Raw genomic sequence first — 237,598 nt, forward strand, 5'->3', positions numbered from 1 at the left:
TTTTTGACATCAGCTTTTCTGTAATCTTTGTGCAAATAAAGAAAGACCTCTGTGTCGCTGTGAACAGGGACTCGTTAGTTCATTAATCAATCACAGCGAACAGATCTGACTTATCAGACATCACAGCCACCCCAGACTGTTTCTCAGAATCCCTCCTCTCTGCTCTGGCGTGGATATTGACTATCTACTCCAAGGCTCCTCTGGGGCCTCTGATCTGTTGCCATGTCAGTTGTCAGCCTGCTACATGTCTCATCCTCATACTTGGTCTCTGTAACTGCTCCTGATGGAAGCCTGGTTCAGCTTTTATAAGGCCCTACTCCTGCAGTTCTCTATGATACTCCCTGGAATGGCATTGTATGGCTCATTATTCAGTACAGCTGGCAAGATTTATTAGCTTCTTTGAAAGTGGTTTCTGTCAAACTACAAACTGAACTGTTTATGCAGGCATGGAATTAAAAAAGAGTAGAAAAAGAGTAGCATGTAAGAGAAAGAACTTCAAAGATGTTTGCTTCAATTTGAAATGTGGTTCTCTTTTCCTCAAATAATCCTCTTTAGAACCAGATAAGTGAATTAAGAAGAACTTTACATATAACAATGACATCCAGGAGACCCATTTACGCAGCTGGGATATTTCCTGGTACAGTCCAAATGAAGTTACCTGCTCAAGGGCACAAGAGCTGTGTCTCACCAGGGATCAGTACGCAGGACAGTCTGCTTCAGAGTCCTAACCAGTACTCCACACTCCTGACTCAAAATAGGTTTGACCAAATCTGAATGAAAAATAAAATTTTAAAGGCAATCTTTTCCACATTAAGTTTGCACTGAATCCTTTGCATTCACTTTCGGGAAATTGGGGAGCAAATTTTGCTCTTGAGCAGAAAGCTTTGAAATTCATCTTGTTGCTTTTATGTTAGAGATTTGAAAGGGTATCACAGTCAGATGCTTCAGCATTGTTATGAGAAACAGATGTCAATTTCCTTTCGCACAAACAGAGAGTGCTTTGCTTAATCTAAAGTCTTTGGAAAAGACTGTTGTCTGAAGTGCATAGTTACAGAAACAATGTATTGTTTTTGCAGAAGTTGCACACTGAAGGCCACCAGAAAGAACCGTGGAACCAAAAATAAAGCTCAGAAAATGTAACCTGCACTCTTAAAAAACTAGCCTTTTGATGTTAAATCAACTGAATTACTCAATCAGTAATCAGTTTTATTGATGAGATCTAAAATAGAAGCAAACCTTATTTACCTCTTTTGCTGATATGACCTTCTAAAGTCAGGATACTGTATTTTCTAATTCAGTCTTTTAATGATTAGATTTTTTACCAATACTGAGGAAAGCCCAAAGGAAGCTATTTAGGGACACTCAGCACTCTTTTAGTGAAACAAATGTAATCATTTCATATTATTACAATACTGGTGAGATTTAAAATGAATCTCAAACAGCTAGGATTTAGAAGGTTAGGGCACATGTAATATCAATTAAAAAAATGCATTAGGCATTGCGTCTGTGGCTCTCTTTTAACTAGTCAGGCTTTCTTGACTGATGCAGGGGAAAGGAATGTTATTCATTGTTAAACTGCTGTCAGTTCACCTGACCCATGTCGTGATGCTGTATGGAGGGTGTTTCTGTGCCCCCTGAGACAATCATGAATGTCAGGAGACACCTCTGTTTCCAATGACTAAAGTAATGACTCATGGGTGTAATGTCCTGCAATAGCTCCACTGACATCCTAGTCTTTATTTTTACCAATGAGTACTAAGCAATAAAGGCAAAACTTCAGGAGGATGTGGGTCTTTAAAGCGAAACCAAGAAACTGAGGAAGTAAAATTTAACTGCTTCTGTTGGGCATTTTTTGACCGAGACTGAATTACTGAAGTATCCTCTTTCCGGAAGACAAAAGCGTCAGTAATAATGTGTTAGGAGGTGCTAGAAAAAGTGCTTTACACATTTTCCTTAAGGCCAAGAAAAAACAGATAAATTGAAGATCTCAGCTTTTAGAATCACATCACACTGAATCATTTAAAAATCTTACTTCCTGGTCATCAGTTCAGATTTAAAACTGATTTAAAACTGCAATGTCCAGATAAATTAAACCGTCTGGGACAGAGAGAGACCCCGTTGGCAATTTACTTTGTGTGCAATCAGAGAAAATCTGTAAAGCAGACAGTTTTTTCCACAGAAAAAAAAATCAGACCACCTTAAAACCTCACCACCACAATCAAGAGCAGGTGAAATTCTGATCTTGTAATTCCTGTCTGCTGTGTACAAATGTTCATTGGCTGCCCACAACTCTGCAAACATCTTTTCTACATCCCTCCCTCCCCCTAAACACCACCCTTGCAGCTGCCTCCCTGGTTCATTCCTTAGAGCATGACCACAGCCCCAGGCCAGCCCCCCGAGAGGGCTGGGCAGAGTACCATCAAACTCCCATGTAACATCGACTTGTCAGGCAACATATGATGCTATACAAACTAAAAGGATTGATTGATTCATTGATTGGTTGGTTGGTGGGTTGATTGATAACAGTCTTGCACTGATATCTCTGAGAGAGACATTGCTCCTCCAGTTGGGGCTCTGCTGTAAGGCACTGCCACTGCAAGACAGGTTGCAGACAATGGAAGTGAAAATATTTCCTCGATCCTTGAACTCCACAAGCTGGAACGGAGATTGTACTGACAATCCAAGCTGATTAACAGCAGTTATTGCAAACTTGGATAAGATGCACCGCTGGCCCAAAAAACACACAGGACAGCTTGACATGGAATGACCTTATAGAATCGCCTTAAAGCTTAAACTGAACTGGTCACTGTGGCATGATCACCCAGCACTGCAAACAGGTAACACTGATCAGCTGATCTCTTGTCCTTCCCCTAACCAGAACCAGTACAAAGCCAATTGGTACTGCTGAATTAGAGTTTGCAGGGATGAGGCAGCACAAAGCATCACTGAATAAATAACTGCAGATGAAGAACCGATAAAGAAAATTGTAACGTTACAATTATCGGTACAATTACAGCAAACTGCAAGAAACAACAAACATAAAAAACATAAAATAAAAAGCATGAAAATGACCAAAAAAGACAGTTGTGAAGTAAAACCTTGGGCAATGACAAAATACCATATACATTTTTAGATGGATGGGACTTAATTCAATTTTTCCAACTGCATTTCATGTTGAGTCCAAGAAGCGGATACAGAGACTTTTCATTTTTAATAAATCATTTAAAATTGTCTACTTTTGAGAACTTTTTCTTGGGGAGAATACAAAGAAAAATATCTATATATAGCTGGCGATATTTCAGCTTCTATAAAGTTTTTTTTTGTTCGGTGAATTGGATAAGACATTTGAAGTCTAATGATCATCCCTCTCGACATGCCAGTACCCACTGCAAATAATTATTTCCTCTGCTTTTCCTGTTGCTTCCAAAATACCTCCCATATCACACGTTCCACCCCACTGCTGCTCAGACAAGAAAGAGGTGCACAGGGAGACAAACTTCAGAGCTGTTTCTTCTATTGCCCAGTCCCAGTCGTTGACGTTTGGCATACAGCTCCTGTATTACACCCGACACAGCCAGGTGATGAAAGCACATCGTGGGACCTCTAAGTCTCTTAATCTCATGCTTGAAGACTGCTTTGTTGGCCATAGGACTTCTTTGGTAGGTTAAAGTTCTAAGAGGTTAGAATATTCATAAGGTTTTGTGGTTTCAGAGGTCATTAGTACAGAAAAGAAATCTGTTTAAGCCTTCTGGTTCTTTGTTAATTTACCACAAACACTGAGAACTCCGGGGCCTTCCTGGTTTATGCGGGCTTTATTGAATGCGTGGGTAGCTGTGTTTTACGACTTTAAGCAGTGTTTTCAGCAGTCCCTTCCAGCACTAAAGGAGCTGGCAGAGAGGGAGCACAGAGAAAGGCACTGGCCTCTTGACGTGAAGGTTGTGGTTTCCAGCCTCAGCTCTGAACTTGCTGACTCGCACCTATGAGCAAAGTGCTTTGTCAAAATTGCTTTATTAAAATCTCCTGCAATATAAACAGTTGCAAAGGTAGGCTGCTTTGACAGTTTTGGCCACAAACAAGTAATAATGCTACAACTGGAGTCTTCTGTACTAGAGCTGTGAAAAGTGCTCAAACACGTGACTGTCCTTCAGAAATAGGAAAGGAGATAAATAGGTGAATCCTATATATACCATATACCCTACAAACCTATACTATAGCTATAGGTGAAAACAAAAATGTTTTTAAAAAGCCATTGTTAAACATAACCAAAATATTAAACTGAACCTCAAATTATTTTACTGAACTAGTGAGCAATGAGGTAATGAGGTAGTGTGTAATTAAGCTGATACAGTTAAAGTAAAAAACAAACTTTTACTTGAACTCATTCTTCACCTTGAGGTTTGTTGTAAGTGCACTCTCTCTGCTGTGGTTGTTTTTCTTCAGCGGATTGCTTTATGTTAAGGCAACTTTTTGTTAAAATACTCTCTCCTTAGCATTGCACTGTGCAGCTTTCTACATTACTTCTACAGTCTGTGCACTGCGAAGCCTTGTTGTCAAATGTGTTATAATGGCACAGGTCAAATAATAATATTTCCAAGTTAAAATTCAAAAGATAATCAAAAGGAAGGTGAATGCTTATGAATGCTGATTTTTGTTCAGTAGGCAAGTCCTAATTCACCGAACACGGCCTTCCTGTCCCATTCTGTTTTTCTTATTGTTTCTACGCGGCGAATATCATTTCCTGCCCAGTGCTTCGCTCGCCCTGATGCCCATATTAAACCACGAAACCGCGAGTTAACCAGAGGCCTGTGTGTTTCTTCTGCCACGCTGCTCTGAACAATGTTGTCTTTGGACCTCTGCCATCTTGGGTATTTTCAAGCCTTTCTAAGCAAACAGCATCACGGCTGCTAAATTCCCCAACTGCACAGGAAAGCATTTGGCTTTGGACCTCTTTGCTTCCACAGTTCATTCTAATAACGCCTTATTTTCAACTGGTTTTCTTCTGTTGACTTAAGTCGGGGGTGGGGGGGGAACATCACTTCTAATTGTTTTCTTTACCGAACATGACAGCTTTCACAGCCGAGACGTCCATTCAGAGCGTCCAAGTACAAAACCCCTTTCTCTCAGATTCTGTTCAATTGAACAAGCTTACCCACACACAAGCCGAGATTTTCTCTTTTTCATTAGCAGCGGGAACTGAAAAAAAAGCTCCAGGTAGTTAAATATATATATAAACCCTCAAAGGCATTATGAATGAACTTTTGTTTTGCTGCTGGCTGGCTTCTAGGCCTCAGCAAGGAAGGAGGAAACGTCCACAGACAACTGACCAGACAACAGACAAGTTGGTGGGCTCTGTCGACGTAGCTCTGACAACAGAAAGTTTTATTTCCGCGTTCGCCCTTTCAGACGTAGGGTGAGAAAGTTTCTGTCATGTGTTCATTAAATCGTACTACTTGAGGCTGGATGACCAAATGTCCAAGCTGGACTTGATTTATCAAACACAGCTGCAGCTCGGCGTTTCCTAAGAGCCGTGAAGTAGGCGATGCCTTTGAGCCCGTATTCCAGATTCTCATCAGGATGGCCTTGTTAGAATTTGAAAGGATCGCAATTTTCTGCCCAGAGTCAACAAACAGCCCCTTTGGAGGCCTAGATAAATTCTCGTAGGATGTCTACATATAAATATCTTGGAGTTGTAGCAGCCTGCAGTCTATACTCCAGACTTGACTTTTGTGAAAAGGGCATTTCTGATAGTTTGCATGTGCTGCCCTCAATTAGAGGTCTGATCACAGAGGTTAGTGTTAATTACAGATTATTGTTGAACCCTAAATGAAGCCAGGACTGGGAGGCTAGCAGGGGACTTGGAACAATTAGCAATGACTCTGCTCAGTGTTTATACTTGTCTGTAAGCCCTACAGAATTATGAAACAAGCTATGAAACGGAATTCAAACTTACACATTTTTGTGTGTTTAGCAGAGGAGTGTTTTGTTTAGCGGAGGAGTTTTAAATCTCTTTCTCTCTCCATGTCTCCCTGGGTTCTGTGTTCCTTTATCTCTCTGTTGATGTTTTGGAGATTTTGTTTTCTACTTGTTTCTTGTCACGTCTTGTACAGTCGATAAACTGCGCTGGTTAGACAGCGAAGGTGTTACTGAGATGTGGCAGTTGCAGTATCACCCTGAAGGTTCCTGCTAATGCTTTTATCTGAATCTGTGAATCTGGTGATGTTCAGATGAGATGAGTTTTTGACAAAAAGGGAATTATGGCATGAACATGAATTGTTTTTGCTCTTTGTGAAATGTTTGTATGACAAAAAAAAAAGCAGTCTGAAGATTCCATATCTGTCAAACTGCTAAACTGTGAACAACAAACTAGAAATTAAAGAGCTTGGGATTTTCTGAGGATTATAAATAAGGACTGTCACCATTTCCACAGGAAGCACATCATGAAAGTTTATTCAGAAGTACTAAAAAAGAAAATTATTCAATTATCATCTTCATCTTTTTTATCTACAGAGATTTACAGAATATCTCTTCTCTGTTTTCTGTGTACACTCTTTCACGCTTTTTACTGGCCTTTCGATTTAAAATATTTCTTCACATCCTTCTAATAAGTGCTAAAACTGCAAAAAGCCATTTGACAAGACGTGTGTGGAGAGACTGATTAAAGTGAGCCGAAGCTAAAAGAAACCTTTCAGGTCAAATAAGTCTTCAACTGGGGCAGCTACAGCAAAATCATATTTTGGTAGCCGTTGTTTTCACCGGATTCTGTACACTTTGTTACAAATAGTGATCTGTCTGTGGAGGGCTATATCCTGGATGGGACAGCAGTTCATCTCGGGACACACACGCAGGCACAGAGAGACACGAGCTCTCCTAGCCAGCACGTTTTCGGAAGGTGTAAGGAAACCAGACCACAAACAAGAGACAATGTGCAAATTCCAAACACAAGGCATCCAGGTCGAAGAGGAATCCAAGCGCAGGACCCAAAATCTGTGAGATAGCAAAGCTAACTATGATAGCACCCCAACAGCATTTATTCTTTTATTGTCAAATCCAATTATCCTACTGTGCAAAAGACACGATTACCAAAACACACCGATGTGTGCAGGCATATAGTACCACAAGTTGCTAAATAGTTTAGGATGTTCAGGCATTGCTGGAATGTTTAGCATGTGCATTCCCGGGGGAGCTAAAATACTCTTTACTGTATCGAAGCATATGGATATTTGCATATTTCTTCCTCCTCCTGCTCCTCCTCCTCCTCTTCTTCCAGCAGTCATCGGTTCTGCATTAACTGCATTTCCGCCGTCAATTTCTCTGCCCTTACAAGGCCATCTTGACTATTAATCATCACTCAAACGACTTTTCCTCTCCTGGCCGTTTCTGCCAGGGTCACAGTAAGAGCCAGAGGCCCGGCAGAAACTCCTCACATGGCCACAGCACGTGGGGTCCCGACACAGAGCGCTGCACAGCCAACTGCGGACGCACTTCCATCCACACAAAGCAGGCCAGCATGAAACAGAATCAGAGCCTGAGAGAGAACGGAAAAAAAAAGAGCAGAAGGCAGGGCCAGGTTCTTTGTGTTAGTGTACAAGATAGCTCCTGAGTAAATTGGCTCATCAATCATCCCTGATTCAGGAAGGGCTGGCGGACTGTAAAGTGAGGGCTGGACCCACATGTGGAACTGTTTAGAGTCAAATCCTGATACGGGGGCTCTGGGAGCGGAAGACCACTCTCCCCTCCCCCCCCCTCCCGAAAGCCGGGCCAGGCCCTCCTCGCCACAGCGCACTCGCCCCCCTGCACCACTGCAGCAGGCGGGGGTGAGACTCCCTGCTCACCGCTAATACCAGGAGAGATCCGGACACTGAGCTTCATCCTCCTGGCGAATGTGCCACACACTGAACAGCAGGGGCAATACGTAAAGCACCCAGCACCAAACAGAGCAGGCGTGACACAGCAGTGACACAGCTACTGCATGGCGGGGGCACTGAGGCTGGTGTTTATCCCAGGGAGGAGTTCAAGAGGTGCAGTAGAAACAATCCCATACCGTTGTTCTGCTGTGGCAGGCCACAGCATTGAGATTTATTAAGCCGTGTTGTTGCTCAATTTAAAAAACCTGCATGTCAAAGGACACAAGAAAAGCCCATCCATTACGCTGTATGTGATTAACAGTTCTTTAAACACTCTTGGGCAGGGTAGTATGAAACATGGCGAAATCTGCAATAATAAGGTTGTTCTAATCTTGTAGACATGCCAGTGGGGAGATCAAACAGGCAAGCACTAAGACATCAGAGAGAGGTCAAAGGTGAGCCTTTGGAGTCAGACCGCTCCAGGCTGTCTATAAGCAGTGATGGCTCGCGGGGCTGTGCACATTTCCTGGACCCGCGACTCGACCACGGCGAAGCCCCGGCGAGGAGCACCCAGACTCCCTCCTTCACGGGACGTCCTAGCAGCCACACCGCGAAAGGCAGCGCGGAACCTCACCGCGGTGCCCCTTCAGGCCTCGGCTGCGTGGCTGCAGGTTCCACAGCTGTCAGGCACGGGGGCTGTTACACCTGAGGGCGCGCGAGAGGCCAGGGGGAGAGGGGCGGGTCGCGTGCTGGGGTGCCGCTCCCCCTGACACGGCCGGCCCGGAGCTGTGCTGGAGCTCCGCTGCCGGGGACCCCACACCATGGGAATAAACACTCAGCTCCTGAACGGAGCATTTCCTTACAAACGCTTCTCTGATCCTCCCCTTTCATCTGGAACACAAAACATGCCAACATAAGAAAGATTACAAGGCAGATCAGGCCACTTGGCGCATCCAGCCTGTTTGGCACTTAGTGACGAATGAAACCTAGGATCTCATCCAACCGTTTCTTGAAAGAAACCAGGGCAGCCGTTTCAAAAACACGGCTGAGTAACTTGTTCCATGCTTCCACATCTCTTTGGGTAAAGATGTGCCTCATGGTCTCACTTATAAATGTCCTTCCCTGTAGTTTCTATTTGTGCCCTCTGGATGGTGTGTCTCTGTTATCTGGGATCAATGTGTATTCTTAATCTGTTCCCCATCGTTTTTCTTTTCAAGTCCTCCGGCCCACACGGCCCAGTGCTCTCCCCCCTTGTCACCCAGCTGTGAGGTCAGCCCTGACAGGAGCTGCTACTTCTCACACAGGAAGCAGAAGCCCAACTCTCTCCTTTCAAGGGGTCACAGCGATGGGGCAAGGCAGGCGAGATCGTTAAACACTGACACCCTCAGACAAACACACCCGCTGAGCAGGGGTGCACCCACTGTCAACACACAGGGCCGCCAGACAACAATGTAATCTCCCCTCACAGCCCAGAAGAGAGAGCCTGAAAGAGACAGAGACCTTTTCCTTTTCTGGCCCTGCTAGTTTTCATCTAAATTTAATCCTCTGGTAACTAATGGGGAAACCATTAGTAGAATTCAATTCTGAGTTGACAAATGTTGTTAGCACTAGTTTTTGTGTGGTATTACAGAATTGGAAGTCTCTTTATTAACTTTTAGAATTTTTAAAATGTTGCTATAGAAAAAGTACAAACACTTTTCACAAGTCATCAATTTGACCTGATACTTTGTTCATTTCCAGATGTTCTTTGGGGTATTTGTGAGGTTTGTAAAAGCAGCCATCTAGATATTAAGAATGAAACGGTCTCCTCATTTCATCCCGTTTCACAAAACCACAGATCAGAAAGACAGATGGACAAACTGATGAAGAAATGAAATATAAATAAAGAGGACGACAATTGTAATTCTATATCCTCTCTACTGCCCTCAGTTCTTTCAAGCAGTGCAGTAACACAGGCAGATATATTGACGTAATTCGTGGAAAGTTTGGATTTCTCTTTATGTTACAGCACTCCATTAAAAAAGGCTCTCATGTATAATAGCATACTAATGGCTCTTTTCCTCAGACAGGTCTTTGGCTGCCCCTCTGCAGTTTCTGGATGGAACTCCAGTGTGGTTTTCCAGTGCCAAGTTTCCCTAGATACTGTTGACTCACTCCTCTGTGGAAGCACTTGAAGTGTCTCTGCATAGTAGGCACAGGAACACAAGAAAGATTACAAATGAGAGGAGGTCTTTCTGCCCATCTAGCTCATTTGCAGTTAATAGCTAGTTGATCCAAGCATATTATCTTGAAAGAATCCAGTCAAAGTGAAAGAACCAACTTCGACAGCATGGCTGGGTTGCTTGTTCCATGCTTCGGCAACCCTTTGCGTAAAGAAGTGCCTCCTGTTCTCAGTTTAAAAGGCACCGCTGCATAGCTTCCACATGTGTGCTCTGGCTCATATTTCATTGCTCATTCACAGGTGACTCGGAACAGGTGACCCAGGACACTCCAGAAGCTGAGTTAACACAGGCAGTCATCTCTGTCACATTCTCTTTCACAACCCAAACACACTATTCATTCTCAAGCGATTAGGGGCACTGACCATACTGACCTATCCTATTTCTCCTACAAGAATCTACTTGACCCTCTACCTGGGCTGGGAACCTTTTTTAAGTCCATACAGTAATGTGTTTTTCTGTCTCCTCATAGAGATTAATGGCACACTACAGCAGGTGGGAACATGCAGCCTTCTTTGTACAACAGAAGGAACTATTCTGAGTAATGAGACTCAAACATCCCTCACATTGAAAAGAGCTTAACATGCTTCTCAAGTTTTAGTTCATTACACAGATCTGAAGAGATGTTAAGTAATTGTGTTAATTTAGAACCCCTGTCTAGAAATATCACTTTCTTCCTTATTCGTCTGTTGGATAATGACATATTACAACTCAAATTCTAAATTGTTCTGTTGGTAGCATTTAATTAGAAACATTCCCTTTGGCCCTGCAGAGAAATGCATTGAACATTGAAACAGATAAACAAGTCCCATTTAGAAGTAATACACTCACAACTAGAAATGCTACAGATTCTGAATTAATTTTAATTTTATTTAACAAACAATACCTGTATGTTGCCTTGAAAAGTTTACATCATGAGAAAACATTTTCTTTAACAAGAGATTTAAAAAACTTTGTTTTTAGCTGAGCCTTTTCTCCTTGTGGTGTTTTTCTCTGATCATCACGGTTTTACTTTCTAAATCTTGAAATTGACTTGTATCCCTCACCTCTCCTCATTGCTGGACACCAAAATTTCACAAGAGTGAAATAAATTAAAGGTGTCAGGTGTCTTGTAAGCTCCATGGCACTCTGAAAATGTGCTAATATTTGCATGATGTCAGATGAGAATGTTATTTATTTTATCAAAGGGCTTTTGGAAAACTGGGCAACCTCAAATTACCTTTTAGTTCCACAGTAATTCTCCACTTTCTGACAGTTATTCTCCTTGCAGCATCAGCTGGTTTTTTTTTTTTGGTTTCTTTTTTCCATCTGTATATATGTAAATGCATGTAAATACTTTTCTTATGTGTATCACTTAGAAATCCTATCCCTTTCACTTCTTATGCTTATAAAACCAGCAAAATATTTCTGAAAGCTACAGGAACCACGGCCCACTCGTGGTATGTATTATTCATTTTCGGGATGGTAGTGTCACCGAATTGTGAAGCATTCCGCATTTTATGTTCTGAAACGGCCAGATTCGTTATTTTTAATTTAATTCGACAAATAATTTAAAAAATAATCAGTCCCACCTCACGCATGTTATTTAACATTTCTGGGAAATTTTAAATCATCATTTGAAACGACATACTCCCTCGTGTGTGGATTCGATTTGTCTGCTGTCCCTAACCTGGACAGTCCTGGGTCGACAGGCCTCCACAGAAAACCAGTCTGCTGCAAGTGCCGCTGGTGCCACACCGGTAGGGGGCGTTCTTGCCCCCCCGGAACACACTTTCCGCGCCAGTGCCCCAGGATGTCGAGAGAGTACCCTGTGCGGAGGGTTATGCGGTTCCTCTGATGAAACGACGCACCAGGGTCCCGTTTCTTGGCGCTGATCGAAGGAACAGGCGTTTTAGCCCAGGCGTTCCGGCTTATTCCTCTCTTCGCTTGCGCCTCCTGGCCGCGCTTCAGTCCCGAGCTCGAAGATCAGGGTTGTAAGTTTGTTTATTTTCCGATTTTCCGTGTGGATTGTCCCAGCAGAGGGCAGCACGACTGCAAAAAGTTCAACAGCTCGCTCGAGCCGGTTGCGTTGAGGGCGCTCGTCTTTTCCCAAGAATATTAATAACATCTTCAAGTTGTAGATGATTTATCTGGAAATTATTGCTGATCAACACCATCTGCTATTCCGGAAATTGAAGTGACAAATATAATTCAGTAAAGCGCAAATATTTCTGACCTAAAAGTTAATAAAACATATTTTTCATTTACGGCTTCAATGTGTTACGGATACAGCGCATCCCTGCAGTTTACGAAACATGCAGTAAATTGATGTTTCACAACAGGCCCAGCCAAAAATTAGTAAAAATTCAGTGCGTCAGAAACAAAATTGCATTATTAAATCTGTCTGGATACAAGACAGATTCAAGACACCGCATAGTTAAAAAATAAAGCTGTTTCAAAGATGCATTTTTTAAACTTTTTATTGGGCATACACAGTTTCTTACATAAGGAATTTGTCTTTTCGCAGACCCCAGCTTGCTCTCCATGACACACAGACAGGGAGAGAAGCTGGGGGTCAGAGCGCAGGGTCAGCCATTTATACGGCGCCCCTCAAACAGTTAGGGGGTTAAGGGCCTTGCTCAGGGGCCCAATAGAGTAGGATTCCTCTGCCGGCTGCAGGATATGAACCGGCAACCTTCCAGCCACAGGTGCAGATCCTTAGCCACAGATCCAGCGCTCCGCCCTTCTAATCAGGAGTGGGATACGAACCCACTTGTGCCGAGGAGACTGCGACCTGAACGCAGTGCCTCAGACAGCTCGGCCATCCTCGTGATGTATTATTATTATTAGATTTCATCGTTATTTTCGGATATTTAAGTTGTGCGTGGGTTGCACAATGGCGTGGTAGTTCGCATTGCAGCTTCACAGCCTCCAGCCGAGGGATAACACCACGAGACACGTTGGCAGCAGTCTGAACTGACGTCTGTGCACCCCCGCAGAAAATAAGTGAGTGTACCTGTTATTTTTTAGGAAATGGTACATATAATAAAATTAAATCCACAACTTTAAAACATTTCTCCCTGAATATATCATTTATGTGCGTCATAGTGGGTTCTGTTTGTTAATAAGCGAGACCAACTTTTTTTTTCCATTATGGCTTCGCGCGCTCGATGACCAGCATTTCTAACGTCAGGTTACGGTCACGGTCTGTTGCCATGGTGAGTTCCGTCTGATGATGCGATGTGTCCAGGTGTTGGTGAGCGCAGACCCGGGGCTAGAGGCTATCTGTCCCCCTGTCCTTGGCCGATCAGTTTGGGACTTTTACGAGTTTATCATGCAGTAGTTTAGGCTGTCATTTCGTTTTTCCAGTCAAGGTGCGATTTGAACGTGTTGACTTGCCGGCGAAAACAGAGTGGCGTTGAAACGATTATAGCTCGTTTGTGGTTATTAATAATGTAGGGGTTTTCTGGTTAATAATTGATCACAGGCGGTAGGAACGTGTTTGTTTGCCAAAGGATTACAGGGGAGAACTGCTTCACGCGTGGAGCTGAAAGTGCTAATATTTGCCCTTTTCTTTCACGTCCAGCCGGGAATAACTGGGGGGGGGGGGGGTTAGGGTTTAGACAGGAGACACTTTCCAGACAAACAACACGGAATATAATCGAATAAGAAGGGTTTCAAAGGAGCCCCGTCTAGCCCGTTTGGTAGTTTGTAGCTAGAATCTCCCAAGAACTCATCCAGCTGTTCTCCAGAGTATTGACTTCAAACAACATGGCCGGGCACTTTGCTCCAGATGCCCACGACGTTTTGGAGAATCAAGTGCCCCCTGTTCTCCGTTTTAAACAGTCACCTGTAGTGTCCTCTGACTCCTACATCTTCACTGTGCAACTTCTGAGATTAAAGCCTTACTTACTCTGCTGGCCGCGCTAAGCGCGTCAAAGCTGAGTATTCATTCACTTGTTTTTGATTTGCAGTATTCAAACCTTTTCAAACCGCATTAAGTACGTCTGCATTTGCTAGCTCTCGTTAGCGTCAGCATGATCCTAGCCGCGTTCAGAAGCGAGATCGCCGAACGCAAGCGCCTCTCCACTCGCGCGGCGGAGAAAACCCGTGCTGCTGGAGTCATACGGGACGTGTCGCGCCCCCTTATCGCCTCCCTGCACACGTTTGGAATGAACCATCGTGTCTGACGATGGCTTCTGATTTCCATGCGTTTCCCTCTGTAATAATATTAACGCTTAAGAGCTGTCAAAGCGCCGCGCACCTCCGTGCGCACAGTAGAAACCCTACTCCTAAAAATGTAGTGACATCATCAGCCGAGTAGCCAGTAGGAGCCGGGGACGGAGAGATTTGGGGGCTGGTGATAAGGTATCTGGATTCTTTCAGCCTTCAGCCCTTACACGGTGTTACTGTCAATGGGAGCACTGCTTCAGGATTCACGCTGGCCGGGCTTCGCTTCAGGACTGCGCGGAAAGAGCCACACTGGGAAACTTTTTAACTGTGAAATCAGCTTCCCCTACCCCCCACACACACAAGCTTCGAGTTGCCTCGCCACAGAACGCGAGGGGAAAAAAAGGGGGCGCATTGCGGGTGAAAAGGGGTGATGGGTGGCTCATCTTCGTTCCGATGATTTTCGTCCTGTTATTGGCTTGCTCCTCATGAAAAGACAAAACTTTGTTCCTGGTCACTTTCTGTCCCTCTCACTCTCTTTCTCCCCAGTTTGTCCGTCTCAATGGTATTAAAACGCCCCCCAAACCGAGGGGTTCTCTGAGCGCAACTATCCAGCCGACCCCAGAAGAAGTCAAACCTCCTAGACCTGATCTACACCTTCCTTCTGGTCCGTCTTGAAATCCCATCTGAGGGGGATTATAACAGAAAGCTGAGCACTGTCTGGATTTTTTGTTTTGTTTTGTTTTAAACTTCTTTTCGCGAATTGCATAGGCTGAAGGCAAGGCTGCTTGCAGCCGAGGCGGATACGATGCTGCGCTCAGACCGGGGAGCACAGAGCTCCCGGAGGATTTTGGCTCTAATTTGCGGATTGCTGTGCTTTTTGACCGTGAATGGATGCCCTCACAAATGCAGTTGCTCCGGATCTCATGTGGATTGCCACGGGCAGGGATTCAGGACAGTGCCGAAGGGAATTCCCAGGAATGCAGAGAGGCTGTAAGTAGTGTGTGCACGCCGGCAGGAGAAACGGGCTCGGGCGTCATGTGTGTGGGCAAAATCCTGTTGACTTTTCCCAGGAGAGGAACACGCGCATCTCTATAAAGTGAGCTGTGCAAACTCTCCCTTCTTATGTCTGCTTTGTCTGCTGTGAGAACGCACCTTAGGTCCCGATGAATGGGGTGATCGGTTTGTTTTCGCGGTTGTCCGTGTCGCAAAGTAGGGCTTTTCCCTTTGGCACCTGTTTTGGAAGGTCGCTGGACGGATCAAGTGAGTGCCTTGCGCTGTCCTGATACACTGTCTTAGGGGCTAACCAACTTTTGAGAAACTCTTAAAGAATACGGACTTCGAGTACTCGAGCATTATTAATTTAGACGGCCGACGCTTTTATCCAGTCACTTAACAGTTATAGAGTATGGCGTGGAGTTACACTTTTCCAGCTTGATATTTTACGGAAAAGTCCCAAAATACCTCCTTGTTTAAACTACGACAGCAGTGTATCAACAACTTGCCACTCGGCATTGGAAGTTGTACTTTTGTAGCCGCGATCCCAGAGATCCTACCATGTCTCCACACGATGCTTGATATATACAAGATCTTATTCGCTGGACGATCAAAAACCACAAAACTACTATTTGTCCTGTATCCTTAGACTTCTAAAACGTCAACATACCAGCCAGTTTCAGTGCTAAAGACGACAATTGTGTCATGTATTTTATATTACTGTTGTATCAAAACTTATGATCCAAATCGCATTTCTAAGTAGTCTCATTATTAGTATTAGCAGGAGTCGTGATGACTTCCATGTCCTTTCAATCCAGTTGTTTGCTCCTTCGGGAATATTGTTTTCTGTCTGCTGGGAGTAATAACAGTGGTTAACCGTGTAGAAATGATCTTTTAATTAACATTCTACCTCTGAGGGCCAATAAAACGCCAAGGCAGCCTAGTCTATGTTTGTGCTGTGGGGGGTATCCATGGAGACTCCACCCTTGGATGCCTCCAGGCGTGAGGGTGGTTATCTGATTAGCAGCACCAAGTCTTTCGAGATCCTCCAAACTTTAGATTTAAAGGGGGGGAAAAAGTCCGTAACCTACATCATTGCTTGCTAAAACTGCCCCGCTTACCTCCAGACACCTCTGTAAAACTGGGTCTGTTGATCGACCCAGCTGAAGGTCATTTCATCGCAACCTTCCCCGCTGGCCATGCCAGCACATCTCTCGTACAGCAAACAAGGGCTTCTTCCGCCTGTCGTGCGGGAAACACAAAGCAAACGCTGAAACACAAGAGGAGTTGCCGCTCTTGTTCAAGCACCTGGGCGGGCTGGGGAGAGGCGGCACAGATGTGCGGAGCTCTTACCTACTGTACGTGTTTCGATTAATGGTTAATTGATTGGCTGTAGATGTACAGTTAATCTAATAAATTAAAGTGCACTGGTCATGTAAAAACAAATTGGATTCCCTACAGAGAGGGCTTGAATCACAGACTGGAATGCCAAATGAGGCATTTAAAGGTATGCAGAATTCAGCTTCTAAAAGCACCGTGGGAAGCAGGCTGAGCCATTAGAATATCGGTAGTCTGTTAATGTTATCAGCAGCGAACCATTCGTGGTTAATAACTTGGTTTCTAGAGTCACTCCGAGCAGCACTCGGATGCCCAGCGTAACCAATGAGGGGTGAAGGATTCTCACGGCCGGTCAGAATCTTTGGCTGGTGCGTATCGTGAAAAGTATTCATTACCACTTCCCATGAATTGCAAACAGTTTTTTTCAAAAATATTCAGTCGTCATGCTATTGCTAGGGGTTTGAAGGAAACGTTCAGTTTTTTTTTTTAAAGAAAGGAAAAAGTTTCACTAACTTAGCACTTCGCCTGTAGTGATTGAACTGAAAATGAAGACGAGGACTTTCAATATTTGTTCGTGTTTGCACACAGTAAATCCCAATAGCTTCTCAGGACACTCTCCATAATGCCAAAATCTGTTTTGTTCTCCGTCTTAGTTTAAGAAATTTTACATTTTACATATCTGTAAAGCGATTTGAGTGGAGTGTCCAGAAAAGCACTATGTAAGTGTAAGGAATTATTCATTATTATTTAAATATTATTTTATGACCTACAAGGTTACATAATGGAGATTTTAAGTAGAGACGTAGGTAAAAAAATAAATGACTAATTTAGAATAGCAGCTTAGAATAAAAAAGACAGTTGAGGAATGTTTATACAGCTTGTGTATGCACCCTGAAATCCTGAAGTGTTGGGGAAACGTTTAACAGGCTGCAGGACTTACTAATGAGCCCGAAAGTCTTGAATGTCTGCGAGTTACACAGTTTAGAGGCACGTACATTTAATTTAATATAAAAGCTTTTGCTTTAAGTTTCATGGCAACACTTTGCAGCAGGTTCCTGGGCTTGTCTATCCCAGAATGAGCCAGACTGGTGTTCAGCGGGAGTCCTCTCCCTGTAAACGTGAACATGTCTGAGGCAGAGTATTCCAGAAGGCCTCACCATACCTAAAGTCTGTTGCAGAACCTGCAGTTCTTCACTGATGTCGGCAGCAGAGCCCCCAGCGGACACACAGAAAGAAACAAGACCAAACAGACATCATACCGTATCAGAAGTGGATCCTTCCCATGAAAGCATGGGGGACAGGGTGGCATTTAAGCTATGACACGAATACAGTTAATTGCAAATGTGGAGACACTAATTAGCATAACCAGCACATCTCTGGAGAACCCACATGGTCATGGGTAGATCATATAGACTCCAGACAGAAGGCTGCCTAGGCTGAACTCCAACCCACGGTCCAAGAGCTGTGAAGCAGCAGTGCTAATTGCCATCTCAAATCTGGGGACTGTTGGGTAATAATATTGCAGCAGGCATTGTAGCCTGGTCTGCGAGGATAACTAATTCCTGGACCACCTGGAGTGGGGAGATGTGTCCAAATGCATTTCAACAAAGGAAAATAGAGAACTCATGTTTTGCTCTAATTAATTGCCCTACAGTGACTCTAACAGGAATGTGAAATTGTTAAAGGCAGCAAGAAAGATTGAGCAGCAGTGTTTCTCATGCGATTGATCGAGAATGAAAATGTATTTGAAGCCATGAGCTGAGATTCTATGCCCTACAAGAGAGAACTAATTCTGCAGATGCCTAAACCTAATTCAGCCTTTAATTTAATTGCTAAGGACCACTTGAAATCTAATTTACATTGGCAGCAGGGCAACAAGTAGAGGAAATTGGGCATTAATTTGGTTTGTGAATCGGTGTGGTTTTTAATGAGGAGACAGTGCCGAGATTGGAAGCGATCCAGAGCGTCAGAATGAACACGCTGTCTTCAGTCTGATGTGATCCATGTGATCTGTGTTTAGCGAGTCCGAATAAAGGGTTGTGCCTAAACCCATGCTGGGCACGAATCCTCCAGTTTCAATTTCAAGGATTCTTAATTCACAAAACGCGTCTTTATTTTTTAGAGCTGTACTTGATCATTTGATCGGTAAAGAGCATTTGTAGGACTGAACGCTGCTATATAAACTAAACACGACGCTTCACGTTCTGCATTAAAAGACAGCCTGTTTAGCAAGTACTCACAAGCCCATGGCACTTCAGACTTCACACTCCAGAAACAATGTGGGACTTTGTTACTTGTCGGCACTGAACAATTCTTCCCCTGGATCTTATCAGTGCTCTGTTCCACAGAGAAAACAGGGGTTGCAGTGCACAACTGGAGCACTGCAGCTCCTCAGTCACAGACTGTGGGTGGCTGAGGCTCACAGGAGACTCTGCTGTCATCCCTGCCAATTCATCTACAGGTGTTTACTTTACCCTCTATTCAACTTTGTCTGAACGTTTTTTTCTAAAAAAATAATAACACATCATTTGTTTCCGTTGTCTCCGCCAAAACATTCTTTAAAGCAAAACGTAGCTGAGTTTTTATAAAACTACCCCCTCTTGTGAATGTGTTCTTTTCTGTAGCGCAGAAATGTGGAAATCATGTGTCGCAGTCAGAGTTGGTTAAGGCTGTCATGCTGCTGCTGTGGGCTGAAAAAAGTAAGGTATACAGTGTCCCTCAAATCTCTTCATTCCCCCAGAGAAACAGGAACAATAAAAAAACAAAAGAGATTTACAGATTGGAAAATGTTTCTTAAAAACTCTAAAAATGTTATAAAGTAATCTTAATAGTATTGCACAGAGTTATTATTGACATGAATGATGTCCAGAAGACATGAAAGGGGTCACATTTATTCACTCCTGTGGTGAGTGCTTTGTAAGTCCTCCTTTGGCAGGGAATACAGTGACTAGATGCTTTCTGTAATGTTCCTTAATGTTCTAGGACCATTAGAGGGGAGATTTAGAAATGTTCCTCCATGTGGAATTATCCTCCAGACTCTTTGGTTTCTGAAGTTAACTACCTGTTATTGGATTGAGGTCTGGAGATTGAGATGGATGGTCAAGAACTGTACTGTGTGCAGTTACGTATTCTATTGTCAGTTTGGATGTGTTTTGGGATCATTGTTGTATTGGAATGTCCACTTTCAGCCACAATTGAGCTTCTTGGCAGAATAAACCAGGTGTTTGGCCAAAATGTTTTGATACCTGTTGTAGTTCATGATTTCACCTATCTTGACAAGGGCTTCAGAACTAAACAATGCAAAACACTATTTGACAGTTTTCTCAACACTAGTTTATCTTTCATACACTGAACATGACACTGACGAGCATGTCCAAAAAGCTCAACTTTCATTTCGTCTTGGCTGCTGATTTTGTTCAGTTGTCATTCAAATGATATTTGGCAAGTCTAAGTTGCCTCATTTTGTGGTTTGACCTCAGAAGTGACTTCTTTTCCTGCAGGACAGTGAAGAATGCCACACTCGTAGAATGACAGTTGTCAGCACTTCTGCTATATGGGGTCTTTTTGTTTCTGTTTTCATTAGGGGTATGAATACATTTGAAGGGCACTGTATCCATACATATATCCTGCAAATTTACATGTAGGCTTTTTTCCCTTTGTCTGTTACATTTCAAAACCCCATTCATCCTTGGGCTGTGTAACAGCATCCTCGGCAAGACTGTATAGAAACATCCGTTCTTCTACAAGTGATTCGACAGCCTGAAACAGTCAGATCAATGTTCCAATACAGTGACAAGAGACACTGTGCTGTAGAAAGTGTCCTAGTTTAGATCAAGCTACAAAGGTGTTATAGCTATCCACATCATTACTTTCATCTCAGCCTTTTAATTTTGTTTTACAAAGCCCGTTTTGCTTCTGCCTGTTATCCTCATTGTTTAGAATTCCATAATTCTGGATAGAAGTATTCAAATGGGCTTTTCTCCAGACCTCACTCTTGGAATGCACCCTGGGAAACAGGAGTGCGCTGGTTAGGACAGCATGCTCCTCCACCGAACCTCCATGCGTGGTATCTGCATGTGGAGATGAGCTATCCTTGGGACACTTTATACTAGAGGCTACAAGAGTCCTAAATCGTTCAGAACTGCTTTTTTGCATAGTTCTTAAGGTCTATAATGACGAGAAATGCCGGGGAACGTCTTATAAGTTGGCTTGAGCCACTCCAGCAGTAAAATCTTGTCTACCGCGGGGATGCTGGAGATGCTGGGGTCAAGCCAGCGGCAAGGTCATTGATCAGACCCCCCCCTGCGCAGACCCCTGTGCTCCTGCACGCTCCCTGCCCCCACCTCCTGCGCAGCCCGCAGCCCCTGACGGACACGGGCAGCTGCTGGTCAGTGGGGAGCAGGGGCGTAGGAGCGCAGGGCAGGACGGAGAAGCTTCAGTCCGCGTGCGGCGTTGCGTGCCGGCCAGAGAAGGGGGCTCTGCCCTGCGCCCCCAGAAGAGGCGCAGTGTGACGGTTGGCTGCTGGACTCGCGCCTTGCTCGTCTGCTCAAGGGCTGGCGGTTTCAGTCTCACGACCTCCCCCAGTAGGCTGTGCAGCCGTGTCTTTGCAAAAGCCTCGGAATAGCGATTCCACTTCAGCCACACGGGAACCAGTACCTCCTCCCCGGTCAGTTCACTGGCAGGGGCTTCTGTCATGAAACTCCTTTTCCTTTCGAGAACTTTTGCCTGGATCACGGCCCAGCGCACCCACCCGAAACAGAGAGGTTGTTCTGAGGCCTTCGTGGAACGGATTCGGAGGCGCTTTCCTCTGGCCGGAACATCACAGGCAGACCCTGGCAAAGGCAAAAAACAAATCTAAAGAATATTTATTTTTTTCTTTAATAAAAAAAAAAAGTCAAAGGAAGGAGTCCAAGTGGTGAATGTCCTTGCAGAAGGTTAGTCAATAAAACAAACCAGCGAGGCAGTGGGCTGTAGCCCTGCTGTTTCTGAGTGATGTCTTGATGCCAGACTGATTTCGATAGCTCGCACGCTTGAAGTGTCCCGTCAGCCCAAACACTGCAGGCAGCTGTCACAAAAGCAAGATATTCCTGGAGTGTAACATGGATGATAAAAGCTTTTCGCCTCGGTAAAACTAACTTTATTTCCCAACTTCGTAAAAATATTTGATATGGGACTTCAGAAGTACGTAATAATGTATTCTGTCTTTAAAATCAAGACGGGGTACTCGTAATTTCATAAATGGTCTTATTTTGTTCGCACCAAAATATATCGAGAGTGGCAATTTTCTCAGAAGAAAAAAAAAAAGTGTCATATTTCCTCGTTGAAAATTCGCGTGGAAACAAACCGAAACAGCAGGAGCTGAGAAATCCTTAGCCACCCAGCTGCATGCAATTTTGTTCAAAGACGTCAGCTCTACCCAAAGTCTCGAACACGACAATGAACACCCACTGAACTCCGAAGGGTGCTTATAAAGTAATACACCCCACATTGATACCGTCTCCTTCTAATGCGGACATGCCGCTATTGCAAACGTTGTAAGTTTATCCTTCCGCATTCCCTACACTTACAGATAGGATGTGGTAACTGCAAATATGGCTGGGGTAATCGATCACTGTTCCCAGTGCTCTTGATTGATGGAGCCACCGCCAGTTTACCGGGGAGTACCGAGGCCCGGACGGGCGCTCAGGAGCAGAGAGAGCGGAGGAGCCCGGCCCTTCGTGCGGTTTTGTCTCTTGAACTGGCAGCAAAAGCGCGGCTGCGTGTTTGATCTCGCTGGGACGCGAAGTTTCTGCTCTGCAGATCAGCTGCACCCTGGATCTCACGGCCCCCCTGCGCCGTGAGAGTAATGTCGCAGCCCGACACATTAGTCTCAGGGCAAACATTTTGACGGGAGATGTTAATTTATTCCTTTGTCTTTCTCTATCTCCCCACTAACGTTTATATCTCTTTACTCGCTGTATTTGTTTTTTTTTGCTTTGATGAATTATTGTCAGACATTTTTATCCAAAGCGATTTACATTCCTACACACTTACACAGCCGGGTATAGACCTGTGAAGTGAAGTAACCTTTTTTAACAAACGGGACTTGGATTTAAAACGGTTACGAGTCCAGAGGCTCGGAAAAGGGCTGCTCATCTACACTGAAATCTTATTTTAACGCCAGCCCGCTGCCTGCCGTTGGCTGTGCTTCACCTCAGATGCGTCACTGTAGTTCTAATTAAGATTGATTACCGCAAAACACATCACAAAAAAGACTAATCCGTTTCTGAATCTAAACGTTTGTCTCCTGCTCTACCCCCACTTTAATCCCTATGTCCAAACAGCTCTAGGGTCTTTGCCTGATTGCCTCACAATTTATCCTGTCAGTTCATGTTACATTTTATGTTTTTAGTTCTTTTGCATTTTTTTTTGGTATGGTTTTTCTCTTTTTCATCTTCATCACTACAGCTTCGTTGGGTTTGGAAAGGCACTTTAGAAATAAAATGTGCCATATTGAATACGAATAAGAATCGCAGGCTAGGGGCTGTGCCATAGTTGGGTGCTACTCAATATAGCCTTGCCTGGACTGAAAAGCTCAAAGTGAGCAGTAGCAGGAAAGGGGAGAGCTGGCAGAGGAGAAGCCACAGGGATGTGCCCAGTAGCAGACACCAGTGGGACTGTGGCACGAGCAGCTGGGCCTCACGCAGGCCAGCGAGACCGCGGGTTTCACACACGGCCTTCTGGCGCACAGGGGCAGACGGGACCAACCCGCGGTTTTGGGTGTCAAACCTCCGTGGTGTGATCTTGGGGGGGCGGACAGGTGAAGCCGTGTTTCCGGGCAGGAAATAACAGGAGTCAGGGGCATACTACCGAGTTCCGATATTCCCAAGAAAAGGGGTCTGCGCTGTGGAGTCGGGAATCTGGGAGAGAACTCTGTTTGCCCTGGGTGGGGGCACTGAGAGAAGACCCTGGTCTAGACCGCTACGTCACCCTCACTGCGCCCAGCTCTCTGTGCCTGATCCATTGCTCAGGAATTTCACCAGGTCTGCGCATTGAGATACAGAGCAAAGCCTGACAGCGGGCAGGAGAAAGGAATTGCAAGGATTTGCCGGAAATGCTTCATCAGGAAATCGGTGTAGCAGAGGATTGGGAATTAGAACAACCGTCCATCTGTTGCAGAGACGTTGTTGAAGAAGCTCCAGATGTGATTGATGTGAGCGCTTTCTTTCCTCAGGAGAGTTTGAAATCGTATAGGAAACCAAAAACAGACAGTTACCTGAACAGCGGGACGGTGTGAAACCATGTTTGTGTTGTGCGCATGCCTCTGTCACCGCCAGTCCTAAACAAATAAATCAATCTGACAATGTTTGATGAGCTTATATATTTCTCTCATATTCAAGCTGCTTTGCACTCTGGCCCTGCTGGTGACATACAATGGCTTTGAATGTTCTGAAATATGTTCTGTAAAAAGCTAACAAGAAGACAAAAAGCAATAAAATAAAAGAATTGTCAGGACTCCTGAAGCAGCCTTTGCCATGAGAGTAGTAAACTCTGGTCAGATTCCTGAACAGCTTTCACAAGCCTGGGAAAGGAAAATAAACATCTTTAAAGACCAGAACAGAGCAAATGTTCAAAGCATGCCTCTGAGAAAGAAGAAAAAAATCGCAAACTGATTTATTAGTTAGACCATGGTGAACTTATTAGTAATAAATTTAGCTGTGAAAGAATGACTGGGAGGTTTAGTCATTCTGACTCCTGCCCCTCGATTCCGTTTAGAAGTGAAATGCCACAGTCTTGATCAGATTTCCAAATTAAGGACATCCAAGGGAGTCTGTGCCTTCATTCCATATACTCGTGATGTTGAATTGTCTATTAGCTGTCAGGCCTTCGTGTGATAGACTAAACGACTACTATTATTGTCTCTGAGAGAGTTCTCTTTCCAAACCTGCCCCCCAGGCGGTCTGGAGGCTGGACTGTCGGTGGGCTGGCGTGGCGGTGAGAGCCAGGAGTGTCTCGGAGGAGTGAGATGGAAAAGGACTGGGCACCTGCTGCAGGGCTTTCCACTTCACCCTCTCCCCCGAGAGGAAGCAAAGTGTGGTGGCTGAGCCCTCAGGGAACGGGCAGGGCATCGTCTCCACTGGGACAGGAGCCAGCCTGTTAGAATTGCGCTCGGTGTGTCGTCTGTAGCCCCAGTGAGACCCAAGCGTCGGTCCACTTCGGAGGCATATTCTAGCAAAGAGGAAACTCGGGATCTCCCAGGGTTAAAACTGACTATCGGGAACCTTCTAAGGGATTTTTTTGTGAGACATCTGGAACAAAAATGCCCATGACTACACATTCATCTAATGTGTAGGATTGAACAGAATGGCAGGCCAATACACAGCATATATTGTTTTCTGTGAAAGCTGTACAGCTGGCCACAGTTTTGTCCAAATAAGGATCCTCTCCAATTAGGGAACTTCCAGATGTCTAGTCATTCTTTATTGAATTTGTTGCTCCTAAACCTTGGCACTGTCCTATGTTTATATCGCATGCTCACTACATCTCCCATCCAGTTTTAAATTGGTTTAGGTCATATTGAGTTCCTAATGGAGTCAGATTAAAAGTCAGGGTGTACCAAGTTTCAGCTATGTTTGGAATAGTCCTAGATCAGTTCCTACCACTAACAGAACTGTTGCTGAGGGGTTAGGGTTAGAGTCTGAGTCAGATCACTGTCTGTTATCTGACCAATTCAATTACATTTTTTCCAATTCAATACAATTGTTACTTAACAGACTTAAGAAGAGTTACAAACTGTAAAGGAGCCATTCAGCTCATTTGGCCTGTTTGGTAGTTAACAGCTAATTGATCCCAAGATCTTGTCCATATAGTTCTTGAAAGAAACCAGGGCATCAGCTTCCACACCATGACTGGACAGCTTTTTCTATACTCCCAGCACCCTCCGGGTGAATAAGTCTCCTGTTCATGGTATTAACTGCTCATCCATGTAGTTACTTGATCAAGCACCCTTTGTAAAGAATGTCCACCGCGAGGTTTGTGAAATATTTAGCAGTAAATCATAAAAAGGTGGGTCTCAGAGGAAAGAACCATTAGGGATTGAGGAGAGAGAAAACAAAACCCTCAAAAGAAAAAAAGACACTCTGGGGGTCTTCTATATGTTTATATGCATATTTATCTATAGCACTGCTCATGGTCGCATGTATGAAATGCGTTATGGTCCATGTGAATTCTACACTGCACTGGGAGGTGATGAGGCACAAGTTAACCACCCAGGAAGTGCCTTATTTCACAAGAACCACAAGACCCAGTGGGTTATTGTTTATAACATATCTATTTTTAAAAAACAATAAGTGACATTTGGGGTAAGAAAAGTAATCCAAAAAGAATTTTAAAAGACGCAAAAACACATTCATTGTACATAATTCCCTACTGTATATGTTCCTGCTCATATTCTTCCCATCAAATCCCATTTTCTGGAAGTGGTTTGGCACTGGTAAATGTCAGAATGAACCATACGATCTGGCATGCAGAGACTTACCCAGTCAAGCAGTGTGCGGGTCTAAAACCCACCACATGCAGTGCTTCGTACACTAATGCAGATTGTCCAAAGCGTGTGTGTATTACAATGAGCACCTCTAATAACGGATCACTTGTGCAAAGGAACCATGAACACAAACCTGGGCAAACATAACATCTGTTTGCTAGTTCCTGTCACAATGCTGTTTATAATTTGTTACAGTATTTCACATGACAGTATGCTTGTTACATTGCCAAATCATTACGTTCTTGAAGATAACTTACAGCTGGGAATGGAGGTTCTGCATTTCTGTTATTGTTTCACCTGGGGAGTTTCCCCACTCATGTCTTAGTGTTCTGCACAGGCTTAAGAGAATGAAACACATTGAAATGTTTAACCTAATACGTGGAAAAATGATGATTTTTCTAACAAAGTTCTCTTTGCCATTTAACCGCATCTGGTCAAGAGATGGAAAACAGTGGGATCAGATACAGAGTGAAAAATAAGGAATGGAGTACCACAAGGATCTGTACTAGGACCACTGCTCTCCCTGATTTATATTGGTGATCTGAACTAAGATATAAGATGGGAAATACTGACCTTGAAGAAGAGACTTGCAAATGACACATTATCACATCTTCTAGACTAGGAGGGCAAGCAAACCAAACATCCCGACACACAGGTGTAAAATTGAAATAAAGAAATCCAACATTAATAATATACAATGATGCACTAAGGCCTAATCTAGAATGTTATGTTCAGGTTCAATGCTACAAAAAGATACTGCTGCTCAGAGTTCAATCTAGAAAGGGGGAAATGGGTATATTCTTGGGCTTACAGTGATGTCCTTCAATGAGAGGCTGAAAGAACTGCATGGTACTGTACAACAGGCCCCGAGGTACTGTATACCAGTCCTGGAGGTACTGTACAGCAAAGCCCAGAGCTGCCTGCATGCAGCACCCCATTGACCCCTGCAGTTTAACGTGCAGCTGGAATATCGCATTGCTGTTGGAGAGATGAAACTGTTGTGCATCTGACACATCTCTCAGCTGCGTGGACAGGCGAGGGTCCCAACAGTGTGAGGTGTACAGGACATGTGCGTCGTCTTCATGTGTCCTCTGCAGGGGGGGCATAGCTGTGAGCAGAGATGACCAGCATTGGCTGATTCGTAAAATAAATAACTGTGCATTCAAAAATCTGCAAAAAGAGCTTAGCTGACTATCCCTCACGTTTCCAGCTGAGTGCACTGGGTACCGGGCAGATCTGTTATCTACTGTATATAAGCTGTAGTGGGAGCTGGGGGGTGAAGTAGTTCCAGTAGGCAGCTGCGTCAGCATGCATAGGCTGGAAAGGAACAAGTAAAGGTTTATTCCATGCTTCAAAAAAAAAAGTAAAGAAACGCAACGTTTCGGCTGTGGAGTCTTCTTCAGGTGACTGTCTTTGGGAGGTGGCTGTCTTTCTTCCTCGGCACCGCAGTCTGGGTCACAGCGCAGTCCGGCATTCTGATGTGATGATGGGAAAAAAATCACACGAACGTGAAAACGGAACAAAAGCCAAGAAAAGTACCTGTCCGTGCTTTAGCAGTGGAATAAATTGTTTTTTTAGCTCCTTTGAGCTCTTTAATGATGCATCTCTGCTGAATTAAAACCAAGATGAATATAGCTGGAGCTTTTTTTCCACTAAAGTAACACGTTGATAAAACTTTGCAGATGATGGCTCTGTGCACTGGTCTCTTTGTGTCTATAAATTAAATACGGATGTGTAACGCCTAGGATGCACTAAACAGTGAATATTGCAACTCTAGTGAATTGCTTTGCATAAAGGCATCAGTTGCATTGAAGCAACAATAATATATAGAGGACTGTTTCAGGGCTGTTGCATCAAGACTATTTAATAATCTTTATTTTCAGTAGTTATGTTTTTAACTTATGTAACTTATAGCTCTTTATTTTCTGGTCCTCTGGTGTTATTGTTTGCCTTGTCAGATTACGACAGCAGCATTATTTTCTTGCAATTTCATGGTGAAGGCTGGCTTGTGTTGGGAGAGCACTGGGGATACATAACATTTTCACCCGACGTTTGTATATAATGTAACAAGAGAGAGATTAAGATTTCAAGGGCCATGAGATTTTAGCTTTCATGCAAATTGTACTGATGAAACAGAAAAGTAAAGAAGCATTAATTTATCTACAGTATAGTTAGGTCCTATGGAGAATAAGGCAACGAACTTGAAAATGACCATACCTGGTTTACAGTGGCTCTGGTATGTTAGCTCGTACATATAGCTTGAAAAATCAGGAAGACCTCACACTGCTAAGCTGCTAAGCAACACAAGTCTATGTTTTGAGCCCTTTCTGTATACTTCTATATCATTTCTCCATTTTCCACTCTTTTGACACCACTTGCTGTTAACTCTAGCTGCAGTTCTGTGTCTGCTGAGTGTCTGCTAGTGCATGTCTGTGCAGAAATCTGCTCTCAGTGTCCTGAGAGAACTGCAGCAGTGTCTCTCCAGCGCCGGTCCCCTGACAGCCCACAATGTGGCTCCAATTACAGCTCTTGATGTGTGTCTAGTACAGTGTTGTGGAAGCCTTTTGAAATCCAATACCCCTTTAAATCAGAATTATAAATGTTTATGTACATTATGAGAAACACACACTGAGCCGTGCTCCATCAGGAGATGAAGTTTGGCTTCGCTGGAGTTTTCTTTTTTCTTTGTTAATTCTTTACAAGTGACGCGGCTCCACCAGGCCAGAACTACACAGAAACGCAGCCCGACCTCATGCAATATGGAGATGTTTTTGAGCATATCTACACGGTTTGTTTTTTCCTCCTGTGTGTGGATGTGTGGTTTAATACTTACAAAACAGATAAAATGACCAGTCTTCAGAACATAAGATAAGCCTTTGACCGGGAGACATAAAGAAACAAATTCAGAATGATTCTGTCGCATGCAATTAAATTAAGCTTGCAGAGCCAAAATATGTCAGTGTGATTGACCTTTCTCATGCTCAATCCGTGTCTTAATATAATATTTCTACATAACATCAGCAGTTTGCTTTTGCTACAGGACAATGTGGAGTAAATTATGCACCAAAGGAGAGAAAGCTTTCCAAAAACAGCTCCTTTTGGCAAGAGTCATGATGTAAATGTGATTTGCTCAGGTGATCTAGTTCTGAAGCAGTGCTCAGAGCGGTGAAGGTAGTCCTCACCAGCACTCCTGCAGAATATCTTGGCAACCTTGCAGTTATTAAGATCAAAACTGCCCTACAGGAGTGTGAAGTTCAGCCAGTATGTGTCCAGAGGCTTTTATCAGTTTAGGTACTCTGAACAAGTACATGATCTGTCTATGCATTATTAACCCACTCCCCTCTCTTTGTTTTCTAGAGACCTGGACAGGAATAACATCACTCGAATCACCAAAGTGGACTTCACTGGGATTAAGAACCTGCGAGTTTTGTAAGCATTTGTCTTTGCTTTTAAAATTGGACATTTAATGGGATAGAACTGCAGTACCCCACCCTATTTGAAAAGGAATCATTAGAATACTGCAGATTGCTAGTTGCAGAAAGGGGAGCAGTTCTGTGGTTCACAGGAGACTTGGCCTGTTCGTGAAGGTCAATTGGACTTCAAGGGTAAAAGTCAAACAAACAGTGGACAGAAACATGCGGCTTCCCTGCCTGTACAACCAAACCAAAGTAGTGTGTCTATGGGAAAATAAATCCATTTGAAATCCCCAGATGTTAGTTAGATCATCTCACCTCTCTAAGAATGGTACCAGCATGGGAGTGATGAGGCCATTGCAGTCTCTCCCAGCAACACATGCACCGGCCACGTGCTGTTTTGTGCCCCGTGAGGTCACATGTGCTGCGCAGGAGAGTTCGTATCCCCCAGAGGCGTGGTGAGGGTCTTGCTGCAGGCTCACAGGCCCTGGCAAATGCCAAGGGTAATCTGGGCAAGGCCAGCCCTCCCAGCCCCAGCAACAGAGCTGTCCAGACAACTGTGCACCACTGCTTGGGGAATCCTGTTCACAGCTGGACAGTGACACAAGCCATACCTAATCCATCAGTCTAGTAAATAGCTCTAAGGTAAAGCACGATAATAGAGTCTGTGGGTAGAGAACAAAGTTTCTGCTGAAAGTGCATCTTTAGTCCACTTTTTGAGTTTTCTTGTACTGTGGAGAGTTCAGCACTTAAAACCATCCTCGAGAGGAAGCTTGAATCTAGCAGGGTGGAAAGCTAATTGCTGTACAGGATAGTATGTCATGAAAGGCACACTATGTTTAGAAAGCAAACCTCAGTAAGGAGAAAACAAGTGACAGATGTATCAATCAGTGAATAAAGTAGATCAAGTTACGTTTTGACTTACAACATGCTTTCCTATGTGCACTCAGTTGAATGAAAATGCATTGTTCTGTGCTTAAGAAAGATAAGGAGGAAATGGTTCAAGATGCCCATCTTCAAGTCAAAAGATTAACTATGCTTTTCAAAGGGGGGGAGATGATTTCAATACCCAGTGTCTCAGGGAATGCTTCTCTGAATTACGCTGCTGCAGAATACATTTTCACATCTAATTTTGTTTCTTAACAATTTAATTGGCTGATTCTCTTTGATCTACATTCTACATTAAACATTTCGGACTGTTCGAATCTGCTTTTTTTTTCGATTGACCCTGTTTATGAAAAAATCAGTGAATCTAGTTTCTCAGTGTTGCTAAACCCGGTTTATACCCAGGATTTGTCTTCAGGAATGTGAAGAAATGCAGGGCTTAAATCTGCAGCTGGCCCTTAATGTTTCAACCAGACGTTGCACAAGCAATAAGCATTATTTTTAATAATGAACAACTTTTTTATTGACGTTAGGGGGAATTAAAAAAAATGTTTTATTAGTCTGACCCCATTTGTTTAATGTTATTGCCACGAGATATTGCCAAAATATGCATAACGGGCTCAAAGCGCATCCATTTCAAACATTCTAACTTTTTATTGTTATTTTCCACTTAAACTGAAAACAAGCTTTTTGGCAGGAAGAAAAGGCAAAAACAAGATGAGAACATGAATAATTATACTCTAGACAAGAATCTTTTTATCCTAGTTGTGCCTTTTTAAGTGAGCTGTATCAATGAGAAGAAAATGCAGTACATCAATACGACGTTCAGTTTAAGTGGTAACATAGCACTCTCTGCATAGTTTTACTGCTTATTTTACGTGGGTTTTGATTAACACCAGTGACATTTCCCTACTCGAAACCATCTGTATGGTCAAGGTGGATCAAAATAGAAATTCCCAGAGAAACGCTGGGTCAACCGTCTTATCTCTGTGGGAGAGACAGGTGAGACATCTGAAAGCTGATTTCTTTCTTCCTAAAAGTGGTAAATGTCGCTGTCGCGGTCATTTGCTTGTGCAAAAAGGAATCTTTTGAGATATCTATAGAACTGTATAAAACAGAAGGAAATGCATACTGGACACAAATACAGGCAGCAAGTACATTTATGCAAAATCCCAGGATCCTTCTTCAGAACCAGAGCACACTAGTGGGGATTAGGTGGAAGTGCCTTTTAAACAGAGAACCGAAGGCACTTGTTTACCCAAAAGGTTGTGGGAGTCAGAAAAACTTTACGCAGCCCATGTTGTCGAAGCCAAAACTCTGGCTTCTTTCAAGAAAAAGCTGGATGAGATCCTCAAATCATGAAGTCACTACTGAACGGGCTTAGACGGGCCAAATGTCGTCCTCTCATTTGTAAATGTATTGTAGATTATGAGAAGGCAACCTTGTGGACTTGTGGACATAGTTATTTTTTGTGGTGGTTCTCGATGACCTGAGGGGTTATGTATAGATGAGCTCTTTTTGAGGGCAAAGGTCTCAGCTACTTCACTAGAGACCGCAGTGATGTTTAGTGAAGTCCAATATTTAAAGCTCAGTGTTTATTTAGGTATTTAAATATTCAGCCTTTGTCCATGTTAACAGTGTTTCTCAAGAATGAGTCAATGACTCTTAGATCAATTGTTTTTTCACTTTGACTGAAATTATCTGGACTGTCTAAGTTTTGCACAACCCTGGTTTCTTCAGTGTTAAACACCAGAGCTCTTCATAGTATATTTTCCATTATCTACTACCATTTTTATTGCCTATTGATTATTTCTAGTTTTTTTTTACTTGACTGGGGTCGAAAACAAATTCTTCCTATACAGTACATGCTTTATGACTTTCAAAGTTGCATACAGTCCTGCATTGACGAGGACACTCCTCTGTGAGATAACTGATGATAATTCTTGTTTCCATAAGATTCCAGAGTCCTGTGGCTCTCTAAACATGTCTACAGCCGATCTGAGTCTCTCCACGGCACAGCAGAGTCTTCACTATGTTACAATAGACAATTTATCAACTAGCAGTTGCTGGTGAGAGTACTGCATTGCACAGGAAAATTACAGATACAGGCACTCTCCATCTGGTGTGCATTTTGAAAAAAAATTAGTGTAATTACTATAATAATATGTTTCCACCCAGTCATATGAATATAAGGCTATTTTTGATCCATATTTATACCATGTGAAATATAGTGTGCTGGCTTTGTTTACAAAATACTCAATTATTTTGAACTAACATTTTGGTTGCTCTTTGGTTGGAGCCGAAGCCAATGTATTGTCATTTTCTTGGGCTTCACACTGTGCATTGTGGCTCCACTGGAATCCACGAAGTTCACAGATTGTCTACAAATTCTGTCTGCGCAAAGCCAATTTTGTCATCCGTTCATGACAAAATAGTATGGCAAAGAACATGGATTAATGACTGCAGCACAGTTACATATATAAACACATTTAAAGAAAACATTTGTAATAGAAATGTAGCTGCCAAGCTAGAATTCCACATGAGAAGAGCTGGATATTTTCTTTTTCCTGAGCTTTTCAGCCTTCGGCTCCCCTTGTCAGAATGTGTGTACAGAGACTGCTGCATAACCAGATGGTTTGCACACATGTCAGAACGACATGGCATTCATTTCACTGCAGAATCGACAACAAATACATATACATACATACGTTTTTAGTTTAATTTAAATCCTTGGTGATCAAACTGGAAGTGCCGTTGAAGGCTCTGATGTTAAGGTACTGTATTTAGATGCCTGGGAACATCTGTAAGTCTTTGGATGGGATGAACTTGGTTACTGCAGGCAATGAGCTTTGAGACACTGTCACATCAGTGGTCTGATGGAAATTCAGCTCCCTAGGGAATCTAGAGACCGACCTTGGAAACCTTTCATCAAAGACTACCTACATTCTAATTCAGCCTGGACACACAATGCATGAACCTCTACCACTGATTAATTCAACTGGCTGATGCTTTTATCCAAAGTGACTAGCATCTGCGCCCATTTACACAACAGGGTGTTTAACTGGAACAATGTGGGCGAAGTACCTCGCTCAAGGGTACAACAGCGGTATCTCACCTGGGATTTTGAACCTACAACCTCCCAGTAACAAGTCCAGAACAGTTAAGCACTGCTGCTGATAATACATCTGGGAGCCTTGTAAAAGCCACTGGCACCAAGTGTCAGAATACCGCTACCCCAATCTGCTGCCCTTAGCCCTGGGCTGAGCCTTGTGCTTGAGCCCAGTGGATATTGCTCTGATTTCAACCAGATGAGAATATTGATTAACCCGTAATCACGGGGTCGTGACTTTAAGTTCCTATCCAAAGGCGGCTCAGGGATCAAAGGCCCTGGACGGAGGCAGATTTGCATGGAGCAGGGTGGAGGTGGGCAGCTCCTGTTGGGGCGGTGGGTGTCTCCTTCGATGCCTTCATCCGCATTTTAGAAAATGTGCCCAGGAGGGAAACGTGGAACCAGTATACGTGCTTGAGCTCACTCCTCTTGATGAGTGTGGGGTTCTGTCTCTTTTCCCAGGCACCTGGAGGACAATCAGATCAGTGTGATTGAGAGAGGAGCATTCCAGGATCTGAAGCAGCTGGAGAGACTGTGAGTATCCGTGACCTGCTGCCCAGAAGTCTCGTTCCCGGTTTAACATCGCCTTGCCACGGCCGTGACAGAGCCCGAGACTGTCGCGAGGCCGAGCTGACACACCTGAGAACTCCTGGCCTCCGCTCACCGGGAGCAGGAAGCGAGTAAAATTAGATCTGGGGGGCGATCTTTTCCCTGTAAAACACACCAGGGGAGGTGTATCTGAGGGCATAAAAGTCATTTGGAGTTCATCGCCGTGTCAGTAGAGTGGGCCAGTATTTATAAATTCCCAGGCGTCGTGATGAATCCAGCGAGCTCGGAGGTATGCTAGCTGACTAGAAGCAACTACAGTTAGTGCTACGACTAATATTCTTTTAAAAAGGCCTGGATCAGGATATCAGGAAAGGAGATAGTATGGTTCAAAAAGACGATATTCATCACCGCGTGTCACTATCACTGGTCAAATACCTTGCTCCTCACCATTCTCATCATCTTTCAAATCTTGCAAGATTTCCTGCGTTTTCAAGACATCCAATTCCTCTACGCGCAAGCGTGTTCACTCATCGTCCACTATCTGCGGCACCCATCAGGTCCCCGTGTGGGAACAGGCGTGTTGAACCGCTCCGGTCCAACTGCTTTCACCTGTTGGGAGTCAGCCCAGGCGTTCCAGGAGAGACAGAGCTCACGGCCTGCGCTTCCTGTGTCGAATGCTTTCCCGTCAGACAAGTCTTGATATAACCTGGGCGCTCTTGCTGGGTTCCTCTTTGGCACACCAGTCTGGAATTTCGCAGGCCGCCTCCCCAGCACTCTGTCTTCACTGGGCCTTTGTGGTGGAGGCACTGACTCACGAACCCTGCCCTTTCCTACCCCTGACACCCCTGCGCTGTTGACTCAGAGCCAGACGTTACTCTGTGATGCCCCATGCTGTTCAAATCACAGCGGCAGACGGTTCTATTTGCCCTTCATTTTCTTAAGGGGCTGGGAAGGTGGCAGGGCAAGGTTCCTGCACGCGCATGTTTTCAGTGATTGGTGTCTTCATGCAGCACCTGGCTGTGTTAAAAGACCACATGCTGGCGCAACGGCAGCACACCTGCAACAGAACACCAGGCCTGAAATGGAGCCGATACGAAGGCGTCCATGTCTGGTAGTGTAACCTTACGCATGGTGCAGGACTGAAGGGAGATTCCAGTGCAGAAACCCATACTGCAGGAGACGTGTGGAAAAACAGCAGGATTCTGTTGTGCTTTAAAGTTCTAAACTTAAAACAAACAGGGCGCTAAAAACATCTGATTCAGATCACTGCTGCAGCCCACTACTATACAGAAGGAAGGCCTCCCCGATGTCGTTAGCCACTGACACAGTGTTCCCCAGACTCCGGGGCACCGCGTACACAGTGCAAAGTCTCGGCTTCCGAAATCGTTGAGATGCTTGGATTTTGAGATCATGGCCCGCTCTTAAAAAAATAGACTTTTTACGAGACGTTTACGAGCCATGCATGGGACTGCTCTGTTGAAGAAGAAGCGATGGAGTGGCTCCAAGGAGGGGCTGCCCTGAGGGAATACATTTCTTCACCAAACTTTGAACTGTTGCCAAACCCCCCTCTTTCTGCAGAATCCCATATTTATGGGATGCTGTGCCAGTGCTCGTTGGGGGAGGGGCAGTAGGGTAGGGGAACCTGCTGTATTGTGAAGTGAAGATTATAATGATCGTAGTTTAGCAGATAATCTTCTGGAAGGCAGATTTTCAGGCTGGTCTGTACAGTTGCATGAAATGGATATTTGTATAGTGTTTTACGAGATGGAGAACAATAATGACTTTGCTAGATCTACCTGCAGCTGATAGGCAGTGTTATACTTAAACACAGCTTAAACATTTAAGCAGAGACTAGCACTAAGAAACTGATTCAGCTGGTGACTTGGGGAGGAAAAATATTCTCCTCTGACCAGGATCCTCGGTTTTGTTTATTTTTTATTTCTGACCACATCCATTTAAAATCATGATTATCACTTCATTACTTAATTGGACAAACCTGATTGGGAAAGTCAAAGTCTAAAATCCTACCAGCCCACAATTGCATACTCCCCATGGGAGAGAGAATCCTAGTAACTTCCATGCAGCTGTACTGATGTCTAGTCTGTAGATAATGTGTGTGAGAGGGGAGGTACTTGAACAAGCTCACAGACTCCCTCACATACCTACCTCGCTGACCCACTGCTCCAGAGTGCCCTTTTGTTCAGATAATTCTGTGTTATGTGATAAATAAAAGTCCTTGAAAGACCCTTTTCTGTCAGATTTAAAAGCTCGTCAGGGCAATAATGGCCTTTAAAGACTTTATAAGCTGATAACCCCTTCCTGTCCTCCTAGGAAGTCTCGGAATCTCTGATAAGACAGAATGAGGATGTTGACCTTTGACCTTGCTTAGTTGAAAATCACTTGTCAAAGGTTTCCTCCCAGTGTCCAGGCCACAGCACTTCACATTTTTTCCTATTTTGATTTATTAAATCCCAGCCTTATTTTTCTTCAGGTTTCCTCCTTTCTCTTGCGCAAGAATACACTCATGCCCAGCCACCCACAGTCATGCCCACACATAGGAGCTGTAGAGAAACAATTCTGTTTTATTTTTTAAGGTTTATTTTTTTTATGGTTGATATTTGTACAGGAAGTACTAATAAACTATACTGGGACATAAGATAAGATTACTTTATTAGCCGTATACAATTTCTTGCATTAGGAATTAGTCTTTTCACATACCCCAGCTTGCTCTCCATGAGACACACAGGCAGAGAAAGAAGTTTAATGTCAGAGCGCAGGGTCAGCCATTGTACAGCGCCCCTGGAGCAGTTGGGGTCAAGGGCCTTGCTCAGGAGCCCAACGGAGTAGGATTCCTCTGCCAGCCGCGGGATTTGAACCGGCAACAGGCACAGATCCTGAGCCACAGAGACACATAAGCAGCCAGACAGAAGCTGGTTCCCAGGAGAAAATGGAGTTTGCTCTGTACCCTGATCATTTTTAACTCAGGACTCGGTGGACACCCGAGGAAGAAGTGTGTGCATGGGGGGCTCAGCGCACAGAGGGTGTGACTCTTGTGGCATCACCTCCTCGAACCCTAGACAGTGTGGAGTGGTCTGGCGGCCTGAGACCCCGACTCGCCGCTGTCTAGGGGGCGGGGCTGTGTCTGAGCCCGCAGGCTCCTGGTTCAGCACGGAATCCCAGGGCGGACGAGCCGTGAGGGTGTGTCTTGACGTTTTCCCTTCCTCGTTGTCTAAGGACGACCGCGTGCCTGTTCTGTACTGCCGGCGTCAGTCTCACCCCGTTTGTCCCTCTTGGTTCTCTCTCGCAGACGCCTGAATCGGAACAAGCTGACGGTCCTTCCAGAGCTACTGTTCCAGACCAACCCCAAACTGGGGCGGCTGTAAGTACTGCAGCTCTTTAATGGGACGTTTCGCCCATTTCTCTCCTCTGTGCTTCCCTTCCTTGGCCAGAGAATCTGAGCCTTTTGTTGACGTGTAAAACATTTTGTTTACAAACAAAATGGTCTTTTTCGGCCATTTAGCAAGCTTGTTTGTTTTTTTTTTCATCTTGCTTTCGGTTGGTTCGGATTGTTTGTCCTCTGTGCTTGATTTCTCTTCGGGTCTGGTTCCAAGCGCGGACGACGGAGGAGGTTGTATCGTTGAGATGGTTGTGCTCGATTCTATGCCACGAAGGTGAACCTGTTAGAAGGTTCTCTTTGCAAAAGAAATGCAGATGGTGGAGGTTATATTTTTCAAGAATGTTTTTCCCAGAACACTTTGAATTTGGAGCCAGATTACAGCATGGTTTGTATTCCCTGCTTTGGGAGTACACTAAATTTATTGCCCTCTGAGAGGGAAACTAGTGCAGGTTTGTTTTATGTGGAAATATGGATTAGGTTTACGTGTGTTTATCTTAGGAGGAACCTTGGAAAAGCTGGTGAATATGGGGTCTTGGCAGATTTCTATTTCAAACATCTCTATTACATTTGAGAAATATTGCTATTTTGAAAGCCGTGGATTGAAAGAAAATAAACTGATTTTCAACGTGTAAGGAGGCAGCCTATTATGACTAATGCTAACGATGTAATAACTTGTAGAGTTGCAATATATTAGTCATTTTAGTAGAGGAATAATCTTAACTTGCACTGGTAGTTACACAGCTACAAGGATCATTTGTATGTCTGTATAAAAAGGTGTTACTTTAAAATCTGCTACAACGAAGACGCTAGAATTTTCTCAGTAATAAGGAGTCCTAATTATTTTAAATGTTCTCCTTGAACTTTATTCTTCAAATTGTAGGAAAAGCTCCTTTCCGATTTAAATGTGCATTCTTTCATCAGCAAGCTGTCAATTTGATAGATGAGGCATCTGATAGTAGATGAAATTAGAATGTAGGTACAGAAGAAAGTGAAATGTTTTCTTTTCCTCTAAACATTCCATAGCAAAATGTGTTATATATTAAATTAACATTGTGGGGGATATTGTTTTAATTTTATTAAGCCACAGAAACATTTTTATCGACAAGCGTTCGCCAAGTCTTTGCAGAGTGTTAATGGAGGTTCTGCAATCCCTGTATGGGAACAAGTGTGGTTTATGAGGGGGTTCATAACCTTGTCGTCTCCCTCTTTGCGTGGTGTGGTGATGTTAACACGAAACGAATGGGTTTTACCCTTGACCCCGATATCAAAAACCCAAAGTTCAGTCAGCTGGGGAAAACATAAGAAGCTTGTCAAGAACAGACGGGATTATTCGATTGAAAGCAGCCTTTGGCGGCGCTGTCAAGTATGGTGGATAACATTTTTCAGGGTCAGACCAAGGTAAATATGCATTAATATGGCACACATTGGCTAAAGAACTGGGGGAAGAAAAGAAAGGAAGGCCTAGGACTTTTCCTGAGAAGACGCGTGTCTAATGGAAATGTTAATGTCCAACGCAAAGGTAAGGCCTCTTAGCCTGCCTGGAAGCAGACTGGCATCAGCGCGTGTTGACAGAACTCCTTCGAGCCAATTTCCTCACACCCAACCTCCGGCGGGCCCCTTCCTTGTGCAGGGGGAACCCATTACCCCAGGGAGAGATGGCAGCTCCTGGTGGGACCCGCACAGCCACGAGGCCATGAGACGTGTGACGTGCTCTTTTTGTGGTCGAGCCCCCATTCGACAGCACTGTGGTTAGAGCTGCCCAGGCTCCGGATGGCGGTGCCTGCTGTAAATCGCCGTGCCTGTGTGGGGCAGGGAATCTGGCTGCTTTCTTCCTTTCATTTCTTCATCACTGAAAGGACTTACGTTCTTTTACTAGTATTCCCCCTGCAGGGCTGACGGCTAATGGAAAACAACTGAGCGTTTAAAAACAACCATAAAAAAACGCCTCGTATACTAATGGCTACGTGCAAGCCCCTTCCACGCACGAACACATGCCGTATACTCAGGCCTGTCCTTGTGAGACGCCCATCTTGAAGGTTTTTGAGTTTGAACAGCGGCTTGCACTGTGCATCATCGGTGCATATGGCAGTGTGGTATCTGATTTGAAATCCTATTTTCTTGCTTTTTAAAAAAAAAATCAACAATAATTTGTGTTATTTCCTTGCCCAATCTGGAATCTCCAACGGTGTTTCTCATCTCGTCTCGGCTCGCGGTAACGAACCCCGTGGCTGCACACGGGGGAGGGGGAGGAACTGCTGGCTGACTCCTCCCACCAGCCCGCCTTCGAGCCAATCGTCTTTTGACACGTCGCAGGCAGCGCAGCCCCTGCACTGGAAATTGCCCGACTGCTGTTCAGCTCAAAAGAATTGGGTCTGTTGCGAGGCTATATCCTGGCTATTCTCTCTCGCTGCCCTTCAGTAGTGGTTGCGGACTGTTATTTCGCCTTTCCAGGCGAATTGTCGCTGTTGCCTAGTGTGTTTCAGTTTGGGGATCTCCCCTCTTCCATCCAAAATCAAGTCCCAGTCTGTGATGGTCAGAATGGAGAGTGAGCTGAATGTACCAGTATGGAGCCTTTGACACCTGTGACAGGAGTGTATAGAATCCTTTCCTCAAGTGCAGATGGGTTGCGTTTCACTGTGTTAAAAGTGCTTTTGAAGCTGGCATGACAGACATGCTGCTTCGCCTGCCGGCCGCCCAGCCTACCTGCAGCATCTGACTAATAGTTCAATATGTCCCGGACCCACACACCGTCAGCCCCTGGCACAGACGGAGAGCGAGCGCTGGCGTAGTTCTCGAAGGAAGGAAGCCTCCCAGTGCGTACCCGGACCCCTTCCAAAACCGGGCTGCTCTCCGCTGGTTCCAATGGCGAGAGGTTCTGTGATTCATTTTGAAGGCATATTCCGACCTTTTTACATAAACCAGCTGCAAGGGCTCCAGAAGGTCCGTGTGATGCAGCCAAAGGGGTGCAACAAATGCAAGACCCTTATAGGTAAGCACCAACTGAGGTTCTTCTTAAAGTCTTTACAGGCAAAGGGATTAAAGCTTTGTTGATGTGTATACACTGCAGAGGGTCGTCCTGGGATAGCAGGTCATCCAGGTTCTGTTGCAGAACTCCAGACAATAGGAGCATTGACATTGTCAGTGTCAATCGAGATTAAACCTGACAAAAACCTGGGCCTCCTGGAATGGCAGGGGCAGCTTAGACCACTTTCGCGGGGTCAGATCTGGGCTGTCTCATGAGTGAGAGTGGCGTAACACTCCCCTGCCATGTCTTTGATCCCCCTTTCGGTCCCGAGCAGTCCGACTTCCGAGTCACCCATTCTGCTCCTCAGATGGCCCTTCAACAGTGATCCTTTCACTTTCTCCTGAGTGACTTACATTTATACCACCGAGCATCTTTCCTGCAGCGGCTCAAAACCCTTCATTTGAGGGTTCAGCGCTCAGTTATGGGATTAAACCCATGTTTCCAGTTCATTGATCGGCTCATCAGACATTGTGGGAGGCGAGTGTGAGGAGGTTAATAACTGGCGATTCAAAAGCTAGAAAATGAGAGTTTTCCGAAGCATTCGTTCCTGATCAGAACGGGTAGCGTAGATGTGCAGTTAGGGTCATCAGTCGTACACTTGCCAGGGAGGGTGTCTGCCCGCATCGGTGAATGGGGCGTTTTGGAGCTCTTTCATCTTATTTGATTTTTAGAGGATTTTGGTAAAGAAGGAGCTAGTTACTGATGATAAACTTTTGCCGTTTTAAATATCACTCTCTTGCAGCACACAGCACATCGCAGTGTCCGCAATGCTTTCTGTTCGGTGTGTGGGAAGCAAGAAAGACCGTCAGAAAAAGTCATGTTAAGAACAGAGGCCTGGAATTTCTATGACTGGAAGAAGAAACCTTTACAGAAATATAAAGGCTATTCGAAGTCATTGTTGTTGTTGTTTTTTTTCATTTGTCAACGTACTTGTCATGATTTGAGAATGTTCTAGTGGGAAAGGGGGGATATGCAGCATAATTACCTCATTTGAAAGAGTTTTGTTTTTAAGTATTTTGGAAATGAACGTGTTGTCAATTGGAGAGAGCAGTAGGGAGGATGGCTGTAAATATTTTTAAAAGGGGGGGACAAGGCAACATCAAGTGAAGCAGAGGCAAGAGAATGCGAGATTTTTTTTTAAAGAAACCACACTTTTAAGGTTGACGAACAAGACAGGATTTGGTTCAATTCCCAGTCTTCCGTGTGTTAATTCGCGCAAGTGCACGGGGAAGTGAGAAGCGGACGGAGTGCTTCTGCAGGGCTTTGTGCCTCTCAGTTTATCGATAGATCTCCGGGAGAGAGAGAGAGAAAATAGAAGGACATGATTTATTCCGCTGGTTAGCTGTCTGCCAGGCCAGGCGCGGCTTTGCGGGAACTGAAGTATGATTATTTACAGAAAGGATCAGACGAAACTACATGACAAATAAATCTCCTCACTTCTGCTGTGAGCACGGGGAGCTGCAGAGCCCAGTTTTCCTTTTAAAGCAGCGCGCTGGAGACAGACGAGGAGCGGCGGAGACGCAGCCCGCCTCCAGAGCACATGCATGGTAAACATTACACAGCGCCAGCCGTTCGGCTATTGTGGTAGCCGGCTCCCCCAGGACTCGCAGCACGCAGACTTGTGTACATACCTATATGTGCTGTGTATTGCATGCACGCCAAAAAAAAAAGAGTTGCTTTCAAGGGTCAGTAGCAGGTCTTTCGCAGTCTGTGATTTACTTTGTTTTGGCAAAGTCTGATTGTTACAAATTAACCCACCAGTCCTTATCGACGAGGTAATTACATCCCCAGATGTTTGTGTATACTGAGCAATCGGCACAGCCCGGACACAGCATTCCCTCACAAGCGGTGGTTATGGTTTGGACTGCAACGCAGTTTTTCCAACGGTGAAGAAGTGAGAAGTAGTGTTTTCGCTCTGTGTGGCGCGGCCTTGAACACAACAGCCACACTGCGCACAGAGATAGGTAGCAAAGTGATTCAGTTGCATTTCGCAGCTGTCATTGTAATTAATTATTTGCTATTGAAAGTGAACACCTGATTGGCTTCTTGCAGATATTTTTAAAGGTAGCGGCTAGGATTGGGGCTATTTCCAAAGGGTGACCTTTCCCTTGCTTGACATCAACACATTTTACAAATGCATTTTGAATGAAAGCTGTAAGACAAACACAAGCCTCTAGACTCATAAACATGACAGCTCTAGGTAAACTAAATCAATATATTTTTTTAATTTTTTAATAAGGCTTTATTCCTGTGTGGAATACTTTACCAGTATCAGAGTCTTAAAAAAATAAATGCTGGGATTTCATTATCAAAGACAAGCACCAAACGGGTGTTTAGGACAGCACCAACAACCAGCCTTTATGATCTTTATTACATTTAGAGAAAAATTCCATTCTTAGAACCATTCAATATGTAAAGGATGTGTCGACCGCGTTTTTTATTTTGCTAAGGGTTTTGTGTAGTGTGAGGAAGCAGAGGAGTTCATTGCTTCGGGTGTGATTTTGCAGATCTAAAATGTCTATTTTGAATGCCTGCTGCCCTTTAGCTGCTTCTGTACAGACAAGTACTATAGGTAGAACTGATGCAAAATACATAACTCTGCCTTGGAATGTCTGTGTAGCTGGAAACCTAAAACTGAAGAATTGTTCAATTTTCAAATCCTGAGTGATTTTCAAGAGTACGCTCTTTCTAAAATATTGAAATGACATCTTCCGAATGTCCTAGGTGTGCTCATAATTGAACTGACTTTCTGCAGTACTGCTCCTGTCTACGTCACTCTGATTTATTGGCATGAAGGATGAAAGCATCGGAAATATCCTCATGTTTCTGAGGCTGAAGCCCCTTGGGGGACACCAGTTAACGCGTTGACCTTGGTGGGCTTGGAGATGAGGATTCGATGGACTTGTGGTAAAATAGTTGACTTGGCAATCTGTTTCCTTCACAGTTTCTTCACCTTTCAAATATAACAGGCGCTTCAGCTGTTGTGGCTTATGTGCAATAGATGCAAATTGTTTGAACCAAAGAAACCATAAATCTATAAATCCATCGGACGGATCTAGTACGTATACGCAAGTGGCCCTTTTGTGGGACCAAAGAGGTGCAAAATGATTTCTAACTGATTCTGCCTACCAGTACTAGATGTTAACTTGTATCGTCGCTGATGCCGTCTTCAAAATCAGGCTCCTGCACAGAAACAAGCGGCCCTGCCTCTGCTAGAGTTCATCATCAAACTCCCACTTTTCAGTGGATAATGTGATTGGCTCCAGTAGAACTTACAGAACGTGCTTTTAAGCCCTCCATCATTCACATTCTTCTGCTGGCTACTGGAATAATCCTGGAGGATCTTGATGTTGTGAATGTGTGATGTTGTCATGATTTCTGTCACGCAATTTCACAGTATTGCCCACAAACCGGGTCTTCCCAGTGGTGTATGGCTGCTACTCAGCGCATGGTCCATGAATATTCCTGAATCATATTTTATCTGGTGCTTGCGTCTCAGGAAATACAGAACACATAAGGACGTAAGAAAGCTTACAAACGAGAGGGGGCCATTTGGCTCCATCTGGCCCACTACTAGGTAGTTAGTAGTTAATTGGTCCACAGATCTCATCCTGCCTTTCCTTCGAAGGAGACAAGATATCAACTTCAACAACATGGCTGGATAGCTTGTTCTATACTCCCACTATCCCACAGTCCTTTGGGTACGGACGTGCCTCCTGTGTTCGGTTTTAAATGCCTGTCCACGTAGTTTCCATTTGTGCCCTCCGATTTGTGTTTCACTGTTCATTTTGAATAAATCCCCTGGGTGGACGTTCTTAGTGCCTTTGAGGATTGTGAATATTTGGATCAGGTCCCCTCACAATCCTTTCTGTTCAGGACAAAAAAGGTTAAGTTGCTTTGGCCTGTCAGCGTAGGTATCCTTAAAGTCCAGGAGTGCATCTGGTTGCTCTTTTCTGGACTGATTCCTGAGGTGTAGGGCGCTATCTTTAACATGGCGACAAGAAACCCTCAGCTTCCAGTGGAACGTTTGATACCTTAAATTCAATCTTGCGCTAATTCCTCACCATTTCCCTAAGTCTCTGCAGGATAAGAGAAAATACATATGATCTGTGCATTCAAAATACTATTCGTCTAGATCAAGTTCCCACATCGTACTGACAGCCTCTGCAACAGAACTTTGAAGCAGGGCTAGCTGATGCGCTCTTGTTAATTCCTTTCGTAGATGTGGTCTTCTAAAAAAACTGGATATCCACCAGAGCTAAGTTTTTAGTGTTGGTATCTGACCTCACTTCTAGCCTGGCTTATATGCAAACTGGTCACAAATGCAGCTGTGCACAAATTCTGTGATTGTTTAGTTCTCCTGGCTGTCTTCCACTGGGTAGCGCTGAGTCACTGTGGATTTGATAGGTGTTATATATAGATGGAGCCGATGGTTTCTTCCCAGGATTAAATATCCGATTATTCCTCACTCAAAATGCTGGGGGCCTTTCCTGAAGTCCGGCACTCCAGATCAAAGACACTGTGGAATGATCTTCCAAATTAAAGAAATGACTTTCAAAATGATTGTCACTGCCCGTGGGCCTGTGTGGGTACAAATAACCGTTTGGCAAAACGACTTGCAAAAAATGATCTCTGGTGTCCCAGACAATTGTATCGAAATCACAGTTTAATTAGTGCCGACTAAAGAGTCCTTCTGTTTTTCTCCTTGCTATGAAGTGTCTGGACTGTGCCCCTCGGCCAGTCTGCACCTGAAAGCTGACCATATCTATCTCCTCTCTCCGAGAAGGAAGAAGCCTAATGCTCAGTGTTGATTGAGGGCGACTGTAATTTGGGAAATAATCTCGTCTATTATGTGCCTTAGTGTTTATCGCAGGTGGTTCCCATGGCAACCAGGGAGATGGTAATTGGATTCAAATGGGCTGAACTGCTTGCACATGTTCATAAAGGCCAGAGAAGGATGCTGGGCTTCTTTTTTTGTTTCTGGTTGGCTAATTGCGGAAGGTGGCTGATTGCTGTCTTGGCTGGAAGTGGCGTAGTTTCATTTGGCTTTTTTAATTGGTTGTGGCTCAACGACACTGTGGATGAGGTCAGCTCAATGGTTCAGAATCTGCCAAATTGTTAACGCTGCCGGGTGTTTGCAGTGAAGTGTAGTGGTGTTCTGGAGAAGCACAGCTCTGAACTGTTCTTTAAACAGGCTGTAATATGACATACTCACAGGAATTCTTCTGGATAGGTTCAGTAAATACTCCGTATATGTATATACTGCATATTACTGAACTTTTTACATTACATTCACGTTATTACTGTGATTAACAAACAGTCCATGGTGCAGTACTATGTGGTAAGCAAAAGTTTCATGCTTTATTTCTGGATACAATGGTGATTCTCTACTGTTTCTTCAAACAGAACCCCGCCTGCCTGTTCTTACAGGACAGCAGAATGAAAGATCAGATGCTTTTCATTCAGTGAACAGAGAAGACCATGAACAAGGTTTATTCAGGATCCTTGAATACGTTTGTAAAGTCAGCCCAGTGGACGTCTTCAGAATCAACAGTGAAACTCTGTTTTGTGTCTCGCTAAAAAAAAAAAAAAAAAAACTAGATAGGCTGAACAGCCTCCTTTTGTTCATAACATTTCTTAAGATCGTAATTTTCTATGCTTCAGGGTGAAAAGTTCTATGAGAAACGCAATTTACTATTTTTATTATTTTATCAGGGGATCATATAGACCAAACTCTGCCTCACTTCCTTTAGACCAGCTACAACCTCTTCCCTTGCCTTGTGCTCTTTCTGACTCCTGTCTCTTCATCGGGCTCTGTTGTGAATGATGCTTCAGCCCCACCAGTTGTAAATTCCAGCCAATGGCAGGTTTCTGATTTCCGGTAGGTTCCTACATCTACTCAAAAGACAGTGCCGCAGCGTCCTATTGTAAGCTGTGAACAGGGGCTGAAAGCTTTGATTTAAGCCAGGTCCAGCTGTGCTTACCTGGAACATGTCACAAAAGGACACAGTGCATTGTGCTGGCGGTTAACAGCTTCCATGTTTACGAATGTATGTGCTTGGAGACTAAACCTGGGCATTTAGCATATTCGTGTTTTGTTTCCATATGTATAGCAAATCCATCCATTTCTAAACACTTTATCCAGCACAGAGTCACAGGGGAGCCAGAGCCCATCCCAGCAAGCAACGGCAACAAGGCAGGGTGCGCCCCGGACTGGGCGCCAGTCACACACATGCATTCACACCAGGGCCGGTTTTCCCAGAAGCTAATGAACCTACCACTATTCCTTGACTGTGGGAAGAAACCAGAGCACCCGGAGGAAACTCATGTGAGCAAGGGGAGAACATATAAACTCTACACAGACAGCACACCAGGAATTGAACCTACATCCCCAGGGTGCTAACCACTGCGTAAACACGCCGACCATATATTACATTATATCTATGTTAAACACTTATAAATAAAATAGTTACTAGGCAGAATTACAAATGCCTTGACATCACTGAAATGGAGTGAAACCGTTTATCATTCCAAAGAAATTCCGAAAATTCCAAAATAATTGCACTGAGTGGAGCTAGAGAAGCTCTTTGTGTTGTGTGAAGGCTGTCCTTGTCATCTCTGTGCACGGGCACGGTCAGCTTAGCTCTCTTTTCTCCCCAGGAGCGAACTGATGTCTACATCCATGTCCATTGAGTTGTGGGATAACATCTCTTCTCATTCATTTAGTGTGGAGGAGAGTGTGTGACAAAATAATCTTTTGTGTGGAACTGGAAACTTGAAAAAGTGTTGGGCATCATGTCTCAGAGATGTGCTCACCCCTAAGTCAGTGGCTGTGCTTACAGGGGGACTCTCCAGAAAGATGTGGTTGTTATTGGATTAGCACTTTGAATGTGTGTGCTTTTCTTTTAGGAATGGCCTACATGACAATGCTGTGCGCTGTTAAGAAGAAAATGAAAGGGGAAAAGAGAGCTCATGCTTTGCAATCTCTGCACACCAAGTTAATCGTCCCCCTCCCCATCCTTGCTTCTTTACTCTGTAGATGTTTCCCTGCTTGGGTGCTGGTCCTCCAGAGAGGCCTGGGCTTGGCTCTGTCTGGTCAGCACAGATCTAAAGACCATTCCTCACCTGATCCTGCTGGAGAGCCCCACTGCGACAGAGAGACAAAGAGGCACCAAGCTCCTGGTCCTACAGTGGGGGTGTGAAACACTTTCAGCTGTGGTCACACAAGCCTGCCTTGTAGTTTTACGTTTGGCTGATCTCACGTGTTGCTTGCCCTGTCAAGTCTTTTTTTTGGGGGGGGGGGGGATCGTTCTGAAAAAAAAAGCTCATCTCTCTGGAAAAGAGCACATGGAAGGAAAAAAAAGGCTTATCTTCTGCTCGTCTCTCTTTTCTGTGAAACACATATGCAGACTCCAGTAAAGGACACAGGGCAGATGTTCGCCAAACGTCTCCTTTTGAAGAATGCGAGAGCTCTGTCTTGTCGAGAGCCGTCCCTGTGCCGGGAAGAGAATTAGCAATGTGAACGTTAGGAGAAATTCTTGTCTTTTAAAATCTGAGACACGTTCCAAAGCGTTGTCAAAATGAATGTAGTGCCGCAGGCTTTCGAAAGCTCCTTTATTCCCTTCATCCCTTACGGTTTCTTTCCCTTCACAGACCCCGCTGCCAAAGTATTTAAAAAATGTGAGGGGTGACAGAGAACCAGCTTGAGTCAGATGAAGCAGACAAAACCAATTTGTGTCATGCGCTCAATGGGAGAAAATCGTGATTAAAAAACATAGCCTGTCTTTTCAGGAACTCCAGAGGAACAAACAAAAAAAGAGATTTAACCTGCATGAAGCTTTGTCAACAGAAGCCTAAAGTAATAATCCACAAAATTAAAACAGCAGAAGGAGATGTACCTCACTTCTAACTCAAGGGCAATTGTTAAGGCCTCTGTCTCTTTGACTGGCTTTGTATTAAGAAAGGCTCCACTCTTGTGCATATTTCATCCTAGAAATATTATAATTATAGAAGGAAACGATGCCTTTTTTCTTCCCACGGTTTATTTAAGAATACAGCCGGGGCTCTGAAGCTGAACTTTGTTTTTATCTTTTAATATAGCAAAGAAAAAAGGGGGAAAATCAGGAGGAGGGAACAGTAGGGGAAACACATCTTCAGTGCCTCTCTGAGATGGATCTGTAGTGTTCGCGGGTTTTGTGTCTTATTGAAGCTTAATCTCATCACAAGCTGCTGAGATAATGAGAAAAAGACACAGTTCCAGGTCACGCAAATCAGAGGTTTGATTCTCTGTACCCACAATCCCACACTCAAGCACCAAATCATCCTGCTTCCTATACCGGCGCAGTCGCACCACATTGCATTTGGGGTAAAAACAGATACAAAGAAGTTTGTTGGCATCAGTTGGTTGCAACAGCCTCCAAAGAGCTGAGTTTAAGTCCAAATCTCTAGCACAGTGGGGAGCACTAGTGCTGGAAGAGGAGATGTAGGCCGTAGGTAGCGCCTCACTGTTGTCAAAGGCTCAGCTAGTTCCAGCAAAGCCTTGCTGTGCCCATTTCCCTCGCTCGGTTGTGACTACAGATCACCATCGTAACTCCTGTGTAGGCACTGTAGGTCATTTCCATTTCTGACCATGGCCCAATTCAACATGGTTGTGAGGATCGCGAAGTTCATGCACCTCCTTGATTTTTGTCCTTAAACACCACATGCGTGATGTTTATATATAAATTGGGTCATCGCCAAGTGGCGATCAGCTCTAACAATTTGATTTTGTTCAACTCATCGTGCCTTTAATGTTGTGAACAGGATTAAGTGAAATTTTGAGCAATTTGCTGTCAGGTGTCATGCATTTGGAATGACGTCCAACATCAGAAACACATGGTGCATGATTCAAGCCAGTCAGCCTGTTTGTTTTTCTTTTTAAGAACATTTTTTCAGCCCCGAAACTTCATCTTTGGACGTTCGGGAGCTTAACAATGACATGTGGCCTCTGATTTTTATTGGGTGCTGTGCGATGTTAAGTAGCTGTTCTGTAATGCTTGTGCTCAGCTGTCGTTTCCACCTCTGACTCCTGACAGGGTGTCTCTGACCTTGACATCTCACATGTCGGCCGACAGCCCTATATAAATATTTATAAGTGAAACAAATCAAGAGAATAAATCTGTCTGTCTGTTTGTCTATTGGTGTAATCCTCACAGTGTTAAATAAAGCTGAGTTTGACATTAGTATTTGCAAAGGGCTTTTTCAGCTTCAGGAATATGTGGTTTTGAGTAGGCAGGTTTGAAAAGTAACTAGTTTGAGAGTTGGGGATGGTGTGTGGGCTTGATTGCTGGGCTTTACTCAACTTTTCTGTGCTACAAAATGAAAACAAAAAGCTGGGGATTTATTGAGCATTCTTGCACTAGGCTTTTTTCTTTAATTAAGCATTCGTGAAAGACCGTTCTGGGCCTCGGCGCCTCTGGATTCTTCAACAACAAACACCCTCGCTTGTTAGTTTTTTAAAGAAAAAAGGTTACAGGACCGGCTTCCCTTTTCACAGGGGTTTCAGTGAGGGGGCTCAGCTCTCAGGGGCCGGGCCCATACGAGAACAGCGCTCTCTGGCCGCTGCCAGTTCTGCGACCTCTTTGGGAGAAAACAAACAGGCTCTTCTAATTAACCGCAACGCCTCATTACTGCGCGGAATAGAAAATAGCGATGATGACACATGATTAAGCCCAGCCGTTAACGATTCGACGTTTCTTGCCAGGGCCTGCTCTTAGTTATAGTGTGGTGACTGGGGCTGTGTCGGGCTGGCGCTGACACATCCTCGGCCGACAGCCCCATAGCTCCTCCGGTACCAAAGGTGCCCCTTCCTTCCCTTGAGTGAGCTCGCCGCTGAACGTGACCTCTGTCCGTCCGAACAGATGGGTTCGAGCCCACGAGGCTAGCACTGGTTGTCCATACCGGGAAAGGGAACAGCAGGGCCACGGCCCAGGTGTTTGGACACTAAGGAAAACTATATGGAAGCAAATTGAAAACCAAGAACGTGAGGAGAAACAGACACCTTGGCTTCCCTCAAGAAATAGCTGGACGAGGTCCTTGGATCGTATTTGCTACTAACCTAACCCCCCCCCCCCAATGGGCTCGATGGGCGGAATGGCCCTCTCTCGTCTGTAGCCTTTCTGATGTTCTTGTGTTCACTAACAGGGGAACCTGAGCAGTCTCTCATGAGGAGGTTTTTAACGAGCTGTCAGCAGAGCAGTTGACAGCTCCCGGGAAAAAGTGACAGCTGGGTTTCCCAAAATGCAGACAGAAGCACTAATCTGGGATCATTTCATCTTGGTCTTGGTCTTTTTTTTTCTTCTTTTTTTTTTTTTGCATCAGCTCCCTGGGGAGTAAAGAGGAAAAGGAACAAGAAGTCTAAAAATCCTTTCCTTGACTTCCAGAACCAATCTGGGAGATCCCCGCTTGTCCTCGAGCCAGTCAGTTCGATTTGTCTCAGTCGGGGGAGATCTCCAGTCGTTTCGCTCCTTGATTTTGTAGTTCATGAAGGAACGCGGGCTGGAAGAAGGGAGGTCTTGGAGAAGGCGGAGTGGCGATGGCAGCAAGGGGGAATAATAAGATCTGAGGGAAGTTTGGAATACAGCTTGATGACATCACAGCATCTGCCGACACCAAAGGAGAAGGGGGTCTTAGGAGGCGTCTTGCTTGTGTTGACTCAGAGAGTTCGAAAACCACACTGGGCAGACGCCAGGCTTAGTGGAGATAAACAAGTCAAATTATATGGTGTAATGCCTTGGATTCTGAACATAGTTGAGCAAAATGCTTTCTGATTCTAATTATGACATTCATTAACGCCGGGATTTCTGGAACAGTATATTTAACCCCTTCCATTAGTTTCAGGGGTCAGGGAACAACAGAAAAGTTGGGTGCATTCTGCTGCACCACGGCATTCTGATGCACTTCTGTGATTTTCTTTTTTTGGCTGACTACTTCTCTGCTGCTCCTTTTGATCTGGGTTGCAGTGCTGGAGTAATGTGCACCATTTTCCTGCCTTCTGCGGTCTGGTGGCCCGGGTACCGTGGGATTAGAGCTGACACAAACGTGCCCCGGATATGCGTGGAGCCTTTTCCAGCTGATTTAACTTTCCCAGTCTTTCCCAGTTGTTTCCATAAACATTACCCCCTCGATTGTTTAAAAGCAAAAGTATCTGCTTTCAGATGAAAACTAACAACATCCTTTCAAAATCTAAATATTATAGCTAGTGCATACTCTGCCATAATAATGCAAACTTTGTGTGGGCAACATGTGGGGTTTTGAAGGAAGTATAGAAGGAGACGAGGAAAATTGTGGGAAACAATACAGAGTTTAAAAAGCCTTAATGGACTTCAGCTTTCTTAACAGCGTAACAACGTAGCTACTAACTTTCCTACGGCTTTTGAACACTGTGTCTGCAATAGATATTAAACTCTTATCTGTTGTCCCTGTTTGGCTTTTCAGTCTGTGGGAATGATCCTGCATCATGCACAGGGTTTATACTGTAAAGCAGAAGATCCTACAGCTAGGATAGGCCCAGGAGTACTTTATTTTTCTTAGGGAAGTAATGTTTGCTGAACCATCTATAGCTGATAAAGAAAACCAGGTGAGCAAGAAATCTTACTAATTTCAGATTCTTAAAAGATTCTTTTTTAAAAGGTTCTCAAACCCATGAGACTTTTTTGTTTATTAACCAGCATTTATAAAGAATAAACATTCCTCTTTCTTCCAATTGTATTCCTGAAGTATCCTTCCATGATTATGGATATATACTTGTAATCTGGATTTTTCTAAAATCCTCTTAATCCCTCATGTTTCACAATCCATAACAAGCGTTCCTCATGTGCACATTCCAATAAACACAGCTCTGTGGATTGCTAACGGTTTGTTTATTTTTTCACAACACATGGCGCAACATGGCATCGAGCACAGAGATTTTGATTAATCAGTTGTACACTCTGAATAAATAAGCAGTTTGTCTGGCTTTCAAGAATGTCAGATATTTCTGCAAACCAAATAACTTCAGGCGATTCCACAGCATTGAGCATCTTAAACACTGTCACCACAGGGAAGCAGAAAGACTTTCTGAGGCATGAATGTCAACATTGTTGAAGACTGCTTTCTGTTGTGTTGCTTGTTTTAACATTGTCTAGCAGCAGTAGAATGCCCGATACTCTATGTGTATGTTTCAGTTCACGATTTCGAAAAGGGCCCTCCCTTCTCCATCTGAGAGACTTTTCAACGACTTGTTGAGCCTTTATAGCATCTCCTTGTCTGAGTCCTGAGACTCAGGGAAACAGATGTGAAAGGCAGACTTTATCCAGAGTGTGGAGTGGCTTGGGCAGTTACAAACGCAACTGAGATAAGGCATACTTTATTCGTTTTTAAACATGCGCTGGTCATATTAGAACTCATTTTAGGATACTGGGTGCCAGTGGTTTTGTCTGCAGCTGTGTGTATTTGAGGAGCTGGTTATATAGAAGAGCATGAGGTGAATGCTCTGAGCCAGAACACCCTTTCCTGATCTCAATCCTTTGAAAATAGATCGAACTTGTGGACTCTATAGTCCTATCGAGTTCAAGGCAGTCCTGCCACTAGGCTGAAAATACCTAAAAACCTTGTGGAACAAGTTATCATCCTTTCAATGTTTATTTTGTACTGTATTTTGTATGGTAACAGTCAAACACATCATTAGGTGCCAGTTCCTATTATTTTTCTTGGTGACCTTATATGTACACCATATGCTGTATGTACGTGTATAAAGTTAAAAAAATGCTCGAAAACTTTGTCAGGTGTTAAATGGCTGTGTAGTTCAGGTCTGAAATCTTTTATTTAGGTTGTTGCTGTGTGACAGCAATCCGCTATATAAACCATCATTGCCTGAACTGTTTTAACTCTTTTGAAAAGTTTGATTAGTAGGTGCCAACTTAAGCTAAACCATACAGGCTCCAGAGCCTCTGGTTCCTGGCCTGTTTTGCATGCCAGTCGATGTGGTGAGGGCTTCAATTAAATACCTTGTTCGCATATTTAACCTCAGCCCTCACATCCACTGTTCATGCTGCCACGAGACGCACTGCGCTGCTCTGAAGTTTCCATGTGGCCTCCTCTTCTGCAGTCCCTTAGACAGGCCGGCGAGTTCTCTGTTAACAAGCATCATGGCTGTACAGAGCGCCGTCTGCACGAGATGTAGGACCCAATTGAAGGACTTGCCTGTGGGAACAATGGTCATTGTATTGGACTGCGGGGCAAATACAGGGCACACACATATCGGCGACGAGCATGGTGAGGCAATGTTTTCACAAGAGTTTTCAATTGGCAGTCACTGGTCTGACTCATAACACATGAACTGCCTTAATGCTTTGAAATTTCACATTTCAAATTTTGCATTTTGATATTTTAATACAGTTGTAACTCACTGGATATTATGTAACTTTGTATAATTTAGCTCCTACAGTACGTATGCTGTATAACCAGATAGCTCTCTGGCCCACACCACCAGTGAATGACTGCTTATACACAGTTAACTTGGACAATGAAGGCCAGAGCAAAAATAATCCTGAACAGACCTTGAATAATTCTCAAAGCACAGATGGAAACTGTCTTTTGAATATCGCTGTGTAAACATTCTTTGTTTGATAGACCTTTCAATACACAGGTGAAGCCAAATGTTGTTGGCTGGCTAAATCCACACACTAAAGAAGTCAATATAAGGAGAAAACTGCTTTGAAGAGTGAATAAAGAGCAGGGTTATGCTGCCAAAAGGGAAACAGAATGAATTCCATTTCTAAACTGGAACGTCTTGAAAAACGATGTTTTGCTTTCAAACAAAATCATTATTCCAGCTTCCTAAAATTATTTTAATGGCGGGAAGGTTACGTACCATTAAAAGCTTTGCTTTAGAACACTCTGGGAAAACTCTAGTGAAGAAATATTCATAAACAGTCTAGCTGTATCTAAGGTAGCTTTGCCGTGCTGTATGACACTGGCAGAAGGCAGCTGTCGCTCCTTCTTTGGGAGACTTTGAGAAGAATGAAGATCATGGATCGTGGCTTGCAAAAGGAAACTGACCAGCCCCCAGCAATTTCCAGCCCTGACAGCGTGCGCTTTTTTATAAGCTGTTGAAATCTGGTCCAAAATGGATTTCCAGAGAGACTGCACAGCGTTAACGGCAGAATAATCCTCAGCGTGTTGTTCAGTTGGAAGGCGAAGGTCAGGTTGGAGAGGATTCCATTTCATGGGAGAGCGGCGAGTCTGTGTGGGGCAGACAGTCGGGGCGCTTCAAGGGGCCGCGGGGCGAGAGCAGTGCCCCGAGCTGGCGTCGGTGCGCGCGCGCTGTCTTCAGCTCTCGCCCTGGGTGGTACGAGGGGCTGTAGCGTCAGGCTGCGGGCTGAGCTGACTGCGAGCTGGCGATCCCGAAAGCTGGCTTAAAAAAACGGGGAAAGGACTGCTGCTTCCCAAAATAAAAAGTGTAATAAAATGTGTGGGTGGGGGGGGGTGTTTGGTGGGAGCCGCGGAGGGCTGATCCCCTCGGCCCTTTTCCTCGGGGACGCTCCGTCTCTCAGCCTCTTGGCTGCTCCGGACTCCATCTCCTTCCCAGCCAAACCTATCTCCGCTGACATTTGTTTCCAATCAAAAACTGCAGTACCTTTTTTTTTTTTTTCCAGTTCAGAAAACTGTAATAACAGCGTTAACCTTGTGTACGTCCAGCCCCCTGCCCGCCGCGGGCACAGTGAGGATTCCGCGTCGGACACAAACCTCCATGAGCCGTTCTGCCGAGCCCTTAGCCTGGTTTCAGGTCAGAGGAGGCCAGTGTCCACGGTGGCTGTGTGTCTCACCCCCTGCTCTTTGTCAATAGGCTCCCCGTGCTGTTAGCTGTGAAGAGCTGACCTGCCTTGTGACAGTGACTGTGACTGTGGCTCCTCAGTTTCTGAAAGGGGTGGACACTGACACTCTAGATACAGAGCTGCTTTGCAGAGTCTGCGCTGAGGAGCCTCTTAAGGTTGAATTTAGCCCCAGCAGCAGCATGGTGGAGCACTCTGAGCTACTCCTTTAGGTTCTGCAAGCCAGCTGTTGCTACTGTTGCCCTGACCTGCGGCTGGTAACCTGCCGGTGTTCCATGTGGCCCCGTATAAAGAGTTGCTGTGACTAAAGCTGCCCGTGTTTCTGCTTCTCACAGAGTAAGTCTCGAAGCAGATTACTTAAATTCATCTCATCTCCAACCGGCTGGAGCAAAACCGTGTGACTAAGACCCTGTGGTAAAGCAGAGTCATTCGAACGCTGAGCACCGAGAGTAAGTTTGACTCTATGAAACTGAATACGCTCAATTAATTTCCTTCTAGACTGAAAATGTCAAAAAGGATTAATCTGGGCACACTCTGAGGTTCCTTACAAAAGTCATGGCTACAAACTATGTCATTTTCCTTTCATAATATATAATTTTCTTTATAACAAACCATCATATTAAAGAATTGTTCTTTTTTCTTGAAATCCCTCAAATACTTCCTTATGTTCCAGCAATATTCTTAGAAGTACTGAAGTAGAACATTTGTTTACTTATCTTATAGAAGAACACCCAAAAAAGGCTGTCCTCTCTGTTTCTCTAGTTTCTCTAAGAAATCATAATCATATCCTTTTACCTTCAGGGCAAAGGATTCCCTCCACTGACCAAAAGCAATTGTAAATGTTTATTGGTATAAATAAAGCATGAGGATGTGGGTTTTGTAAAGAGTAATTAAAAAATGTTGCTTTGCTTAAGCAAGAAAAAGGAGCAATTATCCATATACACATCGGAACTGAGAAAAATAGGGTGAAAAATACTGTGGTGGATCATCCTTTACAATTGCTGACTTTGCATGTTTTATAGAGCAGACCCTTCCATTGGACAGTCTGATATAGAGTCCTTATCGTGATGCTGCAAGCTGTGAAAATTTGAGTTGTGTGCTCAGGTTCCCTGGTGCTGCAGCCTGTGGGTCCAACAGAATGCCGGCGAATGCCGAAGGCTCACCTCATTGCACTGTCTCTGCATTAGCTGGTTGCTTTTGGATTTAAAGTGTGTGAATCTGAGAGCTGTGCGAATTTGAGAAAGGACAACGCTTCTTTTTGTTGCCTTGAAGTGGCGGGCAAGCTGGGCTGGGGAGCTGAAACTGTGGTTAGTCAATAAAAAGGCCGGTCTGTCCTCATTCGGCACTGCGTGTGTGTGCGTTCAGCGTGGTAGGCTGGTGCTCGGAGGCTCAGGATCGGTGCAGGCCTCATGGGCTGAGATGGGCGGCTGCAATTGCCAAGGAATTTTTTTTCTTTTTTCCCCTGCACTAATAACAGCTCTTTGGAGTACTAAATGGTTGGGTTTGCATTGAAAAGGCAAGGCTGCGGTCCAGTTGCAGACTCTTAGGCATAAGGCTTAATGTGCACTTAGCCATGCATTTTCAATCTGCTTTGTGCACACAAGCACGGTGCTTGGCAGAGGCCGGGCTTCCTTTCCTGCCAGGGGAGCTGCTGCGTAGAGGAATGGCTGGAGGAGGTGCACAAGCCCTCAGAGAGTGGGCACGGAAATGAAAGTCACACATATGGCCCAGACAGGACACACGCAGTGTAAGACGCACTCGCCCGCCCTCAGCTTCCTTGTTCGCTGCAGAGTACCTTGAGGCAGCGTCCATTGCCAAAAACGCACACTGTCTGCTCGGTGGTGTCGGAGGCACACTGACATACCACACAACACCTGTGACCGGCTCATCAGGGCCAATTCTGCTCGCTAGGCCATAAAGGATCACTAGCAGAGAACCTTAAATTGTTCTGCAGTTATTATTTTTGCAGATTTGAGGTCATGCTTGCTATTTGCAAGAAAATGCCCGGAGGAAAAACGCCAAGGAGGGTTCAGAGGAGCAAAACACACATAAAAGAGCTGGAACTACTGTGGCAAATGTCTGGCACTCTGAACCGGACCACGTCAAGAGTTCCCAAAGACTTCTGCCCAGGAGACACCATTTCAGTTCTTACAACAAGATTCCCCTGTTTACTAAAACTGCTGTAAAACACAATGGAAATGTGCACATCCTGTTACTACTGTTCGTTATGAGAACTGTACTGCAGCGCAACTAATCCCTGGCAAATTGATTTAAGGCCTATCAGCTGATGAAAGAAAAACAGATTAGCAAGTGAAAGAAATAGCTTGTTGGATTTGTTTGGTCTTGGACTGTCTCTGCGGACCCCCAAAGATCCTCAGACCCCAGTTTCCTGTCACTGTAAAACACACTAAACATCTTGAAAATAGGTGGTATAAAGCCGGATTATTCTGCAGCAATTTAACACATTTCTATTTTTTCTGAAATGTGTGAGATATCAATCGTGGGCGGGGGGTGGGGGGAGGGAGGGCTCAAGGAAGGGGGCTGTTAATTATGACAAAATTAGAAAAACGTTTGTCTTCGTCAGAGTGCCTGCTACATCCCACATGTGCCCCTTCTGTCTCCTATGGAAACTCTCGCACAGGTTTTTCAATACACTGTTAAATCCCATGACTCACCGAGCTGGATTTTACATAAAGAGAAATCATTGATTGCTCTTTAATATGTCCATTGCTGGACTTCCTTCTGTGCCCTGTTTGCCACCTGTTCCCAATCACTCTGAAGGAATACTTCAAGAGGGCACAGGAGATGCTCGTATATCTTTTGGCTGCGGTATCTCTGCAGTCATCTCTACAGGCCTATTCCATGTGATCACTTTTCCCAGTACCTCCCAGTTCAACATGCACAGCATCTGTTTTTCCCAGGGTACCTGTCAGCATTCTCTGGTCAGCACTGGTAGTTTTACAAGGACAGTGCAGGGATGTGTTTTGTCCATAAGATGCAGAATGAATGAAAAAAAAGAATAAAGATTCTCCCACCCAGAGCTGTTATTCTTGGAGTGCTTTGCCAGCATTGCCTTTTGGGAAACTTCCCAAACCCCCCACTGAATGTTTCCTGCTTTTGAGTTGATTTTTTCCCCTCTCAAAACCTATAGCTGGGACTATAGGCAGCCTAACTGTCTGAAGCCAACAATAATAAAAACAAGCTGTTCTGTGTTGTTATGGAGAGTTATTGGATTCCTGCTGCGGGTTTTTTATTTGACTTTGCTGAACCCTGGGCTCTGCAGAAGCCTTGCTTGTCTGACAGCAATGCCCCCCTGCAAAAAAAGCCACCTTTATTTTTCTCTGGCCCTCGTTAGAGGGGGAGCCGAGGGAACAATGCCGGAGACCAGAAAATTGACTGTTCCAGTGGTCATTAAAGCACAGACAGACATGGCTGGTCAGCCCAGTAAATGGAGTGTTTCTCTGTTGATTGAAGGTATAAAATGACAGCATTGGACCAGGATGTTTGTCTGCTCATACACGCTAGTGAGGCCACTTGAGCCCTCCAAGTTTAACGAGCTTGAATGTTTCTTCTCTACCGCTGATTACAATTTATATTCCTTGTCCACTCTCAGATTCTCATGAGCTATATGTGCCACTCACCCGGAATACAGCAGGAAAAACTGTGCTCCAAGGCAGGAAAGGGAGAACACGGTTTCAGAGTCGGGTGTTGTCATTCTAATTTCAAAAGCAAATGGGAGAGGGTATACATGCCTGTGTGGAGTTCATGGATTCTATCCTCATGAGTCGCCTACATGAATACAAGTCTGATGCAGTCATCTCGAGAGGTCAGCTTTCCCACTGAGCTGGTGGGGGCTGTATAAGGGGCTCTACATTTCAGCTGCTGTGAAACCCACCTTTTGTCCTGACACGGATGTGATTGGACTGTCTGTAGTTTCCACCAAGAGACACTTACGGTGAGGCGGAAATTTCACATTCGTATGCATTTTTTATCATCTCACCTTCAGTCTCTTTAAATTACTCGAATCCTTTTAACAAGTGTTTGCCATGCTTAAGACTCTAAGAGCTGAAGTTGGCAGGTGTGTTTGTAGTGCTAACGATCTTCCTAGGTAAGAGGTAGGTGTTGAGTCAGATGTGCAGTATTGAAAGCTTAAGCACTCTGCATTAGAGAAAGGTTATCCTCCTAGGCTCTACAAAGGCAAATTCATCAAAGCAGAAAGAAGGAGAAGGGAATAGTGTTTTGTCCCTCATTGCCTTTTGTCTTGAGGTATGAGTTATGAATGATAGATCCAGTGCATCTTCCCAGACAAGACAAGCTCTCACTATTGGGCTTTCTGTTTACAACATACTGTAGGCTGCTCACCCAATATAGAACTGGCTCTTTGCTCATCTGCCTCCTTCGCTACCTGCTGGGTTGCAGATAAGATTTAATCAAAGAATTCTGCACATTTCCATGTTGGTTGTGAACTGAAGGGTTCTCATGTAAGGATGACAAATGTACAAAGTTTTCACCATATTTTCTAGCTTCTAGTGAACTCCAACTCATTTCCCCACTCTATTAACATAAACATGGTATTTAAAAACATGATTTTTCTTTTTTGAATCTGAGTTTTCTCTTGCTACTTGTGTAACTTTGATGTTCTTTTTTGCCGCTGCTTTCAGAATGTGTAGAGTGAATGTTTCCTGGGAGGAAAGAAGTAAATTGATTCCTTGTACAAGGAAAGGTTGCAGATAAACAGGCTTTGTTGAATGGGCGTTGGGCAGATATTGTCGTTCCTGGATGCGGTAATTCATTCTGTAATAGGAATAAGAAAAGCTTTCTCTTGAGTGGAACAGAAGCACAATTTCAGTATTCTGAAAGGCACAGGAATACAGTGTACACAAAGCATACTGAGTGACCAATAATGAGATTCAAGCGAGCCGCGGTCTACAGCTGATGTTAAAAGGAAATTAAAAAAAATGAAATAACCAGCAGGAAACAGATCTGAGCTGAAACCAAAGGATCTGTACTTGAATCTTAAGAAGGTATTCCTTCGGCAATGGGAAGCAAGGCATTTCTGGAATGTCAGAGCCAGAGCCCCTGTGATCCAGGTGTCTAGATCGGGTTCACCCATGGCATTTGTTCTCTGACCCCAAGGCCTCTGCAGGTGCTTGGCTGTGTCCTGGCTGGAATGTGGCCCCTGCTGAGAGATTCCGATCAGTCGCATTCCATGGGCTCGGAGACAAAGGCCATATCTGTAGGCAGCAGCTGCCCCCAACAAACCCCCGTGTCTCATGCAGCCCTGCCGGGAGACCAGGAGCGCTGGGCTGGGTCCGTCTGCTCCTTCTGGCCGGGGAGCACGAAAAGATGGGGCTCGAGCGGAGGCAGGTGTGCCGTGTCAGAGGGTTCACAGAAATATCACGGCCGTCTCATAACGTCGTACCTGGCCAAGCATGACCAGTCAGGGTGGTCACATGATGTGAGAGCCGTGGGGAAAGTTAACAGGCTCCATGAAGGGTAGCAAGCGGCTGTGGTTGAGCATGGAGAGGTATGGAAATCCCAGATCAGAACTTTGAGGAAGCACAGTACAACACAGTTAAAAGCATGGCACAGTTAACATCCGTACACCACATTCCTGTAATGACATCCAGCTCCTTTACTTTGTGGAGTGAATAAAATACACATAAAAGCAAGCACTCAGGATCTCCGGGCAAGAGGAGCTAAAGGGGATGTAGAGACCGCTGCTGTCTACAGTATCGCATGGGACGAGATGAGTGATTTATGTAATGTCACAGGCAACATTTTGAATATTTGTGAACTGCTCTCCCAAAACCAAGATGTTTGAGGTTAACACTTGATATAACGTTATTAATCTTACTGACATGTTTTAAAACACAGCTCTAAATGAGCCATAGCCATCATGTTGATCTTAATTTCTTTTGCAGATATGGCCTTATTAAGTCATGATATATGCAGGAACAAATGACCAGAATCAGTAACTCACTGTTAAGAATTAACCTTGAACATCCTGGTCTGGGAGAGCAGAGCTCGTGATGTATGTCAACGCAGCGCTGTAGCGTTTCAGCTGACCTGAGAGGCTTATAGACGTGTTTATTCTGTTCTTTCTCTATCTGGTTTTAGTGGCCTCTGTTCATATAAAACAGCACTGCATCTCGGTCATTCATTCCTAGAAAAGCACAAACTCACCTCACACAAGGGGCTGACCCTGGTGTAAAACAGTAAGTCCAGCACTCTCCACTGCAATATTTACACACTTTCAAATATCGTGTGATCGCTGCTTAAACGTCTTTCAGGTATCTTTTCGTGAGACCAAGAAGATGATGATGAAAGACTTAAGCCACCATACATTGAATACATTTATGCATTGAATTTCAGATTCAATCTTAGTTTTCCAATTAAAAAAAAATGCAATTATATTTTAAGGGGGGATGTTTTTTATTCCTCATAACATTTTGCTGCAGTAGACCTAAGACTCCCATAGTCCCGGTCTTCCTCTGCGTACAGTGGTTGTGCAGTGTGTTCGTTGCAATGCTGGTACTTAGGAGCTTGTGTAGGACACAGCCCAGAGGGATGAGCAGCGATGTTTCACTTTACAAAGTTGTCCTGTTTCCCTCTTGTTAGCTTCAGTGGCTGCCTGAATCGTTTTTCTGTGCCTCCAACAACATTCATAAATTAATTTGGACATATTCCTTCTGTAAAATCATTCAGGGGAATATAAAAGAAAACTGGCTGAAATTTCCCTCTTGGAGCCGGGCCTCCTGTAATTAAAACCAAGTGACTGATGACAGCCATTCCTCACCCCGATGTCACAGCTCTGTGGAAGGGACTGGAATGGAAAAACAATTGGGGCGAGCTTGTTTGGCTCAATCCCCCCTTTTCCTACTTGTAAAATGATTATTTGCTTTTGTATTTGCTTGTACGTCGGCAATGAACTCAACCACAGCTTACTTCGAATTCATTTATCAGCTCTCGGCTGTGGTTTTTGACAGTCGGCCTGCGTTGATAGGTCGGAGCCGTTCTGATCATCTGGAGTGTCTGCCTTAAATTGAATTCCATGCCATTCTTCCTCCTCCCACGGCCTACTCTTAAGCAAAAGGATGACAAGATTTTACACGGTTAATTCCCTCCTTGTCTGCAGCGTCTGACGGGAGTAGCTGTCATTTCCCTCATGGATAGAAGGTTTCTTTATGTCGACTTTATGTTTTAGCGTGACGTGCTTCTGAGTTTAAAGAAATGGCTTGTTTTTCATCTGGGATGGGGGATGTTCTGAAATAACATCTACAAGCCCCTCTTCCCAAACGCCTTCTTTTATTCTTTTTTAAGTACCTAGGTGTTACCCGGAGCCTCCTTAAGTATGCCCAGGAGGCAGGAGAGTACCTGCTGTGACTTGGATTAGCGACACGCTCGTTTTCCCAGAACACAACAAAGGATTCAGAAGAATGTTGATTATGTCTGCTGTGCCTGGATTTACAACTCGTTTCTTTAAATTCCCACTCTTTTCTAGCTATTCGTCCAATGAATAAATTTAATTATGATATTTTTTAAACCATTTAGGAAATCATAAAAGCAGTCTGGATAAGTGAGAATTATTCTATGAAATATACAAGTTGTCTGAGGTTTTCTGTGATATATGCATACCTGCCAAATTGATGAGTAACTTTTAAAAAAATGAAATATAACCAAAATGATAAGAATTTTGTGTTATATAAGAAAGGATCAATAAGGAATCAGTGCTTTTAACTATTTGTTCAAGTATTTATTCAAAGAATGGAATATTTAATTATTTTTATTTCACAGTAATAGATTTCAGTACAGCTTCATAAAATAAGTACTTTGCCAAAATTAGAAGGTTGTGTTTATCTTGTAATGAAGTGCACCTTGCGAAGCTCAAAGGTATTTTATTTCTTTAAAGAATTTAAACAGCACCGATTGTTATGGCTGCAAACATCCTGCCCTGTCCTGATCATACATTGATGAAATGGATGGATTATTTTTAAAAATGCCCTTTTCTGCCCTCTCTCCTCAATTCACCAGGTTCAGTCACCACAGTCATGGGGCTTATCCGTTTGTGTTTTTAGACAGCCTGGCTCATCGTTATGCACAGTGGATACAGGGTTAGAACTCTATATGCTCACAGCACGTGTTCTGTGACACGAGAGGCAGGACAGATGAGCTGTGACACTGTAGCGATGGCCAAGGTGCACAGTGGCACAGACGCCACAGTGGTCAATGCAGTGCCAAGGTGAGCCATAGACCATTGCATACTGTCTCTTTGGGAATCACCACTTCTATTTAAATAGTGATGCATCACATTTCTGTACCAGCACTGACACAGTACTTGCCAATTCAGATATGACTGGCCAATGTCAGTGCAGGGACTGTTTATACAGGCATTTATTGGGAAGCAATCTAGTGGTTGCATAATAATCAATCGGGAACCTTTTCATTTTATTATTATGGCGTACAAGGAAACAAATAGATGCTGTAGTATGGGTGAGAATTTGTACAGCTTTGTTTGAAAATTATTGTAATTTGTAAATGTGCATATAGAAATCATGATGTCCTTTCTAACTAGGAAAAGTGTTGTCTGATTCTCCGAAGTTTGGTTTTTCTGAAGCAATAAAAAAGACAGCAGTATTACCAACTTTTAGCACAACTTTGTCAGCCTTGGAAACTCCTGGGATTTCTGATGATGGTGTAGATTAAAATAAAAATAAAAAACAATAAATAAAAAAATACAGTTCAAAACATCATGTAAGTTCTTTACCCTGTAGGCAGTGTGAGTGCTAATTCTGCTAATATCTGTTTAGGCCCCACAGACAAAACCTTGGTTATGTGAGGATTTATTTTAAGGCACTTTAATTTTAATTTATTTATTTATTGTCCAGGCAGAATTTAAGAAGAGAATAAAGCAAATACTTAGTCCACCAGCTTTTTAACTCTAGCCATAGGAGGCTAAATGGGTATATTATATTTCTTCTGGTGCATTCTTGAAATAAGTTTAATTTCCTGGCTGTCACATCCTCAGCTGTAGACCCTGCAAAATATATTGGGTCTGAAATAGGTTTCTGTGCTCAGTGGTATCATGTAAATACAGTTGGGAAAAGCCAGCATAAAAAAGTTAATACCGAGTGATGTCATCAGTGGGGATGGATTTCTGAATAACAAATGCATATTGTCACAATTCCAAACTTCATTTTCAGATTGTATTCCTTCCATAGAACATTAAAGGATGCAGAGTTGGAGAACAAGATTTCATATTACTAAAAACCTCCTCAATCAGAACTTCCTGCAAAGATCTGCCATTATTACATTTTGTCTATGTCAAGCCAGTAATAACACACGCTGTTAGAAAAGCTTCATTAAATGGTGCTTCAAAAGCACCATTAGACAAAAGAGGTGACAAAAAGACATTGTAATGTACGTCTTATACTGCTGAAACATACAGTACATGTCCGGTTTGGTTTTTCCTATTTAATGTATATTTCAGTTTCTTTTCACGTCTTAGTTGAGGCCTGGCCATCTCCCCAGATAGGACTGAAAATAGTACTTTACTGTGTTTTCAAACCAAGGAGCACAGCATATATGTTTATTGCTAATTTTCCCAGGTTATCTCTGTGCAAAGCATGGAAATACAAATGTTTGAAAAGCACTATAACTGCCCATGATCCCTTCCTCTCTAGGTTCTTTGCTATAATCCTAAAGTAGCATTGTTTCCTGGTTGGTGTGTAATAGCAGAGTTCTCAGCTCTCTGAGACTATCATAAGTCTCACCAGTAGGCCAGACTGTCTCCTCATTCGTGACCCCCCACTGTCACTGCTGGCTGTGGCCCACCCTCAAGGGTTTTGTTCCTAGTGCGTCCCCAGTTACAGATTTTGACAAACAATTCCCTTGACTAAATACAGAGCCGGCCCAGTTGCTGCCATCTCAGTTAGGACCCCATTAGGACCCTGAGTGATGGCACAAAAAAATGGCAAAGCTCTAGATGTCTAACTCTAACTTAGGTGTCACAAGCAACCCAAACCACCTTTCAGAGCCACAGTTACACCCTCCATAGCCCCTGGCCTCTGCTCAATTCATCCCCTCGTTCCCTCAGCCTCACTGGAAAGCTCTGCTTTTCCCAGGTCTCCCAGGCGTTTCCACGGTTTCCTTGGAGTCTTCTGTTTCCATGGTACCTTATCTGTGAGCTGGGCTCTGCATATAGATTGTCGATTACAGAAGGAATCCAAAAAGGACAGATGGAAAAGCCTTGCAAAGTAAATTTCAAAATCAATCAGATTAAACTCTATTAATTCATCCGCACCTCACAGGCTCGGCACAATGCTAAGCGTTCCTCTTTGTAAGCACTTCTACAATTGTCTGCTTTATGTAAGTATTGTACTCCAGTTTACCGCTTTCAGGTTTTTGTAATGAAACTCCTTTGCAGGTGAGCGACTTTATTTTGCTCTTCTGTTCTCCTTGACAGGTCTCATAAAAAAAATGTTGTAAATGATCTTGAAACCATCGTTCACATCTCTAATTCTCGTGATTTGAATGCAGAAGAGTGCTTTGTAGTGGGGAAAAAAAGCCTGCTTCTGAGCAGCATGTCAAACAATGTGTTTTTGACGCTGTCTGGGAGTGTGGACAGTGGTCTTATCCGCACCGTTAGAAGAAGGAGGTAACATTTTCTGAGGGTCTGGTGGCAGGGATGCTGGTTCGTCGGTGGGATCTGCTGACCTGATGAAAACGGATGTGGTGGAAGAACATTTTAAGGCAGTCTTGCAAATGAACCCTGCCAACGAGAAATCCAAATATTTTTTGTTCCTAGTTGGCAAGGTTAATTTCCAAAACTGCCTTAAAGACCTCACAATCTTAAAACTCCTTAAATCTGGCTTCCCTTCTATGCAGAAACCGCAAGACTCGTATCCTTCAGTCTGCACCCTTGAGCGTGGGGCTGATGGCTTCTCTAGGTGCTAATCTCTTCCAGGGACTTTCCTGCTCCCTGGCATCGATGTGATCCATGTGCTGTGCTGCTTCCCAGCATGTTTGTCCAATGAAGCATGTAGAGCAGTCGGAGGTGCGTTGTCATTCTCTTGGGAGACATGATAAGGGAATCTTGGAAACAACACAAAATTAATCTTTCTGCTTCACTGCCAGAAGTATGGACACCGATGACTGCTGAGGAAGTGTGCTGGAATGAATTTACACCATGTCATTTTGTTCTGAGATGGTTTTCCCAGTAAAGTCAAAACTTTCTTTTCTAACTTAATTACAGTTCTTTACGCCACACTGCCCTTTTTATACCATGATATATAAGGGTGGATGTTTATAATGGGCTGTGTCTCTAAAATTGTTAAGTATTCACTATTGTTTTCATAGGTTGTAATGTATCTATGGATAGTGCTAAGTTATTTAAGTTATTAAGTTGAATTTATCCAAAGCAGTTTACACTTGCTAATATGGACATTTTATTGGAGCTGTTTGGAGTGAAACAGACAACAGTAGTGTCTCGCCTGATGCTTGAACCTGGAGCACAGCCTTCTAGTCACAAGCTCAGAACCCTGCACAGTGCTCCACACAGCCAGCTGCCTGTTTTCCTTTTCATCGGCTCTGAAATAATTTTCCTCTTCTAAGCTCTTTAAATCGACCAGCGGAGTAAGCAACACGTTTCTGGCTTCCCGCTGTGTTGCTCCAGAGGCAGAAGTTAATGGAAAATAATGGAACAGTGAACAGTTTGGCGCAGCCAACCCAACAGTCAGGACACAAACCAGACTGGGCAGAAGAAACAGAGCAGCTCGCTGTCCTGAAGGAGGAAAGATGTCTAATTACAGCCTCCCTCTGCGCTCTGTGCTCTGAACATCACTAGAGCAGCATGACTAACGGGGTCCAAGCCATGATTGCTACCAAAGGCAAACCAGGAGCCAGTGGTTAAACGGGGAAGGAGGGGGGGGGGGGGCTTACAAAAGGGAGCCCCTTGGCTACTGCAATATCCCCAGGGAAGCTGGAACAATATTCCGGGAGTTTGTGGAGGAACAGCAATCCCCGTTTTCAGGAACGAGCAAGCTGTTTCCGCATCCCCCCTCCACCACCGCCATCCCACAGATGTGAGCTGGCCGTGAGCTGAACCTTTCCACAGCGCTCCCAGAAGGCTGCCCCCTTTTCAGATTTCCATCTGAACCGCTGCCTTTGCAGCCCCCTCTCGCTCGCTCGCTCGCTCGCTCCCTCGCTGTGCCATTTATTTTGGCAGGCCAGCCTGTCCGCTGTGTCGGTTACTCAGCGATCGGAGCTCTTGGCTGCTGAGGGCCAGGCAGTGGGGCTGGCAGGCAGCTGACTTGCTGAGCGGCGCTACTTCAGCGGTCCGCAGCGTGCGGCTCGGCCGCGAGAGGCAGGGGCGGCTGGCTCGGGGCGCGACGTGCGCCGCGCCAAGCCCGTCACCCTCGGCTGCAGCTGGCGCCTCTGCAGTTCAGGGGTCAGAGGTCAAGAGGCGGCACTAGAATGAAACGCAGTGGAAGACGAAGCAGTGAAGCGGATTAGAATCGCAACGGAGCAGCACTTTGACTCATTTTAATATTTACAAGCCGCAAGCCTGTAGTACAAAGCGGTGCTTGGAGCAGTGCCCATGTCTGATATCCCTTTTCTGTCAAAGTACTGGCTGCTTTTAAAGTTAGCTGGCCTGTTTAAAAGAGTGTATCTGTGTGGACTGTGGAGCTCAGAGGTCTGGTAAACTGGTAAATGTTGCCACTGCAAATGGGAACACAGTTTTATGGACAATCCTCAGTACGAGCAGTGACATCTAGTATGTAGCACTGTTGGTCCTGTTCTCCTTATTCACGTGGACCAAACGCCATAACTCTGGTGTTTCATGACACAGTGGTTGGAAACATGGCAGGTTAACTTTCTAAGCACCTTTGGGCACAGGTATAAAAACACTTTTCTGCTTCATCTCTGTGTTCTGTACAGGGGCCTGCGAATTGAATGGAATTGAACCAAAATCCTGCCTGTGTCCACCCAATGGGATGGCTGCTCTTGTAAGACGTTCATAAGAAGGTTAGAAACGAGAGGAGGCCTTTAGGCCCATCTGGCCCGCTGGGAATTCAGTGCCTGTTGATCCAGGGATTTCATATGGTTGTTTCCTTAAGGAAGTTGTAGCTTTGACAACACGGCTGGGCAGTTGGTTGCATCTTTCCACAACCCTTGGGGTAGAGGAGAGCTTCCTGTCCTCAGTTTGAAAGGCACATCCACACGGTTTGCAGAGTGGCCGGTCTGACACGTTTGGACGAGGGAGGCAATGTTTTCCGCGAGCCCGCGGACTCCGGTACCGCACTTTGTCAGGGAATTGTCGGAGTTGCGGTGGGGCAGACAGCAGCAAGCCGTGAAGAGAGGGAGAGGAGGTGGACCAGGCCAGCCCAATGCGCGGCAGCTTTAATTGAGCGTGTGTGAAGTACCAGGCTCCGTAATTAGCTGGGTTGTAAATCACGCCGAGTTAATGAGAGTGGCCGAAAGTGACACTTGACTGACACGTTTTGGGGAAGGGGGTCAGCTCAGGTCGATGGCGGTTCTTGTTAGACATTGTGTCTTTTGGAGACACCTGGGCGACCCCTTGCTTACTGAGCTGTAGCCTCTACATTTCTGAACGTCACCAGGGGACCTGTAGTTATTGCTGCCCTTTGGCATGTAAGCAGACAGGCCTGTCAGGAGCTGAGGGGGAGCTTGCTGGAGTGCAATATTGACACAGGACCGTCCCCGTCTTCCAGGTCCAGTTCTTTCTTCCATTTGGCTGCTTATTCTTAAACATACAGAAATAAAAGATGTTTATAACATATTTGTATATTGTTTTTTCTCTTTAAACCCCATTCTGTCATGCATCAGAAAAATAAAGGACGTGTGTTTCAGCCAGGAAGCCAGCTGTTATTTTTTCTTTAGTATTAGGAAGTAAAGTTCCCCCCCAAAAAAATCAATACACTCTGGTTTTGCAGAGGATTTTTTATTTTCAGTTTTTACATGAATGACTTTGTCTTTCTTCTCCATTCTGTGTAATTTCACACTACTTTGCTCTTTGTGTGCTGTGACAAAAAAATACGGCTTTTAGAAAATAAAATATTGTACAGCTTCGCTTTGATCAGCCTGTCCTCCTTCACATGAGCACAGTTTAGCTTCAATGGTTGTAAATTGTCCAGCACCATGACATAAAAAGGGCATAGGATCGGTAATGTTAAACCACCACAGATCAGCCAGGAAGCAAATTTCTGCATTCAAGCTGTAGCTCACTTGCTGACTAGATAGCTGAAGAATTGGTCTGATGTCCACCTTGGGTCCAAGAAGAGAAATAGCACACTGAATTCCAATGAACCAAACAAACTGTGAGGTATTTAAAGACAACCAGCATGACCTGCATGTTCATGTCGGTGAATTCAAGGTGATGAATTGGATTGGGGTCATAATAATCTGTGACTGGGGTGGGAGTGTGGGAAGGGGCCAGGGTTTCATCAAGGCCTTGACTTCTTCGTTGACTGCAACGCTATCGTCGAGACATTTCTGGGGCTCCAATCAAAGCCTTGTATCTATCGTGGGAGGCTACAAAGAGCTTACTTGAGGAACCCCCAGTTGTGCTGTTTTTCAAATGAAAAAGGGAGCAGTGGCGTTGTTTAATACATGCAAATCCCAAAGTAAACACTGTAGCTCAGCAGCGCAGGGTGAGGGAAAAGCAGATTATAGCAGCTTTCTAATTACTCACGCCTGATTTAGTGTTGATACTTAAAGAGCAGAAGAAGAACATTTATACCTTGACTGAGTGGAAAATAATGAGCTGGGCTCAGGAATTAAGCACTTAATTGGAAAATGGAAAGACAGACAAAACACGTCCGGTTTGGACGTTGAATAAGTCATTTGGGTGTTAAATGCTGCTTCATGTCAGGCCGAACTCATTTACATGGAAATGAAATGTCGAGACATTCTCAAGGTGACTGGCAGGTCCCTGCTGAAGTCTCTTCTTTTGGATTGAAAAGGTTTCTTTCCAGAAGCATTTTTTAATGACAGTGGATTATTTTGGCTCTGGTAACCAATATACATGGAAGACTGATTAAGAATCACTCACAGTCACCCTTCATCACTGCAAGAGATCCGTTGGATCGCTTAACAACTTACAGACAGAAAACAAAAGAGCTCTACAGAGCTACAGAGCTACAGCGTTGTGTATTACCCTTGTTGCCAGAGCTACTTAAATCTTTTCATTGCTCATAGCCTCACAAGTGTTAGAATTTCAGTATGGACACTTTAAAGAAGCCAGCTTGACTTCAGTACAGAAAGAAGGTGTCTTCATCTCCCCTATTACTCGAAGCTTTATTACGAATCGTTATAAACTAAAAGGCAATAAAGGCTGGCTACTTTTTTTTCCTATCTCGTTTAATTTATTTTAGATTCTGTGACAGTTTGGACTTATGAGCAAGCAACCGATGCCACTGGAAAACCTCTGAAGAAGACAAAACGCAGAGTTTTCGTTAGCAGTGCTTTGGCCTCTGTGATACAGGACCTGTCCTGGGTAGAGGGAGGCTCATTCAGACACTTTGTGTTTGGTTTGTGTAGATTTTCTAATGCAGTGCTGGTGTTTTACTTATCTGCGGGTGTCTGGATGTGTTTTGGTTCTCCTCTGTGAAAGCCCAGCGCCCTCGGGGAGACTCCTGGTCCAGTCTCTCTGAGGAGTGATCGGGCCAGGCTGGGGAATTAATCTGGATTTAGCCAGCACTTGCAAGTGGGAGCTGGGAATTCCCCAGGTGATCAAATGCCAAGCTCCCACCTGTAGCTCACAATCCCTTCATCCGTTGTAATAACGAGTTAAACAAGCGGGACCTTTCCTGTGTGGCCCCCTTTTTTAATTAGAATGTTTTAACTGATTTAATCAGCTGTTCTCAGAAGCCTGTGTCTCACTTGCTCAATGCTGTCTTTATTAATGCGGAAGTTAATCACCAGAGCTCAGATTCAATGTGTCTAATGCTTTCCGAGTCTTTTATCTTAATTCGAGGATAAGGGGTGGAAATTAATTCATCTTCTTTCTTTGTGCCTGGGGTATGAGGGTGCTTATTATTGTAAGTATAATTAGTACATGTCTTCAAATTCTTTACTGGATGAATTATAATGAACTTAAGCCATTTTATGCTTCCCCCAGTATATGATGTTGCTAAGACGGTACTGTTAAGGTGATTAAAAAGAAAATCTCTTATAAGTAGTTGATTGGCAATGCTGATAATTGTGTTTTTGGAATAAAATAAATTAACACTGCACACAATTTGCATCTCTAAATTAAGGTGTGGGCTGATTCCGAGCAACCACAAGTTTTATTACCTTGAGACTTAAATTTCAGAAGCAGGAACTACTATTTATAATTAAATTTATGCAGTAATCATTCAACTTTGTATGATTATGCCCTATGTTGAATGTTTACCACTTCAGTTCTAACATATAGAACAAATCTAAAATACTTGGAGCACATGTTCAAAACGTATTCGAAAAACTCTATATTGACTTTGTATTTTGTGACACTTAATTCTATACTACGAAACAGCAGTGCTAAACAGCTGTGCCATTTATGCTAACAGTTAGTTTGTTTCCAAAAAAATCTCTATTCTGGAAACAAAAACCTAAATATGGTTTCAAGTGCTTATTGATATGAGGATCAAATTCAGACAATGTTTCAATAACTGTTAATGTTTCCTGCTCTCTTGAAAATCTTCACATCAAATACCTGTAAATAAGAGACAATTGGACAAGTTAACCTTTGTGAAGAGCCTATTTATTGAAAATATCTAATATCTTGTCAAGTGCGTTATTTATAAAATATATGCGCGTTGAATCGTGTTAACTGCAAACGGCAGGTGTGAACATTTTCGCTCTTTCCTTCTGCCCTGAACACCCTGAGCTTCTGACACCCAGCACACAGCCACAGCTGAGGGGTGTTTATGCAGTAGCCAGAGTGACGACCCTTCACAGCCCAAAGCCTGCTTGTGAGGCCACACCAGCCGCCTGGTCGAAATAACGAGGTGGATCGTAAGCGAGGTGTGTTTTTTTTAGCTGTCATGGACTTGCACAGCTTCCCCGGACTCCGTGCTGGAGATATATGAAAGGGCTGTGGAACTGGGCTTTAGGGACTTTTTTTATGAGAAGTGAATAATGTAGTTGAAAGTTTCAGCTGTTAACCAGTTTTTTTTTTTCTGGAGTTACTGGACTCTCCCGATTTCTCTTTCAGTAGGTGCATTAGTCACTTTGACAAATCCGTTTGCCGAATACTTTATGTCTGAGATGAATTTTGTTGAGTTACTCCTTTTTTTTTATGAAGAAAAGGTTCATGAGTGTGTATTAAGGAATGAGAAACATATGGCCTAGTCAAAAACAAATGTTCCCTTTAAGCTGTCGCAGGGTACCTATTTTTATAGGGTAATAATTTACCAAATAATGGGAGCTGGGTGCTAATATCTGGCATTTCTTGCTAAAATAACTTGCGATAACACTTGAGGCAACAGGAAAGGAATTTATAAAGGTGAGGTGGGGTAGACCACACAAGCACATGACCCACCTGCATGGAAATATTCCCTGCACTCCAGGCTCCTGTGATTCAGGAGGAATCTTCTTCTCTAAATCAGGTCTCAGCAGCTGGGCTTGCCTGACTTGTTTGGAATGGTTCTGAAACCTGTTTTTTTTGTTCTTCGTGTGAGTTCAGTTTGGTAAAGCCTCTTCAGCTGGGAATCGCAAAACGTGGAAATGAAATTGGCTCATCACTCCCGCACTTCAGAGCTGGAGCCAGGACCCATTCATCTTCTGGGTCATATTCTGTCGGGCTGGCTGGCTCCATGGATGCGGCGAGCCCGCAGTGCAGTCAGCTCGGCCAAGGCATCAGCCAGAGGAGAGCTGCAGCTCTCGCCGATAACACTGCAAGCCCGCAGGCTCCTGACCAGAAGAAGGGGTTATTCCACTGTCCAGCAAGCCTTGGAAAGTGTGGCTGTTTTCAGTCCCACTCAACCTCAGTGACCAGCGACACCCTGCCTCACTGAGAGTCTTGGGCGCAGCGGGCTGATGATATGGATTTGAACCACTCATCCCTGGATTGTACCTCACTTGGCAGTAAAAGACTTTGCTGGATGAGCTGTTCAGAATCCTTCCCTTTTCACTGCATGATACCGCTGCTCTTCCCCTTCCGGTTGTTCCAAAGGGAGAGGAATGCCGGTGAGATGTGTCTGTGCTAAAAGGCAGCCTGGGAAAAGCCTGATTGCTCCCAACCTCAAGCAGTGCTGAATTGTTGACCCCCCCAAGGTGAGGACTGGCTTTGCTCCGGCCAGTGAAGCCCCAGGCCCTCACACGGCAGGCACACCTGCCAGCTGGCACAGGTCAGGCGACGCACCTCGAGAGGTTGGGCAAACTCTCAGCAGGCTCCAGCCTGCCCTTCGGTCAGTGGACTGAGCGTCAGGCCACCTGGGTAGTGGAAAAGACCCTAACTTGACCAGTTAAACTCATTCCCAGGCAAGAGGGTTAACAGGCAGCCTTGCTCAAGTTCTACATCTTGGGAAACAAGGATGACGGAAAAAAAACACGGTCACTGTGTTGTCTCATTTTATCAGGTATTAATTATTTCTGTCAGTGCAAATCCCATCAATATTCGTTATACTGTTACTGGAATTTTGAGACAGCTGCAACATTGTCGTTGTTTTTCTATACAGGAGCTCAGCTTTATCTTTCCGGTATATCGTCAGCCTTATGTCTGTCTCTGCGGTGGCTTTCAGGGAAAGGGCCTGTGTGCTCAATGATTTAGCGATGCCTTGAGATGCGCCACACCTGCAGAGCCACGCAGCTCCCCCTGCCACATTAAAATGAGCATCCCAGGGAAAGGTGGAAGCATCCAGTTTTCAAAGCAAATCTTGCATGAATATCTGCCTCCTGCCAGACCGTCTGCGTCAGTCCCTGCACAAGACACAAAACCAAGCGGATCTGGGAGTTTTTGTTTTAAGTGTAGCTTATTTATTAACATAACAGGGCTTTGTAGGACCATACATGGACAAGGCAAATGAGATTTGGAAGATTGTTATATTGCCTTTTATCTTTTCTATGCTTATCATTCATGGGAAATAGTTTGTTGAAATAACAGTATGGGCCTACTCTTGGATAATCAACACCGCAGCCCATTTTGATCAAATATCCAAGGCAGAAACCACATCATGAAGGGCTATTAGAATTGCTTGTTTTTGTTTCAGAATTAATCCGTTTTATTGTAACTCAGACAGAAAAGTCACCTTCCTAGCAGGGGAAGTTTATGGGTACCTGCAGTGTTGCCTGATTGCCTCCCGCTGGAGTTGCTTTTTGTCCATCTATCAACAAGTCTAGATAGAGTGTTGAGGTAATGTTTTATTTAGAAATAACCCCTATTAATGGTACAACACATCAATTGCCATGAAATGAGATGTCGTTATAATGGTAGTTGAGAAAAAAAATGCGTAAATGAATATCCATTCATTCCTGATTGTTACTGAAAGAGAAAGTGGCTCTGGCGAGACTATACTTTCTCCCAGGAGTGCAGGGCTGTGCAGTTATATACTCTGGCACTCTTTGCCTCAACATTAAAGCACAGAACAGAATAAAATAGCTCACTTAAATCCTTCCTACCATCACTATTCATACTGGTTTAATCTCTGTTCTTTGTGATTTGAGATACCTCCTGAACTCTCGCTCGATGAAAAAGCACACACATCTCTCGCCTGGTGAGTAACACGTTCGGGAATACTGCCAAAACTAACAAGATTCCAAACTGTGTGCCTCCTCTGGAATATATGAGCAAGGCATGAAGTTTGCCTATAAGCCGAAGCTTCTTGCGTTTGTAACAGCAGTAGACCACATGCATGAATCTTTCAGCTTTCTGCTGTTATTCTGCTTATGTGGCTCAGAGTACCAGAGCTTATCCTGGTTTCCGCATCACTAAGCACACATCCTCTTCTGGATTGGACAACACAGGTCAGCCTGATACCAATTTAAACAGCTTAGCTGACGAAAGTCATTGATATGGCTGAAATACACAGCTCACATAGGGCGACACAGTGGTGCAGTGGTCAGCACTGCTGTCTCTCAGCAGGGGTTCAATTCCAGACCTGGGGTGCTGTCTGTGTGGAGTTTGTATGTTCCCCCCACGTAGGGAATGTGGGTTCGGTTTGCTCCCACATTCCGAAAACATGCTGCCCTGGTTCATTGGCTAATTGGGGAAAAAGGGCCCTGCTGTGATGTGTGTGTTTGTGTCTGTGTGTGAGCTCTCAGATGGAATGGTGTGCTGTCCAGGGTGTACCCGGGGCTTGCTCCGGCTCTCCCAAACCCTGTCCTGGATGAAATGTTTGGAAAATGCATGGAAGCTGCTCGAAGCACTAAAGCATTTTCCGCACAAGGGACTTGCATCCAGGGTGATTATCGCAGGGCCACAGGGTCCAATCCACTACTGCTGTTGTACTCATTCCAAATGTCATCAGAACCACTGATTATAGGTGAGGATCCCACATGTTCCCTCAGAGTGGAGGCTGAGCACTGTGCTCCAAACCTCCAGTTCCAGCCCGTGCTGTGTGATCTGATGACAGTTCACCCAGGGGCACAAATCATTGGCTCAGCATCACTGCTGGGAGGGTTGGCATTGGACGCCCAGGGCTCTGTCAGCTCCCAGCTACCCCCATATCGGGCTTGCGATGACCTCAGCGAGGGACGCTGCTCTCCTCTGCTGTACATCACTGCGTCATCTGCAGAGCATTGCAAGACACACGAACCGAAACTTGGGCGGGTCAGGAGAGACTGTCCGCATTTCTTCAATGGGGGCACAGGGGTTATGATTGCAAACTCAGATATAAAGACACTACTGGCAATTCCAAAGTGGATGGGTATGTCATAAAAATTAGGAATTAAAAATTTGGGGAAAAAAGGCATTAACGTACAGTTGGGCACACAATGCTGCTGTAGAGTCGAGGAGTCAGAGTGGGGTTTTCAGGTGCATTTAAGTGTAAGTGGGTGGTAACCTTTAGGATTAGGTTAGCATGGATTATTATGGAACCTATATACAGAATATAACTACTCAAGTGCATCGTAATGCCAAATAATTGATTTCTATTATTTCTATCTATCGAATCATACACCAGGATAATATATTTTTTGATTTTTTGATGTGAAGTTTAATTTCTTTCAAAGGGAGCTGCTTAACGAACTGCCATGCTGGACCTTAACTCATAGTCTGAGAATAGAGTTCTAGTTAGTTCAACGCAAGAACATGTGCCGTACTCCTAATCAATCTGTCGTCAGGTGGGTCAGAGAGATGTAGAGGTGCCATGATGATATTACGAAGATGACATGCTCTGACATTATGGCCACGGCCGGCAAGACACATCTTAGATCTCTGGTTGAAGATCCGAAACCTGATCACTCTGAATGTTTGGTGGATAATTGAGAGATTTAGGAGTTTATGGGATCCATTGGTTCTGCTAATCCAGCCCCACTAAATCTTCCTTCCCCACCCACTCTTATTGTCCCACTGGGGCCTGTGGTGGGACGGAGACATGGACACAGCTGGGTTCCAGATGTTCCCAGCCAAGAAGGATCCATGGAAGCACTTTTGGAGTTAAGGAAGGATTATGTCTAGCAAGCCCGGACGAAGCGCATAAATGAAGCTGTCAGGGCAGGGGCGAAAAAGAGAGAGAGAGAGTTGAGCTGTGATGGACGCTGTCTCACAGGACCTTTTGTGACCCATGACTGTTAATCAGCAAGAAAAATGGAGCCTCCTGTTTTTTGTGTAATTGTAAAAAGAAATAAAGAAAGTCTCTGGCAGCCCCCCAACAATGTCTGCTTAGAAATAATTATAAATACTGTACAACTAGCATTCAAGCTAGTTTAAAACCAATCAAGTCCGACTTTGCACCAACTTCCTGTTCGATCCCAGGCAGAGTGACGCTAGGTAAACAGCCGTCTGTGTGGAATTCCGCTGCCACTTCGACTGCGTTTCCTTCTTCCATTTTCCGGTGTCAAATCTCGCTCATCATGAGCGGTCTGGTTCTGATAGTGCACGCTGATCAGAAGAAAACAACTGGAACTAATGCATACCAGCGCCGTCCTAATTCTGCAGATATGTGGGGCCGGAGAAGCAGACAGGGGCAGCGCGCATTCTGATGGCCTGTTTTTGCCGTCGTTCCTATTTCCGACCAAAAAGAAAAATGCAATACTAATAATGAAAAGTATTTAAGCAGCCCGGAGTTACTATGCGCCAGCATTCATGCAGATCTCATTTTGCAGATTACACAGAACAGCTGGAGCTGTGTATAACATGTCCCTCAACACTTTAATTTCCCCCCTAACTTCTTGTTTTCTGTTTTTTGTTAAGATTCTTGCGATTAAGCAATAGAATCTAATGCAGGGAATTGCTCAAGATAACAGATTTTGGCAACAGCTAGCCTGTACTGAGCAATGCAATGTCGAACGGCAAGACGTTATCAGTGCCATATTATGGGTTTGACTGTGCACCACGGGTTTGTTTTACTGTTTTTATGGACTGAAAAAGACTTTGCCTTGCAAGTTTTGATTTGCTTTTCTTTACCATGAAGGATATTTGTTTTAAGCTTACAGTGATTAGACTGAAAGGAAATTTTTAAGCACATTTCTTTTTCTTTTTATTGGCTGAGAACCAAAGACAGTCACAGTTCCTGCTTTACAAATAGCTGGTGGATTTTATATGTAATACCAAAAGCTGACAATCATGAAAGAGGCGCACACAACAGTATATATTTGCTCTTACCTGTGTACCTGCCAAAGGCAAGATTTTTGTGTTCTGCCATTTTTTGCATTCCATAGTATTTGCACTTCAAAGGAGGCTGGCTCATTTGCATTTTCATTGTGAGGCTCTCGTTTACCTTGAGCACTTTTTGAAGCTGTTAACATAATAGTCCCCTTTCCACGCGGCTCAATTAATTACTGCTGCTGGTAATGAGGTGATTTCCATATCCATGCCACAGCAGCATGATCTTAACCCCAGATTCCATGACAGGCGAGCACATGACTGGCCTCCCCACCAGGATGAAACAGGAATGGTGCTGGTCCCCATTCACACTGCTGGGTGGGCTGGAGCCACTGGGGCTACAGCTGCTTCGTCTTAGCCTGTCTGGGATTCGAAGTCACAGCCTTCCATTTATGAGTCCAGAACCCTCAGTGCCCTCCACACTGCTGTCCATGATTGCAACAACATTGTGGAGACATCAAAACATAGGGGCTTCCTGTTTAATCCCAGCACAACCCGCCAAAGGTCAGGCACGAGGCTGGCTGTCAGGGGAGATCAAAAGCCCGTGACAGAAACAGCCTGCGAGGAAATGTTGGCTTTTCTTCCTGACACTGGTAGATAGACGGGTGGACTGTCATTTTGACAGCGTGACCCCATGGGTTAGTTCTGTCGCAAGAAATCGGGGGCGCTGTGTGAAAATACTGTTATACCACTAATCCCAGATTTTTTTCATCTTTTCTCATTAATGGCCCATGATTGGTTACAGGTGCAGTATGAACAGGACAAAAAAAGTGCTGGAGCCCTTTTGAAAGCTCGTGGTTAGTTTCATGTCATATAACAGGTGTCACTATACCCCGACCCTCTGGGCTGTATTTATCTTGTTAGATGACATGGCTTTCGGAATATGGATTCATTTTGTTGGGTCATACGCTAGTGCACTCAAGATGTCTTTTTTTCCTGCTTCTGTAACGAGAATATTTATATTTCCCCTTCAGAGGTTTCCAATAATCCTGCAATGCATGCAGTGCACATTTAAGAAATTTTATTCAGCACATACAACTACATTTATGAACTGTATGTTTTATACGTTGTGATTTAGTTTCATTTCAAGCTCTGCGTTAGAACACTCATCCTGAAGCACAGTTTGACAAAGGTGTCCTTTGAGTAAGATATAAGCGAAGACGGTAGTTAAACTAGATCCTGTCGGGACTCAGAACAGGCTTTAGCATGGAATGGAAACAACTGTGAAATGATGTTTTTTTCCCTCCAAAGAAGACAGAAAATTGACGACGCCACTTTTAAATATTTCAGTACGGCATGCATGGGCCACCTAAAGTGAAAGTGACCGTGTGTTTTTTCATTCTGTTGAAATTGGCAGTGCTCTTCTGTTTTGAACTCGCCAGTTGTTGAACACACCCGTGCAGCACTGGGACCGGCCCACAGGAGTGACGCACCTCTCACTGGTTACTGGGCTTGTCCCAGGGCTCACTGTTTGTCTGTGGAGCCCTGCTTATAGCTTCTAGTCTACTATAAGTATATGATACACCCAGGCCAGTTTCCCAGAAGCCCATTAACCTTCCAGTATGTTGTTTCTGGACAAGGGGGAAGTAACCTGGAGGGAACCCATGCTAACACGAGGAGAAGATACAGACCGCTGCGCCATTGTGCCGCTGTAGGAAATTAATAATCATAAAGCTCAATAATATCAGTTTCCTGCGCCAAGACGGCACTTTGTGTCTCAGAGGGTCTCAGATCATTTCATATTCAGGAGAGGACCCACGTCACACCTGCAGAAGTGCAGCCCCACCTGGGTGACGTGTGTCAGCCACTGTGTTCCTGCAGCCCCTCTGCACAGCAGATCAAAGGCAAAAGTGGGGAATTAGTTCACCAGGTTAGCTCAGGGGGGACTTTCGTAAAGCCAGGTTTTTCAGTCTGAGACTGGAACTCAGCGTCTCACCTGAGGGACAGCGCAGTCTCCCCCTGCCTCCGGGGATCTGGGAAGACGTGATCCAGTGGCAAGAGCGCCCCCTACTGGCTCGCCAGACTGGACTGATATGGAACCGAGGCTTCACATTCTAACTGTGTCTCTCTAAGTTTTTTATCGGTTTACGATCCTCTTTCTCTTGGCTGATGCTTCAGTGTTTGAAATGTGATAACTGGACATTGCCGAGGGCTGTAAAACCTGCCTGTTGAGTGGACAGGGGTACAGTGCACTCTAGTGAGGAATTGATCCAGGTACTCACTGATGACTTCTGCCTTGAGTGTTAATGTTTGATAGATAGATACTTGATTGATCCCGTGAGGGGAAATTGCAGTGCAACAGCAGCTTTACACAGACAACACAGCCACAGTGTAACGAATGATACAATAATAATAATAGTACAACACATACAATACAATCAGTACAGTGAGGGGTGCGCTAAAAGAGTTACTCACAGTCTGGACACACAAGAACAAACTAGAACAGAACAGTACACAGAAAAATCATATCACACATATGAATATAAATATAGATGTAAATATAGATATAGATATAGATATTGCTGGGGTTATCAGTCTGCTGGATTCAAGGCACTGTCTAGCTGGTTCCTTTTAATTCTTCACACTTACTTTTCTCATGTAACAGGCATGTGTTTATCTTTAAAATCAATTTCTCAGCACTGGGCAAGGGAGGGTGAAGTCTTTGTGATGTTTGAGGATTTTTTACCTTAAGGATGATTATTTTTGCAGTGCATGGAATTCTTTAAAAATGATTTTTTTTAATTAAAAATGATTGGATAGAACCAGTATAGAAAATAACAAATACAATGTACTGTAGCAAAGCACCATGGAAGCAGGCTTACAGTAAGTGTAGTAAGTGTAGATAGTCAGTGTCCTTATTGCACGTTCTGTTTACATTCCTTGTGAAAGTCGAAAATGACCCTTATTGTTGTCTCAGCGAGTGTGTAGTCCGCACCTCCTGGACCCCTCACTGAGCTGCGCCGTGCAGTAGTAAAGAGCTTCATGGGACCTTCAGGAGTCGGAAAGCTTGGCATTACAGAGGCGTTCCGGAGAGCAAACACATTCCAGGAATCCGAGAGGGACAGAGTAGTTGCGCAGAGGCCAATAATAACTGGCCCAGGGTCCAGCTGTGGCTTTAAAACCAGGGCTGAGGAGAGATGGCAGGAAGACTCCTCCCCCAATTAGCAAAAAATCTGAAGTGGTTTAATCAGCTCAGCGGGTTCAGCTGTGAAGGCTGGCCCGTGCTTGTTTTGTGAGAAAGAGGATCAGCGCAGTGTTGTAGAGAGGCTGGACTGGCACGCCCTCCCACACACACACTGCTCCAGCTGCCCACAGAGGCCAGGCCCCTGCCCCGCACTGTGGAGGGAGCAGGAGGCTGGGAGAGGAGGAGGGGGTGAGGAGCACCCTGGGGCCTGGGCGACAGAGGGGGCGAGAGGAGCTGGCACAGATGTCGAGCTGTGGGGAAATCCGTAACGATTATTTCAAGTAGATGACACAAGCCAGCATGAGTTAGAGACAGATATCTGGGATGCAGACGGCGTGCTAATGTGCATATTTTATACCAGTACAGTGCCCAGGGGCTAAAGAAACTGCCCCTTTCCCCTCATTTTGTTTTATTTAGCTGTTTTGACACATTCCCCATGCCTGTAGTTGCTGAAGAAGAATCTACTTGTGTTTCAATGCAGATTTTCTGCAGCCCCCCAGGAGAAATGTGCAGGACCTCCTCTCTCTCTGTTTCTGTTGCTCAGCTGAGTTGAGTTTTGAAAGCAACACTTCTGAAGGCAGCAGTATTTAATGACCACAGACCAGTTTCCAGAAAAAAAATGACCTTAAATCCTTTCAGCTCCTCGTAGACTTGTGTAACAGAAGCCCCTTTTTATTAAGGAAGATGTTTTTAGTAGTTGTTTTTTTGCCCTGAATTGCCATATGATTTCTTAGCACCACAGCATGACTCGCAAAATAAAATCTAGGGTCCTGTGGGTGGATTGTTGCGTTCACGAATGCCCTTCTTCTGCCACCCCTAATCGCGGGGTCCCAGGTCAGATGCCACCTCTTCCCCAGATTATTTGGTGGTCATAATCTGAAGTACCTGCTGCAGTTGCTGCACTGGGAAGTGAACTGGCCTGTCTCATATCTCACTTAATCTATACCTCCCTGCCGCTTGGCACTGTGCGATTTGAAAAGGCGTTTGCCATCAATCCGGAGCTGTGCGATGGCAGATTAGGCTCTGTTTGTCCAGAACGAGGCTTAATGGGAAGGGCATGCAGCCGCCTCAGCGGGCTCCAGGTCTTCATGCCAGGACAATACGCAGCTCTGCAGGACGTCACTGTTACAGACGCTCCTCATCTCGTCTGGACAGCTTTTTCTTATTACTTTCCAGAAAGGGCACCAGCTTCCCTGTTCAGCGCTAGGTCCTCGCGTGAAAGCAGCCTTTCTTAACGTATTGTTGTTTTGTGACCGACTGAAAATATTTGCCTGAGCAGAGGACTCCTAACTAGATCAGGCTCAGGGAAAATTGAATTTAACAAATGGGGATGCTGTCCCGAGGAGGCATGATGCCCTCTCAGGGTTCGCGCCGGTTTTCTCAGCCGCCGACGAACACACGGCCGCTGAAGACATCCGCTGCCGCTGAGGGGGACTGGCAGGGGCGGGGGGGCGCAGAGACATCGGAGACGCTCACTCACACACACACACACGCGCGCTCCCAAGGGAATGATCGAGCTCACCTCCCTGTTTGGTTTGCTTGCTTGTTTTGCGACTCCGCCAGCGATGGTGGCCTGGAGATCCCGAGGAGCTGGCGCGAGCTCATCCTGCCCGCTCAGGTCCGGCGTGGCCCTGGCACGCACACACACGCCTTCTCTGGGTAAATCTGTTCTGGAAAGCGGGCGCGGATGCCAGGGGGTTTCCTCTTGAAGCTCTCCCTGTGCGACCGAAACCCGAAGGGCTGGGGGGAATGAGCCGCAGATGTGCTCTCTCATGGCGTGTGCGCTGAGTCGCCTCTCACTGTTTACTCATCGTGATTATGCCTTTTTTTGTGTGTGTGTGTGTGTGCCGTTCAGCCTTTAATTATGAAAAAGAGAAAAAAAAGGGCGACCTCATTTATCTCCTCTGTTCCCAGATTCTCTTGTCATAACTCAATCCCGTTTGCTTGTGAGCCTGAAGCTCGGGGAGGGCCAGCAGAAGGAACATGGCCTGTTTCTCGCGCCAGTGTTAGATCACCGAGGGGCTGCCCTTGCTGTTATTCTGGAATTCTTCACCTGGATGTGACGACAGGGTGGTGGGTTCGGATTCCCATCTCTGCCTCCCTGGCTGCTGGGAAGAGCTGCATGGCATGGTTATTGACGCGGAGTGACGTGGTTAGCACCTGGAATTGAAGCGCCGCTCCCAGGGTCCTGTTCTGTTGATCTGGCGTTTCCTGGAAAAAAAAATAAAAGGAGCAGGTTCACCTAGCAAGAGACCATGATTTTAAATTTTTCATCCACCTTCCCATGTTTTTGAATTAAAAGAATACTCTCCTGTTGATTGTATAATTGGGATCATCTGAAAACTGTTATGCTTGACAATCAATGTATAATTGTGCAACAGATCAATCACTTTAAATCCTTTTAGGAAACAGAAAGTCTGAATCAATCAACATCTTGGCTTTCCTGCCAATTAGCAAATTCAAAAATGAATAATGCAGTGGTGACATTCCAGATCCAGAGAGAATGCAGATGAACAGAAAGGAGTGAACTGGTTCAGCAGCTTCTGAATTTCCTTAATAGGTAATTTGGTTTTGATTCAGTCTGGACCTGAATCCAAATGCCCAAATTACAACTTCATGCACACCTCGTGCATCAGATGTTGGAAGCTGAAATATTTAATAGACTTGAATTCCCTTTTTTGCAATTCCTGTTGCATTTTTATTAACCTGCCAATTAATTTATTTTAGTTTTTATGGTATGAACTTTACTCAGAGGATCATCTTGGGCAGAGTGGATCTGTCGTAGTTACTGTTCTTTTAAAGGGAAAGAAACTTTTGGGAAAACAAATTGAGCAAGTGGACAGTTACGCGGTCTTTACAAGATAGAAAGATAACTTTTATTTCCAATCTTGGTTTCAGTTCCTGCCTTTATGAATGATAATTTCTTCCAATGCAGGAGTCAACTAATATACTATAAGTGTGTAAGGGCAGAGTCACTGAAATATAATTTTGTCCATGACACACGTCTGACCCTAGTATCAGGAGAGTTATTTGTGTAGGTGCAGGCAGAGCAAGGTCGATGATGACTTAATCACAGTCTTTTAACACAACTTGCCTCTTGTCTGGGGCTGACAAGAAACAGGATGCACATTCGTAAAGCCTGGCTAATCTTGCAGCTCTTCTGTTTGAAAGGGGGGTATGGTATCACATCCACCCCTCCTCCCCCTGAGAAAAACACACCTATGGGGTGCAGTTCTAGACCCAAAGTTCAAGTTACCCTCATATCTTCTACTTTTGCTTCCCGTGGAACTCTCAAATAGTCCATTGAAACCTTAATTGTCATAAATCTGTAACTGTTTTCAGTTCTTAAAATCTTGCAGATTTCAAAACGATCAATAGAGCTGGGAAATCTCAAAACCTTTACAGGACACCTTGCAACATTAATCGACTTTTTTAAGTGAAAACCATGCTGGAAGCACAGAGTGGTAATACCAGCCTTCTCAATGCAGTCGCTTACAGTATGTTTTGTAGTAAAATGATGCACAGATAAAGTTGGCTATGTTGACAGTACCACCATCACTGCTCACGTCTCAGTTTGCGATGTAGTTAGTATTTGAATATCTACTTTTATGTTAGAGGCTTACAAATGCTCTGTTATGACCAAGGGGAAGTCAGGGGCTTGTGGTGTCTGTAAGTCCTGAACTGAATCCTCTACACTAATTTTATTTAATGCTTAGTTTTGGCCATTTAGTATCAAGCTTTAGCACATCTTTAAAATACTATAATTTACTAGTATTTTAGTACTCTAGCTATTTTTGATTTTTTTTCTCATTTGGTTAACAACATTTTTTTTAAAGCGTTTCACTTTATTACGCTGTTTTTATTTTATTTTTTATCAGATTTATGTCGAGGGAAGAATGGACATAAGGCATTTTACAGCATGCCTGTCTTTTCCATCATCTGCCAAGTTTTTAACAAGCAGGTGCTTCATTTTTCTTTACAAGGCGATGTCTTCCCTGACAGAATGGGTTTATGGGGTAAGTGCAGAAATGGAATGAAATAGATTTTTTTGTATTTTAATTCTTCTAAGCGATGCAAACTTGAGGCAGTAGCTGTCAAAAGGTCGTCGCTGCACATTTCTGAGCAGGTTTAGCTGGCAAATCTCTGAAGTGTGTGATTTTCGTGTTCTACAGCTGTTCTTCCACTACGGGGTGTTTCACAGTACCTGTGGGAGAAGGGTTTGTCATGGTCTGAGCTCATGTAACTTCAGGATTTGCTGGAATGTATTCACATTTAAGTTGCGACCTGCCTGACCTAAATTCAGAGTGCGAACCCCAGCATGTGGATTATATTGAGAGGATAAAAAAATGTTGAATTGACATTTTAAGGTCCCTAGAGAATGTCTTGTAAATACACACATGCTTCCATCTCAAGAGCTGGATAGAGACACTTTCATACTGATAATCCTTCAGACATTCCATTATAGGCTGATTTTAAAATAGACCTTATTGCATGGTCGAGAAAGGTAAGAGACTAGAAAAAACAAAGGTTTAGTGGTGATGGGGTCGGCTGGGTAGCAGTAAGACCTTTAATCTCCAGAAGTGGGTTAGCTGGTCTTCAGAAACATTTGATCAGATCTGGCTGGGTGATAGACACTAACTGAAGGCAGACTTTGGCTTTCCCAAAGCCACGCCTTTGCTGTTTGAGAGCACGGCTGGCGCCAAGCTGTGTAACCCAAAGTCCAATCTCCTTTGGAGTTTGAAGAGTTAACGTGGACGAGATGAAAGCTGATGGTTAGGGTAACTGTGTGGCAGATTCTGGTTTTCTGAAGCCAGAGGAGAAACATGTCAAACGATTGCTTCTGCGAAACAAGCAAGCCTGGCTGTGTAATTCAATCCCACTGACTGTCAAACAGTGTGAAACACTGAATACGCTTAAATTGGAACGAAATGTCAGGATAATTCTACTCGTAATTGTTAGGTCAGCAGGGAGACGAGGGGAATGCATATTAATAGCAAATTACTCTTGTCATACACTCGGTGTTGTTTCCTCTTATAAATTGCAGTGATGTTTTTTTTTCTACTACCACCTCTTATTGGTAATTTTGAGCAATATTGAATTTCGACTGTTTCCTGCTGAGGAAACATTTCGGCGTGGGATAACATGTCTTTTCACTTACTACCATCTTTTATCTTTGGTTGCACAGGAATCTTAACAAGCTTCTCCAGAGCGCTTATGACTGGGAGATGCTGTCTCTGTCTCTCCCGCCCCAACAAAATTAGACTCTGAGGTTTCTCTGTTTTACTACCGAGAGGAAGTTCCTAACGGCCAAGGCGAATGGGAGTGCTCGCGAGAGACCGAGTGAGACACGAAGAAGGAGGAAAGGAACACGAGAAAGTTAGAAAGGGATGTGTGCGAGCTAGGAGGCGTTACTCGTATCGTTCTGCTCTGTAACCTGCCACTGACGACGTCTGGTGAAGGTGCCAATTTGGTAACTGCAGTCAAGGGCATGTACAAAGATCATTCACGGGGCTGCCGACAGATATGAGCACATAAGAGCATAAGAAAAGTTCAAAACAAGAGGAGCCCATTCAGCCGGGGGTCTCAGTTAGCTGTTTATTGAAAGAAGCCTGGGTATCTGCTTTAACAGCATGGCTGGGCAACACTGTTCTTGTCCCAGAACCCCCTGGGTAAAGAAATGCCTCCTCCAGTGTAGCCTGTCAGTGGTGGACATTCCTTTAAAACCTACATGGTATCTGGTTGTTCTTCCTTGGACTGATTCCAGAGCAACAATATCTTTTCCATAACATTGTGACCACAATTGCACAGCAGATTCTAAATGAGGCCTTACTAGAGCATTATACAGTTTTATTATCTCTTGATTTACATTCTACCCTTTCAACTATATGACCCTTTGGGTGGAAAGCACTATATAAATATAAGTAGTTATTATCAAACATCACAACATATTGTTTACCTTTTTAATTGATTCCCCGCGTTGTTTAGAAGATGTAAGGAATGTGTCAACGTAAACCCCTCAGGCCTTTTAGTAAGTAGCCTCTTCTACCTCAGCGTTTCTCATTTTGTAGTCATATTTTTGCTATCTGCATGCAAACCCCACACTTGTCTACATTACATGTCATCTGTAGGGTGAATTCCCGTCTTGGGAATTTTATCGAAATCTGTTAGATCTCATTTGCTGCTTCTTCTGTGTTTATTGACTCTCTTAATTTGCTATCATCTGAGCATGAGGTTCATCACATTATCTTGGTTGATATGAAACAGGTTCATAACTATTTAAATCCTGCCTGCTGCAGGTATCCACATCTTGGTACCCACAGAGGAAAGATACCGACTTCTGCTTGGACACCAAAACAAGTCGTTAAATTCCTGTTTAAATGGCTAACTAGGACTCGTGAATGCTGTTGTTCCAGGTGCAGTAATTAATGATGATGACCATGCACAGATGCCTTGTATAAGGTCTGGGCTCATTAAAACACCATCTAATAGATTATTCTTTGCTTTCAAGTCTTGTCCTGGTAACTTGCTTGTCCTTAAAACACATTTTAAACAGGTCTAGAAGCTGTACGATACAAGAAAGAGGACTCCAAAAGCCGAAAGTAATGCCAAGGACTAATCATTAAAAGAAACCAAAACATTTCAGGAAACAAAATCTAGCAGCCCAGAGCAGAGTCGGCACATTTAATTTCACGCAGACGGCCAGTTCAGAACCCAGGGCTTTGTGGGAGATTTCAGGGAGAACGGGAGGGATCAGTTTGTTAATCTTGGGATGCTTGTGGTGTGAAAGAAACAATGGGTGATGATACAAGCCCTGTTTCTGATTTAGGACTGGGACAATTGCCAGTCCTGACCAGTTGTGTCAGAAGAAAATGCATTCAGTCTCACTGCGAAGCGTAGTTTAGGACCCTGTGCAGACGGTATAATCCGGAAGTGGAGGAGGACATCAGCAGAAGGTACAGCAGGATTGGACGGGTTGACAGACAGGAGCGTGATGAGGGTGATCCGGTGCTCTAGGGGCGTGACGCTGGCAAACAAGTTCAGGCGGTCCAAGGGGAAAATCCAGGGCGCAGTCCAAAACCGGATGATCCATCCAAGACAAGACGAACACAGTTAAAATCCGGAGCGGGATCCGGAACAAGGACAGGGAATAAAACCAAAGTAACGAGGCCAGGCGCCCTGAGCCCCGGACTCAGACGGTCAGGACGTCGTGAGGAAGCCTATGCCGTCGGGTCTGTCCTGGAACCGCTGGTAGGCGGGCTTCCTAGGTGTCCATTTCTCAATGCTGAGCCAGGAATAGCGGGAGCGCCCGGCTTAAATAAGGAGACAAAACAGGGGGCAGGTGCAAGTTATCAACTGAAATACGAAAGGGCCAGAGCGCCCTTAAGAGGATGGATAACGATCGTGACGGTGCCCCTTTAAAAACAATCTCATCACTTTGTTGACTTTCTGATTGCTTAAAGATGAAATCCCCCAAAATATGACATTACAATTCAGCACGAGGTGCTTCATCCACTTACTCTGTCTTTTGGTTGTGCTTTTAGTAAGGAGTTGCAATTGCATTTTTAGAAATATTATATAAATGGTGTACGTGTATTAAACAAGTATAAATAAAGAGACATCAAAAGTTAAGAGTGACACACAATAACCAACTTCTACTGAATATTGAAAATTTCAAATTAGTGGCAAATCCCTAATCCTGCCTACAGCCTGAACCACACCCCAGAGTCCTTTGTGGAAGGTAGCTTGTTCCATCTGAAATACTTTGCAAAAATACAAGCAGTTTTGTTTATATATATATACACGAGCAGCTATTTTTAGCAATTTAGCAATCCTTGGCAACAGAAAAGCGAATGTAATCCTTCTGTCCAGGTTTTTCTTAAAACTGTTTCTTGGGAAAGAGTGATACCTTTTGACGAGGGCAGTGCCATTCCTTCTATTCCAAAACCAGAGCGTGTGAGAGGATGTCTTGAAAATGGTGCAGTTGGTCTTTCCCCCTCCTATTGTAAAAACATTGTCAGGCATTTAACTGTAGGAAGAAAAATTGTTGATACTTCCACACCTGTAAAAACCCTTGGGGAGCTACATGATACTCTTCTGATGAACCTGTTCATCCAAATATTTCCTTGCATTGAAAGCTTGCGATCAGCAAAACAGGACTGCTTAGCATCTGCAGACTTGTCCAGAAGGATATGTAGGATTCTGTCCCCATTTTTATTGTGTTACGAAGCGTAGTTCTGGACCCTGTGCAGACGGTATAATCCGGAAGTGAGTGGAGTAGGACAACGGGGAGGAGATGACGAGGATCAGGGCAGGTTGACAGACAGGGGGGCGTGACGACAGTGAACTGGTGCTCGGGGGGCATGGCCAAGGCAGACAAGTCCAAGTGAGTCCAGGGGGAAATCCGGGGCGAAGTCCAAGGTCCTAATCCGGGTGATCCATCTGCGACGAAGACAAGACAAGGTTAAAAACAGGAATGGGATCCAGTACAGGGACTGGGAATAAAAACAGGATGACGAGGCCAAGCGCTCTGAGCCCCGGACTCAGCTGGGTCAGGACGCCGATTGGAGGCCTATGCCCTCAAGCCGCGGGCGTAGGGCGACTTGGTGGTAGGTGGGCCTCCGGACGTCCATCTTCCAATGCAGAGTCGGGGGTAGTGAGGATTAAATAAAGAGGGCCAGGATTGGAGGCAGGTGCACATAATCAACTAAAATGTGAAACAGCCGGAGCGCCCTTCAGAGGAGGGATTACGATCGCGACATATTGATGTCCTCCAAAAAATAAGAAGGCTGATTCAATCAATTTGAAATGATACTGTGACAGATGGAGCGCTGAGTTTATACTGGGTGAATCTTAACACCCAATCGCTGTTGGAAAAGTGGTTCTGGTAAACATAAATCAGACCACAGGCAAGGCAGGTCATTCTTCTTCCATATCGCTGTGAACTTCCTTTCTACATCTGAGCTCGAGCAAGCACTTACAATACAATTAGAAACCTTTATCACATTTTAATTGCTGCAGGTGTATGTCAGCTTCACTTAGTTCTAATGAAGATGAGCTCTGAGCCCGACTGAACTGATCCAGGATCCGCCTCTCTGAACACCCAGTCTTTGTAGTTTCACCACGAGTTTCAAAAGTCTTTTCCCAGCTTCTAAATAATGCTGGAATTGTTCATTTAGCTGGAGTGAAAAGCTTTCTCTGTTATGATATGGAAAAAAATGTCACCTGCTCAATTCCTCTTACTGAATATACAGTATGCAGTGCATATATATCAACGAAGAGCCATAAATAAACAATTGTATTAGAAATTCACACCTGATTCCATTTAGGAAATGTCTTGCGATGAGAAAAATGGACACTTTTTACCTTAACAACTCTTCACTCTTGAAAGTCACGCCATTAAACTTTAATGTCATTGAGGTCATGATGTCATGAATGTGGATGATATGAAAGAGGCTTGGTTTAGCACATTGCACAATGAGAAATGTCATTTTCAACAGGGATATTTCATTGTCTCGTCTAGTATTGGAGCAGAGTGTAGCCAGATCTCAGCAGTTTGCTCATGTCCTGAGCATCAATTAGGAACATCGGCATTTACAGAGAGACTCTCTCCTAGCACCAGAGCTTGAGAAACGTCTAATGGCCTGGGCCTGGCAGGTAGCCTGATTGTTATCAGGTATTACATTCCAACTTGAAGGAGCCCCAGAGGCACAAGTTAATTTGCAGAAATTAGACTTAATAGCTCAAAGCTTTTTTATTTTCTTTTTTGACAGACACCTGATAGTGTATAATTGGATGATGGCCAATGGAGCTGAGAGCTTTCATGAAGGGGAGTTTGTCATGCAAGCACCTGACAACATCTCCAAACTCTCTGTTCTACAGTCTCGGCTTCCGGAGGTGTCTTCTAAAGCAATTATTCTGGCTGGGAGCCCGAGTGTTTAAACTGGTGCAGATTAAAAATAAATCACCATCAAATGGATACGGACATCTGATCCTTAAAATGAGCAAGAAATAGCTTAGCACCTGAGAAATGTTTAATCGTCTAGCGCGTGACATACTGTAGCTCTTCCAAAGGAGCACAGCCGCATAATAACTCTTACTATGAGTGTGTTCTGTGGTAGAACCGCACAGCTTTCAACCATTACTCTGCTCTGTAGGAATACAGGCAAATGTTTGCTAAGGTGTGAAATTCATTAAGACTTTTAATGAGGACAAATTCAATCTTTTTAGAGGTCAATGAGGTGTAGTGTGGTAACAGCTCAGTAATGTGCAGTGAAATCATGGTGACACATGCAGAGCTGTGAAACAAAAACACAGTATAAACATGGTGAACGAGCTGGAGAAGTGTGAAAATGCCACAGTGCACAAGGCATTCAGGCGAAATCTCGTTTTTAAGGGGAGTTCTGACTCGATACTCGAAAGGCAGACAGAGGTCAGACCAGGATGAGAACGACGGGGACTCCGTGGCTAGGGGAAGGCAGCGCACACCCGTGACGGGAGGGTACGAGTGTCTGTGTGCGATCAGTCTGCCGGGATCACTGCAGAATGACTTCATTCCGGGAGCACGCAGCCTCGCCAGAACGGGTTTCTCTTCTGATGGGGCAGGAGGACATCCAGCTCCCAGCTGAGGCTCTGATCTTCGCAGCTCAACAGAGCGATTTGACACGGGTGTCCTCGGGTCAAGGTCTGGCCTCCACATTGAAGCGCAGAGCTCACTGCCGAGCTGAAACACACCACCTGGCCAGAGCAAGCAAGCCTGCACACCCCTGCAGGAGCTCGCTGTGGTATACAGGGGGAAATGCGCAGTGAAGTTGTAAGGAAATTGGAGGAGCAGCGATGGAAGTAAAATGATGTATTGTGTGGCACCATGGGACACAGCTGCCACTTGGCCGATGTGTCCAGAGTGTGACATCATGAGAGGAGTAAAGAGGAGTTCAATGTTGCATTCAACTTCTGCTCTCAGAGTTCTGAATAAACAGCTGCACGCCTGCCCATCACTCGGTCCATGCACAGGCCTGTTTGAAGATGTGAAGATAAACCAATAGTGAAGCAAAAGCAAATATAGGTGCCAAAGTAATGTGGGTAAACTGGACAATCCCAGGCTTGTTCGTATTCGACAGAAATCTGGGCAAAAACACAACCATTTGAAAAAACAAATTTGACGAGCCTGACAAATCGCAAGCAACAGGCTTAATTAGATGACTTTAAAGTTCGATTATTTACAGATGGCTTAAACACACACCAGAAGATCCCAGGCCCTGAACAGAGTACTGCATGCACTCTTATCTCAGTTATTGATTCCTGGATGCCTGGAGGCGCTGTAGGTTTGCAACACAGAGATCCTCCTGCTCGAATCTTCTTTAGGTTAAACCAGCTGGAACTGTTCACTTAGACACAGAATCTCCTAATGCAACATGAGACAAAGTAACCCTGATCTTCCTCTCTGCAGCTGGCCATTTTGTACATGCCGTACACAGGCCTGGGGACCGAGTATTGTTCTATCTCTATAGGATTTCCCATCCATGTAGCCGAAAACTATAGTTTGGCATTTCAGCGAACTGGAATGTAAACAAGGTCTGCTCTTTGAACTAAAAGCAAATATGACAAAAATAGATTGATTTCGTATGCTTTGTTTTTTTTTTTTTTTTGGAACTTTTGTATTCTGGAACTTTTCCTTCCAAAGAGAAATTCCTTTTTTATCTGATAATTTCTTTTTTTCCAGCTGTGCAACAAAAGAAAATGTTTTGACCTGCTGTTTTTACCCGATAATCTCCTTTCGGGCTGTCGAGCATTTGAATAATGACCGTAGCTGCATTTGCTAGCACGATAACTCCCTAATGTCAATTTGGCTCAGAAAGGTGCTTCTTGACATTTTTCTCTTTTTACACTTACTAGTGCCAATCCGTCAATCCACTGTCAAGCTTAGCTTTCTCCTGCAGATGTGTTCCCTGAGCAGGACGATAGGAAAAGAACTGAAATCAAACTGGGCTCTAATTTTTCAGCAGCTTTAAAACTTGACTTGCTGTGGTAAGATAAATGAAGCCTGTGTTGAGTTAGACAAAACATTTCTCACTCCCCGTTCAGCTTGCTATCATGGCTGAGAGAAGAAAGCCTTCCTGCTTTCCTTCTCTGTCAGAACCGGCGATACTTTCTTCCCCAGTGTGGAGGGATTTGTATGTGGGGGAGTGGCAGGAGGCCAGGTTGTTCCACCAAGAACTATAACTGTTAAAGCCATTTGGCCTGGACACAAGACACAGCCAAGAGGGCACACAGCAAGGTACAGCAGACCTGGGCTCAGAGCAAGGCACAACACCAAGGCACAACGCTGCAGGGCTCCCAACAAAGTGTAGCGGAGCTAGTTTTGGCACTGTGACGTTATCGCCCTCCCTGTGTGTACCAGGGACCTCAGCTGCCTGGGCTGGGGGAGGTCTCCTTTAGCTCATGCGGCTGGTTCTCTGTTGCGTTACGCCAGAGACCCGGGTTCGCACCCCGGTGTTGCGGGACGGAACGGGCGGGGTGGAGCGGCAGAGGGCACGAGCCCGCGCGGAACCGCGACGGTCACACCCTCCCAGTGAATGGCTTCCACAATGCGTAGGACCTGGATGATCCCACAGCATCTCAAGGCCAGCGTGGTCTGCGGCTGCTCTCGTTCTCTCCCCCGGGTCTTACTTGCTGGTTCAGGGACACACAAGGAGCCGTCTCCAAGAGAAATAATCAGTCTACTGTCAGAGGGGCTATGGGCGCAGACAGGCTGTAATTTGTGAAATTCAGGACTGGCAGCAAAGGTCAGACTGCAGCCCATCCCGAGCTGGTCTCTGCACTGGAAGGTGCCGGCTGTTTTGTGGGAGCAGGGTGAGAGCTGGTCAGGGCTGTCCATCCTGGGCACATCCCCTCACGCTATGGGGAGGATTCTGTCTGCAAGTCCCAGACACACAGGCTAGCCTGAGATATCCCAGACTCCCTGTCCTCCCAGCTGTACAATGGCAGTCACTGGGGCTTTCGGGAAGCCTGAGACTCCTCGCACTTCATCTGCGTTACAGAAAGGCAGTGGAGAATCGCTAGCTCTGGCGTGAGGTTGGAAACTTTTAAAACACAAATTAGCAAACCCACATCACTCTTACAAGGTCCCATTATTAAACTGTGGTCAAGCCGTCTGCTGTGCAAACTAAAATAGCCTGAGATCTATTGAAGAGACCTTCCTCATTGAGTCTCAGCACTGTGGTATTTTAATCACTATTTGCCATGCTTAATTTCTTTTTAAACAGAAATGCCTCCACAAGATGCAGTGATTGAATAGAATACACACATTGAGCTGGTCCTAATAAGGCCCTTGTCTTCTGCAGGCAATTTAGTCTCCTTTATGACACAAAGCTACTTTTATTTAGCATTGTGCAAAATGTAGACCTCTTAACCACTTGCTACCCTGTGAACATTGTCCCCAAAGCAGAATGCAACCTTTTGCATGTTGTTGTGCACATGATAGTTTATGAGCTGTACTGTCAAACAGTGCTACTCTGAGATCAGAGTGTTTCATATCTTAAAGAGAAACTAATGGACAGTTATAAGATATCAACAACCAGCATATGTATTTCTATTCATTTTCATGGATATGGCATAAAATTCGGGATATTTCCAAGGAACAAAACCCCAAAGCTTGAGAGTTAACCCTGAAGAGCCTGATTTCCGTAAAATACAGAGAACAGAATCCGAAAGTATTAAGGGAATCATTCCTCAGAAACAATGGGATTGTCTGGATTTTCCCACTGGACTCCCATGTGTCTGGTAGGAGTACCAGCTTCTCTACATGATACAATATATACAGCAAAGCCACTAGATTTACAGGAATGTTTGGCTGCTGCATTTTGTGCTTGGTGTTAGGCCACAGCTGCATAATTTCTGTCAAAACTGCTCCTTTTCATCATCATCAAAAATTCTCAAACAAAAGCAAACAAAGCTACATATACAGTATATGATGATACGCCTCAGTTTTTTTTTAAGAAGGTTAATTACACACACGAATAAAGATATAAGTCAGGGTGAATTCTTTCAAAGCACTGCCTCCGGTGGGTGGTGTTTTTCTTTTCTCTGATATACTCAGAACGTAAACAGCGAGGCCAAGAAAAAAATAAATGAGCCGTTTATAAATGAAACCTGATTGCCTGTCAGCACCTACGCTGGCTCATCTAGACTGAGATGCTGGACAGGAAAGGAAGGCAGAATCCTTAGAAAAAAAGCGGCAGACTGGAAACCCAATTAGTCTTTTAATCTAATCAGGTCGTTTACCCTAAAAGCTGCCTGTTTGCATCCAGAATCCCTCTCTAATTCCTGTTGCTACAGTGAGCGACTGCAGTTAGGCAGGAGGTCATTTTAATCCCCTTTGTAAGCAACCCAGTATTAAAACGGTCACATATTGTGTAGCTGTGGTTGTACTTTAAGCTGAATTACTGTATTAACACGTTGAATCATTCCAGAGGAGCAGGAAGTTCCTTGCAGGGGGAGATTACCGTGTCAGGAATTAAGAGAGGATTAGAAGCTGGTTTGGCTCAGTGCTCTTTCTGGCATTACCTTGAATAACTGAGCTGCTGCCCTGCTGTTGTCTTTTAATTGTTTATAGCGCGCGCAATGCCTCCACAACTCCACAGCTCCAAGTGAGCACAGTGAAAAAGTGCCTTCATCTTCCGGCTCACTCACTCTTTTTCTTGTTAGCCCCCTACCGAAAAGCAGGCAGATGCAATTGAGTCAGTCTCCATGATCATCGCGGATGAGGAAGGATGAACACTGCGCGGCGCTGTGAAGTTGAACAAGTTGCCTTTTCTTGTGCTTTCCGTCAGTGAGTGTTTTCCTTCAGCCAGCTCCTTAGTGTTAACAAGAATCACTGCTGATGGCAGATAAGGCCACAATGACATAGATTAATATGGCTTTAGCTTTGACTGGGAGGTCGGTTTGAGCCTTAGGTATTTACTCTTTATTTGTAACTCGATGAGCCTGCCTCTGGGTAGCATTCACAGTGAAGTACCACAAGCTCATCAGTACTTACAGCTACAAGAGCAGTCAATTTGGCCGTGCAGTTAAATGTTGTTTAAGGCTATTATCCAATAACGTTTCTTTTTCAAGATCTTCATGCACAAGAGAATTACTTTACAGCCTTGTTAAGACAAAAGGTAAATTGCGAATTGAGATCAAAGTTTACTCGCCCACTGCAGGTTTTGTCCTATCAGGGTGGGTGGGGCTGTCGTAGAGCCCAGAGCTGTGTTTATCAAGACTCATTTTCACCTCTAAAATCAGCGCATCTGCGCATCTGCAAGACCTACTATACACCAGTGGGCAAAGGTGCTTTTAAAATAGCAAGGAGATGCAATGGCCACTATTGTCATTATAAGTGTTTGGATGCGAGATACTCTTTTTCTTTGGTAGTCGTGGTTAATCAGCGCCCCCAGGCAATGTCTAAGCTTTCAGACAACCCCGGGTTTGAGGTGTGTTTTTATCCTGATGTCCCCCACGGAAATCAAGAATCTCATACAGGGCAGGGCAGCGTCGTTCTGGTCCCAGAGTGCCCCAGTGTCCTGTGAGCACAGCCCAGCCGCGCGGTGCGCTACTGCCTCCCTCTGAGCATGGAGAGCCCACAGGTGGCGCGAAGCTGAGAGCTGGCGGCGGGGGGCTCCTTGGAGAAGAAAGAGGAGGCTGTGACACAGAGCACAGAGAGTGGAGGGTCTGCGGTGGCCAGGCGCGTGAGGAATCTCTCCTCCTCACATCGTTCGGATTATCTCCTCTCCCACAGGTGCGTCCTGTGGGGCTCCTGGCAGACGCCAGCCTGTCCACATGTGTTTCGCAGCCCAGGTCTGCAGCGTCTTCAATAAAGATGATGTTTATTGCACAGACAGCTTTGCTCACTCCGATTCCTATCCAGCCCCCAGTGACTATGTTTTTTCTTCTGCACGTACAAATCTAGCTCAATGCCTGGTGAAAAGGGTAACCGTTGCAGTTTGGTTTCCTGATCACAGTTGGTTCTTCTCAGATCAAGCAATATTACCTTGCATCTCCTTGCTCCTGTACCTCTGGTCTTTTGCTCTCTTGAAGAACTTGTTTTGCTGTCAGAAGTACACTGTGTTGAAAGTTGAAAGCATCATGCAGTGGATTCAGCCTCTGGCTATTGTTGCCATGTTCAGTAGCTCAGTGTATTATGGGCTACAGGTTGTTCAGTATCAGTGTTCTGGGCTTGTATGATGTTCAGTAGTTCCTTGTCAGTGTTGTGGGCTGCACGACGTTCAGTAGCAGTGAGTATTGAGTATTTCAAATTCTGAAGCAAAATTGTGAAACTGCTTCATTAATAAGATTGAAAAGTGGTCCAGGTAGGTAGCTGCGTCAGCATGCGTAGGCTGGAAAGGACACCCGAAGAAGGCTCCACAGCCGAAATGTTGTGTTTCTTGTCTTCTCTTTTCAGCAGGAAATAAACCTTTACTTGGGATTCGATCTGGTCTCTGGGAGAGCAGTCGTGTTAGTTCTGTGGGAGGTTTGTGGAATTAATGAATGGAATTAAAAGAGCTTGAAAAGAAGAGAAAAGAATGGATACAGAGGTGAAGATTATCAAAAAGGAATGGGGAACCAGGACTTTTCTTATGGCAAACAGAAGCTCCATTCTGTAACATCAGGCAGATACAGTAGGAGCTTCAAAGAGCAGGCCAATATCTTAACTGCTGACATCTGATATAGAATAGTTAGGGATTCAGAGCATCGCAGTTCATAAAAAGCTTGCTTAGATGGAGCCCACAGAAACATTTTAGACGTCACAGCCCTGTCCTGCTGGGCTAAAGTCAGCTTTCCAGCACAGATAAACAAGTACGAAAGGCTGTTCTCTCAAACACGGGCGCTGAAGGAAGCTTGGAAGCATGTGGTTAAAATAAAAAAATGGTCTTGAGGTCTTTTCGAGGTGGTTTTAGGTTCAGGCTGTTATTGCGAATGAAGAGAGACATTCAGCGCAGCCAGTGTTAACCACAGTTGTTTCTTTAACTGTGATTGTTCTTGCTTTTCCTCTGAGAAATGCCTTTGTGAAGCAGTTTAAAAGTGTCAAAAGGTTTTTATCTGAAAGGACCGTGTTCATGCAGCGGTTTCGGCTGAGGAACAAGGAAGTGTTCGCAGATTGGAACGATCTGCCATTACAATCCGCGCGGAGCACCTTCAGTGCAGCGGGGGAAATGTGCCGAAGACAAAAACACCCACAAGAACATGGGCTTGGGAACCCCCAAATCCTGTAGTGTTAATAAGCACCTATGGATCTCGTAAGAGTGTTTTCTAAGTGCTAAGTAAAACATGCTGGATTACCCAGCAAGTGAGCCAGCGTCTTCTGGGATCAGGATTAGTGCTGTAACAGCCTTAGAAGACTGATGTCTTTTGACTTATAGAATCACTTAATTTCCGGGAGAGGATGCACCACGTCAATTATTTTCTCCCGAACTCTGTCCCTTATCCGAAACTCATTTGGAGTTTGCAGATTGAGGCTGGGACAGTCAGGACAGTCAGGCCATCCCTGGAGACTTTTTCAAAATAGACAAACCAGCATTTGTTGATTTGTTTCTTAGTGTGAAAAGGGAAACTGAATTTAAAACCCCAAAAGAGCGGCTTGGTAATTCTGGCCAGTAGTGTCAGGCTGTTGCAGGGTGGTTAATTTACTACAGTGGGAAAACAGATTCTATCACTTTTCCTGAACCTCCGCATGAAGTTCTGAATGTGGGTCTAAAGAAGTCAGCCTCAACGGGCATCGGTTTCCCATTCTTTCTCTGGCTATTCTATGTTATTATAACGTCAAGGAGAAAAAAAAATCAAATTTCCAGTAACAAGCCGGAGGAGATCACTGAAACAATCAAAGCAAAGTACCAACATCAGGGCGCCAGTAAGTAAGAAGTAAGAACCCTGACCCCTGTAGTCCAGAGTCCTACCACTCCTCTGCTCTGGCCCAGTTGTGCTAAACACAAGTTCATTTGGTATGGTAATGATATGAATGGAAATGGTATTGATATGAACAGAAAGAAGGTGACTTTGAAGCATTTTGAAATAAACATATTCCCAGAGGATTAGATCATTCCCTGTATTGCATAAATGTAATTCATGGAGAAGTGTCATTATTGAATTTGTTAATATTTGACAGCAGTATTATTAAATAACATCTGAATCAAGAAGTTCCTTCCATCCTTTTGTCCAGCTTGGATAATGTTCCATTCTAGACACAGGCAACTTAAGTCAGACGGCACAGTTTTACTTCAAAATCTTTTAATCACATTCAAAACCAGTTTCACGCTTTCCCTGTTTTCACCTCAAGTTAAGGTGAAGTTAGTATTGGATCTCTAAATGTGTTCAGCCTGCTCCAAACAGAGAGCCTATTTCAGTGAAAGTGCTGTTCTGAATCAGACAATCTTGAATTCTAGCAACGCACTCCCCTTGTACAGAAACCGGATCCATTCCAGTCTTTCATATAAGCCAAGACCAACCAAGTTCTCAGTGATTGCTGTTTTGCTCCACATAAGGCTGCACAGAGAGACACGAGATGAAGAAGGTTATTAAATATACATCTTTTCCACTTCACCAGTCCAATTTATATGAGAACCTACAGGTCATAAAATCTGGGATGGGTCGATCTCTGGTGCAGTGGCCATCTCATCAGCTTCCTTGAGTTGGCGGTGCACTGAATTGTGTCTAGTGAAGACATGAACAATTCACCTGATTTGTTCGAAGCCTGAGAAATCCATCTTTACTGAAGTTTGGATGTACAGTAGTGGTGTCCGTTATAAAAAGTCATGTCTCTGCCTGACCAACATCTGAGCACTGCTGAGCATTACAGCCCATTAAATTGCGATAATCGTCACGGTTGCTTTTAATTTTGCGGTTGGCAATGTCGATCTGCTCAGAAGCCACGCAACGTGGAAAGCGAAAAAGGAATGTCAAGTTTCAATTTTTGTTTGTTGGTTTTTGTTTTGTTTTTCTGGCTAATTAGTATGGCCTTTGGAGTCGTACCCTCCCTAGTTACTGCTTGTGACAACCAACAATAATGGAAAACAAACTTGTTTCAGCTCACACATATATATGTCAAATAAGAAAAAGAAGAAAAACCCACACCATAAAAATTATTTATAATGGGGGAGAACGGAGAGGGGAGTCAATATGTGTCAGCTGCTTCAAATTTCCTAAATTGTGTGCTCAAACACAGGGGTGTGTAAAATTAACAACAGATTCTCTAAGTGAGGAGTTTTTAAAGTGCATTTTTAGAGATTTCTTGCTTATAAAAGAGAAGGTTTGTTGTTCGTGGCGAGGGGGAATGTTGAGGGTCTGGAATTCTGTTTCTGCTGTTCCAGCTTAGATGCTGGAAAGAGTTCTTAATAAATGTTGTGCAATATGAATATGAAGGGAGCAATCGGACAGCAAAACACTTTGCTAAACTAAACGTCCTGGTTTTCACTGAGACTGCCAGCTCCCAGTCCAAACTCCAAGCTTGAATCAGAGCTATGCAATGCTGATGAGGAAAGAAAGAAAAATTACTCATCTTGTATCACTGGGGCAATACAGTGTCCTAATTTAACTGTCTCCTAACTGTTGATGTCTATATTTCACATCCTCTTAGTATTGTAAGAGGTTGTAACAGGAATCTTTCATAGTCATCCAGGTCAAACAAATAGTATGGTGATTGTCCCAAGAAGTCTATGGCAGTAATGTTATGTTAGATATTAGAGGATTGAGATGTGAGCTACAGTATGTCACTATGTCGTAGCATTGTGATTGTAATGATTCACTTCCTGATTTGTAATGACAGATCTGATAACCACTTTACTTGAAAGAGGCTAAGAATTAACACTTACTGAGCTCCACCTACAGAAAGCCCTCATCAGCTCTCAGTCCTTAAACGTGTCTTCCATCATTTTGTCCTGACTTCCCTCTAGCTCAAGTTCAGTGCTCAGCTCTATGCTGAAGCTATGTCTCTTTATGAGCCACTAAAAAAAAGTGCCTGCAGTGTTGTTTGCACAAATTGTTGTAGAGGATTAAGCGTGTTATATCATGTTGCAAAGGAGTTATTATGGTGCTTTTAGAGTTAGCACCCAAAATAAATACAGTGTTAACATATATTAGTGTAGTAAAACCATAGTTTGCCATGGATTGATTGTATACTACAGCAATTATGCTATTACATCTTCACTGGGGCAGTCTCTCCAGTCTATCCTAGAGTTTTAATGTTTTGTTACAGCGCTCTGTTTGTCTGCTTGAAATGCTGATGGACAGCCAAATATGCAAAGCTGATAATTCTGGCTCTGAAGTCCCTTCAGTATGACGTGACCATAATCTTTATCCTGTCGTTTATAACATTCATTCCATTGATGCAGTTTTGTGACAACGGCATTTTTCTGTTCTCCACATGACTTGTGGAATGCTGGCCTAGGATAGATGGTTTAAAAAAATTGCTTTTTGCTTCATCCTTGAACAGGGGTTAACTGCTCGGCTTGCGTCTTTGCATCTTTTCAGCGGAGCACTGTGCTAGTGGAGGCATTTGGTAATCAAAGAAATTAGTAACCTTTCAATTACAAAGTCAAAGAGATTGCCAGATGTTACCAGAGAGTAAGTCCAAACAGACATTTTAGATTGTTGTTGTCTGTCTTCCTTCTTGAGCGAAGACCAGGGAAGGACCTGGAAAAAGGCCCAAACTTGAATAGGAAGGTAGGCATGAGCATCCTTCATTGTTGAGTCTGAAGGGCACTTTGCCAGCTGATAACTCTGTAAAACCACTTTTCTGCCATCTTGCTCTGTCACTTTTGCTGTCATTTAAAAGAGAGAAGACGGGAAACTGACAGCGGTTCATAAATCTGTATCTAAACATTAGACAAACATATTTTTTATAAATTCACAGGCTTAGGAAATTTTCTGCTGTGCTGGTAGAAAATCTAGAAAAGAGAAAGGTTTGTCAGCTGTAATGTTTATTTTCATTGTGTGTTTCCTATGGTGGGCTAAGGTTTTATAACTTGCAGAGCCTTCTGTTTATACCAGCCTTAGCATGCTTCTCATATTGATTAGCCTATTACCTACCGCTTCAGAAAAAAAGGATTCATGTTTTAAAGATGATGAGTACCAGTCACACAATCTTAAATCGGCAGTGCTTTATTTGTAGGCAATTTGGAGGCATATGTCTTGCTGATGTGCAGCCACACCTAAATGTCACTATATATCAAGATAAATTAAGGAAGCTGTTGTGACTGTCAGCTCAATCACAAAGATAGGGGCAGTGAAAATTCACAGCAGGCTGGCATTAATGCACATTGAAAATCCTATGTATCAATGATCTCCTGATTGGAATTTCTTAGTTTTCTGCTTCTTTATTGTGTATCTGATATAACAGGGTTGTAGGGGTTGTAAGAAATAGCATCTGTCTCTAGGGCAGAAATCTGAAAATAGCTCTGCTAATTTGATCTGGTTTCAAGTTCAATAAAAGGCTTTTTTTTTAGAGATTAGAAGAGGACACTGTACTTCACAGAATAAACTGAATAAGAATATTTTGAGGGAGCAGGGTAGCAGTCTTCATTCTACTTGAGGACAAGTTGGATCGATTTCAAATTTTACGAGCTGCAAGCTTTAATACATTCCAAGACCAGGAGCATGATAATTCAAGCTTGGTACTTTGTGTTTTTAAAGAACTTCATAGAAACAGATGCGAAGACTTAAATTAATACTAAACTGCTGTGTGGCCTCACCAGCAAAAAGTGAACAAGAGCTTGTAAAATCATGAAACGATCTGCCAGGCAAAATGCTGAGCAAAGATAGTGAGATCTGTTCTCCTGGAGGGCGTGCTCTGTGTTTCCAGTATCTTCATTGTCTTAAGAAAATGAAAAACCTTAGATGTGGAGAAATTTGCAGGATTTCAAGAATGTAAAAAAGGCTGAAAGGCTTTGAACATCCTGTGAGTCAAACACAGCTCAGGACTCAGGCCCAAGCGTTACAGGACCTTGTCTCATTGGAAAGGCACGAGGCTCCTCAGAAGAGGAAACACAGTAGCTGAGCTGGAAGAGACATCCTAACCGTGTAAAATGTTTGGTGAAAAGCACTTGGCTACAAGCAGTTTGGGTTTGTGGGCCCGTAGTTGATGAAATCAAGTAGCGAAAAGTCTTTTTTTTTTGTCAGAACACAAGAGCTGCCGTGACCTTCTCTCTGTCTGTCAGCTCTCTGTAACTGCGGAACAGATCGCTCTGTTCCCCAAACTGGGGGGCTTTCCAGCTGCCGCATCGATCCTGAGTATTTGCATAAGAGCAGAGCTCTGTTACGGAAGCACATTTCACGAACGTCTCACAGCTTTAAACTTGTGCCCATGTGTGTGAGGCTTTGGGGGAAAGTTTATTTTGACCGAAATTGGAAATAAATGAGCTGTTTTAATGAGTGTGTTAGCGAACTCGCTGAAGCCATCTGGCTTGAGCCGCAGAGGCCTCAGGACATGTGATCGAGCGTCGTTAGTACCGCAAAGTGTGTAGAGCGGTCTCATTTACCTACGGGTGGCCAGCACAGCACAGCCACTGCAGAGAGCTAGATCTTTCTCAGCCCTGGAGCGGTTTAGGACAGAGCAAACCAGAACAGAGAGGTAGAACCATATCGGGGGTCTCAGATGCGATTCTTGGAGGGCCTGGTTGTCTGATGGTTTTCAATCCAACCAGTTAGAGTTGCTGGTTAGACAATTCCCTTATTTGTTTTCTCACTTAGACAGGTATCCAATGTTTCCTAAGACCTGTTGCAGTTGATAACTGAAAACATTCACCTCATTGAAAAGTAAGTAAGGTTACCTATGAAACGCTTTGGGGCCAGCTTGAAAATAATGTGGTGATTTAAATAACTCGTCCCAATGCACAACAGAGTGCCCAGGTGGAACGAGAGCAGGAGAGCACAGGCCCAGGAGCTGAGTCTGACACCTCCTGCTTTGGAAGGAGAGAAAGGGAAGAGGTGAGGAGGGCTCAGCACTGCTTGCTCCTTAGGAGAACTGCAGGATGCTGCAGACTCAAGGAGCTGTGGAACAAGCTTGAGACACAAGGAGCAGCCTGACGGGGTGGTGGTGTGTGTGTAACATGCTGCGTTGTTGCACGATGGGTGACAGTGTTCTGCCTCCTTCGACAAAGCCGTGAACAAAACAACAGAGAGCTCTGTGCTTAGGGCAGAGTCGGAGAGAGTTTGAGGCCGACTTGTTAATGTAGTGCAGCGCCTGCAGCGGAGTAGCATCCGAGGGAGAGATAAGTTGCATTCCCTGGTCTCCAGGAGACCAGAGCTGTAGTGACGCTCTAGTGGTGCCCTTGATCAGAGAGAACTCTGACCTCTTTGATGTCCCAGATTTAGCTTTTGGGCATGACCACCCAGCTAAGGGTATCATTTCTGGGTGACCTGCTCAGGATCCAACAGTTGTAACAGTATCTTCTGTGTGTGTGGAGGGTGGGTTAGCCCTGGCTTACCAAATATCTGCTCCCAGTTCATGCGGCGATGGGACTGCTATCTGTCTGCAATTCCTGAAAACTTTCTGAACCACAAATCTTTCTGATCCTTGAAGAACATAAGAATGTTACAAACAAGACGAGACCATTTGTCCCACTCGGTCCCTTTGGTAGTTAATAGTCAACTGATCCAAGGATCACATCTAGCTATTTCTCGAGGATCACATCTAGCTATTTCTCGAAGGATGCCAGGGTATCTGCTTCAAGCACATGGCTGGGTATCTTGTCCCACACTCCCACAGCGGTTTGGATAAAGACGTGCCTATTGTTTTGGTTTTAGACACATTTTTACATGCTTTCCACTTGTGGGATTCTACTGCTGGGATTTCTTCACAGCCCTGTTGAGAATAACAACCGGCTTCATGAAAGTGATCAGATTTGCCCTTTATGTGTTGAAAAATCTTGCAAAAGGTGTGAGAAAAATAACAGCATGCAGGTTGCATAAGGAGCTCTGGGGCTGCATGAAGTTGTTTCTCTAGGGTTAAGCAAGCATGAGCTTATTAAACAGGAGTGTGAATTCACTCCTTCCTGTCTTATGTGCACATAGCCCCCTGCAAGTTTGAAAGGAAACAAATGTATTCCTTGCCTAGCACAGGCTTCATGCCATAGCAGTGCCCTCCAGCCTTGGAGTAGACTGCCCTGTAAAAGCCAGTGCCCTCTAGGTATGATTAACTTAATTCCCCATATTCGTTAGCTGTGAGAAAATAACACACTCAATCTCTCGCCTCTCTGTCCAATCCAAGGCGTTTTCCCCACGCAACCACAGCAGGACCAGATGTCCTCGAACCAGAGGAAAGCTAATAAAAATCGCTGCTGTCGTGCAGTATGAAAACATGGGTTGGTCCAAGGTGGACCAGGCGCTTTCACATCACCGTCCCCGAGTGTCCCTGCGTGACCCGCTCACCCCCTCGCCGGCTCAGCTGGAAAATGTCGGAGCCGACACAGGCTAAAGTGGGATCAGACCCGGCCCAAGGGCCCTGGCTAGCACAAGACTTTGTGATTTATGAGCCAGCACGTAAAACACTCAGTAATACGAGGCAGCAGCTGAATTCAATTTCGGGCCAGGCAGGGGTGTTAACAAGGTTGGATGACCCCTGTAGCCTTCTTTCTCTTGAAAGCCATGCGAGGAGATGTTTATGTGAACTCCAGGCCAGGTACAACACCTGGATCTAGGCTGGAACAACCCTGCGTGAGGATAAGAGGCTAAGCCTTATAACCAGTTCCTGGTTCTCCCCTCTTGGCACCGGCCTGGACTCCCTGAGTGTTATCCTGCTCACGTTACTCCACGTCCCTGGGGATCAGGTGGTTTGAATCCACAACTCGCTCTTTAAGTCGTCTGGGCGCGAAAACGTCTGCTAAACAGGCCGCTTTTTTCTAATCTTCTTCTTCGGCGCCGCCGCGGCCTGTATCGGGAGTATTAGGATTGAGACGGAGGAGGTCCACTGAAGCCGGGGAGAACGGCTCTCCAAACGAACCCCCCTCCTCACCCCCCTGCTCCCCCCCACTACAGCCCCGGGACGCCCTTCCCCTCGGGCACAAGGGCAACCGCGGTGATTTCATCCCCGCTCCCTCTGAAAGCCCATATAAATCAGCCTGCTGCTGCATGAAGTCATGACAAGTGAGGTCACCTGGTCACCGCCAGGGCCCTTCACCTCTCCGGGATGTTCCATTCAGGCCAGGAGGGGGGACTGAGTGTAGATGCGTGCTCTTACCCCCCCCGCCATTCCATCCTCATTCTGTGACCCTCCTACCCGGGCAGAAGCAGAGGCTCCACGGGGGTCAGGAAGTTCTTGGGGTGTTATGACATTGTGGCCTTCACCACCGGCCTCATCTCACTCACTGTGCCTACAGAGCTGACATCTGTTACAGAGCCTTTTACGTCCCCCCCCAGTTATTCCAGGAACCTTAGAGCACCGGAGGGGTATAACATTCGTTTTGTAACGTGTGGTGCCTCGGTCACCTCACTAGTATCTGGGATTCCGGTTTACCTGTTTATACCCCATTTATGAGTTGAAACAAACCAAACAGAAGTATGAATACATGGTGAATAGTTACTTAATTCCTAAGACAAATCCCTAGTTTTCTTTCTGATTTTCAAAACGTATTTATCAGAAGTCCCGGGGCCTCCAAAATTAAATATATAGTGTATCCTCCTCTTAATTAAGCAGGAAGACAGAGAATAATATCCTTACACAGACCAGACAGTACTGTGGATTGGAATCTCCTGTTCTACACACTCATATTTGTGTTACTACTAAATCATACATTTGATGAATAGATATCTTTATCTCTTTCTCTGTGGCTGACCATCGACAGAATAGCTTTCACGAATGGGAAAACCATTGTCTGTGGCTGAAGATTACTGATACTCTACCAGGCCAATGGCTGGGAAAGTTTGCTCAGCTATTGGTTGGCTGGGCTGCCAATCATTCTCACAGAGTCCGCTATTTCCTGCAGTGGTGCAGTTCAATCTGAGAGCCACAATGGCACTTACAAATCTAATTTGCTTTGGATAAAAGTGACAGCCAAATAAATAGGATGTAACCTTAAGAAATGTGTACAGCAAGTTGCTGTGCAATCTTACTAGTGTTTCATTGTGTTGTTTTAGACATCAATACTTTTTAACAATACCGAGCTAACATTTAATTTCAGCCAAAACACAAACACAAAGACCTTAAGACATTTTCACCTTGAAGTGTGAAGAACATTTACGTTTTATATCCATTTTATTTTAGGTCCAGTCCCTTCCTTGCTCAATTCATGACAATTGCCAGTGTTTAAGTCTCAACTTGAGCAAAACACCTGTTCTGCAAGCATGCAAATATGCCAGAGTTCATTTGTTTCTGTGATATTCACAAACGTGGAAGTTAATTGCTTTGATTAAGAGCTGCCTAATGACATATTCTGCATAGTCTTCTGCTATATGCCACCAGAGGAGGAAAATTGAAAAACTCGGAAGACAGAAATATTTCTCAGCTCAGCTACTGAATGGTCAGTTAAGATCTTGGGAGTCTGCTGCCAGGCTGAACATGACCCAGAGGATTCAGGAAACAATGAAAAGGAGGGAAGTTATTGTCGGAATGTTTTTGTTGGGAGCTGAAAAGAGAGATCTATCTGCCTAAGCACTTTTTTCAGTTGGGGGGCGGGTGTCTGATATTGTATCTGCAGAGATGGAAAGAAGAACAGGAGCAGGAAATGTCGTGTTTGAGCGGAGCGTGAAAGATCCTGGCGGGGCGAGATGTGACGACTGTGTGAAGAGAGGGAGATAGGAACGCTGATAGCCTATCTCCAGGAGCCTTACCAGACCCTCACTGTGTGCTGTGGTGGTGAGGACTAGGCTCAGAAGTGGCTGAAAGCTCAAGATACAAATCTAAAGCAACATAAAGAGCTTACAGGGAGCAGCCTGGCAGATAAGAGCTGACAGCGCCTGGGGTGATTAGATTACTTGCCTAGCACACAATGGGACTTTGCAGGAGTGAGTTTTGGGAATTGATACTGTACATTTGATGACGAATATCAGAGATCCCTCCAGCGCTTTTTAAGGGGCTCTGGACAGTTATTGTGAAGCTAGCATGCATTTTTATTTATTTTAATTCTAAATATTATAACTTTTTCTCTGATCTAGCTTCCGTGTAGCTAGAATACATGGCTTTGCTCACATAAGGATGTGTGGAGCCACTCACAGAGGACAAATATTAAAGATGATTCCTGCCTTTTATCACATTTTATAAGCAATGTCATTTTATCCTCCTGACTATGTGCAAAGCTTTGTAATATATGTTTAGTTTGTACAACTAATAAAAACCTATTGAGCCAAGGACTCTGGAAAATGTAGACATTTACCTGCTCAATTATCAGCTTTGGTTAACAGGCTAAACTCGTCTGTGCTTCATGGGTGTTGGTACTGTAACTACCCTGGGCGTATATTTAGCAGAATTGTTGATCTCATTGTTGCATAGGTTTTGACATACACTGCCTATTTGGAGAGTAAGTAGTCCTGCTGATCAAAATAACAATGTTTTCTACAAAATAAAACTGTCAAGTAAGTCCTAACGTACCCTGGATATAGATTTCAAAATGATGCACAGCATCCCTGAACAGGGGGATTTCCTCCAACGATTCCACCACAAAGTTGGCATGATACAGAAAGATAGGCATCAGTATTTTACTCTTTCCCCCAATGATTATTCTCTTTTAACAGACAAGCAAAGCCCGTCTAGTCCATTTGGTAGTTAGTTGCCACGAGCTCTAATCAATAGCGCTCAAGTGTAAGTATCCTTCTACAGTTTCCACTTGTGACATCAGGTTCATGTTTATGCTGTTTCATGCACATTCTTTCCTGATCGCTTCATGGTTTTTCAAGAAGTGTGGAAGGGGCAGGACCAAATAAAGAGTTCAGATTCTTGAAGACGAACAGCGGCAGTGCACTGAAGAGAGGAAGAGGAATGAGAGAGGAAGAGGAGAGAAATACAGAGGAAAGTCTGATCGTCGTGCTGATATCTAATTGGCAGCCACCTCTGTGCTATCTGTTTCTGCCAGGGAAACACAGAAAGTGACACAGTTTGACGTTTGCCACTAAACTAGTAGTAAATGCAGAGGAGGCTGCAGGGAAACCCCTCCTCCAGTCCACACCCTGACAGCTCCTGCCAGGCTACTATTAAGCAGCCAGCCAGCAGGCTGGTGAAGCTCTTGACTCTCGGCAGCCCAGGCTGATGACAGGCCAGGACAAGCAGGAGACGGGACGCGGCCCATCCTGGTCTGTCAGCCGCAAGACACTCCTGGAGTGCTGGAGAGAGCTTTGTCACGCTGCAGCACAACTTTGTGGGTGCCCATTTCGCTCCCCCAAATTCCCACCGAACCAGCTTATTTTACAAATTTATTTTCTATCTAAAAAATAAATGAATGAATATTGATCAATTATTGGTGAACCTTTATGTTCTACTAGCGATATCTTCAGTGAATATAATATAAATATAGATTTACAATATAGAATAATATATATATTATTTAAAAATCAGTAATCAGTATTATTTATTATTAAAAGTAACAGCGTTTTTGATCCTGGTACAAAAAAGCACCATCTATATGTTTGCATTTACAAAAATAACTAATTGATCTACATTTTAAGATACTGAGCATGCTAATATTGTCAAATCTGAGTGGGCAAGAAAATAATAATGGCCCCTGTACCATAATCTCTGTATCATACACTGCTATATTCTGAATCATTCGAGGTTAATTGGTTTTGTTCTGACGAGTTTCAGCAGCCCTAGAGCGCCGCCTTGTGAACAAATGTGCACTTAAGCTCCATCGTGCCAACGAGGGTCAGTTTGTTTACTCCGCACTATCAGGCTGCTGTCGGAAAACGGTTCATATATAGTTTCCATGCGCGTACGGGAAAGGAGTTAGGACTTTAATCTATCAAAGGGGGACAAGGGATTATTTCTAATCAATAATTGTGTTAATAAAGTGGAGGGCAGACATGGCCCGTCGGGTGTGAACGAGTTCTGCAGACGGGAATGTCTCACTTGAGTCCAAAGTAAAATCCCGATGAAACAAGTCGCCGAGGGAGAAGGTAAAGGAGTGATACTTTGAAACATTTCTGAGTTGTTTACGTTTCCGCAAAAGAGTTTTCTCTTCCGCAAAAGAGTTTTATTTCAGGTATTGGCGATTTCGGGAGGCAATGCATAATCGGCTATCGCCAGTCCATAGTTTATAAAGGTACGATTTGTGTTTGAGGCTGTGCGCGGTGTGGGGGTGATGCTTGCTCACTGTGCTTCTGGGGGTCTTCAAGCACACCCGGTTTTGTTCTGTACGATAGTTTTTTCCGTCCCAGACACTTGATTCTGGCGGTGTTGTTTTGAAGGGGCTTTTACAGCCGTGGTGACGAAAGGGGGTTGTTAAGAGAGGGTGACTTTCAGATCACGCTTGGTGAGGACAGCAGCACTCGCAACAAGTAAGGGCAGGTCTGAACCCCGGAGACGTGCCCTTCCTGTCTGTCCCTCGAGTTGGGTGTTGCCCCGCTGTTTTTCTGGCTTCGCTTTTATGATGTCAGGGTCGTTATGCTTTAATTGCCAGAGGGTTCGGCGCTCTGTTGCCCTTTTCAAAATTACAGGTCAAGCAATGACTGACCAGAAGGCAGCCCTGGTGAGGTATTTCTCCATGGCGACCTCCTTTCCAAAACACTCTTTGTGGACACTGTCTTCACCCCGCCAGCTGACCTCTCCCACGTCTCCTGACCCACTGCTCCCTCGGCAGTACACTTACTATTAACAGGCGCTGTGAATTGTAACAGCTTTTGCGTAAATTAAAATCCCTTGCTTTCTTGCCTCACCCAAGTGGGCTTTCTTTGTGAGGCGTGCAAGGAAGTTTTTTTTTTTTTGTGCTTTGGCGTGACTCGCAACACCAGAATAAACGCAAAAAAGCAACCCCCTACCGGAAGATTTGTACTGCCTCGTCCGTCGTCAGTCAAACAAGCAAAAATAGACATAAATAAATATCGGCGTGAGTGAGCTGTTTTATTTTGTCTTACAGATGCCTTTTAAATTTCCTTTAGGTCTTGAGCCTGTACTCGATTTCTTCAGTTTGGAAAAAGACGTCTGTGTGCCACAGACATCGCTCTGCGCTGGGCTCGAAGCTACTGCCTGCGTGTTTGAGAAAGCTACGGAACACAAACTTCCTAACCTACTGTGAAATTTCTTCTTTGGTGCCATTTTTCTGTCTTGAAGTGCACGTTGCTCGTGAAATAATTACGTCTTTACGGCTCTTGACTTCCAACTATTCGATAGATCTAGTGAGCTCATGCCACTATGAAGTCATTGGCGCGCACTTTGTTTTCAGTCCCGGGCCCACAGAGAACATGAGTCACGATTCCTGCAGCAGAAAAGCTCAAGAGCAGCAGGACGGTGCTGTCAGTGGAGTGGAGCTGTAGTTGCCCTGGAACAGTAGATGCAGCGGGCTTCTGTTTCTATTCCCTCTCATTCAACAAAGGAGAAGAGGGCTTCAGGAGGGCTGTATTTCAAACACATGCAGTTTGGGGGTTGTTATTCAATTACCCTGACATCTCAGCCCTTCAGTGCGGCTAACTGGATTACGGCTATTATAAAGAGATTAGCCCCGCATTAAGATAGAGGAGGAACCACCCAACAGCCTGCCATCACCCTGCCTCGCTCCTGCTGGACTGTGAGAAATCCTGCAGCCTAAAAGCTTGTGACAGAAGAGGAAACTGTACAGAAGCGCGTTTGAAATCGAGAACGGGAGGCAGTCGCTTTCTCAAAGGGTTGTGGGACTAGGGGGCAAGTTAACCCAGCCCAGCTGCCGAAGCCGATAGCCTGGCTTCCATCAAGAAACGGGTGGCTAAGATCCGTGCGTCGATTAGCGACGATCAAATGAGCTAGATGTGCCAGAAGGCCTCCTCTTGTTTGTAGCGTTTCCTGCAGTATGTTACCTTTAAATAGCAACGCAAATGTGTCGCATAGAGAGAGCCTTTATTACCCCTGGGGGGGCACGTTGATTTTACAGCAGCAGTGTGGGGGTACAGACGGACAAAGAAAGGAAGAAAGAGAGAGGAACAACAATACACATACATCTTTGCATAGAAGGTCAGTTGTTAAGTAAGGGTATATAATCGATATATAGCATGCTATACGAGCCAGCCACGTGTTGTGCAGCATTGAAGTGTGCCAGAGAGCATACTGCACCACCTGACAGCATTGAGCCGGAGTGCAGAGGCCTCTCCACAAGAAGGCGCTGTGTCCCACTGTCCTGCCTGCTGCACCACGGCCTCCCCGCCTCGCGCTGGCTGTGCCCACTTCCCCTCGACAGCTCTCCCGACTGCTGAGCGCTCCAAGGGACAAAAGAAGAGGCTCTCGAGCCCTCGTTTGCACTCCGAGGTTCCGTTGTGTTTGGGCTCCTGCATTTCGGTGAAAAAAGCTCCCTTCTGTTGGTGCCCCTCTCCGGCTCTCCCGATCGGGGATCTCCCCTCTGCTCCCCAGACTGCTTCTCCTCCTCTTCTGTGGGCAGATCCGCTTCAAAGCCACATGGCGTCTTACCTCACTTAGTGCCAGTGGGCTTCCGAAACTGCAGGACTGGTCCTGTTCCACGCCAGCCACTGAAAACGAGCACTGAGGTCGCAAAATAAGTACAGACCCCAGGATCTCAAATCCCCCAACCCACCCCCACTCCCCCCTGCCCCTCAAACTCCAACACACCCTCAGCAGCACCCCGTCAAATCCCCTGCACCCCCAGAGATGGAGTTGAATTGTGTCCCCGAGGTGCAACAGCTCCTTTGTACCCAGCGCAGTCTGGCACAGTTTAGCAGGCAAAAACCCTTTGGCCTGCTCATCGGCAGAGGACATGTGACATTAATGAATCGGCTCTTCCTGCCTTTCCACATGCTGTTTTTATTTCACATTAGCTTGTCTTTGATAGTGGCACTTAGCGTTCAGGCCCGCCGAGTCCTATCAGTTCAGCCGTGATGCATTGTGTGCTAAAACTGCCAGTGTGGAAAGGCTGGGATTTGGAACAGCCATGGAATTAGTAGGCAGAGATACTGCACTACGCAAGGAAACCTCAAGTCTGTAGACAGCACTCTTCATCACAAAGACACCATTTCTGGAAATGTTTAATGGAACTATACAGCTGCCTAGACTTTAAGCATGCATTAGAGTATTTGTTCATAGACTGTATATTCATGCTGAAGCCTATCATACAATATTGAACAGGCTGCAAACCAGAAGTGTCCAGCTTTCAGCCACTCATAGTGGCTTATAAATATCAGCCTCCTGCATCAGCCAGTGTGTATCGCAATGCACGCAGTGAAGCTCTGGGTGTATGGCAAGCTGTCTGAATGTGTGTGTAAACAGATGTGTGGAAGGGAACAAGTAAAAGGTTTTTTTCCCTGCTGAAAAGAGAAGAAAGGAAACACGACGTTTCGGCTGTGGAGCCTTCTTCGGGTGTGATGTGTGAATGTGCCCGTTTATCAAAGAGTTCATGCGCAGGCATTGTTTGCACGAAGTTTCCATTTGACGTTCAGGTCAAAGAGCCTGGCTTTAAAGGAAGGCCTGCAGTAGCTCTCTGCAGTTGATGAGTGAAAGGTTCTGTTGCCCACGGGTTCAGTGTGACAGTCTGGAGTATTACTGTAGATGTGACCAGCTGCCCTCTGTGGCTCCATTGCACTAAAAGTTATTAAAGTGAACCAAGGAACCTCTTGTGAGGATGCCTTTCTTGATGAGCTGGAACTGTCCTGCCAGTCTCATCTGACTTGCCCATTTCCACAGATATTTCTTCCTTAGTTACCTTCACTTTGTACAGGAATGACTGCTGCTCAGAGTTAATTGGGTCTCCAACAGTGAAGCCCTAAGTTGCCATAGTAACGCAGTGTGCTGGATTAAAGCTCCTGCCCTTGTCCCCTCTTGTAATCTTTTAAATATTATTTATTGGCGCCTTGGGACCCTGGAGTGGATGGAGAATTCAGGGACAGAAGGAACAGCCGAGTCAGCCTCCCTGTGACTCTGCCCAGGCCAGGCTGAAGAGCGAGTTTAATTTCCCTGCCTGATTAGCATGTACAGTACATCATTTTCTACTGTTTTTCCTCTCCAGTGCAATCCATCCCCATCGTGGTGTTGAATGCCAGGCGCAAGCGACGCTGTATCCATCTCTCTGCCACAATTGTCCTCTTGAAGGACAAGGTGCCATGTCAGTGGCTTCAGCCTCTGCTGCCCTTTTCCAGGTTTTGAAGGTTTGTGCCGCGAGGCAGACAGACTCGATGGGATCTCGTCATCTTCTAGAAGTTGGTATTTTATTGCAGCAATAAATGTCCCTAAAAGCCTGGTACATCGTTTAGTTCTGCGTAGACAAAAAAAAAAGAAAATTGCTGCACAGAAATAAACGCAAATTATCCAATAACAAATCACCCACTGTGCCCAACCTCTATAACTATTTTTCTCTTTTTCCTTTTTTTCGTCTTCTGTAACTCATCTAAATTTGTTCGACATTTTTTGGGGCTGGAGCCAAAAAGGCTTTTATAACCATAAAGGCTATGGATTGGGATAAATCACATTAAACTGTCCAATTTAATTAAAGTATCGACAAAACATAATAGATACTTACAAGGGAAAAAACTGTTCCCATTTATAATTTCCATACGTTAGTGCTTTCATTGGACCAGCGAAGGAATGGCAGGGAATTTAGCGGAGAGCTTTTAAGCACTCCAGGGAGCATTTGAGCCCATTTAGGGTGATTTAGAAGTGGCTCTTTTTTTCAAAAAGCGCGGGACAGTAATGAGCCGAAAGCCTGTCTCGGCTTAGACTGTGTCAGCTCATGGGATGATCAATAGTGGAATATTTTTATTCATAAAGCAGGGAGCTAATTAAATCAAGAAGTCTTGGGGGTAAATGTAAGACACTGAGCAAGGTCAGAAAGTTAAATGGTTTGAGCAGCAGACAAAGTGGATCCACTCAGCTTTGATTGCCTGCAATACCAACGTTTTGTGTTGTTTTTTTTCCTTTGAGGCACCTTTTCAAAGCAGTGACAGAGGAGAAACGGTATCGGATCGCCATTGTGCTCACTTATCTAATAAGGAGGCTTCGGGAGTTCAATTCTCTTGTTCCCTTGTAGCATCACGACCGACAGGAGCGATACAGTGTGTTCCACGGCCACAGAACGTCTGTGGACGAGCTCTCTGGAAGTGGCTAACTGGGGGCTGCGTAAAAGCACACCCATGATCCTCAGCAGCTGTCAGGAGTTTGACGTGTTCACAGAGAGGGCTGTGTCTGAACTGTCAATATTAAATACTTTGTTACTGCCAAGTTTAAAGTGCATTTTTATGCTACCCTTCCAGCCTTGCACGTAGTGTTGCACATGAAAGCAATAGCTTTGCTTTTCAGTACTGGCCTGAGATGCTTTAGCTTCTGTGACTAGTGGAGCAAGTTACTGCACACCCCTGAGGGTGTTGAACAGAAACTTTACGACAAAACCTGAAAACTCCCAAGAAGCTGAAAACGTGTGAGGAATATTGTGTTTTGTGCACCAATCCAAAATAGCACATGTATGGTTTTTGGCCTCTTTGCCGGGCACAAACATTGTTCTAACCCCCATTCTCTTTTAATAATTCAATTTTCTGTTAATAAGAAGTAACCTGTATAATGCATTCCCAGCGTGAGGAAAAGGTTCTGACAATCTTATTTTCACAAGCCAGCCTCTTGCTGAAGAAACTGTTGTTGATAAAATAAAGAAGAATGTAAACCACAGCTCAGAAACTAAACAATTGAACCAAACTCGGAGGGAACATATTTCTTTATGCTTTAGCTTAATTAAAAGATACTTAGCTCTAGGAAGACAATTACAGCTGAGAGGATTTGAAGGGGAGTGAAATCCTCCGTCTGTCTTAAAGTCTCTGTTGCAATCTTGTTTCAGGACAGCATGACCATAATCTGTGAAGTCACCCAGCTGAATTAAAGTTTCAAGTGCACCAGAACTCTGAGAAGTTCCGAAAACCTGTACAGTGTCGCTATTTGGTGTCACTGTAGGTTTAGTTTTACTGTGTCTTCGTTTGGAAAGGACACTCATTGCAGAAGGGAAGGGTTTGTTCTTCAGAGGCTGTGGAGTTTGAAATTCAATTTAGTTGCGCAGAGAATAGAAGCTCAGTATCGCCCACAAGAAAAAAAAACTTTGACAAATAACTAAAAAAAAGGCTCAGACAGTCTGGGACTAGTATCAGCAGCTGAGGCATTACTCTTTATTGCAATGTGCTCTTGAGAAGTGAGATGGGAGAGAGAGAGACAGATGGCCATTTTGACTTAGCAAAGGAGACAACTTGTGAGAGGACAAAAAAAACCAGTAATGATTCTGAACGGTTTCCAAATTGCACATTATTAAATGCAGAGAAAATTCTGCTGTAGCTTAATGACATCTATTATACTGCACCGGTATGTTCTATTAAAAAAAGCCTTTCCTTTTAACTCCTATACACCAGAGAAAGAAAGAATAAAGGAAAATGTCCTTCTTCAGCCCTGATATCCTGTTAGGAAATGAGAACTGTTGCAAGCGAGAGGAGGTCATTTGGTCTATCTCCCTCACTCTTTAGCTAATTGATCTCAGGATCTCGTCCAGTCGTTTCTTAAAAGTACGTCTGCGCAGCTTGTTCCATACTCCCGCAGCCCTTTGGGTAAAGAAGTAAATACGTACCCCTTGTGTGTCCTCTGGTTTATGTTCCACCTATTCCAAAGAAGTCCACTGGGCTGACCTTCCCAGTGCCTTTGATGAAAGACTTGAATCAGGTCCCCTCGTAGCCTCATCTGTGCGAGAGTGAAAGAGTTCAGTTCTTTCAGCCTGTCAGCGCAGGAGATCGAATGGGGAAGTGTTAGGCCAAACTGGGGTCTGTACAGGGGTCTCGATCTTCTGCCAAAGCCTAACGATGAAGCAGGCAACGCCAGTGTGTGTCTAATGGCTGTAGTAGTAAGTGTCCTATCTCAGCCCCCAGCAAGCAGCGATGCAGCCTCAGGTCTGGCGTGTAGGACATTTCTCGTAACGAAAATAGATTCCGGGAGCAGGGCCATTTTGTTTCTTGCTAGGTAACTTGTTAGGTAACCTTCACCTCTTTCCACCTCTCCTGAATGATCATGATCCATGTAGCAGATCGGTTACTTCAGGACGGTCTGGGAGAAGTGTAACCGATTTAGGAGGTTTTAAAACTAGAGGGAAAGCCTTTAATGGGTTTAAAGTTTGATGTATTTGGTTTTATATGGATATTCTTTGTAACTAGTATGCTATTATAATTAGCTTTTATTAGGCCTAAAGTTAGTATCAGTGATTTTCCATGGGTCAATACAGGAATAAATCCCCAGTAATTAGAAGCTGTATCAGATTTAGTTGTTGGCATGGTTAAGTGGGTGTTACCACTGCCAGATTACAGCTCTTGGGTTCTGGGTTAAACTCCAGACCGGGAACGCGTCTGTGTGGAGTCTGCATGTTCTCAATGGTTGCTGGGGTTTCCTCAGACTGCTGTAGTTTCCTGCCCCCTTCCTGCTGACTGGGTTAATTAGTGTGTGTACTGTACATTGACGGAATGTGTCCTCTCCAGGCGTATTCCCACCCTCAGCCCAGCTCTTCGGCGGTTAAATCCAAGGTGCCGCTGCCCTCTCCCGGAATAAATGATATTCCGATCGGGGATGGATTCATTATCGTGTTCCATCAGTACAATGTTCAAATGCGGAGGTACCCTTTCTCACACGGCGCAGCCAGTCCAGAATTGCCTGATAACCACACAGGAAAGGACACAAACGAGAGGCCATTCGGCCCCTCTGGCCCGTGTGGGAGTTAACTGATCCAAGGACCTCATCCAGCAGGCTTAGAGAGGCATTTCTGTTCTGGTTTCGAAAAGCACCTCCACATAGCCTCCACCTGCATCCCCTGGTTCACGCTTCTCGGTTTATCCCACTACTTTAGGTTTATCCCTTCCTTGCAGGATATTGAATCAGGTTCCCCTCCATAGCTATCTGTTGGGGACTGAAAGGGTTCAATTCCTCGGCCCATCGGCGGAGGACATTCTCTTAACTCCCCGAATGTGTCTGGTTACTCTTCTCTGGATTGATTCCAGTGCAGCAATATCTTTTTCATGACCAAGAGTGTATACACAATTTCTGAATGAGTCCCAAAGAGAGCTCTACGTAGTGCATTAACATAACAGCCCCTGATTTGCATTCTACACTTTTGACTATTTAGCTCTAACAAGACAAAAACATTGCTTTTTTTGGTCCTGTCGTTAAGGAGCTGTGCCTGCAAGCCTGGCTTCCTCGTGTGGCTGGGGCTTCAGATCAGGGGTATGTTCCTCATCTCCTAGCACCAGCATGCTCTGCTCTGCAGCCAGCTTGTCTGGACAAGGGAGTCTTTAATGGAATCAATAGGGTGAAGTCTTGGGAGATTTATGGCAGCCATCCTGCGAGTCAGGGAGAGGAGAGCAAAAAGGAAAATCAAATTAATTAAATTTACAAGCAGATTGTCACTGGAGAGAGACTGATTCACTCCCTCATTTTTCAGGGTAGCTTTTATCTCAGAACTGGGCAGCCTGAGCATGTTGGAGGGTGGGGGAGGGGGGTCAGTCCGTGTCTGTGTATTAATCACCACGCTGCTAGCTCTTCAACAGGTCGAACAAATATGGGATTTTTATTCCACCTTATGTTTTTTTAGGATCGGATTTGTTTCTGTGCAAGAATCATACAGCCTGTCCTGCTTCTGTGTTTTTTTCTGTGTGTGGTTCCCCCCCCTTTTCGAAAATAGAGCCTCTTAGCTCTTCTCGAAAGCAAGGCTGTATGAAGCAGCCCTGGGTAACAGACCGGACACGTTGGGACCGAATCATTCATGTCTGGTTTATTTTCCAAGTCAGATGTTTTAGTTTGTTTTAGTTTTCTGTTAGGCGCAGTAGATGCGGAGGAGAAATTGCTTCACAAATATTCTCACATTTGGTCCACAGCCTGCTGTGAGCAAGATAATTCACTTCGAATTGTTTTTGATGTTAGGGGGGATTCATTACCGTCGCTGCTATCATGAACTCCATTTCCTTCACTCGTGTTTTCCTACACTGGCTTGTCACTGAAGGACACCTGAGTGGGAAGAGACGATGATGTTAATGACTCTTATTATTCAGCTCAGCTCCTTCTGTTTTGTCTGAACTGGGGAGGGGGGAGGAGGTGGCAGAAGAAAAAAATAAAATGAAATTGACAAAGCAAACAAAACAATAAAATATTTATTGCATCTTGCAGCTCAATAAAACCCATTTTTCCTCTGCAGTTCATACAAGACATATGGGGGCCTCCGATCTCCAGTAAGCAAAAAAAAATTAAAAGCCACACACACAAAAAAAAAGAAGCAAATAAAGAAAGTGGAATGTTCTTTTTTAAACAGAAAGAAATCTGCTTTACATTTGTGGAAGCAAAGAGGAGCTGTCTGTACCAAAAACAAACACGTAATATATATACGAAGAGGTATATTTATGTATATATTCCGCCCAGCAGTGTGGAGTAGCGGTTCAGATGTGGACTCCTGAAGGGAGTTGGGATAGGCCACGCTGGTTTTCATTCCATCTCCACTCCTAAAGACCTAAATCAGCTCGTCACTGGCTTAGCGTGACCTGGGTGACGAATTCACCCAGCTGTTCAGGTGCTGTGTTTGGGAAATATTGTTATTTTGTGGCACACATGGAATTGCAATATGCAGTACTGACACTCTTATTATTGTATATTATAGTATTATGGTATAATGATATAAAAGCTGTAAGTATTGGATATTAGAAACACTAGTATAAGTGTTGAAATATTGTTCTGTTATCTCAATTGATTTGTCAGTAGTACAGTACATATCCTAAGTTAAAATACATACAGCCAATAGGTCTGCACCGAAGGATTAGGTTGGTACGGTACATGATGGTACACGCTGTTTAAAATTAGTTAACTGTTTAGAACCTGAGAATAAATCAAGGAATAACCTTGTTTCAGGTACAGTGAAGGCAACATTTGTACCTGAAAGAAAGGTATTAGGCACCTCTGTGTTTGTGTATTGAACTCCAGTTGTCTGAGATATGACGTGATGCACAGCATTTCTGCCCGTTTTAAGTTTGATAGATTTGCAGCGTGATAAACACGCTAAAATATAGGATCTACTTAAGGCCAGGATGTACCATAAAATAAGAAAAGTGGGAAAAAAAGAATCCAGATTTTTACTGTGTATAAATTCCAAACCTATTCATATTTTCTCCCTTGATTCCCTCCCAAAAAGGCACCCTGTATTTTTTGAAGAGAAACAGGATCTTAATCAATGTCATTTTATAATCGCTCTGAGAGGAAATCGTTACCAATATTACGGCCAATCCATAGTGACAGTAGCTTCAACAGAGCTTTACTGTTTGGACTCCTGCCTGTTACTTTCGCACCCACGTTCGCTGCAGCAAGGTCAGAGGTTAACCCAATCAGTGTTCCTCTCTGTAGCATGTTAGTGGCATGACTGGGAGAGATACCGCGGTTACCGTACAGGCATTCCACATCCCATTTGTTTTCCTCTTCTCCTAATTGCATTCCGGCTTTCAAAATTACGTTTGCCGGCGAGGATCCACAAACAAACAAGTTTAATAAAGTTAAGCAAAACCCATCGCGACATGTCAGAAATAATTCTGCTCATATTAGAAAGGTAAGAAAGAGCAGTGATATTGTAAGCCAGCAATGCACAGAGCTCTGCCTCTTTCTGCAAGCTTAGCATATAGGCCCTTTTTTTTGCAGAGGGTTGGAGAAAAAAATGTTATTGTTTCAGCGTTTAAAAGGATAGTTCTACAGATCTGCCTGAGCAAATTAAATGACAGAGATCTTCCATTTTTCTCTTCTGTCTATAAAGACGTTTTATTTAATGCAACTTATAATGCTACGTATATAATATGATGTTGATTTTCTCTAGGAGCATGATGTAGCCTTGTGTATTATGCAAGGCCTGAAGTATATGGTCAGGGACACTGTGCAACACATCCGTGTCTTATTCTCAAAAACTTTCTCAAACCTTTGTAAGTTTTTTTGGACTCGCACGATAATGTTCTCAAATAATTAAAGAGTTCAGATCATACCTGTCCTGAGGTTGGTGAAGATCTCCGTGATTTAGCCAAGTGCTCAGGGGGAACCAATGCGTGGTATGGTATAGTGGACCAGGTGAAGTCCGTACGAGTTCTTGTTCGCTAACAGCTCGTCTCTTTCTTTTCTGTGTTCAACAGGGACCTGAGCGAAAACCAGATCCAAGCTGTTCCCCGCAAAGCCTTCCGAGGAATCACCAACGTCAAGAACTTGTGAGTGTGGCAGCAGACGGCAGCGTGCCGCCTCGCGGAGCTGGGATAGCAGCCCAGTCTTTCTGTAGGGAGTGTAGTGGTTACAGCCGAGCGAGAGCTTCCACACAGCTCTGTGTTCCTAGGCCAAGAGAACGCATCACCCCCTTCCCACCAAACTGTGCGATGAGTTTTCTTAGCAGTTAAATGTCTTGAAAACAAAGGCGCTTGTTATTGATTTTAGGAAAAGTCCAACTCCACTGCAACCTACAGTAGTCACTGTAGTCAACTGTAGACTTTGACCAGACAGTGACTACAAATACTTGGGACAAAAAACTGAGATGGGATGGATGTTGTGACACCATTTATAAAAAAATGCTGACAGAGACTATTTTATTTTCTTAGGAAACTCAGCTATTTCAAGGTAGAACACTTTTCATTTATTGAAAGGGTGTTGGCATACTGTCTCACTTGTTGGTTTGGTAACATTGGTACCGCTAATCGTAATGGGTTGGGAAAATTAGCAAAAATAAGTAGCAAAAGAATTAGGGCAAATCAAACCAACTTAAATATCCTTTACAAACAAAAGGTTGTAAAAAAGCCCACAATCATTATGGACTGTGTGTCACACTCCCTCCGTTGGGAATTTACACTTCTCCCATCTGGGAGACGCCTCTGTGCCCCCAGGTGTAACACTAACAGACTCAGGAATCTTTCATCCCCCTGCAATATTGCTCTCAAACCATGTTAAGTAACTGTCTTATCTCCTGTAACACTATTGCATAGTCGTCTTTGTTGGTAATGTTTATCTTCCTGTTTTTATTGTAGTATTGGACTGTGCCATAAAACAAATTTCCCCCAGAGGATAATAAAACTTGAATTGAAAATAAAAATGACCCACAGCTTGGGGAGAAATGTTAACTGAGTGTTTAACCCTTCACTAAACAGATACTGTTAAATTCTTACTGTCCTAAAGACAGCATGACTGTATGGCGGTTTTTAATTCAACCTAAAATGGTATCTGACATACAATAGGATTGTTTCCTCCGTTAATGAATCAATATCATCAATTTAGCCTAGACTGTTATGGTTATTCCTTTTGGTTTCGGAGGAATTTTAAAAGTGGGAAATTACGTGGAGCCATTTGGTAGCTTCAAGCTGTGTACGTACAGTACTGTATGTTTATGTTTAAGTCGATGTCGTTTGATCAGAGGGCCTTAGTTGTTACCATAGCGTCAGTGGATGTCCTGTCATTGTGTTGATTGTGTTGCTGTGTCTGCTACATGTTTGGGACTGAACACTGAGGAGCAAGGAAGCCTGTAGTTTCTTCTTGAGAGCTGGAAGGCGCAGGGTAGTAATTAGTGCAGAGTTAGTGTCTTGTGGTTGGAGCAAAATGACGCTGACGAAAACCTTCCAGCCCTCAGCGGAGAGGAAACTGTGAATCTCCTGTGGTGTGGTTTTTCGGCGGTACACTATATTTATTTTTGAAAAAAACAAAGGGAGGCTACTGCACATTCTGAAAGGAGACCCCCATCACCTAGTAGAGCTCTACACGTTGTAGACTACTATACATCAAGCAGCAATCAGGCTGTTCTGCATCCATGTCATTCTGAAGAGATGTGTGCAGCATCAAGGGTATGCCACACAGGGTAGGCAAATATTTATGACCCTGACTGGCTCGTGGGCCTCCCCTAATTGCTTATTATTAATTTCATAAGACCATGCCTTCTTTGGCATTTCACTAATTCCAAAGACTATATCTCCCGCGGAGGAGGGTATGACAAAGGACTTTTCATGTCTTCATCACAGGTCCTCTCGTGAGGTCTTTCTGGGGTTTTCGTTATCACTCATTGTTCATTATCGAGGTCTGCATTCACCGTCACCCAGAAAACACAGAAAAAACAAAAGGGCAGCATTTATTTGGCATTTCCATTTTCACGATTGCTCTTATGACTAGTGTTACTATATTTTCAGTTGAGTATTGGAGGCAGAGCTTCAGAGTTCAGTGTTTGTTGTGTATTCTCTATTGTTGTGGAACCACAATGTTTCCTCGTTGCCGTGTTTATCTGCTGGTTGTTCTGCCATGTTGTGTCGAGTTACAGACCCAGACTCAGCTGTGTTTCCAGTGGATTCTTGCCTGCCCATCAGGAGGCACTGGGGAGGAGTTAGTAGCGGTTATTGTAGAGCTGTAGACTATTAGTGTAGCAGTTAATCTATGTCCTTTGTGCTTGTGTAATCATAATTGTAACCTTATCTGTGCGCTGTATCACAGCTTGGTTTGCACTTGTTTATATTGAAGTATGTTTTTAAAACTGTTAGCGGTGAGTTTCACGTAAAACTAGTTTGCCAACCTTTTGTCGAATGTTTTGTCTACTTTTGTAAAGGTTTTTGCTCGCAGCGGAGTGGTAAGTGTAGTAAGTGAGCACAGCTGTTTTAACTCTGGTTTATTTTTAATGACTTCTGTGACCGCCTGCTTGACTTACTGCAAGGTGTTCCGTCACAGATGGACGTCTGAATATGACTGCAGTGGAACAGTCACCTTGCATGTGTGCTGAAGGGTTGCAAAACTAGGACAGGGAGGTCACCTATACTTCTCCTCTTAATAATAGTAATAGCAATATAGGTAGATTGCTAAAGTTGGGATTACAGTGCCCATCTGATGCCAGATTGGATTTGGAATCTGCTTCATATGCACTCGTCAGGATACGGCTTTACCACGCTGATGAGCTCTGATAAGGGCCAAAAACCTGTCTGTGGTTTCCAGCCCTGGCTTAATATACACAAGACAGAATCAGAAGTCTTTTTAGATGGTTGTGCTTTGTAGCGCTCGGCATTGGACATGGGTAAATAGATGTGCTGTAATGTTTCTTCTGGGCCATTAGCACAAAATCCTCCCGCTCGTAAAAACTGAAATGGTTCCAACCGTAGGAAGCCTTTTTTCCACCCCTTTGTGTAATAAACTTTCTGGATTGCCTAAAACCACCAGAATCACATTTCAGTAATATGGCCACGTCACGACAGCATTCGGGCGCAAGCTGCTTGATTATTTATTGGAATTAATGAGAGACTTGTTGATGAATTGATGTTAAATGGTTCATTAGCTCTCTTTGTAGTTAGGAATCAAGCATGGCAGGCCTTGTGTAAATCAGTTACATTCCTCCCAATCTTTGTGGTAACTTATCTGGCGTCATGACAGACAATTGTTTTATTTAGAGACTCCTCTAGCCCTGGCTACAGTTTTTTTTTACCCGGACAAGATATTTAAGGTTCTGCTTAAATCAGAAGGGTCACACTGTCGGTGGTGGTGCTGTCATTTCCTAACACGTCAGAGGCTGAAATTCTACGCCTGTTGTACCTGATTGAATGTTGGATGGGACAGATATTCTGATGTCAACTGAGAATGACAAACACGAAAAAACATGATACATAAAATGGTTGGAACTTTTCTTCTTATTTAGCGTTATACAATTAGAGAATGGCTCACGAACAATATTTTAATATTATTCATCCTGAGGTGTCCATTCCTGCTTTCATTTCTTTCAAAGGAACTACTTTGTAAAGTTCAATCAGTGTTAAGAGAACAGGGTCTTACTGTTGGACTACAACCTCACACAAACTCTTCTTCTTCTAAAAAAAAAAAAAAAGAAGAAAACTATTCTGGAATTGAGGAGTGTGTGGCATGGAACAGGGCAGGGGCATAGTGACATTTGTAAACGAGTCCGGCTTCAGTGCCTGTGCTGGGGAGATGCTGTCATATGAAAGACGAGACACCCATCCCGGTCTTAAGACTATCAGTCAGGATTGTGTCATTCTCAAACCAGCCTGTCTGACCCCAGAGAGATGATCCCCTGACTGTTTGCATCTCCTCATTCATTCCGATAGGGCAATGTGTCTCCTCTGGGCTCTGAGTTAACAGCACTTTCTGTTGAAAGGCAAACAGGCCCTGTTAAAGAGCTGTTTTTTTTTGTCTGTGCTGTAAAAGGTTTCTGAAACAAATGCCCATCACCATCTTGATACACTGACTGAATGAGAAACAGAAAGCCTGTTTTATCAGCCAGTAGTCGTTAGGTCCTTTCTCAATCGTCGGTCATTAGACGTTAGATAAACACAATCAAAAACGTCTCCCTGTCAAAACGCCTAACAACGTCTACAGTTTTCCTTTTGAAACAAATCAAAAAGACATTTTAGAGAGAACACAGGTGGTACTCTACTTTTTTTGAGTGGGAATTCAGCTCCTCATCATGCTGACAGAAACCCTGCAGGGTGAAATCCCTACAGAACCCAGCCATATGAAAATGAGCACCCCTCTGGACACCCATGGAATTGCCAATTTTCAGACGATATTCCCAGGACCGTGGTCTGACAATCGTCCGCCTTCGTGAGCATGACTTCCTGGGCTGTGCTCGCTGTTGTGTCACATCAGTTTGTTTAGCCAGGGTCCTGGCTCTGTTTAACTACAGAAAGAAGAATGGGTTTCCTTTGCGTGTTTGTGAAAAATCATCTACAAGACATTGCAGAATTGACTGTAGACACCTTCCCAAATGTTGCTTTGGGTCCTAAAAGCAGGAAGGTGGTGCGTGAACAGATTCATGTTATTTCGCGCTGTAAGAGTGACCACAGAAACAAACAAAGCCACACGCGGCTGGGCTGTGCGCTGTCTTACCACCGCCGCAGCGGACGGCCCTTCAAAACTGATTCCTGGGACCAAGGAACGAGGCCGCGGGGAGACGGAGAAGCTGTTCTCCACCCCCTCCCCCCCAGCCCAATTAGAATAAGGGACCCTCCATCAGAGCCCTGTGACACTGGCTTTAATTACTCCTCACAAATGGCACCACACTCCCCACTGGGCCGGGGTTAACATCACAGCCCTGACAGAGCTATGGCCCGGGAGCTTATTGATTTTGTCATTTGCTTCATTAGGCTTAATGTCCACCCCCCTCCCCCCCCACCAAGAGAAAGGCAGCAAACCTGCTGCTCCTTCCCCCCAAAGAGGAGGGGTTGGGAAGCCACACTCCGCACCCTGCTCCCCCCAGTAAATTCCTGCACTGCATAGGGAAGCTCCGGGAGTCAGATTTGTCCCCCCAGGAGGACGATTATTGAGTGTCTGGTTAGAGTGGGGTTTGTCGAACCCTGCCTGGCTGAGGGCCGGCCCACCGGACAGCCGCACAGGTGGGCATGGGGAGGAGGAGGGGTGGTGTGAGAGTTAGGTCTGATACAGGATATACAGCTCTGAGAAACGGCTGGGCGATTCACGAGGATTTGGAACAGCCGGAGTGAAACCCGCTTGGTTGTCCTCCTCCCTCCCCCCCATCACTACAGTTGAGTCCTGTGTTTAAATATGCAGAATATTCCTAGGGTTGGGGTCCAGCATCCCAAAACACAGGTTTTAAACCCCAGCACCAGTTCAGTAAACAACATACGAAAACGCACACTGTCAGGGTATCGCTGAACTCCAGCGTGCAGCCATCATTAACGAAGGAGACGTCAAATCAATATTCTTTCATCTTATTACATTACGAAGGTCAGTACTTCACTTATCATTAAATATTTGTTTCCTTCTAGGTATAGTACAGTTTACCCGAAAAGTGTGATTATGTACCCATTGCTGATAGTATTGGACTGTTATGCTTGGTATGTTTCTTTTAGGAGACTCTACATAGCAGTTAGTACACTAACTAAAGGGCCATCCTAAATGAGTCTTCAAAGATTCTTCATTTTTTAAATTTTCGTTCCATGCCTTAATGACTGTACATGTAGAGTCATTTACTATGTGCTGTGCCGAATGAAATTGCAGTAAATTGCATGCATTCTTAAAAAGAAATGTAAAGCTATACAGCCACACTGTTTTGTAGATAGGTTACTGGATTAATAGGTAAGGACCTGAAGTTTTGTTATGGTGGAGGTCCTTCACGAAAAAATGTAGGTTGCTTGTTAAAAAAAACTCTTATAACAGATCTTTGTGTTCCTCTTCACTTCTTTTGTGATTTCGATACAACAGGTGCACCACCGGTGTGAAATATGAACATTTGTTCCTGCATGTCCGTGTCAGGGCAGATTGAAGAGGTCTGTCTGTGCAGCACTGCTCTCTGTCTCCTGCTACCTGCCGAGTATGTCTGCTCTGTCCATCTTCTTGACTTCTTGTTGCTGCTGTACCTGTCTGGCAGGTACACAGGGGACTTCATTGTCTTGCCATTCTGAAAATCAAGGAATCTGTTTCAGGAATAGCGTGTCTGCTCAAGAGATCCCCAGCTTGTGAAAAGAGCTTTTCAGAAGACTGTAGTAGGGCTCAAGGGCTACGCTCCAGTGGCATCTGTGGGACCATCAGCACCTTCAGACCTCTGCATGAGGGTCACATCACATTTAATCAAAACACTTTAGAACAATTGCATTCGTTACAATTAATCAATTAGGCCTTTATCAAGCAAATTAACCCTCTCCCTGAGGTATTCCGCTATTAGTGGTTACTTGGTGGAGACACGAAGCCTGCTGGACTGTACCTCACAAGCACCACATTAGGGCAGCTCTGACCTACTGTAAGTAATTAATTTGCATTTTTGTCGATATCCAAAGTGTTATGACAATCACAGCAGCTGTGGCAGCTGTACATTGTTAGTCCCTGTGATAGATGGTCTTTTTTTGCTTAATAGCTGTCAGTTCAAAGAAGCTGGAGCTGAGCATGTTCCCAAAGCGTGTCGCTCGAATGCCAGACCTGTAATAAAGGAAACGGGCCCGTAGCTTGGTGACGTGCTCAGGGGCATCAATCAGACTCCTGCCTTTCAGCCCGAGTCTTCCTCCTCGTCATGATCCCCGTGTGAGAAAGCTACTGTGCATTTCTCCGGGGGCTCGTAAAGCCGTCTGCTCCACAGCTCCCTATCCTCGCTCGGGCTGCAGCTTGTGTAAATCATCGCGCATCGGCGAGAGGTGCCGTCACTTTGTGCTTTACGAGCGCGTTGCTTGAGAAACACAGGTTGCCGCAGATGGCTTTTACAGCTTTTACTAATTCCACACTCCGTGCGTTTAGTGGCTCCTGTTATAAGCTAGACCAGTTAAGAGCGATTCTGGCACAGGTGCACCGTAGCTCTGCACCCGCTCTCCTCAAAGGTCGGGGTGGTAAATCATGGCGTGAGAGCTGTGAGCTGTAGGGACAGCGAGGTGAGGGAACAGGCTTCGAGAAACAGCACACATGCAGGAAAAGTACAGGGTGTGTGGGGGGTAAAACTGCACCATTACCATGCAAATCCAGCAGGGTCAGTGCAGTATCGGGATAATAATGAAAAAGCTCACCATCCCGTGAGGTCTGGTTCCCTTGACCTTATCAGCGGGTAGGAGGGGTGGGTGTGGGCGTGAGGGTAATTGACACAATTATTCCTTTAAAATTCAAATCGATACCTATTGATTTGGAAGCGAAACAGAAACATAAATCAGAATATTTCCCCTGGTTTTAATTTCCTTTGTCTCTCCCCTGTGTCTGACTGTCATGTCCTTCAGAAACCCACTGAGGGAGCCAGATAAGATCTCGGAGATTTTAATCCCCAAAGTGGTTGTAAAAAAGGCTCTTGCTGCTTGCGATGCACTCTTGCAAATAACAGTGGAGTGCTCTGCGTCTGTAGGGCCTGTTCTGGATAGTCTCTTTGTTTCTCATTCTGTCTCTAATAGTTTTGCAGATGGGAGGCTGACAATGCAGGAGCATCATACTGCCAAAGGCGGTCAATGTGGGGATGATTAAAGGCATATATAATTACATTAGGAGAAATTTAATTAGAGGATTTTCATAGTCTGCCCCCTCTCACACACAGCCCCTCCCCACCGTCATCCTCATTCATCTTCACACGGAAAAAGGAACAAGTGTGCTGCAGGAAGACTCATCTACACGCGCTTCAGCGGCACCAAGCCAACTTCAGCCAAAGCCGTATGTTCAGTGGGAGCGCGTTCCCTCTGGCTCAGAACGGCAGGGAGCTGCAGGCTCGGCTGCTCCCAGGGAGCCACAGGCTCATGCTCCGCTCTTGCTCAGAAACCTCCCGCGAAGCCAGAGGCGCGCGGGCGCTGGGAGCATGGACCTGGCACAGCAGGCCCCTTGAGTGTGTGCCCTCGCCCCGCCCAGCCCCTCCCAGTATGACTGTCATGGAAGGGAGGTAAAACACCTGGCCGTGGAGTTTCTCCCCGAATGTGAAACATCCGCCAGACAAGCACACAGGCCTGCTGTGCTAATATTGAGCCCTGAAAGTGAGATCATTGGACTTACAGTATTTCTTATGTTAAAAAAAACAGTACATTACTTAAACAGCTCCCCACTCCATAGGAAATTACTGCTCAGGCATACATCTCTTTCATCGCGCCTACCACGCAAACTGAGCAAAAATTCGCACTTCTTCCATCAGACACAGCAAAGTATCAAAGACAGGTGATCGATAGCTGTCTCAAGAAGGGCTTGTGCTCTCAGGAGTGAAACGCCACAAGTAAAGTGCACTCAGTCCTCATTTCTTGCAGCACATACAGAGTCAGCTATGCACAGAGTGATACATAACTCAAGAAATGCTGTTAATTAGGTGTTTTTCAAGTAAGCATTAGATGCTTTGTCCTAAAGGCTTTGTGTCTGCAAGTACAAAACATGTTGCGTCATTGGCCCTCAGAATAAAGAGATGACCCACGTTTGAATGAAGGGACAGTCACTGTTGTACTCAGAAACAAAACAAAGCCCTTCAGCTGAGAATGTAGTGGACTTGTTTTTCTTTATCCAAGAAAGCCGAGACCCTCCCTTGTCTCTTCCAGTTCTCTTAAGATTGAGCAAATTCTGGGTTTCAAAGTACGGACGTGCTTTAAACCTCAAACCAGAAGTGAGCCTGTGCTTATTTCTTCCAGATCGGTTGTGGAAAGTAAGGGGGTTTATAGAACCTGTGGATCAGTTCGCTCTAGATGATACTGGGCACGTCCAGAAGGTTTTGTCTCTCTTGAAGGTTTCTCTCTTATTCACGCAGAGATTTATTGTTAAGTTCAGCTCCTGAACTAGGAATTACCCCAGCTTCTGGGGCAACAGAAAATGATGCTGCCACCCTTCTTCGACAATATAAGCTGAGGCACACTTACAGTAGTGAGTTTTATCACAGCAGAGCATTAAGTTTTGAAAACCCTGTGTGTAGCAGTGATGTGTCATCCCTGTCTGACAAGGCAGCCTGTTGTCAGAAAATGTTCTGTTTTTGGCTGTTCTGAAAAGGTCTACAGCTGTCGGTTGGCCTCTCTGGGGGGATGCACTTATCCTGGCTGGTTTCTCTCTCGCCAGAAGCAAGGCACCAAAATCCAGTTTCCGTAAAGGGCACCAAGTCGCAGAGCCCTCAGTATAAACGAATTAGCCGACCGTCCAAATGCTCTGCTTTTCTTTTTTTGTCTCGTCCGATGCGCGTTTCCTTTTCTTCTGGGGAGGGGGGTTGTAGGGGACACGTAGGTCTGCAGAGTAAAGTAAAAGGGAGAGAAGGAAACACGGGCACTTTGAGTCTGAGAGGGCAGCTCGGTGACCTCCAGTGATTTACAGGCCCTCTTCTTTAATGAAATTGTTTCAGTGACAGAGCCCAGTAAAAGCTCGTAATGGATTGGGTGCTCTAATGTAATGAAATTACTCCCTTTCTGCCTTTAAAAAAAAAACACGAAGGAGAGAGAGAGAAAGGGAGAGAAAATGCAATTAATATTTACAGAGAGCTGACAGCCAGGGCGGGCTGTGCACTAGCCAGCCTCCTGTTCGCTTCTCCCTCTCTCCCTCCCTCTCTCCTGCTCCCTCTCTCTCTCTTCCTCACACGGACCGGGAGCAGAGGAAGGCCGCACAGTGCCAGCCGGGATCTCCCCTGGCCGCGGTCGGCAGCCTGCGACGCGCCGTCCCCCTGCCACCGCCCCCCGGTCGCTGCCGGCCCCAGCGCTGACTCCTGTCTCTCCTCCACAGGCAGCTGGACAGCAACCACATCAGCTGCATCGAAGATGGAGCCTTCCGAGCCCTGCGGGACCTGGAGATCCTGTGAGTGGAACCCCTCCAGGGGGCTTGCTCTGAGTTACTGCGCTTTCTGTTGGCTTGAATCCCTCTTTCTCACCTTCTTTGTTGGTTTTTCCGTAATTTCGGTTTTTATTTTCCCTCCTTGGAAAAAAAAAACTGACACTAGAACAAAGGAGAGCGCACCTTTCCGGACAGAGTTTTAGGCGCTTCGTGTCGCGTCACTGTTTTTTGCTCCATGATGTGGGTTCTCTTCAGACTGTAATCGCTGCCTTTTCTAGTGTCACTGTTTTTTTTTTTTAAAAAAAAGGATACGAGATCTTAAGATTTGACCCTGTTGCTGTTTGTCGTTGCCACAATCATTATTCTTAGTTGAAAGTAGAGTAGGCTGTTTTGCAAGTTCCTTTCTCCTTCTGCTTTTGGGCGTGAGAGCACTGTAGTATCATTTTTAAACTTGCCTCAATTGGATGCGAGCCTCACTCTGCAGTGGCTGTGAGCCCCAGCAGGCTAGAGAGCAGAGCACAGCTCTTCAGGGTGGGATAGTGTGGTCCTTGTGCAGGTTTTCCGTTCCCTTTTCTTCCATCATTGCCTGTCAGCAGTACACTTGCAGAGTACGTGCATCTGTCGCAGGACCGTGCTCCATCAAAGTGCAGGGAGTGCGGAAGGTCAGGGGGGATAGGAAACACGTTGGTGGAGCACGGAGTCCTGTTATATTTGATCACTCTGTTGCCCTGTTGGCAGAGAAACATGAGACGGTCTGAGGAGGCTGTTAAAGAGACAGCTGGTACGTTGAGACAGACGAACCTACACAGGACTGTGCTCTGATGCTGTAAACAGGTGGAGTCTGAGCTGAAACACACCAGATTCTCTGTCACCTTGCCTGCAATCTGCGTACTTACAGTATTACTCTGTAGTGCCATGACTTTGCCTTTGGGCATCTCGAAAGACGCCTGTGTGTTTTCTGAATGGCGAGCTCTGAGCACCTTTACTACGACAATAAAGGCATCTTGATTTGGAGTGCACAGAGTGTCCGATGACTCGGGCAGCTCTGCCTCATTAACCTGGCCTAACAAGTACTGTATAAGTGAGGAAACAAACAGAAAAGCACAGCAGTTTGTCCGGACAAAGCATGTAGTTTTCAGCAGTGGGTCTCTTAAAAAGATGTAAAAAAAATAAATAAATACATTTGAATTAAGAATGAGTTCTGAATTCCACAGCCTTTTGACTTCACGTGAATCTTAGCTTTTTAACGCCACACACTTAACTCCAGGTGACACCCAGTCACGTTAAATAAAATTCTAGCACTTAACAGTGTGTAAAGGCTTTGAGTTTTTGTCCTGGGGAAGTAGGTAGTGCTGTGATTTATGAAGAGGATCTATAATGTTTTCAGGATGTTGTCTTGTCACGCACAGTAATGTTAACCCACATGTAGAACTGCCTCTTACATATATGCCTACATGACTATATAGGAGAAGGGGACATTCACCACATCTGCTAGGTGAGTGCGTCCAATTTCTGTTAAATTGACTATTAAAGCACCATTCAGAGGGACAAGATAGAATAAGAAAGCAATCTGTGGGATGCATGAAAGAAAAAATGTTTTGCTTAATGGAGAAGAACGTGTACATGGAATGGTGTCATCATTGCTTTAACAATAGTGTCAACAAGGCAGCTTAGCGTTTACCCAGAGGTTCATAACACATGTGTTTTGTTTGCTGGAAGAGCAAAAAGGGTCATCTTTTTTTTACTTCTGTATTGTAAGCATTGAGAATGCTTCACAGACTTAGTGAAGAAAACTGCTTGCCAGACAGTGCGTTTTGCCATTCTTGTGATGGATTGTGATTGTACTTCGACATAATAGCACTAATGATTGGACTAATGGCTTTAAAGCTATCTGTGACTTATTCGTGTGTTTTGCATATATCACTTGAGCAAGAAAAAGTGCTGTTGCAAGCATACAAAATTGAAAAAGCCTAATTTAAAAATTAATTCTTTCATCTTGCTCAAATGGTATGAACTGGGCAGCAAAGCCTTGAGAAATAATGTTGAGTTATGTTCTTTATCCCCGGACCTCACCCTGGGCATAGTGCAGTTAGTCCAGAAGCTGAGAGACCTCTGGGTATTTTAGAAATGTTTTTTGTAGAGAGAAATATTGGCTTGGGTTGCGATAGTGTCCTCAGCTGGGTCTTTTCCTCACCTCGTCTCATTTATTTTTGACAAAGGTGCGAAGAAATTTCCACAGCCTTCAAGGTGACTCTCTCTGTGTGTTTCCTGATGTAAAGACCCAATATGAAGAATTCCCTCCCTAGACGGCAGCTGTCAATGTGTTTGGCACTCAGTAATTAGAAGGAACAGACTTCAGCATTTATTTTCTTTATCTTTGTCCTGTTGAAATCACTCTGTTCGAATGGCACAGTTTTGTTTGCATATGTTTGATATGCCTTTGCTCTTCTGTTTTACCCTAAGTCCTGGCTTCCTGCATTGCAGAGTTCAAAGGTGTATTATTCAGCTGTGAACAGCTAGGATTTCCGTAACTCAAATTTGTGAACACATTGGCTGAAAAACCTCAATTCCCAAATTTTTTTGTATATTACTTTTTTTACTTTAATCACCTGTGATTGTAGTAATCTTTGTTCATGCAGTATTTCAGACTATTAAAAAGTGTTGGCAGCTTATGGTTTGTAGCAACTTAAAACAGTGACCAAAGCAGACCAAAACAGAGATAATTCAATACACTACTATCATCTTCTCTAAGGATCTAATCTGAGGATCTATGTCAACTGTTAGACCCATAGAGCTCAGCAGCTGTCAGAGGAAAGTGCCCAGTTGGATGACAAAACAGCAAGAAGAGCACAGGAATGAGCACTCCAATCTCTGCATTACATTGAATAACATGACCTGCTTGCCAGTTATTCCATTATTCATGATGAAATCGAGGAAGAGAGCACAGGAGACAGTAAAGACACACTTCAATAAGGATATTCTCAAGCCAACTTCAAAGTTTGTTGGAAAGTGTCTGCAAATCAGCCTCCTCTCTTGTTCAGCTGTTATCAGCTGACCTCTCTTCCCCAGTGGGCTGTGCTGCTGGCGTCTGGCAAGAGTGAACGCTTTTTCCTGCAGGAGTAGGATTTTTGAGGTGGAGGGGGTAATGGGGGTTTCCCTTTGGTCTTAATCAAAGAGAATATCTTGATTGATCCTCTGGAAGTAGAAAACTTTCCCCCAGTACAGCTCTGAGTGTTTTCTGTAAAAAGGCAAGTGTCTACAGCAGGTTTTGTTCAGCTTTCATCTCAGGCAATCCCCTTTAATGGTGCATTTCAGGTGTGGTGACCCAGCTGTTCCCTTGCGCCCCCTAGTGTCCACACAGTGTGGAGAGAGATTTCTTACTACAGCTTCAGCTGCAGTCCTTTGCTTTAGGACTTTTTCTAGCCTTTCAGCCCAAAATCTAATTGAGTCTGTAGTTCCAAATGCAATGGTTCCTTATGTATCTTAAAAAAACTCTTAGAAATATTCCACTGACTTCAAACAGCTTTTTTGTCATTTCTTCACACTTTAAGAAGCTTATTTAAAATGAACCATGACCTTGAGCTGTTTATAAGTAAACTGTACGACAACAGTAGCATTTTAATCTGAGTTCTTAAGCAATGAATGTAAATGGATTTTACATTCATTCATAGAATCAAAATTAATAGATTCATAGATCAAATTCATAGATCAAATGGATCCAATTGGATCAGATGGATCTATGAACTGGCTTCATCACTCTGCTCTCCTCCCCACTGATAGCTGATGTGTGGGGAGTGTTCTGGCGCACTATGGCTGCCGTCGCATCATCCAGGTGGGGCTGCACACTGGTGGTGGTGGAGGGGATCCCCATTGCCTGTAAAGCTCTTTGAGTGGAGTGTCCAGAAAGGCGCTATATAAGTATAAGCAATTATTATTATTATTATTTGTTTGGAATGTAAGGGGACATTTTTCAGCGTTTTGTGTATCGTAGCTTGGGTCTTGGAGAAGATGGAGAAGAGAATATGAGTGAGTGGACAGTTCCTTAGGTGTAGTGAAGCCAATCTAGCCATTTTCTCATTTGTTTTCCAGTCAGTTTTTAGTGTTGATGAACAGGGAGCCATGCGTTTCACTTTTGTAAGTTTTAAATAGTTGGCATGCAGGAGGTAGCATTTTTCAACCTGACTATCTTGTTCGTAGTCCAATTTTACTAAGATAATACAAGAACAAACTGTGTGACCTCTGTGAGTGTTAACCTTCATGAACTGCCACAATATTACAGACTGGTTGTGTTTCATGGGCTTCTGCGCATAAAATATGTTACTCTCCCTCTTAAATGTCTCTCTTAGACTAGATGAAAAAGGTCTGTAATATGCGTTTGTTTCCATTTTGTGCCGAAACACACCGAAACACCTTTGTATTACAGCAGCGTTCAAGTCATGATTTATTTAAACCTACTGCTTTTTGCTACGTGCAAAATATTTACCACAGATCTTGGATCTCAATTCCATTTGGCTTTAAAAAAAAAACACGTAAAAGACTCCTTGGCTAATATCCACCGTATCCCCCAAAAGAGCCTGACCTCCCTAAAAGGCCCCTGTTGTCGTGGAGATCTGCATGAAGATCCTAATCTGTTTGTGCACAGTAGGTGCATGATGGCATATGTACTGTATAGGAACAAGTAAAGGTGTATTCCATGCTGAAGAGAGAAGAAAGGAAACGCAATGTTTCGGCAGTGGAGCCTTCTTCGGGTGTGAGAAAGACAGGGAAATCAGAAGAGATTATATAGCTTGGGAGAACAAAAGCCGGGAGTGCAGGGGAGGTGGGAGCATATATATACTGTATATATGTGTCTGTGCATGTCCCTGTTTGCTTCCACTGGATTTTCGGAAGTTGGAGCAAAGCTCTGAGAAACGGATGATCACCGGGTGAGGCTGAAGGAAGCTGCATTGCATTCCTGCAGCTCCTGTGCACTGACCTCCACTAATCAGGTATTCCATGCATTTTTAATTTCCGACACCAGCCTGCCTCCCCTGGGCCACATCAATCTCCGTCCCCCCTGCCTTGATTGAGAAGTTGCACTGAGGCGCGGGCTCGCCCGCCGGGAGACAGGCAGAGAGACACGGAAGAGGCTCTGGGCTAAAGGAACATGGAGGCTTAACTTCGTTAAGCTGAAGTAGCCAGTTTAGAAGCACAGGAAATTATCCTGCCACTTCACCATTGACCTCTGATACTGGAGTCATATTTGCACTGAGCATTTTGTGGCTCACAGAGAAGGAAGTTAACAACACAGCGATGGACAGAGAGTGACCAATTAATCACAGCTTCCCCCAGACGCCTCAGAAAATTCAGATCTTAGTTGAGATCTGCCCTCATTTGAGTGGTGATAGCCTCATCGGTGGCACAACAGTCAGCTCTTTTGCTCTTAGTGCTCATGGCCTGGGGAGTCTGCATCTGGGAATGTCGTACTGAACAGACTTCGATTTGCTGAGCTTAATTGTCTTCCCCTCTCCTTCCTGGAGTTTTCTGGCTCTGACACCCCTGCCGTAGAGATGTGAACACACGTGACCGTTCTCAGTCACAGATCGCCTGTCCCCAGACTCAACCGTAAATGCTAATGATAGAAAACATTGGAAATGTTGATAAGCTTTAAACATCCCCAAATGGTTTTTGATCAGTAGACCCATTCCACACTGGTGTCTTAGGTGGTACTGCGCATAGAGTTCTCTCGTGGGAATTCTTAAAACAAGTAGAGCAATGTCTGAGCTGCTCTGTTTCAGCCCCAGTAAGTACCTAAACAGGACAAAGACGACACTTTGCTCTCCACCTCACTCAGAAATAAACGATGTAAGAGTTTTGAGCTTCAGAATGCAATTATTTCCCATCTGGGCCCACTTTGCTCATTTACTTTGAACGTCCTCAGTCGCGGATGCTGCCACAGCTCACAACCTCACAACAAACGCAGTGGTGTCACAGTCGCTTCCTGTTCAAGTCCACTCCGGATGTTACTTTCAGGCAGTGTGCAGAGCCCTTGTGCAGTCTGAAAGCAGATTCCCACTGGTGACTACTGGGGAGCACCTTGCTTAAATGCGGAATGAGGAACTGTGTCTTACCAAGATCTGCCTCACCCAGTCCATTGTCTGAGAGCAAAGAGCCCGAGTGTGGGTAACTCCTCTCCTGTCATCAAGCCCCTGAAGGCAGCATGGCGATAGCTTTCTCTACCTCTGAAAGGTCTGACACTCTACTTTCACTTCTGGGGAGTTTCAGGAGCTTAAGAACAACATTTTTTAAATGTTTATGTTAATAGTCGCCTTATTCATTTTCTTCAAGTGAAGAACAGGGGAAGTGATAACGTACCTGCCAGTCTATCTCATGCCCCCCAGCACTAAACCCAGCACTGTTTCTCAAACCCTCTGGGCTGGCCACTCGGTCACAAGCATTGTGAAGTGGCTTGGCCTGCACAGACCGGGTAATACTGTTTCTTCTAAAACTGGGGGCAGAAGCTGCTTTGTTCCCAGGCCTTGCTGTGGACGGAGGGTGATTTGTAGGGGACAGTGTCGTATGGTGTCCATTCATGCCACGAGCTGAGAAGGATACCTGACCTGAGAAGAATTGTTCGCTCAACATGTAATGCCTCTCCTGTACAGAAAACAAACCAGGCCACCTTCTGAGAAACATGGCCCAAGATACACACAGATAGAGGGCGACCTGACGTACGCAGAGCTGCACAAAGCGATCTGCCCATTTAATTACCCAGCTTCCTTTTTCTGGCAGGTGGTCGGGGTGACAGCAGCCATGGTGGCTCATCATTTATGAATCAAGATCAGACCCTGAAATCCTTAGGGGCCAATTAGGACTGTGTCAGGTCAGGAGTGATTAGGAGTTCTTCACTGACCCACTGTTTCATGTGTCGGTCTTGATAAAATTCTCAAAGCTTTCTGATTAAAGTAGTAACTTGTTTGTGAAACCAGAATTGCCTGATGTCAGAAACAGATGGAAATCCACACACATTCTAACAAAGCATTTGTAAAATAACCCCCTGCCACCAACAAAAAAAAAACCTGAATAATCATTTGCACTCACATTGCCAAGTGTGCTGTGGCACGGCAGAGCATTAGACAAGACAGCAGCTTTCACATTTTCCAAATCTGCACAAATCTAGGTTTGAGGATAACAAGGCAAGACTGCTCCAGCTGTTTTCCAGTACGGGACATTTACAGAACTAGAACCTCACACAGATGGCTTTTCAGGGCCTGATTGCTGGTCCTTTTTTCATTCAGATGAAATAATCCTTGAAATGAAAGGTCTGACTTCTTGTCTTCTTGCAACAGTGTACCTAGAGGCCCAGTTCTTAATGCTCTAATGAGAGTCAGTGGGCCTGGAGAGGCAGTAAGAGTACTTGAGTTCAGGAAACGGGGCATGACAAGTGTGGGAAAGCTTTCTTCTCACAACGCCAACATTCAGGAGAGGGAAAATCAGGGGGAGAGTTATCAGCTTACGTCTTCGAAAAGAAAATCTGATCAAGGGAAAGAAAACTTAAGTGCACTATAGGACCCACGTAATCTGTGTGACATGTCACCATGGAATTGATTAAAGCAGTCGCCATGGCCTTATTCGCCAAGCCCACACAGTGGGTTCAGATGACATCATCAGCACTGGGCCCAAAGCTTACACTTGCAAAGATCACAAGGTGACCTCATGTTGGAACATTGTTTGCGGTTTGCAAGATATTTCTAATTCTGATTTCAAGTTGCATCTAAAAAACTATGACAAAATGCACTGACCTTGACAAATAGAGAGCCAATGGATGTGCATTCCAAATTAGGTTTAACATCTTTCATCTCTTATGTTCATGTTGTCCCTGGTTCCAGTTTATCTGCCACCTCATCCTGCAGTGAGGCTATGCAGCTATCTTTATTATACGAAGAGTGAAGGAGTCAGTCCATCACATTCTACACTTTTCTTTCACCACAGTAACCCTTAATGTGTTTCTTTCAGTTTTGTTGCTATGTTTACTTGTTTTTTTTTTTTATTTTAGACACAGCGCCGTTGTTTTTGCTTTCTAGACAGCATTTAAGGCCAGTGTCATTGAAAGCCCCATACCCTCAAATAAATGTCAAGGGTTACAAATATGTGCAGCAGGACACTGGTGTATATATTACAACACCTGAAAGGTTTACATAAACGTGGTTCGATATGCAACAGACCACTCTGCATGCATTTATACAATCTTTCAGACTAAGGTCATCCAAGTTGAGACCAAGAGTGGAAGTGAGCAGAGAAAGTAATGTTCTGCAAACAAACAGGACTTCCTGATGATATAAACCCCTGTCCCGCAGATGCAGTACTACTGTAGACTTGTGTGTGAGCGTGGGCGATCGCTGAAGGCCTGACAGGGTAGCAGCAGGGCACACCCGGGGCCCCACTGCAGTTCGGAGATTCTCGTCTCCAGCTCTCTGCTGTGTTACTGCAGGCACCTGGCCCCAGAGATGAGCAAATAAAGACGAACCCCTGGCAAATATCCCATTCATCTCCCTGCTCCGCTCGGAAAACGCTCTGTCAGTTCCGCTGCCCCTGGAGAAAGCCCCGTGGGAGGGCTCTGGCAGGGTGTTTCTCCAGCGTTCCCACCCGGAGTCTTCTCCGCCTGCTCTTCATCCCTCCCTGTTTCCTCGGCAAGGCGGGTGGGGGCGACTGAGGCCGATGTGGCAGCAAACCAGAAGAGCAGAGGCAATGAGCTTGCTCTCCAATGTGTCTGCCTTGAGTGGTGCTATTGGAGGTTGCTTGGTTAGATAGTATTTGTAAAATAACAGTTAATAATGATTTTCCATCCCGTATTATACAGGGCATGTGTGTTTTTTTTCAGTGTCCTCACTTCCGAATGCAAATTAACAAATTATTCCACAAGGCTCAAGTATATTGTGTTTCTATGGCAATTTTTATTTAATTTAATTTTTTTTAATTTGGCGCAATATTAAGACGCTGCTGTTGGCCTAGACTGGATTTTTCCAGTGGTACAAACCCAGGCCTGGTCAGAAATATTGGGCTGCGTCATGCGGTCCTCGTCATCTCTGCTCTCCGTTACGCATCACTGCATCTGAAAACTGGTCATCGGGATCCTCCCAGTCAATAGCAAAGGGAAAACAGGCAAAGCGTCTGTAACCAGACGCCCTTTTCATCTGGCTTACAGTCTGCAACAGATCTGCTGTTTTTCACTCTCAGACTTTCTTAGAGAACTGAAAAGCCATAAATCAAGTCAAATTTCCACCGTTTAGCCCCAGAGAGAGAGACCTAGTGCACAGTGCCTTTCTGCCGGCAGGGCTGGCCTGACAGGGGCACCAGCGATTACAAGATTAAGGTTTGCTAAGTAGCTCTAATCAGAGTTGTTGCTGGTTGGACAGGAAGGCAGATGACTGCTGTCCGCAATTATGGCCGCACATGCTGCAGATAACATCGTTGTGTTAGAGCCAATTACACGCTGTTATGGACATACACCATTCACATTACATGCACCACAACACCAGGGGCTGATGAAATGACAGTGTTAAAAAGAGCAGGCAGCAGGAAATAGGAGCTGCAGTCTTCTCTTTCCGCTTTCCTTAGCTTGGCAGTACGCACTCCCTGAGCTCACTTTGTGTCAGAAACAATATGCTCCACGGGTTCACGACTTACAAGTGCTCACTGTCTTTGAATCTCTGCTTCCTGGTCTGGTTTTGTAGCCCTTTTGTGAAGCATTGCATTCTGGGGTTAAATGTTCAATGATTTCTTCATTTGCAATAGTTTCTGTGTTCATATGAAGCAGAAAGAATGCCACCGGTACAGTTCTGCTCAGGCCTGCACTGTCTGAGAGTGGGTGGGGATTGCGTATCGAACTGGGGGTCCTCCTTTGGAGAGACACCTGGGAGGACACTGCTTGCACAGCCCAAACTGATGCATGGCAGACTCCTTCCGCTGACCTGCATGAATGTCACAGTGCTGGAAAACGTTTTGAGATAATAGGGAGCACTGAACAGAATTATATTTGCAAACGCATAAAAATTTAACGACCTAATACTTGGTTGTTATTAACATTACTATGCTATTTTCAGGTTCCCTGATTGTCTCTGTGGAGAGCACAGTGCATTGATAAGGAGCAAAACTGCCTATTGCAGTCCACATGATCTAAAGGAGTTACAGCCACAGTGGACTCTGTGGTTCCTTTCTGTATCAGTGCTGGTAAAAAGCATGCCGTGTCTATATCTGATGAGCCATATTTCTGAATTAAAACTTCTCATGTGTTATGAGTAAGCGAAATGAAAAGTGCTGCCTCCATTTTTGTATGGGTTCACGTTGGGTCTTTTGGTTTCCTCAGACACAGACATGCTGCCGGCTGGGTTAAACAGTGTGATGAACCAGTGTCCCATCCAGCATGTAGAGCCGGCCTGTGCCCTGTGCTTCTGGAATGGGCTCCTGTTTGCCACTGGCCCCGCCAGGAGCCCAGGAAAAAAATGTGAACAAAGTGACACAAAACATGACATAATGTTACACATTGTATCTGAAAAGTGTAAGATACAACTGATTACAATCGATTGAAAGTTTTAGTCAGTTATACATTTTGTACCAATTCAAAGTAGAAGGTAAAAATACATTATAACTTCAGTCTGTTTTGTTTTTCATGTCAATAATCCTTATTGTCACTGCCCGTTTCCTCTCACCCTTATACAAATGTGATGTTTATATTGCACTTTTTTACTTGATTGATGAGCTGAACGTTTTGTGTGGTGCTGGTTGCACAGAATGTCAGGCGAGACGGTGTTAACAGGTGTATTCCCTTTCTCTCCTGGGAAGGTCCCCACAGTGCAAGTCGAGGAAGGGGGCGCGAGTCTGTGCGTTTGTGTGAGCTGTGTCGGCCCCTGTGCTCAAGCCCTGTGTGTCGACAGGGTATCTGGGGCAGTCCGAGCTCCTCGCACATCTGGACTCTTCTCCACACTCGGCACACTCCGCCGTCTTTCCTATTTCACGTGTGGTTTTATTTACTGCGGTTTTCTCTCTCTCTCTCTTTCTCAGCACCCTCAACAACAACAACATCACCCTCATTCCCCTCTCCAGCTTCAACCACATGCCCAAACTGCGCACGCTGTGAGTATCCTCTGCCGAGCCCCACACTTGCTGGGATGGGGTGTCACCTTGGGTGTAGTTGTGCTGGTTTTCAGTACCTTACAAAGAGCTGGTTTCCATCAAAACTGACTTCCTGCATTTATTTGGCTGATGCTTTTTTCCGGTGTGACTTACACTTGTTAAAGGATTTACAGTTCCAAAGATTTTTCCATTAGTTTTTCGTCACCAATCATTCGTACAACTGCTTTGAGAGAAGGACATTAGAGCAGAAAGGAGGTGAACGGACCACATTGCTGTCAGGAGAGCAGAGGTCTAACCACTACTCCTTAGGTGTTTGTTTCAGTTTAAGGAATTCAGTTTGTTTAGACCAATTAAGTAATTCTGATCAGAGGTGATCCTGTCACCCTTAAAGACTGGAGTTCTCCATCTCATGGCAGAAAAACCTCATCTGACTCGACAAAAACAGTTTATTCTCTTTTAATGGGATGGAAAATATTGTCAATATGCTTTTTTAAAATAAAAATATTAAGTTGTTAACAACAGAAACTCCTCTTTTAGGTTTAAGTAAACCTACATTTTAGAATGGAAATTTTTAAATAGAATAACCTTATGTTATATAACAAATCCTGACTACAGCTTGACAGTGCAATGCTATTAATGTTTGGACAAACATTTATTTAGAGTTAACAAGTTTTTATATGAATAGGCTTTCTACACAACTTATAATTTCAGTTGACCTTACCATCTGTGTAATGTTAGAAAACTATATAATTGTCTCTCACTCTTTCTTACGCAATTTTTCATAAACAGATCGCTCACATTCCAGTTCCATGGCATAGAAACTAAAACTGCGGGCTTGTTTGCTTAAAATGTTGTTGTTATTGCTAACAAATGTTACATGTTTTTCTTTTGTGCCGTAGAACATTTACTCTGAATTCAACTGCCATCAATAATAATAAGTCTTCCCATGTGTATTCAGCCTCTTGGTATTAACTTAGACACTGCATTAGGTCTGCTTTTATTAGCATGTGGTCTGCAGTATTTGCTATTTTTGTTTTTCATTTCTACTCACCAAAGGCAAAATTACAGCTGCGTGAGCCGCTGGACTTTAAAGGCTCACACAGACTTTTCAAACAGCCACACGCACATGCTGACGCAGCTACCCACCTGAACTAAACACGCACTTGCCCATCGAACAAGATGGACTGTCCAAAGTCGTGGCTCTAGACGGCTTTCACAATGGTCAAAGCCAATACTTCTTTCCAGACTTTGCCCACTTAAATTACCAGTAGAAGGTTTGCAAAAGTAACATAGAACAGTATAGCTCACTCATGCAACAAAGTTTAAAGTCTCTGCGTGTTCCATATGCTGATAAATGAATGTTGTGTCCAGTGCCATTGCTTTGAATATCACAGCCTGCATTTAGACTACCTGGGTGTCCTCTTGTGAAGCTGCATTCTATCTGACAATACCTACAGCTGACAAAGAAATTCTCCAGACCTGCTGTTGGCCCTCCTGCAGCAGTGAGTGACGTCAGGTAGACAGGACCCTGACTTCAACCTCAAGTACTCACGGCTGTTGCACTTAATGGCAGCTGACGTCTTGAAAGTGAAGGCCCCCAAAGCTCAAGATGTACTGTAAAACTCGTTGGGATGTGCACAATGAAAATAAAAAATGCCCTCACACCTTCACGTGTTTAAGGCTGCTTTACAGGGGCTCCAGTGCTTGTTGCATGACGTTTCCACCGTAAGGTGCTGTGGTTTTCCGAACTCTCTGACTGGCACATCACAATTCCGCTTCACAATTCGTCAGTCTGGACTGGTTCCATCCATCTGTCTCGTGCCCAAGACCTTTTCTAATACAGGATTGAATTTGCTGACGCTCAGCTACCCAGCTCTGAGCTCCCTGTGCAGTATTGAATTATCTGACTGAGGCTCCCTGCTCGGACTTCTCTGTATCGAATTTTCTGGCTCTAATGTCCATGAGATCTCTGTATTGAATTTGCTGCTCGTAAAAACGACTTATTAAATCAAATGTTTAGAGATGTCTGTAATCCATTTAGCAGGAGGTGGGTTCCAGGTTTTGATGAAATAGTTCAGCTACCCCCACCCGCCCCTCCACCCCCTCCCATCACACACATCCCCCCATATCATGTTTCAAACAAGCATTCAATTAGAATGAATGATATCATCCCAGCGCTGCCATTCAATAAGTCTGCTAAATAAAGAAGTGGAGAAGCATCCCACTGTTGTAGGCAGGAGCAGTCGGCAGTTTCATTGTCTGGAGAGCAGATTGATTGTTACAGATGGCTGCCCTTTTGCTCTCTTTTTCAGGAGATCACTGCAGCCAGAACAGGAACACAAGCACGCATGCAGACACACCTTGTCGCTGTGCTTTGTCAGTGTGGGTGGCGCGGTGTGTTTTGCCCTGTGACCACTCTAATCCCACTACGCTGTAATTAATCCGGAAAAACGGGAAGCTATAAACCGGGTTTTTAATGGGAAAAGTCTATTAAACCTCTGGCCCACTGTTCTCTTCAATGAGTGATTTTTGTCCCTAGCAGGATTTGCCAGAAATCTCATTTGAACGGCCGGGCTTTGAAATGAGTGCAGAACCCCTTCGATTTGCGGGTGTTTTTTCTTCTGGCTCGTTACAGCCCTTCTCTTGTGAGCTGGTACAGTGTACCCCCGCTTGCTCTCGCGAAGGAGCAGACGCAGAGTTCTGCAGAGCAGGAACACGAGGGAATTGACAAGAGACCATATTTATTTCCCCGCTGAGCCTGTTTTATGCTTGAAAATGTTGAATCTGTCAGGCGAGGACTACGCCTACAAGGGAATAACTTCAGTCCTGTGCTTTGAAATCTGCTTTGGCTCACAGTGTCTTCTCATACTGATGTTGGCATAATCCCATCGTATCTGCCTTAGATGCAATCACCCCATATCGTTCCTCAAGCTTTTTAAAGACCATAGGGTCTCCTTGTCATTCCCAGGGAGCAATTGGAACAAATAGGTGTTGGGGGCTTGAGCACTCACTGTCTGTGGAGCTGTGGAGCTCCCCTCCAGAACATATCCTGATTCGCTTCTTGTCTCTTCACACTGGCGTTCTGATCTCTTTCACCTTTGCAAAAGGAGAAAGTTGGATGTTGTGTAATTCCTTTTCTTTATAACGTTACACTGTGCTATAGCCACTTTCTGGGTGAGTGAGCCCCTCTCTAGCCAGCGATGGAGAGTAAGTGCTGCTCTGTACTTCTGGTAAGCGATGCGCTCCTGGCTTCTGTCTTCAGAGCAGCAGATGGGTGTCTGTGCCTGAATGCTGTGCCCCTCCTCCCCCAGGCGCCTGCACTCCAACAGCCTGCACTGCGACTGCCACTTGGCCTGGCTGTCAGACTGGCTGCGGCAGAGACGAGGCCTCGCCCCCTTCACACAGTGCATGTCCCCAGCCCACATGAGGGGCCTGACCGTGCCGGAGGTCCAGAAGAAGGAGTTCATCTGCACAGGTGAGCATACACACACACACAGAGGAAGATGGGTGTAAGTCACTAGAGCCCTAGAGCAAGGTCACGAAGCGCTCACCTGGTGCACAACAGCCTTTTCCCAATAAGACAGAAACACAAAGTTCAACACATCACCTCGATCTTCTGGGTGCTCATGTGAGACTCCCCAAAACACGGCTTAGCTGTTTTATGTTTGATTTTCCCTTTCTGTGAGTTTGCTTTTCTGACTTTTCTAACTTCCAGTTGTGTGACCAAAAATATTAGTATGTCTACGTGAGGGGAAGACTGGCAGCAATGTAGGTTAAATAACTGGTGCCTGACCACCTTCCGCACAAGACCATGAGTAAAATTAAATTTAAAAAACCACTGTGGCTCCAGAGCACGTTCATGTGGCTTCAGACTCAAAGATCGGTTGAGTCTTCAGTTTCCAGGGGGCACTGAGGATGTGATTGAATAACCCGGAGCTGCGCAGGCTCATCAACACATCTGCCACGTAATTCCAGAGCAGCTGAGAGTCCACAAGATAATAGATACAGACGTCCAAGATATATCCAACACATCAGTATATTTTGTATTTTGATTGTGGGATAGTCTGGAGCTGCTCCTGCCTGAAGTGTCCATCAGATAATTAATAATAATTCCTTATACTTATATAGCGCTTTTCTGGACACTCCACTCAGAGCGCTTTACAGGTAATGGGGACTCCCCTCCGCTATCACCAGTGTGCAGCCCCACCTGGATGATGCGACGGCAGCCATAGTGCGCCAGAACGCTCCCCACACACCAGCTCTCAGTGGTTAGGAGAACAGAGTGATGAAGCCAGTTCATGGATTCACAGTGACAAGTACAGACATAAATCAACTTCATGATACTTTTTATTTATACCCTTACCAACACTACCACCACAATTTAGATTATAATAAAAAATCAAGAATTGATTCCTCAAAGCCAAAATGAAATTGCAGTCTATAATCAGTTTGTCCTCCATATTGACAGGCTTTAAATTTCCACTGAATTACTGTAATTGAATTATTTGATTATTTGGAGTAACTTGTGACCACTGTTTTACAACAGTATACTATAATATCGCTCTGTATTTATTTTTTAGCTTGCTTATATGTGTTTTCTGTGGCAGCTTGAATGCCTCTCTGCTCCTTACTATTTAATGATGTTTGGGCAATTGCACAGTCTTTCTGCATTAACATTATTCAATGTTTCTGAATATCATTCTTTGTCCATATCCATGTTCCCCTGATTATACCATGAAACCCAAGAAACTGATTGCATTTCAATGGTGCTATTTACAGTCCCGTGCATTCTTGGTCTATTGTTTTAATCTGTTATGAAGCAGAAATGCTTAAGCAGATTCATATTCATTTGTAATTCCTGCTTATTACTGTTCTGTAAATCTCCTGCTCAAGTGCTTCAAACAGCCTGAAAAGAAGATTCCCTCCGGTTTTATTGGAATAGTTATCTAATAAATCTGCAAATGAATCCTGTAAAGAGTAAAAGAAATACACTTCTGTGACCGGTTAGTGTGCTGCAGTGCAGAACGGGGTGGTAGCTCTGCAGATACTGTAAGCGTTTAAGAACCGAGATGCCATTAACATTTTCAAGCACCACAGGCTGCTTGATTCTGGAGGACTGTGACGCTGGGGGGCCCTCAGCAGGTTTCTGCAGCGCTCTGCGCCCTGTCTCTGCTGTCTCGCCTGATCAGGGAGCGCTGGCAAAGCAGGTCTTCCCGTAAGGCTCACGAGCGCCTAACGTCCCACCACTCCTGTATCGCTTCGCCTTCCCTCTGCGCCCAGCCTTCTCAAGCCGGTTTTCATCTCGGTGGCCCCTGGTCACTGCGTGAAACGGTGAACCCCTCCTGTGCCCCCTCTCAGGCCCCCAGCAGGCGGAGCCGCGTACCTGCAGCGCCCAGGCGTCCTCCTGCCCGGCCTCCTGCACCTGCAACAACAACGTGGTGGACTGCCGGGGCAAGGGCCTCACCGACATCCCAGCCAGCCTGCCGGAGGGCATCGTCGAAATGTGAGTTCACTGCCCTGCCCCACCCCAGTTCCTCTCGCCTGTGCCTCAGCGGAATTGTTCCACCTCTATTCTTCAGATACTTGTGGTTTAGGGGCCAGATGATAGCTTCCTGCTGCCCCAGATACCCTGCTTCAGCAGCATGGTTGGGGGGCTGGTTCCAGATGCCCATGATTCCCTGTGTAAAGGAGACCATCCTATTTTCTGTCCTTCTCAGCATTTCCACTCGTCTCCATGGGTGGTTGTCGCAATTATTATTATTAATCTGTGTATCTGGGTTTACTTTGCCAGTAAGCTTCAGGGTTTTAAATACCTGCAGCAGTTTTCCGCAGAATCTCTTCTCTTTCAGCATTCATTCGACTCTGTACCTGAATGTACCACCGTTTGATTTGGATCCTATTCTAACAATGGCTTTTCGTGTACAAACTTTTTGATAAGTTATGATCTTAAAAAAACGGGAATCTCATTACATACAGTCCCTGTGTCCACATGCATTTTCTCCAGGTGCTCTGGTTTCCTCCTACTTTGCAAAGATGTGCTGACCGGCAGGACTGGTCACTCTAGGTGATCTCTGTTTCCTTGAGTGTCTGCCTGTACATGTCTGATCCCAATGATGGGCGGGCGTCCTGGATGTAGTCCAGGCTTCTGTCTGTGATTTCCGAATGGGGCCAGGTTTCTGTGGCCCGGGAATTCTCCAGGAATAAGCAGCTTCTGGATGATGGATGGGCAGAGCTGCCGCAGAATTCACGTGTTCTCATTTGCACTGTGATCGAGTGGCCCTAGGCTATAAGGGAATCAATTGCTTGTTTCCTGCCTTAGAAACATACTCTCCATTTACGTCAGCAATTTTTAAACTACTCGCTTCTTCTCTGAAAACATCTAGAAAATGTGCCACAACCTTAAAAGTGAAACCAAAATCACTATTTCTGTAAGAGTATTTCATGAGGGCCCACCAGCAACCCAAGTTTTCACTTTCTTTGGGTTTTAATTGAGTATTTCAATGTGTTACTTTATGCTTTTTATAACTCTTGAGGACTTTCCCACAGGCACTATAGGTCAGAGAGTCTGTGAGTGGCTGTTATGCAATGTAAAGTTGAGAAGATTTTTAAATGAATGGTTGGATCAACAGAATGCTCTACAGGCTAGGATACGTGTCTTTAAAGAAAGGGGCCACTTGCCCTGCTCGCTCTGAAATCCTCGCTGGCGCTGGTATCGTTCGTGAAGACGCCTCTAAACCTACTTCCAGATCTCCCACGTTTCTTTGCAGGACCTCTCAGTTTTGTTCTTGCACTGAAGTGCGAAGGGACCTAACCGAAAGTAGCAACGCAAAGCACTGTAAAGGCTTTATTTAAGTTGCCAGTAGGTACAGTTAAAGCAAGGCCAAAATAAGATGACCTTATTTTGCAAAAACAGCTTAGTTCGGCATAGTGTCATTATCATCAGCATTAGCTGCGGTATTTTATTTTGAACCTGTACTTGAAGTGCATGTTTCAGTGCCACACGTATCCTTTTCTTGCAGACACTGTGGTTAGAGTACGTAGCTAACATCTATCTATAGCAATACTTATTGTGATATTTGCTGCGTCCAAAACTACTGCCCGTACTGATGGGATTTTCAGTCTGTTTCAATAATTCATGCTCAAACGGGCTTGGGTGATTGCTGAGTGGCACCCCTGTGGTCGGAGAGACCCGCCCCTGCCCCCCCCACCCTGACTGGCTGTTTCTTCCCTGCAGCCGCCTGGAGCAGAACCTGATCAAGAGCATCCCGCCCGGAGCCTTCACCCCCTACAAGAAGCTGAAGAGGATGTGAGTAGAGCTGACCCTGTTCCCGGTCGCGGCGCGGGATCGAGCCCGCGCGGGGGGGGGGGCTCGGCTCTGCCGGTCTCGCCCTCCAGAAGCTCCAGCCGCCACAGCCGCCTTGTAAATAATTCAGCCAGCTGTCATGTCGGAGTCTCAACATGTGAAAATTTAATGTGCTGCTGGCGCTTGCAATTTGCCTTGTACTCACTGGACCCACTATATAACATTTTTACATCTTGTGTCGTAGGTAGGCAGGCAAGCAGTTTCTAAGGTGGTTATTGGTGGGGGAGGATTCTCTCAGTCCTGCTGTCATCACCAGCTCTGCTGTTCTCTTTCCGAACACAGAGAACGATCTGATAATGAGACGGAGCTGGTGGGAAAGGGAAGGGACAGGTGGGAAAGGAGGATCATGCGGGTGGTTACTCTGGCTGTTCTTCTATCGAGGTGTACGACAGCTCGGCTGGAAGTGGTTTGCGTTGTGCTCATTTTTTTGCGCTTTGTCGTTTCAGAGACCTCAGTAAGAATCAGATTTCCGAGATAGCAGTGGACGCCTTCCACGGCCTTCGTTCCCTGACCTCTCTGTGAGTCCCGGCGTGTCTCTGCTCAGCTAGCCTGCACTCCCGCCTGTCGTGAGCGAGGAGAACTCTCTCCCGTGCGGGCCGTATCGCATTAGCAACGCCAAAAAGAAAGCTTCTTGACTAGCTATGTGGTTATGCACTCGGTTTCGAAGTGCCAGCCCTCACTTCAATGTGTTAAACTCCTATTATCTTTAAAGAATAATGCACCAAATGAATAACCCGTGTTAATAGCTGATAGCTCGGCCGGCTTCCTACATACATTCAAATTATTTTTAAAAACAATGTGTACAGGGGTGAAACCAGGAGGCTTATGTTCACCCCTGCACCAGCCAGTCCTAGGAAGGCGATCGGAGTAAGCCAGCAGAGCGTCCGACAGGGCAGGCTGACACACACACAGGCCCTCAGCACCTCGCGAGAGCAGAATGGATCTGCATCAGCTATTGAAGACTATTTGTCTTTAAATAGCAGCCCAGAGCTGTGCTTCGAGTGCTGTCCAGAGAGAGCACCCCCTAGGTACAGGCCAAAACAGGGGCAGCCCTTCTCCGAGACGCCTTTGGGACAATAAGCTGTGGTTTTGTTTTGTGTCTGTGTCTGGGCAGAGTGCTGTACGGGAACAAGATTGCGGAGATCCCCAAGGGCCTCTTCGACGGACTGGTTTCTCTCCAGCTGCTGTGAGTGACATTTAAACTTTCACACTTTTGGGGTTCCAGCAGAGGTGGGGTGAGTCTGGGAAGGAATCCACTTTAAGTGATCAAGGAACTGCAGTAGCTTCCAGCAACAGCAGTTGGGCCGACAGCAACACACGCTCAAATGTCAACGGCTTCACTTGATAGGGCTTCTGTAGCGAGACTGAAACAACTTGTGGGTCATCGTAAACAAGTGCTACAAAGCCTCATCTGTGCCAACAACACATGAGATTGCTGTGGGGTCTCAGAGGTTAGATACATCACAGGCACATCACAGACACACAGATAGATCACATTCATATGTTCTGTACTATGTGTGTACTATATTCATATCAAACATAAACACCCATTTTTAAATAAGGAAAGTAGAAGCTAGAATTTGTGTAAAGATATTTCTCTAAAAAGAAAAAAATCAAGGGATGAAAGCTGCACCGATGGGTCTTTGAGCACTACATTGGTCGTGCTGTTTTGTTTTAATCACCAAAGTTTAACAGCGTCGACAATCCAGAAATATGTGACTTCATTTGTGTTTTGCTGTAAAGAAGAACATTGCAGCTCAGATAATTGCACTGAGCTGAAAACAGTAAATCCTTTGCAGTATGCATTTGCATCACCAGTATCTTTTTGTCCACATTTACATCTTATAAAGAATATTAATGTGTGGGCATTTTCCTTCGTGTAAAATGGCAGATCACAAACTTTGTACGTCTGTATTGCAAACCATGAACTCTTTTAACACTGCTGTTGTGTTACGTTTAGCTCCTACACTGACCCTCCCCTGAAAAAGAAGTCTTCACAACTCTAAAACATCTTCTTTGAATTGTCCTCTTTGCAGTGTGTTTAAAATCATTTATGACTAGTTATGCATGGGTCATTTCATGCACTGTAATCTGACATAGTCCAGTGACCCTTCAGTTGCAATATCCCTGAAGATTACACAGTGAAACTGTCACCTCTAGCCAGCTACACAATTTTCTTGCTGATTACAGCTTGATCTCACTTTTAAATTGTTGCATTGGGGTTAAGACATTTCAGTATACTGTACATGCATTTTATAGCTGAGTCAATTAATACCTGACTGGAGTGAATATCTGTCCCATCAAGATAGGCACAGTGCTCCTACATTATTATTTACCTAAAAAATCAGTTTGTGTTGCGTGAACTTTAAAAATATATTTTCTGAGTGGCAAGGTTATTTTCAATGGAGAACTAGGAGCACCCAATAAAAAGCAGGAAATCTTTGCTTAAATTAAGAGCACTTGAAAATCTGGAATTCCTTTTCTTTGTGGGCAAATCCAAAAAATGTGTGGATTTTAATAGAGAAATCGCAGATCGTTTCCAGTCAGCGGTAGTGGCTTGTTCTCTTATCTCAAAAGTCAAACAGTTGCTGCCTTCCATGTCTCCACATAATTAACTTTTGCTGTGATAAAGTCTAGCGACACGGAATGTGTATGTAGTGTGACAGATCCTCACTACAAAGTCTTCCACTAATTTAGGGTAGACTACAGCACACTGCAGACTGGCAGTGTTTGAGGTACAGTACATTAATATTCCAATGGGGAGTGATTGAAGTGCTAATATGAATTTGAACATGGCAGAAATATTCAGCTACAAGGCACAAATGTGGCTGTAGCTCACAACCAGATGCTGGACCTTCTGTATTTTCCAAGTTTGTTGCCACCTGCTTTCCAGAATCTAAACCTGAAGGATCTGGGCTTTGTATTTGTGTATTTTTTATTCCAGCAAAGTAGAGCATAAAGCACCTATTGCTTTGTGTGGTACTATTGTCTAGAGAAAACTGTAAATAAAGCAGCTTTGTTTATAGTTACCCCTTATTTATGAATGACCAAATACTGTCTTTCTCCTGCTCTTCTTTGTTCAGTGTTTTTGAAATTGTCTTAAATTTACATGAAGAAACATTTCTTAAAAGTAATTTCACCTTTGAATGTACGTATGGCGGAGGAATCGGCACAAAGGTTGTCAGTTTAATGAAAAGAAAACCAAATCATTTCACATTGCAAAAAAACTTAACAAATAATTTCCTTCCTTCTTAATTTTGTTCATCTTCCTAAAGCATGCTGAAGTTTCTCTTTTTGCACTTCTTTTTAACAAAGAAGAAATCATAATTCCGTTACCGGCTTGCTTTAGAGGTGGAGAAAGATTGCATTGGCTTCATAATTAATCAAATTCATCGTGAAGTTTTAATGAAAACCCTGTGGGCCCTGTGGGCTCTCTGTTGAGTGTTTAAATAAAACGTCCAGCTTCATGCTTTTGAAAGCAGGAATGAACCAGACCGTAGTTTGTTGCTTGCTCTGAAGCGCACATGGCTGCATGCTTAAGCCCAGCCTGTCTCCTGTTTTGCAGGCTGCTGAACGCCAACAAGATCAACTGCCTGAGAGTGAACACCTTCCAGGACCTGCAGAACCTCAACCTCCTCTCCCTGTACGACAACAAGCTCCAGACCATCAGCAAAGGCCTCTTCTCCCCTCTGCGCTCCATTAAGACTCTGTGAGTAGCCCTGCCCTTGTAGCTGCGTCAGGCGGAGCCTCGGGCGCGAGCTCGTTGATCTGATACAGCGAACATTGTCATGTTGGCTTCTATTCTTGTCAGAAAAAACAACAAACACCTCTGGAAAAAATCCTGGTTAGGTTTTACGGTATGTTCTTGGTATGTCAGGAAAGTGGAGTTTCTGCAGTGCTCTCTCAATGCCAAGAATTCGTTTTTGAAGTAAGTGTTGGGAAAAAAAACATTTCAGTCCTGTAGAAGAACAACTGCCTTTGTCACAGTGCATGCGTATATTTAAGACTCCTATGGCAACTGGATTTATGCATTGCACGTTTGTGCACACTCTACCTAGGAAGCAGAAAGCAGGATGATTTTTAGTTTTGCATGTCTAACTGCGCAGATTCGCTCAGCCTAAGTGAACAACCAAGAACCTTTTCAGAACCTATTCTGTATGCTATAATAAAAGCTTTTATGGCAGCCTGTAGCTTAGAAACACTGAAATGGTCAAATTAATGGACCAGAGAGTGACATCTCAGTAAACGTAAGCATGGTGATGGAAATAACTGCTTGTTTGATGTTTTTTTATGTTCTGTGTCCTCCTTCTTTCATTAAGGTAAAGCCTCCTTACTGTTTAATTCTGTGATGGGTTAATGTACCATCACAAGGGAGCGGTTTGGAGTAGTAGGTCTGGTGTTGTAGGGTCATGGGCCCAAGTCCTGGGTGTGATTCTGCCTTTGTATCCTTGAATAAAGTGCTTTGCTCAACTGCTCAGATCTCTCCACTAAATATTCTACTGTATAAATGGGTGGGCAAGTCAGCATTGTAACTGAGAATTTGTTCTCGGTTAACCGCCCTATATAATAAAATAAAGGACTATCATCTCCTTGCAAGGCACGTGAGGAGTCACAGTGCAGCTCAGAGACGTTTTGACATGGGTGTATTTAATTTACGGGCCCCTCCAAGAGAGCACAGCAAAACCAAATCCAATCATTTTCCAGGGTCTTTTATAATCCGAGTCTGTGCTCCCATGTCTTGTGCTCCTATAAATGTCAAAAGACAAGAAAAACCTCTGTTTAATCGCAGAATGTTAAAGGGCATAAATTCATAGAGGTATAGGAACATGTTAAACACCCGTCACAGAATGCATACTCTACTGTACAGCTGTCCCATATCATAAAGACAGCTAAACAGCTAAACTGGCCCCTTCCAGAATCACACAACAGGTCTGCCTGCTTGAAATCTACACCTTCGCTGTTCCTTTTAGTCTGTATCCCTGCTTTCTTCAAGGGAATAAAGAAATCTGAGAAGAGTTTAGTTTCCTGCAGCCTCCGTGTTTCTCCGCCTGTCCCCCCGCGTGCCCGGCGGCTCGGTCTGTGAAAGCCAGGCAGACAGAGGTCTGGCGGTAAACCTGACGCGGTCTGCCTCTCCTCCCAGACACCTGGCCCAGAACCCCTTCGTGTGCGACTGTCACCTCAAGTGGCTGGCCGACTACCTCTTCGACAACCCCATCGAGACCAGCGGGGCGCGCTGCAGCCACCCCCGCCGCCTGGCCAACAAGCGCATCAGCCAAGTCAAGGGCAAGAAGTTCCGCTGCTCAGGTACCTGTCGTGCCCCCGCCGCGCCCATCCCCAGCCCCCCCGCCCCTCCCGGGGCTGGTCAAACGCCGGCCCAAACCTGGAGGGACGGAAGACAGCCGGCAGACGGGAAGCCCGTCCGGTATCGGCTTCAACGGTGTGGCTGCACAGCTTGTTCCACACTCTCCCAACTCTTTGTGTAAAAAAAACACCTCCCACTCTTGAATTTAAATGCCGTTCCATCTAGTTTCCATTTTATTCATTCGTTCGTGTGCGTGAGCCAGTTTCCTTGTCCTATGACGTCGGGTCTGCCTCTGTGTGTCATAACATGCTAAAGGTCGCAGTTTTGAAGGGCAGGTCTGGGTCAGAAACTGTACTCAAGGCCTCGGCTAGTGAGAGTCCACAGAATGCCTAGTGTCCCTGTCACTGAAGGGGCACCCAGGTGCAAAAGCCCTCAATTAGACAAGACGCGCTAAAGTACAAGACAAGCTAAAGTACAGGTGAAGGTGCACACATAGGTGCCTGTGTATACAAGGTATGGAGGGAGATCGTTGCATGTCACAATGAGGAAACGGAAAGCCGCAGAATTCAAACCTCCAAAGTATCGTGAATTAAAATGAGCACCGTTGACCTAGAAATAACTAAAGAATACGCAGCTGTGTCCAAGCACAAAAGGGAGCAGACACACACCACCTTAGAAGTCATGCAGGATTGCAGTTGGTCACAGAGCTAACACAGATAACATAGGACTTTCGTGGTCATTTCACATTTTGTTATTCTGAAGGTGTTCGTACTCATATGGGATGTCGGAGCGTATACTGTGGGATTTTCTGGCATATCATCCTGTAGAAACTCTGTTAGGGGTTATTCAGAATTGACAGATATTGAGCCCTAACGCTCCAAGGTAAAATTCTCAGGCTCTTTGGTTAAACCACATCCTTGCATGACGACATGCACTACTGTGGTGCGGAGGAGTCGAACACTAGGAATTCAGCTGGTGGAAAAGCAATTGGAACTCAGTGGAGAGTGGTCTTGAATTCAGAGAGAGCAGTTAATGCCTCAGGAATGCAGGCAGGACATTGCAAAACTATTCATCTCACTGAAGAGGGGAAGCGAGACGTGATGATTTAAATAAAACTGCTGCTCACATTACCTGCTGCAGGGTTCTGCCAGGGACTGTAGTTCAAGAGCAGAATTCATCTGCTGGATTAAAAAAAAAACACGTGACTGCTAGCACAACATCTTTGATACGGCACCAGGTGTTACCTCATTGCATCCAGGACTGACTTTAATATCTTAAAATACTAAACAAAGCAGCGGAATGGTGGACAGACGCCGGGCACTCATGCACTGTGTGTGATTTTTTTTTTGGACATATTGACGGCAAACGTTGTTTTTCTCGCGAAGGCCCTTGTCTTCCGGACAGCTGTCCAGGGCGCTTTATGATTTGGGGACGCGTCTATGTTGGGGGCGTCTGCGTGCGGGGTGGAGACCCTCATCTGTGCATGGGGGGGAGTTGACTGGCGCCACCCTCCCTCTCAGCCTGGCCTGCGCCCGGCTTCCTGGCTGCTCTGTTTTGGCTGCTCCTCTCGCCCTCGCTCTGCCTCACTCTGCCTCTCGTGCAGCTGTCTCTTGTGCTTGATCTAACCATGTGCTGCCGCCTGCTCTCGCTCCACATGGTTCCGTCAAGCACCAGGGACCGCTGGGCACTCGCACGCAGCATGGCATTCTGGGATAGCTTCTGGGGGTCCTCACTGCCAGTGGAAGGAGAAAGGTGACCGCTCACATCACACACACGCAGACACACGCACACACGCCGCAGGTGTGATCGCGTCCGGCGGTCCTGTCCCACGGATTGCCTCCAGAGCGTGACCTCTCCTGGGACTCTCCAGCTTTTCTTCGTGCGACTGCAACAGGGAGACTTGAAACAGTAGGAAAATAGGAAAATGACAAAGAAACAGGCTGCTGTGTCAAGCTGTTTTTTTCATTAGATAGTCTTTTTTCTTTTGCGAAAGGTCTTGGGGTTGTGAAAACAATTCTAACAGAAGCAGGTATCACCAGCAGCTTGTTTGGTTGGTGTTTTTATCCCAGGTGGCTTAACATTGGTAGAACTGGACATATTCTTTGGGGATTCACCTGAGTAAATTTAAGCCCGTAACCTTCCAGGTGCCAGTCTGCAGCCCTGTCCACTCCTCCTCCCTGCGTCTGAAGGAGTCAGTGTCCTGTTCAGAGCAGTGGTGCTCCATGTTGAAGGGGTTTGGTGTTTAGGCCTCTGGGTTTGAGTTTATCATGGGCGGTTCTCTCATGGGTTGAGCCCCATTCTTTGGATTGAACTGCGTCAGATGTGGCATCAGAGGCAATATTTGTTCACAGCGTTAGTGGATCTGTATTAAATCTTTGTAGTTTGATTTATAGTATCATTTGTAGTTTTGACGTTTGCCTCTTGTTTTCCTTCCATGTGTTTACTGTCTCTCCATTTCCCCGATCTGTAGGACCGAGGAGCGTGTGTGTGTCGGCTGGGGACCGAGGGACTCTAAATCCAACTCAGTCTGAATTGTTTCCAACATTTACGCACTGAGATAATGGGCTGGTTAAAAACCAGCTCCTGATTTCATTGCTTGGACCTGACGTCAGTGCTTTCAGTTCTTTCGTATGTGTGACTTTTTAGGGGGGGGGGGGGGGAAATAGATGATCGTTCCCGTGCTCAACAAGCCTGTAGGTTCCTTGCAGGTCCTTGCCGTACCCCTGAAACACGAGGAGAATCTGTGGTTTTCATACGAGTACCAGCATGTGAACGTGTGCGTGAGACAGTCAGTGTGTTGTCAATAGTGGAGGAGCGCCCCCTGGTGGTGGGGGGTCTGTCCTGATGCCCAGCTCCTCTCCGCGCAGGCACCGAGGACTACCGCGCCCGGCTGAGTGGGGAGTGCTTCCAGGACCTCGTGTGCCCGGAGCGCTGCCGCTGCGAGGGAACCCTGGTCGACTGCTCGAACCTCAAGCTCGGACGCTTCCCACCACACCTGCCTGAGCACACCACTGACCTGTAAGAGCCTGCCCCCCCCCCGCCGCCCCCCTGCCCCGCTGCGCGCGTCGGACAGGCGGCGCCAGCTGACCGGACACAAACGTCTGGGCCTGGCGCCGGCAGCCGCGCTACACCACTTTTACCCAGAACCACTCTGGTGCCGTCTGTTTGTTCCGGCGCTGGGTTCTGAAGCTGGGCTGTTGGCGGTGCCGGGACAGGGAAACGGGGAAAAGGTCACACAAAGAGAGTTTCAACTGCGCCTTATCCGCTGCCTCGGCGGGATTGGGATTTTTAAAAGTCATGTTCACTTCTTCCGCTCAATATTTCTTACGAGCCCCCGCGTTCACTGATCCACAGAGGTTCTGAGACTACTGAGGTTGCAGCAACAGCCGGCGGCACACAGAGTTGTAAGGAATCACAGGCTTTGCTTTTTATTTCACTCTGAGCACAGGCCAGCATAAACTCCCTTTCATGCTGAAGTGAATTCCAGGCACTGTGCACCTGAATCAAATTCTGGCCTTTTGGTTTGTGACTTTAAATGGGGGGAAAAAAAAACATCTCCATTTGTATTTAAAGAAATCAGCCTGTGTCACCCAGAGCCTACTAGTCTTCCATTGCATTTTGGATAACTGTGCGATCATTAGATCCACGAAAGATGAGTTCTCAGAGCAATCGATGTGAACTTTCACATACAGTATGTAGGAACAATGTAGGGGAAACAAAGGTGTTCTGTCAGACTGACACTGTTTTCACTGCAATCCACAGCAGCATGTAACCCAATCCAGGTGTGGCTCCAGAGCTTCACAGCAGAGCTTCCAACGTGCTGACTGACTGTGAGATGCTCTTGTTTTCAGTCCGCTCACCGTGTTGCTGATGTTTTTATCTTCCCATCAGGCGCCTTAATGACAATGAAATCTCCGTTCTGGAGCCCACAGGGATCTTTAAGAAGCTTCCGAACCTGCGCAAGATGTATGTCTGCTTTTCTTGCTTTTTGTATCTGTTAAATGCTGGTGTTTTTGTAATAATTGGCCCAAAGTGGTGGAGAAGGTGAACAGCTTCCTAAGCAGTAAGTGGTGCAGCCTGGAGTGCCCATGACCACAGGAAGAGGAGCAGTGCTCTCTGCCCACATGTTCCAGACCATGTGGCATGATTTACCGTCATTCAGTGTTTGAAGTCCGCTACGAAGATGAAAACGTAAGCCGGGACGAAACAAGTGTAATGATTTATCAAGCATGAAATTGCTTACCATCCAGCTCTGTCAGAAAGCAATAAATCGGCAATATCTAAACTTCCCCTAGCGCTTTATAGTGCAACAGATTACTGCCTGGTCGGCTATACATCACAGGGTCATTGTGCTACATATCTTTTGAAAATCGTCCATGTGAAGGGTCAGACCCATCTATTTCTGCCAGAAGAGTTTCAGAGTCTCCTTCCTAGAGAAGAGTTTATATACAGTAGTGTATAGAGAAAAGTATATTGTTTATAGTGTCAGCATATTCAAGTCTACTGACCTGCGCCTCTGCTTGGTGAGCCTCTCTCATACAGACGAGATGTGAAAAATACCCTAAAAACGTTAAAGGCAAATTAGATCAGCTGACTTTGTTCCGAGTCTGAAGGCAGGAGAGGAAGAAGGAACAATGAAGTGATCACCTAGTCAAAAACCCACTAGTGACAAACCATTTCTTTCTTTTAAAGATGGACAGGTGCTATAACCAGGCTTCCTTTTATTCACCTCCTATGTTATTAGATTGTGTTACAATACGTTGCGTGATACTTGGCAGTTTTGGAAGATTTATCAATGCTGCTCCTGTCTTGAGTCGGCAGTCAGGTGTGACACTTGTTGGTATGAGAGCAGAACACCAACTGTCTCCTCCTCTCTGGTGTGGCTTGTTTCTCAGAGGGTGAGGTTTCAGGAATTCCTCGCTGTGGATTAACACACTCTGGAGAAGCTCATTTCAGGAAACGAACGTGAAAGGACTAAGATGACTCATTGAATAGCCACTTAAAGCACATGACTGTTTTCTAATTACGCCAGTTTGCACTAATCACTGCCATTAGCGCCGAGCCCCTCTGCCTGCCGTGTTGTGTCAGTTCTGCCTGGGGGCGGGTGTCGAGGAAGGCCGAGCGGCTCGCAGGCCGAGCCCAGCGCGCGGCGGTGAGAGGCGGTGACCCCCCCGTGTCTCTGCCCACAGTAACCTGAGCAACAACAAGCTGCGGGAGGTCCGGGAGGGCGCCTTCGACGGGGCAGACGGGGTGCTGGAGCTGCTTCTCACCGGGAACCAGCTGCAGAGCCTGCACGGCCGCATGCTGAGGGGACTGACCGGCCTGAAGACCCTGTGAGTGAGCCGCCCTTCCCCACACCCCTGCCCTCCCCTGCTCGGGTTTCTGGGCCTGGCCCGAGACCGTCCGTTCTCCCGTGATGCCTTCCCACTTCCTGCTGAAACGCGCCGCCTGAACCACGTTTCCTCACGAGGGAAACTCGGGCCAGCTTCCGGGGAAGTGCTGTCCAGTTCTGGCCTGTTGTGAACATGTGAACTCTTTATACTACGGCATTCTGGCAGATCTGTAGGCTCTAATATATCCCATTGAACAAAGGGATGAAAGCAAAATAAATAATGCACATTTAGTCTGTGAAATCCATTTTAATTTAGCCTCTGACTTCAAAAAGCCAGGGACGCTTATCGGATGCTTTGATTTTCTTCAATCAGTGAATCTTGAGATAAGCAAAGGCATCCTAGTAAATAAATGAAGTCGTGCACTATGCACATATCTCCAATTATCAAATTTAGTGGCTATCAAATCGGAGATAGTTCCTGAATCGAATTGCTGCCTCTCAGATCTCTGCTGTCAGAGTTAGTAATGCAGAATTTGCTGATTTTCATGTTCATTACCAAAGGCTCTGGTTTGAATTTACTCATTTTACGCAGTGAGTATCTGATAACAAGTTTCTGGCCATGGCAGTCTTAGTGCAGTTTAGTTGCCCTATTGTACCACTTGGGGGGCAGGCCTCATCAGAGTGCAGGACTGCACCAAATGAGCAAATGTGTTTGACTAGACCAAACCCAACACTGATGATTGATGGCCATGCACATCTTCATACTCTTTTTGATTGTCCTGGGTATTTAAAGTAATAAATAAATAATAATAACAAGTAATAAAGAGATTAAAATAAACTGCAAAATAAACTTTCCTTGGTCTTCTTCTTCTTCACTATTAACATATTAACAGATTTCTTATCCCACACAGCAAGGATCGGTATCCAGAGGGTAATTATAACTGAGAAATTGGAGTAATGTTGGGGGGGGGGTCTTCATGTCTTTAACTCACTATCATATGTCCTCCATTGAATACTGAGTTCCAGAATTTAAAAATGAAACAGAATGTACAAGATCTGAAACCAAACGTGGAAGCTGAGACATCAGTGTCAGAGTTGCATGACACGCCTGCATGTTTTACTTTCTTTAGTCTTGGTATGCTACACTAGACCATGGTGATACCACATGAAACATCTCTCAGGCTCTTATTGCTTGGCATTCGTCAAGACCGGCTTTGGTGAATCACAGGCTTGTCTGCATCGAGCGGGGCCGAGTCAACTTTGAAAGTAGAGGCTCTCAAATGAGAAGTACTTTGCATTTAACAAATTTCTGAAGGACAGACTGGGCAAAATCTTAATGTAAAAATCCCTGAATCAACACTAGAGAAGCCGGCCAGTCCAGCACAGTGGCATAAGATGACATATTACATCCTGTGCCTCCAGTGTGCATTTCCTGTCTCTCTCCCCTGATGGCCTGGTGTGTGCACTTGTGTTACTGCAGGATGCTGAGGAGCAACCAGATCAGCTGTGTGGACAACACCACCTTCGCAGGGCTCAGCTCAGTGCGCCTGCTGTCTCTCTACGACAACCGCATCTCGACCATTGCACCCGGGGCCTTCAGCACGCTCCACTCCCTCTCCACGATGTAAGAACCCCCCTCTGCAGTCCAGTTCGACTGCTTATTATGTCTCTTTCAAAGCAATTGGTTAGAACACTGAATAGCCTTTTCTTAATGCAAACTGTTCCATCACTTCTATCAGTTCCCCACAGCTAGTCAGTACACCCTCCTGTATAGCTCTTTGCTTTAGGATGTTTCAGTGCTGCATTTTGCTGTGCATTTGCAATGATATGCCACAGTAAGAGATCTTTCATGGTGTTCTTTGTACTCTCCACTCACTGGACTGATGGCTGTTCCATTTTCTTTGCATGTTCCGTCTGCAAAGAGCCAGACTCAGAGTCTGGAGTCATGAGCAATGGTCTAATACATGGTAATGTGACAGAGCGGGATCTGTTTTATTGTAAAGCCAACATGATAGCAATTACAGGCCCCGGGAGCACAGGAACGCTGGAAAATGAAGCAGGACCCTGGCCTCTCGTTTGTTTTTCTCTGTAGGTTTTTAATTGAATGAACTCATCAGTATTCCACTGAATCGCTGACCACAGCTTGTGTGTGCAGTTTGTCCCCAATACTTCAGAGCTCTTTATGTGAGGAAGTGCCTATTTTCTGTCTTAAAAAATCTATTCCAATTAAACTGCCTTCAGCTGCTTGTTCCTTTGCTGGTCTTGAAGTAGTTGTTTTCAGGCTCTCCATCAGCCTATGCCAAGAAGCACACAGCTTCCAACAGCACTTTCAGAGGAGGAGCCCTGTAGCCTTTAAGTAGATCCCCCTACGCCCCTGAAGTGCCCTCACCCTTCACTAAGTGAAGAATTAGAAGCTAAACCTGAGGAGCCCGAAATGGAGCAGTGGATTGAGGCTCCAGTTCAAGATGTTTGGAAGTCCCTGCCAACACAACACCCAGTCCCAGGCACATCCTGTCCTCTGGTCCAAAACACACAGAGCGTCCCATTGTGCTCAGCAAAGCTGTGGTTAGTGGCTGGGGGTGAGGAGGAGAAGGGGTTGGGTGGCGGGGGTTGGTGTTGAGGAAGCTGTGTTTAATATAAGGGACCACATCACACTAGGGAGCGAAGCCCTTTCCATTTCTCTTCCCCCTCTGCCTGGAAGATGTTGCCCAAAAGCCTGGCAGCTCTTTAATTACCCTGTGGCTGACACTGTTAGGGTTCATGCCAGTGCTGTATGGCTAAAAATACCAGGCGGGCTGCAGAGATGCACAGTAACGTGGGGATTAAGGGAGCAGCTGTGTTTCTGAGTCCACTGGGATAACAAGCAGCCCAGACTCGGGCAGAAAAAATGGGTTTCTTGTCTTAAATTAGAGCCGGCAAGTGTTTCCGCTGTCCGGAAATCTGCTGGGCAAGGGAACAGTCGGGGAAAAACGGGATTACTTTGTGGGGGAGAATATTTGATTATAGCAGCAATTTTATTTCTTTTAATTTAATATGAGTACTGTATGTATTCATTTCTGTTTGTTTTAGCAGTGGGAATTAAGTCCGGCTTTCAGGGCTTTCTGTAACGACTGACACTGAATTGCTACTGGTTGCTGCTTTTTGGTTGCTTCGATGGGACGTGATGTTTTGGCTGGTGCAGATTTTCTAAGTGATGGTGGACTGTCTGACTCCAGAGCATACTAAGGGAAGTGCAATTAAAAGTAAAAGCAGTGGAAATCATTTAACGAGCGGTGGAAATAATTTAATTTAACGAGGAAATAATTGAACATCCCCTCTGAAGTTCCAGGCTGTGGTTCTAGCGCTTTAAGTCTGACACAGTGGTTCAACAGACCACTCAGTTTGGTGTGTAGCAGCAGCCATGATCAATTCCTAAGCATAAAAAGTCCCTTGCAACTTTATTTCCCCCTCCTACACACTTCTTCTGTGTTTCAGTACCTTCTCATTCCTTGGATTTTGTCTTGCTTAGTTAGCTGGCTGATAGCGGGCTGTCTGACTCATTTTCCGAGCAGTTCAAGTCTGCAGTTAAGCAAGTTTGTAAGTTAGTCAACGCGTAAATAATGGAACAGACACCCTGCCACCTAGGCCTTAATAAGTCCCCTGTTAGTGGTCCTAAAACTGTCTTCCTATTTTAAATGAAATTTGATTAATAACTAGATTTCAGAAATAGCCAGTGCTAGTTTCAAAGCAAAGCTTCATTGTTAAATGTCAACATACATAAAAAGTTACAAATCTATAAATGCAAGCCTGGGAAATTGTTGCGTGGCTTTGGAGTCCGGACGAGATGAGGCTGCTGTAAAAAGATCCAAAGAGATGCTGAATTGTGGCTTTTGCGGCACAGTTGGGTGGATCCCTTTTTTCTGGATCACTTCCGAGCTCAAGTCAGATTCAGTCGATTTGTTACACTTGTCTCTTTCCCTCAGTAACCTGCTGTCCAACCCCTATGTGTGTGACTGCCACCTGGCCTGGCTGGGACTGTGGCTGAAGAAGACCAGGGTGGTGAGTGGGAACCCACGCTGCCAGAAGCCAGCCTTCCTCAAGGAGATCCCTATCCAGGACGTGGCCCTGCCTGACTTCACCTGCGACGGTACAGTACAGCGCCCTGCCTGGCCCCAGGAGACCATGAACACCAGTAGCACGAACGCGTTGTGTGTTTCCTCTGATCTAGTACAGGTTGCTTTGGGAAAATGGGGTAGGCATGACACACTCCCACTCAGAAGTGGAAGGGACTGTGTGTTTCTCGTAAGTGAACGTTCAGCCAAGGCGATATCGAAAGCTGTGCATTTCTTAGCAGAGGTAACAACAATTGCATGAGAAGCATGAGAACAGACATTTCTCAGATTTGCTTCTAAATGGGAGAACGGAATCATCCAGCAAAATCTGCAGTTGTGTCCTTGGGGCTTTACTTTCTGCTTTACTTTCCGAACTAACTTTGACCCTTACAAACTGCAGAATAAATAACCGGACACACTGAAAATCCATGAGAACCCATGAGCTATTCTGCTTAGACTGGTCGTAGGAGAAATAACTTTCCTCCATATAATGAGCCTTTCAGAAGCTGGAGTGAAGGTTCAAACTGGGGTTAAAGGTTAGAGTTCAAACATGTGTTCATGTGAGCCCACCAGAGCAAGTGAAGGCATGGTAAACCAGTCTTACACGCCGCAGAGCAAACAGTCTGTCCTTAGTGCCTCTCAAACTCTGCAGTGGAGCTGACAATTACAAATTTGCATGACTTCCTTTACAGTTATTAAGGACAGGCTAAAGCAGCAAGCAAAGAAATCATTGTCAAGCCTGCAGTCATTTCAACACACTGTCAGGCTGGTTAGATAAAGGTTAAAGTGCGGTGGATTTAGGGTTGTAGGATATTCTGGTTTCTGTAGAGGACTGAATGAACAATACTGCCTGTGGAGAAGGAGGAAATATTTCTGAGTAGTACAGCAGTACTTAATTCCTTTTCTGTCCTGTTTCATTTCAGATTGCCACATCTGTTTGTATTTGTCATTTCAAACCACAGTTTATGTCCTAGGAAGTTGTGTGTCCCCAATCATCCAATCTTCTGTCATGTTTCCTATACCTTACTGCACCTTTCAGAAGTGTTTGGTCCAGATGTCAGGGTATACCGTATGTGAGCCGCTTTGTAAGCACATTGTCTCACATTTCCCTCAATTTTAAGGAGAAACCACACATTCCCACCCCCTTTCCAGCCGAGAAACGCAGGAGAGACACAACTGCTCCATAAATTTTTACTAGAAGAAGGAAATGCGGTTTGGCTTCCTCTAGCTCAGTCTCTTTCGCTGCGTATTCAAGTGAACTCTGGAGGAGATTTAAGGAACACGCTTGTTTGCAGACATTTTGGGAAGAAATCATTTTGGAATCTATTGTTGTAAACACAAAACTGACTGGGCAACAAAAGTCACACAAGAATGAATTCCTGTGTTTTAGAGGACCATGACAAAAGCAAAAGAAAAAGACATAAACATGCAGATTTTCAGAGTATCTTGCTCAAAAAGCCAAAATGTGCTCCTCATTTTTGGAATCATTACATCTTTAAGTGCACAGATCTAGAAAGAGTTAAAATCAGTAAGAGAGAAATCAAATTCTTTTTACTTAAATGCAGTTTCTGGGAATGAGCTGTGTGTGTTTTCTTTTTTACATTTTCTTCAGAGGCATAGAAACTATCGCTTGTTTCCCATCTGGAGGAGAAAAGGCAAAAGGCGTTCAGAAATACTTCATTTGCAAATTTGTAAATCGGACATTTGTTGTTTTTGTAAAACTTGAACATTGGTTGTTGGCTTCTGTTATCAGGGAGTAGGCTATCATACTCTTTCCACTCCAAAGAGCCAAAATATAGCAAAAACAAGAACATAATTAATTTGTAATGATTGCAATAATAAAGGAAAGATTTCTCCACATAAAAATGTGATTTAAATTAAAATGCGACTATTCTGGAGTTCATGGTGCTCCCATCAGTTATGAAATGTGAGATTGGCTATCAGTCAAGTAAAACCACTGGTCTGTGCTTTGTGGGGGTCTGTAGGTCCAGACAGCCTACATGTTATTTTTGGGTTGAGCCAGAGACTTCTTTATCTCCCATTAATGTCTTAGTTTACTTTCATCTCTGGTCTGTACAGATAATATCTCTCTGGGCTTTTGGAGTAAAACAGTCGTTATGAAGGAGCTTTGTGTGGAAACAGCAAGCTTTCCAGCCAAAACCAACATTTTTCACATCGGCCTTTAATTGGTGTTTTCCGTATTTTATTTTGTTACAATTTCAGAGTTCTCCGAAACTAAGAAGAATGCAGTCAGTATAGAGAAACTGCAGATCGATAGCCAATGAACAGCACCCCACGTTTTTAATGTCTTAGTTTGTGTCTCCTCTAGAGCCAGTATGGTACTCCCTGTTCTCTTTGTGAAGTAAGGTGCAAGATTAGTAATTAGTCTATTATCATCCGGAGGTGTGACAGGTTACTGGGGCTGCATAGTTCATGATGTCCATCTGGGGCGCCATGAACTACATTTCCCAATTGACCATGGGTGGGGAAAAGTGGCTTTCCCTTTGTTTCTTAAGTACGGTTGTATTCATTTCAGTTCTGTGCTCAACATAAATGAGGGTTTTTCAAGCCAGAGCTCCTCTTCAAAAGTATTTCATAGACAAGAGACATCTACCTACTGTTGAGTTTCTGCAAGGCCGTGTCATAACACAATGAGAAGGTTGCACACACCAATGCCATTTTAGGTTTTCACTGTTCTGTTTTCATTTCTGTCACGTCTGTGAACATCTTTAACTCTTGAGAATATTATGATTTATGTATGAAATTCCCTTTCTGTCAGTGAGAGGTATTTTATATTTCTGTTTTAAATTGAATTATTTTGTCATAATTAGAAAAAAGAATGAATGCAGCACAGTCCCATGCGCAACATGGAGGAGCCCCAGACACATCGGGATCTGATTGTTCGGCCTTGGGTATCATGTACAGCCTGATGCCGATGCTGAGTTTTTACGCCATAGATGCCACAGTGGTGGCAGAAAAAGGAGCGATTTCAAAGAGTGTGCCGTCGTTCATGTGACCCTGTAGACCTGGATCCCTGTTCCTGAATTGCGCCTTGCTCTCTGTCGCCCCCTGCAGGCTCCGAGGAGAGTAGCTGCCAGCCCCTGCCACGTTGCCCCGAGTCCTGCACGTGCTCAGACACGGTGGTGCGCTGCAGTAATCGGGGTCTGCGCTCTCTGCCCAAGGGCATCCCCAAGGACACCACTGAGCTGTGAGTGGCCCTGTCTGTCTTTGTGTGGTGCCACTGGGCATCGGCTCCTCAGTCAGGCACAGTTACGGAAGGCTTTTAATGTCATCATTAGGAGGGAGTATTTTTTTTAAATCAAAATGGGCAAGAAACTGAGGACTTGTAGTCAAGCTTGGGTGCTCTGTCACTCAGATAGTCCTTTTTAATGATATTGATGCACAGAAAAATAGAACTAGGCATCTAATACAGCTGTTGTCCAGCATCTGTTTTAGAGGAATCAGTCTGTGAATTTGCATAGCTTTTACTGTGCATTGCACCCTAGCAATGGGGGTAGAAACAGAAAAGGCAGCCGCCATGCAAAACTGTGAAAAAAGAAGGATGAGAAATGGTAGCGCTACACTAAACAAGGGACCTATAAATCACCCTAATGGAGAACTCCTCACGAGAGAGTTCAGTGGTGTCTTTGCACTGGAAATTCATCTGGACACTCTGACAACAAAGCATTATTAAAGTGTGGCTCATGTTGTCTGACAGAGCCTGTTATCCGCAGGGCACACAGAGGGTTGGCGCGCGGTGCCCCCTCAGCTTCCTGTACCTGTTCCTGCTTTTACCTTGTAGGGAATAAAATTCCTGCAATTCACAAGCTGTGCAGGGTCAACATGGCAGTGTTAGTGAAATATTATCACATCAGAAGGACAGATCCCTTGTTCTGAGGGTAAGGAGCTGTGAACACCGGAAGTACTTTAACTGTGTCTTCAACATACAGGCTTTCAGGCCCTTGGATCCTCATTAAAAATGTACAAACTTGGGATTTCTTCCCGTGCAGTACTGAGAGTGAAATATAGAGATCTAGCCCTGAATTCTGCACACTGAAATGGAGAGGAGGAGACAGAGTGTGAGTATCTAATGATTTCTGAACTCTCCTTCCCAGATACCTTGAGGGAAACCTTCTGACAACTGTGCCTAAGGAGCTGGCCAGCCTCAAACACCTCTCTCTCATGTAAGAGTCCATCACAGCGCTTCCACGCTCATGTGCAACTTGTGCTGTATGTCCTCATGTGTCCAGTTCTCTTGAAGAATGATGCGCTGTTAGGGCTTTTGTATTTGTAGGAAATTCATCCGGACTTTGCACGTGATTATACTCTTCAACTTTTAAAACACGGCAGCGTACATTACCACAACCATACACACCCTGGGGTGACGTATTGTGATTACCTAAAGGACAGCGAGTCATGTGTGATCAAATGAAAAGATGATCTGAATGAAAACGCGTTGGGTATGCACCCCAGGCCCCACGTATGTTGTTCCATGGAACGTTAATATCTACTGTAGGTCATTAACAACCCCATAAATACTAAAAAAAACACTTGTAAACTTAAAATTGTACATATCAAAATGGATGACGGCCTCGTTTTAATCAGTTGTTCTGTAGAACCACTTTTTCCTCATTCCAAGGGTTCTGTGTTACTGGCAGTATATAACCTTGTGGACCGTGACCCTCCAGGACTAGAGTTTCAACAGACCCAGAGCACGATCAGCCTGTGAGGAGGGCGGAGTGCTGCCTTCCCTATGGTTAGCTCTTGGCCTGCCCTGCTCGCTGCCCATGGGTCCAGCCTTAGACACGTCACGTATTTCTGTCCACGTCTGTCTTCGCTCGCTGGGACGTGGTGTATGGCACCTCTTATTCCCTGGCCATTGACAATATTTGAGAAGTTTCACTGCCCCACATACTGTAGGTCCGACACCAGAGGGGACCGAAGGCAGACTCGTTCAGTTCGTTAGTGAAAGCTCAGCGTTTCCATCGCAGACCCTTCTCTGTTGTGGCCTGTTTTTGTGAATCGGTGTTCCCGTCGTTGCTAGAGAAGGACGAAGCTCTCTCTGGCTCTTGTTTGTAATCAGTGCTTGTGTGTCTCCTTACACAGTGACCTCAGCAACAACAGCATCAGCTCTCTGGCCCCGATGACCTTCAGCAACATGTCTCAGCTGGCCACTCTGTAAGTTACCGTGGCAACGGCATTTCTACTGTGGGCGGGGGACTTAATCACTCTTCTTCTGTGTTTCTGTTCCTTGTTTGCAGCAGAATGGATTTTTTAAAATTTCTAATCTAACATATTCATTTTTTATTTTACTTTTTATTACTTTGAAGCATTCTGAGCTACAACCAGATCCGCTGTATTCCAGTCCATGCGTTTGATGGGCTCCGATCTCTACGTCTGCTGTAAGTGTCACCAATACTCTTTCGACAGCGACTTCACACCAACACCCTCCTTATTTGCAGTTTTATAACGAGCAGTTTTTAAGTCACCTTGTAATTTGAAAAAAACGGTTCTCCATCACTAGGGGACCGAGATTAGAGTTAAATGTTAAATGTGCATCCTCATGATTTCCTAGGGAAACAAAAATTTGAGCACTCATCTTCCTTAAGGCTAATTTAAAAAGTCTAAACCACCATATCATGCATTTGTGTGATTTATATTGATCATAGTATTTTATTACTCAGACATCCAAAATATAACTCTCTTGTACTAAATGTCAGATATAAATATACATTTAGCACACATCATGGTTATGTTACTTTACTGCTTACCTAGAGAACAGGTGGTTATTTTTTCCATTTAAACCTTTTGTAACTATATCATGGTAGAAAATACTTTGTTAACATAGCCCTTTTTCTGAGGACTCCCAAATCTGATTCAGTTCACTCTCGAGCAGGGAAAAAACCTTTAGCTGCCTGCTTCTGAAAAGCTTTTAAAGCAGTAGCTGCTAATGTGTACCTGTTCAGCTTCGATGCACGAGATCAGTAGTTTTTTTTTGTTGGGGCAAGCAACTCCTAAGCTGCAGGTGGTCAGGTATCTCTGTCACTCGTGCTGGGCCCACAAACCCCATGGCATGTGCGACAGTGCTTGACCAGCGGAGTTTCTACCCATCAGCCTCTGTCTTGCACTGTCGATCCAGGGGTCACACAATGGGACCCAGTGTCCTGTAAAGACAGCGCTGCCAGCCAGCACACAGGAGCAGAGCTGACAGAGTGAGGGGAAGGCAGGTTAGGGAAAATGCCTGTTAGACACAGAGGCCTGGGAAGCAGAGCTGTGATAGTTGCTAAAGAGCTGAAGAACAGTGGATCAACCAGCTGAACCAACTGTGTGCTGGCGCTTAAGATTTCTGGAGACTGTCCCCAGAAACAATAGCTCAAAAAACCTTTGAGGTCAAAATGTATCCCCTTTAAGACCTGACGTTGTCACTCATTGAATTCTTGATTTGTTTTTCCCAGTACTCTCCACGGCAATGACCTCTCAACTATCCCAGAAGGAGCGTTCAACCACTTGACATCTCTCTCCCACCTGTGAGTCTGATGGCAGGAGTGGGGCATGATCTTCACTGCTGGGGAGCTGGGTTCAGACTACTGCAGTCTGAATAGGAGCCCAGAGAAAACTCTGGCTCATGTGGTGTACGGGGGATTAACATTTGCCTCTGTTCTTGCAGAGCATGATTGACACGAACGAGACTCTTTTACTCCATTTATGGGAAACTGGGCCCCACAGGAAGCCTTTGTAAATTTTACTACTACTGAAAGGAATTAATCACCAGGGCCTACTGACTTCTTTAATTATTATTATTATAAGTACAGCCAGCTTTGGATTTCAGAGAGGTGGTGACAAAACTTCCTTTGAACCCACAGTTTTCTCGGAAAGCAGGAGAATCATCCTTCAGATCTGGTGGTGTACTGTACAATTCTGCTCTTCGAGGTTTGGATCATAGCTTTGATACCGGATTGGTCCACCCAGTTCTCCCGCCTCCCAGTGACGTGCTGGATGGGTTAACTGGTGTCTCTGAATCATCGCCTTGTGTGGCACGTATATGTCCCTTTCTCTGGACTGGTCCCATCCTGGACCTTATGTGTGCTGCTCAGGCTCGGGTTTGCCACAGCCTGCGATCTGATGATGACGGTTTGGTGAAACAGGCGATTAGAAGCTCTGTTGGATGTGGAGCCAGAAGACTGTAACCATGTTACTGTGTTGTAAAGACAGTGTCAGTGTGCTGCTGTGTGTGCCGCTGATCCTGAGGGCGTCCTGTCTGTGGTTTGGCAGGGCTTTGGGCGCCAACCCGCTGTACTGTAACTGCGACCTGCGCTGGCTGTCCCAGTGGGTGAAGGCAGGATTCAAAGAGCCTGGTATCGCCCGCTGCAGCGGGCCCCCAGACATGGCTGACAGGCTGCTGCTCACCACCCCACTCAACAGGTTCCAGTGCAAAGGTGAGAGATGCACTGCCTTCCCATCAGCTTCTGTCCACTGTCTGTCAGCTTCTGTCCACTGTCTGTCAGCTCCGGTCCACTGTCAGCTCCAGTCCACTGTCTGTCAGCTCCGGTCCACTGTCTGTCTGTCAGCTCCGGTCCACTGTCTGTCAGCTCCGGTCCACTGTCTGTCAGCTCCTGTCCACTGTCTGCCTGTCAGCTTCTGTCCACTGTCAGCTTCGGTCCACTGTCTGTCTGTCAGCTTCTGTCCACTGTCTGTCAGCTCCGGTCCACTGTCTGTCAGCTCCTGTCCACTGTCTGCCTGTCAGCTTCTGTCCACTGTCAGCTTCGGTCCACTGTCTGTCAGCTCCTGACCACTTTCTGGGGAATCAGTGTCTCGTGCTTTTCTTTCCAGTCCTACAGCTTCTTACAGCTGTGTAATTGCTTCTTTAAAAAAATAAACTCCAGCAACTTTAAATAGTTTCTGAAATAATAACCTTCTCTGTGATTCCTAAACTCTCATGTACATCTATTCCACAACATGTTTTCAGTTGTGGCCCATTTGTTTCTCATTCTTTTTTCTGTGGTGTGTATTAAATTTAAATTATGTCATGTTTTTTTACTCTGTGGAAAGGAATCAAGCAAAAAAGAAGTGTAACTACAAATGCATACATGCTTCATGAGACAGAGTCTGTGCCACATTAGCGGGGATATTCATAGGGACAATGCAGATGTCAGGAAAAACTGCGGCACAAAACGGAGCACACAGAAACTCAAGACAATATAAAGAGCTATATCACAGGGTTGTGATGCTAATCTAGAATACAGCTACACCTGGACTCATCACCCCGGAGGAGAAGTGTTTCACAACTCACAGCCCCCTCCCTCTCTGCCTCCCCTGCTCATTCACAGGCCCTGCAGACGTTACACTGTTGTCCAAGTGCGCCCCCTGCCTGTCCACCCCCTGCCAGAACAACGGCACCTGCGTCAGTGACGTCACCGGCTTCTACCGCTGCACCTGTCCCTATGGGTACAAGGTGAGAGCGGCGGGTCCTGTCGTCCTCTCCAGCAGCTCCCCACGAGCAGGAGCACCAGGGTTCATCTCACACAAAACATCCGCCGGCTCCCGAAAGTCTTCTGAATGTCAGCAAGACGAAGCGCAGACAGCAGACGCTGCAGAACTGCTGCAAACGCATTTGCCAGGTTGATTGGAACGCTAGCTGTAGATGGGTTTTTTTATATCCGAGGGTAATTTAGCCTTTTAATGTTTCTCTTAAGACTTGAGCCATCTGTTTACAAGCTGCCACATGCTGTACATTGCCTCTGTAAGATCTCAGCAGAGCAGTTAAAAGTTGTGCCACGGTTTAATTTTGCTCTATTGACGTTTTTTCTACATTTTCACACAATGATCCTTTTTACAAGGTTTTCCTAAGCTATCACTGGGCTTTATTCTAATAATATCTTTCTGCTGAGTGAATGTATGAAAGGGCATCACAGCGCTGTGCTTTTAAAGGTTATTAATACTTGCAGCATTTCATATAGTAGAGTTCATTGAGAAGGATCCCAAAGCAGTTTCCATGCAGGAGGAAAGCACTTTGTCCAAAACCTGGGTGACATGCACCAGCCACTGTACTTTTGAGTCAACAGCTCACAAAGTAGCAGGTGAGTTGGAGAAGTGAAAGATAACTCCCCGCAGAAACTGGGGAGAAAGAAATGTGATGGACTAGACTGGGAACACTTGAACCAGCCAGGAAGCAATAGTAATCTCCTGCATGGTGTTGTTAAAAAAACAATACCATGGAGTAATCAGTGGTCAGAAATAACCAGGCCTTCTGTGCAGAGTCTCTCCCATGCGGTGTAGTGGGGCATTGGCTAAGAATACCTGGTCCGTAGAGACCATCGCCACCTACTGGTCCACAAGAACCATTGCCAGCAGTGACCTGCTTTTCCTCAGGAAGGAACTACTGAAGTAGAAACCCAGTCCAGCTTAGCTTGGCTATATTGAAGTCGCAGAGCAAAGAAAAAATCCCAAGTTACCAGGCAGACTTGTATCTTTCACAACAGTCAGCTCCAAGAGACGAGAGCAGTTTATCAGAAAAGCCTGGAGCCGGGAGATGAAGCTGAGGGTAATGTAATGATTAGATATATCAATAGGACACTAAAAACTCAATAGAAATGAATTTGATCCCCCCTTGACACAACCAGGTGGTCAGATTTCTCATGTTCCTGTTTGCAAAGAGGGTGCCTTTGTCTCACTAGAGAGCAGCCCCTTGACCCCGTGCCTCTGCTGTCCAGCTCAGATTGTCAGCCCTTTGTTTACTTATGGGATTCCTGTCAGCGCCTCGGCCGAGAAGCACCGATGAGAGTTTAACCTTTCGTCAGCTGGAAAACTGAGGCTCTTCTCTTAATTAAAACTCGAGCTCCCTGCGCTGGTCCCCCCACGTCCTGTGCAAAGACTGTTCAACGTGCTGTCCATCAATCCAGGCGGCATTTCCCTGTTCAGGCCACCTCCGCTCTGGGTTTCTGGTGACATTTTCAGTCAGGAGGAGGCTGTTATGCACCGGCTCCTCTGGGCTCTAATTAATTGCCAAGTGTGAGAAAATGCAGGGGAAGAGGGGAGGTGGACGGGGAGGAGGGGAACAAAATAAAATGAAATTGAACCCGAGAAGCAGCTTTGATCACGAGAGGGGACATGCTGGGGAGACGAAAGGCCTGCTACATAGATTTTGAAACTGTGGTGGCTCTCTGGAAGTTATGGAAAGAAAGCGCATTTTGCCCTCCGTGTGTGTATAGTCTTTTATTTCAAACAATCTGTGGTTTTCAAAACCCCAAATAAAGTTTCAGTGTAAATTCTGCCTGCAGATTAAAGTGATGTGCTGCAGCTTTTGCAGAGCTAAGTCTGCAGTCGTGAGATCTGCCCTAGATGTATCCTTTAGAAAAAAGGCAGTTTCGTAGTTTAGGTTTCTGCTGCACTGAGTACGTCGATCTCTTGGTTCTTCCGTTCCTGCATAAGTCAGACAGAAGTGAATCGTTTCATCACCTACTGCACTCTTGGCTTTACCCACGACCCTCGAGTTTTCAGTGGTTAACTCGGGCTCGAGCCCTGAGCTGCGCGCGAGGCCAGGGGCTGCATTGTCACGACGCACAATGTCTCCCCAGGGCCAGAACTGTGAGACGCCCATCAATGCCTGCATCAGCTCCCCCTGCGCCAGTGGAGGCACCTGTCACCTGCAGCCAGGGCGAGAGGACCAGTTCAGGTACCAGGCTTCATTGTGTACATGCATGTTGGAATGAGACCTATTCACCACATATCCACTACCTGTTCGCCACCTATTCACCACTTGTTCACTGTCTGTCACATCTAAAGCTGTGCGCGGTGGTTATCTCTGTATTTTGTAGTGGTTTTGTAATGTTCTGCTGTGTACAACATTCGAAAGCCGAGCTCGGGAAATGTGTACGTCAGCACCCTTGCAGGGGACCCGAAACTCCTCCTGAAACTTTAGGACCTGTGTTGTACGTGGCTCCAGCACAGTACAAATATCATCCAGAGCCCAGCCTCGCATGGGAACCAGCACACTACAGCACAGGAGCCCATAGTCCCTGAGCGACGGTTTCTTCTAGGTCACCCAAGAGGCTGTGCATTCTGAACTAAGAACAGGGGGCGCTTCATTGCACAAATGGTTTTCGGGAGCGTGGAACAAGTAACCCAGCCATGTTGCTGAAGCCAGTATCTTGGCTTCTTTCAAGAGACAGCTGGATGAGATTCTTGGATTGATTAACTACTAACTACCAACTGGGCTAGATGGGCAGAACGGCCTCCTCTCGTTCCTGACTCTTCTGAAGTTCCCGTGCCTTTTAATCTAATGCTGAATGAGAGCCAATTACTTGAGTGATTATAGAAATTAACATGTTCCAAGACTGTCTCAGGTTACATATAAAACTGGACTCTATAGTTAAAAACATGAAAGATATAAATCAAGAAAGGCAAATATGTGCCCTGCTTTTCCTAAACCAGTGTCTTAGTGTGAAATGCTATCTTGCTGACAGACTCTAAAATAGAAATTTAGAGGAGTCACAGCCAACAATTCTGTCTAAACTCATTTTGCTGATATGGCATTTCGACATCCAGGAATCTTGCCAGAATCTAAACACAAGCATGACAATTAAGCTCAAAATGCTTGATTTGTAGTAGGAAAAGTCATTATTTGCACAGTGCACTATCAAGACCTCATTTAGAATATGCTACAGAGAGGATATTACTGTCCTGGAATTAGTTGAAGAGCGACATTCTGGTCTCCAAAGAACATCAGGTACAGAAACTCAGTCTGAGGAGTTCATAAGGGAATTGTGTTCAGAATTCCCCATGTTATTGATGGAGCAAACCCATAGTGCTCCTTTAGGCTCACCAATCAAGGCCCAAAATCATGAGTACATCAAACTTGTAGGCTGAGCAGATAATGTTGACTGCCAGCTTTCCTGCCTTCTTATGGTCACACAGGTTAAAGCGATCATGGAAGTAGCTAAAAGCACCCTTCATGTAGACATATATACACCTGACTTTGACTTGTTTACAGGGAAATTCACTTATTTATTTGTCCTTTCTTGGAAGCACGTTTTTGTTTCGTAGTTCAGCAGGCAGTGCAGGAAAAGAGAGCTTGAGCGCAGGACTGCGGTGATGTGTGACAGTCACAGGAAGTGAGATCCGTGTTCATCTCTGTTGTTACCCCCGGCCTCTCTGTGCTCCTGCAGCTGTGCCTGCCCCCCCGGGTTCGAGGGAGAGCGCTGCGAGGTGAACCCAGACGACTGCGAGGACAACGACTGCGAGAACAACTCCACCTGCGTGGACGGCATCAACAACTACACCTGCCTGTGCCCTCCGAACTACACAGGTACCTGCGCGCCGGACGTGCACACCTGGTGCAGGCCCATGCCCACCTGGCGAACCTCGCTTCATGTAAACCACCCATGTCAGGGTGAGTGGAGTGGGAGTGACGCTTGTGGACCCTGTGGCCAAGCTGTGTCCGAGATGTGGGCTGCAGTCCACACACACAGAGACACAGCCTTCACCCGGCCCAGTCTTCGAGATTGTGACAAATAGCAAAGCCGGATTCTCTTCCTCCGTGCATTGCGTCTGTCACTAGGTGGTGTTAATGCAAGGCAGGGGAGTAATTATTCAAATCAGCACCTGCACAAAAGCAGTGCAATCTCTTCCAAAGCACCGGTGCACCTGTGCTATAAATACGATCGCCTGCATCGGGACCTAAGGACAAGGACAAATGTCCAGACACAGACACGGTGTTTGTACGTTCAGTTTTCAAGTTTGGGTGTTTTTCACTGAATTAGAAACTTTCTGCCCCTGCAGGACTGTTTCTACTTTTGCTAAATAGCAGGTTTTTTGTAAAAAGTGAAATGCTTGGGTCAACTTTACAAGAAAGACTTTATGTAAAATTAACCATACTGATGACGTGATTGATTGAATAATTTATTTTACTGCTTGGCAACATGTTCAATTTCCCACAGTCAAACTGACAGGCTTTACAACATCTGTTTTAATTGTCTTTTTTCCCCTGCCCTTTGCACATTCCTGAATGAAAATGAATTTCTCATCTATTCAAATGCCTGTGAAGGACAAGAAACTTCCATCCTGTCTAGCCTGTGTCTCCTGACAAGATTTTAATCTTCCACTTAGTTTCTTGTGTTGAAAAATGGTTAATGCCAAACATGTAGAACCTAAAATGTGCTCTTCTGATTGGCCAGATTTAGGACACTTAGAGAAGATGTTTGCAAGCATAAATGGGCGCTTCTGAGCAATGGTGAGCAGATCAGATAGAGAGAGAATCACTGTCAGTCTGATCTTGAGGAGGCCTCTCCACTACAAAATAAACCTCTTTTCAGATCTTCACTGAACTGGGCTGGGACTCCTCGCACCCCTACAGCACCGCTGTTTCCACATGTGTCCTCTGATTTGTGATGCACACCTCATTTTCTCTGGACTGATCAAATAAGAGCAACAAAGATATTTTATATGATGTATTTATATTTCGACCATGACATGGAAAGAACACCACCCATTTGACAATGTTTGCTTCCGCTGTCTATAGTATTTCCAGTGGGGAACACCAGGTTTTAAGCAGATAGTAGAATATGCCATCGTGCCTCCAAATTACAACCTGTCAGCAGGATAAACCTCTAACAGGGTTTGCTCTCCCTTCATCAGTCAGGGAGTGAGCTAGCAGGTGTCTGCTCAGCATTTCTGACGCTTCTCTCTGCTTCTTTTCCTTTGCAAGCTGCCAGCTCTTTCCTGAGGAGAAAAGGTCTGTTTCTTCTTCTCTTCCAGCCTCTCAGTAGCCCGTGGGTCCATGTGTTCTCCTCAGTATTGATTGCATAGCTGTCGCATGCGATTATGTTACTACGTGCATTTTCACATCAAGGCCTTTGTGTGTAACAGGGAATAGTGGAGATCTAAAGGTATAGTTATTGCAAATGAGGCCTTGCACAATGTGTCCACTGCATGTGTAGGTAATAGAGCACGGTGCAACACAACTTTGATTTATGTAGTGCCTTTGGACAAGAGCTGTCCTCAAGTTACTTTATAAAAGTGAAACTCCAACTTGAATGGAACAGATTTAAAACAGATGCAGACCTGGACTCTCTTTAATAATATGGAAGGAGGAGCCTCAGAATTAGAAAAAACACTGTTTTCAGCTGTAAAAAAAATTGGTTTGAGATCTTTAGTGTTCAGGTTGTAAGGCAGTAATGGAGTTATACGATGTTAATGACTCAGGTATGGGTCATACAGACAAAATAATATTTGCAGTTACGGTTAATGCATTTAACACTAAATGTATTAAAAAAAACACTTGCAATCTTTTTGTCCTTCTCCTTCGTACTGCAATCCTGTACTTTGTTTCTTTGCTCTGTGGTTAATCACACTGTATCAGTCTTCGTTTCAGAGCCTGAAGGGCCTTAAATCACAGTTTGAATCAGAGGTGTCTGGTCTTGCAGTCCAGCACGGCTTAACCTTCCCAACACTTTCAGAACATAGAAAAGCTGATCAGCTTTCCCAATTTGACCAATAATCAGTGGAACAGGACCAGCAAAGAACTGAGCTTGAATGAAAAGTTGCTGTCCTACAGGGCCAGGATCAGGACAGGACGCCCCCCCCCCCTTAAATCACCATTTAATATAGATTATGATTTCAAATAGCTGATTAATTTAGAGAGATTCCTTGATGACAGGAATGACAGATCTGATCTGATGAAGTCTGCCTCCTCTCTACCCCTGCTCACCCTCCTGGGTGCACTAAAAACTGACCAACGGCCTTTTGCTGGACTAACAGATAACTCACTGCCTGCGTCATTCTGAGTCACCGGGCCATGCGCTCCAAGATCACATGGCAAGACCTACAGGTCAAACGAAAACCGAGGAGCAGACGGCTCTCTGGAAGAGAGAGAGAAAAGCGCTCTCTTAAACCCGTTCGCCACCTTCCGAGTGTCTGCTGGACAGCGCCAGCTTCCCAAACTCTGAATGGCAGGATGAAGGAAACTGAAAAGGAAATGAATTTGGCAGCAGAAGGCAGAGAAGCCTTTGAAACCTGAGCGCTGTGTGCACTGCATCTGCTCGGCAGCCGCACAGAAATCTGTTACTCCGCCAGCTGAAAGACGGGCACCGCTGAGCTGTTTGCTGAAATACGGCCTGTGGAGCCCAGGTTGTTAGTGGCTTGAGCTGGTGAGACATGACACATCACCCATCATGCCGCTGATCATGTGAAATATGGCTGTTGCACAGCAGTAGCTACTTAGTGGGTGGAAAGGAGATGGAATTTATTAAACCCAGAGCAGGTTTCGAGTTGGCAGATTCAGCTAGCCCCTGCAGTGTGTATATATATATAGAATCTTCTTTTTTTACTGCATGCTGCCACTATCCAATATCTGAAAATGAGTTCCAGTCCTGTAGAAAAAGGTGAAACCGTCATGTGAGAAACATCTAAAACTACCCCGGCTCACTGTGAATGTTGGGAAGGGGGGGCAGGTTCGCCAATGGCAGGCATTTACCACAGCTGACAGTGGCTGTGTACCTTGAGACGTTGACCAGAATGAAGTTTAGAGCACCGCAGTTCATCAGGTCCTTCGGCTGTGAGTCAAAACTCCTTTTCGGATGAGACGTTACTTGACGTCCAGTCTAAGTTGTGCTCATTGTCATCTTTCACTCTTCTTAAGATCCATAACATCGGAACATGAGACAAGTGACAAAAATGAGGTGGTGATTCAGCTGCTCTTGCTACTTTAGCTGCTTGTAGTCTTTCTGATCCAAGAATCCTGTCCAGCTGTTTCTAAAGACTGTTAACTTTAGTATCTTGGCCAAACCAAAAAACGGGATGTAAAGTCTGTCAAAAGTTTCCCCAACCTTAATTTGGTTATAGTCTGTTTCCTGTCCCAACCTCAGCCTCCACATTTCTTTGAGAAGAATATCTTGATCTCAGCTGGACGTCCTGGTTAAATAATTTTTGAATAAAAAACTTATTATATCTAACTCGAAGAGAGATGTGCTTGTGAGATTACCTAATACACCCAATTTGACAGACACGGCCGTAGACTGAACTCAAACCTACTTACTAGAGCTTACTAGTTCATTAGATACTTCCCCCTTGCTTTTACTGCAGGTCATTCACAAACACACAAGTGCTCCAAAGGCTGACTAATACAGGCTTGGGGATTTTAATACAGCGGTCAAGCCAGGCTGGCACAGGCTTTTGTAAGGACTAAAGATTGTGACTAAAAACTAAAATATTTGTTTTGGACAGACATGAAGTGCAACTCCTTTTAACATTTTGTAGTTTCTGTTGCCTTCAATGCAGACAAATCGACTCCCACATCTGATACTGTAGCTCCTGGAGCAGAGGTTACAGGAGCAGAACAAGTAGTGCTGAATTCCTCCAACCCAACCAATCCAAGGCTGAAATGGCTGATTATAACATGTGGCGCTAATGTATCTCTACACACAGAGCACAAGAGGCGTGCTGTAAGAACATGAGCAAGTTCACAAGTGAGGGCTGTTCAGCCCACCCTGTTCAACTGATTAATAGCAGCAAATTCATCTGAGGTTCTCAACCGTCCCAGTCTTAAAAAATAACTTGAGTTTTGTTTCAGCAGTGTGGCTGGTTAGCATTTTCTTGTTTTCTTTATGTAAATGTATTTTTGGCGGATTGCCTGCCATATAATTCCCTGAGATTTTAAGACAGGATAGGTGTCTCATCTTATTGGTTTACAACAGAAGCCACAGGGCAAAACTGACTTCAGAAAAAGAGGTATTTTCAATGTCTGCCACTCATCACCGCCTGTGAGCAGACTTGCTGAAACTGGAGCCAGAAAGACACAGGGGGAAAATGAGCTCAGAGCGGAGGAGGATGCACACTGCGGGCGGCAGTTCTTAGCTGCTCAGAGCGGACGGGGACAGGGGATTGACGTGATGGCGCTGAGGGTCGAAGGGCAGACTCTGGCGGCCGGGCTGACGGCCACGCCCGAGAACCTGACTCCAGTGTCGGGGGATCCGTCTCGCTGATCGCTGACGGCTGACCGAGAGCCTGTCTCTTGCAGGCGACCTGTGTGAGGAAGTGATTGATCACTGCATTCCAGGATTTAACCCCTGTCAGCACGACGCCAAGTGCATCTCCCTCTCGAAGGGATACAGGTAAGCATGACATGAAACACAAAGGCTCTAGGCTACAGGCAACAAACAGAAAGCAGGGATCCCAGTCTGTCCTGTATTATTTCTAATACAGTTATTACTATTTTTCTAGTGAATGGCTTAGCTAATGTTTAGCTATACAAGTCCTGGAATACCAAGCCTGTGTGATGTAAGCAAAAGTGGTACTTGAATTTTGCGAAAGATATTTTTTTAAATCTTAAGGGGAGACAATCAATCAGACCTGGCCCGGTGAATTTTTTATGTCTGCAAAATTCATTGAACAGATGAAAGAATTTTTGGGGGGGTGATCTGCATGTGTACAAAGATATATCACTGTTTTGCAAGCATGCCTCCTATGGTGTTTGCCCAACCCCTGCATTAACAAGCGTTTGTGCATCTTCTTCGTCATTTTATACCCGGATCAGATCAGCGAAGAAGATGCACAAACGCTTGTTAATGCATCTTCTTCGCTGATCTGATCCGGGTATATAAAGCTGAAGTGTCTTTCCTGGCAGCGGCTTTTGGGATTCCTGCTCCTGTTCCATATCCCTTTAACTGTCCCTCACGGAAGGGCTTGCAGATGCAGTGCAGCCTGCGTTACTCCCGCTTGGCTGAGTGCGCACAGAGTGGATGGCGATCCCTGTTGGCGGCCGCGGTTTCAGACCAGCCTGTGTCCCGGCTCTTTCAGGTGCGAGTGCCTGCCGGGGTACGTGGGCCCGCACTGCGAGCAGGATTACAACGACTGCCTGGAGAACAAGTGCCGCCACGGGGCGCAGTGCGTGGACGCCGTCAATGGATACACCTGCATCTGCAAAGAGGGGTTCAGGTAGGGGGGGGGGGGCTGACCCGGGCGAGCGCCTCTGCGGCAGGGAAACCGCTGCCACTGCGTGTGCTCTTGCTCACCGTAGAGCTGAAACAGAGCGAAGACGTATGCGATACCAAAGATGGAGCAGGCGGATGTCTCGGCAGCACCTGGGAGCATGGCTTTGTGCACCGCAGGGCCGGACGCAGACGGTCACTCACGCCATGCGTGTGGGAACACTGACCCAGTTTTGAGTGTGTAACTCCATACCCAGAAGCAGAGTCAGACAAAAGTGTCAGAGCGCTCATTAGCTGGCTAGATTTCTTGCAGTTTTGTTAACAATTGCGGGTGTTCCACATATCCATCTTATTGTGTGTGACTTCCACGAGTGCATTGTGAAATAGCATGAGCTGGTTTGCAGGGCTGTTTGAACTCTTTGTCAAAATACTGAAGACCCTGCCTGGCGAAAAAAATAATAATGGGATTCAATTTCTTGTGCTGTCGATGAAACGTTTTTTAGAGCGGCTGGGCCTCTCCTACCGCCCAGCCCGTCTCCCGGGACTGTTGAAGGTGTTGAATGGAGTGCAGCCGTGCAGATTGAGCAGGCAGGCTGGTTATGGAGGAGTGCTGGAAGTGCCTGTGTGTGCCCGTGCCCCTGAGCGGATGGGCTGCCCTCTCCTCTGGGGCTCTCTGGCCTCGTCCGGGCGGAAACGTGATCTCCGAAGCGAGAAGGGAGGGGGGAGACCGTCAGTCTGTCTCTCGCGGCCCCCCGAGTCCTCACACACACCTCTTACTCCAGGTTTACCTGAGATGCAAGGCCGAGACTAAACAGACCAGGATGGCCCTGCTGTCATTTCCCAAACAGCAGCCTGGTGTTGTCTGTCTGTGTGTGAAGCCCAGTGATCACCATCGCTGCCCTACACCGACAGGCAGAAAAAACTGAACCTTTTTAGTCCTGAACAGAGAAAGACTAAGAGGGGACCAAGTATTGAGTCAGAGGGCCCAGTGGGCTTCTTCTTCAGAGTGAACAATGAAGCACGAACCGTGGGGGACACAAGTAGACACTAGACGGAAACATTCGTACAACCATGAAAAGGGGGTGCCCCCTTATACAATGGGGACAGTGGCTGTGGTGGACCAAGCTGCCCAACCTTGCTGTTGAAGCTGATGCTCTGGCTTCTGTCAAGAAACAGCTCGATGAGATCTTCAGGTCACTTAGTAACACACGGGCGAGGCGCCCCATGAGCTCCTCTCGTTGGTAACCTTTCTTACGAAGCTCTTCTGTCTTTCGCTCGTGCTCCAGCGGCCTGTTCTGCGAAAGCCCCCCTCCCATGATCCTCCTGCAGACCAGCCCGTGTGACCAGGCCGACTGCCAGAACGGGGCGCAGTGCCTGGTGGTCTCGGGGGAGCCCGCCTGCCGCTGTCTGCCGGGGTTCTTCGGGGAGAAGTGCCAGAAGATCATCACGGCCCACTTCCTGGGCAAGAGCGCCTACGTGGAGCTCTCCGGGACCAAGATCCGTCCGACCACGCACATCTCCCTTCAGGTACAGAGCCAGACCACCCACCCCGCAAAACCCACATGACCTCTTTTCGTTTAAATACCCTGTGAACAAACACGGTGGTCTGCATTGCGCTCAAGTCTTCTCCTGTTCACTTCCTCTCTCTCTATCTCTGTCTTGTCTTGGCTGGATTCCGGCCTTTAAACTGGGAAAGCCAGCTTTCATGCAACAGGGGGATAGTTCAGCACTGTTGATAGTAAAGCAGAAAAACAGGAAGAGGCATCTCTTGCAGGAGGTGAATGATGACATCCTGCCCTTTTTTTCTTCCTCTGTACATGACTCGCTTATTTTTCCCAATAACTGTTCGCTGTTGTCTATTTTCCCCGTAGCCTCCTCACCCCTCACTCTCACCCAGGTTCAAGTCTCAGAGTTCACTATCTTGTCTGTCTTTTTGCAGACCGTGTCTCGTTGCCCTTTAAATTAAGCATTTATCAAAGTTTCACTGATGTCGAGGTACCAATTAAAAAAAGATGCTGGGGAGGGAGAGAACAAAGCTTAAAATTCCCCGTCGACCACAAACACTCTTTCACAAGCTCCGACTCTTCCATGAGTGACTCCCTGCTCCCTTTGCCCCTCAAGCGCCTGATTTATAATTTAGCCTGTGAGCTTCTCCCCTCGGAAGCATCACCATGGGAGACGGGAGGCTTCCTGAGTCCGGGTTCTCCCCAGACAGAAACTGATCCGGCAGCCCCCCCTCCATCCTCGGGGCAGGCTTCACGAACGTCTCCGCCGCTGACCTGCGGCCTCCGCCCTGTCATCGTCTGTCATCGCCCAGGCCCTCTCCGGATCAGCACTGGGGGTTCCAGCTGAAGCAGGATAGGGGAAGCCCAGGAGGCAAATTCTGGATCCCTCCCCCCCCCCCCCCCATCTACCCAGTACCACCTCTGTCAGAGTGCAGGAGGAGCGTGACGCCCCACTGAAAGAGTGGAGAGACAGTGTGCAGACGAAGAAGGAGGCAGTAAAAGAGGAGGAGGCAGGGTTAGGGCTGACGAGAGCTAACACAGCCTTGGCCACAGCTCTGCTTTTGAGTGCCAGGCTTGCAAACAGATTCGCCTGTACCTGGTATTGCACGGGATATTGGGTATTTCGGATCTGTAATAGTCTTTTATAGAGGGGGCGTGAGACTAGCATCAGAGATCGTTTACAGAAACCCCTGGATATTAAAGTCACACACCTAAGTGGCTGTTCTTTTACAGTGGCCCAAGCTTTTCAAGAGGCTGTGGGTGGTAAAGGGCTTCTGTACAAGACTCTGCGTACTCATAGTAAGAGACAGAATGACCCTGCCTTCTGTGCAATACAAATCCTTTTCCCTTCGCTCCGCTGGCTTTTACAGCTGCCCGCGAATCTGGAAGAAAGTGTGTCATGTTGCCATCACTTCTGCAATATCCAGAAGAAGCAATAAGTCAGCTTAAAATGCAGAGAGGCAAGGATGGATTTTTTTTCTTCCGGCTCTTGGACATGGAGGAGGCTTGTCTGTGTAATACAGCTAACTGTGCCCAAAGAAGAACGCCGAAATTTACCCTTCCCAGGCTTTTATTTTTAAACTGATTAATTTTTCCCTATTAGCCTCTGAAGTGCTTTCTCAGGAAAAAAGCCTGCAGACTAGATCTCCCTCATCCTGATCTGCATCTCCACACCAGGCAGTTTAAATTACGATGTACAGGGTGACATTATCCAAATGTCACCTTTTGTCCACTCGTGTGAATAATAAGGCTCCAGAGGATATATATTATGATAATAGAAGTGCATTAAAGCAGCTATCGGTGCAATCAGTATAAATGAGTCATAAATGGATTGCATCTTAGCCCAGCAAGCTAATCTCCTGGTTCGCAGCGTTTGCAGAGAAAGAGAGAAAATTAATTGAAGGGGGATGGGGGAAATGGATTAAAAATAGCGTCATTGTTCTTTATCGCCATGCGTAGGCAAACCCCACTGACTTTGCAAGTTTCATGCAAGACCCGCAGGGTCATTGTGCAGAGTTTGTTTTTAAACTTGCACTCTACCACAGACCCTTAACCCTTTCGACTTTAAGCGATAAGGAAACAATAAGCACAAACCTTTTTCAAAGAGCCAAGAATGAAAGGAAGAACTTCAAACTAACAGACTCCTGTCAGATCACAACCCATTCATGCTTGAAGCCAATTCATTCTGTGCCACACATCGCTCATTGTTTCCCTCAGGATAGCTCCGTTACTGTCCTGTACTTTCAGGATAGCTCTAGTATGACTGGAAACAGGTGGAAAGCAGTGTGCACACACAGGTAGTCTCCTCCTGTTTAAGGGCGGTGAATGCTAAATATTTCTAATGAGGACCACTGCACATTGCTTCCCAGTCCCTCTCCAGCAGACTGCAGTGAGGGAACGTTATTGAGGAGGCTTGTGACTTTGAGCCTCCAGACAGTTGTCCACCAGGTCTGGGATTCCCACATGTGGCAAGAATCACTGACCCAGATGTGTGCTGGTGTGTACTGCTCGTTCTGCTGTCGATCTGGCTTATATTAGGGTCTTCTGGCTTTCATTCACCCTGAGCTCTTCCTCTGGCACTTGAGCTCATGGTTTAACTAACTGAACCCATTCCATTTTCCAGGGGATTCGTTGCTGCATCAGTATTGCCTCACCTGCTGCATTTTTTCCCAGGTGGCCACAGACAAGGACTATGGGACTTTGCTGTACAAGGAAGACAATGACCCCCTGGCCCTGGAGTTGTACCAGGGGCACATCCGGCTTGTCTATGATATTGCCAACTACCCCCCCACCACAGTGTACAGGTACGTTAGCCCGCCCCCGTCACTGTACACACTGTGTTCACCCCAGAGGGAGCAGACAGGTGAAAGAAGCAGGTTGCCCGTCGAGCGGGAGATGAGAAAACATCAGCTGCAGCTGCATGTTGAGAGCAGTCCCAGCAGCCAGCTCACAGGGCTCTTCCAGACTGCCTCCGCCCCTCCTTCTGCCCGTCTTGCCCCGAGAGGGTCATGATGGATGCTGGAAATTCAGCGCCTCAAGTGCCACTCTCTCGCTTAACTTCTGACGTCGGGGAAAACGGTCCTGAAGGAAATGTGTGCCACGGGTATTGTCCTAGCGGAGAGAGATTAGTGGACCATACAGCTTTCTGTTCTTTTCAGCCTCTATGGTCTACCAGTAATGGTCTTCCTGCAGAAGGTAGAGCACAAGTTAGGAACAGAACGACACCGAAGGCAATGAGCTGGCTGATTGGACTCAGAATGAAGGGTGATTAGCTGCAGGAGAAGCTCAGTCCAGTGTTAATTTTTCCTGTGTTAGGCTCTGTCCGTTCTCAGTCATGCTGTGGATTCAGTTGATCAGATGGACCCTGCGAAAGCCAGCGTTCATTTTGACAGGTTGTTTTCTCTTGTGGAGACTCAGCGTGGTGAGGCTGTTGTATATGAGTGGCACTGTGTTTATCCAGCCAGGAGCCCAGTTTAATGCTCCCTGTGAGGGAAAGAGTTGGCGGATTCTAGTGGTCACATAGATGAGAGCTACATGATGTAGCACTGCTGCTGCTTGGTTTCTGTAGGTGTTCACAGCCATCTGGTTCTCAGCCATTGCCATATTACTTGTAACATCGATTTATACTGTATGTTGGTACCAACAGCCATACAGTAGTGTCAAGAGAGATCTGACAAAAATCAAGTCAGCCTGTTAATGGCAACATACCTGCGTTGTTGCAGATTCCTTGTTGTATAGGCAGCTCAATTAAAATCCACACATCATATCTCTTGTGTACACAACAGCCTGGGACTTTGGACAGGTTTTTTTGTCTTGTTCTTTTATTTATGCAAAAGCGATGAGCAGGCAGATGAAGTCATCGTGCTGCAGTTCCCCACATCACAGAAGCCGCAAGTGGCGATACGGTCTGAGAGTTCAGCCACGAGCGGCGAGGGAAAAACAAAGAAACGATTAAAGAGACGGCCGAGTCTCTCGCCCTGGTTTATTCTGCGTTTCTGGGAGCCAAGAGTTCAGCAAGGTTTTTTGGCCTTCTGTGGCAGACACTTGAGATAGGGAGGAAGGAGGTAGAGATGCAGTAAGCAAGGTGGGAAAATGGTGTTCTAGTTATCTGCAGTGCCGATCATTCCTGTGTCAGTCACAGCCCAGGTTAAAGGAATGCTCTCACAGTGAGAACAAAGAGGAGGCTCTCAGAGAACTAAATCAAACTAAGCTGTCCTTTAGATAAAACACCTGTACTTATTGACTCCTGTAAAGAGGAACTAGGATACACAAAGCTGGGCAGTCTTTTACATTACCTCTCCCCCTGCAGTAAACCATGGAAATGTCTCCTTTTCCTGTAGGACTTCCACACCTGTTGTACAAATGTCAGTCTTCTACTGTACCTCAAGACCCTGCATGGAAACCGAGTCCCAGCCATCACCCGAGAATGTGTTGGTGTTTGTTCTATTTTATGTTAAATGTTTCAGCACAGCTAGTATTATCTCCGTGTCTTGGCAGCTTGTTTCAATATGACAGAGCTCTGAAGATCTAGAAAAGCAAAACTCAGTGAGGCTAAATGGTACTCAAATGATTAGAGAGCCAACTATGTCTACAGCCCAGCTATAGATGACTTTTAAAGATTAGGGTAATTGTACTTAAGTTGGCGCACATGTTCATTCTTAATGCGGTTGAATTCGGAAACAGAGCACTTATTTTGAGTTTACAGGAAACTGACATCAAGAGGAGACCCATTTCTCACTTTCCCAAAGCGAGATGACACCAGTCTGCTGAAAGTTCTGTAGGGTGTTCCGTTTGATTTTTATTAAAAGCCACATTTGACCACTTAAAACTAATAAGAAGCCTTAACCACACATCAAAGATCTTTGCCCCTCCCTCCACATTGTCCTGCCCTCTCAAAAATGTCAGCTTGTTGAAAGCCCAATATTGGCAGGAGCAAGTTTTCAGAGTGCAAAAATATTTACTCAGCTCCCTGCTGCCCTCCAGTGTTTACACTAAATCATTACAGCCTACCTTTTTGGTTGAGCTGACTTCCCTTCACCTTTAAATGTTTCTTATCACAGGCCAAGTGTTAGCACTTTATTGCAGTTCTGTTTTTTTTTTTACTGAAATATTCCAAAGCAATATGTTTTATAGCTTTCTGCCTTGCGTTTTTTCCCCTGGTGTTGGCAGTATCGAGGAGCCAACAGATTGAACCAGCCCACCTGTAATGAAAGGCAGCTGTCCAAACGCCAAGCGCTCAAAGAAAATGTCATTAGAACGCAATAAAGCAGAGTTATTCCTTTATCGAAGTGGGGGAGTGGGTGAACAGGGATTGAACGGGGAGGTGTCTGCGTGGGCCCGGAGAAGAGATGTCTGGAAACAGGATTGTAATGCGATGTGGCCGGGCAGGGCCGGACGGAGCTGCAGTCAGCATGTCCAACAGCTGACTGATTCAATATAAGCCAACCTGGAGGGCCGGTTGTGACACCGCACCAGGCTCCAAATAGACTGGACACAACCCCAGAAGCAACATGGGAAGGCTGAACAAGATCACAAACGCTTGTTTTGTAACTACTGTAGGGCACAGTTCTTTTCTGCTCCGGTCAGTGGGGCTCTGCGTGGGGACTGAGAGTGGTCAGGGCAGGGGAGGACTGTTGGACTAAACGGGCTGTGGGATGGCTCCAGGGTCAGGTCAGCAGAGAGCGATGGCCTTGTGCCTCCACATGCCCAATTAATGAACCGGAGACCAAGAGCACAGCTGGTGTTGCATGACCATACCCCCCACGATCCGATCTGAACATGTCGTGCTTAGTAGATAAGGAACGAGTAAAGGTTTATTCCCTGAGGAAAAGGGATGAAAGGAAACAGAACGTTTCGGCTGTGGAGCCTTCTTCAGGTGTCATGTTTCAGAGCACAGTGCAGCAGACATCAACATCCCTTTCCAAGGCTTTTTTTGGTCTAATATGCATAACCATGCCCAATGGAGATACTTCCGTTGTTCCAAAAAAATTCCACTGTTTTGTACAGGGACCAGGTGGGGAGTTTGGGGTTCTTGTTGCAGTTGCATACAATAAAATGGCTTGGAATCTATTAGATTCCCTTTTCCAGCTACATTAAAATATAAATTTCACAAGCTAGCCAGCCCTTTCATCAAAACTGTAATATCCTTTGGAGGTCTATACCTTCTCCTGTAGAAATGACCATTCTCTGTCAGTACAGTACTTGTTTACAGAGTAAAATCTCCTGCCAAGAACAGTTTGGAGTAAAAGGCAGAACAGATACGCTTTTCACTAGCCGTGTGGTTTGAAATGAACGTGTGAAATCCAATAGTGCCAGAAACGTAGGGGACCTTTTTAAGTTTTGCCTGTACTAACAGGGCAAAACAGTGAAGCCACAAAGAGCCGTGCAATGCTTTTATTTCAGCTGAATCATTTTGTTTTCACTTTGTTTTTTCTAAAACTAAAGTCTCATGCTGAGGGTGTTAAGTGGTAGTGGCGCTCTGTGTCTAACGGGTGCCAACTTGAGCCCACTCTTATACCCGCCAAGAAAGGGGGTTTTATAACACTCCTTTCACATGAAAGACATTCGGTCCCTTAGGGGAAAAAGAAGTCTTTTACTTTTAAGCTTTTTTGAATATTAATGAAGCTAAAACCATTTATTCCACCCAAAGTTTCACACTTTTTTTTTATTTGATCACAAAAACAAAATTGCCGTGTATTTCATTCTGTACAGTGGGTCGACTCGTGTTTTTTTGGCCTCGCTACACGAGAGGGGACACTGAACCTTGAAATGCTGCTTGGGATCATCTTGCATCCAGAAAAAACAAATAGGAAGTTGAAAAGAATGTTATCACGGGAGTGAAAAGGCATTCTAGTAGTTCTGAGGAACTACAGAGTGAGGTCTTCAAGTGCCATTTGCAGTTTTAACTCTTTTAATCAGGGCAGCCTTGTTTTCTAAGAGGCTTGACCCCAGTCCCGGAGTGCAGGATTTCCGGGGATGTTCACCTCTGCGTGCCAGAACGGTCTTTTTGCGCTGGTTAAAGGCAGCTTTGAGCGTGTGTATGAAATCTGTCTGAACAATTCTGAGCTCTGTAAGTTCACCCCCGGCCCGACCTGTTTAAATAGACAGCGTGGCGCGGCGCTCGGTTTGGAACCACAGCACGCAGCAGCCTGTGTGATCCGGGGCTCGGGCGAGCAGGCGGCAGGCCCATGTCGGGTGTGCGGTGTCCACGACAAGATGGCGGCTCTCGCCTGGCCTGCAGGGGCAGTGCGGGGGTCACAACCCTCTCACTCTGTGTCTCGGAGCAGCGTGGAGTCCGTGAACGACGGGCTCTTCCACGCGGTGGAGCTGCTGATCCAGAATCACTCCCTCAGCCTGGTGGTGGACAAGGGCGCCCCCAAGAGCCTGGGCAAGCTGCTGAGGCAGCCATCGCTGGACCACAACACCCTGCTGTACATCGGGGGTAAGAGCCGACGCCTGGCTGGGGCGCCTCGGGGTTCTGAGAGGAGAAACACAAATATCTACAGTGACCAGTTTAAAGACACCTCTGAAAGAGCAAAACAGGCTCCAACACAGCATGTGGTAAATTAAATTAGCCCCCTGAAGGACTTAACAGAGCATCGTGTGGCTTTCCTTAAATAAATATGGGCACTTTCAGAATATACCCCTTCATCCGTCTGTCTGTAGATCCCTCCGTTCATTCATCTGTCCTCACGTCTGTGGAAACATCCATTAACAGAAGAGACCTGGGGACATGAGAATGGCACACTAGCCTGAAAGAGGCAGACGGAATGAAAGATGGGTTCTCTCTAGATAATGCGGAGATTTGGTTTCTGTTATGGTGGGAGGGCCATGCAACCAGGGCATGTGTTCGTACTTTAGCTGCTAAGAGATCAGGAAATCTATCTGAGAAGAAAAAGCTACTTGATGTCAGACAGTGTTGCTACTCTGAGCCCTTTCCCACGCAGGCTGGCCAACACAGTGTTCCCACTGCCCAGCTCGTAGGTCTTCCTCTTACAGACTGTTTATAACACCAGGCTGAAAACATGTTTGTCCTTTAGATCATTGTTCACAGCCCTGGTCTTGGAGACCCACATGCTGAGCTGAGCTCCGCTACACAATTCAAATTATGAATTGAAATGAATACTAGGATCGGTTTTCAGCTCTTAAACATGTTGGGGGTTGTCTTTTAACAACTGCATTTAATACAAATCTGTACAGTATGTGTCACGGATGTCAGAAGGGCAAGCCGTGGAATGACCAGGGGAGCAGTAGAGAGGGGCAACATGGAGGTTAGCCCGGGCTCAGGGGGTCAGACGATGTCGGTATAGAAACCTGAGCCCTCAGGCCACAGACGTGGGGCGACCTGGTGCTAGGCTGGTCTCACGACATCCGTACCCTCAATGCTGAGCCAGGAGCAGAGCAGACACAGGAATTTAATAGGCTCCACAACAAGACTATCATGTCCTCTACAGCTAGAGGGCGCTCTCACTCTGTCCTGTCCCTAGTTTCCTCTGCTTTGCTGTCCTTCCCGTGTCTCTCTCCCTGGGGTTGTATATTTCCGGGTCACTCGTTCCCCTTCGCTCAGCATTGACGTCCGGATGTCCTGAGACCCGCCTAGCACCAGGTCGCCCCACGGCCGTGGCCTGAGGGCTCAGGTTTCTATACGACTCCTGAGCAGCTGAGCCCGGGCTAATCCCCATCCCACCGCTACGCACAGGGTCTTTGTCCACTCTCCAGCCATGCCACAGTTCGCCCCTTCTGACATCCGTGACAAAGACACACCGGAAGACGTGAATAATCACAGGGAACTAAGAACAGGACAGAAGTAGAGCGCCCTCTAGGTGTACAGGGCGTGACAGTATGTAGCTGAGCCATTTTGCAGGTATCTCTGCTTTGAGGATTTAATAGCAAGTACAAGCAAATGCTGCTGACAGCAGGATGTTCGTTTTCTCCAGGGATCGGAGCGCAGGGAGACTCGGATTACTGGTTCGAACCAGGGTCCTCCCCTGTCTGTCCCGGACGGCCGTTTCCTGCGCGCCTCAGCTCCTCTCCTCCCTCCCGCAGGCGTCCCGCCCCCTCTCGGAGGCCCCGGCCTGCGCCAGGACCGCGGCTTCCAGGGGCTGAACGGCTGCGTCCACAACGTCCGCATCGACGGCGAGCTGCAGGACCTGGGGGCCGCGCCGCGGGGCGCGGACGGGGTGCTGCCCGGCTGCCACTCCTGCAGCGTGTGCGCCCAGGGGCCCTGCCGCCAGAGGGGGGACACGGGGGTGGCCTGCGAGTGCCCGCCCGGCCGCAGCGGGCCGCTCTGCGACCAGAGGGCGCCGGCCGACTCCTGCCAGGGGAACAGGTAGGAGCCGGAGCGGGAGCGGGAGCCAGGAGCCGGAATCACAGCCCGACCGTGCCCGCGGGTCTGACCGCCTCATCCCGCCCCTCTTCCTCTCCAGGTGTGCCCACGGCCTGTGCGTGCCCCGGGGGCCGGCGTACACCTGCCAGTGCGCCGAGGGCTACTCCGGCCAGTACTGCGACCTCCGGGAGGAGCCAGCGGCCTGCAGGGGGCGCCCCTGCGGGCAGGGAGAGTGCCGCCTGACCGAGAGCGGGGAGCCCACCTGTCACTGCCAGCCCGGGTACACCGGCCCGGCCTGCGACACTGGTGAGTGCCGGCCAGCGCGCGGGTGGAGACACCCTCGCCTCACGTCGGCTGCCCGGCCATTTCCTCTTCAGTAGAAGTGTGCGGGGGGGGCTAACAGTACACACTGAGCACTAACAGTACACACTGAGCGCTAACAGTACACACTGAGCGCTAACAGTACAAACTGAGCACTAACAGTACACACTGAGCGCTAACAGTACACACTGAGCGCTAACAGTACACACTGAGCACTAACAGTACACACTGAGCACTAACAGTACACACTGAGCGCTAACAGTACACACTGAGCGCTAACAGTACACACTGAGCACTAACAGTACACACCATGTGCTAACAGTACACACTGAGCGCTAACAGTACACACTGAGCACTAACAGTACACACTGAGCGCTAACAGTACACACCATGTGCTAACAGTACACACTGAGCACTAACAGTACACACTGAGCACTAACAGTACACACTGAGCGCTAACAGTACACACCATGTGCTAACAGTACACACTGAGCGCTAACAGTACACACTGAGCGCTAACAGTACACACTGAGCGCTAACAGTACACACCATGTGCTAACAGTACACACTGAGCGCTAACAGTACACACCATGTGCTAACAGTACACACTGAGCGCTAACAGTACACACCATGTGCTAACAGTACACACTGAGCGCTAACAGTACACACTGAGCGCTAACAGTACACACCATGTGCTAACAGTACACACCATGTGCTAACAGTACACACTGAGCGCTAACAGTACACACTGAGCGCTAACAGTACACACCATGTGCTAACAGTACACACTGAGCGCTAACAGTACACACCATGTGCTAACAGTACACACTGAGCGCTAACAGTACACACCATGTGCTAACAGTACACACTGAGCGCTAACAGTACACACCATGTGCTAACAGTACACACTGAGCGCTAACAGTACACACCATGTGCTAACAGTACACACTGAGCGCTAACAGTACACACTGAGCACTAACAGTACACACTGAGCGCTAACAGTACACACCATGTGCTAACAGTACACACTGAGCGCTAACAGTACACACCATGTGCTAACAGTACACACTGAGCGCTAACAGTACACACCATGTGCTAACAGTACACACTGAGCGCTAACAGTACACACCATGTGCTAACAGTACACACTGAGCGCTAACAGTACACACTGAGCACTAACAGTACACACCGAGCACTAACAGTACACACTGAGCGCTAACAATACACACTGCGGGCCCTGGCTGCAGGCCCCCGGCGCGGGTCTGGCTGGGGCTCGGGGAATTCTCTCGGGAAGGCCGGGTTTCCCCCTGTCTCACCCGCCTGCGCTCTCTCCCGACCCCCCAGAGGCGGCGTGCCAGGGCGAGGTGGTCCGCGAGGTGCTGAGGAGGCAGCAGGGGCTCAAGACGTGCACGTCCACCTCCAAGGTCCCGCGCGTGGAGTGCCCCAGCGCCTGCAGGGGCGGGCTGTGCTGCGCGCCGGTCAAGACGCGGCGGCGGAGGGTGGTCTTCCGCTGCCCCGACGGGCCCTCGTTCACGGAGGAGCTGGAGACGCCCGCGGAGTGCGGCTGCGCGAGGTGCCCCTTGTAACGCCCCCGGGGGGGACCCCCAGAGACCCGCTGGAGCGGACAGGAATCTATTGTAAAATAAAATAGAACTTATTTTTAATGAGGGACTTCCTTGTTTTTGTAAGAGACTCTGCAGCTGCGTGTGCCATACGAGGAGTTATTTTGTACCGCAAGAGAAGATTAACATTTTTAAAAAAATTATATAAATTTATATATATATAAATGTATAAATCTATATATAAAATGTATAACCTAACCTCCGAATTATTTTGCTAAAATGTATTGCATGTCTTTGTGAGTGCTGACGGCGGCGCGTGGGGGACTGTCTTGAGCGAAGCGCGCGGCGCTGGGGGTCGGGGTTTTTTGGCCACGCCGCGCCGCGCACGTGTTGGGGCAGCGGATTCCTCCGCACCTCTGGAGAGGAACCACACTCAGCAGGAAGCAAGGACGGAAAAGGACTGGGACACTTTCCTAACCAGTTTGCCCGGCAACAATGGACTTCACCTGTTGAGTGACTTCTCCGGACTTCTGCGCTTCCGTGAAGAACCTGGGACTGCAACTCGAGCGTTCAGCGGCTTTGTGTGGAGACATTCCGCCAGAGCCCTTGCCTGTTGGTGTAGACGCCACCGATGAGCAGGTCCCGAAGGAATCCGTGTCTGGTTGTTTTCTCCACTGCCCCCGGGGCACCTCTCCGGTTTCACGAGGGTTCTCCGAACCGTGTGGAGAAAAGAGGTCCTGGGCTACCGAACAGAATCGGGGGCGAGCGCATTGTTCTGTCTTGCCATAAATGACTTTTATGAAGTATTTTCAGAGTCGTTTCCCGAGGTGATGTTCATTCCTCGTCTGCCTGGTTCATTTGACTGACTGGCCTCACATCTGATTCCCGTTCCACCCACAATACTTGAGCACACAGCAGTTGACACACCTTCAGAATACTTGCTTACTGTACCATTTCACTCATATCCTGCAGTCCCTGCTCTCGATAAAGCATGATAATCCAGTTCGGAGTTAGGAAGATGAAGAGAAACTCTGTCCTTGTATTACTCACGCAGTGTATCACATACCCTTAAGGTATAGGGTCACCAAACGATCCATTTTTTTCCAAACAGATTCTTAATGCTCTGCCTGGGAGGAATTTTTATAAATTTAATAAATAAAAACATCTGGGATTTTTCCCTGAAACCCGTACTTTTCTAGATACTGGTGCAAATACCATCCAACCACCCATCCATCTCCTGATTCAGGGCCTAGGGGAGCAAGCCTGTCCCAGCAAGCAGCACCAGGAATCTCCAGTACAGCTCCCACACACACCCTTATCCCCTGTGGAACCAGAGCGTCGGTTCTGTTCTGTGTCTCTAGAACAAGTGCTTTTCAGGTCCAATGTATTCATTAACAGTCTCTGCCAATTTTAAAGTCGGGTTCATTTTCCTGTACAGCTTCTGTCCTTCAGAAGTTCTGTAGTCACTGCCGGAGCGTGTTTTCCTGAAGTATTGGTCAGAAAGGCAGAGATGAATCTGTGTGTTGAGAATGTGGTCTCCTAATTAAGGTCTATTTTTATGGAGGTCATACTTATTAAATCAGATCGTATTTAAAAAGACCTAGTATCGGCCAGAGAGACTCTTCTATCACCTGATCCTTTCTTGTTTCTTTTTGCTTAGGTGCGAACGTTTGCAACTGAGTCTGTAGTATTTGTTCCTCTCCGTAACGGAATCTTGTCCTAGCTGTTTAGTGATTACAGAGTTCTCCAGGAGACCGAAATGAGCGTCTTTGACACAGAAACTTTGCGGTTCCTGTTCCAAAAAGGCACCAAGCATGAAATAGACAAAACACATCAGCGCCCAATCCAGGGTCTTAGGTGGACAGTCCAGTAGCAGATAACATGATTATCTGTCTGTGCACAAGCATGGACATTCTGTGCACAAACGGGACCCTTCCTTTAGCTCAGGGCACCTCAGTCTGCTATGTTAGAGCTTGCTAATTCACACATTTCTAAATGAGGTTTCCCGTACTAGTCTAACATTATGCCTCCCAAGAGTAGTTTTTGTCAGTTCACCCTCCCAACTTCTTTTGATTGAAAACCGAAGTAGCTGTGATTTGTAGAGGTGATTTCCTGGTTTGAGGAGACTGCAGGACAGCAGAACCACAGATTGTCCCCAGGTAAACAGCCTCTCACCTCACGGTGCGGGTTCAAGGAGTGTCTCTCGGCCACGGCCTCCTGCCTACCTGCATTCGGAAAACCAGGAGAGCAGTGCGATTATCTGGTCTTGCAGTCTGAGCCTGAAATTCTTCTAAAGACGCTACAGACAATGCATCTCCTGCCAGCAGTTCAAATGTGTGCAGCTTCATTACAATTTCTATCCTGCATATCATTAATGGTGGTTAATGTACCATTGTACAGCACTTTCCATCCCAACTCCTGCACTGAAGTGACAATCAACAGCCTTTTTGCACCAACATCAGCACCGGCCAGGAGGAGAGGTGAGAAATAGCTTCAGGAATCGAATTATGGGGGTAATTCAGGGAGGCCAGAATGTAAAAGCCCAGGTTGGAATTTAGCCAGGACATCAGGCCTCGCAGCCCTATTCTCACAACCATCACCAGATCTTTAATGACTACCCGGTCAGGACTTAGGTTTAACATCTTGTTCAAATGCCCTCCTACAGCACAGAGTGCCCAGTCACCATACTGGACTCACAGGTGGAAATCCTGGTCCAGAGGCAAGAGCCCCCCCCATCTGGTCCACCAACACCAGCAGCCTGCTTTCATTAGAGGTCTCGCATATTAGCAAAAGCCCTCTGACATGTGACTAGTTTTATAATAAGCCACATGCATATGAAATTATCGTGGCAATATGTTAAATGTTTAGAAATTGTGGTTGACAATATAATATTATAGCCATGTTAATGTGGAACTTATTTTTGAAGATTTGTGGTTTCATTAAAGATGTATCCTTTTTTAAAAAATTTTTTGGATGGCATCTAGAATCAGGCTGATTGTCTACCCTCCAAACGTTTTTTTTTAAAATCAGGCTTGAAAAAATAACATTTTACCTTCAGAAAGGCTGCTCTTTTCACCCCAAAATTGGTTCCATATTTTCTGGTGAGTTTCATTTCCTGTCATCCAGCCCTGTCCGGTTTTCCCTGCCGTTCCCAGGATTATTTACACTTCTCTTAAAACAAGCCAAATTGCTGAAAGATGAGGTGCAGTTTTGACTCTGGCCCAGGTGTGTGTGTGTGCGTGTGTGTGTTTTAAGAGCTGGGAATATAAATATACCTCATTGGAAAATGTCTTACTTGAGCCTTAAATCTAAATGTCCTAATTTTAGCATTGTATAGTTTTGAAAGAGGACTTTATTACACGTGTATATCAATGTGTTTTATTAAATGGTGAGGACAGATTTGCAAGTTGATACTTATGTCTCTCAATTGTTTTTTCACATTTTTACACAAGGAAGAAATAAACAGCAGGGTGCCTGAGGACTGTCTAAAGCTGCAGTCCTTCTCTAGGTCTGTTTAAAGAACCTGGGCTGTATGGAAGAGATATTGGCAACACCGTTGCCTCACTTCTCCGGCATCCTGGGTTCGATTCCAGCCTTCGGCCCCTGTCTGTGTGGAATTTGTATGTTCTCCCCAGTCTCCAGAACCTCTGGCTTCCTCAGACCTCCCAATGACATGCATGGTAGACTTCCTCGTGTCCCTCTATGGTTCATCCCCATGGGGAAGGTAAGCTGCATGTCTGACATGTCTGAGTAAAGGGGTATAGATAACCGACCCCTGATGACAGAAATAGAAAGCCTCAGTTTAGAGCGATATATGAAAACTTCTTCTGTCCGCCAAATAAAGAAAGAACCAGCTGAGACAAACAGTTGTAGCCTTCTTGTACTGCACTGGCTGTACTTCATAAGGTCCACACGTGGAGAGTGTTGGGTCTGCAATATGGAGAGACTGCACACAGACCTCCAGCATGGGACCAGCAGTGTCACTGCAGAGTAACTGCTGCATGTGCCCCAGACATTTGTAATCAGACCAGGGTTTGGAATTGGCCTTAAGAGGAATTGCACTTCGTTCTAAATAAAACATGAAACCTACTGACCTATTGAAAACTGTATTCTTGTGCAAGGGCTTTCTAGATTGTGTTAACCACACAACATTGCCAAAGTGCAATGATATTCCAAAGCGATCTCAGTTAACTCCCATCAGCTGTTTGCCCAGTTCGATCGATCTTCAGGAGTACCGGACAGCTGATCAGTATTACAAGTTTACTGCCTATAGTATCCACCCCTCCAAACATGTGATGCTTATTTTATACATTAATTCCTTTCGGTTTAAAGGCAGGTTTAAATTCCTGTCCTGTCTCATGGTTACCAGGTGGACATGCAGGTCTACAGTCTGTCTACCCTGGAGTTGTGCAAGGCCTACACTTTGTTTTCTTACAATTTCCAGACATGGAAAGCCAGGGTTGGAATCTGCTTGTATCAGGGGTATTATGTGGAGTTTTTCCAGAAGGAAGAGAGTATATAAAACTTCATAGGATATGCCTGACACTGTACCCTTATTGAGAAGCAACTGGGAATAAGATGTGTAATTCTACACTGAAGACATGGCATGTGTCCATATTTCTGAGGAAATATCCATAAAAGGTGGCATTCTCTAAAGCACCCATACCTTGTGATGTAGAGGAGGAGTTGGTGTTGATTTTGAGTTACCAGTTTTATGATTATAGCAGCGTCGTGTATTTTATAGCTGAGACAGCACTGCTGCAATCTAAAAAAAACATGAAATCCCATTTCCTTGTTACCAATCCGATTAGCTCCACACGCTAGACAGCCCAAGCGTCAAACACTGAGACATCGGTAACCATTTCAAACCATCATGCGGTATGCACTGGGATTCATCACCGCATACCAACGCGACTGAGCCAACACTGCAATACCAAAACATTCACATCGACACCCCCGAACAGCTTTGAAAGTGCGCGAGTATGGTCAAACAAAACTGTATGAATGTGGAGCAGTAGCAGGGGTCATCGTCATTCCACAGACTGGAGGGAGTGTTGCTGTAACACGTCCTGAAGAGATAAAACCAACACCGAACTCGCGCTGAGGCTGCCGGGTTTAGGGGGCAGCTCTAGGTTCTGGGTGACAGAGGCGTCACTTGTTGGACTAGAAACCCACGCAAGTGCATCGAGATTCAATGTTTCCCCGTCTCCTTCCTCCTAAAAAAAAACTCCTGAATGTTTTAAGAAAATAAAGGCGATCCCTCCCTCAACAAAAAAATAAATAAAAGCATTTGCACACGGCAACAATCTCTAAGGATTTTAGGGGTGTGCGCCTGTTGCCTGTTGCATGTTTTACAGGATTGTTACAAATAAGTAGCTTTATGCAACGTAACATTTATTACGGATTCAAACATCAACCCACACAGCGGCAATTGTGCGTCATTCTCATACCAGATTGAAACACATGGCATGCCTTACTGGAAATGCTTTTTTTTTGTTCCGGTGTCGTATATAATTCAGTAACCCCTGGAAATCCGTTATCTCCCTTCCGAAATGCGCCCACGCTCATCCTTCAAGTATAAAATGTTGTCTATCTAGCCAATAAGGACAGAAGTTGCACACAGCCTTTGTGTGCTTTCGGGCTCCCCTGTCTTATGTACAGGCAACTTAAACTTTCATTCTCCTGGTAAAGTTTTATGCATTGGTCTGATCCTTAGCCAAGCGCATTACATACAGTACGCGGATAAACCGATACGAACACAAAACCCATGGGCTACCTTTTTGTCCAGATTGTAACAAGCAAAGGCACAAACACGCACACAGGATTAAGGATCCTGGACGGTTGTGTGGAGTGGGTTACCGATTTCCAGGGGAGACTGAATCGGACACGACACCGGCGCCCCAGTCCGGTTTTTGTATTCGACTGACTCTTTACACTTCCACAAGATGGCAGTGTTGCGCTTCTGTGACTCACCAGACGAGCAGCATTGTTCGCGACAAACGCGTCCGCACTTGTTCCGGTCTCCATAGTCATAACGCCTTGTGCTTGGTTTTCTGTATCTAAATCGCATATTTTTCCCATGTAAACGTGGGCGTTAAGGAAAGAGACCAGACGCACACATTACAGCGAATTATTATTATTATTATTATTATTCCTGGAACGGGGCATATGATTCTACAACACATTCCATCTATATTGGTGTAAAATGCAAACTGTGCTAGAACACTCGTTCATTGAACTTGTTTTCCTTCCCCTGGATAACCGACTCATTCTTTTTTTTGTTTGCAGCAAAGTTCTGATACCGATTTGGATTGTGATGAAGCGCCCGTAGAAAGATAAACTCTAGACACAGGTTGACGGTGGGATGCACCTTTTGTTTCATTTCGGGTTTAGACACCTGGAAAAGGAAGCGTGTTTTCGATGCGTTATTCTCCGGAAGCAACAGCCTGTTCTGCTGCAAAGGACACCTGCAAAATTGCGGAACTGCTGACTATTCCCCAAACACCTTCGCGGCAGTGTTAAAAATACCAGCCTCCTGCACGAGCGTCTGCGTCAGGCCCTGTGTGGTGTGAGACCGGGTCTATACAGGAGCTGATTGGGCACGTTGTGCCTAGCTGTTGTATTTCCCTGAAGGCTGCTCATTGTAATACAGCTGTCACGCCTGCATCCCAACACATTCTCACACGGAAGTACACCCGTGCTAATCACACTCCAGCCCCGAGCACTCCTGCTAAACGACACCCCTCCTGCCAATCAGCCAACCAGGACACTCCAGCAATCAGCGGCCCTTCTCCCTCGCACAATACTTCAGCCCTCCAGAAGCCTCTGTTCTTCACCTGCTGTTGGTCATTCTTTGGAGCTCCTACCTTGCCTCTGTTTTTGGACTCCCCTCTCCCCAGGGTTCATCTTCCCATTTGCTCAGTGGGTCACTCATGACAACAGCAGGGCTACAGACATGAGAAAAACGGCGACTGGCACTTCTAACCCACTTACCTTTGGCTAAGAGTGAGTATCGCTTTTCCGAAACGCCCGCCCCGGATGTTGTGGTGTCCGGGTCTGGTCCCTCTGCCTAGTGGGTCAAGCCAATTCATCAGGCGGATCCCGTTGGGTCTGAGTCCCGCCTGGGCTGGGATCGTCCGGACCCCTGCCGGTCCCAATGGTGTGGCAGAACAGTTTGCTCAGGGCTCTAGTCAATAAACGCAAAGCACATTATGGCTTTCCACACCAAGATCAGATTCCAATGGCTATGCAATAGACAGTTATTGTCATAGGCCTATAGCATCCTTTATGATTTTAAAATGGATGAGTTTCAGAAATTATCCAGCTGGGCTGGAACGTTTCATTATCTTATCGATAACCTAGCTAGAAAGGCCTGGAAGACCATCCCTCCGTGTGTAAGCTCTGGAGTGCACGAGCTGCAGTGGATTACTATTAGGGAGTTTAGCTCCTGCTGTTTTGGATTGTGCACTGGAGTATTTACTGAGCCCACAACAATCTGATTCACTGCTATGGGTGTGATGAGTGATACAAAATAACATCTAAATGACGGTAATATTCATGGAAATAGGGCTTGTCTGTGTGCTGAAGGCAGTCTGGCAACACTTCCTCTACAGGGTGGTTATATAACTTCCGCATATTTAGGGAGAGAATAATTAACTTCCTTTTCCCTTCCCTGAATCAGGGCAGCCGAGTCCAATTTGTCAGGGTACACAGCGTTGCGTAACATTGCGCTGGCTTCAGCTTCAAATCCAGCTGGATGCTCCCCGTTAGGAGAGAAGAAAGGAGAGGCCATTGATCGGGCTGGAAATTCGGCAGTTGGATTAGAGGAAACAAGTTTACCCTCCATCAGAAAGAAATGGATTTGTCCGAGATGGGAATGAGTGTTTTGGCAGCCCCTGGAAGGCTGGGAACTGACCACAGTGTTGTCGTCTTCTCTAGCCGCCTCTGAGGCGTCGCGCGGAGCTGAAGGTCACCGCGGCAGCAAGTTGGGTCCGATGAAAATCACCGGAACAGCACTTCCTTATCGGATAAGATGGGGAGGATTTAACGAACGGGGAGGAAGTCGCGAGGGATTAACAGGAATAATTCCCCGGTATCTGGATGTACTGCGTGCTTCCGCTGGGTCGGCTGGAACAGCTGGACATCGTGCTCTGCCAGGGATGTCACCATGTGTGTCAGTGTCATTTAGTGTGTCAGTTTCCTCAAAAAAAAAAAAGAACAGTTTTGTAGAGGTTTTAACATCGCAGATGCTCCATGTAGTATTTAGCGGGTGGTCGGAGACGATGAAAGGGGATGGAATGAGGGCGCGATGCAATTGGCTCTTCCCTTCAAGCCAGGCTCCATTCACACTACGCACTGGGTACACTCGCTGCCTTCTTCACTCCCTGCACGCTTTCAGCCAGCTGCTCAGCCGAGTCTCCCTGCCCCTCGCCTCTCCTTTTGCTCTACAATCTGGGTTCCCTTTCAGCACCTTCACTGAAAGGTGGAGGTGGGGAGAGGCAGACTGCGTCCAGTTGAAGGGGACGGTGCTGTGGCAGGCAGCTCTGTCAAGTCCTTGTTCACAGCAGCGGGCAGATTTACCTGTGGCAGAATGTTTTCCGTTACCTTTTTCCTGACTCAAGTAAAAGAGTCCTCAATTCATTTTTGCAGCAGCAATTTAAAACCTTAGTGGCAGAGACCCATTTAGACAATGTCCGCCTAGAATTTCCACCCCTTAAACATTTTGTTATATCTCTAAAGCAGAACATAGCAGGAGCCTGGTTCGGCTCTGAAATTGAAGCTAACCCCCTTGGCTTTGAGTGTGAACAGCTATATTTCTTAATGTGTCCAATCGGCAGACAAACATATGAAATACAAACAGCAAGCGGAAATGTTTTGGTCTTCAGAGGTCACCGAACCCCCCCCCCCCCCAGCTCGTAGCGGGGAAGTGGGGGCTGACTGATGAGTGGAGACGCCCCACCATGCGCACTGCCAGCCTCAGCCTCAGTCCAATATGAGTGGCAGCTACAGGGCCCTCTGTGATGGAGCTCCCTGGTGGCTCAGATGCTCTGTAGTCCAGCAGACGCTAGAGGGTCAGGTCCAGGCAGTGCCTTTAGCTGAGCTCCTGAAATGACAACATGTGGTTGGCTTTGCTGGGTAGGACTGCTGATGTTTCTCTGCCAAAAAGCACTAACCTATGTGGCCAGAAGAGGCACAGAAGAACAAGAATGAGTTTAAATGAAAGGAGTCCATGAAGACTAGTGTACAGTAGCTTGGCCACTTGTAGATGGGGCAATTGATCTGAGACCTGAAAGAAGTCAGGGTATCTGCTTCTACAACCTGGTCACTTTTTCCAAACTCCTGCTACCCTTTGTCTGATAAAGTGGCTCCTGCTTTCAGTTTTAAAAGCCCTTTTATTTTTCACTTCTGTCTTCTGGCTGGTCTTTTACTGTTGATTCTGCTGGTTTGACTTTGTCAGTGCCTTTGAGACCTTTTTTATGCTTGAATCCTTTTTCGACACTGTCTTATCTAGGAGACTAGAGAGATGCAGCTTTCAGTGACACCACTGTGTGATCTGAATCAGTCTTCTTTAAAATTAATGTCAGCAAGCACATCATTCACAGAGAATCTCTTCCCCTGTGATCAATGACATCATGGAACACTCAATGAGACAAACATTAGACAAAGCTCAATCTTCTTTGCTGATTACTTTATAAACTGTGACAGTTCAGTGACATGCTCAGTGAAACTATCTGTTACAGAAACACTTTTAGGGCTTTATCTGAAGCACTTCAAAAGCATAATAAAACTATGAAATTGTATCTTCTCATCCTTCTGCCGTATTTATATTATATATTCATAGAAGTCATTATAGCATACTTGTGTAGTTCAAAGAGTCTTCAATGGGAGACTTGTGTAGAGAGTAGATTACACGAATTGTAGAGTTTTGAGGGCTACAATTTAAAATAATGCAGTTTTCTTGTGTTAAATGTTTCAGATTTATGTGAATAAATCTCTCAATGTGGAAAGGGTGAAAAAAGCTAGTGTTTTTTCCGAATGCAACTGCATAAATAAAAAAATGCCTGTGAAATTGAAATAAGAGCAAATGGATGACAGATGATAAATACTGCTGCTTGAAAGAAGGCTGGAAAGAAAAAGCACAACTATGGTTTTGCTAGAGATTGTTAATGTAGAATGCATAAAAATCTCCCTAGCAAAAAGTAAGAGAAAGGCCACTCTGTACTCAGTGATTTCCTGTAAATCCAGGCCAATCATGCAGGCAAATGCAGATCAAAACGAAGGCAGAGCAATTACGAGCACATTCAAATCAAAATATTATCTTGGGGAGAGTGAAAGACGAAGAAATGAATTTTGCTATTCAGGAGGCAGTGCTTTTGTAGCCTGAAGCTGTTCCTTATAAAATCAAACCAGACCACATCTTCTGTGCTGGGTTAATACTTGCTAGGAATTATTACTCGCAGGAAAGTTGCCTAGTGAAGCACAGTGAGCAGCGCCACACAGAGACTGAGACGCGTGCTATTTCTTCTGTACGAATTTTAACCAGTTTCATAAACCAGTTGATCATCTATGTACTCGGTTGAGTCACTGAAGCCAAGCGGAGAAAGCTGCAAACCTTCTGCTGTCAATGTGGAAGTTTTGAATTGCTTTGACCTTATGAACAAGCTCTCCAACAAGCAGGCAAGATTGGAAGGATTGCTGGCAGCTATTATAATTGCTGGCACTCGCTGAAAACAAGTGATGCTCGCCAAATGTGGAACTGTGCTAACGTTGAACAGGATTAATTGTTTAAAATGATAGTGATAATGAAGATGGCTCGAGTCTTTTTGAATAGAAAATAATAATAATATTGTAATAGTAAATGTAATAATAATACTTCATTGCATTTATACTGCACTCGTCATTCAGGAGGAAGAGTTTTGCATGTACGGTGCAGCCCCCAGTCACTGCAGTGCAGTGGGAACACCGAGAAACTCCATCACTTATTGAACTGGAGGGAGGACAGACCTTGCAGGCTCAGAATGGAGTTTAGCAGGGGGGCTTGGGTTAACACCATAATCTTATGAACACTGCCAGGGGTCTTTGGTGACCAAGTAGACAGGACCTCAGTATAAGATATGATATAAGAAACATGGTGATCGACATACTATTGGTTTTGGAACTTCTGGTTCAGTGGAAAGAGCAACACCTACTGGTCCTCTAACATCACTTACTGCAGCAACTTGGTTTTCTGTTGGGTGGGAGGTCTCCTGCCCAGCACTGACCTGGCCCAGCCTGGCTCCGCTTCTGAGATCTGATGAGATCGAGCTAAAGGTGGTGACTCTGCTCCTGTCGGAAAAACATCATTACGGATCGGTTTAACACGTCTGTGTTGGCATCTCAGTAATGTTTTCTGTGTTCATAGAGCCTTGGTTTTGGTGGAGTAAATTGCAGCCAAGCAGGGTGAAATCATAGTGAAGGCGCGGTGAGGCACAAAACAAAGCGTGGAGGAACTTGGCGAAGCTGATGGTGCACCGTGTAAACTTGGCGACAGGGTCAGACTGACCAACACGCTGGGGGTTTAAGCTTACTGTGAACTTTCGCAAGGCTCATTTCAGTTTTGGGCTTCTGAGAAGGGGCTCAATTTTTTAAGACGGATCTGACGGCCCTCGCCAACATGCTGCTCTCGATGGTGTGCTGCTGTGCCTGTCCAGAAAAGGATACCTCGGGTCCAGCGTCCGGCTCTGATCGGATCCCGGCAGCTTAACCTTGAGGAACATCTGCAGCAGGCAGGCGAACGCGCACGTGGGAGCCATGAGGGAGAGGAGAGCTCATTAATCTTCCTAACAGGCGGTCGTCAGGTGCCTGGCGACAGCTGCCGCCAAGCAGGCCCGCGCGTTAGATCAGCCGGCTTGCGGAGCATGACGGCAGCTGGCGCAAAACCCAGAGAACAGGCAGCTGTGCCTGGTGCTGCACACGTGTCATCAGCGCTGCATCATCATGGGCAACGATGCTGCTCCTGTACCGATCTCTGGTGAAGCAGGTGAGCGCACGTGAACGAGCTTGCGTTTGGGAAACTGCAGTTATCGTATAACTGCAGTTTGAAATTGCAACATTATACAAAGAGCTGGAAACATTTTATCCGAGTGAGAAGAAATGATTCCAGGCGTAAACGCACATTCTGTATCCAGAAACTCAGAAGATAGCCCAGTGAGTTTGGACTGTATAACGTGAGGGACCCAGTAACGGATCCTGATTGCTTTCCTGCCTGCGGTCTGGCTGGCCTGCAGTGGGCCAAATACAGATCTGGTCTGTGGTATGCTGACTGAGACATAACTGTCGCGTAAAAAACTTATACACGGTTTAACCAAAACAACTGTGCAGTATTATATTGTGTGAACAAGCACTGATAATTTGCCCTGTGGAATTGAAGCAGCAGGCCTGGTGAATGGCTCTCTAAGGGCGATGACCAGCGGAAGCGGTTTATTTTCCTGTCTTCCCCGAGCGTCCGGCCCCGGTTTCAGATTCTCACTTCTGTTTCTCCCACGGAAGGCCACTCCCACGGCAGAGGTATTCAAGCAGGTGCAGCGCTGCGTGTCAACAGGAGAGCACGCGGTGGTGTACGTCCCCAGGATAAGAGAGAAAATAACTATGTGCTCAAGCAAAGCCTTCACTCCGCAGCCAAACAGTTGTAAAAATTAAAATAGTTCACTGTCTCTCATCGGCGTATTGAAGTCCAACTTAATACTCCAACAAATCTACAGTCATAGAAACGGAGCAGGAATGGTTTGAGTTGGTATTCACTGATGCCGGTTCTTCTGAAGCAACCTGCAGTCAATCCTACGATCCTGTTGGATGCAGGGCAGCTCTGTAAAGTCACAGAGTGTTTGGCGTGTTTCAGTTTTCTGGGATGATCTCTGAAAGGATGGAAAACACAGCCGCAAGGTAAAAGCGTCGATGACAGCCACGGCCGTTAAGGTTAATAATACTTGTCAGCACTGAGTTTTGCAGTTTCCAGTCCGGGGGGGGGGGTGTACCGCCAACACACTGGTGAAAGCGTAGGTCCTGTTACTGCTGTTTTATTCAGTTAAGCGGCTTAAAATATTTTTGAGTTGGAGAATTCTCTCTCTTGGTGTGTCATTTTGGCGTGTAAATGGGTTGACGTTAATCTAGCTTGCCGGGTTTCCCGAGTGGTTATGGGGAGACCCTAACTGGGGAGGAGAGTGAACAAGAAGGCAGCAGGTGTTAATGGGACTGTGGAGAGAATATCCGTCTCCACCCAGTTCCCATCCTCGCAAGCAGAGTGTTTGACCACCATCGCTCGAACCCTACAGTTACACTGGCAATGGGAGTCTATCTGGAGCAGCTGTTACTGCTGTGGAACCAGCTAGGGCTCTTCTGGATTCCTCATTAGAGCAGAGACCCTCTTTACACAGCGAGGGGTTTGGCTGACCTCCTGCTCTGAAGCAGGGCCGTCGGGCTACCCCGCTGCGGACGAGGGGCTGGACGGAGTTCTTCAGCTCGGGCGCGGGCGGGGCTCCGTGTTTGCGCGCGGCTGTGCAGGCGTCCTTAAGGCTAATTGCTGTCGAGGCTGTTTTCCGCCTCCGCGCCAACCTAGCTTCACGGTGCCAACTGCAACCACGCACGCCATCCTCCGTGCCGCTGACGCGCCCAGCGAGGAGGGCGTTCAGCCAAGTCCGGGTTACAGGAGCGCTGCTGACTGTGTCTGTCGGTCGGCGCACGCTGCCTGACCAAACCAGGACCACCAGGGCAGGGCGGTGGGGTCTCCTGAGTTCCTAAATTCATCCCTGCACCCTTAGAATTTTACTGCAGTACATTTTCATGGGGTACTTCAATCAAGATCTTAGCTTAATCTGGGAAGGATTTTCTACAGCACAGTGAACCCAGTCACCTTACCAGAGCACTGGCTTGAAAATTCTGGTGTAGGGAAAAGAGCGCCACCTAGTGTTCCACCAACACCCCTTACAGCAGCAACCTGGTTTTCCTTGGTTGTCATTGTGGTTGGAAAGTCTGGTTTGTGAGAGCCACAAAGTGCTCTTTTGCCTGTTGTTTAACAAGGGTTAAAAGTTCATACTTTTTGCATGAAAATCCCACTCTGCCAGCTTTGAGTTTCAGGCATTTGTTTAATTCAAAGGTTCTTTTTTTAACATAATGTCCTTTGCTTAGTCTTATATAATGATGGTGCAACAGAGCCAGGAACTGAAACACACACTTGAGTACACATTTATCGTTCCAAACAGCCCCTGAAAAGAGTGAACCATGTGTCATAATATTCTAGTCATATTGTTTCTATGGTTTCTGATTTTCACTCTGTTAATTAAATAAAATATACAGTGTATTCCAACTATAAAATGCTCGCATATTTCTCAAAACATGCAGAAGGCACATTAATTACCAAACACAGCAGGCTTAAAGCAGATTTTACCGATTGTTTTTGCTGTAGCACATTGTCCATTTTACTTTAAGACTCATTTCTACAGAAAATGATGCAGTGAATTTTTTTTTAACTAACCTATAGATGGCCTTGGTTTGTATCTTCCAGACAGTTGGCTAATGTTGGTCTCGAAGCAGGCGAATTCCAAGCCACTGCACTTTGACCTTTGAGGATTGATCTCATTAATCGTTTTCTTGGGTATTGTTTACTGACAGCTGTTTTTACAGTGTCTGGGGCTCCAGCATAATAATCTCCTGCTCCCAGCACTTAACTTGTCCAGCCCAGTCTAAACCAGCCCAGGCAGGGCTCCTCAGAGTGTGGGGGTAACGAGTGCCAGCACTTCTATGGGCCTGTTTGATCTATCAGTTGTGCATTTAGAAAAGACACCCGATACTGAAAAGAAAAACGTTTTCCGCTCCATTAAGATATTTTCTTTCTTTTGCAAAGATGGATCAAAGCCCTAATGTTGGCCATTTTACGCGTTTCTCAGAACTGTATCCCACTGAGGGCTGAAAGACGCTTGTGTGTACTTCCTCGGGCAGATTCTCGCGGGTTTTCAGAGCTCGATCTCAGGGCTCTCGTCCTGCACACCTGGGTACAGGGGTTGTCGCATTAAGGTCAGGGACACACATTTGCATTGCTGCTGCCTCAGCTGAGAAGACACAGCCAAACCGAGCACTCTCTGCCCGAGAGATTCCCTTTCAAATTTTCGAAAAAGAAAATAAATGTTTTTTTTTTTTACAGAAATTAAGGAGTCAGCACTACCTTCGGTCCAGTTCTAATAGCCTACATTGTCCTTATATACTCAACAGATTGTATTACATTCAAATCCTGCGTAACACAATGAGTGCCACTGAGCCCACACAGTGGCACTAGAAGGTACCTACAGGGGTGGTTAATGTCTGTCAAAGGGCAGAGCCCATTGCTGCCAGAGCTAGAGGCCGATTGCCCTGCTCGAAGAGGGAGCCTGCCTGCTCGTGCAAAGAGGCACCCACATGACCTACCTCTAAATGAAATATTCAAAAAGGCGGGAGATTCGTTCATGAATCATTCATAGCCTGAAATAACACAATGCACGCCTGTAAGCTTATACTGTCTGTTTTGTTGCCCTAGAGCAGCGCTTCCCCAACAGTGAGACAGAGAGACGTGGAAATTTTGCGGAATCGGAAGAGATCGACTTTGATAATGGATCAGCGTGGACCTGAAGCTTCTGGTAGCTTTTCCCAGCTGCTCAACGACTGTTTATTGAAGCAAACTTGCACTGCGCATTAAAATTCAAGTCTCAAAATTTCTCCTCAAAACTGCAGCATATGTTTCACTTCGAAATACAGTAAATATGATTCCTTGCAGTACTGGCGCTTATTATGTTACAATCGTTTGGTGTACCATGAGCTGAAAGGGTTTGGAAAGCACTGCCTATTCTAGAAGGGTCTTGACTTGTGGAGCTTGGTTTGGTGTTTTTGCACTCGGGTCTAAGGAGCAAGGATTGGGGTAGCAGCTCACTTCCAGGTCATATTCATATACACCACGTTCTGCAAGTGTTTATGCTTCTGTCCAGTCCAATCCAGTCCCCGAATGACCATAAATCGTATTTGGAAAATACCTTGGACTACGGTCCTAGAAGCTCGGCTAATGTCAGGGGTGGGGTGAATATTTGAGGGCTGGGATTTAAGGTTTTACCAGAAAGTTTTAATTAGTTTTTGTAGCAGTTTGGTGCCTCCCCATCTTTAAAACTCGGGGGTCCCCGGCTCCCCTCGGCGGGCGGTATACCTTGCGTGCTGCACCGCGGTGACTCGGCAGCAGAGACTGCTTGTTTGCCTCGGCTCAGACGGAGCAGGTGGGTCTCCTTCCGTTCATGACGGCAATTCGCGTTTCACCAGCGAGAAGCGCCCGCGGCGGCTTGTTTACTGAAGTCTTTGAGCTGACATTGTTGTGCTTTTTCTCCGCCTGCCCAGGCACGCCGCGTAACGCAGAATTACAGTCATTTTACCGCCGCCAACGGCGTCGTTTCCACCACGTCCCGTACCGCCAGGAAGTAGCCAAGACCAGCTGTCCCACCCAACCCCCAGACAGGTACCAATTACCGCGGCTCTCCCCGCGCAGAGACCCCGGCTCTGAGCAGCCGCTCGCTCGGAGGCGACAGGGGAAAGGGCGTCGGAACAACGCGCGGTCCGTTTCCCGTTTTAGGACAAAATCAGAGAGAAGAAAGTCATCGAAACTGCCCCCTAATGAGAAATGCATTCGGGTCATATGGTGTGAACCGCCACACTAAGTGGAATTACATAGACGGGGGGGGGATTTCCTCTTTGGGTCAAGCCGTTGTCTGGTTTTATTTCGACTTGCCCCGAGCTCCTGTAATTACACACCTGTGAGCAATTTTAGCGCTCCCTCGATGCGAAATCAATATCTGATTTTAAAAGACCTGTGAAACCAGCTGCAGAGATCCCCTGGGTCTATTGTGGGCGTCCCACACCTGCATCCTACCCTTCCTTCTCCCAGAACCACGTTAGAAACCCCTGGAAATGTGTGTTGCTGGGGGGGGGGTGACTGAGGGTGTTTAAAAGTAATTGACGGGGCAGCACTATTACATATGAGCACCCCCCCCACACACACACATACACATTCCTCCGAAAACCTCCCTTCGAAATCAATTTTTACAAATTGGGCCACTAATAATATATATTCCCCGTTCTTCCTCCTAGATGGAACCCTAACCCTGTCATAAAAAGGTAAAGCCACCTCACAGCTGAAGAAATAAATTGGTGTAATATAGTCTTTATGATTTAGGATCTCTCTGATCATAAGAGCCTTTTATCTTTAAGACCGTGCCAGTTTTTTTTTTATCAGACCGGTTTTTGTGAAATGGCTGGACAGATGGTGATGATACATGTACTGTTGTTGTTGTTTTTTTCCCCACAGACAAGCTGTCCGCTGCGATTGGGCAATTAGTTGCTAGGGCAAACATCACCGAGCGGCACGCTCACAGGGACTCCGAAACGGCTCTCCGAAAGCACGAGGGCGGACGTGTTTAGAAGCAATGGGAGTAGGTGGCGTAAGTTTAATTTGCGAGGAGCCCGTTTCGGAATTGTCCCCTTTTGGATGTTGAAAGGCCTTGCTGGCTCGGCGGGTCTCGTGATGGGTCTATTGGTTCGGTGGGTTTCCCTTCTGGCCTGCACGCAAGGCGCTAGGGGATACCTGAGAGACGGCAGACCGAATCCCAGCCAGTAACTCCCTGGTGGGGGCTTCGCATGGTGATGACGCACCGCTAAGTCTGTGCGATAAGAGCAGCGCGTGCCATAGCCTCACACAGCAGCATGTGCTGAGAAACCAGCCCTCTCCTTGGCTTAGGGCGGCTGGGAAGTTGTGAGGAATTCTGTCCTCTTCCACAAGAATAATGTTTTCTCTTTGTGCGCTGTCAGCTGGTGTTGTCTTTGAGTAACCCTGCGTTTTCCTCGGCCGAACCACGTCCTCGTTTTTTTTTTTTATATTGCGGGCTCGGCTTCCTCAAACGTTTGTTAAAAATCCAGTTAATCTGCGCAGGGATCCCTGATTTTCTGACCATCTGCGCCTGGCTGGGCACACAGACGCTTCACTGCGATGGAGGCCCTTGAATTAAGACCGAGAGAGCTTTCAAACAGTCAGTTTCTCAGTTACAGGGCAGGGAGTCTTTATCTCGTGCCGTGCCGTGCTTTGAGATGTTTTATGGACGAGGGGAAGGGTTTGTGTGGATCGGTGTTTTGTTCCCATGGAGACCAGAATTCAGAGACTGTTCCGTCAGAGGGAGCCGTTCGCTCCCTTTCATTCCTGCGCAGGTACTCATACGAGTGGAGACGCACCGGGGGCCCCACAGTGTCATGACAAGGGCGGCCGGGGAACGCGAAAGCACTCGAGAGAGGGATACCCCATCACCCCGGAATTTTCTCCGGACTGGAGTACGCACGCAGAGAGAGGCCTGCTGGACTCTCGGTTGGTCTGATATCCTTTCCATCTCAGTTCCTGCTTCCCAGGGCACCCAGCTCCCTCACAGCTCCGCCCTCATGGGGGTTCTTGTGTCACTATTTCCGTGCCTCTGGGCCTCCTTGTCCAACCTCTTTGTCGAGTGACCTAGAAGAGGAGAAAACAACTGAGGAGGAAAAGTAAACAGTGAGGATACCTTTACTTGTGAAAGCCTATAGTGAATATATAGATTTTGGAATGAAATCTTCCGTTTCATTTTCAGATTAAATGCTTTGTAATGATTTATCGTGGGGTCTCTCATGGGCATTATGTGAACGTTACTGGGGGAAAAGGGTGGGAGAGACTGCAAGGTTGTAAATGAGCTCCGGGGCTTTATTTTCTTAAATCAGTGCGAAGAAGCCAAGGGACAACAGCATGTTGAATCTTGAGCTTTTGGCCTTTCACCCTTTTTCAAGAAACAACGCTTCTACTGTTACGATACTGAGAACATAATTCATTGATTCATTAATGGCTGTTTCCACACCTGTAGGAAGCACCCCTCCACTGTTACCCACAATTCCACCCATTTCACAGCTGGGGTGAGGTGCGGGCGTCTTGTTCCTGTCCTCCCAGGGCCTGGGTCGCCCGTGGAATACCGCAGCATGCTCCGCCGTTTCACAGAGAAGGACAGGCTGGCTTGTCTTTGTACTTTCATTGTTGTCTGTCTTTGCACTCTTTGCCCATTGTCATGCTGGGGCATAAACTGCAGTACTGACAGGGGCTGCAGGAGCCAGCGTGTGGCTGCCCTGGAGCTCTCCCCCTGAACGCCCATCTTGCCTCCCTCTGTCTCTCGCACGCAGGCTGTCTTTCTCAGTCCTGGGCTGCAGGAACGGTCTGTCATGGGAGTGGCCACAAAAAAGGATTGCGAACCATACTGTCACTTGTAAAATAAATACAGGTTGGATTATACATCCGCTCCATGCCTGAGATACACATCTCATACACAAAAAAAAAACAGAAATGAGCTAGGTGGGCCAAATGATCTCTCTTATTATTTGTTACCATTTGCATGTCCTGATAAGGCTTTGGTGAGAAAAAGCTAGTGCTTTCGCCTCCAACACCGACAGTACAGCGCATATCTGCAGACATCTCATATCCCCAAAAAAATGCAGTGCAGGAATGCAGAGCTGATCCTGTACGCGTCTGCTCCAGCCCTCTGTGGCAGCAAGCACCTGGAGATCCAGCACCGCGTGGGTGAGAAATGGGAAGCAGTGCTGTGAAGTCCGGGGTGGCAGAGCAGGTGGCACCTGCGGGCACCAGAGAGAGCCCGTGCCCTGGGCAGAAGCTGCAGATGAGTGGGATGGTAAATGACAGCTGGGTGAAATCCGGCAGTGCTCTATATTCCCAGCCGGAATTATATAACCACACGGAGCCAGTGAGGAGCTCTTCTTATCCCAGCGCTCTTTGTCGGGCCTGCATTCCCTCTGTGCAGCGTGCGAGAGGTTATTTATGATGGCCTTATCAGGGGGTGGCAGTTCATACAGGCAAGCTGATCCCAAGAGCAGTGTTAAGCCACTGCTGTATTGTGCAGCGACTCACTTGAGCTATGTAGGCAACCTGCGTTGGGGAAAAAAGAAGAACAATATTCCATCTGCCGCCTGTTACCCATGTGGCACTTTGGCTTTCAGATCTGGAGAAAAACAGCCGTCAGCAAACCTAGAGATGCTGACCAGTCAACTCCCATGATTGAATACTAGCCTCCTGCGTGAACAGTCTGCTTCAGGCCCTGCATGATACCCAAAGCCAGGACACCAATGTTTTTGTGTGCCCTCTGTTCAGTGTCTGACGTTTCCTCATAATATCATCCCTCCATCCGTTCTCCTCATTGGAACAGGGCTGTGGATGAGATTCATTTCCTCCACAGGCTCAGCTGTTTCCCAGCGTCAGCGATTCTGCTGCAGACTTTGAAACTTCGCGGCATGTTTCCCAGAGTGCCACAGTGCCACAGAGGCGTTGCCTGCTGGTTGTTTTAGTCGGCCTTATCGGATTATTTCCCTGCTTCTCCAGGCACCTTTGTATCATGACAACGGAACCATAAGCCAAAACACACAGCGGGATATTTGAAGGGAAAGCTCAATGACAGGGTAGATAGCTTTGTGTTTGTTGTTAATTTAACTCCATTCAGCAGGGTGTGTATGCGGCATCTCACTGCTCTCTCTGCCTGGTTGGGTCGGTTTCACATTTGCAACTGCTTGCCTCCAAAATTAGGGTTTTCAGCTTGCCGACCAGTTCATCTGCTTGAGAATTAATGTGATACAGGCCTTGGCATTTTGGATCGATGGCTATATAAACCTCAGCCATGTGTCCATGTAAGGTGTCAGCTAAAATTAATAAGGTTAGATTATAATACAGGCTGCATGCACTAAATGGATGATAATGGATTATAAAGATGATCAAATGGACATTTGCTTGTTGGATTGTTATCCCACTGCATGCAGATAAGTCATATTGTATGATATTCTGCTGTTACTGGCCGCAGTCTTTTTCTGACAGAGGGCTGTTCAAATGACAAAGGTGTTATTAATATTTTTCTGATGTGCAGGCATTTGTTCATCTGGGAGCCTTAAGATTCTGAAGCACGATTGATATAGTGTTTCGGCTAATCCCTGCACATTTTGAAACGCATGATTTGCCTGAGGCACGTATGAGTGGTCCCGTTGTCCACCATAACTGAATGTATTACCGTGTCCGCCAACACCATTTACATCAGGATGATCTTTCGGAGGAAGAAGGCAGCAAATCTTTGTGCTTTTCTATTAAGAAAAGACCTTTGACATCATTTGCACGGTTGAGTTGTATGGCAGCGGTCAAACAGTACCTGACAGGAGTGTGCCATGGTGTTAAAGACTTGTTTCACACTTCCAAGTTCAAAGGAGGTTAAGACCGCCTCCTAATTCATTAACAGCGCTGGCGTCCCTGTGGCACGGCTGTGATTTATCGCGTAGATTGGCCCTGGAGAGCATTCCGCTATCTCACGCCTTCATTCACACACCACCTCGAAGTGCTGCCCCTCCCCCTTCAATCCCCATGCGCACGTGCACACACTCACACATGCACAGACACACTCACAGGTGCTTATACACGTGCACAGACACACACTTTAACACCCTCTCACGACAAGACCAGTCTTCAAACACTTGCCAGTCACCCAGTGCAACACACAGCATTCTCTTTTGGCAATAAGCTACAGAGCTCCTTGATAAAACATAGCACCACAATCAAACATTAAACAGACTGTAGTCTTAAGGGTTTCTTGCCTGACAAATACATCATCCTTTGATCACATTTTCACATGAGATAAGGTGAGCACCGCTTTCCATCAAGAACTGAACACTTTCTGTACAAGCACTGCAGTACCTGGTGCAGTATAGGAGAGCAATACAAGCTATTGCTGTTCACTCTCTTCTGATTGCAACTTGGGTGTGTAAATTTGCTTTTCCCTGTGAAGAGGTTGATAAAATATATTGTAATGCTTATTCGGCTTCCTTATTTCTTTAAGAGTATCAGTACAGGATTTTTTCTATGCTTAGCTGAATAGATATTAGTAAAGGCTGTTTCTTAAAATTCTCAATAGCTAAAATTAAAAAGTAACCTAAGTGTGTTATAAAAATAATTCAATTTCTATAAATATTCAACCCTAAATTCAAGGCTGGTGCAAATCATTTTATGTAAATTTGACATAAACTACATGAACTTAAATTGTGTAACTTATGAAAACAGCTGTATGTAATTGGGACTCATAACATTTTCAACAATTGCAGTCTACAGCTAGGTCTACAAAGTCAACACAGACTTCAAAACAGACAAAGAAATATGAACCAGAAGACACAGGTGGAAATGGCATGAATGTGTATTTAAAACTTGGCAAAGGACGCATGTCTTTACCTAGACGGTGGTGGGGGTGTGGATCAAGCTACCGAGCCAGATGTAGTTAATCAGAATCCCTTTAGTGTACAGTACATGTACGAGGAATTTGGTCTGGTGTCATGATGCAAGAACACAAAAAGAAAGAGAGGAATAAGAAGAAAGTTAAAAAATACATTTATACTTCACACAAAGAACATACACATACACAGGTTTACGATTATATACACACCACATCCCGTACTCATGTGTTCTGGGTTAGCAGGGGGACCATCATGAAGCAGAAGCTGCTCAGATGCTGGGTAGTTATTTGTCGGATATCGAATGTTGGGGTTTTCTTACCCAATCAGTATATTTGGTTAGCACGACCTTGTAAACCCCCCACACTGTGAACAGAAAGTGTTGTCTAATGGTTTTGTCACAGAGTGACAGGCAGTCAGAGGTAGGCGGTGCTGGTAATTACTCGGCGTTTGATTTATTAACGTGAGACATGGAGGAAAAAATGTCCCTCCGGCAGGGTTCAGCACCGCTGTTCCCAGGCGCTGTTGCTGACCAAGTGACATGACAGCACCGCACTGCCTGCGGGCCATCCGGAGAGACATGCCTACCCCCACGCACGGAGAAATGGACTATCATATCGGTCCACCGCCTAACTGGGGGCTTCCGGTCATGAAACACAGCGGGGCTCCGATCCGCAGATGCAGCTCACTCGAGCAGTGGGCTGGACGGGCTTTGGAAACTCCCTGCGACGCAGCCCAGTGACTGTCTAGAACAGGCGTCTCGAACCCTGGTCCTGGAGAGCCCCAGTTGAGCAGGTTTTGCTGGTCGCCATTACATCACCCATTTCTAAAGTTATGGGACAATTTTACTGTGATCAGTTAAACAGGTGATTCATTATATTAAGTCATTTAGAGATTATTTAGAACTAAATTCTGAGTTTTCTTCAGCTCTCAAGGATCGGAGTTCTTAACTGAACAGATTACTTGCTTGATTCATTAATAGCTGATGAGTGTTTCTGGTCTTTAAAAACAGGTGACCTATAAAAATCTAACAGGACTGGAAATCTCCAGGATCAGTGTTAGAGACATTAGGGTTTGTTATAGAAAATTATATCATTGTTGTTTATGTAATTTCTAATTTGATAGACAGGAACGTACGTGTGTATCACTCCCAGAAACAAAAAAAGTTTCTCTTTGAATATTGGCTAACAAGCCCAATATCAAAATAGAATTTGGTGAAGACAACATCACATAATTCTTAATATTGACGAAATTTTCTTTTTATTACCAAAGTGATTACATTATGCAGTCTGACATCTGCAACATAGAAAATCATAGTACATTATACATCTCAAGATGAGTCATTTTCTGTAAACTGGGGAATGTAGCTTCAGTCAGACAGCTTCACTGTGAACCACTGCGCCACCGGAATTAAGACTTAAAATATGTTGTATACACAGTTAATCGGGAAATCTTATATAAGCAAGATATAATTACCATCAAAGCCACAACCACCCACAAAATGCTCTTTAAACAATCTTTAAGCAATAATAAATAACTATTTGTGTTGTTTTTTTAAGGTTTCACAGAAAGACTAGAAGTTTTCAAATCCCCCTGGGTCACCAGACTAATTGCATTGAATGGAAGTCCAATTAACTTTTGAAAGAGTTTTTTTTCATATTTTCTTTTCATTTTTCTTTGAAGTTCCATGCTTTGGGGTTTTCATTTCAAGGGTGAAACAATTTCAAGCACGAGAGACCATGTCAGGCATTCCAAAAATACTTCTGCTGTAAAAGAAGAACATACTTTTCAACACACTCATACATTTTAATTCTTCGGTGGCATTTTCTGTACACTGTTCACTATACAACCCAGAACTCCTGTATCATCCCTGGGAAAACAACTTCCAGGACATTCAGGTAAAATCCATCAAGATTGTTATCAGTCACAGGATAAATATAGGATTCCAGAAGATCCTAGATCTTACACCCCTACAGCGAAGAAGATTTCCAGATAGCCACACTTCTTCGCAGGGGGTCAAATAATGTAGCAAAACAGGAGCAGCATGGACACTGTGTGCATTTACACACTTGCAACTTGTGGTGCCTTAACCACATTCATATGAGGCTTTTCCTCACACTGTTCAACTAAAGCTGGGGTGTCAAACTTCAGTCCTGCATGGCCAGAGGGTTTCTGGTTTTCTTTCCATCTGAGCCCTGAATGACCTAATTGGACTCATTGTACTTAACTGGCCAAGCTGAAGCCTCTGCTTGATCTTCAAAGGCTGGACGTTTGACGAGCCCTTGGGATAGACACCCTTGAAGACCAGAGCTGGGCTCCTCAGAAACAGAAGAAATTAATAAATCATCTATTAATTAGTTTAATTTGTTTCTGAAGTCAGTTCTAAAAAAATACAGTGAAAATCACTGAAGATCTGCTATTTTACCATTGGAAAAAACATCTGTTCTTGTTCCTCAGATCCTTGCTTAGTGAGTTTACAGTAAGTTTAATCATTTCATTGATCCTGCCTTTGATGGCTTGACTTTTCCCAATTACAGAATCTCCAATTTCCATCCTTCATCTAGAGTGAATTAATCTTTATCCTTTTTAAGAGGATTACATCAACCGAGGTTAATTATACTCTTAGTCTGCAATGATTACTTGAATAACTCTGCTAGTGACAGTGAATCATTCCAGTTCAGCACTAATTCACAGCCAGCAGTGTGGTTGAGGATTTAAACTCGTAATGGGAAAGCTGTGGGCTCAAGCACCCACAATGCAGTTGTAACATAGCAGCGTTCATTGCTCCAGCAACACACTCAGTCATGAGTTTAAAGGTACTGAGAGTTATGGGAGTATGTAACAATCATGTTGTTGAAGCTGATATCCTGACTGGATGAGATTGGGATCCTCAAATCAATTAGGTGCTAATGACCTGAACTGAAGTCACAACCAAAGCACTGCTTTGTGTTTTAATTAGCAAATTCTGGCAAAACAAAAATTGCAATGGCACAAACATATATAGTATCAGTCAGAGCTGGTATTAAATGGAATGTTAATCTATTGCCCGTTCAAATGTGATAAATGGGTGGGGGTTAAATATGATTGGTGGGGTTTATAAATGTGATAGGTAACTGGTGAACATTGTTATTTATAAAACCTTTTCTGCTCATTGTTAGAAGCCGAGTAAGACCATCAAAGAGAGAGATATGTCGAAGGTAGACCCTCAATGGCATTTTGAAATTAAAAGACATTAGACGATGCGCCTTAGGTAGTTTGATGTTCTTGTGTTCCTGTGGGTGCATCACACTCTTGATCTAATTTTGGAATCTCATTGGATTAGGATTATTAGGTGATTGCATTTTATTTGCTATTTAAATTCTTTTTGCATTAAAACTCAATGAGCTGTCCCACTTTTCTTTTATGGAGAAGTTCATTGCCGGTTTAAATAATCAACTCTTCCAATCTACTGAAGCTAATCAGCCCCATTGCATTAGAATAGAAAAAAGCCATATTTACATAAAGCTTCCCAGGTACAAATCCACAAGGAGGGAGCACTGTGCACCTTTGCCAAGGTTAACAAAGTGCAGAACAATACATGAGGCCCACCAGTTCCTCATAAAACAGCCCATTGCAGGACGTGCAGCAACCGTGGAGAAGTGCCAATTAAAGTGTGAAGGAGGAAGCCCTTCGTGTTCATGAAAACAATAACCTGACTGCAACATGATTCTGTGCAGCTCAAGGCTCTCCAGCAGACAGGGGAGCAGCCCTGCAGTCTGTCCCAGCCTATTCCAATCCTGCAGCAGCCTGGTTGGTTCATGTGAGTGGCAGTGGAGCTACAGGTAAGACTGCACACCTTGGTTAAGTCATCCTGAGGTTGTGATGGGTCACTCTGAGCGGACACCGGAACTTGACCTGGGGCCCTTCATGAACGAGAGGACTGTGACCTGTGCTACACCTGTGTGCGCTGCTCCTGGTCTTTTTTTTTTTAATTAAACTAGCTTTTCTAAAACTGAGCAAAACTGAAGAACAAATCTCTATATTCTAAGCAACAAAATGCTGAAGTTTCTCTCAGTCTGTGATCATCCTCAGACCATGCTATTCCTGGAAAAGGGTAATAATTTAAAAAGAAACCTGTGGGAGGTATGTTCGTTGTCAAAGTGGGATTCATGCCAAGCAGATAAAATTAGTCATTTTTAAGTGCTTCTAAATTGAGAGAGCGATTCGGAGAGATGTATCAAGTGCGCTCTTCATTCATTGGCTTGGAAACCTCAGGAGTTTCTCCAGCGTGGTGAGCAGTCCTCACTCCTGGTCCCGAGGAGACACAAGGCCTTCTAGTTCCCATTCTGCCTGAGCTGGTAGTACTGACCCAATTGAATCGTTTATTTTGCATGAATTGTTCTGACTTTTTTTTTCCAACAGCTTTCAACATTGAGGGGGTTGAGTTTCCTTCACTCCCTGGAGTGAGAAATCTCGTGTACCCACACATCTCAGCACTCCTCCCCAGTCCCTCACTCAGGCTGCGACCCCAGCCCTTCCTACAGCCCTGATTCTGAAGCACAGAGCACAGATGCACAGGCTGCTGCAGCTCTGAACCAGTGGCTTGCATTTGCCCATGTCTCCCAGTGCAGCCGGATGTGGGAGAAGGCAGAGGGGTGCTCTGTAGAGCTCTAATACTCCAAGGTGCTGATTAACAGCTTGGCCTGCAGCAATTCCAATCAGAAAAATGCATGTCGATGCCAGGTGCTTCAGGCAGGGGTGGAAGGCCAGGAAAAAAAGCATTAAAAAATGGTAGCATGCTTATTAAGATTGCTCATGACGTTTTGAATACTTAGCCAGGAGCACCTTGCTCTTGCCTTAATTGCAGCTCACCTCTCACAATGTCCCATCACTTGTCAGGTTTACATGCAGATCTTAGATATATAAACAAGAAAAGCAGGTACAGGCTGTTCACACTGGAGCCGGTTTGTGTTTTCTAACTTGCTGCTTCTCTTGAATGTAGGCCGCCCTTCTGGTAATCCACCTGCGAAGCACCAGGAGTCTCATCCTGTGTGTACCATGGGGACAGTGCAGGTCCGTCTGAAAACACGATTCCCTTTGATGCAATGGTAAGGGTCCACCTGCCATGTTGTTTTAATGAACAGAACAGCAGGCGGGAAATTCTGCTGCTCAGGCCATGCACGTTTTCACAAATATTGAGGTCTTTTTGCTGTGGCTTGCTATTGGAACAACTCAGACAGCATCATGTTCATCATTACTCTTGAAATGGGAGGACTCTTCACCACACGCCGTGATTACTGTGATTAATCGATTGACACGCCCACGTGACTCATTGTATGATCAGTTGCCATCAAGTGAAAATAATATTTGCTCGGGGTTTCTATAGCATAAATCAAGATGTGAGCAAATGCTGTAGTGACACTCTGCTGTAGTATTTTATGGTGTGTTCTGTATAAGGGATTGTAGGTTTGAAAAGTCACCATTGACCTTTATCTGGGCGACTACTCCTCTGATCAGAGTTTCAAACACCACCTAACACATATCTCTCTAGTCTTGTTGCTTTGTCATTGGTTTGATAAAAGAAATGCGTCTGTTGCTGTTAGTTTGTTTGCTTTTATGTATTTGCATGTGAGCTTTGTTGTCACTAAAGGTTCGGCTGTTTAGGACCAGACCCGCAGGCTATAAAATTGTCACCTTCTGTCTCTGATTCAACTGGAGGATGAATTCCAAGAACAAAAATCTGAAAGTTTCACAATCTGGATTCTGCGGTTGAGTAACATCTAGTCTTAAGGAACCATCCATTGTAATTACCCTGTCCGAAAAAATCAGGTGAAGTAAAATCCAGGCAGCTCTATCTAGCCATACGGAATGTAGCTGCAGAGCTGTTTTCCAAGTGAAACACTGCCAGACTGACGCTAGCATTCATTCTCGAGACATCTGTGTTGATTTTTGGCTGGTTTCAGCTTCTTATTCTCTTTTTGACACATAGAAGCAGTGATGTTTGTCTCTGCACTTTTGCTGGTAACAAATTAAGCAAATGGAGTTATCGAATTGCCCATCTTAAGAACAAAAGGCTTACAGGGCACCTCTTTCTAATGTTTGGGAACGCCTGCAAGTGCCGATCAATTCCGTTCAAATAAGAGAACTTCTGCCAGGCAGAGGGGTCCTCACATTTTGGTCCCAGGTCTCAGCAATTCTCAGGTTAACAAATCTTGTGTCTGCTTGATTTGGACTGGAACCAGGGCCAGGGCTGAGTTACACATTGCAGGGTTTTGTTCAGAACAGCTACAGGAGATATAGTCTCACGATTGCAGTTCACGGGAGACGCCCACAAACGTTCTCTCTCCTCTCCCACCAAGCGTACCCCAGTTACTCTGTGGGTCTACCTCTGCTTCCTGTGGGGTGGCACTACTGTTGCTGTTACACTGCTGTAGTCCCTAGGGCACTCTGGAGTACCAGAACACTTCACTCACGTGGCCCAAACTGCATGGAACTCATCCTCTGAGTCACCGCCACTTCTGAATTTCCACTATTCTGACCACAGCTACGGCTTCCTCCATTGCTGTGTTGCTGTACAAATCCCAAATCTACACAGTTTTTTTTGTCCTTTTGTTTCCTCGTTCTGTGATCTTGGAAGCTTGTACACTGCTGGAAGTTGAGCTCAAACCTCCTCCTCGGGTTGAGCCCAGGAGCAGCCAGACGCACACAGCTTCTTTGTGAGTGCAGGAGACTTTAACCAGAGCTTGGATAATCACCAGCAAATGAAATGTTGTTAGCAGAGCCCCCAAAGGCCACAGTGAAGACCTCAGTATGAGCGCCGGTGGCTCAGAAGGCATTGTAGAGCTACAGACTGCAAGACAAACACCATCCAGTGTTTAAACCAGGACAGGCATGGACTGAATGACGGACACGTGACTGGGACACACGCCAGTACAGAGAGGGGGTCTTTCAGATCTCTGCAGGAAGCTCTGCATCTGGGTTTTCTGGGCAGCTGTAAATTGATTGCAGCTCACTGGGATTTGGGTGGGAGAAAGGGCTCCCATTGAAAACTAAGGCTTTTGTGGGATGATTTCCTCTTTGCCTGGTGTCCCTGAGAGCTGGAAACTCTGGCTCAGCCAGGCGATCAGTGGATGAGATCCACAGATCTCGTGGGATTGACGTGCTGTTTATTGCCCTGGAATGAGTTGACCTTCTGGGTGGCTCTGCTGACTGCAGAAGCCTTGAGGATTTTCTTAGGCCACCCGGCAGCTTCAAGCTTGTGAGAGGTACAGTATGCTGTTTGAGACACAGGGCGCCTCTCCTTTCCTCTGATTTCTCGGACTCTGAACCTCTCCTGAGGTCTTCTCTTGCACCCCCAGGTACCCTGCTCCCCCCTTCACCCACTGACAGCAGGGCTCCTTATACAGATGGCTGTGGTGGAGAATACAGGATTACTTTGTCCCCATGCGATTCAAAATAAAACCCCTCTTGGCACAGACAATGACACGTCAGTCACCTTAAACTGGAAACTGTGAAAAACATTCTGGCTCAGTTGGCATTTTTGCAATTCTTACAGAAATCTTTACCTGTGATCCAGTGAAAAACCTGCCATTGATGTTTTTTTCTGTGCATCTTTAGAATACATTAATATCTATTAGTTAATAAAAAGAATTGTACAGTAGTATACAGTATTAATATACAGAGTTCCCAGGCAACGTTTTGCTGCCGTGCTCAAAAGCAGATGAATCTTTACAGCATTTTGTTGATTGGAAATTTGGTGGTTCGTATTGGTAATCAAAGGAATGTTTCTTGATAACAAAAACCCTATTTTTTTGTGTATGTTGCACTGTGGGAGGAATTTTCTTAAATCTTTCATTACGAGCTGTTAATATATCTGGGTTATCTGAGTCTTCCACGGGAGTAATATTTTATACCTCCTCCACTTAAACAGCTCATAATAATTTCTCCAGGAGGATAATAAACTCAGGTGCTTCTCAGCGAACGTGGCTGGGAAGCGGGATATTGTGTCCTTCATCACAGCTGGCACCTGCAGCTGATCCCATTAAACTTTGATTTGACAAGGTGAACTGAACGTGCCGAGCTGAGTTTTAATGGACGTGACATGAGGAGCGGAATGAGGCAAGTTCATTTTTTGTCCGAATGCACACCAATCCGAAAGACTGCTGCTTCTATCACTGAGGAAATAGACCTACATTCCCAGTACAGTATTTATTATAGATTATTATATGTGTATCTGTAGTGTTGTGTGTGGGAACCTGACTGGAGCTCAGGACATCCTGATAGCTTACCCAGTAAGGCCTGTTCAGAGCACAGTGTGAGTCCTATAGGCCAGACATCTCTTGTTAAATCCTGAAATATGTCATTATTCAACATCTCCAACGCCGTGGTAGACAGAGTCAGCCTCTTCAGGAAAAAAAAATACAGTGAAATGCAACCCAGAGGAAACAAGTGAGAACGTTGAAGCGCATTTAAACCTGTGAAAAATGGGGGCATTTGCTTACCCAAAGGGTGGTGGGGGTGTGGAACAAGCATCCCTGCTATGTTTTAGAAGTCGATACACCGGCTTCTTTCGAGAAGTGGCTGGAAGAGGGCACCAGATCGGTTAGCTACTAGCTGAGCTAGACGGGCTGGTTTGTCCGTAACCTTTCTTCTTTTCTTGAGTTATCATTCTCCTGCTGCGATCAGGATTCTCCAAGCTCACGGACGTCTCACCCAGCGGACAGGTCCTCGTTACCTGCTTGTGGTGCAGGTGTTCCGTAGCGGTTAACCGAGTCGATTAAACACGTCAACATAAAGTTGTCAATGGGAAAGTTAGAAGAGTGATGTGGTGCAGAATGGGCTGAGCTGAGGTGTGGTTTGCAGATGCTCAAATCAAGACAGAACGAGAAATAGTTCGTGACGTCATCTCCTGCTTTAACACACGTATGTCAAGCAAAAGAAATGTAAAAAAAAAACCACACGTTTTGAATGAAGAAAAACTCTTGATATTTATTCAAATAGCGCCAGGCTATTCTGACAGAGGGGAGAGGAGAACTTCAGCTAGCGCGCTCTTAAAGCAAAGCACAACAAACAAAGACTAAAAATAAAAACCTGACTCATTATGTAGTGAGTCATATATAATCTTGGGAGACTTAAAATGCGCAAAAGGCACGGTTTCTGGAATGACAGTTTATACCCGGGTTTAACCACGTTTTCACCGCGATGTTTAACCTCTGGAGTCTTTACAGCTCTCGGCCATTCGGAGAAAATTCAAAGCGGAAATCTGCAATGTGGTTTTCCTGAAAAAGACGTTTCTCTTGTTGGAAACGCAGTGCAGAATATCGGGAGCACAACGCGTTGAAGAGCAGTGAAGTAAACTGCATTACACAGTAGGAAAATGACATTATAGGAGCACGAGAAAACTGTGAAATAACGAATAATACACGGCTAAAACTTTAAAGCTTCTAGAAAGGATGTTCACGTATCAGAACTTCAGTTATAATGCAGGTGTGCGATATATCTAGTCCACTCCGGTCCTGGTGGCCGACACACCTGTTGTTGTTGTTGTTGTTTTGTTCGCCATAACACACTCAAACCAAACCCTTCCTTGACTCCAAAAGACGAATTTGAACGGCTTTTCCCAGCTCTTAAACATGATGGCTTTAATCGTTGAAGTTCGTAACTGAAATACAATCCCGAACTTGTGCCATGAAACAGAATGCAATTATTCCCAATGACGCAACTTCTTTAGATCAACCAAGTCGTCTCATGAAGGTGGGCTGGAATGGAAACACCACCAGCAGGTGTGTGTGTGTGGGACACCAGCGCCAGGATTGAGAACCGCTGATCTAGTCTAGTCAATATGCCAGCGACATAATTAACAGTTGTCATGCCAACAAACTCCCGCAGGAGAAACTGGGAAGATCTGAGGTGATTGACTTTTCTTCCGCAGCTGAGGTTCCCCTTTCTAACCGGTCTGGGCTGACAAAATGATCCGGCTCCCTGATTGTGCAGGCGACCTGAGGTTTAGCCTGATTGACTCGGACTATCGGGGCCCAGACACCCGAGACCTCTCCTCTCGTTGGCGACTCGCAGCTGCTGCGTTTTATCTCGGACTTAACTGCCGACTCTTCTCGAGTCTGGGTTCGGGCGAAGGTGTTTGGAAGATGAAGGTAGAGGTCTTTTTTTTGTGCCAGAGGAATGGGCCGGGGTTCAGCTTCACATTAAAAGACGACGTAGCTCACTCCGAGCTGCGAGAGTTTAACGCCTGTGGCGCTTCTGCCGGTCGGATAAGGATGAGAAGCGTCCTCTTGCTGCGGATAAAAGCCTCCGCTAAATTATTTGAATTAGCATTAATTTAAAACCCTATTAAGCTGTATCACGGGTAAACGACCAGTGCTCTCAGAGAATAGCAACACTTGGAATATTCTCAAACAGGTTCTCATTTCTTAATTAGGACTGTTTGCCACGCATTCCCCCCAAGTTTAAGAAATACTCAAAACGACGTTTCGGATTTCTATATTAACGTTTACTGTTTACTTAAGCAGCCCGAGTAACGATAACAACCAGCCACAATTTAACTAGCACGAAACCTTAAACCTTAGAATAAATCCAAACACTGTCACCCCTGAGAAACATTTTCCGTAGCGCACTAAACCAGCAGTTTTGCGCAATGATATTGGTTTAAACTTGATCTTGCGGATGTCGGCCCTCACTATCCCCCCGCGCGCGATGTCGTTTATTTTTGTGTGCCGAGAAATTATGAAATATTCATATAAACATGAGCAAACCCGAGAAAACTTGGCCGTGTTGGGTGCGTTTTCTTTTTCTTGGTATTTATTAAGATACCGTGTCATTATGGTCTCACGTTACAGGGCACTGCTTCAGATGTTAAGCTGTGAAAATAGATGTGGGACATTGCGGTCAGATGGTCTAAACGTTGTTTTCGACCCGTTTGTGCGGCTTCGCAGATGAAACCCGAAAAGTGCTCACGGTCCGGTTCGCTGTGCTCTTTCTCGGCTGCTTGCTGTCACCCCCCAGCCTGGGTAACCGCACGTTACAAAACCTGACATTTAAAAAAAAAAAGTTCTACACGAAGAAGTGCGTTGACGGTATTTTCATTTCATGTTTTAGTATTGACAGCAACCAGTCTGTTATCCAGCCCTTCTGCAAGTTGGCCTAAAAATTTATCCCCCAGGCCCAAGTCGCTTTCATATATCTCCGTTACTATGGTAGCAAGTAGTTCACACGTGAAAAAAAAATTGGCACGCATTATTTACAGATTGAGACTGAAGTTTAGGATGCTATTGATTTAAACAGCTCCGGGGCACCATCGGAATTCTTTAGGTTTTGTGAAACCTTAATGATTTGAAAACATCCTTTCATAACCTGCGCAGCGTGTTTGCGCGAAAACGCTGGAATTGTTCACGTCTTCGAGCAATCCCGGTCCCATTAGTCTTTCTGTTTTGTGTTGCTATGTAAATGTGTGTCTGTACTACCTTGGCGGTGCTTGCTGGTACATTTTGCTTCACTGTGACTAATCAATCAGTTTCTTAATTGGGATTCATGTGGGGGCGCAGGGACTTGAGGGAAACATTAACATGCCTTCTGTTCTGCACTGTCAAACCCCTGAGCGATCATCTGTGCGCACTGTATTCGGAAAAAATGGAGCCGTTTTGTTCGCCTCTTCATCTTTTTCACATTGTTTTTTTTCAAACATTCGAAAAATAGAAAGTATTATGTAAAAGTCTTGGGGTCCTGGGTTTCAGTCCTTACCGTATGGCATTCTGTGTGGAGTTTGCACGTTGCTAGTGTTTTCTCCAAGTGCTCCAGCTTTATCCCACTTCTCCAATGTGTATGATTGCTCCTTCCTCCGGGACCTTTGAGAGACAGGTAGCATGTCCAGGGAGAGTCCTGCCTGTTTATTCCAGGATAAGCCCTGGACGTCCCTGACACATCACCAGAAAAAGGATAACCCTTAGAAAGAGTCTGAAGACATGGCAACAAGAAATATTTCTGCTCCCAGGGGGATTTTGATACAGAGGAGCTAAATCCGTTCAGTCTAGCACAGCGGAGATTGACAGGAGATAGTGTATGAATTCTCAGCAGTAAAGATAGTCCTCTGGTTTGACCCTATTTGTATTTCGGTAGCCAAACTAGGACACAGAGTTAGAACTGGAGACTACAGGAGAATGAATTTAGGATGGCGAACAAGAAACACAACTTTACACAAAGAGGAGTGGATGTCTGCGACGTGCTTTTCACAGCTGCTAAACTAGGCAGGGAAGAGAGGCCCTCCTCGCTTTTGCAATCGAGGGGAACATGCAGAATCTGAATTATTTTGGGGAAAAAAAACCCCAGATGACATGTGCCATCGTCACTTTTCGCTTAAAAGTCACCAGGTTGAGAGCACTCGCAGTGCTGCCGTCCCGAAGCGGGGTGCCGGCCTGCGTTTATAACACACGGCAGCGCATTCCAGCCAGCTAGCGAAACACGAGCGAACACGGAGATTCTCACAGGCCCGGGGGCCACTGACAGGGCTTAGCAGGAATCATTAAAGACAATTTAACTCCCAGCACCTGCTTGCAGAGGCTCTTGTCTCCTACCATGTTTGGACAAGACATGCACGCTGCTGAAGAAACCATTACCATCTGATTGGTTTAGTTTAGTGTCAGAACAGGGCTCTAAAATTAGGAATGCGGTTTGGCTGAAGTTTATCTTGTTTACAGTCTCCCTTGGAGCAGATTTTAGCTACTTGGGAAGGTACTGACAAGATTGTAAGAACATAACCAATGAGGGGTTCGTATATATTTGTGTGTTTAATACCGAATCATGCATATGATTGCATATGATGCACATTTCACTGAATCGGGAGAAGCCCAGTTTATGGTTTCTCACTTTTGTGCATGTTTGTTAATGCCTTGTGTGGCTGGACTTCGAGAAACTGTTTAGATAAGAAGGGCAAAATAGTTTGTTTCTCTACTTGTGTCACTCAAGGAAGAAAATTGCCTCTCTGTCTGGGATGTAAAACTCTAGTTATCTTTATAATCGGGGTTGCCTGGGTCTCGTCTGTATGAGAGGTGTTTGATCACGCGCAAAAGGCTGTTGAGTTGATGTGTTCTAGGAATTGCTCCTCCCTCGATTTCCAATGTGCTCTGGGTGCAATCTGTTTGAAATTTGTCACATTTCCCCCTTATTCCTTCCACAACATCTTGCTGTGTTACTTCAGGTTAATGTTGGGGTTTTTTTTGGCTGGTTTGGCAAGCTTTCAGCAAACGTCAGAGTGCTGAAGAGTTTTAGGAGAAGAGGTATTCTAGCTAACAAGGTGAAGGGCTTTTGCTGAGAGGTTTCTGCTCCAGCTCCTGGCTGTGCCACTGTGAGTCACCTTTCTTCTGCTCTCTACACAGATGTAAAACTGAGGACCGGCTGCAAATCTGCTGGTGTGGATGTTTTTACATAGTTTTCCTTCCAACCAGCCCTCTCCTCCTCTCTCTCTCTCTCTCTCTCTGTCTCTGTCAGTCCTTCTGCATTAGTGCAAACTGCTGAACCACTCGATTCTGTTCTTGTTCTCAGCTGAATGGCAGGTGTTCAGGTCACAGTGCCCCAAAACACCTTAGTTGCACCCTTGCAGTCAGTGCCTGCCAGTCAGCTTGTTCTCCTGAGGTACTCCGCCTGGAAGTTAATACTCTCCCAACCTGAAATTGCTGCTGCACCCCTTGTATGCCACACTGTTCCAGCATGCCCACTTGTCCTATTCAGCAGGGAAACACTGTTACAGGGCAGCTCAAGGGCACCTCCTCCCCTGGTGAGGCTGGCTCTGCACTTGCTACAGAAGTGATGCCACGCTAGTTGAAGTCCACACAGCACACAATTCCCCCACAGTGGGACAGCCACACGTTTGGAGCACCAGAGTTTGCCCGTGGCTGGGCAGTGGCTCTGTATCTGTATGACACCTGTCATACCTGGATCACCCTTCCTCGGTGCATCCCGGTCACAGCCCCATAACGGCATGACTGGTGGAGCCACTGGGAAGGAGCCTTTGCTGGGAGCGAAGCCGGTCTGGACTAACTGAGGCTGTGCAAAAGGGATTGGCGGGTCAGCCTGGGAAGAGCAGCCAGGTGACTGCACTGAGCCCCTTGTGCGACGGCACAGGTTTGGGCAATGAGATGCAGAGGATTCCTCCCCGCAGCTCTGATGGGGACGTAACACCTGAGAAACCATGTTGTCATGCTTGAAGTGCAGATTCACGTGCGTTTTGCGCAATGGAAAATATTTCTATTTGTCCTAGGGCAGCTAAGATGAATCATCACTGCGAAGACATTGTTAAAAAACCTCATTTTCCTCCTCCTCTCTGTAATTCCCTATTCTCTTCCTCTCCGTGTAGCTGCTATTCATTTCTCTTGGGTGAATCACAAAGAATGCCACCCTGTAGCTCACGTGGCAGCTGGGAGGAGAGTGGCTCACGTGGCAGTCGGGTGGAATCCCAGACGGGTGCCCCATCACATCCGTTTCCCCGGGATGGTTCTTCCTGTCTCATTGCGGATCACGAGCCTCAGCAGACGGGGGCGCTGTGGAGCGGTGGTGGGCAGATTCGAGACCGTCGCGCAGGGCAGGAGCCTCTGTTTGAATGATCTAGGTCTCCTCGCACCAGTGCCATTACAGAGGGGCTACGCTGTCTTTCCCTGCCTGCCAGTGTCAAGAGCAGCACAGCTCAGGGTTCGGCTCTGTGCTGGTTCCCTGGGATCATTCTCTTACCCCTTCTGAGCTGTCTCCACATCACCCAGCTCGCTGTCGTCTGCGGTGCTCGCTCTCGATGGGCAGGCCCTGCCTCTCTCTCACACCTGGAGCCCCCCGGAGTAAAAATCAGTTGTCCCTGTTTAGTTACTCCCCGCAGGGGGACCGGAGCTGACCCATTTTCGGGAAGACCACGGTGTGAGTCTGTGATTTTTGTCATCCTTAAGTTAACCACACAAGTTAATTAGAGGTCTCGTGTGCGACGACAACCTGGAGACCCAATTGTACAGCAGCCACTGCTCCACGCTCTTGTTGTGAATATGGGCCTTCTGCATGGCGGACAGGGTCGGGCTCCTGAATGCTGCCGTTTATGTAAGCTCCATTTTCTGCTTGGTGTTGTGCTGCTTTGGGATTATCTTTATGTCAAGCCTGCGGATACAAATACCAGCTAGGTTTTGCATATGTAATGACTGGACTGCCTCTCCTTTGTGCATGACAAGGCCGTGGTAGCTGAATGAACAGATTTTAATGGTACTTCTGGCAAACTCAGCGGAATAAGTTGTTATTGTAAATAAAATGGTTTTATCTTTGAAGCACTGATTCCTAAAAGAATGGGTATAAAAACACACTAGAGCTTATCACTTAGAGCCACATGCTTGCATTGCACAACGCTTTGTTGAGTCATGAAAACCTTATACATAAATCCTTTATTTCCTCTTCCAAGAAATACAGTACATAGAGTGCAATATACAGGAATACCATGAAATCAAGCAATGTGATTTAAAATTAAAAGGCCTGTATAGTCACTCATTATAAACTGTGGAAGTGCAGTAATGTGTTTTAGTAGGTGCTGTTGACAGATTAAGGCATTTTGCATAGTTGGCTTTATATAAAAGGAAATAGAGTTATTGATGGGTTCAAACTATAAACCTTTTTTGGTAATGTTAAGTGTTCATAATTCTTAATTAGACCAATTCTGTCAGCCTTCAGATTAAAAAGACAAGCACTGAATTTTTGTCTTTGAAGCTCAGCTCAATGGCACTGCTTTTATGCTGTACGCTGTAAATTGTGAGGTCAGACAGCAGGGTCCCTTGTAAGTATCAACTCTACTTGGTCTGTATCGCATGAATGTGACTGGTCTCCTCATCTCCCACGGCCCTCTCCACACTTTTTAAAGATGACCTTTGACCTAGGCTTAGGAACCACAGGGAAGGGCTTTCTTTGCCTGGAGGAAAGGTGCTGGATTTTGGATTAAGAGCCGATAAGCATCTTTTCTTTCTGTTGAAAAATGTATAAATAGAAGATTAGGCCATGCTGACCTTTCGAGAACAATTACTGTATGTCAGCGAGTGCAAACAAATGGTCAAGTACAGATGACAGACAAGGGCTGGATATGTTCCTTACAACCGAAACCATTGCTTCACAGCCCAGCTGCAACTGTGTGTCAGAGGTCTGCAGTACTGAGGTGTGGACACAGGTGTAGGAGAATAATGACCGGAATTCATTATTTCTGTCGCCTCTATCATATAGCAGACCCAAGTGCTTTTTTAATACCTCGTATATTTCAGTGTATTTTCACTGATGGGTATCACTTTACGAAAGGCACTGGTGGACACGCTTTGATTTTTCTCGAACCGTGATGTGTATTTTCTCAGCTGCAGGATATTGCATACAAATTTGATTTCCCTAATTAGCAGTTTCCCGAAAGCTCTGCGATGGGGACAAAATGGACTAAAACGTTGATTAAGTGATGCCTTCACCGTGAAGGAATGATGTGTTGTTTTAGGGTTTGTACTTTCCCAAAGAAGAAAAAAATCTTCCCTTCCTGAGTCTGCGTTGATTGCGTTTATTTGTCTTTATCACTGGCTGAACTAATTGCGGTTGCTGATATTTGTCTTGTCTGACTTGTTTGGGTTTCGCAGAGCTGTACGGCACATCTCGGACTGGGGGCTGGCTTCTCAGCCATGATAACTCACACACAGACATACCAGGGACCGAGGCCAAGTGTCAATTGAGTGAAATTTGTCAGGTTTCTGGGCAGTTTTTCCCGCAGCCTGTGCTGGTGGTCTGTGACTGCAGGCTGTCATCTCTGACTTCACAACCGACTCAGGGAACGATACCCTAGAGAGCTGCTTATGTGGCAGTGCCATCACTGGTGTCCACTGGTGGACTGTCAGGTGTTTGAAAGTGAAGAGGTCTTAAGCATTCGCTGTTCTACCAAACGGGACAGAAAGCAGGTGATCCCGGCAATCGGGATGCCATGCTTTCAGGTCATACTCTTGGTGCGCCTCCTGCGGGAAGTTTACTGCGGTAAATTTGTATGGTACGTGTGTGCAAACCTGCCTGCTGTTGCCTTGCAGGTCCTGCCACTGTAAGTAACGCTGGAGAGAGGCTCCTCGGGGATGCTGAAAGAGTGGGCTCAGTGGGCTTGGGCTTGATTTCAGGTTTGCAGACTCCCCAGACAGGGCCCCTGGGTACAGGCAGAGCCCTGTGCTCCAGCTTTATTGCCCAGTCAAGTGCCCTAGCTCTCCGGCTGCGACCTGGATTGCTCAGGCCGTGATATCTTCTCTAGTGCCCCTGAGCCTGGGTGGGTTTGACTTACCCAGGGATACCTCCAGTCATCGTCCTCCAGGGGGCACTGCCACCACTTCTCCCGCGGCACCAACCCTCCTGTAAGGCACTGTGCAGTTTGGAAGATCTTTATGCAATGAACTGCCCTGAGAAATGAACACGCTGGAGGAGTGTCATACTGCACCTTACAGTGCGGGAGCTGTAGACAAAAGTCCAGTTATTATCACCAACAATTTGGAGTTTTCAAATTGGGAGTTATAAATGGTACCACGGTGTTACAGCCTCTTGATTATCCCACTGCTTGCCAGCATACTGCTAGTGCCGTAGATCAGAATGGCGGCCCGCTGTTGGGTGGGGGTTATAGACGATGGGTGAGGACTGGGAGAGAATAAAATTGGATTTGGATTCAATAGGAATGGAAGAGAGGTGACGAATGAGAGGAGGTCATTCAGTCCATCTAGACCAAAAGTGTCTCTAGGCTGTGTTCCCAAGACATTGTTGATCATTTCTGCAGCACTGGGCTCTTGTGTGACTTGTGTGCTGATTATTGTCTCACATGTGGCTCCCAGTCCTGCCGAGTCCAGACTGCGAGTCTGTGGCTCTGGTGGCGAGTGGCGCAACGGTCTGGCCTGAGCCTCCTGGTTTAGTCTTCCAGGAGGGAGGTGAAACATGGGCAGATCCCCCTCTGGCTTGGGGATGGCCACTGCAGTCCCCTGGATCACAAGGGGACTCTGCAGGCCCGCAACAGTGAAAGGTCCTACCTGAACCGTTTTCTGTGAATTCGCTTCAGCGAACTTTATCATTCAAAATCTTTGACCTATTAAAGAGGAAAACCTCTGGAATACTGTCCTGAAATATTCTGAGAAATCAATCTCTCTCTCTCTCCTTCCAGAGAGTGGTGGTGTTGGCCTTCCTGAGTGTTTGGGCTTGGTTTTATAAGCAAGCGGAAAAACGTGCCAGTTCCCCGTGAGTCACAGCTGGAAAAGTCCTTTGAAGTTACTTCACTTTTATTTCTGTAAGCTGTGCGCCAGTCTACTCCATGTTTTTTTAATGCAAAATACCGTCTGTAAGAATATTTATTGCATTCTTTCAATTCCGTTAGGTTTTGTGTCCATGTTTATTGACATCCTCTTGTGAGTCTTGTTTGTTTTGTTGTTGCTGTAGTTGTTTTTGAATTTAGAACTCAGTCATTTTCCCTTCGTAGGAATCTTATCTACTGTATCTAATAGAGCTGAAAGGACCTCACTGAACATCCCCTTGCCCTGATTAAAACTTCCACCCAGCCAACAACCACAGGTCAAAACCCAGTATCTTATGGCAGCTTGCATTTCCAAGAACTACTGTGTAATGAAGCGGAATGCTCATTCAACATGGTTTAAAATAATTGATCCCCTCTAGAACTCTGAACACCTCTTACTGTTCATCAGAGGGGCGGCGCAGTGCATTGGATGACCCTCTGGACTCACACCGGCGGGGTGGTGGGTTCGGGAACCAGCTGTAGACTCTGCTGTTGTACCTTGAGTGAGGTCCTGTGCGCCAGGGGCTCCGGCCCACCCAGCTGTGTGAGCAGGGACCAGCACTGCCGGGGGGGAATCCCTGGGATAGACTAGTGTCCCATCCAAGGAGGGGTCCCACACTCTGTAATCGCTGAATGCCACAGGAACCGGGGGGCGAGCTGGCCTCATGTTCTGGTGGGGCTCGGGTGTGGAAGTTAACCTCCCTGAGTCCTGAGTGTTCGTCCACCGATGCAGCTCAGCGCAGTCTCATCCCGGTACGCCTGCGGGCTGTATGAACTCGAACCAGGTCACTGGAACAACCGGGCGGGACTCTGAGCCCCAGGCCTGGCCCTGTGAGGAACTGCTGAAGGGGAGCGGCACTCGTGTGGAGACTGGGGGACTGTCCACACTCTCAACACGCTCCTGCGCACCGGGCTCCCTCCTGTCCACTCTTGCTCGTCTCCCAGGAGGCCGGGTTTTTCTCTCGCCCGCAGTTCGCTTTTATTTGAGTTTCCTGCAACGCTTGCTGTTATGATGATCATTATCGGTAAAATTAAATAGTATTGTTTTATTATTAATAATATCTGGCAGGAGGAAGAGATTTCGCAAAACTATGGCCTCTGAATGACGCAAGACAGCTCCCATGGAATTTGACCCCAAATGATAATACCGAGATAATAGTAACATGGACGTGAATATTCGATCATATTGAAGCCAAGCAGATAGAAATTTTTGCCTTCAGGTTAATTTCCGTGCTTTCGTCATCATTGCGCAAACTGGGAAAGCAAAATTTCATTCTCAAGTCTTATTGCTGACAGACATGTTAGAAAACGACAGCTGCTGATGAGCAGGGAAAAGAATTTACACACTCTGTCATACACTAGAGCTTGCTAAAGCTAGTAGGAACACTACTGGCAATTCATTACAGGTCACCAAGTGTAATTGTTTACCGCTAGGAACTCACTGAATAACACAGCTGGAGAAAGAGGAGTGCACCAGGGCCTAATCTGAGCTTTGAGCTAAATCTACTTTGTGGAAACATTATAATTATGCTTTTCTTCACCAGTGTTCGGACTGGGGCAACAGCCAGCATGGGACCCAGTATAGGAGCAGACGAGCGATGAGACCAGGCGGGGAAGAAGCAGGAACAGTATTCATGGACAGTGAGGTGGCCTCTTTCC

The 237,598-nt window shown here is 45.5% G+C and overlaps 1 protein-coding gene and 1 long non-coding RNA gene across 4 annotated transcripts; both read left to right on the forward strand.

Moving 5' to 3' along the window:
* The first annotated feature begins 14,371 nt into the window (after nucleotides 1-14,371).
* Nucleotides 14,372-196,154, forward strand: slit3 (slit homolog 3 (Drosophila)). 3 transcript variants are annotated; one of them, XM_088604744.1, is made up of 37 exons: nucleotides 14,372-15,205; nucleotides 29,427-29,498; nucleotides 33,939-34,010; nucleotides 37,333-37,404; nucleotides 121,491-121,562; nucleotides 131,467-131,538; nucleotides 142,555-142,626; nucleotides 145,938-146,101; nucleotides 147,985-148,129; nucleotides 149,861-149,932; nucleotides 150,436-150,507; nucleotides 151,104-151,175; nucleotides 153,555-153,698; nucleotides 155,130-155,293; nucleotides 158,159-158,309; nucleotides 159,183-159,257; nucleotides 160,481-160,624; nucleotides 162,104-162,247; nucleotides 164,586-164,749; nucleotides 167,790-167,922; nucleotides 168,830-168,898; nucleotides 169,821-169,892; nucleotides 170,045-170,116; nucleotides 171,170-171,241; nucleotides 171,987-172,150; nucleotides 173,042-173,166; nucleotides 175,289-175,386; nucleotides 176,879-177,018; nucleotides 178,417-178,443; nucleotides 181,726-181,819; nucleotides 182,505-182,642; nucleotides 183,922-184,162; nucleotides 186,814-186,944; nucleotides 191,427-191,581; nucleotides 193,186-193,468; nucleotides 193,566-193,771; nucleotides 195,131-196,154. In XM_088604744.1, exons 1-37 carry the CDS (start codon nucleotides 15,021-15,023, stop codon nucleotides 195,370-195,372), a joined length of 4,590 nt encoding a protein of 1,529 aa, XP_088460870.1. In that variant the 5' UTR covers nucleotides 14,372-15,020; the 3' UTR covers nucleotides 195,373-196,154. The 3 variants fall into 3 exon arrangements, with proteins under 3 accessions (XP_088460870.1, XP_088460871.1, XP_088460872.1); XM_088604745.1 differs by lacking the exon at nucleotides 178,417-178,443 and having other exon boundaries at nucleotides 14,374-15,205; XM_088604746.1 differs by lacking the exons at nucleotides 14,372-15,205; nucleotides 29,427-29,498; nucleotides 33,939-34,010; nucleotides 37,333-37,404 and adding an exon at nucleotides 110,093-110,318.
* Nucleotides 196,155-202,195: 6,041 nt separating this feature from the next.
* On the forward strand, nucleotides 202,196-205,366 carry LOC148650694 (uncharacterized). The gene is made up of 2 exons (XR_015926199.1): nucleotides 202,196-202,353; nucleotides 203,030-205,366. It is a non-coding gene; the product is annotated as an uncharacterized LOC148650694 (long non-coding RNA).
* Nucleotides 205,367-237,598: the final 32,232 nt, after the last annotated feature.

This window comes from Lepisosteus platostomus, chromosome 13 (genome assembly GCF_059453375.1).
Source record: "Lepisosteus platostomus isolate fLepPlt1 chromosome 13, fLepPlt1.hap1, whole genome shotgun sequence".
Lineage (NCBI taxonomy): Eukaryota > Metazoa > Chordata > Actinopteri > Semionotiformes > Lepisosteidae > Lepisosteus > Lepisosteus platostomus.

Bases quoted from the DNA above. Each gene is read 5' to 3' on its own strand.
- slit3 (XM_088604744.1), top strand. From the start codon at position 15,021: ATGCTGCGCTCAGACCGGGGAGCACAGAGCTCCCGGAGGATTTTGGCT. The intron at 15,206-29,426 runs GTAAGTAGTGTG...TTTGTTTTCTAG, and splicing joins CCCAGGAATGCAGAGAGGCT to AGACCTGGACAGGAATAACA. The intron at 159,258-160,480 runs GTATGTCTGCTT...CTCTGCCCACAG, and splicing joins CTTCCGAACCTGCGCAAGAT to TAACCTGAGCAACAACAAGC.